This window comes from Paroedura picta, chromosome 7, assembly GCF_049243985.1.
Source record: "Paroedura picta isolate Pp20150507F chromosome 7, Ppicta_v3.0, whole genome shotgun sequence".
NCBI lineage: Eukaryota > Metazoa > Chordata > Lepidosauria > Squamata > Gekkonidae > Paroedura > Paroedura picta.
The window spans coordinates 50580951-50792436 of NC_135375.1; the positions used below are offsets into that span (position 1 = coordinate 50580951).

General features: G+C 43.1%; 1 protein-coding gene, 2 long non-coding RNA genes and 2 other non-coding genes across 9 annotated transcripts; 3 read left to right on the forward strand and 2 right to left on the reverse strand.

Moving 5' to 3' along the window:
• Window positions 1–18582: 18582 nt before the first annotated feature.
• LOC143842496 (uncharacterized) lies at window positions 18583–31211 on the reverse strand. The gene is made up of 3 exons (XR_013233146.1): window positions 30996–31211; window positions 19160–19330; window positions 18583–18699 (listed from the first exon to the last, which is right to left on the reverse strand). It is a non-coding gene; the product is annotated as an uncharacterized LOC143842496 (long non-coding RNA).
• Window positions 31088–86594, forward strand: LOC143842495 (uncharacterized). Of its 2 annotated transcripts, none has more exons than XR_013233145.1 (4): window positions 31088–31224; window positions 34435–34491; window positions 35660–37352; window positions 85352–86594. It is a non-coding gene; the product is annotated as an uncharacterized LOC143842495 (long non-coding RNA). The 2 variants fall into 2 exon arrangements; XR_013233144.1 differs by lacking the exon at window positions 85352–86594 and adding an exon at window positions 50051–50932.
• On the forward strand, window positions 32862–32997 carry LOC143842529 (small nucleolar RNA SNORA13). The gene has a single exon (XR_013233167.1). It is a non-coding gene; the product is annotated as a small nucleolar RNA SNORA13 (small nucleolar RNA).
• Window positions 34545–34673, forward strand: LOC143842528 (small nucleolar RNA SNORA13). Its single transcript, XR_013233166.1, has one exon. It is a non-coding gene; the product is annotated as a small nucleolar RNA SNORA13 (small nucleolar RNA).
• On the reverse strand, window positions 38177–138100 carry EPB41L4A (erythrocyte membrane protein band 4.1 like 4A). 4 transcript variants are annotated; one of them, XM_077347774.1, is made up of 23 exons: window positions 137451–138095; window positions 136302–136677; window positions 98327–98431; window positions 87454–87505; window positions 84043–84121; window positions 82385–82482; window positions 80622–80769; window positions 79215–79302; window positions 76477–76565; window positions 75420–75483; window positions 70015–70106; window positions 68546–68623; window positions 65332–65453; window positions 52884–52974; window positions 52618–52701; window positions 51219–51332; window positions 50931–51008; window positions 49983–50102; window positions 43794–43841; window positions 43632–43700; window positions 41483–41593; window positions 39068–39149; window positions 38177–38486 (listed from the first exon to the last, which is right to left on the reverse strand). In XM_077347774.1, exons 2-23 carry the CDS (start codon window positions 136398–136400, stop codon window positions 38358–38360), a joined length of 2040 nt encoding a protein of 679 aa, XP_077203889.1. In that variant the 5' UTR covers window positions 136401–136677; window positions 137451–138095; the 3' UTR covers window positions 38177–38357. The 4 variants fall into 4 exon arrangements, with proteins under 4 accessions (XP_077203889.1, XP_077203890.1, XP_077203891.1 ...); XM_077347775.1 differs by having other exon boundaries at window positions 80622–80742; window positions 137451–138093; XM_077347776.1 differs by lacking the exon at window positions 98327–98431 and having other exon boundaries at window positions 137451–138097.
• Between the last annotated feature and the right edge of the window lie 73386 nt (window positions 138101–211486).

The window sequence follows — 211486 nt, forward strand, 5'->3', positions numbered from 1 at the left end:
ATAAAGGAAAAAATTCTTGTCGTTCAACAAGAATCTCTCCAAGTTGATTATTCTCAAAAAGATGGTTAAAATGGCCCTCAGCCACAATGAACCCATTTTTAAAGTTTATTCACTTCATTTATAGTCTGCCTCATTTTTGTAAAGGGAAAATTAGAAAAGCAGATTATAGATGATCTTACATTAAAATTATAAATGGTTGTATTAGTTCTTTCCATATAATAATCAGAGCGCTGACCTGGGTGTAAACTGCACAGAGCTTTTATTCCAACCCCAGATTGATTCAGTCCCTGCCCTCTACACAGAATGCGATTTCTGTTTGGATTTTGGGCGATTTAAATTTTCCTTCTGCAGCAAGAAGGATTGATCCGGAGTGACCCTACCTTTATTGTGCAATATCTTGGAGTGCTTTTAATGCTCAATATATTTTAAAATCTGGATTGGAAAACCAAGCTCTGTGGTAGAGAACCTCTGATAGGCCACACCTGGTCATGTGACACGCTTGCCTTAAAGGAGAAGCCCCTAATTTCTCTCAACTTCTGTCGGTCCTGGATTTTTCTTCCCTCCTTTGCCTTTTTCGATCTACTCCCCCACCCCTCCAAGAAAGAAAGAGGCTCCCTGCCTGGCTCCTCTCCCCCCCCTTCAAGAAAAGAAAGAAAGAGGCTTGGCTCCCCCCCCCTTCTGAACTACCCTAACTACATGCAGAAGACTTTCCTGTTTCAATGGGAGGGAGGGGGGGAGAGGAAGACCCGAGTTCAAAGCAATCTGCATTCAACAGGATTGACAATGGAATAAAGAAAGTAAGTGCAGACTCTGCCCTGGATAGCCCAGCCTAGCCTGGTCTTGTCAGATTTTGGAAGCCAAGCAGGGTCAGCCATGGCTAGTTCTTGGATGGGAGACCCTCCGGTAATGGAAAACTACTTCCAAACATCTCTTGCCTTGAAAACCCTACAGGGTCACTTGATAGCCCAAAAATAAAAACAAAACAGAACTCAGGTATTTTTTGCATGTCAAATTCTGTTAAAATCTGCAACACATACTGATAGGCTGGAGAACGCCAGGCTTCTGGTGGTGTTGAATGTCTGTTATTATCAAATTCTTCTCAGTTGCCATAAGTATTAAAGCAATAAGCATTAGGCCTTACTGGGTCTACCATGAGGGCAGAAGACATCATTTAAATTCCCACCGTCACCACCACCACCACATGTCTTGGATGGTACCTAGCAGTTCCAGATATCTGAAAGAGAAGAATATGAGTAAGATTCAAAACTCTTCCCTCTAGTACCACTTCAGAAGTTACTTTCCAACATCAACATTCTGAAGCATCAGGGAATCGTGAAATTCAACCATCTCCCTTCCTTTTGAACATTCTACATTTTGGCAGCAAATAGAAGCTCACTTGGCAGACCCAAGAACCAAATGTTCATTTCAGTCTTGTAACAGATGGAATACATTACACACAGAATTGTCTGCCCTGAGTACAGTATATAACTACAGCAGAATTAACAACAACTATGGAAAGAAGGATCTGGGGAGGACGAGATTGCTATGTATTATGTGCTTTTCATTTGGATTTATATTGTAAAGTGCAGTTGTTTTCTCAAGAAAATCTAATCCAGGGCCAATCAGCATTATCTACATTGTACATATTCTGTGGTAAGAAATAATTGAATCCTAATAACACTTTCCTGAGAGTAGACCCCACTGAATAACATGGAATTTATGTCTGAGTAGATTTGATTAGGACTGGGGTTGAATTAACTTGGAAGCAATTTTTTTCCATTGCTTTCCTTGTAATAAAGTTTGGGATAAAACTACCAGGGCATACAAAATATGGATGAGCCATAATAGTTTGTATTTAATGCTGTAGTTAATAAAGGATATGATAAGCCTGCCTATAATGCAAAAAAGAACTGGCTTCTACAAAAGAAATGTAAAATGCTTCCAAATGAGAAACAAAAAGAACAAGTCGTGCTCTCAGCATTAACCTGATGCTTGCAGAGTTCTGTAAATGAGCAGTGACCTATTCCAGCATATTCTAACGCAGAGGGAATAACCCGGGATCAGTGAAGACAAAAACTGGGAGGCAAGTCAAGAGGAGAAATTTTTTTTGGTACATCAGGGAAATTATGTACTATGCCACCAAGCTTCTAAAAGAACTATTTTTTAAAAGGAAATAACAGAAAAGAAAAAAAAAACACCCTGATTGTTTACCTTGTCATGCAAGTTCCCTTTCTTGGCATTTCTTTCTTGGCATTTTAATGCTAAAGAGACTCTTTTGCAAGTAGTGCTGGCTTTTCAGAGATGAATTAACATACAGATTTTCTCATTCTTACCAGGCTGCACTTGCATGACTCTCAAAACATCTCTATTAGTCAACCTATTAATTATGGCTCATCTTGCCTTTTTGTTGTCAGAATCCTAGGTCCTTGCCTGCTGGTCATCTCGTGATTGGGGGGCTCTAATGACATGCCAAAGCCTGTCTTGAGCAGGTAACTCTTCATTCTCTTCCCAAATTAGGGAGATATCTAACTAAATCAGAAGCTGTGGCAGAACCTTCCACAATGAAAGAGATGCCCAGCATACAAGCAGAAAGACAGAAGACTATAGAAAAGGAAACTGGAGCTCTGAAGTTCATACTTGGACATTCACAGACCTGCCTCCAGGCAAGGGAACAGAAGGATGCAGATGGGTTTCCTATGAAGAATCTCAGAAGACTTGAACATGACTAAACTCAAGGAATATGCAAAAACGGCACTGTGCATGACTGAACAGAATATGAAGAGGGGCATCAGAGGAGAAGTGTATTTAGTGTAGTTAGACTAAGAATGTCCTGATATTTTTCAAATAATCTCATAGAGTGTCCTGATTGGGCCTTTGGAAAATTCTGCTCCTTTGAGCACGTACTTTCTCCCTGACTTGCCTCCAGAATAGAAGAATGGATAGGTGGGAATCTGTCTCCTCTCTATATATACATAATTGATTCTATTAATAATAAAACTATTCACTTCTTTTAAGCAGACTGGTGATGTGCCCCTCTTTGCATATTTAAATTCTGCCAATCCAGAGTGTTGGGCTGGATGGGCCATTGGCCTGGTCTAAGATGACTTCTCTTATGTTCTTAATTTCTCCTGTGCTAAATCCATCAGAATGAATGATCACTGTGTAAACAAAACTCCAAACAGGACTTCAGATTCCTTCCTCCACCTTACTTCAGTCCTCTAATTTCCACTTGAGGCTAATGTTATATTTTAGCTTCATGTCAGGAATCAGCTTAATTGCAATTCAAGCTCCTCTCCAAAGTGTGTGATCTTTAGCTAGAAGTTTGCCATTTCAGTTCAGTTTGCTCATCCATCAGCTGTGGACAAAAGCCATTTCAACCTAATTCACTAGAGCAGTGTGGGACTTAATTAATCTTTGACAGTGTGGAGAGCTAATAGGCCCCAAGATGAGTAAGAAATGAGGTGCTTTGCTGGCCTCTTCTACAGATTTGTAAACGCACAGTACTTTGTTAAGCAGATAAATGTCTCAGACTGTGGCTGCTTCCATATGGGTGTTTTGCTCTGGTTTGGCATCCTGACTGGAAGGCTTTTGTTCTTTAGAGCAGTGGTCCCCGACCTCCGGTCCGGGGACCGGTACCGGGTCGTGAATTGGTCCAGGGACCGGGACCGGGCCATGGCTTCTCCTTGTCTTCCTTCTCGGCTGCTGCCTCGGCTCACCTTTGGTGCTTTCTAGCGGCCACCATGGCTGGGGCTCCCCTCCGGTGTGGGATTGCACAGCTGCTGCTGGCAGCACCCCCCAGCAGGCGGTGGGAAGTCAGGGGCGCTGGTGGGAAGGCAAGTGGAGCAGCGGCTCAGGCGGCGGTGGCATCCCTTTGCAAAAGACTACTCCCCCCTCCCTCAGGCCTCAATAAAACTGTCAAGCATTGACTGGTCCCGGGTGATAAAAAGGTTGGGGACCACTGCTTTAGAGCACCCCCAAAACATGGTTATGCTCCCTGCTTCTTCCACTTGCAAGTGACATTACATCAACAGAATTGCAGCAACATCACAGTGATGTCATGCTGATATTTTCCACCACCACTCCCTCGTGCACTGAGCATACCTTTTGTCCCCCATGTGAGAGACACTGCTAGCAACTATTAAGAAAGACCAGATCAACATGGGTCATTTATCCCAGGTTCAGTGCTGTCAGGAAGCAAATGTTTCTCCTGGATCTCCAGAGCAGCATAGTACATTTGTTTGCCTCCAAGTTTCCTCAGCTTTTCTCTAATCTTCTTCAAACACGTTTTGCTGCAAAATTAGGGAAAGGCTGTAGTAAAGCCTGAATGCCACATATTATAGGGAAGACATCTGCACAGCATTTAAATAATGAAATCTTTCTCGTGGTTACCTGCATGAAATGCCTTGCCCTTACATCTCCAGCTGGAGGAGAGCAACTGTTGGACGTTTGTATCCAGAAGTGGAGTATCTAGAAGGCTTCTGCCATAGCAAATATTAGGAGTGTGTTCTTTCTGTAGCAGTGCACTTGACTATTGTGGATGGCCCTGTCTTGTAGCTTGGCCTCTGAACACTGTGGCTTTGTCTATCCTACATGACAAAGGGATGTTGATGTGTCTTATTGATTTACTATTGATTTACTTTATACCAAATCTTTTTCCCCAAAGGTGACTCAACATCGCTTTACATCATGCTGGGGTTCAAGGTTTCTGACTCTCACTGTTTACACTTTAAGAAATATACCTTGTTTTAGCTTTGCTTTGGAGTTCCTTTGGATACTGTGGGGCTTTCCGCACCGGGATCTTTGTAGCAAATTGGTTGCTGAATGAAAAATCGCCATTTAAAATAGTGGAATTCGTTGTTATGCATACCTGCCTTTGTAGTGGAATCCAGTTGCGTTTTGTAGCGTTTCCCACAGGCTTCCAGTCTCGGCAAAAACCGCTAGAAAGGAAGCGCTATTGCCAAGCTCGTCCCGCCCCTGGCCGTCAAGCAGCCAATGGGCAGCCGTTAGCATGCTCCCAAACAGCCCCTTTCCCTTTAAGAAAGTTTAAAAAAAAAACACACACCCATTGCAACGAATCTGTGTTGATTCGTTGCAACGGAGAGACCCATCCAGCTGCCCGGTGTGTTTGAGCTGTCGTTTGATCGTTGCCACGCTCCCTCCGAGTGAAAAAAAAAATCCCCCCCCCTCACGGGCCCGATTTTCGGCCGAAAACAGTTTAAAAAATAAAGGGAAAATACATCAGCAAACGGGCTTCTCTGTTGTTTGTGTCCAAAGTGTTGTTTGTGCTTAGTGACTCTGGGGAGGGACTGAAGCCGGGGAAGCCTCTAAACAGAAAGAGGCTCGCTGGTGCGTTTATCCCCGCTCGCTCGGAGAAAAAAAAATGGCGATCGCTTCGCCGGAAGATCAGAGGAGAGAGCCAGGGGGAGGGACTTTGTAGAAACCGCAACAATGTTAATGCACAGGTCTTTTTCGCTAGTGTTGCAGATTGGTTGCAGGAGTGTATCGCTTTCCGGAGGGTGAATCCACTTTTGGGGATTTCCCTGAAAGCGCTACAAGGAAGCGCTTTTTGCGGATTGGTTTCAGGTGTGTGGCAGATTGTCAACGACGTTGTGCATAACGGCAAATCAATAGCGTTTTCAATTGGCAACCATTGTGCGATTTTGAAGGCATGCGAAAAGCCCCTGTGAGTCGACTCTTGCCTTTCTGCATTTTGGTTTTCCTTCCCTTATTTCCCAGGCTGGAATTTGCAACATGCTTTCCCCATTGCTGCCTCCCATCATCCTTTGCTCCCTTCCCCTTTAACAAAAATGTGTTTTTTGCAAAAAGATGCCTACTTGCATCTTGTTTTCACTGCACCCCTTAATCCCACCATCCTGCACCACTGATTTCCTCCCACAGTTGATTTTCTCCCATATCCTGAATGCAGTTTTAAAAAAAAACCTTGAGTTATATTATAACATGATAACGCTTCTGTGCAAGACTGCAAGACTGCTTTTTTAAACCTTAGAAATAATGTTGCAATGCGATCACCCCTTTTTGATCGCATTACAATGTTGCTTCTAAGTTTTAAAAAAGCAGTCTTGCAGTCTTACACAGCAGTGTTATCCTTATCCATGGGTCCTCTATATATTTGTGAAACAGCCGGGGTGGGGGTGGTGGTACGTGTCTGGCTGTCCAAGTTGGGAGCTGCTGACCCTGCAGCCCCTGCCCTGTCCCTAGACTCTATCCTCTTTGCTCTCAGACGCACCTCAGTGCCTGGAGCCAGTGGCATGTAAGGGGAGAGGGCCTTGGGCACGAGGTCCCAGTGGAGGGCCTGCTAATGAGGGCCTCTTGGCCTGCTAGGCTGGGCCTGTTAACGAGGGCCTCCTGGCCATTTGACTGCCTGCTAAGGAGCTCTGTCCCGGGCCAGCCCCCACCCGCCCCACTTGATCCGGCTGCGAGCTGTGGCCCAAAGCCACCTTAAGCTGCCTGGCCAGGGGCCAGGGGAGAGGACTCTTTCAAGGCTAGTCATGTTAGTCATGTTATAACGTTAAAAGGCAGTTTTTAAAAAGGCAGATTTTTTTTAATGGAAGAGGGAGGGCGGCAATGAGGAAAGAGGTGTTTCCAAACAATTCAAAAGGATAGGCACAGGAAAAAACCCGACTGCACACATTTCTGCATTTGGCAGCCCCAAATTAGACCCCATCAGTCCCCACTTTAAAAAATGAAAACTGGTTTTCTGAGGATTTCTTTGCTGTAGGGCAAGTGAAGGGAGCAATTTGGGTCTGTGTCCAAAGAGGTGAATTTCAGTGCGGAAATGGACAAAAAACTCAACCCTTTAAAATGCAAATCCAAACCATATCCCTAGTGTAGAAACAGTTTTTCTCTGTTGATCAAACACAAGATAGTAATATCTTTTTACCTGGAAGAGGGCTTCTGTGGCTCCACCTGTGTTCTGCTTGCCAATTCGTAAGTAAAGGAAATATGGCAAAAGTACTGTAAATCACCAGGACTCTCTCATCCGCCCCTGGAACCTCTCACTGCTTTGAAGAGTAGGGTGCATCTATCATAATGCTTCTTACCAATCTTGACTATTTGTGCTCCCTTTGGGTGCAAAATTCCTTTCTTACTCCCAACAAACGCACCCCACATGTGTATTCTTAAAGAGCAAAACATAAAGGCACAGAGGACGGATGGTTTGTCAAAAAGTATTGCTACTAGGGTTCTAAACAAAATGTCTTTAAACATGAAAAGTTCTGCATCTGGGTCAGAAATGTGTAAAGTTCTGCAAAGAAACATGTAAAGTTCTGCATCTGGGTCAGAAAAATGACACGCTTCTAGGTAACACTGTGTGTGAATGAGACCTTGGGGTACTTGTGGATTGTAAACTAAACATGAGCAGGCAGTGTGATGCAGCGGTAAAAAAGACAAATGCCATTTTTGGCTGTAACAACATGGGCATTACATCAAAATCACAAGATGTCATAGTCCCATTGTATACGGCACTGGTCTTCAAGCAAAGGTTGGATACACATTTTTCTTGGATGCTTTAGGATGCTTAGGGCTGATCCTGCATTGAGCAGGGGATTGGACTAGATGGTCTGTATGGCTCCTTCCAACTCTATGATTCTATGTCTCTGTATTAAGTGGATGGCTGCAAACAAGTTCTCTCAGCAATACACTTGTCTTAGTCTTGTTAAGGTGCCTTTAAAAAAATTGAAAACTGTATTAGTGAGAAAAAGACGACAAAAGTTGTGCCAAGGGATTTATTTCTATCATGAGAATGCACCTGTTCATTCTTTGAGGGTAGCAAGGGCTGTGCTACATGAATTTCATAGGGAAACCTTACCCCATCCACCCTGCAGACCTGATCTTGCCCCTTCATACTTCTTTTTGTTTCTCAAATTCAAAGAACATTTTAAAGGAATATGAATTGAGTCTCTTGAGGCTGGCAAAACTGCCATCTTGACATGATGTAGATTGAAGACTACAGAATGCTTTAGGGAAAAATTAGAGATGGAAACACCCCTTTCAGAAGTGTATAGACCTAGATGGAGAAACAATCGCTTCATATTTTGGTATTTTTGTTTAATAAAAGTTTCTTTGATTTAGTAGCAATACTTTTTGACTTACCAATGAATAACCCCATGCAGCACAGCCAATCATCTGAGACCAGGGTACTTTCTGCACTGGGCTTTTTATCCTCTGTCTGTCCGAATTAAAAAAAAAATAACCCTCTGCACGTTATTCAATTTCCATTTTATTATTGAGCACTTTAAATTTTTCCTCTGCAACGTCTATGATAGATCTGCGGTGACACTACCTTTTCTCTGGGATATCCAGAAGTGGTTATAACTCACTACATCTGAGAAACGTGCTCCAAAAGCCCCAGTATTGCAAATGTAGATCTCATCATTTTTCCGGATTAACTTCTTTTCCTGTGCCTCCAACACTGACATAGCATGGTAGCCTGTCACTGATTGGTCACGGTGTCAATTCAAAGACTTCTGATAAACTGATTCCCAGTTGCCATTCCTTGCAAGATTTATTTTTGCCCTCATTTTGGGATCCATTTTAAAGTGACTTTGCTCCAAAAGCCCACAGTTCTATGAGCAGAGATTTGGCTTTTGCATTTACTTTCCCACCCTTGTTCTCTCTGAGGCTACTGCCTCCCCTACCGCCCCCGGCTCATAAAGGAAAAGGAAGATAAATAAGCAACCTCACACTGCACTTGCCCTCTCCTGACTTGCTCTGGCTGTAGAGTCAGGAGACAAAAGGAGTTTCACGTGACCACTGCTTGCCCCCCACACGCACACACACATTCCTAATCAAGCAGGAAAGAAAGAGGAGACTGAAAATTGGGAAAATGCAAGTGCAGAAGGGGAAGCTGTTTCAGGAAAAAAGAAGGTTGCAGGTTCTGGTTCAGATCAATTAGAATTCGGAAGGATCTACAGCAGAAAAATATGTGAGTGCAGATTTAGCACAGGTGTTCTGCCTGAAGTTTGTATATACTGCTTAGGTGCTGTGGGACCAATTCTTAAGTCCACTGTGGCTGATGCAGAGAGGCAGCAATTATTTTTTCTTTCCCCCGATTTCAATGGGACTATTTATACGTGTTCCCACCACCTCTTTTGCCATTGTCATGAGCTAGCATCAGGAGAAGGGCCGTAAGCTGAAGCAGTCTGGCATGGCATTTAGGTCTCACTCTTCCCTTCACAAATGTCTGTGTCACCTATTTCTGACCATTGCAGTATTGATGATAGTATTACACTGCTGCCCTCCCTGACAGAGGGATCTAGCTGTAATCTAAGCTGCTCCAGAAGAGTTTTAGGATTGAGCTGTACATGAATCCCTGGAAACTGCTACCTTATAAGAGAGAAAAAATAACACCATGGTGGTCTGTGAGAATTAACAGCTACATCTCTAGAATTATCAGACTGCTCATTTCATCTGCTCTCACATACCATTGAGGTCTGTTGCCAAAGGGGAATTCAGTTCAGAGGCAAATATTTCAATTTATTTACATTGATTTGTTTCAAATATTTTGGTATCCTACTAATACTTGTCTTTAACACTCACATTATCTAGAGAGAAAAGTGTTCTAAATTTAGGTAACCAATAAATTCACATTAGGTCATGAAAAATTAATGCTAGAAAAATCTATTAGATTATTTTCATTTTATTCCAGCTGCAAGGGAAATCATTAAAAACCTCATGAGCAGACTGAAAGTGGATATTCTTCATAAGACAGTTTTCCTGCTTGCAAATTAAAGGTTCAAGTGCATATGATTGGGGGGAATCTGGTAATAATCTCTTAGAGTAATAAAATAAATAAGCCACAAACAGATAGGAAAAGGTGCCTGTCAGGACATGATCATGGAAGCTTCAAAAGTAATAAGCAACAGAGCTTCGGACCATGTTCAGTGGAGGTACTTCTACGTAATGCAGCATTAGATCAAAAATGGAGGAATATTCATTCCTGCAGAACTACATGTACTTCAAAAAAGACATCTGTTGAAACACACTTTGGGACACTTTTTGTTGTGTATGTGGGTTAATACAGACTGGGAGAGGAAGTTGCGATCACCAGGATCTTTCCACCCAAGGACCCAGTTTATGTCTGAAATCATGCCAATGGCCCCAATGGTGTTTTGGCCATGGTCACCAAGGCTACCAGACCAATATCCTGTCAGGTACAGTCCAAAGTGGCCACTCACTCTGTAGGTGAGTGACCAGATCCAGCAGTGTGTACCAGGCACTGAGTTGACGGTTCTTACAGCCTTGACATGCTCCATCCTAGGCACCCTAGAGCCAGAAACCCAGGCACCCCTATGCCAGAACCACTGGGGCCAAGAGAGGTTCCAGCCACTGAAAACTTCAGTTCTGGTCCAGTGGCTCTGTGCACTCCTTAGTCACTCCCAGAGGACTTGTGTATGGTCCCTTCTCCTCACGTACTTAAGTGGGAAGGGGTGTTGTAAATGTGGGTTAACAGATATTGGGAGGTTGGAGTCAGGGTCTGGTATTGTAAACTTTCAAAAGACTACTCATTAGCAAGCTGGATTCAGGTTGCCATTGGGCACTTTAATGGACCAATCAGAAGGTTCTGCTTAGAGCCAATCACAGGCTTCAACAGGAATTTCTAAATGTATTAAAGTTCATGTTGCTGGTTGTTCTGAGTTCAGTTGCTGGTTTTCAGTAAAAGAGCTATTTTTTGAAGATTGTTTTTGAGTCTTCACTGAACCCACTATTTAATACCTTTATTTTCATTTCAGTTTGAACCAAAGTATGACATAGCTGTTAGCTAAAGACATTTTCCCCCCAAAGGCAAAATTGTAAAAATATTGCAAAGCATATTTGGGCTGTGTCAGGAAGCCTAGAAATAGACAAAGCATACATGAGTATAAATGGAGCTGCTTTATTCTAAATCAGATCATGGGACACCAAGGTCAGTATAGTCTATTCAGACTGTAATAGCTTCTCAAGATGTTAGCTCTCCCCACTGCATTGTATTTTTTTAAATTTTGAAGTTGACTGTATTACAATGCTAATTGGCTCTTTCGTCCCACCTGCTTTGATGCTGCTCTGAATCCTCTCTCCCAGTCATCTCTTTCTTTCCTTTCTGGTTGCACTCAATTCCCAAGCAGAGTAGTTCTGTTTTAACAAAAGTACTCTGCAACAGAGCTCCCATCACCCCTTCCCCTCCAAACTTTCTGTCCAAGCAGAGGTGCTCCTTTAGGCTCCTTCAGTGAAGGAGGTCCTGGGGTTTTGAGATAGGGTCTCCCCTCCCACGGGTTTCCTGGGCCTGGTATTAGATAAGGTCTGGATATTTATCCCCTGGCTGTTCCATCACCAATTTTGTTTGGGACCCATACTGTTGACAGGGTCTCCGAGTCGTTGGAAGAGAAGTTTATATTTTAATATTGTTACCACCATGTAGATTGTTGCATTTTGGGGATTAGTAATATGTTGTTTTTAGGATTGGTCTATTCTTTTATGTTATGTTTTATTGTGAACTCCTGTGAGCTAGCTTGCTAAGAGCGGCAATATATAAATTTATTTAATAATAAATAAAAACAAAGTAAAATAAAATAAATTGAGCCTCTTGTGGTAAGCGGCAGAGTGGTAAGCGGCAGAAATGCTGTCTGAAGCTGTCTGTCCATGAGGTTGGGAGTTCAATCTCCTGCTCAAGGTTGACTCAGCCTTCCATCCTTCCGAGGTCGGTAAAATGAGTACCCAGCTTGCTGGGGGGTAAACGGTAATGACTGGGGAAGGCACTGGCAAACCACCCCGTATTGAATCTGCCATGAAAACGCTGGAGGTCATCACCCCAAGGGTCAGACATGACTCGGTGCTTGCACAGGGGATACTTTACCTTTAAAATAAAAGTAATCTAAGGGGAAAGGAGAAATTATCACAACTGAATTCTTTTATAAAGCCCCAACACCCAGCTTTTGCAGGGGGAAGGACCCCCCACAGCAGAAATACAAGTCCTTCCCAGTCCCATGCAGAGCTGGTAGGCAGCTCCTATTGTGGGGAGAGAAATCCATTAGAAAAGATCCTGTTCAGGTTTGCAAGGGGTTGGGAAATTCTTCCTAGTACCTTGACAGCTAGCTCTGTGAGGGCTCAGGGAGCAGTCTTTCATTACAATATGGAATTGCTGTAATGCTATAACTGAGGCTTTAAAAAATCACAAACACTATATAGTGGAAAGGAGTGAGGCAACTGAGGCCACAGAATGCTTGATTGAAGGAATGTACTTAAAAGCAAGGTGCAAGCACGCACCATTTTTTCCCAGTCCTCTGTTAATTGGTGTTGGCCCTTGGGGGGAAGAGGCAAGCTGCACAGCAAATGGAAGAGGGGCATGTTTGGCACCTTTTCCATGGGAAGGGGGGAAGGAAGGAGGGGAAGATTGTACAATGTCTGGTTGGGTTTTTGTGTCTGCCGCTTGTTATGGGTGAAAAGTGAGGGGGGAATGTTCCTTTTTTATCATGTTAGTCCGTGACTGTGTTATTAGGCATGCTGATCTCTAAAAAAATGGGAGACAAGGCAGAAGGCAGGACCGCTGCCCATCCTTCCAAGAAAACCACGGAAGTCAGGACCAGCCTCCCACACCTCCCAAGTAAATGTGAAAGGCATGACGCAAAATCAATACTTTGGAAACAACTTATGTAGAAAGTGAGGCACAAATTCAATACAGATATTAATATGAAGTAGAAAAAGGACAACTGCAGAAACTATCTATGTGCAATCCACCTTGAGTCCCTGGGAGAAAAGTAGTCTATAAATAATGTAAATAATTAAAAAAATAAGTAGGGGAGGGTTGTTCAATATAGTATCATTTTGTGCTGAACCATATTCTCCAGTGCTGCTGAGTGGAGAATAATAGACAGGTGCATGAACCGATGTGATATAGTTGAAAATTAACCTACATCAAAACAGGTAGCATAAGAGAAGATTTCATTCCGCATTTTTTCACTCTTAAGTGTTGAGAATGTTGGAGCCAGTTTCAGAGTAATTAGAAGCAGGAAAAGAAGAACAAATGCAAGAATGTGTGAAGAACTCCGCTTAATGAGATCAAAGGCCCATCAAGTTTAGCAGGCTTCAGTAACAGCCAGCTGGATTCCTCTGGGAAGCCCACAAGACGGGCAAGGAACTAATATTATTTTCCTACTGTTTGTTTCCTCAGCAACTAGCATTTACAGGTATGCTGCCACTAAACGTTTAATTGTTATGGCCAATAGCTGTTAATAAACTTGCTGTGCCATCATGAGAAATACCCTTGCAAGCCAATTGACTTCAATGGATTTTAAAAGTTGTAACCCTGTTTAGGATTGTAATGTTATTTCCCATGTAACTAAATCCTTCTTAGAAGTCATCTAAACCAGGGGTCATCATTACATTCCATGGCACCCAATTCCATGTTGACCATGTGTTCTGTAAAGACATTTTTATATGTCCTGAACAAACTATATTGCCACTTTCAATTGTGATAATGTTCTAAATAATGAAACATAACACACTTCCTCTTCAATTTATCACAGTTGAATTACAAACATCCAAAAACACGTAATACAGTATATATCTTTAACCACTCCTGCGGTTAAATAAAGCCCTAAGGGCTATTGGGGAGGAGTTAGGGCGGGCTCTGTCTGTGATAAAAACTCAGAGGGGCGAATCAGGAGCCGCAAAGTGGCTCCTGATTCACCCCTCCAAGTGCCACTCAAGGGCCAAGTGGCCAATGGGGAGGCTCGCGAAGTGCCTTCCTATTGGCCCCTCACTAAGACAGACCAAAATTCCATTCACCCAGCCCAGTCTGGCTGCCAGTCTGCTCCTGACCACCACAGGGAGAGGAGGTCAGTAGGGCTGCCAAGGAGGATGAGGACACAGGCTGCCCCAGCCCTTTTTGCCCCAAGGCTGTCCTAACTGTCATGTCCAACTGCCTGACGTGGGAATCGGTCGAGAACGTGGCCATCTGGGCGGTGTACCGTTCACCCACTGCCCCGCCTGATGCCCTGCTGGGCCTGCTGGAGGCGGCGGCCGCCTGGACATTGCAGTTCCCCAAATTATTAATTTTGGGGGACTTTAATGTCCATGCGGAGTCGTCGGCTCCAGGACTTGGCCTGGACCTGGTGTCGGCCATGGCGACACTGGGGTTCTCGCAATTTGTTGCTGGTCCCACTCATCAGGCTGGCCACACCCTGGATCTGATCTTTGGTGCTGGTGTTGAGATCGATCTGGTGGCTAACAACATCGTTCCGTGGTCTGACCACCATACCCTGAAGGCTCGCCTACGGATGCCACCCCTCCCCTGTTTGGGTGACGGACGCATTTTAGTCCGCCCACGGAGACTTATGGAATCCGAAGGATTCCTGAATGCTCTGCGGGACCCGATGCCCTCCGGTGTCTCGTTGGAGGCCTTGGTGGAGGACTGGCAGTCCCGCCTGTTGGCCGCCATTGACGAGATAGCTCCTGAGCGCCCTCTCCGCCCTCGCCTCAAGCAGGCCCCGTGGTTTACCGCGGAGCTTCGGGAGAGGAAGAGGGAGGTGAGACGGCTAGAGCGAGTGTGGCGGAAGACCCGCGACGAAGCTACAAGAACATCTCATCGCACGCTTATGAGGGCGTATGAGATGGCGGTGAAAGCGGCAAAGTGTGACTACTTTGCTGCGGAAATCGCGTCCGCTAGCTCTCGCCCAGCCCAATTATTTAGGGTAGTTCGGACTCTTACCGCCCTCGAAGGAGGGCATCAAAATAGTAGTCAATTGGAACTTGGCTGTGAGGCTTTTGCGAGCTATTTTGCGGATAAGATCTTGTCGCTCCGTCGTGACCTTACTGCCACAGTTGATACAGTTTGTGAACTAGAAGCTCCGTGGCCGTTACGGGGGATCAGGTTTGATGGCTTCGGGCGGCTCTCTTTATCCGAAGTGGACAAATTGCTAGGGTCGGTGAGGGCGACCACTTGCCCCCTTGATCCCTGTCCGTCGTGGTTGCTTAAGACCAGCGACCCACGGATAGGTGTTCCCCTGAGGGAGATTATAAACCTCTCCCTTACATCAGGAGAATTCCCTCAGCGGCTCAAGGAGGCAGTGGTTCGCCCTCTTCTGAAAAAACCATCGCTGAATCCGCGGGACCCCGCCAGCTACCGCCCGGTATCGCATCTTGCATTCCTGGGCAAGGTAGTTGAGAGGGCTGCCGCGGACCAGCTCCTAGCATTTTTGGAGGAAACTTCGGCCCTTGATCCATACCAGTCTGGCTTCCGTCCTGGCCATGGGGTGGAGACCGTGCTGGTCGCCCTGACAGATGATCTCCGGCGCCAGCTGGACCGGGGCGGGTCGGCCATTCTCGTGCTATTAGACCTGTCAGCCGCATTTGATATGGTTGACCACGAGCTCTTGGTTCACCGCCTCGCTGATACTGGGATTGGAAGGGTGGCTCTTAAATGGCTATCCTCCTTTCTAGAGAACAGGTCACAGAGGGTCGCTGTGGGGGAGGAGTTATCCGACTCCTTTGCACTCCCATGTGGGGTGCCACAGGGAGCGGTGCTCTCCCCCACGTTATTTAACATCTATATGCGTCCCCTGGCTCAGCTGGTACGGAGTTATGGGCTTGGGTGTCATCAGTACGCTGATGATACCCAGCTCTATCTCTTGATGGATGGCCGGCCAGATCTCCCCCCAGAAAAATTCGCCAGTTGTTTGGAAGCAGTGGCTGGATGGATCAGGAAGAGCCGCCTGAGACTCAACCCCTCCAAGACGGAGGTCCTTTGGCTAGGCCGAAGGGAGCAGGAACAGGAAGCACGTCTTCCCTGCCTGGACGGGGTACAATTGTCATCTGTGCCCCAAGCCAGGAATTTGGGAGTGATTCTGGATGCCTCACTTTCCATGGAGGCCCAGGTCACTAAGGTAGCCCGGACGGCGTTTCTAAATCTACGCCAAGCTCGGCTACTAGCGCCCTACCTGCCCCCGGAACACCTGGCCACTGTGATCCATGCAACGGTTACTTCTAGATTAGACTTCTGTAACTCGCTCTACGCGGGCCTACCCTTGTCTCTAACCCGGAAGTTACAGCTGGTACAGAATGCAGCTGCACGGGTCCTCACTAAATCATCTTGGAGGTCCCATGTTCAGCCTCTGCTGAAGCAGCTGCACTGGTTGCCAGTTTGTTTCCGGATCAGGTTCAAGGTTTTGGTATTAACCTTTAAGACTATACGCGGCTTGGGTCCTGCATACTTGAGGGACCGCCTATCTCCTTATGCCCCCCGCAGGGCACTTCGCTCTGCGGGTAAGAATCTGCTGATGATCCCAGGACCCCGGGAGGCACGCCTGGCCTCGACAAGGGCCAGGGCCTTTTCGGTCCTGGCCCCTACCTGGTGGAATGAGCTCCCTGAAGAGCTGCGGGCCCTGTCGGAGCTCTCTGAGTTCCGCAGAGCCTGCAAAACGGAGCTCTTCCGCCAGGCGTTTGTCTAAGGCCGGGTGATGGCCCGGGGCTAAGATCGGACCCCTCTCCCCGGAGGGGGGAGGCCAGTACTAGACTGACCTGGTTCCCCAGAGTGTTCCATCCTATGCCCAATTATCCTCCGTTCCTTTCTGCTCATCCAGCGGGCCTGTATGGGAATAGTTTTTTTTTTAATCGCCATCATTGTGACTTAGTCATTGTTTTAATGGGGTTTTAATGGGGTTTTAATGGGGAATTTTTAATGGTTAATATATTGTATTTGTATTAAAATATTGTGAACCGCCGCGAGCCGGTTTCCGAGAGCGGCGGTCATACAAATCAAATAAATAAATAAATAAAATAAATAAATTGCCTCAGAACCCTGACAGAGCTGGCAGGAAGTGTCCCCCCCCCTTTCAGGCATGCTGTGAAGGAGCCTCTGACAGCCCCTGACTGAGGGGAGGGAGGCATTTTCCTTCTGAGAGCAACGCAGGGGAGCCTGAGGGCTTTCCTTTTGAGGGGGGCTTTCCCCTTCTGCCGAACAATTGCCTGACAGTGAGGCCACAGAAAAGCCCCTTCTCACTTAAAATACTGCTCTGGCCGTGGGTTAGACACAGCCAAGCCATGTGTCTTTCTTCTTTGCAACTCTCTGCAGATTTGAGGTCATTGCACAGCATTATTCCACAGAAGAAACTGGCTCTTTTGTCTCCTGTTTCATCTGCACAACAACCCTGTGCAGTAGGCCTCAAGTCTTTCAATTCAACAGCCACCTGTGTGGGAGGCCTTAAATGTTTCTTCTCTACCACAACCCTGTCCAAAGTAGCCCTTTCTGCCTGGGGAGCTGATCTTTATACTCTGCAGGTGAGCTGTAATTCCAGGAGCTCTCCAGGCCCCACCTGGAGGTTGGCTACCCCCGGGTTGGAAATATTCCTGGACGTTTGGAGGTGGGACTTCAAAATCATACAATGCCTCAAAGTACAGCCTTCAAAGGAGCCATTTTTGCCTGCAGTTGGTAGGGAGTGGTGCAGGGGTGTCCCTCCTGGCCTATGGGTTATGGCCAGCCCTTACCAGCAACTGTTTGTATTCTGGGGCACAGACAGGCAGACCAGCATCAGTCCTGTGAGTCTGAAAAGTGCAGGAAGATCTAAATAAATACTTACAGCCTGAAACTGTAAATAGAGAACAAGTAGATGTCTGGAGACACATGGTACCTGAAATGACTTATTGGCCTGGCAAATAACCTTGGCCTTGCAAATTAAAAAACAGTATAAAAAACCTTACTAAGGTCAAGACTGCTGTGCACAGAGAGTCTTCCTCTTAGGGTTGCCAGCTTCCTTGTGAGGCTCGCTACCCCACCTCCCTCATGGGGAGTCTGCTATGGGGAGAGAAAGGGAAGACAATTGGAAAATGCTTTGAGACACCTGAGGCCTGCTGGGTCACTGCGGCCCATTCCCAGTTCTCTCAGATCACTCACAACCCCACATACCTCACAGGTTGACTATTGTGGAGAGACGAATGGAAAAGGTGTTTGTAAACCGCTTTGAGACTCCTTTGGGTAGTAAGCAATAGGGTACAAAAATCCGTTCTTCTAAGGAGCAACCATGAATAAAGCATGTGGGCATATGACATTTTAACAATGAAAAATGTAAAAGAAGGAACAGGGTGGACACCTGTGTACTGTGACTACCCCATGTGTACTAGGGCAGAGGGGCATTTTGGTGAATGTGGCCTAATTCACACAAGAAGTAAAATGACGCAGAACTGGGAGGAATTGGTTGCCATGTAATCTTCCCCTAAGAAGAGTCTCCAGTCTGATTTTCCCTTCACATATCTGAGGACATGGCTCTGGAAAGCTCATCTGTAACCACTATGCCAAAATTCCCAAAGATCAGTCCTCTCCCACACTCAACGAACAGTCCACACCACAGGTTCTTGACACCCATATCTCCACACCCATATCCTCATTTGCCACCATGCCACCACAGCCTCCCACACAACACACACATGACAACCCCATGCCCTTACAGACTGGACAACTCCTCCCCTTCCTCTTCCCACTGCCAAGCTCTAGCTCCCATTGTATTCTTGGATACAACAGGCTTTGTCCCTAGTCATTTTATATTCTAAATATATCTTTTTATTCCTCTGTAGAGATCCGTGGCCATAACTTTCTCAGCAGACCGCACTTTTTCCAAAGTTTTGCTTTCAGATTTCTCAAGGGAGAAACTTGGGGAGTCCGGAGATGATTCTTACAAAGGTTTCATGAGAGTTCAGCTTTTTACAGACAATCTTTAAAATAAAGAAGTAACACAAGGAAATGAACGAGACTTATTCTACTTTGAAACTATTACAATTTACAAGATTTAGATATCCCCAGATTGCAGCAACAGGCGAACAATAGCATATACATTCACATTTCATGACTGTTTGGAATAATGCCAAAGGCTTAATAACATGCACATACAATGTTTATAAAAATACACAGACGATTGGAAAGGAGGAAAATATTTTCATGAACTGTGATTCTCTTGAATGATCTCTGCTATTCATGCATTAATTGCAAGCAGCATTCATTGATGCATGAACACTATTTCATGAAACAACTGAAAAATGTGAAAAGGGTCCATTGAAAAGGATTGTTTTAAAAACATTACATTAGAACCGCCTTTTTGAAAATAGGGAATAAGTACAAATTTAGGCTGCGTCAGAAAAATGTACCTAGGAATACAACGGGTGCTAGCATACAAACCTGCACTGTGACCTTCCAGGGTTCTGGCTCTCCTCCTGTGCTCCCTGCTCAATCTTGAGACCCAGTGCGGTGAAGTGGTTAAAGAGTAGCAGATTAATATCAAGAGCTGGGTTAGATTCCAGACTCCACCTCCATATGCAGCTAGCTGGGTTGCCAAATTTCAGGTGGGGCCTGGAAATGTTCAAAAAGATGAAAGAAAGACAAGATGAAAGAGAAATTAAGAGAAAGAGATAAAGGAAGAGGGGGACGGAAGGAAGGCATCAGTTCTCCTAAAGAAAACAGCTGTTTTGGAGGGGCACTGGTTCTCCTACCCCCATCCCTATACAATAGTTTCTATATAGGTCATCACTGTCCCCACCTTCCAATCCAACCCCACATCTTCCAGCCAGGCAGGCTGGACCTTCCCACCCATCACATCTTCCAAAAGCTGAACTAGAAAAAGCTGCACGGGGTGGGGGGCTGCCCCCTCCCCCCACATTTCTCAAAGGGTGGGCCAGGCTGGGTAGGGAAGGTGGCAAGGGAGCTGCCTCCTTCTCACCCACCCCCACATCTCCCAAAGACCAGCTGGACATGTAAGCCTGGGGGGGGGAGGCTGCCTCCTTCCCATCCCCCCACATCTCCCAAGGGCCAGGCTGGGTGGGGAAGTCTGCTGAATCCCACTATTCTCTCTGAGATGGAGGGTGGGGGAAAGCAAAGAGCACTCTGATGGCCAGCTGCAGGGCCATAGGGAGGTGTTGTGCACCCTGGTCCTGTTAGGGAGGATTCCTCAAAGGAAAAACCTCTCGCCAGGAGCTCCCAGATTCACCCATTTAGATCCTAAGTAGTCCGCCATCTGTCATTTGCATATGTTGCTCAATTGCGTGTATGGGTTTTTTATGGGGGTTTATAATGTAATTTTATTGTTTTATTCTGTGAACTGCCACGAGATGGCTGTTGTCAAGAATGGCGGCATACAAATCGAAAAATAAATGGATTTTAACTAAACGATGTTGGTATATGTCACCATATAAATTAGCAAAAATGTATTAAAATGTTTTGAATGTATGTTGGAAATGTGAACAACATGAAGGGACATTTTACCATTAATAGCGGATGTGCTTAAGGTTTATCTAAACCTGGATTTCTCAATCAGGGTTTTGTGAAACCCTGGGGTTCCTTTACAGCCCAGGAAGTGTTTCCCAAATGGGAGAGAAATAATTTAAAACATTTTTTTAACTTGTTAAACATTTATCAGGTGATATATGGTCATATGGCCATATATGGTCATGTTGACTCCCGCACAAAATGACCAGTGATGGACCTGGATGGGGTGGGGAGGAGCCCTGGGAGGGGATGTTCACAGCTATGCTTCTCAACCATATTCTGCACAAGCACACCACTTCTCTGGTTTCAGGGGTTTCAATCTTTAAAAAGTTAAGAAAGGTTCATCTAAATTATAAATGGAATGACCGTTTAGATGTAACCCCATAGAGCTGATCTAAATCATAGGATTGGAGCTAGCCAGCCCCAAGTATAAATTGCTGGAAGTTGGAGACTTTCTCCATGCTCACAGTTGTGCTATTTGACCTCGAGAAAAATGATGCCTGAAGTCATGGAACCCACATGGAGAAAACCTATGAGTTGGGGAAGCTGTAGTGAAGAGGGGAATTCCTCTTCAGATACTAGGTGGTGGGGAAAATTGCATATTGCACTGGAAGTTGATTGGATACAACCTATTGTTTAGGTCAACCTAGACTTTACAACTGGTGAGAAAGCATACGGATTTTCCAGCTGAGATTTCAAAATAACCGAGGCTGGATCTGAGGTCACCACTTGATGTTGCAGTTACAAAGTAATGACCTTGAGCGTCTGAACTGGCCCAGTATGTATGGTCATCCTTATCCATGGTTCCTCTATATATTTGTGAAAAAGCCTGGGGGGTGAGATGTGTCCGGCTGTCCAAGTTGGAATAGGGCCAACTAATAGGGCTGGACCTGATTGGCCCCCCCTCCCTGGACACACAGAGCCCTGCCAGACAGAACACGAGCCCTCATTCCCTCCTATCACTCCTGCAGCGAGGGAGGCAGAGAGAGACACCGAGAGAGCTGCCCCAAGCTGCTGACAGAGACACAGAGAGCCACCACTGCTGCGAGGGAGAGAGAGACAGAGAGCAGCCCGGAACTGCACACCAGTCTTCCTCCCCTCCTACAAACCAGCCCTAATTAGCTGCTCTGCCTTCTGCTGCGAGGCACACAGCAGCCAAAGAGAGAGAGAGAGAGAGAGACAGATCTGCACCTCCTGGTGTCCCCTAGCAATGGTCCTAGCGCCCATTGCATTCCTGCTTGCAATGGGCTTTCGGGCTAGTTATCAAATGTCAAAACATGTCCTCAGCGGCAGCCTCAGGAGAGTGCATTCAAGGTTTTAGATGTGACATCACAAGCAGATGTAAGATTTATAGACAATGTGAGCTGGAGAATTCATGCTCTAACTAGAGTGACCTTTCCAGTCTCAACATGATTCCACACAACTGTTAGTAGCTAGGCTTTGCAGTCTGGTGAAACAAATAAATCGTTTCTCATAATTTTCAGCAGCTTGACTTAAAATAACATTTAACACTTGTTTCAGATGTTAAACTGCCATTTAGAAGTACAATTACTTTACAGCTACAAAAAAGTGAAATAAAGGAAGATAAAACAAAAATCCTTAAAAGCACTCAGTTGCCTATAATCAGCATGACACATCTTCAGAATGAAAGTGATTCATTTCTTCCTACTGGGAGCGTCTTCCTTTCTATAGAGAACACTTAAAGTTATCCAGATTGAGCAGACTATCAATGGGCAGTTTTATTCAATGGAATGTTAAACAACTTGCAGTTATTCAGCGTGTAATATTCAGCTCCTCTGTGTGCGCGTGTGTATGGTATCATATTGTATGATATTGTATGATTGTACGTTAAGTTAATGACATTTCAGGGAGATATGCCAGTAACTACCGATTATATTTTGTACGTGTCCTATGAGCAAAGGAAGTAACCAAATGAAAATCCTACACAAGCAATTTCTGTCTTAAAAGAAATTTCAACCAGTAGTTCAATATACTAGGTATCTCTGTGATCAATGGAAGCTATGTTTTTTAAAAAAAAAAAACAAGGTTATCGTGTCACAATGCTTTTTTTATAAAAGTTTTTTTTTTGCCTGAGGCCATGAGGAACTCTAGCCAGTCAAAGTTGGCTGGACAAGAATGTCTAAGCACAAAGCAGGTCCTTGTATACATACTGATTGAGCTGCATGGATTCAAATCTTGCTGGGTTCCACTTCCCCATTTTGCAGAAGAGAAACAGAGGCATGTGAGGGCCAGGAACAATGACCTGGGAATGATTTGTTTCAGGAAAGGCTAAGCAGCCCTTTGATTGGCAGAAACATCTAGTCGTAGGGCCAGGGAATGGGAAGGCAGCGTGGTAATGAGGCAGATTCACCTGCTTGCCGGCTACGCTGAGAAAGGTTAGCCAGCATCAAATCACCCATGACTGACAAGGCAATCCACTGGCAATGGGGCAGAGCCGGGGAAAGGCCTTGCCAAGAAGACAGAGGAGAAGCCTCCCCAGTGAACCTCGTAGGATCTCCTGGGGGAGAAGTGGTCCAGAGGGAGAGCAGGTGGGGTCACCTGGAGGGAATTGAGAGAAGGGACTCTATCCCCAACAGTGGGGAGGTCTTCTGTGGCATACCCCCTACCAGGCACGGGCTGCCGTTTCAGGCTGTGAGCCAAAATAGCCTTTCCTAGGCGTAAGCCCTGTTGGCTTAAATGGGCATTACTTCCAAGCACACCTGCTTAGGATTGGTGTCCAGGCAAAATGTGCCATAAACAGGGTTAGGGAGGAGGGGAACCAGCACATTTGTGTTGTTGTGTTTATACACATGTGCATGACAGTGACTGAGTTGCCATTTTGCCTTTCCTTTTCCCTTGGCTTCTCAGGAGTGTGCTGAGCAGCAGCAGCCATCACCCGGACAGACCCCATGGCTTTCACTGTTCCTAATATTAAAAATAAAGAAGTCTTTGCATAGTAATGCAACAACCATGTTGTAACACAACAACCATGTTTTAAAAAACAACAATTGGGAAGAAGGGGATAGATGGGCACAGAATGGTGAATGAAGGGGGGCAATTAAACAAAAGGTCCAAGCATGCACTGGTTTGCAAAAAATAGCCTTTTGGAAAAGGGGAAGGGTGCAAAGCTTTTGGGCTTTTCTCACCTCGTTTTCCAGGCTATAATTTGCCACATGGTTTCTGTATTATTGGAAGGAGGAAGCCTCCCATGATGCTTTGCTCCCTTCCCCTATTTTCCATGTCCTTTTCCTTTGGCTTCTGAAGAGTGTACTGTCATTGCCCGCAGCAACAGCTGTCACCTGGAAAGACCCTGTGGCTTTCACTGTTCCCAGTACTAAAAATGAATCAGTCTTTGCATTACAATCCAGCAATGTTGAAATGCTATAACCATGGTTTAAAAAAAAAAACACCATTCAAGGCATAGGTGGGGGATGTGTGGAATCAGGAGAATAGAGGTGGCTGCAGCAGCTTGATGCACTCCCCCCCCCCCCCAACCATTTAGGCTTGCTTCTCTGCCAGGCAGGGTGATGGCAATAAGTCCCCCAGGCCGGGCTGGGAGACTTGTTGCGCCATTTGCTTCCTGCTGCCCCACCAATTCAGAGTGAGGTTAGGCTACTCCATGGCTGGCAACCTGGTGGGATGAGCTGAGGGCCCTGATGGAGCTATCATAGTTCCACGAGATCTGCAAAACAGAATTCTTCTGTCAGGCATTTGGTTGAGGCTAGGCTATGGAAGACCTGGGTCCCTCCTCCAATGGCCCCTAACAGCCTCTATGGCCCTAAATGCCCATCCATCTTGGGCAACCTCCCAAGGTTGGTGGGTGGTGCATACTGGGAATGACTGGGAAATTGGGGAGAGTATTGATTGGTTATAGGCTGCTGGGTATATGTGATTTATCCTTGTTTATTGTCTTTTTGTAAACCTCCATAAGCCGGCATGGTCCAGGCATGGTGGTCAATAAATCAAAATATAAATAAAATTATTCAGGATGGTAAGAAGCAGGGCTGACTGTGAGGAGCTCCACAAATCGGTAGAGTTGGCAGTGATGTGGCAGATGAAGTTCAGTGTTGATAAGTGTAGTGTCATGCATGCTGGAACAAAAAATCTCAACTTCAGACTAATGGGGTCTGAATTGGCAGAGACTGAGAGGGGAAAAAGATCTTATGGATCACAGTAGATAGTTGAATTAAAGTATCAACCCAGTGTGCTGCAGAAGTGAAGCTTTAAAAGTGGATGAGACAGATTTGTGGAGGATCAGCCGCTACTGGCTATGGTGGCTAAAGGGAACCTCCAAGTCCAGAGGCAGTAAGCCACTGAATACCAGTTCCAGGAAGCAACATCAAGGGAAAGACCCAGCCTCTATGACCTGTAGTTAGACCTCCAGAAGCACTGTGTGGCTACTGTGTGAGTCAGAATGCTGGACTAGATGGACCACTGATCTGATCCAGCAGGATTCTTCTTGTGTTCTTATGTCAGTCTGGCTGTGAACAACAGGGAATATAATAAAATAATATTAAACATTTGTCATGAATCAAGGAGGAATATGCAAATTCAAAAGCAGGGTGCTATACAGTTATTTTGGCATGATATGGACCTACTTGTCCTGGATGAATATATACTGGAGCAAAAATAGTACATAGTGCTATTGACTACAAATGCATATCCAGGCTATATAGAGCCTGCATGCAATCCCCATTAGCACCACACTTTCCCGTCCTTCTTATAATATAGATAGATCAGAATGTACCCTCACCAGCCACTTTAGGACTCTGCATGATGATAACCTGTGCTAGGAAGACACACGGTACCCCTTATTTCATGCAACAGTCTGTGAATCTATATAAATCAATTAGCTAAAATTAAAGTTTCCATGACAACTTCCATTGCTTTTGGAGCCATTACAACTGGAGCAACAATAACTAATTGAAAATGAGCTTAGATGCAGATCTGAATACACTGGAAACAGCAATGAGAGAATTGCTAAAGAAGTGCTAACTATAAATACTACACATTAAAAGAAAAAAAGGAAAGATAAAAAGGAAGGGGACTACCCAAACAAAGAGTTCAAGAAGTTTTTCCAAATTTGCATGGAGACTAGATTAAAGAAGAAATGTAATGACTGTGACATTTGCGTCAGAGTGTTCAAAAATGACCACTAAATATATAAATGAAATACAAAAGAGTTTATAGCTATGCTTACTCCCATACAAGAAAAACATATGTTGAACATTTTATTATGTTTGCTAGTGCCACCAAGTCACAACCAACTTGTGGCAACCTCAGCAAAGGGCTTTCAAGGCAAGTGAAAAGGAGAAGTAGTTTTCCATTGCTTTCCTCTGCAGAGCCTTCCTTGGTGGACTCTGCTTGAGATCTGACAAAATCAGGATATACCACACTGCCTTCCCTCCCAAACATTTTACTTCCAGTTTGTTTATTTCATGTGGGCTGTAACAGAAGAAATCATCACATGTATCTCTTTGATCCAACAATACTGAATACCCTACAAATCAATCTGTAAACCGCTCCGCGGTTATAAATAAAAGCCTAAGGGCAAGTTGGGAGGATTTAGGACGGGCGCTATCCGTGATAAAAACTCGGAAGGGCGAATCAGGAGCCGCAAAGTCTCGATGCGGGGAAAGGAGCAGGGACGCCGTGGCCCTGCTTCTTTCCAGCCGCACGCCCTCCCAACTTGCACGGGAAGCAGGGAAAAGACCTCCTTACAACAGCAACTGTTACATTTCTTCTTGGGAACATAAACCCTCACCTGCACCCTGGATTAATCACCTTGCCTATTTACAGCAGTCCCATCTGTTAAAGCACCAGTATCCTTCCCACTTGCAAGATGATGTCAGTTCCAGTAACAGATACTTAACAGAAAAACATGGAAGTTTCCCCACTTCCTCCAGAGATTCTTTCCTCTGCCCCAGGAATGCCATATGCCTCCTTTACAAAAAACCAAACAGAATCCCTATTGACACTAGGTTACACATCCACATAGATGGCACTTCAGATGCCAAAAGAACAGATGGGCAAGGCAACAGGAATCTAAGAAGAGGATTAAGATGCCATGTGGTGTCCAACATGCTACAAAGGAAGGCAACAGGGAAGCACATTACATCAAGGTGTTGATGGGACTCCCCACAGTGTGGTGGATTACAGCAAAGCTGCGGGTATATGAGGAGTAAATGTTTCAGTAGTTGCATGTTAATCACAAAGAACAAACTTTACAATGGTTTTGAAAGCATAGCTGGAATTTTTAGACCAATGGTATTACAATGCTGCTTCAGTAATAGTTGAATGCCAAGCTTTTGCATGGCAAGGATGGATACAAACATCATTGGAGCACGGAAACCTGACCTTGGTCACAAATGTGCAACTGATAATGCCTGCACAAACATATATTGTGTTACTACATGGCAACAGTTATCAATCAGAGTAAGATCTAGCTACAGTTAACTAAGTTCAAGCCCCACTGCTTTTAGTGGGAGGACTGTAAAATGGAATTACATTTTTGCAACCAGCTTCAATACTGAAACCGCAGTTAGCATACAATATTTTGGGAGGCAGATTTGCTTAGGAGAAACAGCAAGTTGAGAAGCACCTGATCTCTCCTCCCATCCAATTTTTAACCGCAACATGGTTTTCCCCCTCAGCCCAGGTTCCATGGAGGGATGCAGATGAGGCAAGAGGAACAGGAGAGGAAAGTGGGCCAAAGCCAGCTAGGAAGGAATGGGTCCAGTTTTAGCCACTTTGTCATATACCTTCCCACTATTTGGTGGGCATCCTGTAAGTGAGAAACCTTTTTAAAAACACAATTTAATAAAATATTCTTCCCCTAGTGGAGTACAAAATCATGGCTCAGATAGTACTCTTTCTCTGTTCTGGTCCTTGCATAGCAATCTTCCCACAGAAGTACATGCTTAAATTAAATTAAACTATATTTTTCCTGAGAAAAGCAGGGGCAGCTTCAAACTGCTGTGTTCATCGGGAATTCAAGCTTGGCAGCTACCCAGAATTGCTGACATTCCAAGTCAGTGACTAACCCACTGGACACAGTTGCTTTTTTAGTACTGAGCTTTGTGTCTAGTGAGCAATTCCCAGGTCTGTTTCTGTACTCTGCAACAGATGATGAAAAATGACTCTGAAACCTAACATTATCTCCACACAAACAACTCACCATCCAATAATCACACATTTGCTTCTTTCCCTTTTGTTTGCACAGTCTTTTCATCTTCCTTCAAGGCTACTTTTATATTACAGTGATATGACACTGTTAACTTTGGCACATGCAAATCATTACTTTCATCAGATAATGCATTCTTCACTATTATGACTGTTATGGTAGAACTTCATGTTATCAGGGAAACATCATGACTACTAAGAACATAAGCAGAGTCCTGCTGGATCAGACAAGTGGTCCATCTAGACTAGTGGCCTATCTCACAGTGGCCAACCAGTTCCTCTTGAGGTTCATCACCAGGGCATAAAGGCCAAGGTCTTCCCCTGCTGTTGCCTCCTGGCTCTGGGATTCAGAAGTCATTTTAATCACCATGTCTAGGAGCCACTAAGGCCTATTATGCATGGAGTGGAAGGTCTGCATTTGGGGTGGAATGGCGGCGGCTAAAATCACTAATTATGCACGCTGCAAGCGGCAACCGGGCACAGAGTCAACGTATGCCGCCGAAAAAGCCACGTTAGTGAGATGCAGAAAAAAGTGGAGCTTCCCGGGACCAGGGCGCAACCAGAAGTGGCTCCAGACTAGCCACGTGCATAATTGGATACTCTGGGTTTTGCCACCATTGCGTTCCGTCCTGTGCATAAGCGGTTTGCTTCGCTTCTTCCTCCTCTGTGTTCTCCATGCCGCCGTTTCAGCGGCTGTGCATAATAGGACTAATATAGCTATTCCTGTGGCCATTAGTACATCCTCTGGCAGTGAACTCCAGAAGTATCTTTTTCACCATCATTACACTTGTTCAGAAGCTGATTTACATAGTGCTATACATTTTTGAATCTATCATGTACTTTCCACGTTTACATGATACATTTTTCTTGTGCCCACGATAGTAGAACCTTTTTATATGAAGCAGCCTTAAAAACTGATAATCATTTTTCTTGCTTCCTTTTCTTCTTAGAATTATTAGACCGATAGAGACACCTGGTGGTGATCACTGAACAGAAGAAATCACAAAGACCTTTATCGCACGAGGAATTTGACTTGGCTGAGCAACTGTCTGATCTCAGGGCAAATTGCCACTTCCTGATGACGTCGGCGCAGTCCCAGAGCTGGCGTGAAAATGGCCGTCAGTTGCCCTGCTGCAAAGGAACGTGGGGAAATCAGCGTTCCCTTTTTTTGCAGCGGGACTCAACCAGCTGCAATTCGCAACTGGGCTGTTAGGAAGGGGAAACAATTATATATAGAGAGAATGAAAATATATAGTTATATTTCGAAGATCTTCATTTTCTAAGACATTTGTAATAGGTATGGTTATATTTGGGGAATATAACTATATATTTGCATTCTAAATACCCAACTGCAGCAAATCTAGATATTCTATAATTGCTCTTTTATAAATCAATATTGTGTGCTTTATGTGGTATTTTTTATTTTGTAACCGGCTACAAGACAGCTTGCCATGAATGGCAGGAAATAAATCATTATCATCACCATCATCGTCATCATTTCTGTGCTGAAATTTCAGCTATTTAAAAGGGAGAAGAGCAAAATGCTGCTAATGTCCTGCAGATTGCAAGTTAGTCAGTGTTTTTAAAACATGTAAGCTATTTGCGTATTTATAATACATGTTGAGAGCCTCTTGTGGCGCAGAGTGGTGAGGCAGCTGTCTGAAAACTTTGCCCATGAGGCTGGGAGTTCAATCCCAGCAGCCGGCTCAAGGTTGACTCAGCCTTCCATCCTTCCTAGGTCGGTAAAATGAGTACCCAGCTTGCTGGTGGGTAAACGGTAATGACTGGGGAACGCACTGGCAAACCACCCCGTATTGAGTCTGCCATGAAAACGCTAGAGGGCGTCACCCCAAGGGTCAGACATGACCTGGTGCTTGCACAGGGGATACCTTTACCTTGAATACATGTTACAAGACAGGCAATTGTAGTGGCATAAAGAATTGAATCAGTGTACTTTGTCTAGAGGAGAGCCCACTCTGAACAATAGCAGGAAATGCCGGGCAGGGTATCCTCTGCCCACAGTGGGAAGGGGGCTGGTAACCCTATATAGAAGACAATATGAACCTTGATAGAACAATTAATAGTCTAACTCAGCATGCAAAATCTTTATAAAGTACATGATGTTTATTTAAGCTGGACTGGTTTAGTACCATAAAGTAAACCAAATTGTTTGCACCTGCTGGAAGCATCTTGTCCCATCGCATATGCTATAGCAGTGGTCCCCAACCTTTTTATCACCGGAGACTGGTCAACGCTTGACAATTTTACTGAGGCCCGGGGGGGGGGTAGTCTTTTACCAAGAGATGTCATTGCCGCCTGAGCCCCTGCTCCACTTGCTTTCCCGCTGGCGCCCCTGACTTCCCACCGCCCACTGGGGAGTGCTGCCAGCAGCAGCTGCACATTGCCACATCAAGGGGGAGCCCCAGCCATGGCGGCTGCCAGAGAGCGCCAAAGTGCAGAGTGGCAGGGCAGCCCCTGTGGCAGCAGCCAGGGAAGAGGACGAGAAGGAGCCGCGGCCCGGTACTGACTGATCCACAGACCGAGACCGGTCCCCGGACTGGGGGTTGGGGACCACTGTGCTATAGGATCCAATATCTGATTCTCTATATGGAATATTGTTATATATAGATATTAATAATAAAACTTGTTGTGGGTAAGAATATAGGCTCTAGCAGAGGTGTGTGGGAGCAGGGAGTATATACTGTAGTAAAGGGGGGAGTTTTGGCTCCTGTTCTGGGCCTGGCTGAGTTTTCAGCCTGGGGGTGAAGACAACCATTCAACACTGCATTGGAGGGAGTGGGGAGAAGCTGCTTGATGTGGGGTCTTTAAATGCTTTCCGGGTGGAGGGCACTCTCTCTGCAGTCTGGGGAGGAGAAAGACCCCGCCAAGTAGTTGATCCTGGGGACTCATTAGGGACTGCGGGCAGCTCTTTACATGAATGGACTGGTTACTCTTTTAGCTTGCCAATTGTAGGTTGGCAAATTCCTGGATATTTGGAGGCAGAACCTGGGGAGGGCAACAGAGGACAAGCCTTAGGGTGCCACAGAGTACATTCTCCAAAGCCTGCATTCTTTCCTGGAGAGCAATCCCCATTGCCTGGAGATCAGCTGTAATTCTGGGAGATCCTCAGGACCCACCTGGAGGCGGGCAACCATTCCCCCATCTTTCTTGACCCCTCAGGCTTTACAAGCCATGGCAAGGGATTTATGGCTGACTAGAGCAACGAGGCTGCTGCTTGTCGCAACCAACTCTGCCCCTCAGGGTAGCCCAGTGCTACACCCAGGATTGCAGTCGCGTGATGGTCGAAAGCCCCCCCCCCATAAGATTAAGTCACCCTTACTATTAAATGCGCAACTGCAAATGTATCGAATACATTTTCACTGCACCCAAACTATATGCGTGGAATGAAAATGCAGCAGAGCAGGGGAGGCCGCCTCAGAAGGAAGAGCCCCGGGCGCCTGCGCCGCGGGCCTCCTCCTAGCCCCGCCCGTTGGACGTTCCCTCGACAGACGAAAGCGCAGTTGGTACATTCCGCGCTGTCCTCTCGATTGTGAAGCGGACAGAGACTCACGAGGATTCGGCACTCCGCGTGCCTTTGACCTCTCCCGGGAGCCGTTGGTATGTTCCCCTCCTTCGGTCGGGCCGGGTGTGCTAGTCTTTGCCTTGCTCCCCCCCTCCCAGAAAAAGTGGTTTGTCCCGACGCAGAGCATATCGGGAGCGGAGCGGGGCGGGGCGTTCTCTTTCCTCGTGGCGGCCGTTTTAGAGGTTGGCGGCGGCTGAAGGTTGCGGAAATGGAGGCTGTAAGTTGCTGCAGCTAATGGCGGAGGCTCCGCGTGTGGCCTGCGGGCTTCTGACGCCCCTTGTGACACTTCTAGAGTCTTTTCGGGTGCGGGGAGCGCCACCCCCAGTGGTGGTAAAGGGTGGGGCGTTCTGGGATGCTCCCCTATCTAATTACTCTGTGTGGGAAAGCGGGCTACAACAAAAGGAAATTAAATTAGCCTAATTTCTTTACACACTGTGCTGGATTTTCATGTACAGTAAATCATTAATTTCAGGAAACTCGGGGAAGGGAGAGAGAGAAATGCAAGTCATTTTATTTCGTCCACACTCGCCAGCTCCACGTGGCCACCATGCTTTACGCCGGAGGCAAAGGGCTACACAGGGAACTGATGTCTGTATCACTTGTGCGTACATCAAATTACTGGACCTTTGTCTATGGAGAAGCCTCTTTGCAAAGCTAGCATAACACGAGGCAGACTAGAATATTGCATTTCCTCACACTGCAAGATAATTAAAGAATCGCTTCCTGATGCACTGATTTTTTTTAGTTGTAGGAATTTCTACGTAAAGTATTTCAAATGTGTTTCAGTCACACACTGTCACAGCCACCGCCCACACTTCAGTTTAGCCCATTTTTGCACCCCATCCTGCTGGATGTGCAGGTGAGGCTTGAAGCATACTCGGATGAGATGCTGGAGAAGCAAAGGAATTTATTTGTGTGATTTCACTCATATTGCCTGCTTTAAACTAAGCTACCACCCATGCAAAGCATACCCTGACAATTTGTACCTGATTGCTCCATAAGGGTGACAGCCTAGTTTAATGGGTCGTCATGTTGGTGAGATCTGTTATCTTGTTAAAATTGCATTTAAATCAGGCCTTAAGTTTGGTGTAGTATACAATATAGTGGTGGAAAGTGTCATCAAGTTGCAGTCTACCTATGTGACCCTGTTCAGGGCAAAAAACAAAGGTAGTTTGTCTTTGCCTGCCGCTGCGTAACGACAACATCCTCAGTGGTTTTCCATCCAAGTATTAAACAAGGCTGACTGCTTACCTTCTGAGATTTGTTAAAATTGGGCTAGTCTGGGTTAGGACTATTCATTGCAGGGGTACAATGTACCTGGCATAAAAGTTCTAGTACATTGAGCTCCCTGCTATTCAAGAGTTTTATATTATGTTTAATTTTCTTTAATGCGTGGGATTGTGATTTTTCCCTTCCTTGTTGCAACTTAAATCATTAATAAATATTCATAAGCACTTTACTCTCTAATTGCACCCAAACCAGCATACAGTATTGCTTTACTCCATTTTATCATGTCAACAGCCCTGTAAGGTTGGTTGGGATGAGAGTGAGCAGTGCATGGTTGCCCAGCAAGTTTCCAAGGCAGAACAGGGTTTCAAATATGGGTCTCCTGCATCCTATTCTTAGGTGTTCACTTCCACCTCCTGCTTCATGTGTAGACTAGATCTTACATAGGCCTCTTTACAGGAAGCAGTGGCACATACTGCACTATGACTAGAGTTCTGAATTGGTTTGGTAGAAGCTACAGGAGGTGTTGCTAGTGTAGTCACTCAAATAGGGATAGAGTGACAGCGTGGAGAAGGGCATTTATTCTCTGGATGTGTGTTGAGTGTGCGCATTTTGGTTTGTAGCCTTTGCCTTCAGTGTTGCCCATTCATCTTGACTGCTAGTGAATGTGGTGTCTGAGAAGGCACAAAACAAGATCCCCTTTGCAGCTTTTTTTCACTTGCTAGGACTTGTTCCTACCAGGTCTGCTGCAAGTGGGACAATATCAAGAAATGTCCAGTTATCTGCATCTAAATCAAGCGTATAAAATCACGTGTTTTTTTTAAAGCCTGAGGTATTTTTAGGTGAACTATATTGAGGCTTTGCTAGAATTTAAAGCTGTCTGTTGGGCAGTCTTACACTGTTCAACTGAAACTGATTAACCCAGTAGGATGTCTGAAACTCTTTACAATTTACACTATCTATTGTGTATGTTGAATCCATTTCACCCATTATTGGTTGTGTTCCACCTGGGAAGCCTCAGTGCAGTTACAAATTGCTACATGGATGGCTCTCTCTTACTTAGATCAATGGAGCTTGTGACTCTTCAGTAGGGTTGCTGGGGGGGGGGGTGCTAAGGACTGAATTCCCTGACCCAGAGATGCCAGATGACTCAATTAACTCATTTTGCTGTCATGGGAGAGAAAGGAAGCAGTTGGCCTGCTGTGTTTTCTGCCTGTGTTGCTTCAGCAACAGCTAGAAGCTTCTTTGGTATCTATATTAATTCACTTTAGTTGACCAGAAAGCCATTCAAGGGCTTTTCTGCAGGAAGACAGTGCTTCCGAGATTTTCCAAATAGGCTCCAATAATTCCCATTATATCTCATCTCTGACCTGTTACTAGGCACATACTCCCTGTACCTATTAACAGCTCAGACGAGAGATAACTGGAATTCTGATAATTTATTATTTGAAAGCAGTGTTACCGGAAACTGTTGAATTCTTCACAAGCTAGTCACAAAGGAATAGTTCTTGATAAGCAAGTTAAATTAAGGAAGCCTTTATTGAAGGTCTTACTTACCACAAAATAAACTTGGAACTTTTATTATACCTTTGCCACTCAGAGTCTTCATGCTTAGCTATCCATACTGTGTGGCCAGTTTATTTTTGTGAGGTTCTCCAAATAAGCAGAGGGTTAAAATGAGAATATCTGAATTTCTCGAGGGGCTTTTTGTTCTTTGCATTTTGGGAGTTACTTGCTGTCAACCTTCCAATGTTAAGAGGGAGCAAGGAAGATGATGTATGTATACCACTGAGATCTGTGGGGTTTATTTCAAACCTCCACCCCTACTTTGTCCCAGAGTAGATCTCTGCAGCCATGTTCTTTACCACACAGAAGAATAGTGTTGGATATGCAGTCCATTCCTGGGATTCTGTCCTAGCCTTCAGGGTGAGTAATTCATATTGAGACTGTGTAGCATGTGCACCTTGTTTCTAAGCCTTGTACAGCAGTCTACTACTTGGCAGCTACCTCAGACAGGCACTGGTATAGGCAACCAGGAAACAGAATTTTTTTTTTTTGAGATGTGCTAAAATTATTTCAATCGAGGCCCGCATTAAGTACTTGACTACAGATGAAGGATTTAATGGACAGCATTGCTAATGGTACTGCACTGTGTGTAGCAGTACTGAAAACTGATTATGATGTCCTTTTTTTCCCCCAGAGGCAAGCAAAGTCCACCCACAATTTTGGATGACAAATGTTATGTTTCAGAATACAGGTATGTAAAAATATTTTGGCAGTAGTGTCTAATTTTTGATTGATTTTTAACTTTGCCTTTGTGTTGCCCATTCATTACTTTCTCCAGTGAATGTGGTGTCAGAAAAGGCATACAGTAACTCTAGCTGTTATGTGTTTAGGAGATGGTTATGTACCTTCTCTGCATATTCAGCCAGAACATGCCTTTATACAGAAGAGCTATGTCCTCTGCCTGAGCAAGCAGGAAAGCTGCAGCCATTTATATGTATAAGGTTATTGTATAGAATGCGTCTGGAAATTTAAGGGACCCTGTGATTCCAATCCAGCTCCTTGGTCTAAGGTAATGTTTGCAATTGTTTTTGGTTGATCCATGTAAGAATTAATTGTTTTGTTCAAAAATATGACTAGCTTTTCCTTTGTAAGACTCCAATATTATTGATTCCAGAGCCATCTTAGGCAATGTGTTCCATTGCAAACTACTTGGCTTTCAAAGGCATTATTGGCTTTTGGAGTTCCAAGAATCTTATAAGCAGGTCTGTCAAACTTACATTCTTAGATAAAGAAATTTAGATGTATTCATCATTTCATGAAGACTAATAGACATGTAGCTAGTTCAATAAGGAGGAACTGTGCTTGCTGTCTTAACAACATAATATGATAACCGCAGAACCAGTAGAGATTGGAGTTGTTTTCCCAGGATGTTCTGTAAAATTTCACTGTATTCAGCTTCCTGCACTATGGTCATACTATACTGGTCTGAATAAATTTCCAAACCTTTAGACCCTGAACCTATGTATTTTACTTAGGTAGTGCTTGATAAATTCTGACTTGATTTGTAAGAGCTCCTTGGAAGACATGGAGGGAATGCCTTTTGGCAGGTTGCAAATTTGACACATCTGCTTCAGACCATTCATGGATGTCTGAAGCTTGATTTGTCCTATCTCCAGGAATTCTGTTTCTCATCCAGTGTGATGAGTTGAGTTCTGCAATTAATGTATGTAACACAAGTTCAAATCCCTTTTCATCTATAAAGGCCAGTGGTTGATGGCCTTAGCACTCGACCAGGTGATAGTGAAGACAAAATACTATGCTACTTGAAATACTCCATACTACCCGAACTCAAATTTGGCATAGTTGGAGTGGTGGGAAGAATTGGACAGCATATTAATGTGTTCTCTCTCACCTTTCAGACAAACATGAAGCTGATTTCAAACCTTTATGTGCTGGAGTCCTATAATAAAACCACAGTGACATACATGGTTTAGAGGTGCTGGCAAATGCTCATATGAAACTCTCAAAACTGATGCAAAACCTGAAAAACAAGCACATGAACAAAACCAGTTGAACTTTCCCAGTGTAAACAAGACCAAACGAAACCGCATCAGTGATTGCTTGTTAAAATGGCTATGTGTTCTGCTGCACTGAAAGCATCTTCTGAGGTAAATGCTAAAAAACTTTACGCTATAGTTGAAGACTTTATTTTTCCATCTCCTGTGAACATGGTGGAAGCATAGGAGAGCATACGGTAAGTAAGATGGCTGCTATTGCTCTTTCAATTGCCATTACTTGTAGAATTTCTGTGATGTCAGATGATAATAAGCAATTAATAAAGATGTTAAAAATTAGTAAATTTGCAGTACAGTTGGATGACTTGGCTGATACTGCAGCTTGTTCAAACTTATGATTTATGTGTATTTTGATTGATGATGATGATCATCATCCTGTCAGTGTCATTACTGAGGAAGAGTTTTTACTGAGTGAAGAGCTGCCTACTTGAACAATCACAGAAGAAAGTTTCTAAGAGAGTGAGAAGCTTATAACTAAAAATGGTTTGGACTGATTTAACTTCATTGGTGTTACCCACTGACGGAGGAGCAGCACCAATGACTGGGCAGTATTCATGGTTAGTACAGTAAGCAAAAAACGTAGCTCTCAATGGTCTGTCATATCACTGCTTACACTGTGAAGCATTTTAAAGAGCAGCAAGAGAGAAGTAAGACTGAAGATTCCTCCGTTCCATTAGACATTATGAGATTAGAAGAAACTAATTTATAATATGGTGAATGAGAAATATTCAAATCAGCTGCAAAGCATCTTTTGTCAGCCGTACCTGTCTTTAGATATAACAACTCCTTCAAGCAACACTACCTGAATAATATACTCCTGTGTTAATATATATTGTTGTAGGGATGTGGCCAGATGGCAAATACAGCTTTTCTGAGATTGCAGGCAATGAGCTGCAGGCATAGATTTTGACATGCAGGTTTAGAAGTACAGGTTCTCATACTATTGGTAGCATTTACAGTACATAGCAACTCTGCAGTTTTTTTGGATTGCACTGAAGGAATTGCAGGGCAAGATCTCATAGGAGGAACAAGTTTTCTGCCTAATAGAATTATCTGTCTCATCTTGCCAAAGTTGGTAAGCATGAAATCCAGCAGAGATCAGCCAGCTAGAAAAATATATAGTCATGAAAACATAAATACAAAAATATAAAATAGGATGATCTGCTCCTCAGCATGTAGTCTGTTTATTTCTGTGAAAAAATTAAGCAAACATATATAGTTGAATATTTCCCATTGAATAAATATGAAAGTGCTAAATTTTCATTTGACCATGTACTTTTTTATTAGCTAAGCAATTCTAAAATGAAATAACTTATTTTGGGGGCATAGCATTGAAAGTAAGCTGCTTGGTTTACACAGTAGTAACACTACTGATTTTTACGGTTCTGTTATGTCTTGCACTGATGGTTCAGTTCTAAGTAATACCCTTCACAGCATGTTGCTGTTCGGTGTCTGATGCAAGATCAAACAACTACAAATCTTCATAACTCTTTATTCAGAAAAATGAATGGACATCCACAGTGAAACAGCTGACAAGGTAAGGGTTTTGCTCAGATCCTGTTATGGTCTGTTACCCCAGTTACTTTCCATCTTTTTCGCACTGAGGGCAAGGCATAGAGGGGAGCTAAACATGACTTTCTTATCCGTCCTGTTTTGCAGCTGGGGATTCAGTGTTTTGGAGGCACTTTCTTCTGCAATGGTCAGTGTCTCCTTTCAGTTCCCTTTTCACTATCACCCCCTTTGTGGGCCTCATTGTTGACAATTTAAACTCCCAGCAATTAAAATATACAAGAACATTTTAAGGGGCAGCTTGCTTAAAATAATGGAAGCCAAGAACCTGGAAGGGTTCAAAGAATGCAATGCTTGCTTCAGATGCATTCTTTTAAAAACAACAACACTTCTCTAGAAATCTATTATGTTCTGCACTATAGGAGGCCTCACTCAAAACTGCAGAATGAGGTAAGTACCCTAAGAGCTTTGGCAATGGTGTCACTGTTACAAGTTATACAGATTGCTTAAATCCAGGTAGAGTTCATCAAAAATCAGTACATAAAATTGTTGGAAAAAATTCTCTGTAACCAATACTTACATGAAGAATTCATTCTGTCACATGTTAATAACAGAGTAAATACTGACATATGGTGTATTGCTAGGGAAGTACAGACATCAGAATTACTCCTCCCATTCATCGTATGAATTGAACAAGTTAATTTAGAAAACATTTACTATTGCACATTTTGAAAAATTGATACTGTCAGTCTTGAACTGAAATGATACTTAAGTTAATAGGCTCTGGTCTTGGAAACATAGTAGCTGATGGCTATTGTTTCTCAAAACGGACCCCTCCATAAGGACTGCTAAGATGACAGCAGCTTACTTTTGTCCAGTACTTCAGATGGGAATGCCAACCAAGAAAAAAGTGTCTGTTCCAGAGCAGTGACGTAGTGGTTCAAATGTGCTCTCATGATTCATATCTTCTGGCAAAAGTGTATTTGGACTTTGGTGTCATTCACAAATTCAAGGAGTGACATCTATTCAGTACTCAGGTCTCCATCTTGAGCCGCGATGCTTGTACAGTTTTTATTGTCTTTGTGCTATGCTTTCCATTCAGGTTGTTAATGGATGGATGTGGCTTGTCTTCTATCAAGCTATCTTTAGACCCGTTTCTCTTCTGAAAGGAATAAACACAATTCTTAATGCAAAACTGAATAGGAATTAATTCCTGTTCTGACTCCCAATCCTGTGATTCCTGCCAGAATACACATAAATTTGATAACTGTTGCAGACTTTAGCTAATAATGGCTTACTTACACGTGTTTTAAAAACAGAAATATGTATACATATATATATATCAGTTTCAAGACAGAATAGAGTGTTAAACCATCAAAAATAACTTTTTTGCATTTAGCCTTTCCAATTTAGTACTGGAAATTTTTATTGGAATGATAATGAAAACTTATTTAAAAAGAGTATTCATATCTGGTAACAAGCCTAAAGAACAGGGCCCCCAAACGTACAGATCCTGTGGGTACTATATTTATAAAGGGTGATGGGTACCGCCCAAAATGGCTGCCATATAATGACAAAATGTTGGGAGGTTCCAAGAAATTCCTTCCAATAAGGAAGAAAACCACAGATTTTGTTTTGTTTTTTACTTTGTCAATTCCCAGAGAACTTCTTAATGAACAATAGCAGTTTGAGATTGAATTCTGAATAGTTTCTAACAGTTGTTTAATATTACCAATTACCAACCTGGTGAGACACTGTGACGGTGGAGTACTGAGCATCTGAAGAGCGAGTTACAGGTAATGGAGGCACAAGGTCCATCTTAGAGCTGGAAAAAGAGAACAAGCTGCAAGATGTTTGGTGTTTACGGAGTAAAAGGGGTTTCTGGCTGGAAAAGTCACCTGCATAAGAATACAATAATACCTCCTATAAAGCTGCTTTGTTTCAAGTTGTTTCATTACAGCACTCTGTCCTGGGGGTAACTTTTTAAAAAGTGGGCAATGGAGGCCAGGTGGTTGCTCTATGGGATGATTCTCCCAAAAGAGATGTGGCTCCGCCGGAGGTACTACGGCAACTTCCCAACTAGGTCAGAACTACGGAAGAACTGTGCAGCTGAGTTGGAGCTGTAGAATTCAGAAACAAGAAGGCTGCGGCAGCCTGAACACGGAAAGCATCTCAGCAACACCTCCTGGTAGAGTCCAGCATGTGAGCCCAAGAAAGGCAGTCATCTCGTGTGTATACATCACTAGAACCAGTGGTATAAAGACCTCTTACATGGCTGTTTTAGGAACCAGCCATAATGGTAACGGAGGTATTAAAGAAGAACATTCTAAGAAGGCTTTAATTTGCAGTTAGTCTCACAGGGTTGGCCTATACAGTGAAACAAGCCTAAAAATTCTTATTACATTACTGAGTTTGTAGCACACAACTGAATAAACCCTTTCGTAAGACACTGATGTGAATGCAGTAGGGGTGAGAGACCTTTAGCAACACAAATGCACTGTAGGAGCAAAGGCACCAATTAATCCATAATCTCTTGCAAAAGCTAGGTACCATGATCAAGTACTTCCATAGTGGTTCCTTTTCCACAGAAATAATTTTATGCAACTATACCTTAACATGGGCTGCACTATATGCACTCTGATGATTCATAGACCCCACAACTCCCAATTCAGTGACTAGGGATTTCTTCATGTCCCTGATTGGCTGCAACTCTGAGTCAATTAAGTGGCACCAAAATCCAGGGCATTTTTATTTTAAAATGCTAGCAACAAAGTGTGAAACAGGGCTTTGAGCTATGAAACTTGGTGGAGCTTGAAGGACAAAAAGACTTCACTTTATCTACAGAAGATGGTAATCTTCTCATAAGACTAAATGCTACATATTGCCCAATCCCCAGCATCCCAAACCCTGTAGTGGCACACTAGTTTCTAAGTGTGTGGATTCTGGCCCATGCAACTGAGTTGTGTACTATATGTCAACATGATCTTGAACAATGATCCTCCAGGCCTTCCTGTCCTCTACCATTCCTCGAAGTCCATTTAGGTTTGCACAGACTGCTTCAGTGACTCCATCCAATCACCTCATTCTCTGTTGTTCCATTCTTTTGCCCTCAATTGCTCCTAGCATTAGGCTCTTCTCCAGGGAGTTCTTTCTCATGAGGTGGCCAAAGTATTTAAGTTTCATCTTCAGGATCTGGCCTAAGGAGCACTCCAGGCTGTTCTCCTCTAGGACTGACTGGTTTGTTCACCTTGCAGTTCAAGGGACTCGCAAGAGTCTTCTCCAGCACCAGAGTTCAAAAGCCTCAATTCTTTGACGCTCGGCCTTCCTTATGATCCAACTTTCACAGCCATACATTGCAACTGGGAAGACCATGGCCTTGACTAGACGCACTTTCGTTTCTCTTTATGCCATCACTAAACAAAATATGAGAGGTCACCTGGTACAAACTACCCCTTTTCATGAGGACTTTGACAAACCATTCTAAAATCAGTGCTCACATGTTAAACAATTTCTTTTGAAACAAGTACTATCCTTTCTCAGTAACAAGACAGCATTTGAACTAGCTGTTTGTATTTTGCTTATCTCTACAATTTCTGTGCCCTGATATACCCTGAACAGTATAAAGACTTTGATGTAAATTTGAAGAGGTTATTCTCAGTTTTTTAAAAGATCTCTATCTAAAAATGGGTCAGCAACTTCAGGCTGCGTGCGCCCCCCCCCCCCCCCCTATTTTCTGGAAGCTACTTGTAAAGTTACTCAGTTTGAGGAGTGGAGTAAAAGTAACTGACAACTATTTCTCATTAGTTCCCTAGGGCAGGTTCACAATCCTGTTGAAAAGGAAGAGGCAACTGTTTTCATATACTTTCCTCTAACTGGAAATATAGGGAGGTCTAGCTGCTTGTCACTAAAAATATAGTTTCTTCCTCGGAGGGTCCTTGGTAGATTAGGGGGAGGAGGGCTCAGGTCAATGTGCTAGTCATTGGACTTCCTCATTCAGCTTTTTCCTGAGGAGTCAGCCAGAGAATGGAAAATTTGTGAATGAGATGTTACCCACTTATATTGTTACATATGGTATGTGATCTTAAATGTGTGTGGAGTGGGGGAGAACTTCTTTATCATAACGCCATCCCTCATTAATGACCAAATACTTCAACATACTTCACTTCCGAAAGAACAGATCTTTCTCCATCCGAACACTGGGACCGTCGAGACTGACGATAGCTCCGAGGTGAATGCGAGTGTCTAATGCGAACAGGGTCACCTTGAGTCCTAAAGGAAAAGTAACAGATTTCATAGCACAAAGTGTGAGTCAAGAGGCATCTTTGAGACCAACAAAGTTTAATTCCGGGTATAATTTTAGTGTGCATGTACACTTCTTCCATTTTTACAGCAGTAGGATTCACAAATGCTTGTTAAAATATACATGTCCTTCACAGGAGAAAGGAGTGCCAAAAATAAAGGAAGCTGTAGATGCACAGGTGCTGTGACCATATATCAGGGTGGCCAAACTGTGGCTTTCCAGATGTCCGTGGACTACAATTCCCATGAGCATCCTGAAGGGGGGTAAACTACAGTTTAGCCCTCCGGAAAACTACAGTTTGGCCACCCCTGAAACCACATCATTTCTGGGGTTTCTTGAAGCCTGAAAAATGTTTCAGGTGTTTCCCAATGGTAAAAAAAGAAGTTGAGAAAGGCTGGTCTAGAGGGGGAAACTACAGAAGTAATACCTCTATTCAGTCTTAGTTGCCCTTATACTGAGTGAGGCCATTGGTCCATCTACCTCAGTAATGTCTATATTGCCTAGCAGCAGCTTTTCAGAGTCTCAACCAGGAAGAGGTCTTTTCCAAGATCAACTACTTAAGATGGTTAATGCCAGGGATCAAAGCTGGAACCTTCTGCATGCAGAGTAGGAGCAGAATATGTTAATAAAATGAAGCGGCCTTATACAAAGTCAAATGAGGTTCTTGTATGGGGAAGGGGGTATTGCATCTACGCACTTTCTCCAAACCCAACTTGTCTCCTCCAATCAAAAAACTCAGACATTTTAACCTCCCTTCATAGTGAACAGGCACCAACCTTGGGACCATTTTGGTTTCCCCTTTTGGCAACCTGAAGCGCTACATCATAGCTCAGTATTTTTACCCAAGAGTGGTGTGTGTCTTTATATGACATTGTATCTCTACAAATGATTAAAAGGCAGTGAACAGAAAAGACAATCATGCTAATAGAAAAGAAAAAGTATTAATTTGATAAATTCAATGTAGTATATGGAAGGGGGGGGACAAGTTCATGACATGTCATTTCATATCCAGCCAGTACATTTTTGCCGCCACAGCTTCCTCCTCCTCAGTGATGCAATAGAACCCTATTGTAATGCAAGTCAAATTCCACTCCTGCCAAAAGCACTTGCTCGCATCACTACACACCATCCCAGATGGCGAATTACTGGAATGAAATGGGGTAACTGCTTATGGCAATTGCTGGTAAAATGCTGAAGAAGAAAGGTCAAGGAAGTCAACCAGTCATTTCAGATCATCAGAGGAAGAGTAAATTTTAAAGAGAGATTTTATGAGAAAGGTTGTGCTTTCCCTAGATTTCAGTACTATTCTAGATGCTGTTTAAAAAAATGATAGGAACATAGGAGATGCTAGTGAGAATGTGTAGGCCCCAATCACATAAAAAACAAGGACTGGGAGATTTGTTGTGAACTACATTACAGCTTACCTGCCCACATTGTGTCCATATCACACACACCTCTACCCCCAACATTTCTCTCTTCACTTTCTATTAGGAAGCTTGGCTGGGGAACCTTTGAGGATAGACTTGGGGAGGTAAACTCTGTGAGGGATGGGTCCTGCTCCCTTCAGGCAAACATCCCTTTTGTTGTTCCCCCAATATCAGTCTTCTGGTGTGATTAGTACTGACTCAGGTCTGCCCAAGTTATGCATAGTTTGGCCCTGATTCTGTTTGAATTGCTGGAAGAGAAAGCACACATCTTTTAGTGAAGCCAGAAGTTTAGTGAAGCTCTCCCAGAACAAGCTACTGGGAACATCCACATACCAGTCGGATTAAAATGAAAGGGAACTGAACAATCCACAGTCATCTCTGGGAGGTCTGAGAGTTCTGCCCTTTTGATGTTGCACTGCCTTATCCAACCAACAATTGCTTATCAAAGCAGTACCATATCTGTCCAGTACCTAATGCAATACCAACTGCCTGCAGAAATGACCTATGTGAATGGAAGAAGAGTGAGTTTTACTATAATGGAATAGGGAAATCGTTATTTTCTAGTAGTGAATATACTCACTCTATTTTAGTGTAAGGAATCTCTCTTAATTGTTCCTCAGAGAGGCCAGACGGATCCACGAGTTCCTTCCTGGAAAAGGATCAGACACTATGCTATCACATGCACTAGAACAGAGCAATACTACATTCACTAGAAGCAGCCCACCTCTCCCATGATACATACTGAATGTGTTTCCATAATTCTTCCTTTGCTTGCACATCTGGACTTCTCCTATAAATGTCAACAAAAAGACATGTCTTCATAAGCCTGAGTAAACAGCAAACCCAAAATTGTGCCAGCCAAGGACAGCAATTTTTAACAGTGAATTTTCAATAGAACAACTTAATTAAATCTCCATGACAAGGAAATGTCATTTTTCTAATTGCATTTCTAAGGTGGGTCATAACATCTCAGGCCTTTAGAAACAGTATACATAAAACCCAAGCTGTTTTTAGCGGAAGCATAGCCAGGCAAGAGCCACATCAACTAACTAAATAGAATGGTTTTATTTTAAATGCTACAGTCATTTTGAATTAACATCCGGTCACCTAATGAATCAAGCCATCAAAAAACAAAAGCAAACAAAAAACATGTATCCATCTCCATAGAGTACGAATGCTACCTTCCAGAGAGGGAAGAAATAAGCTCACAGGAGTCCTAGAATCTAATTTTTCACTGTATTTTACCCCAAGGCTATCAAATAGTAAGCATTAGCTTCCTGTTGTGTTTGTGGTTTTGTGTTCCTCATCTTTCTCAGCTGCCTTTTCTTGTTGCCCCTTCTGTTTTCCCTTCTAAGTGCATTGATGCTTTTGCTTCCCTAAGGCAGAAGGCCTGGTGCACTAGTTAATATTATGAGAAGGTGGGAGGAGGGGGATTTTAATGATATCTTTCAGCCTAAATGTTGAGCTGCTTTCTTCTTTCATTAAGTCCCATTCACCCAAAGTGGCAGCTGTGAATTCTGCATTTACTCCAAGGAGATGGCATCCCCTTCTGAATAAGTAATAATCAGGCATCAGAGAATGCAAATGTAATCCGTGATGAATATCAAATTCCCTAGGGACAAGGAGTGAATTGCTTTGATAAGGCTTATGGCTCAGCTAGCATGGCAAGGAAAGCCCTGAGGTTAGTGCTTAGTTCAGCGTTCCCAGCATGCTCACGTACTGCGACCTTCACCAGATTAAGATACATTGGTATAAATGGACTCAGGATACATCACAACCCTTTTAATGGCAGCAACCATACATGCCCTGACTTTATAAATGTTAGGTAAAAATCTAAAAATTATTTGGTAGGAGTATTATTCATGTACATGCAATAGTTCAATTGTGAAAGTTAGATGTGTGGCATAGTGGCTTCCTGGTTCAAGCCTCACCTCTGCATTATCTCAGTAGATGGCACTCTTTCCTAGCCTCAGTCTCATCTTTAATATGGGGATGACAAATCCACCTACTTGACAGGATTATTGCAGGGATAACACAAACCATGCACACAAAGCATTTGGAAACAGTATAAAAATGCCAAATATCAATATGACCGACTAAATGCATGAAAAATATAAAGGAAATGTAGTCCACATTTTTTCCGCTCATGGATTTGAGCCCTCAGGTGAGTCCTAGGTGTAAACTGCACGGAGCTTTTATTCCAACCCCAGATCGATTCAGTCCCTGCCCTCTACACAGAATGCGATTTCCGTTTGGATTTGGGGCGATTTAAATTTTCCTTCTGCAGCAAGAAGGATTGATCCGGAGTGACCCTATCTGCTGTTAATCCTGAATAAAGAAAGCTCTGTGGTAGAGAACCTCTGATAGGCTACACCTGGTCATGTGACACGCTAGACTTAAAGGAGAAGCCCCTAACTTCTCTCAACTTCTGTCAGTCCTGGATTTTTCCTCCCTCCTCTGCCTTTTCGATCCTCTCCCCCACCCCTCCAAGAAAAGAAAGAGGCTCCCTGCTTGGCTCCTCTCCCTCCCACTTCAAGAAAAGAAAGAGGCTTGGCTCCCTCCCCCCCTTCTGAGCCTCCCTAACCACGTGCAGAAGACTTTCCTGTTTCAATGGGGGGGGGGGAGAGGAAGACCCGAGTTCAAAGCGATCTGAATTCAACAGGATTGGCAATGGAATAAAGAAAGTAAGTGCAGACACTGCCCTAGATTCCCACATAGGAAGCAGATTTTGCTTTGCAGCCTTTTGGAAGACATGCTACAAATGTGGCTATGTAGCGAGCAAAAGTGCTGTTCCTTGCCTTTCCGATGCCAGGGGACCCCCCCACCACAGGATACCTCTGTTTTGGAGCCCTAATCGCCTGCACATCTTAGCATGACTTAGCAATGCAAAAATGGAGCCTGGATCAAATGGATGTCAAAATCACAGTGAGTCATGCTGAGAGCATGCAAGGAATGTGATGCGACTCCTCCATTAATCGGGTGAAAGATCTCTGGTGGGAGTTGACCTTTGCCCAAAGGACCTTAGGGCTACCCCTCTCTGATAAACTGCTCTTTATAACTATCCAAATAATCATGGCATAAGCAATGGGTCAGCCCCAGCCATTTCTTTCCTATCAAGTGCTGAAGGTTTCTCCAGCACGTAGAGTACTCGGCCCTCTGCTTGCACCCTTATCTTTAAACCGCCCGTGGCGCCACGGGCGCCACGGACTAAATAATTCGCTAAGGCCTGCCGAGGCGGGATGTGTCCGTGATGAGGAAGGGTCCGGATTGGACCCTTCCTCACGACAGACAATCGGAGGGACCAATCCTCCGCGCCTGCCGATTGGTCCCTCTGATTCCCAGCTCCAGGCTCCTCCCGGCCTGACGCGGGCTCAGCTCCAGATTCCCAGCTCCAGGCTCCTCCCGGCCTGACGCGGCGAGAGGCGCGAAGCGCCTCTCGCCGCGTCAGGCCACCGACCCAGGGAGCCCCCGGCAGTCGCGCGAAGCGCGGCTGCCGGGGGTTCCCTTCCTGGCGAGCTGGCGCGGCGAGAGGCGCAAAGCGCCTCTCACCGCGTCAGCCCGCCGCCAACGAGAGAAGCTCGCTGCCGCGGGCCAGCCCGCCACCACTACGGACCAGCCCGCAGCCGACCAGCCCGCCACCGCCGCGGACCAGCCCGTCTGAGGTTAGGACCTAGCGCCCGCTGCATTCCCCTGCAGCGGGCTTGATTACTAGTTATTAATAAAAACTGGTCATGTCCAATCACACTGGATCAGGCCAATGGCCCACCCAGTCCAATGTTCTGTGTCACACAGAGGTCAAAATCTAGGTGCCATCTGGTGGTCCACCATTGGGGCCAGAACTCCAGAAGTTCTCTCACTGTTGTCTCCCAAACACTAAGAATACAGAGCACTGTTGTCCCAGACATATTGCTCCATCTATACCATGTGCCTAATAGCTACTCATGGACCTCTGCTCCATTTGTTTATGCAATCCTCTCTTGAATCTGTCTATGCTTCCTGCAGGATAGATTCAAGTGGATAGACACGTTGGTCTGAAGTAGTACAACAAAAATAGAGTCCAATAGCACCTTTAAGACCAACAAAGATTTATTCAAGGTGTGAGCTTTCAAGTGCTATTTTTGTTATGCTTCCTGCAGTAGTGAATTCCACATGTTAATTTCTCTTTAGGTAAAGAATTTTATCTGTTCTAAGCCTACTGCTCATTAATTTCATTGGGTGTCCAAGAGTACTTGTATTGTGAGAAAGGGATGAAAGTACTTCTTTTTCCACTTTCTGTATCCCATGCATAATTCTGTAAACTCCCCCCAATCATCGGCACAAATTATTTGCAACTAAGCAATATTTTGTACTTCCAAGTTAGGAATTTTAATGGCAGTTAGTAATCCTTTTAAAATAGCCCTTTGGATACAGTTATATTTTGCTTGAATTTCTAGAAATGAGTCTTGCAGCATCTAAATGTGGGAAGGAAAACAGCACACAGGAAGGGGCAGTGAGAGGTTTCAGTATGATATCTCCCAGAACCAACTCCTTACTGACAGAGAGGTACCGAGTTTCTCTGCTCCCTGGAAGGTGACTGGGGCTGAGAGAGAAGCCAGGGCTCTCTTGCCTGGACTGCTGCATTAGAATGCAAAGGCAGGAAAGAGCCCACACCCTTCTGGTGCATTGTTGGTCTCAAAGTCAATGGGTGTTGATCTACCTTGCTGAACATTTAGGAAACATTTTGCTACGAGACTAATTAGGAATAATGATATTTAACATTGGGTGCTATATTATCTTAGACACTGTTTCTATACAAATTTCTCTTTTTATTCATTGCAAAAACTGGCCAAGTTTTTCTTACTCCAACAAAAGTAAGGGAAATAAAGGGAAGCAAAATCAAGAAAACCAGTCAGTTATTTGTCTGTCAAGGATAGATTCAGGTAGGTAGCCATGTTGGTCTGAAGTACACAACAAAATCACTAAAACAAGAAATCTTTGTTGGTCTTAAAGGTGCTACTGGACTCTGATGTATTTGTCAAGTTAAACTCAGATTTTGTAATGTTTAAATTGCCCACAAGAGGGAGCCTCTGTTATCTTGTTTGAGTAACAAGGCTACTTGCTGAACAAAATTAAGTTATGAATACATATTAGAACACTATCAACTTCACCATGCATTCCCCAGATTGTAACCTAGCCTGAAGTTTTAGCCTGAAATTAGTTCTCCTGCCTCCACTGCCTTTTTTTCAATAGAAAAAGTTGAATCCAACAGTAGATTTCTCCCCAAAGGAAAGGGGAGATTTATGCAAATCCCATCCTCCTGTTGCAGACTTCCATTGTTTTCCTCAGGCTGCTGCTGTGGGGGGGGGTACCCTGAACCCAAAGATCAGCATTATGGAGATTATATTTCAAGCATGCATATGCATGTGTGTGTGTGTGTGTGCGCGCGCCGGGGGGAGGGGGGTCTGTTCCACTGAGGGAAATGCCTTCCCCTTAGCAGAGATTACCTAGTTAATCCATATCGTGATCTAATAAGAACGTAGGTGTTTAAAGAATAAAATAATACTCAGGCTTGACATTTCAACACCAACCAAGATGGTGCTCGTGTGAGAACAGCTTATTGCAAGAATGCAGATCTGCCTATCACAGTTTGTGCTACATTCCTTACATTTAACACTATACAAAGTGCAGCAACACTTTACTGGAGTGAATTAGCAAGCTTTTCCTCATTTCCTCTGAGGAAAGTTTATATTTTCCTTAAAATATTTTGAAATGTTCTTAAACAAAGCCTCTGGGTTGCAACTATTGGAACCATGTTAACCACTTGATGCATGTAGCATCACAAAAAAAAAATGAAAACCATAAAGTCTAAGATGGCCCGTTTTAAATGGCCTAAACATGGTTACTCAGAAGTATGTCTAATTGAGCTCAGTGGGGTTTATTCCATAGAAAGAGTTCTTAGGCTGAATCAAATACCTAGGGGAGGGGGGCTGGGCCCTACTGTGTTGCCCTACTGTGTTCAGTGAATGGTATATACATATATTATATTCAGGATGCAGTCTTGTACATCTTTATAATGTGAAATAGTTAATCTGATTTGCATAGAATTATTACCTAGTAGCAAATTTACATAAATCCACAAGCTGCTTAAGCAACTTCATAACTTCATGATCAGATGCTGTAGTAAGTCATGGACTGGATAATAAATCTATTTTGGACATACATTTAGAGGGCATTCAGAGGTCTTTCTGAAACATTCAGTATTGCCTTGGGTCCTTCCACCTGTGACCCTGGAGCTGTTTAGCATTTTTCTATTCCCTTCAAGTCCACCAGTCTTGTTTTATTTTGTCATAAGAGAGGTATCTAAAACTCTCAAGCACAAAGAGAATTTCTCTGATCAGAAATATTAAGCATGAAACCAAAATGAAGAGTCTGTGAGAAATCTCTGTCCTGAACACACACATTTTTAAAACATTATATATTAGTAACAATATAGCAGCAAAGCTGCCTAATTCAAAATACAGTTTGCATGAATTTCCAACATTAATAACAAACACAAGAATACTACTTAGAACTCAAGCATGGAGTGTCCAGGAAATAAAAAAATCTGGTTGCCTGTCAGAGATAATAAATACAAACACAATCTCATTCTATTGGGGTTGGAATTTTACCTAGAGAAAATAGCTATGACTCCAAATCATTTCATTTACTGCATCTATCACTGTTCAGTCCTCACCCTCTTGCCTGGATTTTGAAAATACCATTTGTAGTTTGACAGTAGTTATCAGAATAAACTTGAGAACCCTACACAAAACTGTCTCTGTTATGCGGTGCTTTTGGATTATGGCAGAAAAAAATTCATTATTTCAGAATTGAGTACAGAAGACCTAAAAGAACATGATATTTGTAGCCAGGTTTTTAGATGTTTTGTAAAAGTTCAAGAGGATTGACATACGAGCGAGATCTGTGCCTGGATCGTCGATGGCTGGGGTCAGATTGGTTTTTCTCTTTCTGTCTCCTCAGCACCGCTTCCCACTGAGGAGCTGAATCAACCATCTCATTTTCCTGCCGTAACCTGTGAGAAGATTAACATATATTAACAGTGAATGTCTGAAGAACCAATGGTTTGGTATTTGGTTAATATATCATTTCCAAAAAAGCACATTTACATATGTGAACATTTTAAGACCTATGATTTTGTACTTCACACAAGCGAACAAAGGCCCGGAGAGAAAGAATGACCATTATGGGTACAAATGTTATATTTGTACTCTGCCTTTCTCCCCAATGGTAACCCAAAACAGTTTACATCATCATCATCATCATCATCATCATTTTACTTATATCCCGCCTCCCCCCCCCCCGGTGGCTTGAGGTGGGTTACATAAAAACAATCCCATTAAAACAATATCCTAAAAGCATGAACCCACAACTAATCCTTAACAACATAGTAATAGCAGGCCAAGAGTGGCGGCAAGGTTCAATAACTAACCCGATCCCTACCCCCACTAAAAAGGAAGTGGAGGGGAGCTCCACATCATTATCCTCCCCTCCATTTTATACTCAAAACCATCCTGTGCATGGCTTTTCCCAGGTCACCCAGTGAACTTCCATGGCAGAGTGGGAATTAATTCCTAAGTTCCTAAGAATTCATTCCTAAGAATTCATGTCCCAGATCCTACCCCAACACTCCAATCACTACACCACAATGGTGTACACCACACACTACTAAGCGGGAGGAGATGGAGGGTTATCATCCAACATTTAGAAAAATAATAGAAAAAAACACAAATCCTTGCCAGTTAAATCAACTCTTTATAAACTCCTTATAAGCAGATTTCTTGTTTCTAGGTTAAGCAAATTACAGGGTTTGTTTTGAATGTTTGCGCAATCTCATAGTTACCTGTTTCTCTTCTTCCTATGTTCTCTGTTGGAGTTTTCTGATTCACTGCCACTGCTGGTATTACAACGGGATCGTGATCTGGAAAGAATGAAGAAGCAGTTTTGCAAATATTTCTATGCTACAAATACAAAACGGAAAACTATGAGAACATCTTAGTATAATAAAAACTCTTACCATAAAACAACAGCTAATCCACTTGGCCAGATATTGTCCTCAGCCTGGTTCTTACAGCCTTTGTACAGGCCATAAAACTCTTAAATGCTTCTCTATTAACATATGAAATCTCACCTCCTTCTAAGTGGCTGACCAGGTTCATTTTCACTCCCACCTGAAAGGTGCCGTCGTCGTGAATAGGGAAACTTTGGTGATCTGTTACGGTCACTGGGAGAATTATAGAGCCCACTGTGTTTAAAGAATAAAAATTAAAAAAAGATCTCACTGGCATTCCACAGTGTATACGATAAAGATGTATGCCATTTCTTTTTTAGTATTAATTTGGCAGTGATTTCCTGTGCTGATAGGCATGCTATTTAAAAAGTGAACCAGTAATAAGAATTGGTCAAGCTGAGATTGAAGATGTTAAACTACATGTTTTTCTTCCCATGGAGGTCAAATCATTTCATGTAACTATGCATGTGATTACAACTTTTTATTATTTGCACATATCCTCTTCTCATTCCCTATTTTCCCATTAACATTCATGTAAAAGTGCCCTGTAATTACTGGTGGTATTTATGAGCCAGCAAGCCTCTCACAAAAGAAAAAAGCAAGTGAGGACACAGTGGTGGGAGAGGAAAGAGGAATAGATATGAACTAGTCATCTTCCCTACCGCCATCAGTATGTTTACACACATCTACGTACACAGCCATAATACATATGTGGTGTGTATACTTGCATGGGCATATACACTACAACTTAAAATATAGTCCCCTTTCCTGGCCCCAACCAACCACACAAACATTCAGGAGGGGATGGGTGGTGAGAGAGGACTTCCTATTCACATACGTACACATAAACCCGGGGACTTCCACATGGCAATTCCACCCGTCTGCTTCCATCACTCCCCTTTGTGTCTTCTTTTCATCCTTTCCCAGTTCCCAGTGTTGTATTTCAACTTTTGTTTCAGTGACCCAGAGCGTCAAGTATCACAAGCAGAGCTTCCAGCTGGAGGTGGCCTGACTGTGGCAAAATCTATCAAGCCTCTCAGATGGTAATGCTTGGCAAGCCATATCTAGGTAACCACTGGTGGTTGAGCTGATTATGCCCCACCACATAATCTTCCTGTCCTCCCAAAATACAGACACATGGAATTCAAGAACAGGGTACATACGTCAGAAGTGGCATATATGAAGGCAATAAAATGTATGTTCTTCTCTAGGGGACTCGGGTTCTGGACCCGAAGCAAAACATCATCAGGACCTCCTCTCCACCCGCTAGTAGTGGGAGGGAGGGGGGGGAAGTTGAGCTGCCATTCTTGCCATGCTGACAATATTGGCAATGTTATTATTGTTTTTATGGGGTTTTAATGGGGATTTGTGATATTGTTACCCGCCACGAGCTGCAAAGGAGCGGCGGGATATAAATAATAATAATAATAATAATAATAATAATAATAATAATAATAATAATAATAATAATAAATACGGACAACGGAATCATTTTGCAATTCATCATGCTTTTCCTTACCTCTGAGAGCAGTTTTCTTCCCATGGTGCATTAGGTTTACTTCTTTGGGTTTCTGGGCTGCTTTCATTTCTTGATTTCTTAAAACTAAAAAAAAAAAGGATGGATAAATTACTCTGTTGAAAAACTCATTTTTAATTGGTTGAACAAAGGTATTTTAAAAGCCAACTTGTTAGAACTTCTTTTAAGCATTTGTTTTTATTGATGCTGTAGCTATTTGCAAGAATAGCCAAGACCAAACTGCACAGTCCTGGACTTTTTATCATTACCTTTTTATTGGTGAGGGAGCAATGATTCTGGTAGTTTGTTCATCTTCTCCAGTCTCTTTCTGTGTAACAACCTGGTTTGTACAATGTGATCCTGAAGGAAAAAGAAACATTTTAATGACTCTCTGGTATTTTAGGGAACCTTATCTTAACAATTTTTTAAAAATTTTCATCCAACGCTTCCTCCAAGGACCTCCACAACATAGTAGTCCAGCACTCTAGCTACTACCTCACATTGATTCTCTTTATGCATTGACATTAAAATTGCCATTTTGTTATTCAAATATTATGAATGTATCAGTTTGAGAATTAATCTACACACATCTACACAAACATCCCCTCCATACACACACATGCTACACTAATGTTCTAAAAAGAACAGGCAAGTCTCAGAGCACTAGCTCAACCCTCTGCTTCATTCTGTTACTGCATAATGACACAATAGAAGAGAAAAAACTGCTAGCATTCCCATAGATCCACTGCCTACAAAGGAAGGAAGCAACAGTTTCCCCCACCTATAATTGTGAGCTGGTATTCATAACTCAAGCTTTAATTCAAGGAAATGTAGAAAATCACCTAACAGGAAGCCAAGACCATATTGTTATTGTAGCAATTATTTTTTTAAACTTGTTTGGAAGCCTAACCCAGCATAATGATCACTGTATAAGAAAAATATTGAACTAAATTCAAAATGGTTTTGAAGACTGACCATAGCTTCTACGCAGATAAAAACTGAACACAATCTATATATCTAATAATGAAGTGTGCCCCCCCCCCGGCCATCTGAGGATCCACAGATCAGGGTCTACAATTTGGAGAGCTCCACAGATTTGCAGAAACATCTAAAATCTTTAAAAAATACACTGCAGAGGAATTCTACTCCAAATAAAATATTGTTCTCTGTACAAAAACAAAGAATGCATCTACCTGCAGCATGGTTGTTGGTGGCTGTATACATACATTATATCAGAACTGGTGAAATAATGAGTTGGAAGGTGGTATTTCCCCACCTAAGAGAGGCTTAGCCATACTTGACTTAATACTGATCAACAAGCAAGAGCTGGTGGATGGGATGAAGGAGGTGGGGGGACTCGGGGGGGGGGGAGAGACCATGTCGTCCTAGAATTCTTTTTGAGATGGAGGGCCAAGGAAGTTTGTAGTCAGACATGTATGTTGGACTTTCATAGGGTAGATTTTAATAAACTCAGAGACATGAGAATCATTGCATGGACAAAATTCTGGAAAGGAAAGGAACAAATGACAGATGGGCTCTCCTTAAACAAGAGCATGCTCAATCTATGACTATTCTAGCCAGACGGAAACATGGTAGGGGATCCAAGATGAACAGAGATTTGGATGAATGGAGAATTTCAGGAGGAGCTAAGGAAGAAAAAGGAAGTGTTCAAGAAATGGAGCGAAAGACAGAGCTCTAAAGAAGAATATCTGCAGGTTACAAGGCACTGTTGGCCAGCCAACAGAGAGAAAACAAAAGGGCTTAGTACCTATTATGTTTCTGTTTTTTTCTTGGAAGAATATGGAAATATCTAGTGGTAGTAGGCAAAGCAATAGTATCTGAGTGGCAGGATGACATGGACAGAAAAGTTGATGAGAAGCACCTGGTTGCACTGGATGAATTTAAATCCCCTGGGCCGGATGGTGTGCACCTGAGAGTGCTCAAAGAACTTTCCAGAGAGCTTGCAAAATCTTTGTCCATCATCTTTAGGACTTCTTGGAGGACTGGAGATGTGCCAGAAGACTGGAGGAGATAAAATGTTATCCCAATCTTCAAAACAGGGAGAAGAAATGACCTGGGAAACTACAGGCCAATGAGTCTGACCTCAGTTGCAGAGAAGATAATGGAGCCAATTATAAAGAGGTGACCTGCCAACATTTGAAGGACAATTTGTTCAACCAGGGAAGTCAACATAGATTTGTCTGCAACAGATCCTGCCAGACCAATTTGGTTTCCTTCTTTGACTAAGTGATGGTTATACTAGATTAAGAGTTAATGCTATTTCATCAGATTGGAGAGAGGTGGGCAGTGGGGTACCACTTTGTCCAGTACTTTTGAACATTTTTATCAATGATCTGGATGAGGGGGTGGAGGGACTACTCAATACATTTGCAGATGACACCAAAATGGAAGGCATAGCAAACATCCCAGAAGATGAAGATAGAATTCAACAAGATCTGAACATGCTGGAAAAGTGGGCAAATCATAGAAATCATAGAAATCATAGAATCATAGAGTTGGAAGGGGCCATACAGGCCATCTAGTCCAACCCCCTGCTCAACGCAGGATTAGCCCTAAGCATCCTAAACCATCCAAGAAAAGTGTGTATCCAACCTTTGCTTGAAGACTGCCAGTGAGGGGGAGCTCACCACCTCCTTAGGCAGCTTATTCCACTGCTGAACTACTCTGACTGTGAAAATTTTTTTCCTGATATCTAGCCTATATCGTTGTACTTGAAGTTTAAACCCATTACTGCGTGTCCTCTCCTCTGCAGCCAACAGAAACAACATCCTGCCCTCCTCCAAGTGACAACCTTTCAAATACTTAAAGAGGGCTATCATGTCCCCTCTCAACCTCCTTTTCTCCAGGCTGAACATTCCCAAGTCCCTCAACCTATCTTCATAGGGCTTGGTCCCTTGGCCCCAGATCATTTTCGTCGCTCTCCTCTGTACCCTTTCAATTTTATCGATGTCCTTCTTGAAGTGAGGCCTCCAGAACTGCACACAGTACTCCAGGTGTGGTCTGACCAGTGCCTTATACAATGGGACTATGACATCTTGTGATTTTGATGTGATGCCTCTGTTGATACAGCCCAAAATGGCATTTGCCTTTTTTACCGCTGCATCACACTGCCTGCTCATGTTTAGTTTACAATCCACAAGTACCCCAAGGTCTCGTTCACACACAGTGTTACCTAGAAGCGTATCCCCCATCCAGTAGGCATGCTTTTCATTTTTCTGACCCAGATGCAGAACTTTACACTTATCTTTATTAAATTGCATCTTGTTCTCATTTGCCCATTTTTCCATTGTGTTCTGATCTCGTTGAACTCTGTCTATCTTCCGGAGTATTTGCCAGTCCTCCCAATTTGGTGTCATCTGCAAACTTGATGAGTAGTCCCTCCACCCCCTCATCTAAATCATTAATAAATATGTTAAAAAGTACCGGGCCGAGCACCGAGCCCTGAGGTACCCCGCTACTCACCTCTCTCGAGTCTGATGAAACACCATTGACAACAACTCTTTGAGTGCGGTTCTCTAACCAATTCCGTATCCGCCTAACTATCTGAAAATCCAGATTGCAGTCCTTCAACTTATCCATCAGAACATCTTGGGGAACCTTGTCAAAAGCTTTACTAAAATCCACGTAAATGACATCAACCGAATTTCCCCGATCCAGTAAACCTGTTACTTGGTCAAAAAAGGAAACTAGGTTGGTCTGGCAGGACCTGTTGGAGACAAATCCATGCTGACTTCCTTGGATCACCAAATGGTCCTCCAGATGTTTGCAGATTGCTCCCTTTAATATCTGCTCCATTATCTTCCCCACAACAGAGGTCAGACTCACTGGTCTGTAGTTTCCCGGGTCATCCTTCCTCCCTTTTTTGAAGATCGGAATAAGGTTTGCTCTCTTACAGTCCTCCGGGACATCTCCAGTCCTTAAAGAGGTTCCGAAGATGATGGACAAGGGCTGTGCGAATTCTCTGGAAAGTTATTTGAGTACTCTCGGGTGCATTTCATCCGGACCAGGGGATTTGAACTCATCCAGTGCAGCTAAATGCCTCTTGACAACCTCTCTATCCATATTAACCTGCCACCCAGACACTATCCTTTGGTTACGGCCATCTCTAGATGTGCCTAAACACTTTGACCTGTGGGAAAAAACAGATGTAAAATAGGCACTAAGCCTTTCTGCTTTCTCTGCATCTTCCGTTAGAGTTTGTCCATCCGCACCCAACAGTGGGCCTATTGCCTCCTTTACTTTACGTTTGCTCCTCACATAACTGAAAAATCTTTTCTTGTTACAATGGGCTTCCCTGGCCAATCTTAGCTCACTCTCAGCTTTGGCCTTTCTGATGATTGATCTACAGTGCCTAGTAACCCGTCAGTACTCTTCTTTAGAGATCTGTCCTTCCCTCCATTTCCTGAACATTTTCCTTTTCTTTCTTAGTTCCTCTTGAAGTTCTCTGTTCATCCAAATAGGCTTCTTAGAGCTCCTGCAGTGTTTTCGTCTTTCTGGGATAGTCATTGATTGAGCATGCAATAGCTCTTGTTTGAGTAGCGCCCACCCTTCACATGCTCCCTTCCCTTTCAGCATTCTCGTCCATGGTATGACACTCATCATGTCTCTGAGTTTATTAAAGTTTGCCCTACGAAAATCCAACATCCGCGTCTGGCTACAAGCTTCCTTGCCTCCCCATCTCAAAAGGAATTCTATGAGGACATGGTCACTTCCCCCTAGGGTCCCCACCTCCTTCACCTCATCCACCAATTCTTGCCTGTTGGTCAGTATTAAGTCCAGTATGGCTAAACCTCTTGTGGGTTCATCTACCATTTGATAAATGAAATTGTCAGCCAGGCAGGTCAGAAACTTGCATGACTGAGGACGCTTTGCAGAGTTTGTTTCCCAGCACACATCTGGGAAATTGAAGTCACCCATGATGACAAGGTCCTGCCGCTTGGATATTTTCTCAAGCTGCTCACAAAGTGCAGCATCCACATCCTCTCGTTGGTCAGGCGGTCGGTAGCAGACACCAACCACCACACTGTTTGTTTTCCCCTCGCTTATTTTCACCCATATGCTTTCCACTGTAGATATGCTCTCCTTCACTAGAATTTCCTGACAGGTAAGCCCTTTCCTCACATACAGTGTCACTCCTCCACCTCTTCGATCTATTCTGTTTTTTCTGAACAGTTCATATCCATCCACCATTACATTCCAGTCATGAGAATCATTCCACCAAGTTTCTGTGATGCCTACTAGATCATACCTTTCCATCAGCATGAGAAGTTCCAGCTCTTCCTTTTTATTGCCCATGCTTCAGGCGTTAGTATAAAGACATCTGAATCCTTTTACTTTTGGTTCCCTATGAGCTGGCCTTGCCGGTTGGGCTGCCTCCGATCGTTTTCCTTCCATACACTCCCTATGTTGATCGTCTCCTTCCCCTAGTGGATTTAGTTTAAAGCTCTCCTGATGAATCTCCCCAGGTTCCTGTCAAACACATTCTTCCCCAGTTTCGATAAGTGCAGTCCATCACGTGCTAGCAGGCCTTCCTCAAGAAAGCCTATCCCATGGTCCCAGAAACCAAATCTCTCCTGCCAGCACCAACTACGCAGCCAATGATTCACCTCCATTATCTTCCTCTCCCAACGCATTCCTCTTCCCTTGACAGGCAAGATTGAAGAGAATACCACTTGTGCCCCCATTTGCTTGAGCTTTCTCCCCAGATCTTGATAGTCTTTTTTAATAGGAGCGATGGTATTCAGGGACATGTCATTCGTTCCCACATGGACCATCACAAATGGGTAGCGATCCGTAGATTTGAGGAGTTTGGGCAGCCGTTCTGAAACATCTTTAATTTTCGCCCCTGGCAAGCAACACACCTCTCGGGTTAGGGGGTCGGGCCCAGCCACATGGCGATCCATTCCTCTTAGCAAATGAGAATAAAAAGTGTAGATTTGTACGTCTGGGCCACAAAAATGAGGAGCATGTATACTGGATGGGAGATACACTTCTTATTAGCATTGTATGTGAACAAGATCTTGGGGTACTTGTGGATTACATGCTAAATATGAGCAGATAGTGTGATATAGCAGTAAAGAAGGCAAATGCAGTGGGCTGTATCAACAGAGGAATCACATCAAAATTGTAAGATGTCATAGTCCCGCTGTATACCCCATTGGTCAGACCATCCCTGGAGTACTGTGTGTAGTTCTGGAGGCCTCAATTCAAAAAGGATGTGGACAAAATTGTCAGGGTTCAGAGGAGAGCAATGGGGGCCCTATGAGGAAAGGCTGAAGGACTTGGGAATGTTTAGCCTGGAGAAGAGGAGGTTGAGAGGGGACTTGAAAGCTTGTCACTTAGAGGGGGGCAGGGAATGGTTCCTTGACTGTAAAGCCCATACATTATCTGTTTAGTAAACAAATAACAAACAATAGAGGTGTCTGAAAACAGATAATAATAACTGGGAAAATATATAACATAATAATAATAAGGAAACATGTCATTTTAAAAACTCTTGTGTCTTCTGAAAAGGCGATGTGAATAATATGTAAATAGACGAGATTTTTCACCATCATATAAAACTGTTTGGAAAATGAAATGGCAAAATTTATTTCAGTGCTCCAGCCTCTCAAATGGCAGAAAACTGTGGAATTACTAACTTTTTTGAAAGACCAGAATTTCATCATAATTGTAGCCAAAAACCAAAATGCAGCTGTCGTGTGTGTGTTTTAAGAAAACTACTTTCCTTTGGGGGGATGGGAGATACACAGGTAGTGTTCCAAAGTACTGAACAGCAGTGTCCCGTGCCCTGAGCTGGAGGCGATGTGGAATGGAATCAATCTCAGCCCTTGAGTTATCATTGAGTCTCAAGCAAACAAAAGCACCCCAAGAAGTCATTCCTGGATTACTTATCAACCTCATTTCCACCAGTCTTTACACATGGCTGCAAAGGAACAATGTCTTTGGAATTTATTTAAGGTGATTCCCACAGCTTTAAAGGAATACAACAATAAACATTTTAAATTGTGTTTTTGTTTAACCAACAAGAAACAAATGAGCATTGTTTGAACAAACCAAGTGATATATTTAGGGAAGTTTGACAATAACATACTACGTTCATTTCTACTATTTAATAGTAAAAAAAACACTGTAAATTACAGTTCCATTTAGTTTTATATTTCCATCAAATAATGGAGGCAACGAAGTAGAATTAACTGGGTTAATTGGCTCTCACATTTTGCTTTGCACTGAATGAAGGAAAACACTCTGAATAAAAAGCAAGGTTGACTCAAGTTATTTTGCTCTTCTCTCTATGTAAAATATGCCTCTGACTTCACTGTCAGTCAGACTGCAGAGGGAATGTCTGTTGACTTCTGCATTGTGAACAAGCCACACCTAAATCACTGGCATGCTTCTCCATAGTGCTGCCCCCTAAGTAGTTGTTTGGGAAGGCTTGGGTGGAGAACTGGCACTTATATAAAGAGCAGGGAATCAAAGAACCTGTTAAATGTTATCCTGAGCAGACACATGACCAGCTTCCAGTCTCAAAAACATATTTTAAACACTAAAAAGGAGGGATTTGTATACTCCTGTGTACCAAGAAACCGAGAAAGATTTTAAGAAGCCACTATTTGTGTTCAAAAGATCAACAAAAATTGAGAACTGTTTACAAGGAAGAATATTTTAAAAATAAGGAGGTCATAGAGTCTCTTGTGGCGCAGTGGTAAGGCAGCAGACATGCAGTCTGAAGCTCAGCCCATGAGGCTGGGAGTTCAATCCCAGCAGCCGGCTCAAGGTTGATTCAGCCTTCCATCCTTCCAGGGTTGGTAAAATGAGTACCCAGCTTGCGGGGGGGGGGGGAATGGTAATGACTGGGGAAGGCACTGGCAAACCACCCCATATTGAGTCTGCCATGAAAACGCTGGAGGGGGTCACCCCAAGGGTCAGACATGACCTGTTGCTTGCACAGGGGATACCTTTACCTTTATAATCTGTCAGAGAGGCTCAGTAAAACAATGCCAGGGCCGCAAGGAAGATCTGATTGGGGCTCCCCTGGTGCTAGGCAGCAGTTAGGCCGTGTGTTATCTACGACCCCCCTCTTCCCACTCCCTTTATTAGATGTTTTACTGGGGAGTTGGGAGACTGAGTAATACTGTCATGTTTGTTTGGATCTTTTGCTGTATGATTTCTTATGTCCTTGTATTGTTTTAATGGGGCTTTCATAGAGTTTTAGTATGGACAACATGTAACCCGCCACGGGCCAGCCTTGGGAGTGGTGGGAAATAAATTTAAATAATAATGATAATAACATGAAGGGAAACAAAAACCCAGCCTGGAAAACAGGTGAAAACCACAAATATTAGGGATAAAACTGTATATAGAAAAATATTAAAAACTTATTAATAGAACTCAAAATGTTTAAAAAACAAAAAAGAATACCTTATCTATTGGGTGTACATAAAGCATCTAATGCCAACGAATTCAGAGCTAACACATTTCGATCATACTTGATCTTCCTCAGAGGCCACTATACTGTGGGGCTTTCCGCACTCCTTCAAAATCGCACAATGGTTGCCAATTGAAAACGCTACAGTTTTGCCATTATGCACAACGTCGTTGACAATCTGCCACACACCTGAAACCGATCCGCAAAAAGCGCTTCGTTGTAGCGCTTTCAGGGAAATCCCCAAAAGTGGATTCACCCTCCGGAAAGCGCTACACTCCTGCAACCAATCTGCAACACTACCGGGAAAGTTCTGTGCGTTACCATTGTTGTGGTTTCCACAAAGTCCCTCCCCCTAGCTCTCTCCTCTGATCTTCCTGCGAAGCGATCGCCATTTTTTTTTCTCCGAGCGAGCAGAGATCAACGCACCAGCGAGCCTCCGTTTAGAGGCTTCCCCGGCTTCAGTCCCTCCCCAGAGCTGTTTAGTCACTAAGCACAAACAACAGAGAAGCCCGTTTGCTGATGTATTTTCCCTTTATTTTTCATACTGTTTTCGGCCGAAATTCGCGCCCGTGAGCGGGGGGGTTTCACTCGGGGGGAGCGTGGCAACGATGAAACGGCAGCTCAAACACACCTGCCAGCTGGATGGGTCTCTCCGTTGCAACGAATCAACGCATATTCGTTGCAACGGGTGTGGTTTTTTTTTTTTTTTAAACCTTTCTTAAAGGGAAAGGGGCTGTTTGGGAGCATGCTAATGGCCGCCCATTGGCTGCTTGACGGCCAGGGGCGGGACGAGCTCGGCAATAGCGCTTCCTTTCTAGTGATTTTTGCTGAGACCGGAAGCTTGTGGGAAACGATGGAAACGCAACTGGATTCCACTACAAAGTCAGGTATGCATAACGACGAATTCCACTATTTTAAATGGCGATTTTTCGTTCAGCAAACAATTTGCTACAAGGATCCCGGTGCGGAAAGCCCCTGTGTGTTTCTCTGTGAAACGGTCCAAAGGGAGAAAAGCTCCCCTTTTCACAGACAAACACACAGCAACATTTCCCAACACCAGGGGAGGAATAAGAAATATTTGCTGGCTGAGAATTCTTTCTGGCATATAACAACCTATACAAATATATTGCAGGACCAGAACCAGCTGTAACAGATTTAAGAAATATTCATTCCTATTTTTAAAAATTTTGTGTACAACTATGTGTATCTGTATATTGACATCTAAGGAAGATCAGTCTGATTGAAATCTATCAGGTCTGAATTTCTTGGCATTAGTGGTGTACACATTGCGATGCTTTATGTGTGTCTAAGATTCTTTATGAGTTTTAAACATTTTAAGCTCTAATAATAAATTGCTTTTATTTTTCTATATACAGTTTTATCCCTAACCTTCGTGGTTCAAACAATGCCTTTATCCTACTTATTATTTATGTATGCAATACAACAAAGTAGTAACTAAGGGGCGGGGCCCCATAAATAATCTAGTCCTGCCAAAGAAAATCGAGAATAAGCAGGAGTTCTCAAAAGGAAAATATTGATAATCTTATGCTGCTGTGATTATAATATTTGTATAAACAACTTTTCCACCTGAGAAGCACAATGAAACTATTTGGCCTGCTGCTTGAGAGAGCTGAACCGAATAAATTATTTACACTGCTGTTCTGAGAACTGATAGATTATCTAGACTCCTTTGTTTAAAAGCCAGCCTGGGAGTTGTTTTCCACAGTGTAAAATTGCTGTGGATCACAGAGGTCCAGTGAGTTTTGAAGTCTCTGGAACAGAGACTGTCTTGCTTGGTATCTTTCAACAAGTCTCACAGCTCTAAAGCCATCTGTATAAAGTCTACCCACAGTTCTATGGCCTTGGAGGGGATCTTCACTTGTATAGGCTGAACAATTTAAGTCATATACAGGAGGCCACAAGGAACAAGTAAACATTCTGCTTCTGCTGTTATGGTTTAGCAGATTACAGGTTATTTGGATCTTTCCTGGACCTATGATACCGTTTCCTCCACAGTCAATTTGCTGCCTCTTTTAAATTGTCCTTTTAAAAAACGTTTTTAAAACATTCCCATTTAATGCATGTGCTCTGATCCTACATGGTGTTTTTTAAAGCAATTATGCATTCTAAACCATTTTGACTGTAACCGTGGGAGGGGGAATCTCCTCTGTTATGCTGCAAAGTCACCTGACCGCCACTGTGCCGCATGCTGCTGGCAGAGCCTTATGGGAATTATAGTCCATGGACATGGTGACTTTTCTGTGGGGACACACAGACTTCTGGATGCCAAAACTATCACCTTTCCCCCTCTGAGGTAAACAGTGGGCAGAATGGACCACAGCAAACCACAGGTACAATGCAAGCTTAAAACCCCCACCATACCACTTCTTCCCCCGTAAAAGGGTTTTTTAAATCACTAGTGAGTCCAAAATGGGATCTTCTGCCCATAACCTGAAGCAGCTCTGCTTCCTTATTCCCCTGCAACCAGGAACAGGCATTTCAGACCCCTCCGCTTCACCAGTCTGATAAACTTTCAAACAAGACCCCCCCCACCCCCGGTCACTGATCAGAGGTAGAGATTTGTAGTCTAAGGAGCGTTTGTAGAAGGCTGTGGAGGAAAAGCCATGCACACTATAGAGGAATCCTACTAATGAACATAGCAAATGGCAGGGCAGGGCCAATGGCATGATCATGTGATTGCTGATAAGGAAAGGGAAATAGTGGCAGGCGCTTGGGCTCCCATTGGTGGACGAGGAACTGTGAGCAGTAAAGAAGAGGAGACCAAAAACATGCTAAACATTCATGCATCAAAAAAGACTGTCCTCAGTGCCATCACATGAGAATAGTCATTGCAAAGCTAGTTTCAGATACAGCACTGAAAAAAATGCAGTCGACGCCATGAGGAAGGGCTGTCATGCATAATAAAAAAACATGATGGGTTTCACACAGCGAAAAGAGTCCCTTGTGCGTCTTTCTGAGCAGGCTTTTTGTGAGGTTTCTTGCAATATCTAATATACTTTAGTCTATTGAGCAAGTATGCCAACAAGCAGTTACCACAGTACTGAAGCAAAAGTAGCAGGTTTCTAGTCCCTTTTATGCCATAGCCAAGGCCACTTGTGACCACCCCCATGCCTATCCATATATACAATTTACTGATGGGAATGTATGTTTTATTTTAAAATGTTTCCCTTCTGCTTTGCAGGCTGCATTAAAAGATATTCATAAATGTTAAAAGTGATATTAGCAACATTTGGCAAAAATGTCCACAGACAAGGTAGGAAGTAGTATCCAGCTTACACTGAAAATATAGAAGCAAAGTAAAAACATTCAGCAACCAAGCTGGAAACATACACCCAAACATACTACACAAGATGCTGACAACAGAGAAATGTAGGTCTAGCTAATTAGGACTTAAAAGCATGATGAGCGGAGAGCCCATGGGGTAATTAATATGGTTGTGATTTTGGATGATTTACAAAGTTTTGAATTATTATAAAATGAAGAAATAAAAAGATCCATTAATGATTTGAAATAGCCTGGACAATTCCTAAACATTTTGTTTGAACAGAGAAATGTAACACTCTGTTAGAAAAGGGGTACCTACCTGACACAATTACCCAGTGTAAATTGTTTGCATTTCTGATTAACAGAACTATAACTCAACCAGTGTTCCCAAACCTAGAAGGGCAAGTAAAGTTGCCATTGGAAGCGTTGGTGCTGCTAAATATCAAAGAGATATAGTGGCACAGAATATTCTTTACAGTGCAGCTGCATAATTCTTCTGCTCTAATAGTCTCTGCTCCAGTAAGATGGTTTTTAAGCCATCCTGCAAAGAAGACCTCTCAGTATTTTCTGTCCAAGTTTCCCTTCCCATCGTTTTACAATTCACCACAGTATTGCCCCACTTTTTACATAGCTGTGTACATAAATAGCTAATGAAAATAGTCCCAGTAAGGCATTTGATTTAACAGGTGTGGTTTTCAAAAGAACTTCCAACTCAGTTCTCCTGTAAAAATCAGAATGATCTACCTCAATTACCATCAGAACAATAATATAGTATGAGCAGACAGTCAGTATAGTATGAGCAAATCAATAAAAGTTTGATGCTACTAGAATATTCCAGGATGATTTACATGGTGTGGGAGAAAGAATAAGGATGGAGACTAAACCATTAATCAATAGTTGTTTTGCCACTGATCCTAATTAGCTATTATTTATATCTGCTTCTTTAATCTCAGTGTAAATAGGGGCTGTTCATTCTGACTTACCGATCTGTGGTGCTTTTGCCATTCTTTTTGGATATGTCTTGCTGCGACTTCTCTCAACAGTTTGGTCAGTTCGAGGAAGCTGGATGGACATGTCTCTGTTCATTTGTGAAGCTGTCCTCCCACTAGAACATGCAACAATAAAACTCTCCTAGTTGCAAATTTAACATATAGCATCTCCCTTTCCTATCAGTCCAATCCTGACTCTCACACTCCTTTAATTAATCTACCTCAATTTTTTTTTTTGGGGGGGGGGGTAGCTCAGAACCCTATCTGAATCCATTCGGAGTGGTAGTTGGTTCAATGATGACCTTTTATAGACTCCTCAATAGGTCACTGACACTTTACATGAGTGGCTATTCAAATGCTCTCTCTCTCTTTCTTCTTTTTGCAATGGAAGCAAACTTGATTTAGCTGGCAAACAAGATGATTTTTTGTCACTTGGTATTTTCCCAAAGGTATAATGTAGAAATTGTTCAAGAACATGTACAAACTGTTTTCTCTGTTAACTATAAAGCCACGGGAACAGTGACCTGACATCATAGACCTGTGTTGTGCAAGTCTTATGAATATAGAGTCGGTTTTATTGCATTTCCTGAATTAATTTCCTCAAATATTTATTCTTATCAAACAGCATTCAACATTTGCTCAGACTGAACAAATAAATGGCAATGATATTTATCCAACCATATTTCTCTCACATTCTAATTCACATTAGCCCTGCTAGCCAGAAAAATATTATTATTCTCCAAAGATAACAAAATGATCCTTCAAGTGTGAGAAACATGTGATATCACCCTAGGAAAAGCATTTGTTTTAGGCTGATATCTTGATCTCACACTATAAATCTGTGATCTTACATATTTATTGTTCAATAAATTAAACTCAACTAGTAGTTTTACTTTGCAATGTATTAATTTCTAATATCAAAATGAAATTAATCTAAAATTGGTTACAAAAACTATCCAAGGTTCAGCACTTCTTTGGAAAGAAAATTGGAGTCAACAACAACCATTATATTCTGTTGGTTGTACTACCAAACTGTCAGAGTAAGTGTCAAGTACCTTTATTGGCATAAATACTACCAAACCATTTTAAAGCAAAACCCATTTAAAGCAAAACCCATTTCTGTTCTCATATAGTAAACTTTACTGAGCAGATAACTTTATGTCATGTTCAACAAAAGCCAAATGCATGGACTTGCCAAGCTTTGTTCTTCAGCAAATATTCATGATGCAAAATACAAATCTTTCCTGATGATAACTCCCCATCAAGAAAACATCTGAGTTTGAAAGGCTAAGAAAAATCCAGAGGAATATGTCTAATAAGTGAAGAGCAATTATATTGTATAAACAAAAAACTGTAACTACTAACCTACATATGAATAATCTCTATGGGGGAGATTATTTTGCTAACAGGATGTCAAGAAGCAAAATGAGATTTCCCCTGAATACAAACGTTTTCTCAAAGCAAGCATGTGTGTTTAACTGTGTCTTTATGTGCAGGCAAGAATGTATTACCACAGTTTTGATAGATTTCATACGTTATTTCAGTTTCTAGTTAGCCAGAGCAATGAACTAGATTAATCACTATCAACTGTATTAATTCTTGATAGCCTTCCCTTAATGAAACATCAGCAGGATACTCTTCTCCATCAAAGAAAAAAAAAGCACCTACGGAGGTTACCAGAAGTCTTGCTGGAAGCTAGCGTAGTGTAGAGACTTAGGAAACTATTGTTTGACTAAGTCTTTTAACTGAAGGACCTTGGTCCAATCACAAATAAATCCCAGTGTTTTTACAAGGATATATTTAAAGAGCAAAGATCTACATAAGGCAGCCCTGAACTCTTTAGATGAATGACAGGATAAAAGACTGATGATCAATTAGGCCCTGCAAGTCTCAGGAATTATTTTAGTGCTGCAGATGTCAGATACTTGCTTATTGATGGGAGATCTCAATACATAGATCAGGAAGAAACTTAAAGTATTAAAACTCCCATCAGACCAAACCAGAAGCAGTGGCCCAGAGCTTTCCCTAACAAGCAGACTTACCTACTATTCCCTTTTTGGCATAGATACTTCTCTTCCACAGTTGGACATTTAGACCAGTGGTCCCCAACCTTTTTATCACTGGGGACCGGTAACGCTTGACAATTTTACTGAGGCCCAGGGGGGTAGTCTTTTGCCGAGGAATGTCGCCGCCGCCTGAGCCCCTGCTCCACTTGCTTTCCTAACGGTGCCCCTGACTTCCCGCTGCCCGCTGGGGGGCGCTGCCAGCAGCAGCTGCGCAATGCCACGCCGAGGGGAGCCCCAGCCATTGCAGCCGCTGGAGAGCACCAAAGGTGAGCCGCCGGCAGAGTGGCAGGGCAGCCCCCGAGGCAGCAGCCAGAGAGGAGGAGGAGCCACAGCCCGGTACCAACTGATCCACGGACTGGGGGTTGGGGACTACTGATTTAGACTTTTAAAAATATCCAGGTTCCACAATCTCAGCAGAAAGAAGGGCTTCTGAATTACAGCCCACCTCCAGGCTCTTTCAGCTGACACCAGTGCAACAGGCCATGAGTTCACTATCATTCCTTCTCAGGAAGACCTCTGCACTGGCAGTAGCTACTTGCTTTTGTGTGCACAGGCACATGTGTGCATGCGTGCATGTATCCCAACTTGTTTAAAATGTTTTAGACTTTTAATTATTTATTGTATACATCTGTATACTTTTTCATTTTGTTTTTATTATGATGTACCCCTATCCCAGACAGATAGATAGACAGACAGACTGATATGAGGACAGCAAAGCCACGTGGGCTTCAGAATCCCTTTCTTTTGCAGTATAAACCAGACCCCACATGCTTCATATCTTTTTAAAATGTGTAATGCGGCTGTCTGAGAGCAAAGAGGCTAGAGTCCAGGGACAGAGGACAGGAGCTGCAGGGGCAGGGCCAATCAGGGTGCAGCCTGATTGGCCCTATTCCAACTTGGACAGCCGGACATGTTCCACCCCCCAGGCTGTTTCACAAATATATAGAGTACCATGGATAAGTATAAGAAAGAGGCCTGCTCAAGAACTTGCTTCTGTATTTTTTAAACCATTGCCAATAATGTATTCACTCGTTAAGGGGAAAAAAAGAAAATCACAGAAAAGAAAGGTTGTATGATCACTAAAGCATATACTCAAGCAAAGGATTCATTTAAGCATCTGAAGTGATAATAAACTGCATTACCTATACCGATGCTTAGAACCAAGGGAACCAAGCTTGCCAAATTTTCTTGCTAGAGAACTAGACTCATTTTCAGGCAATCTGTATGTTTTTTAAAAAAGATTTAGTAAATGCACATAATACATATGTCACATAATACATTTGCTATTCATTATTAACTTTTAACAATCCCCTCTTCAACACAATTTTATAAAGCTAAAGGTTCTGTGGACCTAAAGTCTCTGTAGCGAGGAGGAAATGGCTACTCCAGAATTATGTTCCTAACATCTGCTAATGTTGAACAAAGGTGGAACCTCTGGACAGGTGCCATTTATAATTAAAACTGCCACACAATATGCAGATTTGTAGAAAGCTTAGTAGGAGGGCAGAAAAGGAATGATGGAAAATAATGTGCTTGCAAGAAAATGAAAATTAAGAACCTGAAAACACCCAGAAACCTAATAAAAAAATTTTTATGCTGGGGAACTATTCAAATGATTCATAGTGGTGCTGGCAATAATAAAGAGCAATCTAATAGGCTGTAGCCCTAATAGTTAAGCCAGGGGAAGAATGGACTCTCAAATCTAAGTTTTAAACTTTTGCAGAACTAAATTTCAAAAGAATTTGGACCATGCCATTGCTATAAGAAAGTTGTTAACATCCTACATGTTCCTTCTATTCTTTTGATAAGGAAGACTCATTCACTGAACCATATGTTTACTACTTTCCTGCCATCTCTGCTAGCATTTTTTCTGCTCTCTTTCCATTATTCTTGTGTCTTAGTGTTCATAGTCCTTTAGCATAAAGGGGGGAGGACAAAATAAAAGTGTCCTTCCATGTCCAGACCAGAAGGTGTCTTCACTCCAGAGGTGCTGTTTTATAACTTATTTCACACTAGAGAAATGGTGGGAAAGTGCTTCTGCTACCTCCTCTGCTTGGGAGGCTGTAAACTGCTATGGGGCCTATTTTGGCACTATGTGTACTCTTCTATAATTTTATTTATTTATTTTTATACCACCACTCCTCTTGACCAAGTCATCTTGTATTTGTAGAACTGACATTTTTCTTCCTTGGATCTTTGGATACAGTGTAAAGAAATCAAATGACAGTTCTATGTATAAAATTAAGCCAAACTAATTCAGGAGAATTTAAGGACTCCCTAGAGAAGAGCCTAATGCTGGGAGTGATTGAGGGCAAAAGAAGAAGGGGATGACAGAGAATGAAGTGGCTGGATGGAGTCACTGAAGTAGTCGGTGCGAGCTTAAATGGACTCCGGGGAATGGTGGAGGACAGGAAGGCCTGGAGGATCATTGTCCATGGGGTTGCGATGGGTCGGACATGACTTCGCAACTACCAACAACAACAATTCAGGAGTTTTTGCTAAAAGCAAGCATATGGCCTGAAGCTCTACAGAACCCTTCCCTTCCCTCAATATGTATACCTGCCTCCTATAATCATACCAGAACACAGTTTGACATATGTAGCTTACTAACCTGAAGAATGTATGATGTTCTACACAGCACTTCCATAAATTTTTGCATGCGGTTTTGGTTTGTGCTTCAAAAAAGAAGGAGGTTTCATTACACTGAAATTAAAAAAAAAGAATAGAAAAGACTGGGAAGGAATCTTCTGACATAAATGATTCACATTTCATAGTTTGGGCATGTGAGAACTGATCCTTCTTTCATGTCAACCTGTGGAATTACAACAGTGTTGTAACTACTGGCTTGATAAATACTCCTCTCTTACCAGTTTGATCCTAAATACTGCGAGTCATTAAAATAAAGCTGGCTAATCAACATTAGCCCCAAGGTTCCCTTATTATAATTTTCAGAACTAGGGTAAGAAACAAAAAATCACATGGCCTGAACTGTGAATACTAGTGCAAATATCTTTTTTCTCTAGGTTTAATTTTTAGGGAAGTAAACAAAAACGTGGATCACCTTTCCAACTCAAACAAAAGACATGCCTTTTCTGACAGGATCATTCAGGTCATAAAAAAACATATCAACTGATCCCAAACTTTTAGTGGTCAAAACTGTATAGGAAAAACTCACTGAAGTGTTGAACAATATTTATATAATAAGAAACCTTCCTAAACAGACATTAAAAAAAAGAATATTAGCAGTTCATTACAAAATATGTTGTGTGCAACAAACAATAGTGACAGTGAAGAATGAACATGTTTTTCTTTGAAAGCACACATCCATCAACTGGATAAATTCAAAAAAGGGGGGGGAATTGAATGCACATGAAACATACATAACTTCTGTCATGGTCAATTAAATTAACTGAAAACTTGAAAAGAACACACCTCTATGACTGAGGTAAATTAGTCATTACACATTACACACATTTAACTAGTTTTTTGCGTTAAACACTTTGTATGCATCACAACACAAAATACATCATGCCTAATTTTTCTAAAATCCATAATCCAGCCTGGTTGTACCTATGGGAGCTTCAAAAACAGCCAGTAGTGTACAAGTAGGGCCAGGGGTAGGGGCTGATATTCAAGAAAAATGCTTAAAATTCCCCCACAGAACCCTAAGAGTTTATCTTTATTGCAGTTAAAATGGTACACTGTGGGAACAATTACTGATTACTACTAAAATTCTAGTTTAAGGCCTTTAAAAAAAACATAAACCTAAAACAATGGTTTTTCTAAGCATTTGCCAATATACACAAGAATCCAAAGAACCACATAACTAGAGCTGCATACACATACAAGCTGCCCGTGTGCCAGAGAAAGTTTTCTGAAACAGAGAGCCAGTTACTCACCATAGCAGGAAATCAGCAATCTGATTTTTTTTTTTAAGCTTACAGTAGCCAGTGCAGGAGCAAGTGACTGGGATCAGGGTTGTGGCAACTCATGGGGCCATTCCGCACGACTTTAATGTAGCAGAAGGCTTGCAAATTGTAAACGCTACTAATTTGCAGTTCCACAAGACGTCGCACACAATCTGCCACACTCCTGAAACAGTCCTGCAAAAAGCGATTCGTTGTAGCGCTTAAAGGGAAATTGGGAAAAGTGGATTCACCCTCCGAAAAGCGCTACACTCTTGCAAACAATCTGCAACACTAGCGAAAAAGACCCGTGCATTCCCATTGTTGCGGTTCCAACAAAGTCTCTCCCCCTGGCTCTCTCCTCTGAACTTCCGGTGAAGCGATCGCCATTTTTTTTTTCTCGGAGCGAGCAGAAAGAAATGAACCAGCGAGCCTTCATTCACCCAGCAAGGCTTCTCCGGCTACAGTCCCTCCACAGAAGTGCTTTAAAGCTCCCCTAAGTCCCCAAGCACAACACAGCCCTGTTTGCAAGTTCCCTTTATTTTCGGCCGAAAATCACACCCGTTCAGGGGGGAGGGGATTTTTTTTTTCACTTGGGGGGAGTGTGGTAATGATGAATCGCTAGCTCACACGCCAGCTGCCAGCAAAATGGGTCTCTCAGTTGCAAGGAATGCATATTCGTTGCAACATGTTTTTTTTTTAACCTGTTCTTAAAGGGAAAGGGGCTTTCCTGGGGCATGATAACAACCGTCCATTGGTTGTACGTTTGATTGACAGCCAGGGCCAGGACAAAGCACAGAAAAAATCGCTTCCTGTCTAGCGATTTTTGCGGGACCGGAAACCTGTGGGAAACGAATGAAACGCTACTGAATTCCACTAAAAAAGCAGGTATGCGTAACGCCGAGATTGCACTTTTAAAAATAGCATTTCTGCTTTGTGGGACCAATTGGCAACATTGGTCCTTGTGCAGAAAGGCCCATGTTATTGGCCTGTTGTCAGTCTACTAGGAGTCTACTAGGAGTTATCAGTCTACTAGGAGGAAACATGTAGGCTTTTATACATTTTCTTCTGCTGTACAACCAGAAGACATCCAGTCACAAAGCTCCTGCTGTCTTGTTCTAATTTCACCCTGAGCCACTGATCTTTGAGCTGTGAAATGCTAAAATTTGCACAATGACTTGCATAACTCAAATGTCACTTATACCTTTTGGACAACTGTTTTAAACACCAGGAACAAATAAGTATGCATCAAGTAGCAGCTTTTTCCACAGGTGGTTTAGCTTTGTAGTGGTAAAACATATAGTATGTTTAGTTTGGACTGTGCCCCAGTAATGACTCTACTACCTTTACTGTTTAGGTTTAGCAGTGCTCAGCGTTGAAACAGTGAGAAAGTGCCTAACCTATGAGACAGAGGCAGGTATTAAATATTTTGCCAAAGCCCCGTGATTCTCACTGACTTCTCATGTCCTTCTCTTGGAATGAAAAATTTTACGACCCTTGAGCGATTCATTTTCCACAAGATGTATGCCAAGTAGCTATTTTCAAAAATAAACCAACAAACAACAAACTAAACAAATCTCTGTTCTTTCATTCCTAATGATAATTTGTTCTCAACTCTAAAGAAGCATACTTATAACTCCTTAGAAAACCAATCTTAATCTCTCAACCAAACAAGCAATTATTTCATTTGACAAAAGCAATTCATAAAGGGAATACAACACAGAGGAAATATTTCAAGAAGAACAATATCTACCAAGATGCAACTTACGTTTAGATGGGCATTTTGTAGATACCCTCTTTAGGTAAGGATAAAAGTAACTTACAAAAACCAGGATTTCAATACTGCTTGTTTTATACCACTACTTCCAATATAATCTTTTCCCTCATGGATGATGTGCACTCACTATTCCAGACTTTGATTCAAGCCATCTTTAAAATGTCCTCTTGCATGACTGCTCAATATCAGCACAATTTCTCAAAAATATAGCAAGCATATTGTTTGTGCTGTTCTCTGAAATTTCCCCCATCTTATTTAAAAGTCAAGGATCAAGTCGCAAGTACAGAGAAAGCCACAGAAGTTCTGGCAGTGTCTCTCAAGACCTTTCTACCCATGTGTGCCATTGAGGAAAAAATGTCAATGATATCTCAAGCACAGGACAAATGTTTGGAACTAAAAAGTCCCGCTAGGCTGGTGGCCAGCTGGCGGAGTCTGCGTGGAGCAGGAGCCTCCCTGCTGGGAAAAGGGGGGCGATACAGCGGGCAGTTACCTCAGAGCCTCCTGCCACTCCTGGGGCCGGTGGCTCCTCCCACTCCCCTTCTCCTCCCTCCCCCTCTCCCTCGCCTGGCCCCTGCAGATGCTTCCTTTGCCACACGTGAAACAAGCTGGCCCATACCAGGCTGCCCAAGGTGATTGGCCGCCACATGGCCACGTGTCCCCCAGCGTGCGTGTGTATCCTTTTCCTTTTTTTTTACAGACCCGGGAAAGGGGGGTCTTTGTGGAGTTCTTCCAGTTGCATTAATTGTAATGCACTGTTCATTGGAAAGCTGAAAAGACAGCAGCTTTTCACAGTGGCTTGTTCACTGGAATGTAGAAGTGATGTTGTCTGTCCATCAATATGCTGTTTGGTGGTATGGTAGTAATATTCTTTTATATACAGACAATGAAGACAGGTCTACAAGTGATTGTAGAGCCATATAACCTGTGTAAAAGGACAATCCCCATAAAGGAAAAGAGTCTTCCGCTTTGGTCATTGTGAGATATAGAGACTGGCAATGTTTTCTGGATGAGTTTAAAGTCATTATAGCCCAGTGTTGCTGATATTCGTGAGTTTTCTAATTATATAGTTTATGCACTCACAGTATCAAAGAGCAAGTCAGTCACTGGCACTGGTTTACCCAACAATGCAACTAAACAGGAACTGGATTAATGTAATACTGTACTCTAGTCTCAGATGTGTGTGTTGTAGGATTTGCTTCTCATAAGCTAAACAGCTAATTGCATCACTGACCTTAAAGTTTCCTCATAACAATTCCTACATTTTATAATATATCTAAGCAGGACTTTAGTTAATTTCTAAAGCTGCTAAGTGGAATGACTGGTCTTTTCCTATTATTATTATGAATAAACCAGGATTGGACAATCATAGATTTTTAACAGCATTGACATTTTCATAGTCTGTCATTCTTAATTTAATTTTCCTGGAGGAAAAGCTAGAAGTAGTACAGTTCTTCAAGTAATCATAATGTGAAGTTTTATCTAAGCAGGAATTCAAAGTACTAAAAGCAACAAATTGTTTTCCACATGCAGTTGGCTGTTTTGTGAATGTTCTGAGGGGAGGGGGAAGTGTTGCATCATCTGGTTCTTCCTCCTCCCTGTTAGATTCAGTCCCTCTGTGCTTCCTGGGCTGGTCAACACTTTCCTCCCTGGCCTGTGCCTAAGAACCTCCTTCTAGGGAAAAATTCACATGCCCATCACCCTTTACCTTCTTCCTATAGGCTTCTCAAGTTTCTCCCTGGCCATTGAATACATAATTTCTTTATCATAGCAATATCAGCTTTTGGGGGAAGGGAATTTGCATTGGGAAAATGGCAGAGGGGGAAATAGTTAAACTCACTCTTCTGGCAGCATGGGTCCAATCCAATCTCCTCTCCCCCCTCCTTGATAGTTATAGAATTTTTTTTTAAAGGAAGACCAAGCATATATCTTCAATATGTTATCAGGTTTGGTCCAAAGACTCTGATAATCCTTGGATAAATCTTAGCAGACAACAATTTACTGGAGAAAACCATAACATTTCTTCCTTAATACTTTCCTTGTTATTATCTCAAAAGTTACATGGAAAAATAGAGAAAATATAAATGGAAACATTGTTCAAATAAAGATAGCTTTCTCTCATTACCATTTAGATACATTTAAATTCAGGTTCAGATGTCTGTTCTCATAACTAATACCTAGTGCCAATCTCTGTTTATCCTTACCTACCTCACAGAATTCTGTAAAGCATTATTTACTCTGAGCTCCTTGGAAAAAGGGCAGGATAAAATACACCAAATAAATGTAATAAACTTAATTTTCAGACTATAAATAACCCCTCCCCCCAAAAAAACTTACATCTTTTCCTAAGACTCTGAGTTCAAACTGAGTTTCCTTGAAGTGGACCTTTGTAATTCTAGGCCTAAATGTTAGGACAAGAGAACATATGCAAAAAGATTAAACCATTTAAAAAGAACATTTGGAATGGATGAAGGCTTTACAGTAAGTATACACAAATCTAGCTAGGAAGAACCGACAGACATTAGTAGTATCATGTAGTGCAAATCTAAAATATTTATGCCCCATCCCAACTCTTTCAAGGCAATTTCTGTAATAGTAAAATGTTACAAAATTAGGAGTAGACAAAAATAGAAGTTTCAATCATTTAAAAACCTCTTCTTAAGTACAATCCATAAAATCAGGGACAATAGCTTGGACTATGCCCAAAAGATCATCAGTATTGAGAGATAAATTATCCATTTAATCCAAGAAAACATGGAACTGTGGGTCAACTATCTTTCACAAAAACTTAATGATACTTGGAAAACCATTGGGATCAAAGAAATTCTTCAGGGTCATATCTTTGAGACCAAAACTAGACCAACAATCAGAAGTAATATAGATGCTTTCTTGTTAAAGATGGCACCTAATTAAACTTTGAAGGAAGTATGTTTATCACTAACTGATAGCCATTAGAAGAAAAATTCTGATATAGAAACCATTAGGTTAGAGGAAACTATTCCTTCCAGCTCATTTCATAACATTATATTATCTATCATCTATTATATTTACAATAAAAACTAGAAGTAGGGGTATATCCAGTGAACCACAACTCTGCATCCAAAATGGAACTTTCCTGCCTCTACCCTCCCATACTGTAGCTCCTCCCCCAAACATTGCTCCTGGAATACAGCAAAGTTTGCAGTAAGAGCCCTGGGTACAACATGGGGGTTCTGCAATGGAAAGAGGAGGCAAAAATCTCCTTCTCTTCTAACAGCACAAGTGACCATCAGCTGGCAGGAAAAAAGAACTAGATACAATAAATGCTTATAATGCATTATTTGTTTATTTTCTTGAATTTCTATATAGCCCTCCCATAAGGCTCAGGTTGCGATGTGTATTAAACTTGACTTACCAGAAATATTTTCCAACTTGCTTCTTATTCTTATAGACAACCACTCCAACAGGAGTTAATCCTAGAAAATATTCAGATTTGTTCTCACCCTGAAAAATAATTTTTAAAATATACATGTAAATGCATGCATGCACTTAAAGGACATCACTTTCTATCTTCAAAACTTATTCATCATACATTCAAATTCAAGAAATTCAATAAGCTACAACATTGTTTCCATAAATAAGACACGTTGTAAATGCTTTCATACTGACAGTAAAAAAAATGACAGTTTTATTTGATGGATTGTTTCTTCTATTATTAAGCCATAGAAGAATACAAACATATCACTTCTTCTCTTGAGAGTGAAGCATATGCATGGAAAAAGAGGGCTTAACTCCTCCACCCTTCCCATGTCAACCAGCCAGAAATTATCTTCTTTGCGGATCAGGAAGAAGTCAGGTTATCCACACTACATGGGAGAGGAAGAACCCTTTCCCACCTACCAGTGCCACAGCCCCTAATCAGATCTCTCTTTCTCATGCACATATACTTCAGATTTTTAGGCCAAATTATTACTGAGAGCTCCAGCTCAAAGAACTCCAGCATCACAAATAATATGACCCTCATTCATCTCATGAATCTTAACCAGTTCTTGCTTTGTTTTATTTGTAATATGAATGTAAAACTTATATTATTTACAGAGTTAATTTACACTCCAAAGATCTCCCTCTTACTTATTCTTGTACTACATAAAGTAGTCTCTGATTTATTGCAAAGATTACTTGAAATTAGTTTTGTTTCCACTTTTCCAAAAAGGTATTGGGAAAACTGATAAGTTCTGTGGGATCCAACCTACTGTTGAAACATGTATTTTTCCCCACCAGTAAACAAGGGAGGAGGGGTTTCTTCTTACCAACAAACAAAAACAGGATCCGAATGCACAACAGTCCTATGAGATGGAAGAAGTAAGTAAGGGGGGGGGGGGGGATAGGCCTACTCTGGCAAGAAAGCTGACATAATTTAACCCCATATGTGGATCCTATATGTGGTCTTCCACCAAACCATGAAAGTAATGGGGAAGCTCTTGAAAATGGGAGTGCATGGATGTATCATAGCAATTATGCTCATGAACAGTTGTCAGAAGAGAGAAACTGTATACCATTGCCAATCTCCTTCTACAAAAAGAACACTGTGTAAATAACACGTTTCAGAGCAGAAAAGATCTCTGTGGGCAGTTCATAGAAACAGTAAGTCCTGTGACTTCCTAAAAACAAATTTTGGCATTTGTCTTTCTACACAGGGAAAAATAATAACAGGTAACAAATTCCAGAATAGGGAGGAATCATGTTAGATTCATCAAATCGAGGCATTCTTCTTCAACTCTCAGTTTTGTTTTGAAAACGTCTGTGATTTAGAGTTTTTGTTTTTAACAGATTTGTAACATTTTAAAGAGTAAGGCCATTACATGAAAATAAAAATATTTTGATTCTGTTAAATTTAATGCCTGCTTTTGGTTCTGTTTGTCAAAAGCACAATTGCAAATCATACAGTTTTAATTAATAAGCTGGTGATGGAAAGATATCAGTTAAAATTTCAAATACAAAAAAAAAGAAAACATGTTACAAACAGAAATCATTTTTAAATGCATATAACCTCAGCATAAACCCCCACAAATACTGAGCTAATTATTTATTTTTATTACTTTCACATTTTAAAGACCTTACTCACATTCTTGAAGTATTTTGATAGTTCATGTATGAACACATCCTCTGTAAAAACCCTTGTTCCAACAATTAGCATAAATCCCTCAGATCTGTTATCCATATTGTTTTGTTCCAGACGAGTAGGCTTTGTATGAAAGAGTTTGTATTTTCATACTGAAGACAACTATACTGGAACAAAACAAGCATAAGCCTCCTTAATCTACTGTCTTTCAAAGCATGTGCTTCTATGGATTTAAGCCTCACTTAAAGAGGGAAAAGGCAGAGTAAAATGTTATGAAATAGCTTGATTACCTTACATTTTGTGAGCTGAATCTTTATCATCCAGGAACTGCACAACTAGGTATACCAAGTCTCTTATGTTGAAAGGAAAACTGCTTTTAAAACTGAACAGAATTTCAAAACCTGTTTGCAATATAGCATGAGATATCTGCTGCTGAAAGAACTGAAAATGTGTCTATGTGTATGTAAAGTACTGTCAAGTTACGCCTGACTTATGGTGACACCGCAGGGGTTGGCCTGGGGGCCAGAACCAGTCCATCCAGGTTCGTTACCTGGCCCACAAGCAACTGGTGTGAGGGAGGGAAGGCAAGAAGATGCTCGGGGTGGGGGGAGGGTGAGCAGGTGAATGTGGTGTGTATGTACATATCCCTTGGTTTTAGAAATTCATGGGATTCAAATCCCTGTCTGAAACTTGCTATGGTTTCCTATCTCTACTGCACCAGTGTAGTCCAGTAGAGAAGCAGGCTTTCTCACAAAAAGAACAACACCTATGATATTTGATTGGGAGGTGGAGATTATCTGGGCCTTATTCATTTTGAAATATTTTACCCCACCCGGGCCCTACATCAAAGGCCAGACAAAATTCTTATACATATGGATTGCCACTTTAGCTTCAATGATACATTCTGTAGAAACTTCTTATGTGCATCTGAAGCCAGTATCTACAAAAGAAATCTTGCTTGATGGGGCAACAGCCTGCAATAGGGTACATAATTACACTCATGTAGGCTTTTCGTTTAAAATATTACTTACATAGACAGGATGAAGATCAACACCGTACATTTCAAGTGTCTTTGCTACTCCTAAGTAATTCATTTCTGCCTCAGCAGGAACTTGGCCCCTATTTAACATAATAATTATAAAGATAAACAGAAATATTGAGAACAGGCTCACCCAGCAATAATATAAAATCCCCTGGGTATATGGATGTATTTCTTGCCAGGGAAAAGGAAGGGAAGGGCCATTCTTTCAAGATCATGATGCCACCACAAAGGCAAACACTTCACCTTATCACCACTTCAATCTCAAGGTGGAAGGACCTCAAAATATCTTTGTAGATTGGTAGAATCACATAGGAGAAAACTATCATTCAGATACCCCAGGGTTAGTTCATGGAGAGTTAAAAAAAAGTAAAACAGCATTTTGAATTGTGTCCAAAAGCAAACCAGTAATTATAAAAAAACATAATTGCACATTGCCCTTTCAACTATATTGCCACAGTTTTTTTGACCACCTCTAAATTTCTTGAAATGGCTATAGTTTTCCAGCTTGGATACGGCATTCAAGCCTGCAATCTTCTTATCAAAGACTCCTCGTGAGTGGAAAAATAAAAATGAATAAAATAAGTAAATGACTCCTTAATCCACAATCACCTCATTTCTGAAACAGGCTTTACCTTTTCCTTCACCTTTTTGATTGACAGAGAAAATTCTGTTAAACAACTATGTTGACTGATAAGCTGAATCTTACAAATAATGAACACTGCTTACTTCTGTAAAATATGCTCTTATTGCTGTAACTCTTTATCTCTCTTTCAGTAGATGGTGCGTTTCTGTACTTATCCTCTGGATGGAAGCTAAATATTGTTATATTGCAATGTAAATAGTTACTATAAAGTATAGCAGAAGAGTCGGGTATTAAATCATATTCCAGAGAAAGAAACTATCTATCTACACTATAAGCTGATATTGGCTTTATGCCACTTTGTCATGCCCTGAAAAAGGCTGGGAATTGGAATATAAGAACTTGTTGATTTCTATTTGAGATCCCTAGTAATTCCCCATTGAATTATAATTTCAAGGCAATAAGTATAGCCCTTTATATATGTTATATTGCTTGAAATTTTAAAGGTAACCCATGCTCTCCTGGTATGCATGAACATCATTTGGGACAATGAATAAATGTCACTTTGGACAAATATATGTACTTCCTAGCAACACACATGACACAGTCTCCAAGTATGCAAGAAAAGAGGGTCAAAAATGTAACAGCAGAAACAGTCTTATTGAACCAGGTTCAGTAGGTAGTATAGATAAGCTTAAATAGACTATGTATAAGCTGTACAGATTTAAAATAAAAATCTTCTTTATTCACAGCAGTGCACTTTTTCCCTTGAACTTTTTAGTGCAGGGTTAGCTAATACAAGCAACCAATACTTACATCAGAGTTTTGTGCATCCGTTCTATAGCATCTTCTAATTCTTCTTTCTGGTCTGGAACAAAGCGGTATTCTGATACATAGCCAGCAATGTGCTTGTATGGGTCATAATCTCCAAGCTCAGCTATACAGAATATACAAAAAAAAAACACTTTTTGGGTGTAATTAACACAAGCCTCTTTCCCAGCACAAGCATCAGAACTAAATATAACACAACTAAATTAATATAAACCTGGAAGACCAGAAATGGGGAGGCTGAGTACTCTAGGTCAGGGGTCTTCAACCCCCGGTCGGCGGGCCGGTACCGGGCTGTTAAGGCCATGGTACCGGGCCGCCAGCGGCCGCGCCTGCCTTCCCCCCCCCGCAGCGAGAGGGGGGAAGAGGCCAGCGACGCAAACGCGCACGCGCGGAGCCACCGTGCATGTGTGTTGCGCCCCCTGCTGGCGAAAACGCGCACGTGCGGCTGTTCTGCGCATGCGTGTTAGTGCCACCTAGCGGCAAAAACGTGCATGTGCGGCAACTGCGCGTGCGCGTTTACGTGCAGCTGCTGTGGCCGGGCCGCCAGCTCTCTCCCACCCTCGGAGGCGGTCCCCGACTACAAGAAGGTTGGGGACCGCTACTCTAGGTAGTTTAGACCCACTAAAATAAATTACAGGATTCTCATGACTTTCGTAGAATTACTGCACTCACAATGAAGTGGTTGGTAACAAATGATCTAAAATTGTCTTCTCTGCACTACATATAAGCTCAGCTCAAGGCTCCAAAATTTTTTCATAGGTGAGGCATAATTATCCATGAAATTGTATCAGAAGAAGAATCATCAGTTGCATTAGAACATACACCCCATGTTTCTGTGTGAGTTACACAGTTCAGGGTGTTCCTCCCTTTGGAAGTAAAGTGACTGTCATGATTCTGGGTCTAAGGCTGAGAAAAGAAGAAACCTGTAGGCCTCAAGAAAACCTTTCTTCTACGATAGGCCTGCATTTCCAAAGCACCTTCCAAATTTATGATTGGACTATGGAAAATAGAGGGAAATCAGACATCTATGTCTGTTAAATGGGTAGAGCTCCAACAGACAGCATATAAGGTCCTGCCCAGAGAAGGAAGGTGTCCTCACTGAGCAGCAGTGAGGTTGCTCTTAGACAGGGGAGGGTCCAGGGCTTACTGGAAGAGCCTCCCCACTTCAGTCCCTGGCATCATCAATTGAAAGCAGGAGATGTGAAAGACCTCTAGCTGAGAGCTGATTCCTTGTCCCATGGCAGGATAAATTAGGCCTCTGTGAATCACATACTGAAACAGAATAGAGGCTAAGTAAGTTAATCATATCAGGAAGCTTTGTTGATTTCCAGCTGCTTCTTTTTTGTGAGTTTGGTCTGTATTTTCATTACTTTACTACTTTACTACATTTAATAAACCAGTTCAGTCTGCCTGGGTTCTTCTCATGTCAAATTTGGCCATATACCAGGACACACCCTGACTGAAGCAAAACTGCCTGGGGGCAGGTAGAGTGTTTTGGGCCCTCTCTAGTGAACCCCTAGAACCAAGCCCTTGCCTGCTCCAGGCCTGAAGGGAGCAGGCGGAAAGGAGGAGGTGTGCAGGAAGGGAGAAATCCCCGGAAGGGACATTCTATCTGTGGCAATCTGCATCATTCCATCACACATACATCATTGGCTTGAAGCATGTATAATAAACTTCCGCCTTTTAAAAAAGTATTGCAGAAAGAACTGACAATAGAAGTGCAATATCATTTGAACAGAAGCACATACATTGTATTGCATAAGCTCCCAGCTGAGCAGCAATGTTGAAAGGACAAGGCAAGCGGCCTTGCAAGAGATCTTGTTTCACCTGTAAAAATATCTGGTACCTAAAAACAAATGCAGAAAATAAAATTACTAGATAATGATAAACATCCAAATGGACTAACATTTTAGTAGTTCTAATTCTTGTTTTAATGCTTATAATTTAATTTATCATTAACCTCCGTTTTTGTACTACAATTTTATGTTTTTACCTCCACTGTAATCTGCCCTGAGTCTTACAAGATAGGGTGGGAAATAAACATAATTATTATCATCATATTTTATCCAAAAGAAGCACAATTACATTAGCTTCAGAGAGGCAGGTAATCCCACAGCAAAAACCTGAAATCATCAAATTGGATTATATTTTTTAAATTTCTCACATTGGTATAATGGAGAATCAGAAAACACAGGACAGTTTTTTGCTTTGAGGAAAAGACATTGTTGGGTTTCTGTTTTCAAAGGGGAGGGCATCTGCCCAGGAGGAAGTTGTTAAACCCACTGACAGAATTGTGCATTATGGCCAAACTGAGGAACTTTATTATATTTTGGATGGGTCATTTGATTTTGAAAATAAATGCACATCCAGAACATATTCTGGATCCAGTGGCACCTTAAAGTCCTATGAAGTTTTATTCAAGGTACTAGTCTGAAAGCCCGTTGTATCCAGGAATGCAACGGGCACTAGCGCGCGACTGGGCTGACAGCTGGCTGGTGCGCAGTAGTCAATCTGGTCCTCATGCTGTCGGCCAGGACAACAGCACCACAGCCAGTTGGCCTGGTGGATGGCAGCTGAGGAAGTAGCCCTGCCGGCAGCTGGGCCAATGGTGCCACGACCAGTTGGGCCAGCACAGCTGGGTTGATATGCAGCGGAGGCCAAGCACCTCAGGAGCGCCTTTCTCAGCAGCCAGGCAACGTCTGGCCATGAGGCTGGCTGAGCGCCTCGCAGCCAGCTTCTGGAGGCGAGTGCTCTAGGGGTACAGGCAGAAGCGCAGGCCAGACACCTGGATGTGTCTCGGACAGCGCTCCACCTGAAGGGGTTTTTCACAAATATTAGAGCCACCAATGGTTAGGATAAGCTTTGATCAGGGGTCCCACGCAAGCCAAGTATCCTAGAAATATATTAAAGACTAGATCTGAATTAAATCTTGCTGGACTCAGTAGAACTGGTTTTCTACTATCTTGTGGGTTATTATATTACATGTACCGTATTGCTGTTTTAATTGGGGTTTTACGGGATACTGTTATGGTTTTAATTGTTAGCTGCCTCAAGGCGACAACAGTCATGAAAGGTAGGATATAAATCCAAGCATAAATAAATAAAAATATTCCTTATAACTATGTTAGAGTTGTTACCCAACAGTGTTCATTTTTACTCTATTCAGAAATTCCATCGTGACAAAATACTGAATGAACCAAATTATTCACAACCATAACAGTGATTTCCCCACTAATTAAAAAAAAACTCACAGATTTCATAACAGGCCTAAAAAGCTATGAAACCCACAGTTTTAAATTGCTTGCTTATGTTCTCTTTAAAAATAAGAGCATCCACAAATTTTACTTCTTTAAAAAAGTACCTGCAGTTTCCTATCCATAATGAATAGACATTATTTATACTATACCTTGTTATTTCTTCCTTTAGCTTGCAAGGATCCTCTGCATAGAATTTAACTCCAAAATACAGGGTATATGGTGGACCAGCTATTTGAAATAAGAAAATTAATTAATTTGAGGTATATATAATTTTGTGTGCATTATATATACAGACAGCAAACTCATACACATTTACTTGGAAGTTTCACTATTTTCACAAACCCCACTGAAGACAGTTTCAACGGGACTAAGGTTGGGCATGAACTGGGAAAATGTGGTTTGCAACATATGTGGTTCACGAACTACAGACTATAACAACCTTTTTCTGATTAATCAATTCAGTTCATGAAGTCTGTGATGCAATAGAACACCCCCAAAGAAACCAACCCTGCAGGGGATTTCCAGCTGACTCGCCTCTACTAGTCCTCCATGTTTGGTGACAACTGGATTTCCAGGGTCTGAGTCACAACTCCCTCAAAAAGGTCCCCCAAGATGGTACTTTCTGGGAAAGTGGCAAATACAGGTTTAGGAGTATACAGAACAGATCCTGTTCAAGCTGGAGTCATCAATCTTGCAGCAGATCACCAGCTGACTCTTCTATCTGCCCTTCAAGTTTAGTGAGGATTGTACCTACAGGGTCTGAGTTATTGCTCTCCAAAGCTGCTGCCCCCATAGTGGACTTTTTTCCATTTAAAATTATTATTGGTACAAACTGTCTTGCATAATGAAAATGTCTTGCCCAAGGAAGTGCTTATGGATTGAAGGGTTGACACATTTTTATACATGAAAATAAAACACAGGAATTATTTCAAGTATGTTCTTAACTAATAGCTGTTCATCTAGGGTTGCTTTCATATAGGATACTAGGACTGGCTTCTCTACCATCTCTCCAATTTGGGGGTGGATTACATTTCTGGGGTTCCAGTTATGCCCCCACCCCCCAAAGTCTCCCACATTTATGCTCTCCCACCCTCCCTGAATGTGAACACCTCTGTGTGCTCTAAGCATAAAAGTGGGCACAAAGGTTGCTCGCTGTTGGGGGAAGAAGTCCTCCACTTCCTGCATACTATAAGCCTCTGTCCCTGGGCACAAAACTCATCCTGCAAGGCCACTGGAGCTTGGTCTTGGCAGATCACTTAGGATCTTAGGATCTCAGAGCCTCTTGCTCGTATCTATTCTGGGGCTCTTCAGTGAGGCAAAGAGTTAACGCTGCTCAGAGACACCAGCTATTGCTAACATTCTCTAGAAAGAAGGTCTCTGACACCGGTAATTAAGAGGATGGAGGGAAGCATCTTCCCCTTCCATATACCAATTCTTTGTTGCTTCTCTCCCTCCCAGCCCTGCACCAGAAGCAGAAGCCCCTCTGAGGAAAAGTCTCTGCATTCAAGCTGCTGTGGGTAGACTATCAAGCCAGGCCACCCTCCATGAGGTCAAGTGGACTACGTGGATGTTGGTGAGATGACTGAACGTTTCGTGAACGTGAATGACCAACGTTTCGCCATCATGGAAGATGTAGCCTTTCACTGGCGGCAGTGGTAGTGCTCAAGGCTGAACCCTCCAGAGTGCAGGGGAGAATGATGCACTTAACAGTAGACCTTTGGAGCAGCCTTTGGGGAAGATGGATGACCACTGTGTGATGCAGAGAAATCTGAGGGAGTGGGTAGGTAGAGATAACATTGTCCATGGGTACATGGTCACAGATGTCAGCACCAACATGCTGTCGTAGATTAAGTATGTGCACCTCAAGGGCAGGGGAGAGGGATGAAGAACTCCATCTACACCATGATGGTGCATTTGGTGGAGCAGAAGAGTACCACACAGGATGTCATTTCCTCCATGACCACCCTGCATGGGAAAGAGGAGCTCAACATCAGCTCCAATGATTGGCTGACCCTCTGAAAAATGCTGCATGTTCTCAAGTCCTTTCAGGACACCACTGATGAGCACTGCACCCATATGGGCAGCCTGAGACAAGTCACCCTGATTTGAAGACTGGACAGGGCTCTGGCCTCTGCACTGGAACAGGCTTTTCTCCTGCGGGAAGAGAGGTTCCATGTAGGCATCACCACCAGGTTGCATTCTCTCAGCAATAAAGGGGAGGGCAAGATGGATAACATCTGTGATCCCAGATAGAAAAGTAGCATTGTTTTCCTGAATGCAGAGTCTTTTCAGTGGATGTGTTCATTCTTCAAAGAAGGGTGGAGGCAACAAGCCAACAGAAATGGTCAGAGGGAACAGTGGCTGGAAAAGGCTGTAGTGGAAGAGGAGCTGCAACTCAGACCCTCTGCTCAAAGAGCCCAACCAGGAAGAAGCCCCACTTTAGGTTGTCTCTAGTAAACCAGGAAGTCAGCAGCAGCAGGGATGCCAGGCATGCAATCGTGGAAGATTTGACAGAGGTGACGGTGAGAGAGTGCCTTGCCAAGTCCTCTGAGACTGCTGACATCAATCCCCTGGAGCAGTGGTCCCCAACCTTTTTTAGGCTGGGGACCGGCAGGGCAACTGCCTCGTCCATGCATGCGCCATGCACGGCCGCACATCGTGCATGCGACATGTGCGGCACTTTCGCGCATGGCGCATGCGCTGCCTGGCCGTGCATGCGCAATGTGTGGGCGCGGCCCTGATTCCCTTCCCCCCCCGCAATAAGAAGCTTCCCGGGCCGCAAGCTTGCGGCCTGGGAAGTTTTTTACTGCGGGGGGGGGGAGAGGGAACCGCGGCCCGGCGCCCTGGCCTTTGCGGCCCTGCACCGGGCCGTGGCCCGCAGGTTGTGGACCACTGCCCTGGAGTACTGGTCATGCAGGGCTGTCATCTGACCTGACCTCTGTTGCATGGCCGTGAGCACTGAATCCACCTAACATTCAAACCTCATAATGGGAGAGAAGTTCACAATCAGAAGGGCATAAAATGTGGGTCCTCATTTAGCCAAGGCACAAGTAGTTAAGCCCCTCTGCTCAGCATGAAAAGAGACAGAGTTGCTTAGAGCCCAGTCTACCTAACATCCGAACTCCAGCAGGGAAGAGGACTTCAGAATCAAGATGGAATGTGCTCTGCTGGCTTTCAACAAGTTCTCTGCCTCTCTATGTAACTGCAAACAGCCAACAGACAAGAGGTTACAAAGCTGAGCATGTATATGGCTTTCTGATCCTAAAGTGTCTGTTAAGCTTTGGAGGGCCTTTATTGGTGTTCTGAAGCTGGAGAATTCTACCTCCCCTGTTGCCTTTTCATTTATTAAATGAAAAAGAGCAAAATATTGTACAGGCGCTTTTCAAAATGTATTATTTTTTCCAAAAGAAAATAATTCTATAGGAAACTTGTTTTCCCCTCTTAATTCCCCCTTCCCCAGTTTCATTTCTCAACTTTCACACTCAAGGATGACTGCTTTGCATATGTTGTGCTTTATGCACCTGTCCATCTATATTGTCTATAAAGGACAAGATACATACTGTTTATGAGTTCCTTATGTTCTGTAAGAGTCTTTGCAGGATCCAGCCAGTACTGTAAGAATATTAATAGATGTCATTTTGTAGTGGCATATTATTAAAACATACATTTCACCAATATATATATATTATTAAAACATACATTTCATCTATCTATCTATCTATCTATCTATCTATCTATCTATCTATCTATCTATCTATCTATCTATCTATCTATCTATCTATCTATCTATCTATCTATCTATCTATATATCTATCTATCTATCTATCTATCTATCTATCTATCTATCTATATATATATATATATATATATATATATATATATAGCTATGCATTTACAAGAAACGCCATAGCTTTTCTCTTGCAAGTATATCATCAACTTAAAATCAAGCAGTAGTTACTATAGAAAAGCCTGCTAGGAAGTTATGCGGAAAAAAAATCCAGCTCCATCCCATGTTCTGTAAACCTAGACTAACATACACAAAACACAATTCAGAGCTCCAATACACAGATAGTTGGAAGTTCCTTCTATTCAGAGGACATCGGTTGGATAAATGGAGACTTCCCATAATATTAGAGAGATAGGAAGTTTATTGTAGGCTTCTGTCTCAGTCTTACAAGAAGTATACACCAAGACCTTTCAGTGAGGCTCAAGTTTGCTGCTTTGCAGATATCTGCCACCGAAGCATCATTACTGAAGGCAGCACAGGAAGGAGAACTCCTAACAACACAAGCAGTGAGGCCTTCTGATAGCATGAGACACATGGAACCAGCTTGGTGTAGTGGTTAAATCTGGCAAGCCAGATTCCTGGCTCCTCTACATGCCATCAGTTGGGGTGACATTGAGCTTGTAACAGACCTGATTATGCTGTTCTCACCTACTTCACAGGGTGTCACAGGGTATTGTGGGGAGAGGAAGGGAAAGCAATAATAAACTGCTTTGAGACTCCTTCTGGTAAAGAAAAGCGTCTTTCTGAGGCTGTTCCTACTTTCCGGAGGGTAGAACCAGCCTTGGAAGACTGGTGGCGGCACCAGAACAACATATAAGACTCAGTGCTGGGCCTCAGTGCTCTGGCACCACCTACCATCTACTGGTGCACTGCCTGAAGTGGGACAACGGACATCACGTCCATTATCATTTCCGTTACAGGGACCACACCAGTAGATGTGTTCCACATTTCTAAAAAGTCACATCAATTTCTGGGACCTAGAGCAAGGATGAAGGCTGGATCTAATCAAAGGACTACCTTATCCTTTTGACACAACCATAGATTTCCAGAGAGAACTCCCAGATCTAAAACACGTCTTGTTGATGTGTCAGCCACTAAAAATAGAACCTTGAGGAATTTCAGCAAAGTTTGAGGCAAAGGTTCAAAGGGAAGTCTTGTCAGTGCCTGGGGGCCTAAATGGAAATGCCAGGAAGGAAAATGGTAGGCTGTAGGAGGGTATGAAATAGCTGACCTGTGGAAGAACACTTGATATGATGATGCTTGGAGGCAGATAAACTATTGACCTGAGGGAGAACAGAAGCCAAGCCAGCTACTTGTTCACAAATACTTTGGGTCTTAAATAAGGTGACCAGATTTTAAGATTGGTAAAGAGGGACACCGTTGACCGGGGAGGTTGCCAACCTCCAGGTGAGGCCTGGAGTTCTGAAATCACCACTCAAGCCTTCTAACTGCTTTTAATAGAAGTTGTTACTTTGCTTTATTTCATTTGAAGTCCTCATGGGTGAGCCTGATATAACAAGATAAAAAAGGGAGTAACTGAAGGAACTGTTTAGTTTTTATTCAAGCTTATAGAAATCCTGCAGTCAACAATGAAAATCAAAAGTTGTGAAGTTACCCGTAATTGCCAATCTTTGGGTAATGATGATCAGAGGTAAACTATGGTTTCGAAATTTGATCCCATACTCTTCTTACCAGTCTAAAGTTGTTCTTGTTTTTCTTGATATGGCCCACTGGCATTCTGCTAGATGGTGCCACGGGGCGGGGGCAGTGGGGCTCGGCGGGGCGTCATCATCGGGGGTGGCAGGGGGGCTGTCGCTGTCAGAGGAGGTGGGCAGGGAGGTGCTGTTAGTGGCGTCGGAGTCGCAGGCGTACTGGGCAACACAGAGGCAGGCAGAGGCCCTGGCGGCCAGGTGGTGGAGCTCCGAGCCCAGGGCCGGCGAGCTCAGTGGGGGCCGCCCCACGCCACATGCCAGGCCTGCCAGCTGCTACCGGACGTGGCGCTCCACCTGCCCCGCCTTGCCTGCAGAAGTCCGCTAGGGCCTTGCTCGGGAGACTGGCAGCCTGCCTACCTGGCCTCGCTTGTCCATGCATGCCCCCCCCTTTCCTGGGTCTGTAAAAAAAAAGGAAAAGGATACACGCGCACGCTGGGGGACACGTGGCTACGTGGTGGCCCATCACTTTGGGCAGCCTGGTGTGGGCCAGCTTGTTTCGTGTGTGGCAAAGGAAGCATCTGCAGGGGCCAGGCGAGGGAGAGGGGGAGGAAGGAGAAGGGAAGGGGGAGGAAGGAGAAGGGAAGGGGGAGGAGCCACCGGCCCCAGGAGTGGCAGGAGGCTCTGAGGTAACTTTCCGCTGTTTCGCCCCCTTTTCCCAGCAGGAAGGCTCCTGCTCCACATAGACTCCGCCAGCTGGCCACCAGCCTAGCAGGACTTTTTAGTATCGTGCTGGGACGTGGGACAATTCTTCTAAAGGCGTGAGTGTTCCGCTGGATTCAGAACACATGGTCACCTTAGTCTTAAACCCTGAGATATGTTATTTGGAGAAATGGTAGTATCTGTGTTACGATAGCCTGCTAAGCCATGATTCCCTTCTGACAGTAGGGCTTTCAAGTGCACTTATGTATATGAACCATATAATGCTTCTGTGAAGCCATCGTGATTTCTGTGACTTGCCATGTGGATCCATAATTCAAGTGTGTTTGTTACTCAGTTACTAGGTGAAGCCATGTAGGGACTAGATAGATAACCAGAACGAGTAATAGTAGGCTTGTTGAAACTGCAATCCTCCAGAGGCACTTTGTCAACAGATACATCAGGTTGCAGAACCATGAATCCCTTGACCAATGAGGGGTGATACAGATCAATTTTGCCTTCTTCAACTTGAATTTCTTTTTCACTGTTAGAATAGTCAGGAATGGAGATGAGGCCTGTGGACCAAGGAATCTTAAGCACATCAATCTGTCCTGGAGAATTTATAAAGTTGGACATTCTAAGGTGATGCAAATATATACACCTAGGAAGTTCTGAATCTCTGGCAGATTGCCTAGAAGATGCAAAAGTTTGATCTCCGCTCCTCCTTGTCCAACTGGTATTGGCTGAGTCAGTCCCAATCATAGTTTGTAAATTTGAAACCTTCTCTAGAGGCAGGAATCCTTTATGTATTCTATGATGTTTTTCTGGGGAAGGCAAACCACCCCGTATTGAGTCTGCCATGAAAACGCTAGAGGGCGTCACCCCAAGGGTCAGACATGACTTGGTGCTTGCATGGGGGATACCTTTACCTTTATGATGTTTTCCAGATGTGACAGAATCTGAATAGATTGCACTTGTGTACACTGATCAGAAAATTGTTATTCTCAAGACACTGCAGTGTATGCTGGATGTTTTCAAGTGTTCTTGCCATGGATAAAGACCTGATTAATATGTTCTCTAGATTTGGATGAACATGGGTACTTTGAACTCTCAGGTATTTCACCAATGCCAGTATTGATTTTGTGACTATTTTTAAAAAATAGTTTTTAAAAATAATTTTCACAAAAATGGACTTGATCTACATGTCAGGATGCCATCCTATCTGTGTTTACTCACAAATAAGTGAGGATTCCAAGTGGGGATTACTGTCAGGTAGGTCTGATAAGATTGCAGCCCAAACTGAATAGTTTTAAGAAAAAGCAGAAGCCTATGCTTTGTAATATGAAACATTCACAATAATCTATTTCTTCCTTGTTCTTAAGTTAACATAGAATTTAAAAGTTAGCATGCTTTGTATGGAAATGGTAGCTGCAAAGTCTACAATGACAAAATATAGTTTTCATAGACTGTATTTATAATTTTTTCATAATTTTTTTTCAGAGCCCAAAGGTTGTCAACTTGTTCATGACAGTTCTGATTATTTTGACGATGACAAAGAGTTATTATTGCTTATATTAATCGTTATTTGACAAGTGGAACAACACTGTTTATAAATCAAAAAAATATAAGAAAAGAGGTAGATCTCTCCATCTAGCAGCCATTCAAAACAAATTTACAGCAACTTCCTATACCCAGCAATAATGTATCAAGACACAGGTTCCCAAGCAAATATGTATTTTATTTCTGTCACTTATACACTGCTTTTCTCCCTAATGGGGACTCAAAATGGCTTAAATTGTTCTCATCTGCATTTTATCCTCACAATGACCCTGTTTGTTAGGTTAGGCTGATAGTGTGAAATTGTGAACCATCTATCCCCTGAGGCAGGGGATTGTGGGAAGTTGTGGAGGGAGGGAGGATACTTTTGCCACCAGGAAAGGATAATTTATTTTACTGGGATTTTATTCTGTGCTAATATTGAAGATCCTGTATATAAAATTTCATTGTTCAAAGTTAAAGCTTCCTTAATTGACAACCCTCTACAAAACATCCCAAGAACTAGAATTCTGACCTGTGCCAGTCAAAAGTCACCCCCCCCAAAAAAAAAACCCAACATCACACTCTCATGCTTTATATCAGCAGTGGCAAGACTCTAGCTCTCCAGATGTCCATGGACTACAATTACCATGGGCTCCTGCCAGCATAATGCTGCTTTATATATATCTCCTTTTAGTAATCAGACAGAGGCAGCAGTGAGGTACATCACGTGTCCATTATTTTCTGTTCTGTAAACAAGATGGGCATGTCAACACTTGCAACTATCACTGGCGGAGAGGCTGATTCTGTGAAGATTCAAGGGGATGGCAAGTTACAGTGGCTGAGCGATAGGGTTGTGAGTGTCCTGCATAGTGCAGGGGGTTGGATTAGATGACCCAGGAGGCCCCTTCCAACTCTATTATTCCAACTCTATTATTCTACTAGAACTAAAGCCCATTTTAATCGGTGATAAAATGGGCGCTAGGGAGCGCAGCCCAGGGAAGCCTTCGCAGGGCGAAAGCTTCCCGGGGCCTGGCACGGCAGAGGCAGGCAGCGGCGATCTGGGGCCGGGGACCCTGTTCTGGGGGTGGGGAGAAGGCGGCCAGGCATGGAGGCAGAAGCGGGCAACGGTGGGCATTCTCCCGGCCCCAGGAACAGCGTTGGTGTGGCGGTGAGGTGGCAAGGCTGTTCTGGGGCAGGGGAAAGGGCGGTGGGCAGGCCTGGAGGAGGCGGCGAGGTGGGACAGCTTACCATCTGTCCAAGCGAGGCAGGTTTGAGAGGCGGCCGGGGGGATCGAGGGGGTAGTTGGTGGTGGGCGGGTGCCTTTGGGGGGGGAAGCAGCATCAGCGTGTAAGAAGCTAGGGGTGGTTAGTTGGGGGTAGGGGGGGCTGGAAAGGAACAGGGACACTGCGTCTTCGACTCCTTTCTCAACGGGGAGGATCAATCGGCAGGAGGACTCACCAGGTCAAAGGTCTGTTCTGTCTGTGCGGTGAGTCCCCTGGCGGCTGTGGCGAGGCCGGGCCAAGCTGCCAATGGGGAGCCACGCGAAGCTTGGCCCAGGATGGACACTTGGAGGGCCCAATCAGGAGCCACTTTGCGGCTCCTGATTGGGCTTCCGAGTTTTTATCCCAGACAGAGCCCGCTCTAACTCCTCCCCAACAGCCCTTACCCTTTTATTTAATCCGCCCCGCAGGATTAAATAAAGATGATTCTTAGTCTGACACTCTAGCCCAGGAGTCCCCAACCTTTTTGAGCCTGTAGACACCTTTGCAATTCTGACACAAAGTTTTTAACACAATCACAAAATGGCCATCACATGAAGCAGAGACAACTGCAGAGGAAGCCCAAGTGGAGTAAATATTAAAAATATACTGGGAAAGAGAAATCAGAGGCACAATAATACCAACACAATAATGGCAGCTGTCTGCATAGCCAATCAGATCTGCAATGGGGCAACCAGAAGCCCTACCAGGCAGGAACCCCACTGGCTACACTGCCATTCTAAAATATGTGGTGGGCACTAGAAAAGGTGTTAGTAGGTGCTATGGTGTCCCCAGCCACCACCTTGAAGAGCCCACTCTAACCATTACACATAGGATTTCTCCCCAGCATGCACAGGAGCAGTTTGTTTCTGTCCTTTTTAATATTAGTGTCCTAAACAGCAATTCCACAGTGCTCAGTCACAGCATGAAATAATCTTCATGTTCACAATACCTGTACTTATGAAAATACTGGTGTATACTCTGCACTAAATAATACATCAAGTATGAAACCAAAAATACCCCAAGAAACTGGCAGAAGCGGGGACTGAAACATACAAATCTACCTAACCAAATATGTCAAGCAAATCTTCCAGAAGGAAACATGTACAAAAGTAGACAGGCAATTAGTTAAAATCTTACCCCCTTGGAGGTTCAATGTTCTCATAAGGGCAGGCAGTCATCCTGGCAGATTCTTAGAGATATCTAGTAGCCCCAACTTTCTGTCCCCACTCAAGACCCTAACAAAATAGGCCCCATAAGAAATGTCCATATTCTCAGTGTGGAAAGCTCAACCACCACATCAGTGAGCACCAAACTACTTGATACCACATCACAACCAGTCACATCTAATGTGTGAGATATGGACCTCATTAGAAAAGAAAACGGTTGCATATGCAGAAGGTACATAAATGTACAGTGTGGTTTCTTTAAATGTAGCCAAAATCTGGGCATTTTAAACCATGTGGTACAGCCAAACAGAAAATGAACTGTAGTTCCACTTCTACTCCTTCATCAATAATATTCTTTAAGACAAACAAATCCCCCTAACTTTGTTAAAAGAACCATACAGAGATGATGAACTAGGTCAAACTTAGGGCAAAACACTCTGGGCTTGTATGTAAGAAATCATTAACTAGGTTCAAAACTTTCCATTCACTGTTACGCCAATCATCAAAATACCTATCATACCACAACACTAAAAACCTGACATAATCTTCCTTTTTCTTCCCATGTCCACTTTGGGAACGTCACTGCCTGTTTAGCTGGCACCTTCCGCTGACCTACTATAGCAGATACAGAAGAATGGATTGTCATCGCATCGTTTTATGACTTTCAGGTATATAACAGACACAACTTTGTTCTGATTAAACTAGTTCAAACACACAGACCCTCCAAGCTTCAACTTGCTTATTCATGTGTAATATGACAATCCCAGTTCATGTGAGTCATTAAAGGCATTCAATTACATCTACCAAGCACTGCTGCTGGGCATTCCGTACTCCCTTTAATAGTGCTTGTTCAGACACTCTGTTGTAACCCTGATAGAATGAATGGAAGATGGCCCAGCTAACTCCTTTATAAAAGCTTTTGTCTGTTTATTAGACTATGTAATACATTGGCCATTTTCAAACTGCCTTTGTATTCCATTTTGTAACTGGTTGCTAATACATTTTTTCTGTCATTTCAGACAGACCTCTTTTAGTAACTGGCTGTTAGTGGAATTTCTTACAAAACTGCTTGTATCAGTTTGGCAAAGCTTTTGGAAGCAGCTTTTGAAGAAACCTGCTTTCTTTCGTTTTCTACTCTTTTACAGTACTTCTGGATCACTGTGACTTACTGTTTAAAACGGCCATAGCACTTCCTACAATGCCATTTCCCCCTCAACATTTTTCAGCACATGTTGTTCCGCCGACTTTTAAACAAACATTCTAAATTGAGCACTATAGTACTAAACCAATATAGCACTTCAGAGCTATAGCAGCACCATTGAGTCAATGGAGTCAAGGAATCTCAGTGGTGCCGCTATATTAGTTTATAGTGCTATATTGCTCACTTTACCCAAAAAAACCCTCCAAGGAAGATTGTATGGAGATGGAACGGCACTGCTTGAAATGACCATAGTGTTTCAGAGAAAGCTCATTAATGGAAGGATATTCACTATATGAAACTCCTGTCCTTGTATCACTTTACTAAAAATCAGACCTACAATGAATAATACCTGGTTTAAGCCCGTAATGTAAAAATCTTCCTTATAATGTGTAATACTTAATTGGCATATATAATGATACTTCTAGTTTCCAAATGTCGTTGCTGTGATTAGCAGAGGGAGAAGTGATAGGAAGATAACATTTCATTGTGCTTGAATCAAGCTCCATTCATGAAGAGTGCTTTTATTTGCTTTGGATTTTAATTTACCTTTTTATATAAAATATTATTAGAATGCTTAAATTTAAGAACATCATATAAATATAGTCAATAAAGTGTTTTAAGAAATTTTAGTTAAAATGACTTACTACTCCTAAAATATAGGGCCAATTTTACCATTCTCTTTCCGGCGAGGGTGGTATATAAATATAAATAAATAAATAAACATATTGTACTACTTTATTCATTCATTCATTTATTTCTTATATTTATATACCACCCTCCCCTGTGGCTCAGATGTACTAGATGTACATGGGGGAAGGAAGGTGTTATATTGTGATATATACAATTGCCTATAGGTATCACAGTCCTGAAATAATAGCAGTCCACAGGCCCCACAAGAACCTCAGATAGCCTAGGTTGATCTGCTGGTGAAAGTGAGACAAATAGACGGATTCTGTCACTCCCTCACCCCATTCCCATTCCCTGATGGACAATCAACAGTGATCTAACTGGGGCTATATATGCTTGTCCTAACTCCTGGGTGGGACTTTATAACATTAGGAAGTGTACCCAAAACAGTTTTGCTGGATTGGAGCCAATGTATGAATTTTCATGTCTTCCAAATACAGTGTCCAAACCTTCCTCCAACATTGCTAGAAGTGAGAATCAGACCAAAATGCTCTAAAAAGGAAATGCTCTCATCCGTATTGAGAATCTCTTCATTTTCAGAATGACCACTTCTGCAATACTAGGTCAATCAATAGCAAGTCTTCAACTCTGCAAACATACTTTGTGAAGCATGGGATAGACCTGGCATGAGTGACTGAGACCCAGGTGAGGGAGGGTAAAACAGTCCCCCTCACGGATTATGTTTCTCCATCAGTGCCAGACCTTGCACCAGGGAGGTGGCAATACTAGTCTGGGAGGGTTACTCTTTCAGGGTACTCCCAGTGCCAACAATCCCATGAATTGAGCATGTTGGCCCGGGATGAAACTCAGGCGAGAGCATGGGCATCTGGCTGGTGTACCAGCTGCTTAACATACCACCAGATGCCCTGTCGGGCCTGCTAGAAGCAGCAGTTGCCTGGGCATTGTAGTTACCCAGATTGTTGATTCTGGGGAACTACAATGTCCTTGTGGACTACCAAACCTCTATCCATGCCCTAGACCTGGTATCTGACCTGATGGCAGGTCTAGGGCTCTCAAAAGTTGTTACCAGTTCTACCCATCAAGAGGATCACATGCTGGACTTGATCTTTGGAGAAGGGAGCAGGGCTGATCTGAACTGCAAAGATTGGCAGCTACAGTATGTGAGGATTATTTTAATAGTTTTCAATGTAATTACTTGGTTTTAATGTTACCGAACTGTAAAACTCCCTGAAATGGCTATGCTGAGAGGGGTAGTCATAAAAATCGAATTAAATAAATATTCAAGCATTAATTAGCAAGGGTACATTGAGAAAGTTGGAATTTGTAAGGTCTAGGTTGAATTTCTATTTCAGTAACATAACAGATTGACAGACAAGTATACGCAGGAGACCAAGAGACCACAGGCAAGCATCTTAATCTTCATGTCTCACTTTCATCACCAAAGTATATGTTGTCAACACTTAATCTTGAGTCAGTGAATCAGGCCTCAGGGATTCACAAGAGAAACAGCATCTTGTAAACTTCTACCTACTGTTTTGGTAGTATTTCACACATATACCTCCTCCGCTCAGTTCAGTCCATGAACCTTTGACACCAACCCAAGAATAAATTCTACCTGGGAAATGCAGTTATGCATTCAACAGAACCTAATACATTAATCATTCCAGAGGTTTGGCACCAAAGTAACCACCTAGTTAGAGCCACAAAATGCAAGTCTGATGTATTCAGAAATCCTGCCCTTCCTTAAAGAAACTCAGAGTGTATACACAGTTCTCTCTTCCCTCCCTCTTCCACTTTATCCTCACAGCAACTTTATGAGTTAGGCTGAGAAAGTAATCAGTCCAAAGTCACCCAGTGAGTTTCTTGACAAGTGGGTATTGGAACCTGGCTCTCCCAGGCCCCAGTCCAACTCTCTGCCATGTCACACTGGCTTATTGAGAGATTCAAATGGGTAGCCATGTTGGTCTGAAGTAGCACAATAAAATCAAAATCCAGTAGCGCCTTTAAGACCAACAAAGATTTATTCAAGGTGTGAGCTTTTGAGTGCAAGTACTCTTCCTCAGATTGAGTTTTGGTCAGACTGAGGAAGAGTGCTTGCACTCAAAAGCTCACACCTTGAATAAATCTTTGTTGGTCTTAAAGGTGCTACTGGACTCTGATTTTATTGGCTTACTGAGGTTCAGGAGGGGACTTTATAATAGGGCTATAGTCTATTGCATTGTTTATTGTAAGTATTATCATGTTCTTACTGAATCATCTACTTTTATTACAACATTTTCTGCAGTAGTTGATGATATACCCTGGGTGATAGTTTCATATATACTGGCAAATTTGTCCAATATTTTTCCCTTTTTTCTTTATTTACATATAAGCATGAAAGGTTGCTAGCAAACAATGACAATTTATGACATGACTTGGAAAAGGGTCACCAATAGGGTAACATTTACCAAAGAAAAATCTAATCTATTGTGCCTTTACTCACCGTCTGGTGACTTCTGTCACAGTAACGAAGTCCAAAGTAATCTATCTCCACAAGGTTTAAATGCCGGAATACGTAGCCCAGGACAACCGACCCTTTCGTTGACTTCTGTGGGAAAGAATGCACAGAGCCTTTTCATGAAAGTGTCTTAGTCTTTTGTAAGCTCCACAGTGGCAGTCATGCATTCAGCTAGCTTTGTGTACTGCAGGAGGTTGCTTTATTAGTTAGAAACAGACCCACTGGACTTAAACTAAAATCTCGATGACAAGAAATTATTCTCATAAATTCTGAAGTCATTCTGTAGGCCTATCAAACAAATATGTTTACACGTTACTAATTGCTGGTCCCATGAGCTCTCTAGGTTTATGCTGCCCAAATGCCATTCTGTGGTCTGCTCTGTCTGTTCGGATACCTTGCCCTCTATTTGCATAGATCTCTTTAAATATTCTCTTTCAGGCCCGGGGGGGGGGGGGGAGTTGGCACAATTCCAAGTTCTACTCTACTAGAAAATAAATATGTAAGATGGATCAAATCAGCTGCTGTGCTAGTGTAAAGTCACACACCATGACTTGTGAACTGTTGGCCAATATTCCTGAAGCTAAAGTTTGTTAAAAGGGTGTCAATGTGTCCTTACTGTTTTTTCCTTTTTATTATTATATTTTTAAATGAACATAATAATATAGATAACATCAAATTTTGCTGCTTCAACAGTTTACTTCCAGCAATTCCTGTCTACACTTGGTTTAATCAAACCCAAAAGACTTTGATACATTGTCTCATATCATTTCCTGTTAAATTTAAGCAATTTGAATATGACATGGGTCAAAAGTGGCATTAAAGTATTACAAATAGCATCAAAATGCAATAAAACAAAAATCAGGAAACAATCACAACAAAAATGAGCAAAGCTCACAATTTAGTTTATTACACTCACATTGACCTTACTCCCAATGAAGACTCAAAGTAGCTTACATTTTAACCTCACAACACTGTGAAGTTTGTTAGACTGAGAGTAAGCAACTGGCCCAAGGTCATCCAGCCAGCTTCCATGGGGGCAGAACGGGGGTTTGAACCTTGGTCTCCCAAATCCTAATTGGACACACAAATCACTGCCCTTGTTGTTGTTGTTATGTGCGAAGTCGTGTCCGACCCATCGCGACCCCATGGACAATGATCCTCCAGGCCTTCCTGTCCTCTACCATTCCCTGGAGTCCATTTAAGTTTGCACCGACTGCTTCAGTGACTCCATCCAGCCACCTCATTCTCTGTCGTCCCCTTCTTCTTTTGCCCTCGATCGCTCCCAGCATTAGGCTCTTCTCCAGGGAGTCCTTCCTTCTCATGAGGTGGCCAAAATATTTGAGTTTCATCTTCAGGATCTGGCCTTCTAAAGAGCAGTCAGGGCTGATCTCCTCGAGGACTGACCGGTTTGTTCGCCTTGCAGTCCAAGGGACTCGCAAGAGTCTTCTCCAGCACCAGAGTTCAAAAGCCTAAATTCTTTGACGCTCGGCCTTCCTTATGGTCCAACTTTCGCCGCCATACATTGCAACTGGGAAGACCATAGCCTTGACTAAACGCACTTTTGTTGGCAGGGTGATGTCTCTGCTTTTTAGGATGCTGTCTAGATTTGCCATAGCTTTCCTTCCCAGGAGCAAGCGTCTTTTAATTTCTTTGCTGCAGTCCCCATCTGCAGTGATCTTGGAGCCCAGGAAAATAAAATCTGTCACTATCTCCATTTCTTCCCCTTCTATTTGCCAGGAATTGAGAGGGCCGGATGCCATGATCTTTGTTTTCTTGATGTTGAGTTTCAAGCCAACTTTTGCACTCTCCTCCTTCACCCGTATCAACAGGCTCTTTAGTTCCTCTTCACTTTCTGCCATTAGAGTGGTATCATCTGCATATCTGAGGTTGTTGATATTTCTCCCTGCAATCTTGATCCCAATTTGTGACTCCTCTAAACCCGCATTTCTCATGATGTGCTCTGCATACAAGTTAAATAGGCAAGGCGACAGTATACAGCCTTGCCGAACTCCTTTCTCAATTTTGAACCAGTCAGTGATTCCATGTTCAGTTCGCACTGTTGCTTCTTGACCTGCATATAAATTTCTCAAGAGACAAATAAGATGCTCTGGTATTCCCATCTCTTTAAGAACTTGCCACAATTTGTTGTGTTCCACACAATCAAAGGCTTTAGCATAGTCAATGAAGCAGAAGTAGACGTTCTTCTGGTACTCCCTAGCTTTCTCCATGATCCAGCGTATGTTGGCAATTTGATCTCTAGTTCCTCTGCCTCTTCGAAATCCTGCCTGTACTTCTGGAAGTTCTCGGTCCACATATTGCTGGAGCCTAGCTTGTAGGATTTTGAGCATAACTTTGCTAGCATGAGAAATTAGTGCAATGGTGCGGTAGTTTGAACATTCTTTGGCATTGCCCTTCTTTGGGATTGGAATGTAAACTGACCTTTTCCAATCCTGTGGCCATTGTTGAGTTTTCCAAATTTGCTGGCATATTGAGTGTAGCACTTTTACTGCATCGTCCTTTAAGATTTTGAATAGTTCAACTGGAATGCTGTCACCACCACTAGCTTTATTGTTGCTCAGACTTCCTAAGGCCCATTTGATTTCACATTCCAGGATGTCTGGCTCCAGGTCAGTAACTACCCCATTGTGGTCATCAGGGATGTTAAGCTTGCTCTTGTATAGTTCTTCTGTATAATTTTGCCACCTTTGTTTAATCTCTTCTGCTTCTGTGAGGTCCCTACCATTTTGGTCCCTTATCATACCCATCTTTGCATCAAATTCTAAGCATAATGATTACATACCAAAAGCCAGAGCCCTCATTGTGGCCTTTTATTCTTCTCAATGTAATATTTATTTCCATGTGGTCCCCCATACTGTCTACCCATTTCTCTTTCAAATATCTTTCTATACCTGTTTCAATAGTATTTCAATATAACCCCCTGTGAGGCTTTCCTCATCCTCCTCTCACAGACCAGCCAGTTCAATGTTCTTCCTCTCTGTCTCCCAACAAGGTCATCATCCTAACAGAGCAGGTGGTTCCCAAACCTTTTCCGGCCACTAATATCTTGGTTCCATAAACTCATTCCCAATGCTCCAATCCCCAATGCCCCCTACTTTACCATATAAAAATCATTATGGAGATCACCTTTTTGTACAACTCCCAAAGGCAAATAACAGTAAAATAAGAATGGTAATAATTAATTGTACATTTGTTCAAAACCCAATTAAAACTTTTTGGTTTAATTTATTCAACAAAACTGATAAACATAATCAAGTGATACCAGCTTTTCAAAGTTTGATAGTCATTTAGGAAGAATCTTAGATACCAACTACTTCATCTGGGGGAGCCAGCTTGGTGTAGCTGTTAGGACCACGGACTTCTAATCTGGCAAGCCATGTTTGATTCCCTACTCCCCCACATGCAACCAGCTAAGTGACCTTGGGCTCACCACAGCACTTATAAAGCTGTTTTGAACAAACAATAATATCAGGCCTCTCTCGGCCTCACCCACCTCACAGGGTGTCTGTTGTGAGGAGAGGAAAGAGAAGGTGAATGCAAACCACTTTGAGACTCCTTCGGTTAGAGAAAAGCAGCATATAGCAGCATCTTCTTCTTCATTGTATAGTAATTTTTTAATGCAATATGGACTTGATGAAGAGTTACCAATTACCCATTGTCTAGTTTAAGTCACTTAGAAGTCTTAATCACCACATTTAGTAATCTGAAGTCAATTTTTGTGCTTGGAAAGAAGTTGGATGACCACACCAAATATGTAGGGCGTGAGCTTTCGAGTGCAAGCATTCTTCGTAAGACTCGAAAGCTCACACCCTGAATAAATCTTTGTTGGTCTTAAAGGTGCTACTTCAGACCAACACGGCTACCCATTTGAACACACCAAATATGTTGGCAATGCAACAGCTATAGTTCTATTTCTAACTTACCCAACTTCCTCAGTATCTGAAAATGGATTTATCATCCAGGCTAGAATTGCCATCAAAAGAAATCCTCAGGTCACAAACAACTTGCAGATCATCATATTGTATCCTATTTTTCTCTTTTAGCTCAGACAAACTCAAAAATTGGTATAGTTTATGACAACCTGTATTGCCTCTGATTAGTGCTAACACGGAAATAAAAATGTCAAAATGACAGATTTGGCCTTAATAAATAATCTCATTTCCTTGAAAATGTAAATTTGTTTCACTGAACTTTGCAAACAGTTCTAGTAAGTAAGCAATGTGATGCCTCATCTGTTTGAGTTCATCACAGAGCACTGAGTATTAAAATTACATTGACTTTTAAAGAAAATAATGGTAATTTTCAAGGGCAAATTAAAATTTAGCCCAATACAGTTGACTCAATAAGGATTCACAATATAATTTAAATTCTTCAAATTCCTCATAAGCCCCAGACCAGCATATTTTACAACACTGGTATAACTTGTACCAGCTCTATCTATCTTCACTGGCAGTCTTCAAACAAAGGTTGGATACACACTTTTCTTGGATGCTTTAGGATGCTTAGGGCTGATCCTGCATTGAGCAGGAGGTTGGACTAGATGGCCTGTATGGCCCCTTCCAACTCTATGATTCTATGATTCTATGATTCTATGAAATGCATTTGGTGTAGCAGGCTGTTGCCTACTAAAATATAAGCTTCAACAAACTAGGGTTCTTCGCCTTGTGATAAACTGTCATATTCTGCATTATTAATACACATGACTCTATGAGATAGAATGCCTCTGATAGTTATAGTACACCTTCCCATGCATAATATATAACTCTATGCACACCAGCTTTTTATAAAGGAAAACTACCAGCCAGAAGAGTCACTTCATAATTCACTGGGAAATTACTTTCTGCAACAAAAATATTATAAACAGCCCAAGTACAAAATTCCATCAGAGTGAGTCAGAAAGAAAGTAATCAATACTGGGGATATTTCTACACAGCCTGTTTCATACTAAGATAAAACTTGCTAGAGGCTTGCATTCTTAGAAAAGGAACAAGTTTATTTGAAATACCATCAGTAATGCTTTCAAGAGAGAACAAAGGATTGTTCAAAATGAGTCATAAAGTCATGCGTTATAGATCAGCAACAACAACTATAAACCAGAAAGGCAGGTTTCCATCAGTTTCATAAAAATGACAGCTAGTACCTTTAGAAAAGACTGGTTTTCTTTTGATAGAAATAAAAATATGCTATTAGGTGATCTTAACATATTTAAAATATTTTTAAATTTTAAAGTAAACCCCATATCTCCAGGCAAAACAGAAGCATTCCATAGTATATGTTCCTTAAATCATAAATCCCAAGGATCTGTACAGGTGCTACAGCTTCTTCCAACAGAAGCCCAGTGCCTTTAAAGCTTCAAGGCAAAAGTCAATAAATGTAGCATTTGCTACTGAATTTCTAGCAGTTTCAGAAGTCTAACAAATACAAAATGAGTGATGTGCTACACCAAAGGTGAGATACTGTATATCATTTTATAATAAACTTTAATGATTAGACATAATTTGCATCTGATGGGCTCTACTCCAACAGAATACCGTATGTGCCGGCGTATAAGACGACTGGGCGTATAAGACGACCCCCCCAACATTTCCACTCAAAATATAGAGTTTGTTATATACTCGACGTATAAGACTACCCCCTGTGCAATTGTAATAAAGTTACAACCTATTTCTACCTCAGTTCTGCTTACATCTTGAGTTTCCATTTTCACCTGTGCTGTCAACATAAGCACAAGCCTGAATATTTGAAAGAATTCCGCGGTAGAAATTCACCTGAATATCTATGCCCTACCCAGTGCCAAAGGTGGATCCCAAGGGGGGGGGGGATGTCCATATTCCATCCTACAATATTTGATGTCTATGTTATTGTTTTGTGTATATAATATGCAGGCAACTAATATATTTTAAGGTGATATGAAATAATTTATTTGTGTTTTGAAAACATTTTCCTTCACTCTATTTAGTTAAATTTCCAATCTTTCTGAGTTTCTTTGAAGAGCTACCTTGATAATGAAAAACAGACAAAGCAAACACCAGGAGACATCTTATTTATTTCCAATAATCTTTGATATTAAAAATGCTACAAGCTACGCAAAATATTCATCAGTGGGAACAGCCTCATTCCCAGAGGAATTCCCCTAGCTTCATTAACACTGCTGCCTTCCTTTCCACATTGCAGTAAGAGTAATCTATGTATAGAACACTGGGGAATATGGAATCTTCCATAATACTACTTCCTAATAGTGAGAGAAGAGAAAGCCTCAAAAGCATAGCTTTCAAATTATCCATTCCAGAAAAAGCGTTAGCAAATTTAATAAAGTTAGTTATTTTAGTGCAACACTGTGCCATGTTGAGCTTGCACACTAGAAGAACTCATATATGAGTAGCCAGCCAAACGGCCCTGTGAAGCAACAGGGCATTCCTGACAGCTCAGTTGAAAGTGAATACTATTTGGATGAAAGGACACTGGCGGGCATAGCCTGCTCTGACAACCTGTGCCAATAAAAGATGGCCACTGGCCAGTGTAAAGGAAGTGCTGTGACAGAAGAGTAGGGTAGCAGAGTACTGCCAGGTGAGAAGGACGCAAGGCATCGAGGCTGAACACAGTGCCAAAGATGAAGAGCCCCGGGCAGGGGGAGTCTCAAGACACCATGGGCGGTGACCCATACACTCCCAAGTTCAAGCACAGTTGGCTGGTGTCCCATACACTCCCAGGTTCAAGCACAACCTGAGGAGATGCTGGGCAGGAGTCCAGTACACAGGGCTGCTTTTCTTGAACAAGATCAGAGATTCTGAAGAATCCCTTCAGACAGGAAAAACCAGCAGTTGGGCCATAGGTACCCTCAGCAAGAAAGGCAGGTAAGGGTCACCATGGCAGGGAACATAGACACTATGGCCAAGGAGGAACTCAGGGAGATCTGGCTGTGGCCAAGTAGCCAGAAACTCAGTCTGAATGAAAACATCACCAAATCTCTGTGTTCAAGAATCTATAGACAAATTCTCTGATTCTGCTCCTACCACCCCCAAATGAGTAACAACATCTCTTCAGCTACCAAAGCACTAGTTCTTCCTCCTCCACCATCCTTTCCAAAATAATCCCCCAAAACACTAAGCAATTTTACTCCATATACATACAAGACATTAAATAAACCATGAAAGGGTTCATAGATTGCAAGTGAGATCTAAGAAGGTATTTTAGGCACACCTAAAACTTGCATACACCTAGGAAGAGTTTTGCCTTTTTTTCTTAAAACAGAAACCTCATTTCATGAGTCAGGTCACCTCCAGGTCAAAAATACCCACATGGGACAAAATCAGGACCAATTGCCTCGGAACTGAAATTCCAATGCTTCCTTTGGCACCTGGGACTAGTTGCACAGTTTGGACTCTGACTTTCATTTTTACCCTGCACGAAATCAGGAAAGCTTTCTAGATATTTCTGTTTTGAAACAACACTTTCTCATGTATTTTAATCTTTGCTGTCAACAGAAAGCAATATTATTTTAAATTAATCTACCAGGATCTCAGTTCACATCATGGACTCTTGAATGGTTAACCTCTTGTGGACACATTAAGTGTTCTTTTTTCACAGCATTAATGAAAAATGCATTACCCTCCAACACGCTGACCAGCAGACTCCTGGGATTAATTAATAAAATGCTCCAGGCTAACTTGCTCTCTACTAAATGAGATTAGAGTTTGTTGTGTTCTGTAAAACTTTACTAGTAATTTAAATGCAGTGGGCATAATGAAAGTATCCCTCCCACCAAAAAAACAAACAAAAACAGAACATGCCCATAGTGGTAGAAATAGGCAGTTGTTTGAGTAAGTGGCAAAGGCTAATTAAAACCAAGAGCCAAAAGTTCCAGCTGACAACAGAAAGAGAAAGAAAACACACTGGGAAGCTCTCCATGTCTACTTTTAATTCAGAATGCGATTAGAAGCATGTCTGCAGTAGAGTGTCCTTGAAAACGCTGCATGCCTGAAGTCCCACTGACTACATGCCTGAAGTCCCACTGACTGAACATGTGGCTTGGTGCATAAGCAAATAAAGAATCAAGATACTCGAAAATGCAAATTTACAAAACACTACAAGAGTTATATCAAGAAAATGAAGATCATGGCATCCAACTCTCTCAATTCCTGGCAAATAAATGGGGAAGAAATGGAGGTAGTGACAGGTTTTATTTTCCTGGGCTCCAAGATCACTGCAGATGGGGACTGCAGCACACATATACATACATCAGACTTTATTGTTTCCAGCCATAGGCCATTACAATGCGATCAATATAATATCAGTTGATATAAAAACAGTAAAAGAAATAGAACAATACATGCGGTAGTCCATAGATAATAAAAGAAAATAAGAATTCAGGTTTCTAGCTGTCTGGTGGCGTAAATTTGGCTCGAATTTTCCTTGCTGCTGATGCAAATAGTGAAACATTATAACTAATTAGGGGCTTGGTAGCCGATAATAAAAATACTATTTTGTCCAAATTCGCAGGAAAGTTCTGGCCACTCAAACATCTCTCAATATATTTGGTTCTTGGCTGCAAGTATAGTGGGCAATCCAAAACATAATGATAAAGGTCTTCAACAGCAGGTTCTCCACAAATACATAGGCGAAGGGCAAAAAATACACCGGAAAAACGGCCTGAGAGTAGGGCTGATGGCATAACTTGAAAGCGTAAATGAGCCAACGCCATTCGAAGTTTTTGAACAGAAATGGTTACTAAATAGTCTGATCTGAGATTGACTGTTTTGAATAGTTTAAACAAAGGAGAAAAGTTAGATTTTATTATTGTTTGTCTATCCAGTATGGCATCAGTATTAAAGATCCAATCTCTCAGATTTGACCCATCAACTTATGCTCTTAATAAATCATCTGGGATGGAATACCGTGATTGTATTTTATCATAACTGGCAAGTCGGAAAGGATCAGTATTCAAGGTTAGTTCAAAACATTGCTTGAATATTGAATTGGTAGTGTTTTTCCTATGTTTTGCCCAAAATTTTAACAAAGCTAAATGGACTTGAACCCTGATCGATGGAAGCCCTAACTCTGCACGCATATGTTCCTTTAGGTAAGACCAAAATATGTCTAAGGAAGTGATTCTGAATCGCTTCCAAACTAGAAATCAGATGATCCCTCCATCCCCAGACTTCGATACCATAAAGGACATGGGGTAAGGCCTTGGCTACGAATAGTTTTATTGCTGGATCAATAAGAAATCCTCCCTTAGATGCATAGAATCTTAGTATGGCCCCAATTATTTTAAGAGTAGAGGCCTTAATCAAGGCCAAATGGTTGTTCCAACTCAGTGTCTCAGTGAAGGTCACTCCCAGGTATTTGAATGAGCTGTACTGCAGCAAAGAAATTAAACGATGCTTGCTACTGGGGAGGAAAGCTATGGCAAATCTAGACAGCATCCTAAAAAGCAGAGACATCACCCTGCCAACAAAAGTGCGTTTAGTCAAGGCTACGGTCTTCCCAGTTGCAATGTATGGCTGTGAAAGTTGGACCATAAGGAAGGCTGAACATCAAAGAATTGAGGCTTTTGAATCTGGTGCTGGAGAAGACTCTTGCAAGTCCCTTGGCCTGCAAGGTGAACAAACCAGTCAGTGCTAGAGATCAGCCCTGACTGCTACTTAGAAAGCCAGATCCTGAAGAAGAAACTGAAATACTTTGGCCACCTCCACCAGGCATTTGGCCGAGACCAGATGTAATCTACAGCGACCAAGGGCCCCTGCTCCCCCCCACCCACCCCTCAGAATTAAATCAATAAGCCACCCCCCTCAGAATCCCATCAACAAGCCTTGGACCTGTTTGTATTATGATTGTTTATTGTTATACTGTGTTGTGTTTGGTTGCAATTGTTGGTTATTGATGTACATGTTCTACAGACTGTTTTATGTATGGTTCTCTGTTATAATGTAAACCGCCCTGAGCCTCCGGGGAGGGCGGTATAGAAGTATGATAAATAAATAAATAAATAAATAAATAAATAAATAAATAAATAAATAAATAAATAAATAAATAAATAAATAAATAAATGAGAAGGAAGGACTCCCTGGAGAAGAGCCTAATGCTGGGAGCGATTGAGGGCAAAAGAAAAAGGGGACGACAGAGAATGAGGTGGCTGGATGGAGTCACTGAAGCAGTCGGTGCAAACTTTTATGGACTCCGGGGAATGGTAGAGGACAGGAAGGCCTGGAGGATCATTGTCCACGGGGTTGCCATGGGTTGGACACAACAACAACAACAACAAGAGATAGAAGCACCTTCATGAGCCTCAGCTTCATGCCCCAAACCAGAATTTGGTACCTACTATTTCATTTGAGTGCACCAAGCTAGTGCACTCAAATGAAATAGATATGGATTCTCACACTGTCAGATTATACTGAGAGCAAGAATAATGTTAGAACTTACATCAAAGGAAAGAAGAGGTTTGATTTTCCCTGCTTGGCTGCATTGTTCACCTCGGGATTGCTAGAAAGTTTACTGAAGCTATTACCAGTAAACTTTTATTTCAGATGAAAACGCTCAAATGATTCTGTTCCTGAAAAGGCAAGGCTTATTATAACACAATTTTAGAACTCCTCAAGTAATTTGCAAGCTTCATTTCCAAAAGATAAATTCACTGCCAATTTTTGTTGCAGCCAGTAACTGCTATCCAGAACAACGTGGGCTCTGCTAAGAGGCCTATTTTCTTCACACATTAAACCCAGTCTCTGGAGTACCACTTTCTGCTATCTCTATGGATTCTATTCTAGTGTTAGAGCAGAATTAATTTATTTTATTGTTATGATTAATACAGATAGAAGATAAAGTGGTACTTCTTAGTGCTGTTTCTTAGTTCATCTCCTGTTCCCATTTAATTTCAGGAATCACCTTGAACAAGGAAAATGAGGGGCTAAAACTCTTCTTAATTCACTGTAAAAGTGTCTTTCACTTCCTTTTCTTAGCAACTTTGTACCTATACTTGCTAAAGTAAAGTTTTAAAAAGCTAGTAACCTTAGGATTCCAAAAACTGGCTACTAAACAATTGTCATTTCAAGGCTTTTTCTGGCTATAAAAATTAGTGGTAAGTACATGACTCTAGAGGCAAGGGAGTGTATATCGCACAACACAGCAATGGTACTATGATCACAGAATGCAGAAAGGTGGTTGGTGAAGCCCCACAACTACCACCCTGCCACTCCATAATGTATAGGTTAAAGTTGCAATTGTCAGGGTTGACAGATGTCTGGTTTTCAACTAGGCAGTCAAATATTTTATCATTATTAAGCCTGCAAACACTGTGGCCAAGCTCCACGAGATCTTTCATTTTTCTGCTGCCTGATAAGGCAGCAATACTCAGTCTGCTTGTTCTGCACCCCAGCTATAAAGGTTTAAAAAGAACTGAATCAGTGGCCAGGTATGATGAGGCTCAAATCCAAACATACATATGCAGCACAGGAAAAGCCTGTATATAAGGACCTTACTTAACTGATGATCAGCACAGCCAAATTCGACAGTACCAACCACCTTCAGGAGAAAGGAAATCTGTAGCATTCATAGTCTACACCTAAAAAATGCTGATCAGTACGGTCAGCAGGGTTGCAAACCCAATTCATAAAAAAGGCAATGCACTTGCAGCCTTGAACGCAGGGATCCAGCTAAAGGAACCGTTTTGAACATTTTCCTTGGCTCATGGGTGCCCCAATCCAGATAGGCTTTATTGCAGGGGATAGACATTTCTATCCATAGATCATAATTGCTGGATCAAGGTGCCATGTTTTAAAAGTTTAATGGAGTAAATGAAAGATTTTTAGTTTCTGATTACAGGTCTACGCCAAATTCAGTGAAGTGAAACTGAAGGGTCTTGTGTGTCAGAAAACACTAAGACAATATGTTTGGCATGCTGAGATTGAAATGCCCATCATACATAAATGTAAATGTGTGGGGGGAAACCCAATATTTTTGTTAACTTCAGTCATTCTTAGTGCATATATCTTCACCCTTTTGCCCATTCCCAGTTTTCAAAGGCAGCTTTTTTCCAGTTAGGTAGTATTGCTTTAAACGTATTTCCTAAGCATGAATGCAGGTAAGATTATAAACCTTTTATATGTATACAATGAGAAATGTATGCATTTCATGTTCACAGTCAACAGTCTAACATGGTATGTAAGAAATTGAATCAGAAAGTCTGTTTACTTTTCATTAAGTCATCTTTTCAGATTGTTCATAGTGGCATGTTATTACAGCAGACAAGGAAGGTTTTTTCACACCACATTCTTTTGTATCCTTAATCTAGTGGAACAATTGGAGAGTCCTTCAACTTTGTTAAAACAGTGAACTATTTACTTATCAAAACTGCCATATTTAGGAAGTCTGATATGCAGCAGTCTTATTGAAAGAGACAGTAGCTTCCTCATGCATGGTATAATCCCACATCATGCTGCACTGATCGCATTAGATGTAAACCTAATCATACAGCGTCAAGAAAATGCTATCCATTGTCACTTAGCATCAACCGAAAGACACAAGCACTATGTAGCAGACCATGTTAGCTAAAATACCGAATGATCAAATGAAGCAAATAAGATCAATTCAGTTATATCATATCACATCTAAGAAAATATGTTCTGTATGTAGGGATGACAGTCCCTGGGGATCAACCCAAGTTACAGGTCACCTCCAGATTACCAAGATCCGTTCTCCTGCAAAAAATGGCTGGTTTGGAAGGTGGACTCCATAGCATTATACAACACTGAGGTCCCTCCCTTCCCTAAACCTTGACTATTCCCAGCTCCACACCCAAAGTCTCCAGGTATTTCCCAACCAAGAGCTGGCAAACGTATTTGTATGTATAGTCAGCTTCCGCATAAAGGATTTTGCTTTGACATTCAAACCAGAGCAAGTTTGTTTGTTGGATTTTAATTAAGAACATCCAGACAATGTTGCCTCCACATCCACCACTTTCTGTGACTTCCCCTCATACGGTAGAGGCAATCTTTTCCAAACTGGTTTGCTACAGTCTTCTCGGAAAAACTGCAGTCAAAGTTTGTTTACATTCTATGTGGTTAGGAAAGTGTGCATTTCTATAGGTCCCATCCCCCTAGGCATCATTCCTCCCTCATTGACTTTTTAAAAATTGTCTCTCGGCATACTGCTACAGCAATACAACAAATGACAATACCAATGTATATCCTTTGAATGCCAGTTTAAACTTTATAAAGTAGGAAATCTCCACCCTCTTCTATTGTGAAGACACAGCCTTACACTTCTGCCTGTAAAGGACAATCCTTTAAAATGAATGAAATCTATTAATTCAGAGAATCTGATATAGTATTATAATTGCCTGTATTTTCAAAAGCCTGAAAAAGGTCTCCAGGGACATGGGAGAACAGGGCCCACAGGGGCCTGAAGTAAGAGAAGCAAGAGCAGAACTGCTGAATGCCATATTGCAATTGTAAATGCCTATATGGACAGTCATCTCCATGTGGAAGAAATACAAAACCACCCATTAAGCCACCATTATTATTTTGAGAGATTATGTGAATTCATTGCCTTACTGCAAAGCCTACTGATGCGTCAATTACTAACGTAGGAAAGAATAATTTAAAGTGAACTGAGCATGTGTCTTTGGAGAATCTATTACACAGTACTTATACACAGTAGTCTTCAATTTGCAAGTTTATGAGAGTTTACACATTTCAATCATCACGGGGAAGAAACAAAAATCTTATGAAATATGTAATTACAGCTTAGGATTTCTGTTCAAACCACTGAGCATTCACAAATGTCAAACCAATTATAAGACTGTGCAAGTAAGCTTAAGGAGAACATCCAGTAATAGCTCAAAACTGAGAAGATTACTTCTAGCAGACTCTACTCTTGTACAGAGAATCCTTTCAATCTAAACAGAAGACTGAACATGGAAGTCCAAAATAAACTGCATAAAATAAAATAAAAACATTTTTATCATATAACTACAGAAGTTTGTAATTCCACAATTTGAACAAACTAATGCAATAACAAATTATAAAATATTTTCTTTTTGATAAATTTCCATTGCATGAAAGTGAAAAAGCCTGAAATAAGGAAACCAGTTCTGAATAAAAACTGGACTCAAAGGCAATATGAAATCATGGTGTCTTTTGGCATTGAAAGCAGACTGAATATTTGTTTTTAAGACTTTTGAGATTGAAGTCTTTATTTCCTTAGACTTGCTGTGGCGAGTGATCATCACCCCAAGTGTAAGATTTTAGAAGTTCTTATCACAGAAATCATTTTTATGTTGACAGTACCCTGCAGCGTCTTCAGATTTCTCTGGCAAGGCGACAGAGATTCTCCATGTGATGCCAATGATTCTTATGCCAACAGCACTTCTAAATGTAATGGCAGAACTGCTGATAATAGGAGTTCTGGGCAGCAGCAGACCCATGGCAAGTCAGAAATCACTAATCAATCGTAAGAAAAAGAACTACGTGGTTGGGCACTACTTGTGGTAGCTGAACTACATATTAGATTAGAACACTGCAATGATGGGCCAAGGTGACAGTCCTGAAAGCGAAACCTTAAAGAGAATTTTCTGAGAATACTAGATAGAATTTATTACATCTTGAAAATGGCATCACCTTAATGAACCTAAATTTGAAGGCCGTTCATTTTTTCTCCCCACACTCTGGCTTTGCATTGCTTTGTCTTTCATTTTCAGTGGCCTTCTTCTTACACAATCTCTCTTGTCTGCACAGGAGACACTTCTCAACCACAACACACACAAAAAAACCCATGTAAGTGCAGTTTATTAAAAAGTAAAAAGATCTGACATGCAGGAAAGGTGTGGATACAGAACATTCCCTGCAAAGTGTTTAAATGATTTCATGTGTAAAAGTTGGTCTTTCTTTTCCCTGAAAGTGAAACAGTCTTGCCTAAACTGTCCGCTGTTTTAGAAAGATCTATAAGGCTTAAGTTTCTTGCAGATAAATTTCTGCAAGTTCCTCCCATCTCCTCATGCTTTCCAAGCAGGGGGGCAGGGGTGGAATAGGCCTTATTATGTGAACAGATTACTTATAAAACAAACAGTAGTGCTCTGGCTTGCCTTTTATCCTGCAGCTGTTATTGGCAGCATTAACTATAGGAATTAATATTTTCACAACAAGGATAGATAAGATGATACAGGAATCTGCTTGCAATTCTTTCAGAAAGATTAGCCACTGTCAATCCCTTCTCTTAATACAAAGAACAGGCAGTATACAAAATATTCCAAATTATTTTATGGTATTACTTTCAATTCTCTTTCTCTTAAACAAGGAAAGTGCAAATCACAAGAAGCTACAACTATATGGAGGAAAGAAGACCAATGCAAGCCATACTGGGTGCCCACTTGGAAGGAACATGGGTGTACAAATGAAGGGAATAAACCCTTTCTGAACACTCAGTGCACAAACACTCAATACATATTTGCTGTACACGGTGATTACATTTCATATTTAATTTAATAACATGTAATAATAATTAAATATTAATAAACATTAGTGTTATGTGGGCAATCTATCTAAAGTACATAAAGTGTAAACTGTGGAACAACATCAGATCCATCCAGTGACCACATTCTCTGATGTATGTACATTTGGTCAAATCTCTGAAAATGCACATGCATATAAAAGGCATTGCAAAAATGCTGTTTGCCTAATCACCTGTTCCTACCAAGCTTCAGTCCTTGAAAAACTATTGGCAAGTTATGGTGATGAACCACAATAAGATTTTGTGATGTCTTAGATACCTTTAAAAGTTGGTAGTACTAGTGAATGAGATCATCATGGTAATTAACTGGATCATGGACATCCAGTATTTTCTTGAGCTGTGCTGTTATCTTTGCCAAAAACCTAGAAGCATTAGCCCAGTGTTGGCTCAGGAGACAAATACTGACTACAATATAATAATTTATATTGCGTCCGACCCATCGTGTCCGACCCATCGTGATCCCATGGACAAAGATCCTCCAGGCCTTCCTGTCCTCTACCATTCCTCAGAGTCCATTTAAGTTTGCACCAACTGCTTCAGTATGGACAGGTTCAAAATATAATAATAGGTCACTGTCTATCCTTAATCCTATATTATACTCTCATGATAGCAAATAATAAAAGTCTTTCTTTGTTTCTCATATTACCTCACATTTATACTATTAGGGAATATGCAGCATTTTGCATATCAGTAACCTTAGTGATACAGTTTGTGGCTCTGTAAGAAAGAATACAGCAAAGAAAAATGCACAGCGTGTCTAATATAAAATTAAGGATGTTTTTTTCCCACTGCACATACCTACAAAATAGGATGTTTAACCGAAGAATAATGTGGAAGATTATTCTTGAACTGATTTTTCTTTTAAACTCCAAATAATTCTTAATCCAGTATCAAATTCCACTTATATGGGTTCTTCCGGACAGAAGTATGAAGAAGAACCTTTGTTACCAGGCACTAATTCTACATGCTTAACATCTGCAAGCCACAGAGTGATTACTCAGTCTCTGTGCTGATCCGTGTTGGTCCAAATGGCAGATCTATCATGGATGGTACATTCCTCTCACAAGATTCTTTCTTTAAGTTCTTCCCAGCATATACACAACACATCTGCTCTAACACTATAGTCACCGTAGGGGAACCTGAATCAGACCTTCAGGATCTGTGTGGAGGAGAGCTCTGTGCGAGTGTGCATGCGACTGCGATGGAGCACCGGAAAAATTCCTATTGCTGCGGCTAATCTTTGTTCTCCTGCTCTTTCGAGGTGAGCCCAGCTCCGTCCTGTCTGCCTCCCTAGGTCACTAGGGGGAAGCAGCTTGGGCAGTGAGACCGATGGGTGGGCCCGTTCCGATGTCACACTGACCGGTAGAGCCGCTGATAATGTGCCTAGAGGTTTCGGGAGATGTCTGGTTTGCTGCAAAATGTGGTGTGTCGAAATTCAAAGGCTGCCGCTCAGGGCTGCAATCCTATCGGGTTTAGCTGGCTGAAAGTCCCGTTGAATGCAATATGCAGATTAAAGCAAAGCGGGCATTTCGTCTTCTGTCCACACTGACCCCTTGAGTTCTGGCATCCTCCATGCACCCTCCCTCCAGTTTTTCCAGATGAAAAAATTGGGATATTGGAGGACCACTCCACAGGTGGAGGGGGGGGGGCATTCTTAAGTTTTTTTCTGTTCTTAAAATAACATGAACATGAAAAAGTTGCTAAATATTGGGAGATGTATGGGTGAAAACGTATCCTATGAAATCCCCCCTCTTTTGAATGAGGAACCCATTGTGTTAAAGAAGCCCTTCATTTGTTTAAAATATACAGATTTAAAAAGTCTGAAGGCTTTCTCAGTTCTTCCAACAGAAAAATTGGAAAATCTGGGGTAGTACAGATCTTCCCCCCTCCCTAGATTTCTGCTTTTCTACATACTCAAAATGTCGTGCTCCATTCCTTTGTCTAAGACCCCAATAAAGCTGTGCAGGCCTTAGGTGATTCCTGACCTCCAGGCTATGCCTGGAGGTTGGCAACCCCTCAGCCAGTGATGTCCCTCTTTAACAATCTTAAAATCTGGTCACCTCAGGCTTGCATCTAATTAAATAGAGTTTGGATTAAACTGTGCATGCAGTCTCAAGCACTATATCAAGTTTATGGGTATGTGAGATCAAGATTAAACAGTGGGTTTTGCACTATGAGCAAAACATTCAATGGCTTAAAAACTCCCTCATTCAAGGGGCACATGGTAAGCATAGGTATGGTGATATTGTCCTCCCCTCCCTCATGCACTGGATTCCTCCCCTTTTTAAAATCTTTCTTGCTGAGCAGTCTCTATATCTATTTTCTTCTTATCTGTTTGTTTATGGCTTCTGACCCAGTCCATCGTTCCGCAGGGCTTGCAAGATGGAGCTCTTCCGCCAGGTTTACGGTTGAGACCAGGCTTAACATCTATGCCCCCCGGGACCTGAGGATTGGGATTAAAGAGACGGGTACCATCAGTATCCCCTCTCCACCCGCTAGTGGGGGAATGGGTAGTCGATTAGCCGCTCTTGCCAGGCAGCTTTTAATTGTAGATGTGTCAATGGGATTTTAATGTATTTTATGGGGTTTTATACTGTTGTAACCCGCCACAAGTCGCAAGGGAGTGGCAGGTAATAAATCCAATAATAATAATAATAATAATAATAATAATAATAATAATAATAATAATAATAATAATAATAATAATAATAATATATTGATGCTGGCCCAGCCCAACAAACTGAGGGAAGAGAGACAAAATCGCCTTCTTATCACTTCTGAAATGGCACACAAGATGCTTGTGAAATTTTTTTTTAAGTTTTATTTAACTTATAAGATAAAAGATCAGGTAGAATCAGTGGATGTATGAGGTTAACCAATAATAAAGCTGAGGTAACTTTGTAATCACACTATCTCCATTTAATTTGTTGCTAACAAGCAAGTGTTTCTGCTATTCAAAAAGATTTGGTAAAATTTTGAGGAGAAAGGATTTCTTGTCAGTTTCTGCTAAAATACTCAAGAACAGATTTCTGCATTTTACTGATTCTTAAAGTTTAAAATACAAGAATATACAGCCAAGTATCAGGGATCACTGCTCTTTTAAGAGTTACCTCCCTTTTCACTGGGCATGGATTGCTTCTTTTAACAAGAAGCAATTTCCCTTTCCAGATTTTGGATCTTCTCAGTCATTTTTGCCTCCTTCTCAGTCCATGGTCCATACATAACTGTCACTTCTTCAACTGTCCATTCACAACTGTCCTTTCTAAACTGACTCTTTCTAAATTGACTGTATCCGCAGAATAACATTTGAACAGCCTCTCACTCAAAGGTTATCAGACCCTTTGACAGTCCATAACAGCAGTTGAAGTGCAATATCTTTAACCGCTCCTGCGGAGCGGATTAAATAAAGCCCTAAGGGCTATCGGGGAGGAGTTAGGGCGGGCTCTGTCCATGATAAAAATTTGCCAGGGCGAATCAGGAGCCGTGAAGCTCCTGATTCGCCCCTATGAGTGCCAATCTACGGCCAAGCTTGGCCCAGCCTCGCCCGCCAGGGGACTCCTTCCCATTGCCCTCGGGAAAGGAGCAGGGACGCCGCGTTGAAGACGTGGCGTCCCTGCTCCTTTCCCGCCACCCCCAACACCTTGCTACTACCTTACTAACACCCCTCCATCCCCAGGACCCTTCCCGGCCCACGTCGCCTGCCCAGGACACAAACAACCCCCCGGCACACAGCCACTGCCCACTAACACCCACGCCCTCTTCACATCCCTTCCCGCCCTGCTGCCGCTTCCCCAAACATGGACACACACTCCAACACACACTCCACCACCCACCCGCCTCCCGCTAACCCCCCCACCCTCCCAAGACCCCTTTCCAACCCGCTGCGGCTTCCCGCAACACCGACACACACTCAAACACACACTCCACCACCCACCCGCTGCCAGCTAACCCCCCCCACCCTCCCCAGACCCCTTTCCAACCCACCGCCGCTTCCCTAGACACGGACACACAGTCAAACACACACTCCACCACCCACCCGCTGCCCGCTAACCCCCCCACCCTCCACACAACCCTTCCTGAACTGCTACGACGCCCCGACAACCACCTGCCGCCTCTCCCCCACCCCCCTTCCCACACTTCCCAACCCCAGCCCAACTCACGCTTCCCACGGCCAATCCCCGCTCCCCCGGTTGATCCCCGCTCCCCGCCACCGCACTGACCTTCCGCCGGTCCTCCTGCTCCATGCCCCTCTCTTCGCTTCTGCCTCCCGCCGCCGCCAGCCAGCGCGCCCTGCACGCCGGCCGGCAAGCCGGAACACTGAACCAGGCATGCGCCGACTCACGCGCATGTCTGGTTGCTCACGCCGACGTCCCAACACGGCCCCGGCGCCCCCCCCACAGCGCGCATGCCCAGACTATACACCATGTGTGCTTCCCGTCGCCCGCGTCGCCATCCACACCAAGCTGCGCCGCCACCCCTTCCAAGCCGCGCCTCCCTCCAGCCGCTGAGAGTACGGTAGGAGGACCGCGCCTTATGCCCGCACTCTGCCCATTTTTACAAATGGGCTTTTTTACTAGTTTCATATAAACCTCATTGCAATATTCTTCACTATACATTTTTTATCTTTTGCAGTTGTCTGATTTGTCTGTTTAAAGTGAAAACCTGCATAACAGAACTGTGTTTTCCAATGAGACTTTTGGTAGAAATAGCAGTAAGGAAAGGAAAAATGTAATGTGAAGAGAAGAAAGGATAAAAACCAGTGTATGTCACTAGAAGGCAATCCCTTCCTGCACCTTGAAAATATATTACTACATGTAATTAAAAACCTCAAATGCAATATTTTCTTTTTACTTTTTAAAGGAACTACGGTATATAAGGAATATGAGCTTAAGAAAACTTTTAGATATTGAGAAAAATTTTAGATATTTTGTTCAAACTTCAAAGACTTGGAAAGTTGTGAGGGTTTTCCTTTCCCAGCAGAAACATGAATAACTTGTCCCTCACTGGGATTGATCTGAGTCTAATGTGTCCCTTATTTCACATCTGCTCTTTGAAGGCATTCCATATGTCAATATCTCTGTTCCCATGACATTGTCACATCTAACTTCAGTTGTGCAAATTATTCTATGCATATCTTCAAAGCTATTATCATCAGAATTTAAGAAATTTCTTCAGAGACTTGCTCGGAAAAATTATGTTTTGTTTTTTAGATAAAAGAAATCATCTTTGTTCAGAGGGTCTCAAAGTAAACATATTCTGTGTCCCACAGGCAAGCTAGCACAAGTCTACATACAGTCTTGACCCAAAAAAGTCAACATCAGAATTTCAACATATTTCAGTCCATGCCCAACTAGAACCTTTATTGTACCCTAAGCTTCTGCTCCTAAATCTACTGCCGAACAAAACTCTAGGAAAATAAATATTTGCATAATTTACCAAATGTTAAAGAAAAAAGCACAGTTCCTAGATCTGTTTGGGGTTTTTTTTAATGTTGATATTCCGTTATAGGTACTTTATATTTTGCACATGAGAAAAAGATATTGCCAGAATAAATACATATTTTTCCACGATTTAGAATATTTGTTATATAGGCCAGTTGGGACAACCAATCAAGAAGAGGGAACTGAGATGGCACCACAGTGGCACCCATAATAAGTAGCATCTATAACACAGAGCTCAGTGTCCAGGGCACACTTCATACGTATCATCTCACTAATCCTAACAACAGCTCTGTGGAATAGATCATGATTGTCCCCACATTGCAGATGGGAGGCTGAAGCCATATAATAGTCTGATAGCACAGATGATATTTGAAATAGGGAACTCCTAGGTCACTGCTCATTTTCTTGGCAGTTATGCTATGACAATCAAGAGAAATAATGCCATCCTAAAAGGTAAAGGTAAAAGTATCCCCTGTGCAAGCACCGGATCATGTCTGACCCTTTGGGGTGACGCCCTCTAGCGTTTTCATAGCAGACTCAATACAGGGTGGTTTGCCAGTACCTTCCCCAGTCATTACCATTTATCCCCCAGCAAGCTGGGTACTCATTTTACCAACCTCAAAAGGCTGGAAGGCTGAGTCAACCTTGAGCCGGCTGGTGGGATTGAACTCCCAGCCTCATGGGCAGAGCTTTCAGACTGCAAGTCTGCTGCCTTACCACTCTACGCCACAAGAGGCTCATAATGCCATCCTATGTAGCATATGGTATAAAATAAGGTGTTCTTTACAAGTGAGCAATGATTTTACAGTGTTTGTCTCCAAAACAGCAATATTCTTTCTGGCATATGAACAATATTTTCCTCCTCTTCTCCCCTCAGACTCTTCTAACCTTATGATTAATTTTCATATTTTTCATTAGGATATCCTTTGGACTTGGATATCTTCACTTTCTCTCCTACACATTAGCACTGGATGTTTTAGTGATCACGTGGTCAACCGTACCAGCAGCTGTCTTTGTCCAAGACAAGTTAATATTGAGTGCAGTAAAAAATATGTAGTCTATGTTAATAGTGCCTTGTTATTAGGAAGAATGGCAGGATGGATTTCACAAGTATCTGGGATATGCATAAAATAACATCTGGCTACTTGAGCACACATTAAACTAGTGCTAAATAAAAAGAAAACCAGTTTATATTTAATATAAAGCAAAGTCCTAGTCAAATAAACACCTCAATGACAAAAGCCTTTGTATCAGGGGTTACGGCCTCACAGAACCTTTGAGTAACAGGCTGTTAAGCCCTGACTGTGGACCGAGAAAGTGGCAGGAGTGGGTGAATCATTATTATTATTATTATTGTTATTATTATTATATTTATATCCCGCCACTCCCTTGCGGCTCGTGGCGGGTACCAATATCACAAATCCCCATTAAAACCCCATAAAAACAATAATAACATTGCCAATATTACCGGCATGGCAAGAACGGCAGCTCAACTCCCCCCCCCCTCCCTCCCACTACTAGCGGGTGGAGAGGAGGTCCTAATGATGTTTTGCTTCGGGTCCAGAACCCGAGTCCCCGGGGGGGGCATAGATCTATTATCAGCCCCGGCCTCAACCATAAACCTGGCGGAAGAGCTCCGTCTTGCAGGCCCTGCGGAACGTTGAAAGATCCCGCAGGGCTCACAGCTCTCCCGGGAGCTCATTCCACCAGGTCGGGGCCAGGACCGAAAAGGCCCTGGCCCTGGTCGAGGCCAGGCGTGCTTCCCTAGGGCCGGGAACGACCAACAGATTTTTCACCCGCAGAGCGCAAGGGCCTGCGAGGGGCATAGGGCGATAGGCGGTCCCTCAGGTATGTGGATCCCAACTCGCATAAAGCCTTGAAGGTTAGAACCAGAACCTTGAACCAGATCCGGGCAGCAATTGGCAACCAGTGCAGCTGCCTCAGCACTGGCTGGATGTGGGCCCTCCAAGATGTGCCAGTGAGGACCCTAGCAGCTGTGTTTTGCACTAGCTGAAGTTTCCGGATCAAGGACAAGGGAAGGCCCGCGTAGAGCGAGTTACAGAAATCTATTCTGGAGGTGACCGTTGCATGGATCACTGTGGCTAATTGTTGGGGGGACAGGTAGGGCGCTAGTAGTCGGGCCTGGCGAAGGTGGAAAAACGCCTGGCAGGCTACTTTTTTGACCTGCGTCTCCAAAGTCAGGGAGGCATCAATGGTCACACCCAAGTTCCTGGCCTGGGACGTGATGGTGAGTTGCGTCCCTGCCAGGGTGGGTAAGTGCGCTTCCTGGTCCTGCCCCATACGTCCCAGCCACAGGACCTCTGTCTTGGAGGGGTTGAGTTTCAGGCGACTCTGCTTGAACCATTCTGTCACTGCTTCCAAACATCTGGAGAATGGTTCCGGGGGGGGGGGGAGTCTGGGCGGCCGTCCATGAGGAGATAGAGCTGGGTGTCATCAGCGTACTGGTGGCAACCCAGCCCAAAACTCCATACCAGCTGGGCCAGAGGGCGCATAAAGATGTTGAATAATGTCGGGGGGGGAGGACCGCGCCCTGAGGGACCCCACAAGGGAGTCTATAGGAATGCGAGAACTCATCCCCCACTGCAACCCTCTGGGTCCGGTCCTGGAGAAAGGAGCGTATCCAGCGTAACGCTGTGCCCCGTATCCCCGTGCCGGCAAGGCGGTGGACCAACAGCTCGTGGTCCACGATGTCGAAAGCGGCCAACAGGTCCAGAAGAACCAGCACTGCCAACCCGCCCATATCCAGCTGGCGATGGAGGTCATCCAACAGGGCGACCAGCACCGTCTCCACCCCGTGGCCAGGTCGAAAGCGAGACTGATATGGATCGAGTGCCGAAGTTTCTTCCAAGAATGCCAGGAGCTGGTCTGCCGCGGCCCTTTCAACCATCTTGCCCAGGAATGCCAAGTGCGACACTGGGCAATAGCTGGTGGGGTCCTGCGGATCATGGATCATTCAAACTGGAAAAAGAAATCGCTTTTAGATAAGAGAAGTAATCCCTGCCCAGTGGAAAATGAATTAGCTCTTAAACCGTGATCCCTGGTCTGTGTATGAAGGATTCTGAGAACTGGATTGTACATTCGTACCTTCTCTAAACCTTAATAATAAGCATAACTCCGGAACCTCTGCCTTATTGCTAAAGCGGAAACTGGGGGGGGGGGGGAAGCCTCTCTCCTCAAAGTTTCAAAGACCTTGTGGAAAAGCAAAACCACTTGTTGGCAACATTATCTGGATTTAGCATGATTACAAAGTTTCCTCAGTTTTTATTTATCAGTTCACTTTGTACATCCTACCTGAGTCCACCAGACCATTTTCCTTCCAAGTTAAATAAAATATGGTGTTTATTTTTGAACTTTCAGAAGCCTCTCATGAGCTACTACAGAAGCTCCTTCCTTCAAGTCACTGGGCTGAACCAGCATTAAAACATATAATAATGTGACATGGTAGGACAGCCATAGACCAATAAATAAGAAGAAATAGATATAAGGGCTGCTCAGCAAGAAAGAAAGAACAAAGGAAAAATCCTTTGTGTGAGGGAGGGAAGAGGGCGAGATTGCCATACCACATACAGACCTGCCTTGTGTTCATAGAAATTCTGACTCAGCCAATATAATGAACTGTTCAAACTGTGAATCAATCAGGATGCACCAAGAACAGATTAATTTTATTTTTCCATTCCCTCCAAAGAGTTCAGGCTGGCATTCTTGGTTTTCCCTTGCCCCATTTTACCCTCACAGCAACCTTGTGAGGTACGTTAGGCTGACCAAGCGTATCTGCTCAAAGAATGTCCAGCAAACATTATGGCAGAATGTGGGTTTGAACCCAGATCTCTCTCATTCTAGACCAACAGTCTAACCATTACACCACACTCGCTCTTCCATACATTTAGCATGGGCTGAAATAATTATAAAGGCAAGGGCACTTGTCTTGTAACAGAGAAACTACAGGTTTTAAAATCTGGTTCTCAACCTTGGTGATGAGAAGGAGATAAACCTGTGACTCAACTATCATTTCAACTGCAACTCACATAGAATCATAGAGTTGGAAAGGGCCATACTAGCCATCTAGTCCAACCCCCTGCTCAACACAGGATCAGCCCAAAGCATCCTAAAGCATCCAAGAAAAGTGTGTATCCAACCTTTGCTTGAAGACTGCCAGTGAGGGGGAGCTCACCACCTCCTTAGGCAGCCTATTCCACTGCTGAACTACTCTAACTGTGAAAAATGTTTTCCTGATATCTAGCCTATATCGTTGTACTTGTAGTTTAAACCCATTACTATGCGTCCTTTCCTCTGCAGCCAACATGATTTAATGTTGCTCGACAACATGTAAAAAAAAATTCTGCACACAGAGAAAAGGGGTCTATTTTGTCTTTGACATAACTGTTTTTGAGGCACAGGAATCATTTTAATGGAGTTGTATTTTGTCATACGAACCTGTATTGGCATTGTTAAGACACTAGTTCACTACTTCATCAGGTGTTTATGAATGTCAAGTCTTAGACCTACCATTCTGTGTTGTTTTTTTATGAAAGCCATTATGATACATATTTAGCAGGGTCCAGTGAATGCCTTTTTCTATAGGCACTCATCACATGCATTGAAGAATAACCCATAAGACTGGCTATGACCATTTATGCACTGGAGGTTTCATGCTGGGCTGCAGACATGCAGTTTTAGTCATGGCAGGTTGCCCCACCTCTTCCTGCACCCACATGGGGGAGCATTTGGCCTAGTGCACCTCATACGCCCCCTATTTGTGCTCCTGCACGGGAGCTGGGGCAGTGAAGTTCCCAGTGCATAAACAGTCTATGTGATTTATACTACAAAAGCCAACCTTTCATTATGCTCCATATACTGAAGAAATCAGAGCAACAAACCAAAGATAAATGCAAGGGAATAAATGTGGAAGAAGAGCAACCATGTAATAAAATAAGTGAATATACTGTTTAGCGATCTTTAAACAGACAGACAGACAACTGGGAGAAGACAAAGGATTTATGGTGTAGTGGTTAAAAGTGGCGTACTCAAATATGGAAAACCTGGTTTGATATAAATCCTGCTGGGTGACCTTGGGCCAATCATAGTTCTCTCTCAGCCCTACCTACCTCAAAAAGATGTTTGCCATGGAAAGAGGAAGAGAAGCAGACTGTAAACTATTTGGACTCTCCTTAAAGCAGGAAAAAAACGGGGTATAAAAAATAACTCTTAATTTTTTCAGGTAAACATCAGAGAAAAGAAAATGAAGTTCTAACACCTTATTTTTTGTCTTCCACGCTATTTTCTCTTGCATCTAAATAGTACCTTCAACTGTTTTACATTCACTTCTACGGTTTTAAGTGTATCAAGCCCCACTCACTCCATATCAATCACCTTCTGACATTTCTATTTTGTAACACCTGAGTCCTTCTGATTCTTCTGAAATTGTTACACCATTTTTGCTTCCCTTTCTACTCTGCTACTGCTGCCTACTTCCCCCCCCCCCCATATCTAATTCGTTTATTTTACAGCAACAAAAGAATAACCTTAGAAGTGGGCAAATACACAGCAAGACTCTCAGTGTGGCAACTCAGTTCTACTCCCAACATATCAATCATCCAAACTTTGGGGATATTGGCTGCGGCTTCCTGGAGCTCTATAACCTCCTGCTGAGTGCCCCCCTGGCACTCTCTACAGCTGCTTCACTCGCAACACAATGGCAACTATACTATATCTATATTAAAGCTATAAATCTGTGATAAAAACTGCAGCATGAGACAATTAAAGTTACCAGATCTTTCTCAAATATGTCACCAACCTAATAGCCAAATATAAGACATAGTTCTATCATTTCCAAGTGATCACATTCTTAACCAAAGGGGACATGTCAAGAATAAGAATTCAATACCTTTCAAATGAATGGAAACCTATTTCCCAACATTGTAATTCAGCAGTTGGTAGTTTTACTTTGTCAAAGAGATAGAACTGAATGTGATTTATTTTACAGGGGACATCTTTCCAAACCCACTGCTTCTATAATGGAAGTCCGAATTAGGGATGCAAATAGAAGATGATTACATTTAAAGAATACAATTTTTGCATGTTTTCTGCTTGCATTACAAAATTTCTGTTCATTAAACCCACTAACAACAGTCCCATCCCACAACATTATTGTTCAAGCCTCAGACTGACCAGGAGGTAACTTCATTTAAAAATTAATGGGTTTCTGTCGAGCTGTCATGGCAGTTTCATTAATTTAGTTAGATGCACCCTAGGAAAATAGTGTCTCAACAGTCATTCATTACACTGTTATCCCTTAGAGAATTCAAAATTGCTGGTCTCATCTGCAAAGATGCAGGGGAAAGAATTAGTAATCTATTGCAAATAACAGTCTTTTCAAAGAGAGGTTAATTTATAGGAAAAATTCAAGCTCTTTTATTTGCTTTTGGTCTTCCAAATGGATGTCAGAAATAAGAACAAAGCTGATAGGCTCATTCAGTCACTGATATATGTATACAATTTCTTCATAATACTTCAGTCTCTTTCTATCCAATATTAGAGTGTAGTGTCATGGAATTTAACAGCTCTACTGGGACCTTACCATTCTGAGTTTTAAAAAACCCTCAAATGTACATAACATCTTGCCTTAGGAGTTTTGCCCAATTGAGAAGCTGTTATGGAACACTATCCCTAGAGTGATGGGGAATCTGAGACTATGCTGGAAGTAAGTAGAAAGACATAAATCTGCTGCCTGTACATAAAGACATAAATCTGCTGCCTGTACATTTTCTCCCTGACTAGATGGGCTGGGTGGCAAAGAATGGGGATATAGAATCATAGAGTTGGAAGGGACCTCCACGGTCATCTAGTCCAACCTGGACCGGAGATGGCAGCGGTAAGGTGGTAACGGTGTGAGGCGCCTCCACTTTCAAGTGGTATTTTTTATTTTAGCTGGAATTAGTACTCCTATAGCGCCTCAAAAACCTGCCCATAATGGCTGGGTATTCTTGGGGCCATTATGGAAGTTAGGAAACAAGTGTTTTTAACCTAGTTAACAACTTTTGATTGGACTTTGGCAGCAGACTTGATTCTGCTGGGAGGGGTGATGCAGGGAAGCTGCTTGGGACCAACATGGCCGCTTTGCTCAACTTGTGGGTCTCGGAGGCTGGAAAGTGGGAGAGAATGTGCAGTGCTAGTGACCTGCTGACTGTGCCCTGTGACTGCATAAGCAAAATGACTCTGTGGTTCCCCACCATGGGATGTGGAAATCACCAAACATACTACAGCCATTTTATTGGCCGGTGCGTGTGGTAGAACAGTGGTCCCCAACCTGCGGGCCGCGGCCCGGCGCCGGGCCGTGAAGGCCATGGCGCCGGGCCGCAGCTCCCTCTCCCCGCCCCCCCCCCCCGCCCCGCAGTAAAAAACTTCCCAGGTCGCAAGCTTGCGGCCCGGGAAGATACTTACTGCGGGAGGGCGGGAAGAGGGAATCAGGGCCGGGCTGTGCCCGTGCAGGCCGTGCCTGCACGGCCCGATCCGCGGGTGCGGCCCGATCCGCGGGCGTGGCTCGCGGGCACGCCCCGATCTGCGGGCGTGGCTTCTGGGTGCGGCCCGATCCGCGGGCACGGCCGGGCGCGGCTCGATGCGCGGGCACTGTCAGAAGCGTGGGCATGGCCCGCGCGGGCGTGGTCCCCGCGGGCGCGGCCCGATGCCCTGCCGGTCCCCAGCCTAATAAAGGTTGGGGACCACTGTGGTAGAAGAGCTTACCAGAATTGTTCACCCATTTGGAGGTTTGCCACCCACCCTCCTTCGTACCTGAGACACCCCTGGGATTCTTGGGGAGCCGAGGGAGTGAGGAAGTTGTGGCAGCCCAATGCTGAACAGCAAGTACCCAGAGAAGAAACCCCTGGTCCATCTAGGGCAGGGGTAGTCAAACTGCAGCCCTCCAGATGTCCATGGACTACAATTCCCATGAGCCCCTGTCAGCGAATGCTGGCAGGGGCTCATGGGAATTGTAGTCCATGGACATCTGGAGGGCCACAGTTTGACTACCCCTGATCTAGGGGCTGTCCTGGGTGATGCCTGTTGAGTAGTGGAGGTGGAGGCAGAGTGCAAGCTCTGGTATGGATCAGTATTACTAGGCCCACTGAGTCAAAGTGGAGGACAACCTACCAGTCAGATGTAAATGAAAAAGGCACTCTTCAGAGGTCAGTCACCTGTCCAAAAATACAGTTGGGTCTGAGAACAACCCTAGACACATTATCAGACTTCCATCCAGACAAGCCAGTCCTTCCAGAACATCCCTACTGGTGGCGCTCCTGGTGGTCAGATAAAAAAGATACCACAGCAGAACAATCAATGACCAACAGCTCCCTTGGATTGCCATCAAAAGCTCTGAAAGCTGTATATCATATTTTAAAAGGCAGAGTTTAAAAAGCCTCCAAATGAGAAGGCTCCCTCTATGCCTTCTGCTGTTCCGCAGGCAAATACAAAATGCATGACACAATGTTTGATAACATACTGCTCACAATTGTGGAGATGAACTCTGAAAATGTGTAGGAAATGGTTTGCATCAAACCAAAACTATAAGCACCACAGACCTTGCAGGACAGACCTTTCCATCCTTTCCCCTCTGAAAAACTGTCTCTGGCTCCCCAAGAAACAGAGATTGGCAATTATGTAGGGGTCTTCAATAGAAGACAAAAACTGGTTAAAATCTCTCTGTCCTCCACTAGCAGAACTGTCCAGATGCCATAAAACACTTGTTGCAACAAACCAGTGACTGTAAATGGTTTCATTATTTTGTCATGAACTAGCCCCCAACAGGCTTCTGTATCTGCTAAGCCATTCCAGAAAAAAACTCCTTATCCTATTATTGACTTCTTCAACTTGCCCCAAACCTACCATTTGTTCCTCTGACTTTCTTAGCCATGCTTCAATTTTCTTGTGATGAACTGGTATTAGCACTGATGCAATATTGGGGATTTCCCCCCTGGTATGTCGTCATCATCATCATAAAAAAAAAAAAAAACAGGAGGAAGTGGAGGAGTTCATACTGTATACGGACACTGTAATACTTTTCATGTATGTATAATATGTGTGCATGGAGGGGTCATGTAACATTCATGATCACCTTTCTTTTCAGTAAGTATGGTATGCAATTTGTTCTTAAATGGTCTAAAATCAGGAGTAAACAATTATAGATAACAACGAATTGTATGGGATGGTGAAAACTAAGCAGATTATGTGACACTCCAAAAAGCATCTCCCCTAACTGGATGAATAGGCCACAATGTGGCAAATAAGATTCAGTGCAGGTAGATGTGAATTGGTGCATACCTTCATCTATACATTGATTGGTTCCAAAGTGGCAGTAACTAACTAGGAGAAAGATTCTGGTGGCAGTGTGCAGCACTGCCAAAAAAAGCGCATCCTGTGCTAAGGATTATTAGGAAACGAACTGAAATAAAACACCAATGCTATAATAAACTTTATCTATCTGTATATGGTACATCTAAAATACTGTTCACAGTTCTAGGAGTTGGCAAAGTGCAACAAAGGACAGCCCAAATGTCCAAGTTCTGAAAAGCTTTCCTTATGAGCAAGTACTAAAGATTTTGGAGGCTTTCAGTTTAGAATAAGACACCTGGGGAGAAGGAACAATATAATGGGAAATTATAAAAATTAATGCATGGGATAGAGAAACTAGATAGTGAGAACTACTTGCTCTCTCGAAACAAAAATTATGTAAAACACATCAGAACTTTTAGAATTAATTGCCACAGGATGTAGTAAATGTCAGCCTGGAAAGCTTTTAAAAAGTGAATAAATTTCATCAGATAACCAACAACTGTTATACATGACATCTGAGTATGGCCTCTATGTTTGGACGCAGCATATATCTAAATGTTTGTTGCTGGAAAAGGTTTTGGTCACTGACCTCCCTGTGGGAAACAGGTTGAACTAGATTAGCTGCTGATCTTATGATATCATGGACAAAGTCCTACCAGGTCCCCAGATATCTATGCAGTAGCACCTGAAGTTCCAAGGATTAATTTCCTGTTAAGTCTTAGTCAACCAGTTCCCAGAATTGTACTCAATACTGATGACATCCGATGCATGCTTTAGCATGTGCTGACTCACTTTTTCCATGACCTGACTAAGCTGACAGAAATCCTACTTGACAGAAATTGCATGAACCAATCAGAAGTCAACAGTTATACATGGAAGGACCACATGATATGCTATAACCCCAAGAGCAAAGCAATATCCTCCTGTAAGCTTCTGAGCCACCCAGGCCATAAGCCATGAATTGTAGTCTCTATGTGATTCTAGCAGCTGGGAAAACTAAATTAAGACTGTGATCTTATATATCATATACGATTCAAATGGAGAACAAAGGCATATCCACCCCCACCCTCTGTTTATGTAAGAGTCATACATGAGCTACAGGTGCTCCTAAATTCCTGCATATACAGTGACTGATCTGGATCACTACAAAGAGGTGACTTTAGCAGTCCATCCTGCACTATCTTCCTTACTTATAACCCTGGTATGCAATTTGGCCTGCTGAAATAATCCACACCACTCAGGACAGCTTCAGGTCAGAAAAATGGCACAGGAGGGAAGACTGAAGCCATCGATGCACCATGCTCATTATATGAATTGGGCACACAGGAACTGAGGAGAACCCACAACTCACATGTGACTGTTATGCAGGACAGTGGACCCAATCTGTGTTCTCTTTTTTGAGTTTCACGATGGAGCCAACAACAGCTCTTGGGTCAGTTTGCAGATACAGAAACAGTGTTGGGAAAAAGCTACAGCCACCTCTTCCTGTGTGCTGTGGTCACAAACAGGAAAGAGCCAGAAAACACAAAACTTCCATAACCCTTGTGATAAAAAGTTGTCGTGTTGTTTTCCAAAAAATAACAAGTACTTTGTAATGTGTGCTCCTTACCATACAAAGTTGCTAATATCAACAGACACAGTCACTTCAGCGATTCTTTATCACTGCTTCTTCCTAGCTTGTTCATTATCCAAAATACACACATATGCTAGTTGATTAGCGAACACCTTCTGTGCCCTTACTGTGATTTGGTGAGACAAACAATTTTCTTAGCAGGATCTGCAGCAGATGCCAACTGTGCACAGCCCTAATTGACTGGCCTGTGACAGCACAAATCTACCTCCCACCACATACCAACAGAGCACTCTTGCAACATAAAAATGATTATGCATTAAATAAGAATATGACAAATGAATATTTAATTGAGCATGTGCTTATATGGCATATTAAAAAGCATATAACCCACGTGATGCATAGGGGGAGAGAGAAGATTGATAACTTGATAATTGCTAGGAACGTTCATAGGTCTTTCTTTGCATTGCAAAGCTGAGAAAAGGCTCAGCCCAAAGGAGAAAAAATGCACAGGCTTCTTTTAACACTCTGCAGTCTAAGAAATAGAACAAATCCTGACAGACCTTCTTTACACTTGCTCATTTCTCTGCTTAACAGCTCCTCCCTTAGAACCTGCCCTGCATGGCTAGGTATTGTCGAACTGGCTGACCTAATTCTGAAAATCACTGCACCCTTTCTTGGGTCATCAGAGCACTCAAATCTAACAACCAAAAACTGTGTTCTTATATGCCTGCACATTCTCCTCTTCTAATACATCTCTCAGGACCCAAGTGTTTTCTGAATGAACAGTACTCAGATCAGTCTAGGAGAGTGCTCCTCAACCTTCCTAATGCCGCAACCCTTTAATAGAAGAAGAAGAGTTGGTTCTTATATCCCGCTTTTCCCTACCCGAAGGAGGCTCAAAGTGGCTTACAGTTGCCTTCCCATTCCCCTCCCCACAACAGACACCCTGTGGGGTGGGTGAGGCTGAGAGAGCCCTGATATCACTGCTCGGTCAGAACAGTTTTATCAGTGCCGTGGCGAGCCCAAGGTCACCCAGCTGGCTGCATGTGGGGGAGCACAGAATCGAATCTGGCATGCCAGATTAGAAGTCCACACTCCTAACCACTACACCAAACTGGCTGTACAGATTAATACAGTTCATCATGTTGTGGTGACCCACAACCATAAAGTTATGTAAGTTCTTCTTTTGCAGAAATTAAACTGCAAATTAAACTGAAACTGACCAATGATGTGAAGATCCATTGTTCATGATTGTATATAAATTGCTTCTAAATTGCTTCTAAATTGGCAGGCACTTTCAGGAAGAGCGGCGACAGTGGCAGCACACATACACACCCCCAGCCAAACTGCTCAACCTGCCATGATCCTGCTATCTGAAATATTTACATATATGAAAGATAAAACTAACAGTGTTTGCAAAGTGACAATATCCCAACAATTAATAACCAACTTGTAAACTATCTGTAGTGTATATAATGTTGAAAACCTATTATTTGTCTGGATGTTCCTTCTTGTTTAAATTTTTATTATGCTGCAGGGATTATGTCTTTTTTCTGACATTTCCATGTGACACACTCATTACAATTTATCCCCCAGGTATTAATTTAAAATAAATTACTGCATTCTTTTATACACTTCTCATGTAAATTCTCTGAATTAAATCTCACTTTACAGTACACAGCTATAGCACTACATTCAAAATACAAATAGGACAAAAACAATATAAAGCAAGTTTCATTCACACCTCTACATTGATTAGCCCTAAAATGTTTTTCTATACTAATGAGTCCACCACTGCATTGAATTTTCTGAAGCATATAAGTTAAAATTTAGTCACCTCAAAAGTTAAATCACCTCAAAACAATTGTGGCCTGATTGTGCATTAGCTCAGCTAGGAATCACAGCCAGTTCTGGACCCCCACCATATGATCCACATGCCTGTAAAAAGTTTTATTCACATATTACACCAGCTTTTCTCAACTTTTTATCATTAAGCAGACCCTGAAACATTCTTCAGCCTCCGAGAAACCACATAAGTGGTGTGATTGTGCAGAATATGGTTGGGAAGAATAGCTGTGTACATGCCCCCCTGGGTCCTTCCTCTTCCCATCCCCTCCAGGCTCATCATTGGCCACTGAACAAGTCAACATGACTATATATGGTCATATCACACAATCAACGTTTAACAAATGTTTAAAATATATTTTAAAAAATAATTAACTCCCACCCATTTGGGAAACTTTTCCAGGGCTGGTTTAGAAAGCCAATATTACACTGTGGGTAATAAATACACGATATCATCTGAAACATCTGTTGCCTTCAGACACAACTAACTGCACACAAGAGACTGGAGATCACACATTACTCACTTGGATTCCAGTCCTAAGGAAATGTCATTGGAAATGAAGTCTCACTGAAATCAATAAAGCTATCTTCACAGTAAATATACTTAAAGTCAGGTTGTAAATCCATCTTCTATTTAAACTAAAATCAAAGTTCTCTAATTGTTACAGACAGTTTTTTGTTTCAGGCAGGATTACACTAATGAGCAAGTTCATGAAGTGAATTCATGAAGAGGCAATCATGACAGAAAGATCTCCAGCAGAACAACTTCACTATTAAACATAAATATGTTATTTTTACGAGGTAGAGGGCAGTCTACTCTAAACTACACATCTTCTAGAAAGCCAGAGGAAGACAACGCACACATCCATAGAGAGGGTTCCTACAGCCGTGATAATGCTCATCTCCTCAGAAGTAAGCTACACTACATTCAGGGAGGCTTACTCTCAAGACTACTGCTTTATATATCCATTCTATTCCAGAAACATTCATGTTTAAAACTTTACATAAATGGACAAGATGATAAAACTACTTTGGCCCTGTCAGGCTGCTGTTCCATAAAACAGTATGTGTTTGAAGCTCATATAGGCTTACACGGGACAGGGAGTCTATGGTTTGAAGCCTTTCTTATAGAATGCTTCAGGGTTCCATTGTTACCCTGCTCTTCACTAGTATGGTAGAGATTGCCTGGAACTTTGGGTTTCAACGTCATCAATGTGCAGATGACACCCAGCTCTACGGCTCTTGTCTAGATTCCAGATGTGTTGGGCTCAGTTCTGAACCAGTGCTTTGAGGCAATGGTCAAAGCAGAATAAATTGAAACTGCAAACAAGACAGAGGTAATGCTTATTGCAAAATCTGATGATTTGGAGGGACAAGATCCACTTGCTTTGGATGGAACAGAGCTATTCAACAGAGTTGGACTAGATGGCCTGTATGGCCCCTTCCAACTCTATGATTGTATGATTCTATGATTCTATCATTTGAAGAGCATTTTAAGATCCTGTAAGCCAGTGCTTCTCAACCTGGGGGTCAGGAACCCTTTGGGGATTGAACAAGGGTCACAACAGGGCAAGCAGCTTGTCTGGGGGGGGCACTGATACTGTTGCCACTCCTCCTGCTGAAGTCCGCGCTTGGCCACCAGCCGCTCCAGCAGTGCCTCCAGCACAGCGCAATCTCCTGCCAGGCGCTCCAGGTGGTGGCACAGCTCAGCAGGACAAGAGGCAGAACTGAACTGAGAAACCCTGGAAAAAACCAATGTATATGCAATCATGAACAATGGATCTTCACGCCATTGGTCAGTTTCAGTTTAATTTCTGTGAAAGAACACTTGCATAATTTTATGGCTGGGGTCACTGCAACATGAGGAACTGTATTAAAGGGTCACGGCATTAGGAAGGTTGAGAACCACTGCTGTAAGCATTCATGGATCCCCCTTTTCTGTTTGAAAATCAGGCTGGCACAGTGATTAAAAGTGCCTCTTATAAGCTGCACCAGGTTTGCCAATGGTACTACTACTTAGCTGATCAGGCCATGTTAATCCATGATTCTGCAACTTCACACTTGAGCTACTGTGATGTGCCCTACGTCGGGCTCCGAGGACAGCCCCAAAATGTAGCAGCCCAATTATTGCCAGGGATAACCCACTAGGAACACATCTTGTCTATTTTTAAATAGCTATATTGGCTGTCAGTTTGTTTCTGGGTTCAATTCAAGTCCTAGGATTCAGCTATCTTAGGGACTGAGGATGCAATTACCCTATATCCTATCACAGGCTTTCTCAGCCAGGGTTTTATAAAACTCTGGGGTTTTTTGAAGGCCTGGAAGAGTTTCCTAAATGGTTGGGAGTTAATTAATGTTTATATAGTTTTAAAATTTCTTAAACATTTATCAGGTGATATGACCATATATGGTCATGTAACACACACACCCCAAAATGGCCTGTGAGGGGGCCTGGAAGGGGTGGGAAGTGGAGGGGGCCTGAGTGGGCATATACACAGCTGTGCTTCCCAACCACATTCTGGGGCTTCTTGAAGTCTGAAGAATGTTTCAGACGTTTCTCAATGGTAGAAAAGTTGACACATAATTGGACTCAGAGTGCATCATTGGATATACATCAAGTGCTCATTCTCTCATTGCTGCAAGGGAGCAGAGAGCTTTGCCAATGGTAATGGCTGGACGGGGCCTTTCTCCCCTTTTCTCTGACTCCACATGTCAGAGCCTCCATCTCCTCTATTGCAGCCCCAAGCAAATAAGAGCTTAAGGTGCATTTGCCTGATATATGTCTGCCTGTGAGTACAGTCATGCGCTCGTGACCCAGCATGTGTGAGGTTTTATTGTTTTACTTGGGTTTATTTCAGAATTGTAATCCATCTTGAGTAACAAGGAAAAGGATTAATCAGTAAAATACCACTGAAACAAAATCTAGCACAAAGATTTCTGATCATTGTCGTCTTCCCCAAATTGGAAAAATCACCCAGGTCATAATGCTCATTTACAGCACCCCTGCCTGCAGATGTTTCCTTCAAAAGCCTTTGCATATTTGCATCCATAAGCAATATTTTAATTATTTTGATAAAGATTTGAAAAACTGAGGACACAGTCTCACCCAGTGGTGAACACCCTTATAGCCTACTGATCCCAACAGAAATATAAAGGACATGTTGACTATATACCTTTCTTATTGACATTAGAAGGAATGCGCTTAAAAGAGGCTGGTCCCTTTGTGGACTGAACTGCTGAGTATCTCTATAAAGCTTGCTTCTTTAGCAAGTATAAATACACAACTGCTCTTGGACGTATTTTAAAAGAGCTGTTTTTGTTGTATAATATCAGGCTCACAACACTTATCAAAGCCTTACATGGCCTGGGCCCTGCGTACCTTCAGGATTGCCTCTCCAGACAAGCATTAAGCTCTGCCAATACCAACTTCCTGGAGATATCTGACCCCAGAGAAATCTGACTGGTCTTTTCAGCCCTGGCTCATCCTGCTGGAATGAGTTGCCAGTAGACATCTGGGCCCTGACAGAACTAACAAAGTTCTGCACAGCCAATAAAACAGCTCTGCTCCACCAGGCTCATGGTTGAGGCCAGGATGAATGAAGAACAACTATGGGCCTCCCTTCCTGCTCCTATTTTTTCCATGCCACCTCAGTTTCCCCATGCCTGTGGAATTCCATCATGCCTGGAGATAAGATGAATAGAAGACAGGGGAGCTCTGGAAGCATTAATTAGTATGTAAAGAATTTTAAACAGTTTTATATTTTAAGATGGTTTTAATGTTACTATATATTTTGTGCTGCTCTGAGTTTGCTGGTGTGAGAGGTGGCATAAAAATAAAATTATAATTAAATAAATAAATACCTGAAGATTATAGCTCAAAATATATTACAAATGCAAAGAAACCACCGAGAACACAAAGTTTACAAAAGATACTGCACCACTTACACAGACTTATGTAACGTGAAGTGACTGAGAGTTTGTTTCTAGGATCCATTTCAACTACTTTTCAGGTAATGAAATGTGATGCGAAGTCAAATGCCTCTTGACACTGCCGTTTCCTGGTAATTAGATGCAAGTCTGTTTTGATACGAGTGCTCTCTCATGCACTCCTTCTGAACAGTGCTTCCAAGCAGATTTGCCCCCTATTGCTCAATGCCAGACAAAGCAGTTCAAGCACTATTGACAAGCGCCTGGGTAACCCCAGTGAAAACAGAACAGGCTGCACACTTACCTTTATCCCCTGCTGCTGGGTGGTTAAGGTCAATTTGGATTCATCCAGAAGCAGAACTTCACAATAGAATTCCTCCGGGACTGCACAGAAACAGCCCATGGCTGTTTCCGTGCTTTGATGTCGGAAGGCAAATGGGAATAAGAGATGAAGGCAACTCCAAGCCCAGGAATAAGGGAAACCCAGAGAGTGCTTAACACAGCACCGACAAACAATAATTTATTTGGCTCAGCAACCCTGATCAAGGAAGCTGAACAGAGCAAATTATTCTTTGACCTTGTGAAGTGGCTCCAGCTGTTAATAATGGATTGAGCTAAACAATACAGGAATAATCTTCAGACATCTGGCAACATCGCTTGAAGGTCTCTCTTTCACTGCCCTGCAGGTGCAAAGAAAAAAAGGTGAAAAAATAAATTAGCTACTGACAGTAGAAATATTCATTTATTTATTTTTATATTTATACCCTGCCCTTTGCTGAAGACTCAGGGCAGCTTACAAAAATTTTAAAATATACAGCTGTTGTTAAATGGGTTTTGCAACTCTTAGAGTCATAATTAAAATTAAAGTCAACCCTATTTTATTTATTCAAACTTCAGGCTGCCTCTTCTTTATAAGGAGCTTAGATGGTTGCAGAACTGAGGGGGGCCATATAAATTCTCAAAGGGATTATTTGAGGGTGGGCTAGCAAGCAGGCATTCACACTATACTTGGTTCATTCAGACAGGAGCCGAGGCGATGACCATGCAATCTTCCAGGTTTCTCTGTTCAGCCATAAGAAGCCACAGACATTTGGAGCCCAAAAATCTTTCAGACACAAGGCAAAACTCCCTTCCGAGCAGTGCAATCCACTCTCAGGCAGAAACATAGTCTCACTCAAGGCCTACAGTGAATCAGGCTTCAGCCTCGAAAAACTCGAGGAAAAGCACCTATGGGCTGTATTTCCATTGCCGTCTCCTCAGCATACAAACTACCCCCACCCCGACCCCCGCCCCGGACGGGCTGACCCGAGCCATTTTTCTCGGGTTAATGATTTACTCCCCTCCCCTCCGGGGAGTGCTCTTTGGTGTCCAAAGAAGATCAGGAAGGCAGAGGGCTAAAGAGAAGCCTTCCGCACCATTGTTTGAAGGAAAGGGCTCAGTCCCGAGTCAGTACCTGCACCAAGCGGAGCCCTCTCAGGGGGCGGGTAGTCCTCGCTCTCTCCTGCCACCTTTCCCGCGTGCAGCCAGGAGGGCAACCCAGCGCAGCTCCCGGAGAGGCTTTCCCTCGAGTCACTCCGGGACGCCTCCCTCCGGTCGAGGAAGTGCAGGGCTCCTTTCACGCCCCAAACTTCCCAGCAAACGGGCTCGAGAGCGAGGTTGGCGCCCCACGCGCGCACCAGACGCGCCACCTGCCCCGACGGAGGCGCGGGGACCGCTCAGCGCCCGACCCCGCAGAAGCAGCGCAGCAGCCCAGAGAGCAGCATCGTCCCCTCGCCTGGCGCTCCCTCGCGGCTCAGCTGAGGCGCCGCTGCCTAGTCCTCCCCAACCGGCACGGCCGAGGACGGAGGGCAAGGCGCCAAGCCCCGCGGCCGGCAGAGTCGCTCTGATGGTCGCCACCGCCGCCGCTGTGCAAAGGCTCGGAGGAGCTACCACGTCGCCCTCGCGGCACGGCGGCTCCTTGCCCAGCCGCGGGCCACGTCCGCCGGGTGCGTGTGTAGCTCTGCCGCCCCGCCAGCCGGCGTCGCCGCCCTTCCTTTCCCTCCTCCTTTCTGCTCCTACCAACCTTTCACCTCCTGCTGCCCTAAGCAGCACCGGCTCCGGAGGTAGCGCGGCTGCGCTGGCACAGTAGCGACCCCTGCTGGTCGTTTCCCGAGAACTGGGCCTGGCTGCAACTGGCTAAGAAGAAGGGTCCTGCCGAGTCTGCATATCGCTCGGGGAAAGAACGGTTTAAGGCAGACTAACCGGGGGGGGGGGGGGTTAGCTTTTTGGTTTTTGTTGGTTGGTTTTTGTTGTTGTTGTGCTTAATAGAGACATGCCATGCAGTGGGCGTTTCCTCATTAAAAACACTTTTAGAAATCGCGTGAGGCTCTTAAAATCCTGAGTTTATAGCATTTGTTGTTTGCCCCCCACTTTTGTATTGTTTGATTACTTACATGCTTTTCTAGGAACGTGCCCTACCTTTGCTTCGTGGAAATGAATGCGATCTGTGCAAGGCTGCGTTTCATTCTGGCCTAGGAAATGGGTCCGTCAGCTTTTCAGAGACACTGAGTTCCACTGGAGAGCTAAATGCATTTTGAACCTTTTCCCATTTGAACTAATGGGTCTTTATTGACCTTAATGCTTTAATGGGCAGTGCAGTTTTTAGGTTTACAACCTTACTGAGTAACAAAACCAAGGCCCATTCCGCACAAGAATCAGTGTGGCCAATTGTTTACACTAAGCAATTCTGGAATTTAAAATAGTCGAATTCGGTGTTATGCATACCTGCCTTTGTAGTTGAATTCTGTGTTGATTCATTGCAACGGAGAGACCCATCTAGCTGGCAGGTGGTGTATGAGCTGGCAATTCATCATTGCCACACTCCCCCGAGTAAAAAAAAAATCCCCCCCCCCCGTGCACGGGCGCGATTTTTGGCCGAAAATAAAGGGAACTTGCAAACGGGGCTGTGTTGTGCTTGGTGACTTAAAGCAGCTCTGTGGAGGGACTGCAGCCGGAGAAGTCTCGCTGGGTGAATGAAGGCTCGCCGGTTCGTTGCTCTCCGCTCGCTCCAAGAAAAAAAATGGCGATCGCTTCGCCGGAAGTTCAGAGGAGAGAGCCAGGGGGAGGGACTTTGCTGAAACTGCAACAATGGGAACGCACAGGTCTTTTTTGGAACTGTTGCAGATTGCTTGCAAGAGTGTAGCGCTTTTCGGAGGGTGAATCCACTTTTTGGGATTTCCCTTTAAGCGCTACAACAAAGCGCTTTTTGCTGATCGTTTTCAGGAGTGTGGCAGATTGTGTGCGACGTTGTGCATAACTGCAAATTAGTAGCGTTTACAATTTGCCACACTCCTGCTACATTTAACCTGTGAGGAATGGGCCCAAATCAGAGTCCAGTGGCACCATAAAGATCAACACAGCCTTACTGGAGATTAAAGGCCTCTGCTAGAAAGGAATCCTCACAATCTGTTGGTATCATAACAAAGTTCAAATCCAGCGGTATCTTTAAGACTGCCATTTAAGCTTCACCTTCTACCTACACGCACTTCCATTTCAATGTCCCTAAAGAGTGAGCATGCACTTGAAAGCACCTGCATAAATAAAACTTTGTGGGACTTAAGGGTGACCCTGGACTTTAACATTGTTCTGCTGCCATAGACCAACACAGCTACCCACCTGCATCAGTCATATCATGTAACTGAACCAAACTTTCTTGTATTAGGAAAAACAGTCATCTTTTCTTATTATTTTTGTAGGAACAATACTGTTTCTTTGAAAGTGCTTTCTCATTCTCACTCTTGAATAGTATGAGTGAAGGCACTAGACCAGGGCAGAGTCAGCACTTACTTTGTTTATTCCATTGTCAATCCTGTTGAATTCAGATTGATTTGAACTCGGGTCTCCCTCTTCCCCCTTCCCCATTGAAACAGGTTAGGGTGGTTCAGAAGGGGGGGGATCCAAGCCTCTTTCTTTTCTTGAAGCGGGGGAGAGGAGCCAAGTAGGGAGCCTCTTCCTTTTCTTGGAGAGGGGGGGGAGAGGATCGAAGAAGGCAGAGGAGGAGAAAAAAATATAAGACCGACAGAAGTTGAGACAAATTAGGGGCTTCTCCTTTAAGGCAAGCTTGTCACATGACCAGCTTTGGCCAGTCAGGGGTTATCTACCACGGAGCAAGGTCCAGATTCAAAACAGCCTGCTTTCTCAATCCAGATTTTTAAAATATTGAGCATTAAAAGTATTCTAAGATATCACACAATAAAGGTAGGGTCACTCTGGATGAATCCTTCATTCTGCAGAAAGAAAATTTAAATCACCCAAAATCAAAACTGAAATTGCATTCTGTGTAGACGGCAGGGACTGAATCGACCTGAGATTGAAATAAAAGCTCCATGCAGTTTACATCCAGGCTTTCTCAATCAGGGTTTCGTGAAACTCTGGGATTTTTTTTTACTGGGTTTCCTGAATAGGCAGGAGTTGTTTTTAATGTATTTTTTAATTTGTTAAACATTTATTGGGTGATATAACCATATATGAGCATAGAGAAAGGCTGCACTAGACAGTTCTGTTTTTTTAGTGCAGGTTTCATTCATGTACATGTTGTGAAAAAGCACAACCTGAGTGAGTTTTGCTGTCTGAAGGCAGAAATCTATACACTTACAGCTGCAGTCTACAGGGTCCTTTCATGGGAGTAAGCACCATTGAAAACCACATGACTTTTGGTTTTTATATTTTATTTAAGAAGACAGCGGGGTACAGCAAAAAAAAGAGAAAGGAAAAAAGGGGTTATACAAAATAATTGGGTTTGTCATTCATGTAACACAAAAGGTATTAGACCGAAAATATTTTCCCTTCATTGTAATTTTAAGGTATTACCAGTAATATACAATAGTTATGATTGTAGTTTAAGTTTTAGACTTCATAGTTTCATAATTACTACATATTCAGTATTACATATTTTCACCAGTTCTGCATAGTTATTAGAATCCTTAACAGATTAAAATATATCAAGTTGCAAAGGAACTATTATATTTCAGATCAAGATGTTACATTTAAAACAGATTTAATTCTACTTCTATATCATTACCATACATTTGTATATAATATATTAGCCCGCATCTCATTCTGAATTGGTCTCTTACTAGCATAATATGCATAATACATGCTCCATCTCTCCTCAAATTTTCATAACAGACCTGTTTCTCAAGTAGGTTGTTTTCTGCCATTACTCCGTATTCAGCAAGTTTATTTCCAAATTCTTCTGAACATATAATTTCTATTTTGTTATGTAAATAGTGCTAGGCACTGTCACCATGTATTTTAATCTCTTCTAAAACTTTGGTTAATTTGTTAGGCAGAACCCTTGTTAGCTTGCTGTTAACTATTCCTGGAAATTTAAATTTGAATATGTTCTCCATTTTTGGTATATTTCTTTGAATAATCTTCTTACTTTATTATACCATATATGAAAGAAGGTTCTATCTATATCCTAACATTTCCATCATTTTCCTTTGTCGTTTATAACTGTTTTCTCCATGTCCTTTGGAGTTACTTTCAAATTCAAGGTTCTGGTCTTAACTTTCAAGACCTTTCACGATCTGAGACTCACTTGAGGGACCCGTCTATCGCCTTACGCTCTCTGCAGATCCTTGCACTCTGCAGGTACTAACCTGTTGGTGGTTCCTGGTCCCCAGGAGATTTGCCTGGCCTCAACCAAGGCCAGGGCCTTTTCTGTCCTGGCCCCAATCTGATGGAACGAGCTCCTGGAAGAGTTGAAGGCCTTGCAGGAGCTTTCGTGGTTCTACAGGACCTGCAGGATGGAGCTCTTCCATCAGGTCTTTGATTGAGGCCAGGGCGGGGTGATCGGGGCTCCCTCCGTACATATCTATCTATCATCTAGATATAGATATTTATAATATCTAGGTTCCATCTGATAAGACAGGCACCCCTAGAATTCCTCCCTGAGGCACTGTGGGGGGGTTAGTGGGAAGGGAGGCGTGAGGGTTATTCTGCAACTGGGTAAATTTTAGTAACTGTGGGGCTTTTATTGTTTAATTTTATCTTTGTGGGGTTTTTACTAATTGATTGTAACCCACCACAAGACAGTCTCAAGACCAGTGGGATATAAATTGAATTAATAATAATAATATGAATAATATTAATAATAATTTGAATAACAAAGGCGATAAAGGACATCCCTGATGTGTTTCAGTTAAAATTGTTTCTGTTAATTTGCCATTAATTAAAATATTAACTTGTTGATTCAGATACATTCTATGCATCCAATTCCAGAATACAGGACCAAGCTCATATTTTATAGAATATTCAATAAGAAAGATCAGGCTAAATTGTCAAACACTTTCTCTGCATCTAGAAATAGAAATGCTTCTTTCTACCTCTTCTCATTCATTGTAAATTATCTTTCATGTATTTATTTGGTACAAAACCTGCTTGATCAGAGTATATTAGATTTGATATGTATTTTCTTAATCTTTCAGCTATTATTATGGCAAAAAAATTTAGTTTACATTCAGCAGAGAAATAGGTCTATGAGACTGTGGTAATGAAGCATAACTTATCTCTTTATGCATTAGCATTATGATTATATATGTGCCTCTTTCTATATTGCGGGCATTACATTTTTCTCCTTTATATCATTCATAACTTTTAAAAACAGTAATGTTAATATTTCTTCAAGATGTTTGTAATGTGTTGCTGTTCAGCCCGTCAGGTCCTGCTACTTTATTCATCTTCATGTTATTTATTGTTTGCATTGTGATTGTTTGATTTAATATTTTTCAGTGTTCTGACCTTGCAATCAGGATATCTTTTAAGTATTCTCTTATTCTTTCTTCTGAAACAGACTTCTTTTTATATAAATCCTGAGAAAACACTGATGATTTGTTCCTGTATTTGTTTTTCAGCTTTGCGCTCTGCAGGTTCCAACTTGCTGGTCATTCCCGCCAGGCCTCAACCAGGGCCAGAGCCTTTTTGGTCCCGGAGGGGCTGTGGGCCCTGGGAGAGCTTTTAGTCTTCCGCAGGACCTGCAAAATGGAGCTCTTCTGCCAGGTCTATGGTTGAGGCTGGTGCTGGAAGTTGATTAAATGGGGATCCCCCCAGAAGATATGCTCCCACGCCGGTCCATTTGTCGACATGCTGGTTGTCACACTCCTCCCCTAGCCACCCTGGCTGTTAGTGGGGGCTGTTAAGAGGGTTTGTTATTGTTTCCACCATATGGTTTTGTATTTCTTAAAATTTTATGAGTTTTTTAACAGAGGTTTTAAATTGGGGATCTTATTATTGTATTGAATTTTGTATGTAACTCGCCATGAGCTGGCATGTCCAAGAGTGGCAGGCAATAAATCAAACAGTAATAATAATAATAATATGTAATTTGATATCCTTTCTTTACAGCTGTTATTATCCTTTTTTCTCTTTCCTTCATGAGACCATATGCCAGGTATCTGCCAGGTTTGTGTGTGTGTTCAAAACATCTTTTAGAAAAAAAATTTTTCTATAACTCTTCCAATTCTTGGTTTTATTGTTTGATCTATAGTAGTGTCTTTATTTAGATTGTTTTTATGTTCTTGTTCTGATCTCTGAATTTTTCCCTGCTGTTAATTAGTTTGTACTGATCTTTTTCACTTATTTTTAGCAGCTACTGGATAGAGTTCCTGGATAAAAGCTTTACTAGCTTCCCAAATTGTGGTTAAAGACATTCCCTCTGTGTTTTTATTTTTAAAAACTCTTCCAAATCATTATTCCCTTATCGCATCTTCTTGTACTAAGAGCCTCATTTAATTTTCATCTTCTTTTGTTTCTCTGACTAATTGCAAGTATACTTTTTATGGATTTGTGGTTTGCAACTATCTTTAATTGAATCTCTGCTTTTCCTAAATTCATTGTCAAACTTTTTGATGTCTAACATATTTTGATGTTTGATGTCTGTCCGAAAAGAAGGTAAAGTCTCAGTTCTATGAGTCTTTGATCCTCCAGGGCAGTGGTCCCCAACCTTTTTATCACCGGGGACCACTTAACGCTTGACAATTTTACTGAGGCCCGGTGGGGGGGCGTAGTTTACTCCTCTACTCTCAACCACTGCCCTAACGCTCTCTGATCACTATGGTAATGTTTAAACATCCCTTCAAAATAAGAGACAGACACACCACAACAATGAACATAAGGAACATTTTATTTTCATGGAAATTTTAACTCATAACAATGACAAATCAATGGGAACCCTGAGCTTGTTTCTCTATAACGAGATAGTCCCATCTGGGAGTGATGGGAGACAATGACACCCGAAGTGTGTTGTAAAGGGCTGGGGGGGATGAAGTAAAGCAGTGGTCCCCAACCTTTTTGAGGCTGGGGACCGGCAGGGCAACTGCCCGCCCGCTCATGCTGCGCATGTGCAGCCACACCCGCGCATGCACACATGCGCTGCCTGGCCGCGCATGCGCAATGCACGGTCGCGGCCCTGATTCCCTCCCCCCCCCCCGCAGTAAGAAGCTTCCCAGGCTGCAAGCTTGTGGTCTGGGAAGTTTTTTACAGCGGCGCCAAGGCCTTCATGGCCCAGCACCAGGCCGCGGCCCGCGGGTTGGGGACCACTGAAGTAAAGGACTGGGGGGGGGGAGAAGGAGTCCTTCATGGCCCACCTCCAGTTAGTCGACAGACCACATGTGGTCCGCTGCCCACAGGTTGGGGATCGCTACTCCAGGGAGCTTCTAATTCCAGCTTTTTCATGAAATACATTTTAGGTAGTTTTCCACATTTAATATTCCTTTTTTGGGTTCTAGTACTTCATTCATATCTCCAAAAATCATTATTTCCTCATCTTGAAAGTATAGCATAGTTTGGAAAAAAATTGCAAAAAATTAATTTTAGTATTGTTTGATGTATATTTTGCTGCTATAGTGCATATTTTGCCTTGTGGGAGTCTCATGGTAGTGTAGCGTAGCTTAGTGTAGTGGTTAACAGTGGCAGCCTCTATATTTTATGGAATATCTTGAGATATTTGATATTGTGATACAACAAGAGTTTATATACGGGCAAAAAAGGTTAATAATTCTTTTCTTTGTAAGTAGAGTCTTTTTAAATTACATGATACTAATTTTTCTTTTCTGTTGTTCTTTCTTACTATTATTCTCCCCATATGTATTTGTTGTTCTGTAATTTGTATGTAACTTTTTCAGTATTAATAAAAATTATTTTTTAAAAAAGTGGCAGCCTCTAATCTGGCAGCCTCTAATGCAGTCTGTAAGGAGATACTGTACCTATGAAGTTTGTGTGTGTGTTAAGTGCTGTCAAGACACCTACCCTATGAATTAGTTACCTTCAAAACATCCTCTCCCTGCACAATAAAAATGAAGAAAATGAAGCACAGAATCACTTGCAAGATACAAAATCAAAACAATCAACCTGGCAAAGTCACGTAAGTATTCTCCTCTGAAATACTTTCCAATGTGGTGTAGTGGTTAAGAGTGGCGGACTCAGTCTCCCCACTCCTCCACATGCAGCTAGATGGGTGAACTTGGGCAAGTCATATCTCAGCCTCACCTACCTCACAGGTGTCTGTTGTAGGGAGAAGGGTAGATGACTGTAAGCTGCTTTGAGACTCCTTAGAAGAAGGAAGGGAGGAGGAGGAGAAGAGGAAGAGGAGGAGGTCCTTATATGCTGCTTTTCTCTACTCAAAGGAGTCTCAAAGCGGCTTGCAGTCGCCTTCCCTTTCCTCTCCCCACAACAGACACCCTGTGAGGTGGGTGAGGCTGAGAAAGCCTTGATATTACTGCTTGGTCAGAACAGTTTTATCAGTGCCGTGGCAAGCCCGTGGACAACCAGCTGGCTGCATGTGGGGGAGTGCAGAATTGAACCTGGCATGCTAGATTAGAAGTCTGCACTCAAAACTGGTAGTAAATCGCATACCAAAAAAAGCTCTTCTTAATTTTTAAGATTAGGTCTGCTCCATTTGGATCTCTTAATTCTTTTAATACTCCACATCACAACACCGCCCGCAGCGCCACGGGCGCCGCGGACTAAATAATTCGGTAAGGGGTTCTGGGGCGGGATGTGTCTGGGATGAGGAAGGGTCCAGATTGGACCCTTCCTCCGGACAGACAATCGGAGAGACCAATTGGCCGGCGCGAGGCACCTGCCGATTGGTCCCTCTGATTCCCAGCCACAGCAACTGCGAGCCACACACAGCGCGGCTCGCAGTTGCTCCTTTGCCAGCGGCCTGACGCGTCGGAGGTGCGAAGCGCCTCCGATGTGTCAGGCCGCCCACAAGGGCGCGGCTGCTGGGGGCTCCCTGCCCGGCAGCCTGACGTGGCGAGAGGCGTGAAGTACCTCTCGCCGCGTCAGGCCGCCGCCCGAGGGAGCCACCGCCGAAAGACCGCTGCCTGGGGGAGGCCCCGCCGCCGCCACGCAGTACCTGCAAGAGAGTAAGTACCTAGCACCTGCTGTATTAGTCATACAGCGGGCTTGATTACTAGTTTGACATAATTCTGAGTAGACCTGCCCAGGATTGTTACTGAACCATACTACAAAACAGTTCAATACTATAGCTGAGTTAAATACTCAACCCCGAAAGAAGCAACATTATAGGTAATTTTATTTGGAGAAGTAACTGCTCCTGATTTCTTCATTCAGATATTTACTACAGGAGTGGAATACCTTGGCATCCTTGCCTTTATCCACCAGAAGATGGCTATGGGAAACAGATATTATCCTCCTATGATACCCAATTATGATAATTTAGTAGTACAATATTATGTTTGATATAAAATCTGTGCAGCAAACGGTATGTAATGGAACAATTACATGATTGAGCTATAGGTATCTTAAATTAGCAAGCAGCAGTAAGAGTCTGCCTTTACCTTCCATTATAGATTCATAGAATCATATCGTTGGAAGTGGCCATACAGGCCTTCTAGTCCAACCCCCTGTTCAACGCAGGATCAGCCCTAAGCATCCTAAAGCACCCAAGAAAAGTGTGTCCAACCTTTGCTTGAAGACTGCCAGTGAGGGGGAGCTCACCACCTCCTTAGGCAGCCTATTCCACTGCTGAACTAAAGGTGAATTGATTACACACATTAAAAATTTATCTGGAAAAAATAACATAAGATTCACCCATAGTAATTCCTATTTGTACTTGTAAAAAAATCATGGTGAGAATTTGCTGAGAGTAATAAAAGGGACAGCACGAGGTCTGACTTGGCGGCACACCTGGTGAAGGATGAGACATTTTCTACAAATGGACAGTATATTCTTCTGGATGTTGTGGTTTTAATATGCTGAATATAAGTTAGGAAGCTGTAGAACAAAACTATACATCTTGGGAAGTTCTATGAGTGCAATTCATTTGTTAATTGACCTCAAAGGGTTTGGCCCGCACATTACTAATGAAGGCATGTATGCCAGAATGAGCTGCTCAGCATCAGCATGTTCTTACCTGTCTGCATACAGTGCTGCCTCATGCAGCTGCTCTAAGACATTTGCAGTTTCTTTCTGGGAGTGCCTGCCTGGATGGTACCTAACAGGCCACTGCAAGGTATGCAGATTGCCCCACCTAACCCCCAAGGGAGAAAAGGCAATGGGCAGGAGAACGTGGAGTGTTTCAGCACACTCTTTTATAATGAGTATGGCACTTCAAATGTGTGACATGGAATATAAGTGCCTGTTTTTCGGAAATAAATATTTCTAACAAATGCAATCTGTCTATAACATTTTTTATGAAACATCTATTCAAACTATGCAAGCTAAAATTTTATTCGAATATTGGATTATAAGAGCAAGACATAAATTCAGAGGTAAAGATAACTTAAAGCAGTGATTCTCAACCCAGCGGTCGTGACCCCACTTAAGTTGCCAGGTTGCTGGCTACCACAGTGGTGGCAGCGCCCCAAAGTAGCAGGCGGCAGAGGCAGGCAGAGGTGGCAGCTGGCCATGGGTTAAGGGGCAGCGGTGGTGGTGGTGGCAGGTGGAGGTGGGCAGAGGTGGCAGCCGGCTGTGGACAGAGGCGGGTGGTGGTGGCCAGCTGCGGGCGGAGCCTTGATTGTTGTGCGCCTGCGCTCATGCCTGCCCATGCCCATGTGCACGCTACACATGTGCGCCTGCCGCATGTAGACACACACCGCTGCTGCCACCACCAAAGTTGAGATCGTGGTGGTTAAAAGGTTGAGAACTGCTGCCTTAATGTATCTTTAAAGCTTCTCACAGTATTTTCTGGAGAGCCACCTTGGTATAGTGGTTAAGAGCGCTGACTTCTAATCTGGCAAACCAGGTTTGATTCCCCATTCCTTCTCCACATGCAGCCAGCTGGGTGACCTTGGGCTCGCTACAGCCCTGATAAAGCTGTTCTGGCCAAACAATAATATCAGGGCTGTCTCAGCCTCACCCACCTCACAAGGTATCTGTTGTGAGGCGAGGAAAGGGAAGGCAATTGTAAGCCACTGTGATACTCCTGGTAGAGAAAAGCGGCGTATAAGAACCAACTCTTCTGAAGGTAATTTTTCATTCTGGTGACAGGCTCACTATTTCTGGCCAGTCCCACCTCACATCCCCATCTCTCAAAAGTACAGGATCCTCCTGTCCAGAGTCCCATACATCATTGTGGGTGCAGGTTGGGCGGCACTTTGCGCCGCCCAACTGTTGCGGCCTCCAGGCAGTCTGGTGAGGGGTCAATTGCCAGGTGCTTTGTGGCCCCGATCCCGGACAGGTACGGCCTCCAGTGGCCTTGCTATTTTATTTAAGAGGAATGGATGGGGATTCAAACCTGGGTCTCTCAGATCATATTCTGAAATTCTAACAATCGTACCATGCTATCTTTTGTGGAATGGCTGCTATTGAACAGCCATTCCTAGATGAATCATGCAAGCTGCATTGTAGTAAGTTGTCCAGTGGTTACTGCTGGGCCTGCCTCAATAAGTCTTCCCTCAGAACCCAAAATAGCCCTGGGAAGGCCTTACTCCTTCCCCCTGCCTTTTACAGATAGAATCCAAGACTTCAGGGCTGGAATTTTCTTAGGTTTTTAGAAAGCTCTTTCTGTTCACCACTCCAGTCTCTGGCTCTAAGCATTCGCAGCTGTGGCCATGCTGATAATTAGCTATATTGAAATTTTACAATCCAGATATTATTCTTGACAGATTTTCATGACTTCCTTGTCATTTCCCCATATTGACATTAGTGCCAATTTGACCTGTCAATAGTATGCATGTTTAAATATATATAGCTTCAAGAGAAACATGGCAACAAATTCTTTAGGCTGTGTTTTATGTACAATTTACAATGAACTATGTTATAATTCAGTAGATGATTTCCCAGCCAAAGCACATAACTAAAATGCCATTTAATTTTTATAACTTTTCTGTTTATATATATACAATTATTATATTGTTTGAAAGCTTTTTAGTTTTGGATTACAGTTCATGTAACCTGCATTCTGCCAAGTCTGCAATTACTGAAATGCTAAATATAACTACCTACAATTATGAATGGAGCTATGCTTTTATTTGATTTTTCTTCCATTGGATAACTAAAGGTAAGTACAATGGGGGGAATATGGATCCTGTCACTCTGAGATCTTGTCTCAAAACTTAGTTGTTTTCAGAAAGTCAAGAGTGTGTGCACATATTCCCATAAAGTGATTTCGTGGCCATTCTAAAATTCTATTAATAAGGAATAAATGAAAACTCATAATTCAAGGTAGAGTCAGAAATGTTGTATGTGGTGAGCTGTGCTTCTGGACAAAGAGATAATTCTCAAAAGTCCTGTCACTTATATCTATGGTTGCCAGTCTCCAGGTGGTGGGTGGGGATCTCGTGGGGTTTAAACAATCTCGATACAATTGAGATCAGTTCAACTGGAGAAACCGAATGCTTTGAGACAGCTTTATGCATTATACTCCATTGAAATCCCTCCCCTTCCCAAACCTTGCTCTCCTCTCCTCATTCAAAATATCCAAGTATTTCCCAATCCAGAGGTGGTAATCTTATCTTTAACCACTCCTGCAGAGTGGAATAAATAAAAGAGTAGGCCCTAAGGGGGAGGAGAAAGGGCAGGCTCTGTCTGGGATAAAAACTCTGAGGGTCCAATCAGGAGCCGAGTGTCACTTCAGGGACAAGCGGCCACTGCCACTTCCCCTCACCCAGACACACACGCACACACACAACCCCCCTGGCCGCCCCCCTATCGTGCCGCCGCCGCTTCCCCGCACCCAGAGACACACACAAACACACAGCCTCACCAGCCAAACCCCCCTGCCCGCTTCCCCGTGCCCACAGACACACACAGCCTCCCCAGCCGACCCCCCTGGCTGCCCCCATGATTGCCCCACTGCCGCTTCCCCATGTCTACAGACACGCACACACACACACACCCTGGCCTCCCCCCCATCGCGCCACCTCTGCTTCCCCGCCCCCACAGACGTGCACAAACACACACACACAGCCACCCACCCACCGTGCTCTCCCAACCCTTCCCCCACCTCACACACCCACGCACACACTCTTCTCTACCCCCTCTTCCCTTGCCACCTCCCCCTCCTGATTCGCCCCCCCTCGTGATTCCCCCCATCCTTCACACACCCTGTCCCCTCCCCTTTCACCTACCTCTCTGCCTGCCTTCCTTTCTTCCTTCTTACTTCCCGACTTCCTCTATTTCTCCATCTCCTTCCTTTCTCTCTGTCTCTCCCTTTCACTTACTTCCTGTCTTTCTCCTTTACCTCCTTTCTTTCTCCCTTCTACCCATCCCTTCAACCACCCCTTGCCCTTTTTTCTTGCTCCCATGCCTCCTTTCCTCTTCTTCCTTCTTTTTCTACAGTCTGCCGCCCCATTCTCTAGTGCCCACTGTATTTCTTCTACAGTGGGCTTAATTTCTAGTTTACATATAAAAGCTGAGGGCCATTTCGCACAGAGCTCAAAGTTGCTATTTGGTTGCTGTTTGCGAAATCGCTACTTCAACTAGCGAAATGTAACTAGCTGTGCCCGTAACGCACAGCTGCGGTTTTTGCGGAATTTAGCACTTTCACTTCTCGTCACTTTCGTAACCCACAGGCTTCCGGTTCTCCGTCTTTTCGCTACAAAGGAGGTCCCTTTTTAGCGCTTCTGGCCTCCCGTGCCCGTCAATCAAACTGCGGGCACACCTTTGACCTCGACCCTAAAGCCGGACTTGTCGGGGTTCCCTTTTTTTTAAAAAAACCCAGGAAAACCCGTAGCAACGCGTTATCGTCAAATCATTGGCGCCCTTGGAACGTGTTTTCTATTGTTTTCTATGAACCAGAGGTTGATGCATTGATATGTTTGATAGGTTAATCCCCGCCCACAGTACACGCCCACAGGTTACCTGCTTATATGCACCTGGGCAGACACGCGGTCGGCCTCTCTTTGTTTGCGTAGCCTACTGCCCGCAGCACAGGTTAACGTTGAAATGGAGAGGATTATTGTTCAATTGTTGGCTCAGATGCTTGCGGTGGTCCAGCGTATCCGCACCACTGTGCAGCATAGGAGGGCTGCTTCAGAGGAATACCGAGAACATATTGCCAGAGCGATGACCAGCAGCACAAGACGTTCTCTACGGGCAACCATGGCGGCAAAGAGGCACTGGCAAGCTCTGGCAGAGGTCCGGTTCCCCCCCCGGTTCTGGGCGGACGAAAGATCCTCTGACTGGTGGGAAAATTTTGTGTGGGCTCGCTGGGATGATGACCACTGGATTGCCAACTTTAGAATGTCTAGGGGGACATTTTTTGAACTCGTGGAGGCTCTACGTGGACGCATGGAGAGGCAAGTCACTGGCATGCGGCGCCCCGTGCCAGTGGAAAAAAGGGTGGCGGTCGCATTGTGGTACTTGGCCACCCCTCAGTACTTCCGGACAGTAGCCCAGCAATTCGGACTCGGAGTCACTACGGTTGGCGATATCCTTAAGGAGTTCTGCCTCGCCATGGAGGCGGAATTGTTCAGCAAAGTCGTGTGCCTCGGAGACCGGCTTGGAGCGGTGAGTGTCATTCTATCCCCTTTGCCCTTTAAATTTTTTTTCTTGTTTGACAGGTCAGCAACGAAGACGCGATACACCCAACGCTGACATGCCATGGCTTATATTCTTTTCTTTCCCTTATTCCAGAGTATGGACGGGTTCGCCAGGCTTGGATTCCCGCATTGTTTTGCGGCCGTCGATGGAAGCCACATCCCTATCCGTGCCCCCGGGGGAAGCATAAAGGAGTACGGGAACAGGAAGGACTTTTGTTCTGTTCTCCTGCAAGGAACTGTGGACTTCTCCGGCCGGTTTATCGATGCCGAGGTGGGGTGGAGTGGCAGGAGGCATGATGCCCTTGTTTTCAGGGAATCTAACCTCAGGAAAGCCATGGACGAAGGGGTCTTTGTTCCAGGAAACCCCACCGCCACCATTGAGGGCGTGCGTGTGCCGGCGTTGGTGCTCGGTGACGGAGCCTACCCATTACGACGCTGGCTCATGACTCCCTACAAGCGGCCAAGGACAGACGTGCAGAGCCACTACAACCTCAGTCACTCCCAGGCAAGGAATGTAGTGGAGCGTGCCTTTGGACGTCTGAAGTCCCGGTTCCGTTGCCTGATGTCCCGACTCCATGTGCATATAGACAATGTGACTCCGCTGATCATCGCGTGTGTCATTTTGCACAACATATGCGAGGACAAGGGACATAACATCCCCTTCCCTGTGGATGAACCTGATCCTGTAGTCCTTGAGGACACTCAAGACATCCCTGAAGCAAGGAGAAAAAGGATCTATGCTGATGGGTGCAAGGTTCGGGACGCCATAGCCACCCACATCTACAGAAACAGGAGGCGTGTTTAATTGTTTTTCCCACTCTGTTGTTGAATAAAGTTTTGTGTTCTTTGTTTAACCTTGTCTTGTGCGGTTTGTGTACTTTACCAGCAAAAAAACGGGGATTCTCTGGTCCAAAAGCACTTTGACAGCCCTAAATGCTAACTCCCCACTGAAATTGACACACACAATACGGAAGCGCTGAACGGGGAAAGTTCGGGGAGGCGGGTAGCCAGGAAGTATTGGCGACCCCTGTCAAACCGGAGGATCAATCCACTTATGTTCCAAGGAATAATTTTATTGGTGGGCAGCTTTGATACATTTAAAATAGGGGTGGTCGATCGGAGCAACGCACGTTCGTTCCCTAACCGTCATTCCGAAGATGCCGAAGCCACGGAAGGGCTCCTTCTGGCAGCGCGCCGAGACTGAGGCACTTCTGGAGCTGGTGCTCCAATCGAAAAGTGTTGGCCGCCTTATGGCCAGCACCCACTGCCACACCAAGGGTGCTTACCTGGTGTTGGCATCAAAGCTGAGGGAGAGGGGCTATGTCCGGACCTGGGAGCAGGTCCGGACAAAATTTAAGCGAGTGAAGCTGGACTTCCTCAACAGTCTGGAACAGTGGGGGGGGGGGGTCCCGCAGCCAAGTGGGAGGACGGTCTTCCACGACCAGATGGTGAAAATATGGGAGAAGGCTGGGAAGCCCCCCCTGGAAATGAGGAGGCATATGGGTGAGTGCTGCCCTCGTTGTGTTTTGCCCTTAAACATGCATGGCATGACTAGCTGCCTCTTTCCCCTACTGTCCCCAATGAAATTCGAGAAAGTATTTAGATGCTGTCAACCCCCTCTGACTTAGCCCGCCAGTACTGTGTAGAACCACTTTGGTTATGCGCTTTGACTCTAACTGTGGTGTGTCTACCAGCTGTGTTTCATCTCTGGTTTCTGTGCTTTTAATTATGATTTCTCTTTTTCTTTGCCCAGCCACACAATCACCATCCAAGATGGCAAAAGCACCTGAGCGTGAGGAGGGGGAGGAAGAGGGACCTTCCACCTCAGGACAGGCTGCAGGTGAGAGTTTTATGTCTGTGCGGGAGACCCATGTGTGTGTACCCCCATGGAGCCATATGGGAGCCTGCTGTGATGCTTCCATTTGAAGTGTGATTAAATTCTTTGTTTGATTTCTATAGCAGAAACTATGGAGGCAAGGATGCGTGCCATGGAGGCCAGGGTGACTGCCTTAGAGGCTGAAGTGGCAGACCTGAAAGGGGAGTTAGAGCAGCAAAGGCAGCAGAGGGAGGCGGAAGAACGTAGGTTATGTTCCCCACTGCCCAACTCTTCTCACACTGTGGCTAAGGCCACCAAAAAGTGTATGCATGTAAACTAAAAAAATTGGAAAATATGTGTGGCACTAATGTGTACTTTTTCTCCCTCCCCACACAGTTAAGAAGAAGGAGGACGAAGACCTCTTCCGCCGCAAAGTTAGGGGGACCGTGGGAGGGTTGTGCAGGAGAGTGAGGGAGATGGAAGGGGCTGGGGAGGGGAGCAGTGGGACCTAAGTTTTGTTTTCTTTTTGTGTTTTGGGGTGGGGGGTGTTGGGGGGGTTCCCAGTTACTTTGCCCATTTTTCTATCCCTGTTAAATATTTGAATTTGTTAAAAAACAGTTGGCTTTCTTGGAGGGTGGGGGTGGTGGTGGGGGGGTCCAAGTTACATTCCCTTGTTTTTTTCCCCTGTTGAACTGTTTCTGAAAATAAAATGTTATTGTAAATTTCCTGAAAAAGACTCCAGTGTGACTCCTTGCACACCTTTCACCCCAAACTCCTAAAACACCTTTAACCTTTAAAACACCCTCCAACCTCCAACCCACACAACGGTGCCAGAATAGGCACAATCACTAGAGAGGGTACACAGAGACAGAGTCAAAAACATAAACTTTATTGAACAGACAACAGCAAACACAGATAACCAGACAAACTGGCCCAAACTAGGAGGGGGAGAACTTGTCCGCGGGTTTAACGACTCTCTTCCCGAGAACAGTCCTCCTTCTCGTTTGGGTCGCGGCATTCTGAGAGGGGGTGGGTGGGGTGGGTGCTGGAGGTGGTGGGGGGGGGTGTGGGTGGTGGTGGGGGGACGTGCACTGTAATCTGAGGAGGGGTGGCCGCCTCCATAACCGCGACCGCCCTCTCCATCAGCCTCCTTATCATTCGAACCTCCTCCACGCTTTCGCGTAGTGAGTTGTTCGAGTCTCTAAGGATGGCACGGAATTTTTTGCCCTCCTGGGCCACGAGGGAGAGCATCGCCTGGTCTGCGGCAGCGGCACGCCTGGACTCCTCCTGGCAGTGCTCCAGGATCCTTTCTCCCACACTAGTCAGGACGGAGACGCGCCGCAGCCTGCCGCGTTCCCTGGCCAGCCTCTCCTCAGCCTGGAGAGCACCCCTGGGTGGTGAGCCGGCTGGCTCGTCGTCTTCTGAAAGGACCTCTGTTGGCAAAAAAAGAGAAACAGAACTGTTAGTAACATCGAGACAGTCAAAACCCACCCTGGTGCACATGGTGGCTTTTCTTGGTTACATATTGTTATACCAAGACTGAGAACAATGCCAGGGGAGCACAAAAATGAAAAGGAAGCACACAGTTATTGCACACAGACATTGCCCTGCAGCCATGGCTCGAAAGGAACAGTTCATGCACGCTCACCATCTTGTATCTGTATACGCCTGCGCACGGCAGGAGGTCCAGCCACCCCACGCTCCTCCTCCTCCTGTGTCCTGGGTATGAAATCTGAAAAAAGGGAAAAAAGAACATGATTTAGGACCAAAGTGTGGCAAAGCAAGCTTCAAACCCTAAAGCAGCAACGTTGAGGGACTCTCTTCTGTCTCTTGGCAGTGCTGCTGCCCTGCACAAACAGAAAAGCACAAAGCAGTTAACCCCCCCCCCTTATTGCAACTGATACTTACCAACATTTGTGGATGCCCCAGAATCACTGTCCTCTGCCACCGCTGCAGGGGACTCGAGGACCACCGTCCCAGGCATCTGTGTCTCTGTGGACAAGAGCAGAAAATAGTGAAAAAGGAGCAAGCATACAACCTGAACCACACAGCAAGCTCCCAAAGTAGTGGCTAGAGCGCTGCAGAAGGCCTATGGCTGAGGCATGCAGCAAAACTGTTTGGGTTGTTGTTTAAACACAACCGTTTTAAAAAGCCACCCAAAGCAATCCACAAACATCCAAGCATAGCATGCGTTGCAACGAACACAAGGCATACAATAGTGAAAAAGGAGCAAGCATACAACCTGAACCACACATCAAGGTCCCAAAGTAGTGGCTAGAGCGCTGCAGAAGGCCTATGGCTGAGGCATGCTGCAAAACTGTTTGGGTTGTTGGTTAAACACAACCGTTTTAAAAAGCCACCCAAAGCAATCCACAAACATCCTAGCATATTATGCGTTGCAACGAACACACGAGAAAACGATTCCCAAACGTCAGAACACACATTTGCTAAAAATGAAATATAAAATAAAAAGAAAATTACTTACCGGAGGCAAGGGGCGTTTGCTCAGGAACCTCCTCTGGCTCCCCAGGAGCGATGGCCATCAGGTCCACCATGACCAATTCCGCTGGTCGTTGCTGGACGGGGGGTGGAGGCCGAAAGCTGGACGAGGTGCCCTCGCCGGGATCCTCCTCAGCGGGTGGTTCCTCGACCGGGGCAGCCGGCTTCCGAACCACCTTAAGGCTCCTCCCGACGCGCTTCGGCCTGCCGGCTCCTTCCCCGTCTCCGTACAGCTGGCGCTGCTCCTCGAAGTAGGGGCAGGTCACCTTTTCGTTGCCGGAACCCTTGTTATGGTTCACGGCTCTCATGTACTCCGCCCGCATCGTTTTGGTTTTCGACCGGCATTCAAGGCCGGTCCTGTTGTGGCCCAGGGCACGCATCTTTATGGCCACTTGCTCGAAGACCTCCCTATTCCTGTGAGAGGACTGGAAGGCGTCCTGGATTTTCTCTTCCGAGAAAATCGCGATCAGGTCCCTGATCTCCGCGTCCCTCCAAGTTGGGCCACGGCCGGTTGCAGGGACGGACGAGGCTTGCGAAGAGGATTCCATGGTGCTTTCGCTAGTAGCTGAGCAAAATGGAGGTGCGAGGTGCAGGGTGCAACGGATCATATACCTTCCCGCACACAAAGACAAAGGGACTAGCCGGCTCCTGATTGGTAGAGGGCAGTAGGGGACACGCGCATTGGCCACATTAGGTCACATGTCACGTTCAAAACTCCTCGCGCGGGAACAGGATCTGCTCCTAATGGCCAGATTGGCGCCTTTTGTTTGACTTCTCGCATGCGCTGATTCGTCCACACGCGGGAAGAGCAGTTTGAACATGCAGCGGGAGCCATTTTAGTGAAATGTCCGCCATTACAAAAACGCATGCCGGTGTAAAACCGAGAGCAATTGCAGCGGTACGCGACAGTTCCCCAATAATATTCACCAACCAAAGCATAAATCAATGACATGTAACTGGCGAACGTTCGTTGTCACGCTCAGCGGACAGTTTTTTAAAATGAACGGCGGACGGCGACTCCGCTTGCCGGAGGTCTAGCCGCCGATGGAAGGGGTTGTCCGCACCCAAGCACAACCACGCACCCGGAACCACACAAAGACCCACTACACATAAACCGCCCCTCATGAAATCACCTCGAATCATATCTATTGAACCCCAGTAATCTAAACAGGAGACTGCGAGCGGCGAACGTTCGTTGGCACGCTCAGAGGAAAGTTTTTAAAAATGATCCCCGTACGTTGACTCCGCTAGTACTGGCCTAAGGTAGACGGGGTTTTAAGCTTTGGGCAAATGTTTGGAACGTGACGGTGTGTGCCACTGTGCTTTTGAAAAACTATTGTGGTGTCCGGGCAGAATTTCCGAAAGTGATCGTGCTTGAAAGCCAGTCGCTGTCTCGTTGCCTCGTAGATCCCCGCTCGCTCGGAGAAAAAAAATGGCGGACAGTTCGCCGGAAGTTAGGAGGAAAGGCTCGGGAGGAGGGACTTTGAAGAAACCGCAACAATGGTAACGCACAAGTCTGTGGCGCTATTGTCGCAGATTGGTTGCAGGAGTGTATCGCTATCCGGAGGGTGAATCCACTTTTCTGGATTCCCCTAGAAGCGCTACAACGAAGCGCTTTTTGCGGGTCGGTTGCAGGACTGTTGCAGATTGTGTACGACGTCGTGGGTTATGGCAAATTTGTAGCGTTTCCAATTGGCAACCATCCTGCTACTTTGAAGCCGTGCGAAATGGCCCTGAGAATCAAACCATGGCATGTTGGCTTTCTCTCCTAATTCAGATAATAATGTGAGCTGATGTTCAATGTTGACATTAGGGCTGGATGTTGGGGTAGAAGTTCAGAAAGTTCAGTGCTCCATGGGCTTATGACAGCTTCCTTCCCTTTGACCTATTCCGCATGGGAGGGAAGCTGGGCCAGCACTTGTCTGGCAGTGGGGCTAATTCTTATACACGGCATAGCCATTCCTAACCACATCACAAAATCTTCCCCACCCCTAACACTCCCACACTTCAGTGCCAAGGCTTCTCAATGGCGTCACTATAGCACTGAAGATCACATGATGGAAAAGCGGCACTGCTTGAAATGATCATAGCACTTCAGAGATGGCTCACTAATGGAAGAAAATTTGCTGTATGAAACCCCCTAGCCTGCATCGCTTTATTCAAAATCAGATTTATAACAGTAATGTGAAAATCTTATTTTAATAACATAAAGGCATCATCATTGCAACCATGCCCAGAACAGTATTCTGCAGCAGGTAACTCATGATGTGCTCAAGAACTTGCTGGCTGCTACACAACAGTTTATGCAGCCCCTAGAAGAATGAGGAAGAAAGTCACAAGAAGATCTCTCCTCTAGGCTGCTGCTGCTTCTTTTAAACAAATAAGCTTTTGTGTGATATAATTTTTGACTATGCTGCTTAGCTTCATTTCTGGCACTCTTCCTAGTCCATGTTCTGTTTCTAGGAGCAAATCTTAGTAACATTCTTTGGGGAGGAGTAGCTTGAGGTGTTTTCATGATAAAGAAGTAGCTCCCATTAAATAAAAAATTGGTGGTCTGTATTCTAGAATGTGAATTTCAAGATACTGTTTTCCCACTCTTATTTTAAAATTCAATAGAGATTTTAAATACCTGTTCTGCATGCAGGTTTTGGCTGTGATCTAATTTACAAGATAACAGAGCTCACAAGTTGCCAGGGTGAGACAAAGCTATGGCAGGAGACCTCATGCTCTGGACCCCACTCCTTGGCATTAATGGTTGGTGCACTGCTTTTTGATTCACCCATACTATGTAGAGCTTTTGGTGAATCCTATAGGGTTATGGCCAAGCTATGATGTCACTTCTGGTTTGTGCTGGAAATGATCTTGCAGCATCAGCATGAGTCTCTGCCCTGTACACTCTCCCAGTGGTTGGCAATACTGGGCTGCTAACCCTAATGAAGCATTTAGCCAAAGGTCATATGAGTCTTCTTACAAAAGTTCAAATTTGTTTATTTAAAATATGTGGGTTTGTAGAAGAATGCCAGGCTACTGGGCAAATGAACAGCTCTTTATTAGTGATCATAGCAGTGAGTTCATATTGTAGCAGGCGTCAAGACTAAAAAAAACCATGAAAACCCCAAACTTATATACATGCTACAGACAAAAGAATCTCCTGTGACTCCATTGGCTCCATTGCACTTGACTGATTTAAAGGGATTGGCTCCCACAGCGGGGACCTCGCAGCGCATTAGCAGGTTTTGCTTCTGTTTGGATCCTGCCTCAGACCTCAACTGAGTCCTCGGCTGAGCCACATACACAACAGTTTACTCTTAAAACTATTCCGCACAGCGTTAATGTTGCTGAAGTCTTACCATTGTGTAATGCTATTTTTTTAACATTACGCACGACATTGTACACAATCTGCAACACTCCCGCAAAAATAGCTTAATTGTAGTGCTTTTTGGGGAATCCACAAAAGAGGATTCCCCCTAAAAAACCCGCTAGACTCTTGAGAACAACCTGCAACACATCCAAAAAAGACATGTGCGTACTCAATATAGCGGTAGCAAGCATGCCCCTCCCTAAGCTCTTGCACCCGAGCTTCCGGCGTTGCAATTGCCATTTTTTCCCCCTTAAACCAGCAAAAGCAATGAATAAGCTCTGCTTGTTCAGCTGAAATCCTTCCACAAGCAATTGTCAGTAAAGTTTCCAAGCACAATACAGCCCCCTGTTTGACACTGCCCGTAATTTCGGCCAGCAATTGCACCCGGGGGGGAAGGATTTCTTTTTTTAACTTTAAGAGTGTGTAAACGATTAAGCGCCAACTCCTATACCAGCGAAAAAGGTCTTTCTGAGACATCAAATGAACAAATATGCGTTGCTACAGGTTTTTTTGGCTTTTTAAAAAATAGTTTTTAAAGGGAAGCACGAACACAACAGTTAATTGGCTGTCCTGTTTGATTGACGGCCAGGGGCAGGAGGAAGCGTGGAAAATATCGCCTCCTTTGTTGCGATTTTGGTGAAACCGGAAAATTGTGCGTTACAAGAACAGCATTAGTGGGCTGTGTGCATTACCAAGACCTGCCGCTATTAATTGCAGTGCTTTTCAATAGCGCTCAGATTTAGCAACATTGCCCATTGTGTGGAATGACCCTTAGATTTAGCTTTTGTGTTTGCTTCTGATGGCATGTCAAGAGAAATGCAGAATGAGGAGGGGGAGCTTTGTTCACTTACTGATTGTTTACCAGCTAACAGAAAGTAAGAATATGTACTTTTATATAACACAAAATCAGACTCAGGCTGATGACATATAAAATAATCATGGAGTAATACATTGATATGTTTGCCTTAGGAGAAGTCACTTCTCATCCACCACAGCAGTGCTGCGTCACATTGGTGTTGAAATTCCAGGATGATGTTGGGTGATACATGAAAGTTTTGTCCAGGATTGAGGTGGAGAGGTGGCATGGATGTTTTTGTTTTTTTTAATTTCAGTGTTACAGATGAATTTGGTTGTAAGAAGAGTATAGGTATTCCAGAAATATTCCAGTCTGACAATTTCTGTGCTATTAAGAACCCACGAAGACTCCTTCAATGCATTAAAAACAATCCCTTTGCTTTAGAAATGTCTTTCCATGCTCATGTAAATCAAAACTATATGAAATATTATTGGTCTTCATAACCAAAGAACAGCATCCCTTACTATGAATGCTTTTATGCAGACTACTGGAAAAAAATGCTAGCTGTTCTGCAAGATTTGCCGACTGATTATCACATAGCCAGGATGCATTGCACATCTGCAGATAAATGTTTAATTCCTCGCAGTATGGTGATTAGGCTGTATATTGAAGAGGAAATGTGATCTATGTTACTATGGTTGAGGATTAATTATATTCTTCACATTGCTTTGAGGCACATCAAAATTTAGCTTTGCAGAGGACAAAATCCCCCCATTTCATCTTTTTCAATGGAAATATATTTAATAGTACAAACATTGGTAGTATTTTACCTACAGCTTCAATTGAAATACCATCTTGTCTGCAGAACTCATGCATACAAATAGTTAGAACAGATAATGAAAGTTCCTGGAGTTTTAGAGATGAGAAAAGGTGGAATGTTAAGCATTTGCAAGTGGATAGATTCTATTTGCCTGTTCTATAGGGCAATTCTATGCATGTTCACTTGGAAAGCAAATCTTCTGTATTCTATGGAATTTATTCACAATTTATTCATATCAATGTGTTGTTGGGAAAGGTAGCATTCTTATGCAGCATTACTCCCATCAAATATCTGTGAGTCTCATGAACATAATAATTAGGGGAGAAATCACTGCTAATTTAAGCAATGGATGAAGAAATAGAAGAATTGTTTTTTATATTCCACTTTACACTACCCAAAGGAGTCTCAAAGCAACTTACAAGCAGCTTTCCTTTCCCTTCTTATCCCACAATAGACACTCAGTGAGGTAGGTGGAGCTGAGAGAACTGTGAGTGGCCCAAGGTCACCCAGCAGGCTTCATGTGGAGGAGGAGTGGGGGATCAAACCCAGTTCTCCAGATTAGAGTTGGCTGCTCTTAATTATGACACCATGATATAAGTTTAAGATAGTATGTCATATTGACTGAACACTACAGTCTGACCCAAGATAAGGAGCCAATTGCCTGTAAATAGGCTGACTATATGTATCCTTTTAAAGGGGATAATTACACTTTTTCACATTTCCCAGCCATCCCTTCATTTTAATAAAAATGTCAATTTTGTCCCATTTTAATAAAAGGTATATACTTGCTAAAGCACTAGTTTTTGTTTTGCCACCTAGATTCAGTATTGAGACGATGTGAACTATGTTAGTTGTAAGACAAAATTGTCTCATGGAGTAAGAGAAGTTTTATGATAAGGTATTGAAAGACTGGAATTTGCTGCGTAAGATTACTATCAGAGAAATATTTATGTTACAATTGTGGCCATTCTAAATGTCCCCCTCTACTACGTCTGCCTAAATCTTTGTATGGGTTCTGTCACTGAAGAATAATGGTAAGTCCAACATGTTATGAAACTTTTTTTATTGTCTTACTTTTATTGTCTTACTGAATACAGAATATTTAACCCCCATCCCATTTTTGCCATCCCAATGTCCCCTTTTTGTATCGAGGAAATATGGTCAGCCAACTGTAGTGGGAGGAGCCCCACACCCAAAGGGAGGGTAATCAAGCTGCTTAGAGAGATCCCCACCCCCCATTACATCACCTGGAATGTTCTGGGCAAGAATATCAGGAGACTCTTCTGAAACTGAAATAAAAATCCAGAAAAGTAATCAGAACAATGATGGCAGGTACTCATCTGAAATTCATTTGATGATAGCAAAGTCACTTGTACTGAATAATAAACAATAGAGATGTGCTTAGAATGTTTTCTTTCATAGTGTTCATTATTACCCTCTTTCATTTTTTTCTTCATTCATTGCTGATTCCTTTGGTTGCATTTGGTTGATTCCTTTGGTTGAGACTTCTTGTCTCGAGAGGTCTGCTGCCTACTTGGTGCACATATCAAGGATGTCACAGAACAGTTGAACAGGCTTGTCAAGCCCACAGATCATTACCCCTTCCTTCTCATCCATGTAGGAACAAATGATACTGCTCAGCACAACATGGAACATATTATGAAAGACTTTGGATCTGGGGGGGAAAGGTAAAGGACCTGGGAGTGCAGGTTGTGTTTTCATCAGTTCTTCCTGTAAGTGGTCATGGTCCCGTGGTCAGAAAGACTTAAAGAGATGGGAGTCCAAGAGGGCTGGGAGTTTCTTAAAAGTGAAATACTAAAGGCTCAATTACAAACAATTCCCTTGAAAGAAAAAAGATGGAAGGAGCCTAAGGAAGCCAAGTTGGCTCCATAAGCAGCTGTCAAATAATTTAATGAATAAAAAAGAGTCATTTAGGAAATGGAAGGAAGGCCTTATTACCAAGGATGAGTATAAACAAATAACCAATGATTGTAGAGAGAGTGTTGGAAAAGCTAAACCTCAATATGAGCTTAGGCTAGCAAGAAATGCTAAACATAACACAAAAGGGTTCTTTAGTTATATTTCAAGTAAGAAAAAGAATAGGGACACTGTAGGACTGCGAGGGCAAGAAAGTGAAATTATAACAGGTGATGAAGAGAGGGCTAAACTGTTATTTCTCAGTCTTCTCTAGTGAGGGAAATAGTGCTCAATGTGGCAAAAATGTATCACAACAGGGGGGTGGATCACTGTGGGGGCACCTAGTTTCTTTAAATGTAACAAAGTCTTCTGGGCCAGATGAATTGCATCCACAGGTACTAAAAGAACTTGCAGATGTAATCTCTGAACCTCTGTCCATTATTTTAAGAACTTCTTGGAGAACAGGTGAGGTGCCAGATAATTGGAGGCGGGTGAATGTAGACACTATCTTCAAGAAAGGGAAAAAGGAGGATCCGGGTAACTATCACCCTGTCAGCTTGACATCTGTAGCTGTCAAAATTTTGGTCCTTGAGCAGCTGGAACAGAGAGCTGTGATTTCTAAGACTCAGCATGGGTTTCACAAGAGCAAGTCATGTCAGACCAACCTTATCTCTTTTTTTTGTTTTGTTTTTTGAGAAAGTGACTACCTTGCTGGATCAGGGGAATGCTGTGGACATAATTTATCTGGATTTCAGTAAAGCTTTTGATAAGGTTCCACATGATATTCTTGTTGACAAGTTGGTAAAATGCAGTATGGATCCTAATTCTGTCAGATGGATTGATAACTGGCTGACAGATCATACCCAAAGGGTACTTGTTAATGTTTCAGCATCCTCTTGGAAAAAAGTGACAAGTGGAGTGCCCCAAGGATCTGTCTTGGAGCCTGTGTTGTTCAACATATTTATAAATGATTTGGGTGAGGGATTAGAAGGGGGACTTATTAAATTTGCAGACAATACTAAACTGGGCGGGGTAGCAAACACAACAGAAGACTGAATCAGAATACAGGATGATCTTAATAGGCTCGAGAACTGGGCTAAACTAAATAAAATGAAGTTCAATAGGAACAAATGTAAAGTTCTGCATTTAGGTAGGAAAAAACATTTACACCAATATAGGATGGGGAAAATGGTTATGAAATAGAAGGGAATGGGGGAAAGCCTCAAACACTATTTTAAAAAGGACATTCAGCCCATCAGATCACACTTGCACACAATATAGCACATTTTAGCAGCAAGCTAAGGCTAATAGCAAAGCAGTGCAGAACAAAAATTCAAACACTATCCTCAAGAGACACATGGTTATACAGGCAGGACAGTGCTGCCATACCACTAGCTTATATTAAATCCAGATCCTCTCATTAAGCTGTGGGAGGGTTTAATGATTGTTGGAACTCTGGGCACATACAAATTTATCCCTGCAATCTGCTTTGGCAAGAACATCTGGAAAATAGGCCTGATGTGTTATCTATGGATTCTCATTCCCCCTTCTGCTGCTGCCTCATGCACCTATGAAAAGCAGTTAGTAAATGTGCCAGAAGTTACAACAGATATTTCTGTATAATTCCAGAGATTACAAATTATCACTGTTACCATTTGGGTGCCCTACAATACCAGTGATAATGAAAATGGCTTTTTTGTGTAATTTGTGTCTGAGTGTGCAGCCCTAGCCTACACTTAATAGTTGCTTTTAAAATATTTTATTCTTCTATTTAGATTTCAGGTTTATCTTGTAGTGGGGAAGACAAATTATTTGCTGAATAAAGCTCATCTGACTCTTCAGTAGCTGGGTTTCTGTGGGTCAAGGGATATGACCAATTTTCCTCCCAGGAATTATCCATGGTCATGCCACTGCCTAACCTCACTCATTTCTGTCATAACTGTAAGAAAATAAGAGTATACACTCTTGACAACAATTACACTATTTTAATTCCCTTTGATTTCTGGGGTAAGGAATAAAACCCTATGTTTTTTGTTTTTTGTTTTTTTACTGAGAGGTCTGTTTATGGATCATTTTGACCTGGTTACCATGATTACAGGATCCTGGGATCTGTGAAGCTCTGGATCCTTGTCCATCCTGGTTTACTGAAATCATGTAAGGACCCCATAAATGAGTCACTGAAGTCATAAATGAATTACTGACTCGGAGCACCTTCCCTCAGTTACTAGAAGAGGTGATGTTCCATCCCGTACAACCCCTACAGAAAAGTTACCTCATGATCTATCACCCTGTCTCTAATTTGCCCTCCCTAGCCAAGGTGACTGAGAGAGAAGTAGCAGACCAACTCAAGGTGTTCTTGGATAACAGATGCCGCCTGGATCCTTTTCAGTCTGGCTTCCAGCCAGGCTTTGGGACAGAGATTGTGTTAGTGGCTTTAGCTGTTGATCTCCATCTAAACATTGCTCCTCCTTGATTTATTTCCTGCCTCTAATAGAATATACTGTGCTAACTAAAATGTTTGGAGGCAGAAATGGGTACTGGAGATGTGCTTTGATTGGTAAACCAATTCAGAAACTCTAGTTAGTTCAGAAAACTGAATTATCGCAATTAAGCAGTGTGATGACAACTTTTCTCATCTGAACAAGGACATTTATAGCTGCCACTCTGCAAATGGGAAAATCAACAAATTATCCCTCCAAGTGTCAGTCCTGGGGAAGGGGCCTATGGGCACCCTTCCTCATCACGGACAGGGCCCATCTTCATAGGCCTTAACCGATTATTTAATCCGCTCCGCTAGGAGCGGGTTAAAGATGATTCAGGAAGACATCTGAATAGAAAGAATGGGACTGTGCACTATATTATTAACATGCATTATCTGTTGCTGTAAAGGACCAAAGGCTGGATCCCTCTGTGTCACTACCCCTTGGGCAAGCAAGCAGTGCTCAGACATGTGGGTCTTCAAGGTTATTTGAACACAAGAAACTAGACCTTGGTAAGATATATAAAGGTATATTAAATACTTTAAAGAAATAAGATGTCACAAGGAAACACTCTACAATTCTGCAGCAAGAAAATAAAAACTAACTTTTATCTCTAGTACTTCAATACATGGTATTAAATGGCACACCTTTTAGAATATCAGAGTCTGAGCTAGAAGCCTAAGCCCTGTCTATGTATTAGTCCATTGTCATGGGGTTTGGCATACAGCTGCTGTTCAGTCAAATCATGAAGTTAGCATAGCATCCCTCTTGTCTTAGCCATCTTGGATATCAGGTGGTCTCCTAAACCAAGTAAGGGAGCTTGCTTGAACCCCCCCCCAAGCAATGACAACATGCATACCTGTTCCCCCCCACCCTCCATGTAGTTACAGAACTGAACACAGGTTCTCACAATTAGCCAATTACCACATTCTTGAATCTGGCCTTGAAGGAGATAACAATGGTGTAGGCAGGGAAGCCCAATTACTGACACATGCAAGACAGAGCAGGCCTACTAATATTCATGTTTACCCTTGGGGGAATCAGGATGCCTTGCCTCTAAGTTGCTGTATGCTTTTTATATTGCTCTCACTGCATTATATTTATGCGTGCATAATACCATTTCTTGCACTGTTTAACATGCAATCCTAATCCTATTAGATTGTTTATTAGATGACTCCTCATCCTGTTGATTATCCTGACTTGCATTATGTAATCCACCTCCGGACTTATTGAGAAAGTAGATTATAAATAATGTACAATAAATTATTCCTGATTTGTTTTTGTATTTACTGTCTTAAAATGTGTTTTAGATTGTAAAATATGGTTCAGGTACTCAGAGATTCTTAGAGATATATGAAACATACAAATAAGATCTTAGGTGGTCTGTATTGTAGCAAAATCTATATGATTGCTACAAATATAATTTTGGGTATTCTGTGTTATATGAATAGCATCGGGTACTAAGGGCTGCCATTGCCAAGATGGAAAATGCTCCATTTTATTTGATGTCATTAGCTAAGATTAGATAATACCTTGGAAAGCTGTTATTTCTCGTTTTTGTGAAGATTGACATGCATCATGCAACAAAAATGTAAATTGCACTCCTGTGAGTATACAGCTGGCATTTAACGTCTGATTTTCAGACAGCTGTTTCTTGTCCATTAAATTATGAGATGACTGGGTTCATTAAGACTTTTTTGTACTCAGAGCTTATTGAATTTTGTGGCATACATACCAGAGATCCTAGTAGGCAACTTTAGTCAAATGATGATATTTCTAGCTACTATCCTGTTTGATATCCAGCAGACAAAGAGGCATTATTTTCAGATTGATTCAAATGGTCATTCCATCCAAGTACCTGAGTGAAGTCATGGTGATCTGTCACTACTGAATGTAGTGCCAAAAATAACTGAAAAGAAGCCAACATTCCCACTTTTCTAGTAAAGAATGACCAAGATGTATCATATTCTAACTGTCCCTTTGTCTGCTTCATTTAGCCTGTTGATGTATTCACAGTTTTTCTCAAACCATATCCTATGCTGCTTTTTAACTTTATACTGGTTGATGCTTCAAAAATCATTTTAATTCTTTTTAAAGATTATTTTCTGGAAAGGATTGTTGAATTCAAGTAATGTGATTTTAAAAATCAAATGTTTAAAAAAATTCTTATGCTTCAGTTCCTTATAAGCAAATCACTTACCTGAAGAAAGATGTGCATCCCTCACTTCAATAAATTCTTAATATCTATAAATGTATCTGAAGAAACTGTTTTGCAGCCTTTTATGTTTATTATACTGACTCAGTAAACACTTTTTCTCCTCTTGAGTGAGTTGTATAACTATGGATTAAATTTCCCAGGCAGTTTGTATCTTAGGAACATACCTTGGGCATGATCCAGCCAAAGTGAAGCCTTTATTTCCAAACAAAAACTGACAATAGAAGTGTAAAAGGCATAGCTTCATGGCTAGAGAGCTGGTAACTGGGTATGGGATCCTAATCTGAACCTTTTCTTTAGTTTAAATGAGGCACTGGTTACTGCTGACTCTGCTGAAGTCTCAGAAGAACTCTTCTCTTGATGGAACATTTTTATTGTAATATCAGGCCAGCTGTGGGCTGCAATATAAGCAGCACTCTTAATTGGTGTTAATAATTTATATCCTGTGACTGACTAGGTTGCAAGTAGTCGGAGGGCTTGTTTCATTAGTGCAGTTACTTTGATTTATGGAGCTTAGTAACTGACTTGTCATTAAATGACTTATTACAGAACGACATTCCAGGATAATTCAGAATACTAATAATTTCATAACAGCCTGAGGCTTTTTTTGTTCTAAACCTTCACCTTCATATATTCTTACCTTATCCTTGTGATAGAGACCTATGGACACACTTTGAAAGCACTACCAAATGCTAAGGTGAAATGTTCAGTTGTATATAAAGCACCTTTTTCAAGCTACTAATAAGATTCTATACAAGAGAAAAATATATGGCCAGAATCCAAAACCTCCTCTCTCCATGTAGCTATAATGCCTCCAAACATGTATAGGAACTCTTTCAGTATTCTCTCCCCTTGCTTTGAATTGTATGCTGTTTGGAGGGGTTTTGCTAATACCAAGAGTGACTTTTGGAGATGTATATGGCTATCTTGGGATGGGTGCACCACCTTAATTTTCTGAGATTTGCACGACACTTGAAATTAAAGCTGGAAGAGCCAATGACCACTAGAGGGCAACCAATTCACTTGCAAGACTGAGAAAGGCCAACCTAGGCTCATTCCACACAAGTGGGATAATACATTTTCATTGCAGCTTAGAAGCAGATTTTCCTGTTTCACACAGGAAAATACAGCTGCGATCCAGGGTTGAGTCTACACTTTGCTTTTTATCTTCTCCCAGCTCAAATAAATCCCTCCCCTCAACACCGTATTCGATTTCCATTTTGATTTTGGGCACTTTAAATTTTCTCTCTGCAACATGCATGATTGATCCGCAGTGACCTTACCTTTCTCCTGTGATATCCAGGAGTGGATATAAGTTGGTATATTTGAAAAAACGCCTTTGAAAGTCCCCAGTATAGTGTAGATCTTCTGTGTTTTGCGGATTAACTTCCTGCAATGCTGATGTAGAAAAGCAGTCTGATTGGCTGGATGTCAGTTCAAAGATTTCCTGGTTCCCTGTTGCAAGGCTTCCCTCCCAAGACTTATTTTTGTCCTGTTTTAAAACAACCGCACTCCAGAAGCCCACACACCTCTCAGCAGAGATTTGCCTCATTCTCTGAGAGGCTCCTGTTGGCTCCCCGCCTTCAGGAAAAGAAAGAAGCACTTGGAACCTCCCCTGGCTACTCCGGCAAATAAAGCACGCTCCTTTAATGCTGGCTGGACTTCACCCAACCCCCCCCCCTTGCTCATTCCGGAAAAGAAAAATAAAGTAGTTTTGCAACCACCGCTCCCCTCCCCGCTCTGAGCTTCCCCAGTCAAGTGCAGAATACTTTCTGTTTCAATTAAGGGGGAAGGAAAAAGGAAGACCTGAGTTCAAATCAATCTGAATTCAGCAGGATTGACAACGGAAAAAACAAAGTAAATGCAGAACCAGCCCGGCTGTAAAAGTGCATTGAAAATGCATTATTGAGCATGTACAGAATAAGACACAATATAGTTTATTGTAAGTTTCCAGTGAGTTAAAATAGCTGGGCCTTTTATTGGCTTTAGGGACCCATTTAGCAGGAGGAAAAGCAAGCTGTATGAAGCAAATATACAGAGCAGAGTCATAGAACAAGGGAGGCATGTAGTGTCTGGATCTTTTTGTCTTAGAAAGGGAAACAACCGTGCTGAGGAAATCTTTGCTGAGCTGCAAGTCTAAATATTGCAAGCCTGTTCTGAGAACACAAACTGACTGCTGCATACAAAACAACGGATGAGGGTGTCAGGCTCAGAAAGCCTAAACGATTATTTCCTGAGAGACAAATATATTTTGGTGATTCATGGTAGTTCCTTAAACCAGCTGAACTTACTTTACAATAAAATTGCTTTGGGTCGTCTTATTTCTGTCAGGAGAATCGTTCTTCCCAGGATTGTCACCCTTTCATGGTAAAAACAAGCTGGCTGGTGCAGGTAGCTGGGTGGCTGATTAATTTGTGACCACCCTAATTCTAGAGAATTCTGGTGAGACTTCTCCAACATTTAGAGAAAAACAATGCAGACTGGGGAATCTTGTTCTTTCAAATGCATATTCACAAACATTCTTGCTGAGGAGCTTTAAATCTCACTGGATACATGACTTTATAGCTTTGGCCATTTTGGGGGCATTTTTGCACATCTGTAAAAATAGTGTTACATCAGCTGAATGGCGTAACGCTAAAAATAATTGGGGTCCCGGCCCCTCCTCACCGTTTTGATGTCTTGCTTTCATCTGCCACCTTTTTGCAATTCTCCCCCTCCACATTGCCTGCTTGAAATGGCGGAAGAGAAAAACTTGTTTTATATGCACCTCTCTTACGCCTATCAATCAAGCCAGGCAACAAATACCCTTTCTTTGTGTGTGTGTGTGTGTGTTTTTAATTAATTCTCCAGGGACTCCCGATGGGAGCAATGAGCAGCCCTCTGAAGAAGGAGGTGCCGCTTTCACACTAGCAGCGGCTTATGGCTGCCAGGAGCCTTTGGGAGCAGCAGTGGCAGAGTTACGCTCTACCCGGCTTGCGCCCACCAGGATTCCCCGCAGCCCAGGTGGCAGGGGCAGCAGGAGGCTTCCCCTGGCTGTCGGTTCATCCTGCCATCCAGGGGAAGGACCTTTCTCTGCCTGAGACCTCAGTAGCCAGCCAAGATCCCGTTTAAGCAGCTCTGGTTTAGTCTATTCGGGTCACTGCATCCTTCTCTGGAAACGGGGGGAGTGGGAGAGAGAGAGGTCCAGTTTGCTTTTCTTCATGCTAAGTCAGGAGGTTCCTGTGGCTGCCAGCTTTGAGGAAGAGGAGAAGGGGCTTCCATGCCACGACTTTCACTGCCTTGCCTGCAGGCAGCAGTGGCCTTCCCACATGTCCCTGGCACTACCTGGAGTCGGGGGAGGTTGAAAAGTGTACTGGAGAAACAGAGATCTCTGGTGTCCTGGGAAACTGCAGCTTCTGGAGAGCGCCAATGAGAGAATGTGCCCAGTGTGAAGAGTGGGTCAGAGCCTCCGGGGGGCTGGGGAGAGGCCTTTTAGATAGTCCCCCAGATCAAATGCCAGGGTGTTGTGGAAGGCGGGGGGGGGGCTTGTGTCTGACTCTGCCCTTGCTCTGGTTGCACTTGCACTTGCGCAACCGCATGTGCTGGTCTCAATTAGAAAGTCTTATTGCTTGTAAAACACATTCTTTGTGGGAGCTCTTCCTCCCAGCAGGGACTGATGGCGCTTCCCACTGGCTTGCAGAATGAACCCATGGCCTGCTCACGAATCTGCCCACCCATACCTGCCCTAACTGAACACACAGCCTGCAGCCAGGCCGCCTTTCTCTGCCTGAGGGAGAGAGTGCTCCACCAGCAGCACTGGCAGGATGAGCTACCAACCTGGGGAGCCTCCTGCTGCCACCTATGCTGTGGGGACTCCAGCAGGTGCAAAGAGCTCTCCCCGGCTTGGCACCTGGTAGGGCACCTGGTCCCCTCCACCCATCAACGCCCACCCCAAGCCTCTGCCAGCAGCGCCCTGCTTCCCCTTCCTGGAATACCAGGAGCCAGAGCCTGGAGCTGGCGCTCCAGGATGTCAACCATTTTTTAAAAGACATTCCTGTGGGAAAGGGAGGTGGGTGCGAGGGCTGGAGAGGCAGTCACCTTTAACACCTTTGAGCCTCCATAACTTCCCTCTGTTGGTTACCCACTGGTTGCTCTCCCTTAGCTAACACTAAATAGGTTGGTGAATCCACTTTTTGGGATTCACCAACTAACACTTTAAAATGGAGGGTGTAGCCAAGCGGTTACTGATCAGATGCTGCATGTTGACGACGTCATGTGGAGGGGCCAGAGTATAGCGACTACATAAGGTAAGTATTTCACTATATTTAAGGGGTGAGGAAATGCCCCAATTTTCTAAAATCTATGGAATGCTGTCCCTCACACACAAATACAAATCCTAAATGTTAAAAATAAGCATTCTGAAATCAGACATTACCAGTGCTGAGTACCAATGCCTTATAACAGCGGTCCCCAACCTTCTTGTAGTCGGGGACCGCCTCCGAGGGTGGGAGAGAGCCAGCGGCCAGGCCACAGCAGCTGCACATAAACGCGCACGCGCAGTTGCAGCACATGCATGTTTTCGCCACTAGGTGGCACTAACGCGCATGTGCAGAACAGCCGCACATGCGCGTTTTTGCCAGCAGGGGGCGCAAACACGCATGCACCGGCGGCTCCGCGCGTGCGCGTTTGCGTCGCGGGCGTGTCAGCGGCCACGCCTGCCTCTTCCCCCCCTCTCGCTGCGGGGGGAGGGGAAGGCAGGCGCGGCCGCTGGCGGCCCGATACTATGGCCTTAACGGCCCGGTACCGGGCAGCGGACCGGGGGTTGGAGACCTCTGCCTTATAATATCCCCAAACAGTGGTTCACCTGACCAGAGTTCAAAGTAGTGGTGTGGGTAGATCTCAGCACATTTCCACTTTCCCCCCTGGATGTGTACCAAACTCTTCTACTGTTGATTTACTGGCAAAATTACCAGTTGATGAGAAAACATGACCTAAGCAGCTCTTAATGATACAGAAGCAAGGGTCGGTTGAAAGAATAGGAGAATAGGCAACTGACTCCCCATTTTCTCCTCCCCCCATCCCTCCCTGCAATCTCCACCTGTCCAGCTACTTCCCTTGTCAGCTCCTCCACCAGGCTCTACCCTCACCCAATATGCAGGGCAGCAGCACCTCCTTGCCTCTCTGGGGCTTTGGAAGCTCACCCTATTGCATGACCTGCCTGCCCAGCCTTTTCACCCGTCCATCCAGCCTTCTCCCTCCCTGACCCACAAGGGAGAGAGGAAGAGCCATTCTCTTCCCCCCCCAAGAAAATTTGGCCTCTTCAACTGTGGACTCCTCTTCTACCACAGCTAAGCTCTGCAACCACCCATAAGGCATTTGCAGCTCCTTGCCTACCTGGCTCTGTGGCAATTCACCCCATTGCTTGGCCTGCCATCACCCAGCCTACTCCATAAAGGAGTAAGGAACAAAGCAGGCAGTTTCCCATCCTCCTAGCTTGCAGGATGGCAATGGATGGTCTCAGTTCTCCCACCTGGCTCAAGCATGGTAGCTTTGGGTGCACCCAGGTCTACCTACAGCCCCCTACCTACAGCTGTGGTGGACCAGGTACCACCTTGGCAGCTTTATGCATGCCAGTTCCAACCTACCCCTGCCTCTTTTCCTGGATGTGGCAGAAGGATCAGGATTTGGGAGAACCCTGAAAAATGGTGATGTACCAGTGAGTACTGTCACAAAAAAGCCCTGGGTTTACATATCTTCCCACTATCTGGGCAACAACTTTATATTGGTAATGGAGCCCATGCTGTACATCAAGACAGTTAAAGGTTAAATCCCTACTAGCATGCCCACTTTTTAAAAAGTGGTCTTCCTAGGAGGACTGACCTTTGCCTGAGAACCTAGAATATTTTGTTGGCCAGGGTCAATACTACTAAGCCAGAAGGACCCTATGGCAGCTTAATATGCTCAACTACAATCCGTTGTTTTAGTAACTGCAGTGTTGAAAATAATATTGATTTTGGTGGGTTTGTCACATGCATGACTGAAACAGTGCAAGTGCTTTCTGTGGGTGCCAGAAGTGCAGCAGCAGGAAAGGAAAACGGACTTTTCTTTCAAACACCAGCAGGTGTCACTCTTGTTTCAGATTTCATTGTAAATCACTGTCATCATTGTAAATAATTGGTCAGATTTTAATGCAAACAAGTATTAACCAACGTCTTTAAAAGAAAAATAGGCCAGATTAGTACAAACATTAAAATTTATCATGATTCTATGAAATAAATATTATCAGAGTCAAAGCACTGATTTCAAAAGTAGGAATTCATATTTATTTGTTTGTTTGTTTATATTTTAGATTTTTATACTGCCCTTCCATATCGCTCTGGGCAGTTTACATATAATATCATGGAGTAAACTATATAGAACATTGCAAAAAATATCACAAGTATAACAATCATAACATAACATGTCAACCAGAACAATATTTAAACAGGAACAGGAACACTGAAACAGCTTTGGGTAGGTTGGCTTCTTTGATCATGGGAGGGGGTGTCTGGGGGGGGGGCAGTGGGTGACACTAACATTTTTCTTAAAATGTTCCTTAAAATAACAATTGTTTTGTCAATTAAAATTTCATTTCATTGTATCTGAAGAAGTGTACATGCACATGAAAACATATACATTTAATAAAACTCTGTGGGTCTTGACGGTGCGATGGCTCTCAAATTTTGTTCTGCTGCTTCAGACCAACTTGTCTACCCACCTGAATCTTAAAACCTACCTGTCTTTTATTTAGTTTCTAGAAAAATGGTGTCATGCTCCCAATGCCACCTCCCATCTCCGAGGAGTTGCCACAGCAACCAGGGCCTGCTGCTGAGCCAGCTGTTATCGATCACCCAGCTCTGTCAGAAGAGAGAGGGGCTCTGAATGTGCAGCAGGGGAAAACAGCACAAGTCAGCCAGGCTCTTCCCAAGAGGCATCTTTGGAGCAGCCACAAATGCACTCCAGCCTGGACAGTTCGCCTGAAAGACGCAGAGGGCGCAGAAGAGTGGTGTTTGCTGAACGCCGAAGGAGCCAAAGACTGCAGGCATGCTGTCAAAGCAGATGGGGCTCAGCTGGGATAGCTCCTGGGGAGGATGAGGGAGTCTGGACTTTGACCTGACTCTGGCCCAGGCATCTTCTGCCCAGTTGCCACTGTGTGTGGCCAGATAGGGCAGCATAAAGAGCATGGTCAGGAATACTCAAATAGCCTCATTCAAGCTTTATCCTTTCTCATAATAGTGGCCATATTAGTAGGACAAGATTGGTTCTGCATTTCCAAAATAAAAGAGCAGGAAGTACACAATCCTGTTAAACCATCCTATTGAAAATAGATTGGGGTCGGGGGGGGGGGGGGACAAGCCAGGCCTTAAACTGTTAGAGCTAATCATATCTCAGATCAGTCTTCCATGCTAAGACAGAATTCTGAAATACATGAGTAATACTACAGCCCAAACTAGTTATTTATTTAATTAATTTATTTAGATTTCTATACTGCCCTTCCCTACAGCTCTGGGCAGTATAGAAATTTAGCAGATGAAGCAATATTCTGCTTCTTCCCATTCATGCTGGGAGGTTATCTAACTACAGATTATCTAGCTCTATCACTGGACATTCCAGTCCTCACTCACTTACCCATATTCTTTTCCAAGCGGGATCCTCTGCTGCCAGCATCTACCCTTTGGCTCCTGCAGATGATTCATTTCCAGTTGGGTGGTCTTGGCAGCAGTTCTTAAGAATCTTTCAGAGGAAAATAATTAGGAAGTGAAATAGCTTGAAGTTCTGCCATCAGCAACAACATTGACTGGCAAAGGAGAAGGAAATGGGATAACAACCAAAGGCTTCCACTCTAAAGTGCAACAACCTTCACAGGTTGGCCTTCATAGATTGGCATTCTCACTTTGTTAGGCCCCAGCTCTGCACATGAAACCAACCCAGATATCCCAGTACGGAAGAGGTTTCAGTTTAGTGGAAAGCCACAGTCAGGGTGTAGTAGAGGCCCTACCAAAGGGTACTTGAGAGAACAGGAAACATCTGCCTTGTTTGTCATCCCATAACATGAGATTATTATTCCATACTTTTATATATACAGTGTGTCATGGCCATAGCTCCATTGTGGCGGCTGCTGGAAGACTCATCTATGTTCATGCCAGCCCCGCCTGGAACATTTGTGCCTGCACCAGCCAACCTGCCAACAGTGGTGGCGGAGCATGCAGCTGAGGAGGTGGGACTGAGTGGCAAGTAATCAGGGTGCAATTGGCCCCGGAAGGGATGAATAACCAGGTACCTGCCAGGTGGATACCCTGCTCTTTGTCCAGTAACACCCCCCATCAGCATCTCAGTCCAGCCCAAAAGCTTGCTGGAGCACAGGAGACAGAACCAGCAAGCGGATTTGACAGTGCACTGATGAAGTGCCCAGCTGATGGCACATAGTCAAGGCAGATGGGCCCCAGCTGCAGGTACTTCAGGGGATGAGGTCTGAGGCCACAGCGGTGGCTGGTTAGCAGGTTGCACTTAAGCGGGGTGCAATCTAAGCATCAACCCTACCTGTTGTCTTCCTCTTGGTTCCCACCTCAACCACGCTTCAGCGAAGCTTTGCCCGAAGCTATCTACCGGTTCCTGACTCCTACTTTCGTATCTTAGTACTCGGACTTCTGACTCAGCTCTCGACCTCGGCTGCTTCCCAGACTACTCTCTGAACTACTTACTCGGCTCCTGACTCTGTCTCACCCCTGGAATTAGACCTGGTTGGCCAGTAATTAGAACTTGGACTGGACTTTGACTCTGCATTTGTTACACATTTTGGGTCTTGCTTTGCTGACCAAGGGTGTTGAAACCCAGAATCTGCCGGGGCGCCCAGGTAGGGCAGCACACTGTGGGTAAAAGCACATCTTTCCTGCTTTATTTATAAGCATGCAGATAACAAACATACTTCCACAGTGGTGAACTATGCTAAAATAGCACATTTATACAAGCAAATTCAGTCATATGACTAGATGTTACATGCAGTTTAAAAATGAGAGATACTATGACAATGGTATGATTGATGTTGAAATAAACAATAGTTTAAACAATAAAGAGACACATTGGGAAACAACAGATCATTAACAACTTAATTTGATCATGTGACAAAAAAGTACTTAAGCAGTATGCATGTAGAGGAAAGGAGGAAATGGAGAAAGAATAAAATATAGAAAAATATACAAGCCAGAGTACGGGGAGAAGTATGCATTTCAAGTTTCACTTTGACTGTCCTTGGTTTTTTAGCTTGGAGAGCCAAAAATACACTAAAGAAGTCACCACTGCATAATTCTTTGTGATGGTGACAGGCTACTAGAAAGAAGGCTGTCTTAGATGGGCTGGGCTTAAAGTGTCAAGGACTTAAAGGTGAAAAGCATAACTGTGGATGCTACAGGTACCAGGGTGTCAAAACGTTTGTAAAAATTAAAGATTAGTTGTATCCCAGTTCTCTACTTAAATCACCCTGAACTTACTAAAAGTCTTTGCAGACCCCAGATCTCCAGCAATGGTATCTTTTTTTAGAATGTAGACTACCTGAATTTTTATAATAATCTGCATATGCTTAGCATAGCACCAACAAAAATAACAGCTGTTGGTAAATTTGTCTGAGCTTCTACTGCTTTGATTCTTCCCAACCCTAAATATTACATTAGCAGATTATAAATCAATTTTTCCAAAGCCTAGTACCACTGCCACTGCTAGAATGGTCACCTAAATAAGAAGACAGGGAATTCAAAACAATAGCTGGATTCATTTGTGTATGTTGCACCTTTTGTATAACCAGCACAGCCCAATCCTGTTTTGTGTATATCCAGAATCACCAACACATTGAGTGCAAACACAAATGCTCTCAATTTTAAGAGGTACATAGTTGAAAAGAAAAGAAAAACCTGTTTCAATTGAGACTCACTATGCAGGTTTTTCTGAGTAGTTCTCAAGATAACACACATTTTGTCTGAAGGAAAACATAATTCTGATTATTAGCCTCCATTGGAATGGCTTGCTGTCATCACCATTTTTTTCCATAACATCATTTGAAACTACAATAAAATCAGAATCCAGTAGCACCTTTAAGACCAAACAAAGATTTGTTCAGGGCGTGAGCTTTCGAGTGCAAATCTGAGGAAGAGAGCTTGCACTCGAAAGCTCACGCCTTGAATAAATCTTTGTTGGTCTTAAAGGTGCTACTGGACTCTGATTTTATTGTGCTACTTCAGAGCAACACAGCTACACATTTGAATCTATCATTTGAAACTCACACTATTACATCAGTACACTATGATATTCCGTGTAGAATCATGGAGTTGGAAGGGACCATACAGGCCATCTAGTCCAACCTCCTACTCAATGCAGGATCAGCCTAAAGCATTCAGGGTAAGTATCTGTCCAGGAACTGCTTCAAGACTGCCAGTGAGAGACACTACCACCTCCTTAGGCAGTCAACTCCATGGCTGAATTACTCTATGAACAATTTTTTTTCCTGTTATCTAGCCAGTATTGTTCTACACATACCTTAAGCCCATTACTTTGGGTCATATCTTTTGCTGTCTACAGGAAACTTTTCTTGCCTTCCTCTGACAACCTTTAAAACACTTAAATCATATCCCCTCTCAACCTCCTCTTCTCCAGGCTGAACATTCCCAAGTCCCTCAGCCTTTCCTCATAGAGCTTTGGCCCCAGGCCCTGAATCATTCTAATTGCTCTTCTCTGAACCCTCTCACTTTTGTCCACATCCTTTTTGGGCTCCAGAACTGCACACAGCACTCCAGGCAGGGTCTGACCAATGCGTTATACAGTGGGACTATGACATCTTGTGATTTTGATATGATGCCTCTGTTGATACAGCTCAAGGCTTGCCGTCTTTACCGTCACATCACACAGTCTGGTCATATTAATCTTAAAGTCCACAATTTCCCCAAGATCATGTTCACACACACACTGCTACCCAGAAGTGTATCTCCCATCCAGTATGCATGCTTACTAATTACTAATTGAGCTAAATACTAATTGTCTTAATTTGAAATCTGATTTCCCCTGTGATTATTGATATCAGAAGTGAACCTCTATTTTTTGTTCTCTTTGAGCTGGTGTCTAAGGTGAACCATCTTGTGCATATTGTGGATAGGATCACACTGTATATCTGTCTATTAGTAGCATAAAAACTAACAACATTTGTGGCAGGGTATGAGCTTTCATATGCCACTGCTAACTTTGTCAAATACCGTATATCTGTGTAGTTGGTTGCCAGCACACAGATCAACAATGAGTACTCTGAATGTTTTTCCTGGCTCTATTAGAAAACTGTACTTGGCTAAATGTTGTTTTGTATCTAGAAACATAGAAATGTCATTCCAACAACTATTACAGATTCCGTTGCCATCTATTTCAACCCCTGGCCTGTTTCTAGCCCACCTGTTTTCCTAAACTCAAAGAGGTTTGACACACCTTAAGATGCTATTGTGGTAGAACTATAAAGTGATTTTAAAAATTTGGATAAAAGTACATGACAAATTGCAGACCATGTATAAATGGAAATTTCCATTAGATCCTAAAAAATATGTTGTTGAGTATCTTGGAGCTCAGACAACTGAGAGCACGTGGAGAGAGCTACTGGGGAGAGTTGCTGCTCACCAGGTGATGCTATTGTTCTGCCTGGGTGAGGTGATTGCTGGGTAATTGTTGGGAGGATTAAAAAGGGCTGCTCCTCACCAGAGGCAGAGCTCAGACAACTGAGAGCACGTGGAGAGAGCTACTGAGGAGAGTTGCTGCTGACCAGGTGAGGCTATTGTTCTGCCTGGGTGAGGTGATTGCTGGGTAATTGTTGGGAGGATTAAAAAGGTCTGCTCCTCACCAGAGCCGAAGGGTGAGAGACAAAGGGCTTTTGGCCTGTAGCTCTTAGCCTGGGGTTCTTGGCCGAGCAATTAGAATCAGTAGATTATATTTCCCTAGTACTTCCACTGCCTAGACATTACAATGGACCTCCAGGACACTCATCCCATCATCTGCAGTGAGTGTGACATGATTGCCTTCCTCCCAGAAGACAAGATGGACTACAGCTGCCCCAAGTGTAAGCTGGTAAGACTTTTGGAGGAAAAGATTAGGGGATTAGAAAACAGAATTATTACTCTGACCCAAAGTAAGAAAGGGGAGGAGTTCATAGTCCAGAGCTCTGCAACATGGAATAAAGAGAATACAACCAGTCCTGAAGAGGATAAGGAGGTTGACCACAATAGGGAGCCTCTGCAGGCAGTTCGGAAAAAGACTGAACGGCGAAGGGAGAGACAGTTCTCGGGGCCTTTGGAGCTCCAGAATAGATTTCAGGCCCTTGCAGAGGAGGTGCAAGGGTCAACAAGGGAAGAGGTCCCAAAACAAACTCTAGGTCAAAGGGAAGAGGCCACGGGGACAGAAGGAAATGGAGTTGAGAAGAAAAAAAAAAGGAGAGTACTGGTAATTGGAGACTCCCTGCTAAGAGGAATGGATCGCCATGTGGCTGGGCCCGACCCCCTAACCCGAGAGGTGTGTTGCTTGCCAGGGGCGAAAATTAAAGATGTTTCAGAAAGGCTGCCCAAACTCCTCAAATATACGGATCGCTACCCATTTGTGATGGTCCATGTGGGAACTAATGACATGTCCCTGAATACCATCGCTCCTATTAAAAAAGACTATCAAGATCTGGGGAGGAAGCTCAAGCAAATGGGGGCACAAGTGGTATTCTCTTCAATCTTGCCTGTCAAGGGAAGAGGAATGCGTCGGGAGAGGAAGATAATGGAGGTGAATCACTGGCTGCGTAGTTGGTGCCGGCAGGAGAGATTTGGTTTCTGGGACCATGGGATAGGCTTTCTTGAGGAAGGCCTACTAGCACCTGATGGACTGCACTTATCGAAAATGGGGAAGAATGTATTTGGCAGGAACCTGGGGAGATTCATCAGGAGAGCTTTAAACTAAAGCCACTAGGGGAAGGAGACGATCAACATAGGGAGTGTATGGAAGGAAAACGATCGGAGGCAGCCCAACCGGCAAGGCCAGCTCATAGGGAACCAAAAGTAAAAGGATTCAGATATCTTTATACTAACGCTCGAAGCATGGGCAATAAAAAGGAAGAGCTGGAACTTCTCATGCTGATGGAAAGGTATGATCTAGTAGGCATCACAGAAACTTGGTGGAATGATTCTCATGACTGGAATGTAATGGTGGATGGATATGAACTGTTCAGAAAAAACAGAATAGATCGAAGAGGTGGAGGAGTGGCACTGTATGTGAGGAAAGGGCTTACCTGTCAGGAAATTCTAGTGAAGGAGAGCATATCTACAGTGGAAAGCATCTGGGTGAAAATAAGCGAGGGGAAAACAAACAGTGTGGTGGTTGGTGTCTGCTACCGACCGCCTGACCAACGAGAGGATGTGGATGCTGCACTTTGTGAGCAGCTTGAGAAAATATCCAAGCGGCAGGACCTTGTCATCATGGGTGACTTCAATTTCCCAGATGTGTGCTGGGAAACAAACTCTGCGAAGCGTCTTCAGTCATGCAACTTTCTGACCTGCCTGGCTGACAATTTCATTTATCAAATGGTAGATGAACCCACAAGAGGTTCAGCCATACTGGATTTAATACTAACCAACAGGCAAGAGTTGGTGGATGAGGTGAAGGAGGTGGGGACCCTAGGGGGAAGTGACCATGTCCTCATAGAATTCCTTTTGAGATGGGGAGCCAAGGAAGCTTGTAGCCAGACGTGGATGTTGGATTTTCGTAGGGCAAACTTTAATAAACTCAGAGACATGATGTCATACCATGGATGAGAATGCTGGAAGGGAAGGGAGCATGTGAAGGGTGGGCGCTACTCAATCAAGAGCTATTGCATGCTCAATCAATGACTATCCCAGAAAGACGAAAACACTGCAGGAGCTCTAAGAAGCCTATTTGGATGAACAGAGAACTTCAAGAGAACTAAGAAAGAAAAGGAAAATGTTCAGGAAATGGAGGGAAGGACAGAGCTCTAAAGAAGAGTACCTACAGGTTACTAGGCACTGTAGATCAATCATCAGAAAGGCCAAAGCTGAGAGTGAGCTAAGATTGGCCAGGGAAGCCCATTGTAACAAGAAAAGATTTTTCAGTTATGTGAGGAGCAAACATAAAGTAAAGGAGGCAATAGGCCCACTGTTGGGTGCAGATGGACAAACTCTAACGAAAGATGCAGAGAAAGCAGAAAAGCTTAGTGCCTATTTTACATCTGTTTTTTCCCACAGGTCAAAGTGTTTAGGCACATCTAGAGATGGCCGTAGCCAAAGGATAGTGTCTGGGTGGCAGGTTAACATGGATAGAGAGGTTGTCGAGAGGCATTTAGCTGCACTGGATGAGTTCAAATCCCCTGGTCCGGATGAAATGCACCCGAGAGTACTCAAAGAACTTTCCAGAGAACTTGCACAGCCCTTGTCCATCATCTTCGGAACCTCTTTAAGGACTGGAGATGTCCCGGAGGACTGGAAAAGAGCAAACATTATTCCGATCTTCAAAAAAGGGAGGAAGGATGACCCGGGAAACTACAGACCAGTGAGTCTGACCTCTGTTGTGGGGAAGATAATGGAGCAGATATTAAAGGGAGCGATCTGCAAACATCTGGAGGACAATTTGGTGATCCAAGGAAGTCAGCATGGATTTGTCTCCAACAGGTCCTGCCAGACCAACCTAGTTTCCTTTTTTGACCAAGTAACAGGTTTGCTGGATCGGGGAAATTCCGTTGATGTCATTTACTTGGATTTTAGTAAAGCTTTTGACAATGTTCCCCATGAAGTTCTGATGGATAAATTGAAGGACTGCAATCTGGATTTTCAGATAGTTAGGTGGATAGGCAATTGGTTAGAGAACCGCACTCAAAGAGTTGTTGTCAATGGTGTTTCATCAGACTGGAGAGAGGTGAGTAGCAGGGTACCTCAGGGCTCGGTGCTCGGCCCGGTACTTTTTAACATATTTATTAATGATCTAGATAAGGGGGTGGAGGGACTATTCATCAAGTTTACAGATGACACCAAATTGGGAGGACTGGCAAATACTCCGGAAGATAGAGACAGAGTTCAACAAGATCTGAACACAATGGAAAAATGGGCAAATGAGAACAAGATGCAATTTAATAAAGATAAGTGTAAAGTTCTGCATCTGGGTCAGAAAAATGAAAAGCATGCCTACTGGATGGGGGATACGCTTCTAGGTAGCACTGTGTGCGAACGAGACCTTGGGGTACTTGTGGATTGTAAACTAAACATGAGTAGGCAGTGTGATGCAGCGGTAAAAAAGGCAAATGCCATTTTGGGCTGTATCAACAGGGGCATCACATCAAAATCACAAGATGTCATAGTCCCATTGTATACGGCACTGGTCAGACCACACCTGGAGTACTGTGTGCAGTTCTGGAGGCCTCACTTCAAGAAGGACGTAGATAAAATTGAAAGGGTACAGAGGAGAGCGACGAAGATGTTCTGGGGCCAAGGGACCAAGCCCTATGAAGATAGGTTGAGGAACTTGGGAGTGTTCAGCCTGGAGAAAAGGAGGTTGAGAGGGGACATGATAGCCCTCTTTAAGTATTTGAAAGGTTGTCACTTGGAGGAGGGCAGCATGCTGTTTCTGCTGGCTGCAGAGGAGAGGTCACGCAGTAATGGGTTTAAACTTCAAATACAACGATATAGGCTAGATATCAGGAAAAAGTTTTTCACAGTCAGAGTAGTTCATCAGTGGAATAGGCTGCCTAGGGAGGTGGTGAGCTCCCCCTCACTGGAAGTCTTCAAGCAAAGGTTGGATACACACTTTTCTTGGATGTTTTAGGATGCTTAGGGCTAACCCTGCGTTGAGCAGGGGGTTGGACTAGATGGCCTGTATGGCCCCTTCCAACTCTATGATTCTATGATTCTATGATCTTACCTACAGGTTTACCAAAACATGGTACAGAATTCTTCTTCCATGCAACAACTGACTCATCATCACTTTCGGCTGGAAGCAACAGCAAGATCCACATATAGAATCATGGAGCACAGAACTTAGAGAACTCGCTGTTATGGATAACCTAATGAACCTGGTTAATCACAGACCACCAGATGATTTTCAAAAATACTGGGATGAATATCTGTAGCCTTCTTTCTTTTTTCTGTAACTTTATTATGTAGAGAAAAAAATAAAAATTTAAAAGAGGTCTCACAACCCTTTGCCTAAGGATTGTTTGCTGAAATAATTCCTTTATTAAATAATTCCATCAATATTGCCTAAGGGTTATTTGCTGAAATAATTCCATGAGCCTCTGTTGAAGGGTATTTGCAGGACAAATAAGATTAGACTGGACGAAGAATTGACTAGAGCAGGCTAATTCCATGGCTAAAATTAGATTGTGCAAAGACAATGGCCATCAAATAAATCCAGGAAAGGTGAAGCCTGGCACAAAGGGGGGGGGGGAGAGAGAGAGAGAGAGAGAGAGAGAGAGAGAGAGAGGCTGGTCAAATCAGGCATGGTCAACCATAACTATTATGTCAAGTAGAACAAAAGTATAGGCTTTGGGGTGCCTGTACACATTGTCAGATACCTACATGGTATATCTGAAGAAGTGTGCATGCACATGAAAGCTAATAAGTGAACCTTCTAAAATCCAAATTGACTGCTCACCCACTACCTGATTGGCCCAGGAATGGCCCACCCAGGTAGTTTAGACCCATTCAGGAAGCAGATCTAGTCACGAAGGGCTTAATCAGGAATAAGCTCTCCACCTCCAACTTCCTGTCTGTTTCAGAAGTTTGTTGGGTGGAAGAGGAGGCAGCATCAGAATATGACCTGATGGCAGTAAGTTGCCCTGGACTCCTGGCCTCTTTCAACTCAGTTGACATGGGGGGGGAGCAGGGGCAGCCTCTGCATGACTTCTGGAGGTGGGGGGCTGCTGAAGGCCCCAAAACAGGTCCCTACCAACCCTCTGGAATCCAGGATACCAAGGAAATGTCTCTGCCCTAGGAATGCAGACTATAAAGATTAGCTCCCCAGGCAGAAAGGACTGCTATGGAGATTGGACAGGGTTGTTGTGGAGAAGAAACATGTAAGGCCTTCCACACAGGTTGTTTTTGAGTTTAAACACTTGAGGACTACTGCACAGGGTTGTTGTGCAGATGAAACAGGCGGCAAAAGAACCTCTGCAACAGCATCCAGTTTCACCTCCACAACAACCATGTGTGGTAGGCCTCAAATCTACAGAGAATTGCTTGGCTGTTTCTTCCCTTCAGCAGCAAGGCCAGCCACACGAGCATTTTAAGGGGCTTTTCTGTGGCCTCCCTGTCAGCCAACTGTTTGACAGAAGGAAAGCTTTCCCCCCTCAAAAGGAAATCACAAGTACCCTCACAGATGCCTCTGCATTGCTCTCGTAAATGCCTCCCTCCCCTCAGTCAGGAGCTGTTAGAGGCTTCTTTACAGCAGATCTGAAGGGAGGGTGGAGGGAGGGAGTGGACTCAACAGCCACCAGCCAGCTCTGTCAGTGGTCTGAGGCAAAGTAAGGGAAGTTGTTGGATGTGACAGTTAGGACAGCCCTGGGGCAAAAGGGGCTGGCACAGCCTGTCCAAGCCTCCGTTCTCACCCCCTTTGGCAGCCCTACTGACCTCCTCTCCCTGCGGTGGTCAGGGGCAGATTGGCAGCGGTGTTACCAGATTGCCTCTGGCTGGGCAGGGGGGTGGGCTATGTCACCTCCCTATTGGTCCCAAGTCTGGGGGGTGGGACCAGTCTGATCTTTGGACAATCGGAAGGCACGGTCCAAAGATCGGACTTGCCCCACCCACTCTCTACCCACCTCGGCCTTAGTTTTTTTTATTATACAGCTATGTTCCAGATGTTCCAGATAATAGTCAACTTATTTCATGTAAAGTCATGCTTCACTAATAAAACAGTAATTCAGGAAACAGATTGTCACTAACATGATCTGAAAACAGTTGCTCCAATCAAATTTTGTGGTCCTAGGATTTAATTATTCAGTAAATATCCAAGAATACAGGAAACCTTATGTCTACAAGAGAGCTCCTGTGTAATTTATTTTGCTGAATGATGCAAATGTATGATGGCATTATTAATTGAATATTTCCTTCTTATTCAGTTATATTTTAGGCTTATAGACACTCAAATACAAAATGGCATTTTACCTAATATATTTTAACATTACCTTTCTGTTCAGTTTCACCTTCATTCCCTTATTTTCCAGGATTGTCAAATGGGGAGGGGGGAGGTGAATGCTTCAAGCACCAGGATGAAGCTAAGGAGAGGGCAGTACAGAGCTTGCCTATGCATTCTCCTTGTATTTAAAAGACACACACACAATTTATTTACTCATTGTCAGGATTTGCTAACTACCTGAGTCTCTGAATCTGATGGAATCTACTTAGAAGATAAATCATTGAAGGCTCTTGTACAACCTGGGCCCAGATGTACACAATGTTCTTTCTGGAAAATCCAAATCTATAGCTATGGAGGACATTCTGCCCACAGACACCCCTAAGCCTGGACCCAAGCCTCAGTTCTTCATGTGCTAGTAGGCTGCCTACGATCACTCACCTGGACTGCAGAAAAAATGACAATGGCAAACTGGATGGAATGAATAACACATTTTATTGCACTTAGAGGCAGAAAGCGAAGAACTCATTTGTCAGCACAAAGCCTCCCTTCCTCTAAGCTCCGTAAGGTGAGAAATTTATATAATTCCTTCCGGTATCAGGACCTCCAATGACACAGCAGGAAGCAAGGAGCTGCCAGAACTTGCCTTTCTACTGCCCTGGTGCAGAGCACAGAACATGTGTATAGGGCACTCTGCTGACATCAGATGGGGGGACATTTATATCCAAGTAATGGCACATTACTGGGTTTAAATTTAAAGTATTCTCAGAAGAATGCTCATCACTGATCCAGCATGTATAGAAAGTTTGGATTCTTCCTGTTACATCTTATTTGGTTTGTTACTGCTTTACAGTGTGGAAATGAACATCTGTCTCTTCTTCCTCTTCCCAAGTCTACCCTGTATCAGCATACCTGTCCACCTGCCTTCTGGAATGTGTACAAAAATATTCAACTCTATCCTCTGCAAGAGCACCACCTGTTACTGGGAGAAGGATTAATGGAGGCTTTGCCCCCCCCCCCCCCCGTGTCCCCTCACCTTCCAGAGTGAAACCATTTTTGTCCTGCTCCCTTGGAGAAATATTGCCTTTCCCTGGGAGATATGGATCCATTTCCATGACGCCCCCAATCCGCTGCACCTGTCTTTGGAACATTCTAAGCTAAGTATTTGTCAGTGCAGCCGCAGGGCAGAGAAGCAGGCAGGACTACTGTGTAGCTAAATCAAGGAAGCCTTCCCCACAACATTGGGATAGTGAACTGATTATCAGACAGTGGAAAGGATACTCATAGGAACACTAAGCAGATGGTTCATTTAGTAGGAATACCTGTTAACTCTTCTAGTTAGAAGGCAAGCATATCAGCTAGATTATCTGTTGAGTCCTCCTCTCTCATTTCTGCTTCTCCCAATTCATTTCCTCCTCATCATGCAAGTGTAAAAAGCAGACAGTAAAGGCTTCAGATCACTAGTAATTTCTGGAGATTACTGGATGCTTTCTTGTTTTTAATAATCAGATTTGAAAATAGACAATTCCATTTAGATTGTCATTTCATTTTGTATCCACTTTACTACAAAATATTGTTTACTTTTGTATTCCATTCCCAAGAAAATCCATGTGTAAGAACTTTGAAAATTCATATAAAGATGCCACAAGGCTAGTACAAGGCAATGGGCTGCATACTTAAGCAAGAGCCAGCATGGTGTCATGGTTAAGAATGGCAGTCTCTAGTCTGGAGAACAGGTGTTGATTCCCCACTCTTCCACATGCAGCCAGCTGGGTGACCTTGGGCCAGTCACAGCTCTCTTAGAGCTGTCTCAGTCCTACCTACCTCACAGAGTGTCTGTTGTAGGGAGAGGCAGGAAAAGTTGTTTGTAAGCCGCTTTGGGACTTCTTTGGGTAGTGAAAAACAGGGTATAAAAAAGCAGCTCTTCTCTTCTAAAATGGCTGGGGTTCAAATCCTTGTTCAGATTGTGGCATTCACTGGTCATTCATTTATGATGTTTACCAGATTTACTCCAAAGGTTTGAGTGAAATTCCATATAGCTACTTGGAGTTCCTCAGAGAATGGGAACACATGTTCAGAGATACATGCAACAGTCACTTCCAGGTTAGACTTCTGTAACTCGCTCTATGCAGGCCTACCCTTGTCTTTGACCTGGTACAAAAAGCAGTTATGAGAGTCCTCACTAGGACCTCTCGAAGGGCCCATATACAGCCTGTGCTGAGACAACTGCACTGGTTACCAATCTGTTTCCGGATCAAGTTCAAAGTTTTGATTTTGACCTTCAAGGCTATATGCAGCTTGGGTCCTGCCTATCTGAGGAACCACTTATCTGCTTATGCCCCCGTAGGATGCTTCCCTCTGCAGGTATGAATCTACTGGTTGTTCCAGGTCCCCCCCCCCCAACCTGGCAGAATGAGCTCCCAGAAGAACTACGGGTCCTGATAGAATTATCAAGGTTCCGCGGGGCCTGTAAGATAGAGTTCTTCCAACAGGCATTTGGTTGAGGCCGGGGGTGTATGTGCCAGGGGTTACAATCTGGGGGTCCCACCCTATGTTAAGTGCTCAGGGTTAGATGCGAAGCAAGGAAGATCAACAACCTGTATATATATATATACCATCTAGAGCCACGGTTGTGGCTTGAGGTTAGAGCACTGAAGTTGCAGGGGGGGGGGTCCTTCAATTTTTACCGCCATCTTGATGTTTTAAATTGTTAACTGAAGGGTTGTCGAGATATGTTAATTTTAATGTTGTATGGAATGTTATTGGGTGTTGTTTTAGTGTTTTATTCTGGAAGATGCCTCGAGTTGACATTGTTAGGAGAGGCGGGATATAGGTAAATCTGAAAATAAATAAAATACAAAATAAATAATGTAGCAAATTATGGTATTTGTAGGATTTTAAATCTATGTGACTATACTATATAATATCAAAAACATCTGTCATGTATAGACAGTAGATTGAAACATCTATCTCAAATAGAACAAGAAGTCAAATGGCAGTAATTCAATTTCAAACTGTACTGATAAACAATTTGTTCTCTTTTGAGGGATTTCTAAATTGATATGCTTCTCTTGACCCTACCTTCAAGTTTAACCCCTACTTCAGGAGGATTATATCCTCAGAATACATGGATTGGTTGCTGCAGCTTGAAGGCAGATTGCTGTTACCTAGCAACTAGAAAGAGTGGTGGCATTGTATAATTAACTGTTTTAGATGTCACAATGAGTATTGCCTTGAGGTTTTTAGAATCACTTACAAGCTCAGACAGACCTGTGCATCAGGAATAGCTGACCTGGTTTTGTCACAGTTTAAAAGAGAGATGGGCCCATATCCAGATTGGGCTTACATAAACCTAACAAAATCTAGACAGGATCGATTAACAAGAATTTTTGCACAGCCAATATCATCTGTCTCTCTTGAAGTGACACCTGTCATATTGCATTATATCAGCTTGTAAAGAAAGAAAAGATACATAGAAAACTACAGAAATTAATCTGTTTCCTAGTGAAATGCAGTAAAAGTACATTTCCAAACACAAAACAATTATGTAAGAAACATAGAAATTATTCCAAACTAGGGGCAAAGCCCGTTGCACCCAGGAATACAAGGGCCCTAGCACATACATCTGCACTGTGACCTTCCTGGATTCTGGCCCTCCACTCCAATCAATCTTGAGATCCAGTGTGGTGAAGTATCAGATTAATTAAAGAGTATCAGATTATTAAAGAGTATCAGATTAATCTCAAGAGCTGGGTTTGATTCCTGATTCCACCTCCATATGCAGCCAGCTGGGTTACCAAATTCCATGTGGGGGCCTGGAACCCTTCAGGAAGATGAAAGAGAGAATGACAGGATGAAAGAGGGAAAAAGAGACAGATAAAAGAATAGACAAAGAGACAAAGAAAGAGGGAGGAGGGAAGGAAATAGCTGCTTTGGAGGGGCACTGTTCCTCTAACTCCCATACAATAGTGTCTATATAGGTCACCACTATCCCCACCTTCCCATCCAACCCCACATCTTCCAAAGGCCAGCCCGGCAGACTGTGGAGGGGTGGAAGACCATAGGGGATGGGCTGCCTCCTTCCTGCCTCCCCACATTTCTCAAAGGCTGGGTAGGAAAGGCTGTGGGGGACGACTGTCACCATCCCACCCCCCACATCTCCAAAAGGACAGGCTGGACAGATAAGGCTGGGGGAGGTCGCCTCCTTCCCATCAAGGGCCAGGCTACAGTCTAAAAGGCACCACACCATGTTAGCAAGACAGTTGCTGACTGCCAAAGACTGGGAATCATCACAGAGTGAGGATTGAGAGACTGCTGACAGCTTATATTAACTTGAAGCTGGGAGACCTGGGTTGTGGACATAACCTGTGACCTGCTTCTTCTGCTGATGCCCTTGGGCTGCCTGAAGGAACCCTTGACTCACTGGACTGAGTTAAGACATTCATTGCATTCTGTCTGTTCTTTGGCATTCTGGTTTTGAAATACTGATCATCTATGTCTTCCTTGCAGCTCATCTGTGCTTTCTTCCAGCAGAGAGCTGGAATCTAAGACCAACACAAGAGGCAAAGGAAGCAGCAGGCTTCCCTCCCTTGTCTGGGGGGAGATGTAGGGTGGGAAGAGACTGAAAATAGAGCAACTTACTAGCAGTAGAGCCTTTGAGATAATCCAACACCTCTTCCACCCAGCAAGCAGCAGGAAGAGGACAGATAAGCCCCATGATTGGATCCCATTGGACTAGTGGCAGCACACCTGTTATCATTACACATTGCACAATCAATTGGCAGCACACCTCCAGGAAGGGCCTATCAGGTAGGGAGTGCATTGTCTGTATGCAATTTCAACTGATTAGCCCTCATTGACAGAGTACAATTTGAATTGATTGGCCCTGATTGGCAGTAATCTCTCCCTGTTGCCTGCACACTCCCAGGGAGGGCCAATCAGGTAGGGACTGAGTTGTGTGCATGCAATTTGACCTGATTGGCCCTCATTAACAATTTGCACTCCTTGGCCCTAATTGGCAGAGCTCAATTTGAACTGATTGGAACTCACTGGCAGAGCAGTATCTCCCTATTGGCAGTAAAACTCAGGACCAATAGGTAGGGGGTATGTTGGCTGTACACAACTTCAACTTTTTAATGTTTAGTGATAGTAATCACTTTTCCTTGATTGGTACTGTAGTTTCTGTTTATTTTGTTCTTTCATTGCTCTACATAGGGTCAACATGTACTTCTGACCAGTGTTGCCAGTATCCACTGTTACCTGACAATTTCCCTTCGAAACCTCTTCCTGAGCAATTATTCCTTAAAACTCATTTTTGAATCTCTCAAATCTTGCCATTTCTATATTATTCAAACTTTTTCAGTGGTGCTGTCTGAAGCTGTCTGTCCATGAGGTTGCGAGTTCGATCCCATCAGCTGGCTCAAGGTTGACTCAGCCTTCCATCCTTCCGAGGTCGGTAAAATGAGTACCCAGCTTGCTGGGGGGTAAACGGTAATGACTGGGGAAGGCACTGGCAAGGCCACCCTGTATTGAGTCTGCCATGAAAACGCTAGAGGGCATCACCCCAAGGGTCAGGCATGACTCGGTGCTTGCACAGGGTGCTTTACCTTTACCTTTAGACCTACAAGCATCATCCTTTCCTCCACAGAGCACTCCACAGATATGTGCGGAATAACTGTCAGGATTTATATAGTGGCTTCTTCTAGATCATTCTTGGTTCAAATTTGCTAATGTTTGATTAATGTACACTTTTTGCTGACATTTCAGCTGAAAATACTAAGTCTTAAATGAACAGATGTTTCATTAAATTGAATGATAAGAGAAGAGAATTAAAGCGCTTTGAACAGGAAAAAGCAAGTGAGAATGAAAGCTGTGCATTTTTATCTATTAAAGAGGATATGAAACTCTCCCCCCCCCCCAAAGTTCTCAGAAGAGAAGCAGCTCTTTAATTACGGCATTTGCAGCTGTGTTTGGTGAAACCTATTTTTAATGAGACTATTTGGCGCAAAGCATTTAATTAAGTCCTCAAGTCATCTTCTTCAAAAGTGCTGGAATCTGACCTGAGTAAAGACTATGTGCTCTGTCATCAGGCCACCATCACCCACTCAAGTGACGCTGTAACGATGCTTCACAGAGGATGAGTGGAAATATGTCATGAAAATTGAGGTCAACTTGCTTCCCTAATACCAGATCTATCATTATCATAACCCATTGGGCGGTGGAAGATATCCCAACTTCCCCATCCTTATGGTCACAGGTGCAGCATAGCACCTCAGTTTTCAAGGTAATACAGCTGCCTCCCTCTGGCAGTAATAGCTCCATGTGGACCTTTTCACTTATACGGATTCTTGTCAAATTCATCATCAATTCAGCAGTTGGGGAGGATTTGCAGAGTAATTCCAAGTTTTATGAGGAAGGGGAGATTGTTAGCCTCTATTTGCATTCATAACATATGGTGGTGGTGGTTGTGATTGTCTCTACTGTCATCTTGCCATGCACTGGCCTTATGAATTAGGGTACATCTCACCCATTGTTCAAAAAACACTCGGTACATCTTTATATCTAGAACATATAGTTTATTCTTTTATGATCTTGCTCATTTTGCCTAGAGTGACAAAATTTCATGGTAAAAAGTTGAACAGGTTGAATATATTGTGTTCAATAGTCACAATCACTCATGAACCAAATGTCCAATTTGTTTGCCAGTCCTCTATGTTGAATGGCTCTCCAATAACTTTGCAACAGCACAGCAACTGCAGTAATAGAGTTTCCGTGCCTTGCCTTGCCATGGTTTTTGCATGGCTCAGGAGATGAGATGATTCTGCCCAGTGTCATGAATGATTCAGTCAGGTAATGAAATTATGTGGTCCCACCATAAGGCTGTGTGTAAAGGTACATATGTGCAATAATATGGAAAGCATGATTTAAACAAACCCAACTTGTAAGACTTTGTTAAAATACAATATTTACTTACCATAGCTGGTTTGCTCAGTGCTTGTCTGATTGATTGCCATGCAATGTGTATTGATAACAGGTTTGTAGGGAAGGGGGAAAGTAGAATTCCTCTTGGATTGTGCATGCATGAGGTATGGCTGATTGCATTGTACTGTACTTGTATGTTTGAATACATGAAAAACAACAGGTTTAAACAGTTCAAGAACAGCCAAACTGAATTATGAAAAACTGGCTCCTTTTCAAGGTTGCCAGAGAGTAAGCCAAACTAGCAAATACTCATTTGTTTGTGGCTTTTGAGTAGTCCCACATGGGACTGCATATACGCAGGGCTGCTATGGAGTAGAATTTACAACTTTTTAGAGCTTTCCTATGTTTTAGACCTTTCCTAGAACATGCTCCCCACCCCCAAATGGAGCCAGCATTTCTCACCCAGAACTGGCAGATGACTGGGAGAAGAGGAGCAGTTTTCCCTCAGTCTTCTCTTTACCACTGTAAAGAAAAGATCTTCATTCCAGAGTTTATTTTAGTACGTTTATCTGTCAGTGGAGATTTTTTTTTTTCAAATCTGTGGTATCCTATGGTGGCCCTATTTTTAAAATATATTGGCTGCAGCATGAAAATGGCCCAGCCTAATAAGCACTCCTCTTTCTTAATCTCACAACTCCACCACCTGTGAGCATCGCTGCCAGTTTTCCTTCAAGGCAAGGCATGACAGGGCTTCATGGCTCAAGGCAGCCCTGCAGGAGGAAGGCCGAGGAGCTCAGAATCCACAACCCAACGAGAAACCAGAGGAGTTTTGTCACTAGGGAAGGAGGTTGGTCCCCTCATATGAATATTTCAGGGATGGCAAGACAATGGCTATTTGTACTGCATATTTGGTTGAGACCAAGCACATGAGCAGTTCAGCTAAGAGACAACACCCAGACTAAGAGTCAGCCCTAATGCACTTTTACTCCAGGCAACAATATTACAAATGTCAGTTCACAATCAAATTCCCCTGGCAGTAATGATATCAGAGTGTTTGAGAACATCATTGTTTTAAATGGGATTCTTTCTCTGCTGCAATCTGCAGAAAGCATGTAAAGGCACAATAAACATTCCTGGGGTTGTGGGTGGGGAATGTGTCTTTAAAATTCTCTGCAAAGGCAGGGCTGCCCTTGTCCTTGGTGCTGGCAAATTTGTTCTCCTTTCTGGTGGAATCTCCTTCCTTTTTCAGAGAAGGTCTTGAAAGATAACCAAGGTGTGATAAATTACTCCTGTCAGTGGTTCCCAGCAGCACAGCCGATAGCCTTACGGCTCTGTGCTTTACTGCTTTTCTGATGTCATTGTCTTCTCAAAGGGAGACACTAACAGAATGAATTGTCTGTGCAATGAATCAGTGGTGCATTCTCAGAGGTACACTTTGCAATCTCAGAGGGATTTTATTTGTCTTTTTAAAAAATCCAGAGCCTTTTATTCTGAAAATAGTCTCTCTCATTTGTCGGCTCAGAACCCAACACTCACAGGCTATTTATAAGGTCTTTTGGAAAGATGCCGCTTTCATCTGTTCTACAATTCAATTAGGTCACTGTGTTAGTTAATAAAACGCTTCCTGCTCTTGAATGTCTTTACAACTAAATTAAGAAAGAAAATCCCTTTTGAATAGACATTGCCCAGATGTGTGTATGCAATAATTATATTGTTCCCTTATACCATTCTTCATTTTCTCTTGCCCCTCTCCATACAATATGCATGATACATTTCATCCACATTACAGTGTGTAAATGGCAGATTCTACATTTGTGTTGTTTATTAAAACTTTGCCTTGGTTTTCTATTTGCTGTCTGGTATTATGTAGTAGTAGCTTTTACATTAGAGGCTCCAGCCTTTTACTGCTCAAATGTCTTGGACAATGTGCATTAAAGATCTGCATCCAAAATATAAGGAATCAAAATGTGACCTGAATGTATCCTGTTAGCTAACCTAGATAGGCTAACAAATCTAAATGAAACTGCTACAGCCTTCTAAATTAGATCTGGCCATTTGTCATGTCTATGGCTGTACTTTGCTGTCAGTATTCATTCTCCCATGCTGCCTTTAAATTTTCATTGCCATGGGGTAACATGGGGGAACTGGAATGTGCCAAGGGAAGGGAATGACTCAACAAGCAGGCCAGCCAATCAGAACACTCATCCCAACCTCACTCCACAAAACATCATCCCTGTTGTGTATTTCGGAGCACAGCATTTCTCCCAGTAGCATGATAACCTCTCGCAGAAAAGCAAGCTCAGTATAAAAAGAGTGCTCCTTACCTGAGCCATTTCACTGCTTTGGTCAAAATGGCGAATGCCATTTTGGGCTGTATTAACAGGGGCATCACATCAAAATCAAAAGATTTCATAGTCCCATTGTATACAGCACAGGTCAGACCACACCTCGAGTACTGTGTGCAGTTCTGGAGGCCTCACTTCAAGAAGGATGTAGATAAAATTGAAAGGGTACAGAGGAGAGCGACGAAGATGATCTGGGGCCAAGGGACCAAGCCCTGTGAAGATAGGTTGAGGGACTTGGGAATGTTCAGCCTGGAGAAAAGGAGGTTGAGAGGGGACATGATAGCCCTCTTTAAGTATTTGAAAGGTTGTCACTTGGAGGAGGGCAGGATGCTGTTTCTGTTGGCTGCAGAGGAAAGGACGCACAGTAATGGATTTAAACTACAAGTACAACGATATAGGCTAGATATCAGGAAAGAATTTTTCACAGTCAGAGTAGTTCAGCAGTGGAATAGGCTGCCTAAGGAGGTGGTGAGCTCCCCCTCACTGGCAGTCTTCAAGCAAAGGTTGGATACACACTTTTCTTGGATGCTTTAGGATGCTTAGGGCTGATCCTGCGTTGAGCAGGGAGTTGGACTAGGTGGCCTGTATGGCCTCTTCCAACTCTGTAATTTTGTGTGATTCTGTGTGGATTTTATCTCATGATATAGTACATCACTCATTGTCTGAACTATTTAATTTTGTTTAAGTAGGCCTGTTGGTTTCTTGACAAATACAATACTGAGTAAATTAGATTAGCAGTACTGTCCTAAATTAGGGTTACCAGCTCTAGGCTAGGAAATTAGTGATTTTGGGATATGGATAGCACCTCCAGTCTATGGACCTTTTCTTCAAGAGAAGCTCTTCCATAATCCCAATCTGAATCTCACAAAAATTGGACCACAGGGTCTATGTCCAGGGGTTCCAAAAGAGGGTGCCCCCATCTCTCCATTCTATCCAATGGAGAGTCTGTCCCATTAGACAGAATGGGATGGATGGGGGCACCTTCTTTTAGAACCCCTGAACACGGACCCCATGGTCCACTCATTGTGAAATTTGGAGAGGGTTAGGGAAGTGCCTCCCGGAGCTACCCTGAAAGTTTGGAGGCTGTAACTGGAACACCCCCCCCCCCAGGACCTGGGTAGGTGGGAACATTGGACTTCCCATTAAAGTCAATGGTGTCATTGACTTTAATGGGCGCCGAAGCCAAATCAGTCCAGATTGGGCCCCTGGTACACAAGCCTACATGCAAGTCCGGGTCTCTTCTAAAGACATCTTTAACAGCCATGTAGCAGGAAGATATTTAGTTAGTATAGCTTTCTATCAGAGCAATCTAAGTCCAGTCACTATGAAGGGTTTAGAAGGGTGTAACAGTTTATGATTGCCCTGTACTGGTATATTGCTTACACCCACACTTTACTGGACACTGCAAGAGAATGCAGTTTTGTCCTTGCTGCAATGCTGATGGAGAAACAGATGGAGATGATATCTAGCAACCTAAAGTTGTTCTTAAGGGTGGTCTCTGTACCATTTACAACCCTATAGAACAGACAGCACATCACTTCTTTAATAATACACTTCCACAGTGTTTAAGCTGTGTTTCCAAGATACTCTCCACAGGACTCCATAGACTAAATTAATAGAGTGTCAGTGCATAGCAGTGTGAATCTATTTCAGGAGATTTCTTGAATACTGATGAATTTAACTGGGTTTAAGCTGTTTCGTTTAGAAGGTCAAAACAACTGTGGATTTGTCCTACATTTGCTTGAAGAAAGAAAATGGTGCATTTCTGGTGCATCTTTTCTGGGATTTATTTATTTGCTGTCTTTTATTCTACCCTTTCTCAAAAAGACTCAGGGCACATTACAATGTCAATGAAACACATAAAATTCTAGTAGAGCTCTTCTATTTATTTGCTATTTGCTAATTGTCATTTTTATATGTTGTAAATTGTTTTTATTGTTTTAACTGTTATGGGGATACTAAATTGTATGGATTTTGTTATTTGTTAACTGCCGCAAGCAGTGAATCAGTCGGTACCGGGCTACAGCTCCTCCTCGTCCTCCTCCCCGGCTGCTGCCTCAGGGGCTGCCCTGCCACTCTGCTGTTGGCTCCCCCTCAGCGTGACACTGCACAGCTGCTGCTGGCAGTGCCTCTCAGCGGGCAGCGGAAAGTCATGGGCACCGGTGGGAAAGCAGTTTGGAACCCCCTGTCCTTAAAAATATCTCCCGATGAACATCACTAAGTCCTTGAGGTATTCAACAAGGTGATTTCTTCATCCCATACTCCTTTCCTTAACCAACATCAGATACTTCCAACATCTCTTTTGGAATATAATCAGTCTTCATCAACCCACTTTTTTGGTGGGGAGGCGTTAATTTACAATGTTCGTTTTTTCTGCATACTTGGAGAGTCCACCAGGAATGTAAAGACTTTTACCTTGCCTATGGGTGGCCATGTCCTATGTCTTTTATAACTGCAGTGACAGCCAAGGCATGCCTCCTGAAAATCCCCCTTTCCCCTGTAATTAAGATGAAATGTTTGTCTCTATAGCTCAAACCCAGGGTGCTGCCAGGAGGCAGCAAGATTCAATCTGCACGTGGATATCACATCCAGGAAAGAGGAAGAGACATGCCCCAAAGTCTAGAGTTGCAACTCTGAGTTGGAAAATACAGAGAGATTTGGAAGTGGACCCAGGGGAGGATGGGGTTTGTGGACGGAAGACGAATTCAGCAAAGTACAGTGCCATAGAGTTCACCCTCCAAAAAAGCCATTTTATCGGGGAGCTGATTGCTGTCATCTGGAGATCAGTTTTATAAAAGAGATCTCAAGGCCCCACCTGGAGGATGGTAACTATACACAAAGTGTGGCAGATCAGCTTGCGCTCAGTAATTGGGCCAGCTTGTGGAACACCTCATCAATACCCCACTTAACCAGATAAGGATGATGAGCCCTAAAGTTTCCTACTGAAAATTAAACCTTTGGGATGGCTGGTTTTGTTTTGTTTTTCTTTCTGCTTTGTGGATTTTGTTCAAATACTGACTTCCAGGTCAGACCTATTGTTAGTACAACCTCTCCTTCCCTTTATACTTTCTGAACTCAAATAAACATGTTTGTTTTTACTTGAAATAAGTTGCTGCAACATTTTTAAAGTGGTCCCTACATATGCCCTGGAAAGCCCTCAGCTCCGATAGAAACATGAATGTTAATTTTCCTTTCCAAATTGCTTTGCAGGCGTTAGCAACAGACAAGTAATCAGATAAAACAATTCCATGTTGATCTGAACAATTTCATGTTGGTGGCAGCAAAAACCTCTACCAGCTCTCCCCACCCCACCCCCATTTCTGAGGATTCCAGTTCATTCTGAAAGATAAGAGGTAATAATTCCTATTATCAATACGTTACCTTGTACCTCAGAATGGATAGCTTCAGCCTATAAATTATACATTCAGTTCTATAATATGGTTAGATGGTTGTCATCTGGGAAATGGGAAATACCTGAAGATCATTTTTTTTAGCGAGGGAGGGGTAAAGCTTGAAGAAAGAGGGGTCTGGGGAAGGGACTTCGATTGGGTATAATGCCATGGAATCTACCTTCCAAAGCAGCCATTTTCTTAGGTGAACTGATCTTTCTCACACCTGAAGATCAGTTGTGATAGCAGGAGATAGCCAGCTGCCACCTGAAGGCTGGCAACCCTATATGGATAGCATAGGTACTTAATTTAGTACAGGGCAACTTTATTTTGGATTCACTTTGCACACCAACTTCTACTAGACCGATTCTACATGAGGAATTTGCCCCTGGACAGCCTATCATTGCTGGTGGGTTTTACTGCTGCTTCCAGATGATGTTGGCAGCAACCTGAGGCTGTGCAGGATCTGGTGTGAGTTTTGACCAGATTTGCCACACAATGAGGAAAATTGCCAGAACTGTCACACTTCACATCGGGGAGCAACCAGGGTCAAGCCTGCATAGAGGAAGAATACTTTCCGAACTCAAATAAACATGTTTGGTTTTACTTGGAATAAGTTGCTGCAACATTTTAAAGTGGTCCCTGCATATGCCCTGGAAAGCCCTCAGCTCCAATAGAAAGACTTGTCATACTTCACATCGGGGAGCAACCAGGGGCAAGCCTGCAGGGAGGGAGAAATGTACAACAGTCTCTGCAGCATTTTGCCTGCCCTCAAGGTCAAGGGCAGGCCTGCATAGAGTGAGTTACAGTAATCCAACCTGGAAGTGACAGTTGTGTGGATCATTGTGGGTAGGTACTCCAGGAATAGGTAGAGCCTTAGTATTCTGATGACACCCATTTCTTGTTTTTGTAACGGGGCACACTATAATCCAACTGCCATTAGAGTTTTTTAACTCAAAGGTGATTTCACAACTTTTGTATGGTGTCCCGATATGGATTCCTGCTGTAGACAATGCTAAAAATAGAGTACAGTCCTCATTCCTTCACATGTATTTCATCACTGGTTCTTTGCTATGAATTTGGTCAACTTCTATAGAAGCCTACACCTGGGTTAGTGCCTTTAAGTAATCTATTTTTTGAGGCCCCAGCTGGTAGCTTGGTAAGCCTAACCCTCAGAAACTCTCATAAGTTCTCAGGCTCCAGCTTTTTGAACAGTTGTTATTTTTTGTAAATCTTAAGATGGAGGATCTTTTTTCTTCCTTGGTAAACCAATGCAAAAAATATGTGGCCAAACTGATTTATGCCAAAGATAAGAGCTATACTCATTTGGATGTTTGTTCTCTGCTTGCCTTGGGCATCTAAGGGTAACTCCCTTCTTATTTAGATCCCTTGGTTAATCCAAAGTTATGTAGGACCTGTATGCATTCATTATGGATTGTCTGCTAAGGAACCCTTTCTCAAATCTGTCATGCCCCTGCCTCCACCATTCAGTGGACTCTCTTCTATATTTTCCTGCAATGTCTTTATGTTTTTCAGTTTAGGCTAGAATGGGTTATGCCATGTCTTGATAAACAGGATATGCTTCCTCTAGGAATATCAGAGCAAAAGGTTTGATTCCTCTTAGAAGATTCTGATTCCTAAAGTACTTATTTGGTTGCCTGATTTCTAGAGCCTGAAAAGAAGTGTTGAAAGAAGCTATAATTGTTTTTATTTCCCCCCCCCCATTTTATTGTACAAGGCCTTGATCCAAGAACAAGGACAACAGAAAGGATGAATGTTTCAATAGAGCAAATAACTTGCAAGACAGGGCTGCTAGCCATGTCATCCCTAAAGAGTGAAAGTATGACCTGGCTTGCAGATGATCTTCAAGAAAGAATTAAGTTTATGTGAAAAAACTAAAAATATAAATATAATACAATTATTTTTTTAAAGGCAAGCATTTAGCCAATGTCCTGGGGATTATATAAGACTTGGGAAGAATAAACAGACTATCCATAAACATTTGGGACATACCTGCACTCAAAGAGCATTCAGCAAGTTCCCCCATCTCCAGGTTTACATGGAATGCAAACATGCTAGACCAGAACTGAGCAGGGCACAAGCCAGCACATGAAATCACTTAGGAAATGAAGTCACATCATAATATTTACAAGGCTTGCAATATATCATCCTCATTTCAAGTTACTAGAACTTAGCATGACTGGTTGTGTATGTTGCATTTTACTACAGAATGAAAAGGTTCTGAAGATATATTTAGCTGGCAGGCCTCCAAAGAATAACTCATCTGGGAGTTGTGGAAGACTGTCAAGGAGAAAACCACTTACAAGATGTCTGAAACATCATCTAGACTAGTTCCTTATTAAATGTAAACCAGTAGACTGGAAAAAGGTCTTATTAGTTTCATGAGGCAATGGAAAACATACAATGTTTTGAATGCCTCTTATTGATTTATCAGAATAATTTGCTGGTTCCAAGCACCTTCAACAAAACTGGAGCCAAAGACATACATAACATTTGAAGGTGTTCATTTCGTGGAAATTTGTCCAGTCTCACTGAGCAATCCGTCCAACATATATTTTGTTTTCATCTTGAATAGTACAAGCATATGGTTGTTGGGAATAGTTTTCAGTCTGAGGATGTCAACAGGATCACTGTTACATAATGCTTCAAATTTGCGTTATAAGTTTTAACAGGAATTTTAAATCAACTGTCCCCCCCCCCCCGGGTGAGATGCCATTGTTAGGGTTGTTGACTCTGGCTTGAGAAATTTCTGGAGATGTGAGGGCAGAACATGGGGAGCACAGAGTTTGGGGAGGAGAGATAGTTCAACAAGAATGTAATGCCATTAGAGTACACCCTCAGAAGCTACCATTTCCTCCAGGAAAACTGCTAGGATTGCTAAATCCATTTCAGGAAATTATTGGAGAGTAAAAGGTGGTGCCTATGGAAGGAACTCAGCAGAGCTATGTTGCCACAAAGTTTGCCCTCAAAATCTGTTATTTCATTACTACCTCCATAACTTCTCAGTGATTAGGAAACTGGGGTACATATAACAGGGTTGAAAAGGTTAGGTTTTCAAGGACTACATATGCCACAGATGATTAAAGAGATGACATTCAATTTGTGCTGGATGGGTTATTCTTAAAGATTATCATCATAGTTTGGGATTACTCCCCAATTCAGTAGTCTTTATGTTCATGTGACATCTGCAGCGTAAAGTACCTTCTTCCACATTTTGCTGGTATGCAGCTGCATCCCTATCTAGAAACATTTATCCATTTATGAATGCTTATCTTGACTTTCTGTGATCCAGAGCATTCAAGACCACTTACAATAACAAAAATTAACAGTCAGTTGAATCATTTAAATACACCCTTGCTAAAACTAGTGAAAAACCACTGAAACTTCTGAGAATGGCTTTTTGTTCTGGCTCTCTTTTCCTAAGTATTGCAAACAAAACAGACTTGTCTACAAAGCTCTCCCGCTAACACTGTAGTAGCTCTTTTCTCAACAGCCTGATTCTAGCAACAGTTTTTATGATATCTTTAATTCTATTACTAGAGAGCTACACTTTGCAGCATGAAAAAGGCCTCTTCCTGAAATTCTACCCAACAAGCTTTCAAGAGCAGCTATTTCTTTTTTAATGGCATTATCACGTTTTGTCCTCAAGGAATAGTCATTCGAAATCCTACCTTCTGCAATCTTGGAATTTACCCGTTCCCACAAATGGAAAGTCTAGTTACATTAAGAAAGAGGAAAGGACTAGTTAACCATTCACCTTGGTCTTATCTGCACCAGGCTTTTAAAGATCTTTGGGTTTGGTTTAAAAAAATAATCTGCACTTGACCCCAATCTCCACTCTGATGCTCGATTTCCCCCTCAAATCTGCACTACTCTGGAGCTCTGGAGTCACACTACTTATTCCCCAGCATATCCAAGAGTTGATTTTCTCCGCATCATCAGAGAAATGCAGGCCCATTGCATTCTTTTCCAGGTGCAAATGCCCTGCCTCTTTTGAATTGTCTCCCAGACCCCACCTTAGCCACACCTCCAACATGGACATTGTGCAGAGGTTTCTGCTGATTGGTTGGCTCCCGGCTCCCTTTCACTTCCGGTGCTGTATCCATTCTGTCTGAACTTTCGTGCTGTGAAGATGTTTCCCTTGCTTTACAAGGCCCTTTAAGTAATGCAAGAAGCACTCGTATCAGTTGGAGTTAAAGACTAGCCAGTCTCTGCCTTCAACTGTTTCCAGCTCCCTCCTACCAATCTCCACTTGTGTTTCATGGGGGGAGGGAAGGAAGAGGAAGAGAAACACTCACTAGAGCTGCCCTCCCTCTGCTATTTCATTTCCAGCTTGGCAATTTCTTAAGTTTATGTGGACACTGGATTCTTTTCTTTTTTAATTATTAAAACCAGTCTAAGGACCCATTGTTTGTCTTCCTTTGAGAAAAAAAAAGTGAGAGAAAACACCAGAAAACCTGGCATAGAGGCTTTAAATGCAGTCTGTCTGTGGTGGCTTAGTCAGTAAAACACTTGCCTAAGGAGCACAGCTTTGTGGGCTCAAACTTTACTAAGGGTCTTCTTAATTCACTTCCCATTTTTACTTTTGAAAAGCTCATGTTTTAAAAATGGTCCATTTACTTTTCAAAAGCAAAAAAAATAAAAAACTCCTATGTGTGGGGGAAAGTTTTAATTTTGTTTTTGTTTTTGAAAACATTTTTACGACATGAGTTTTTCAAAAGTAAAGGGGGGAATTATAAGATCCTTAGGAAGGCTTGAGCCCACAATATTGTAATCCCCAGACAAGTACTTCACTGGCTGAGCCATCACAGACACACTCTATGTTTCCTAAGCAGAGAGATGGCAGCCCTGATGAGGATTTCTCCTCCTGCTCTATGTGAAACACATATGGAGATTGGTAGAAGGGAGGAGGAGGAAGAAGAAGCAGCTGGAGACAAAGACCAGCTAGTTTTAAAGTCCTTCTGATATGAATGCTTATTGCATCACTTAAGGAGGCTTGTAAAGCAAGGGAAATATATGAAGTTCAGACAAAAATGAAGGCTGGAGTAAAACTGAACCACCAGAAGTAGAAGGGGCTGCTCCTGATGGAAACCAACTGATCAGCAGCACAGAAAAGGGGGAAGAAAAAATATCATCAATCCAGTTTTTCTTCTTAGCGTGCAGAGTTCTACCCTACGATTTGAAGGATAAAATCCAAGAAAGAAGACAGGTTCAGAGTGCAGAATGTTGATTAAAGGGATAACTGCTTCAATTCAGTAAGAATTGCATTTAAGCTGTGAATGTAGACAGCACCCTTGAAAGCAAGAATACCTTGAACATAAAAATATTCAAATAAACAAAGAAGAAGAAGAAGAAGAAGAAGAGTTGGTTCTTATATGCCGCTTTTCCCTACCCGAAGGAGGCTCAAAGCGGCTTACAGTCGCCTTCCCATTCCTCTCCCCACAACAGACACCCTGTGGGGTGGGTGAGGCTGAGAGAGCTCTGATATCACTGCTCGGTCAGAACAATTTTATCAGTGCCGTGGCGAGCCCAAGGTCACCCAGCTGGTTGCATGTTGAGGAGTGCAGAATCGAACCTGGCATGCCAGATTAGAAGTCCGCACTCCTAACCACTACACCAAACTGGCTCTCTATATCAGTGGAGACATATTATAGGCAGATGTTGCAGTTATAATGATGAAGGGAGGGCATGGGGTTGAAATGGGGCTTAACTGACTTGCCCCAAGCCTTTAAGGTCCTATCACAAGTCCTATCACAAATGGGATTAATAGACTAATAAATCTGTGGGTTCAGTGATCACAGACTCCAATTCTTCGGAACAGCTCTTTTTATTTAGCAACTCCAGCAACAGACTACAACTACTGAACAGAGAAAAACAGGCAAACTCATGCACTTTTATACCTTTCAGGCAGCAAGCTGCTGCCTCTGATTGGCTCTAAGCAGAGCAATCCGAATGGCCCTGGCGGAGCAATCCGACTGGCACTTAAGCAGAGCAATCTGATTGGCCCCCTAAGCGGAGCGATCCGATTGGCCCTAAGCAGAGTAATAGGATTGACTCTAGCAGAGCGATCAGGTTCCTTTGATTCATTAGTTCCTTGGCTGGCAGAAACCCTCATTTGCGTCAGTGTCCAAATGCCCACAGACATAACATAGACCAAATGTCATTTGTTGGAAATTGCTGGTCAAAGGACAGTAAATAAATGAATGACTGAATGTTAACTTTGTAAACATGATGTTTTGGTTCATTATTTTTATTGTAATAATACAAAATATTTTAAAAGCACATTTAGTGAGAAATCTTCTTGTGCTAATAGAATTTGAGGTAAATACTTCTGCCAAAATTGTCACACTCCTCCAATGGATTCTGATTCGGCTAAATCATTATTTTCTCTTGATTTAATTAGCTTTTGATCTGAACATTCTTAACTCACTACTATCCTACAATGTCATGAACACCTGCGATTCATAAACAACTGTTTTTATTTACTGAGGAAACTTATTTAGTTTGGTAATTCATTGCTTGCATTCTCATTGGGTTGGATCAACCCAGACTGTAAGCAGAGGGATAGTAACCACCAAAGTTGTTCTGCAAATGCTTGTTCAAGAGTTGACACAGCACTATAACAGGTGGGTTCTATAAATTATTTTTGCCTGTTTTGCAGCTGCTTCGGTTTAATCTGTTGTGTTGTTAATAGCTTTACATCCTTATAATGTAATTTATATTGTTTCATATGCAAATATAAGCTGTGTTGAGCATATTGTATGGAAAAATATTTTAAATATAGAAGTATTCTTAGCATGCTTTTATGTCTGCACAGATAAAATAACATTTTAAAACTTATCACTGATCTTTCCTGAGCAGAACAGCACTTTGAAATCATATCATTAAATTTTCTGCCCATTTTCCTTACCCATGCAACACAAGAGATGGGAATAAAAAATAACCATTGATTCATAGTAGTGATATACTTAATTAGGGATAGCATCATTCTGAAATAGAATGTAACATAGGGATGTAAACAACATATAATCACAGGATACAAGAAGGTAAAGAATGAGACAGAAACATATATAGGAGAAACAGCCTGGATCCTTATGGACCCATTTTCAGAATGATATAACCATAGGTGATATGAAAAAAAATAGTAGGCTGAATGCAGAAGAATCAAAGCACACCAGTGAATTCTTGTGAGATCCATTTTCTGGGATCTCTACCTAAGCTTTATTATTACGGTACTAGACCAGTAGTCAAATTACAAGGTACATAAAAACATCTGTCATTAACAAGATAAAAGAATCATTGATAACTTAAATATTATTTAAAAAAAAGATAAAAACATTCCAGCTATAAGAATCATTCTGGTTTTAAAACTCACAAGCATTATCTCAAGCTGCCTTGGGTTTCATGGGAAAAAGTGGAATATAAACATAACTAATGAATAACATATATAAAAGGTAAAGGTAAAGGTATCCCCTGTACAAGCACTGTGGTGACGCCCTCTAGCATTTTCATGGCAGACTCAATACGGTGGTTTGCCAGGGCCTTCCCCAGTCATTACCGTTTACCTCCCAGCAAGCTGGGTACTCATTTTACCGACCTCAGAAGGATAGAAGGCTGAGTCAACCTTGAGCCGGCTGCTGGGATCGAACTCCCAGCATCATGGCCAGAGCTTCAGACTGCATGTCTGCTGCCTTACCACTCTGCACCACAAGAGGCTCTTAACATATATATATATATATATATATATATATATATATATATATATATATATATATATATATATATATATATACACACAACTATATATAAACTCCCTGCTTTAGCCAATCAAAACCACCCATTGCTTGATCCTATAATGTGAAAAAAGTCAGATAACCATTCTCCGAATACCCTTTTCCTATTCCAGGACTCATAATGGGGGGGGGGGAGGGACTTTGAAAAAGCAGCAGAGGGAAAGGATTACCCTGCCCTTCCCTGTGTACCATGTTCCAGATCTAAATTGGGGCCGCATGCAGCTCCTGTCTCCCTTTTTTAAATGATTGGAAGTTCCATTAACTTATCTTGCAGCTTCACAAAGAGACTCTGGAAACAACAGGCCTGTATGTAATGAAGAACTAGAGGGTACACAGAAGTTAATTTAATATGCTTATCTTGACACGTTCCCCACACCAGGTTAATGTTGCTTGCAATGTTTAAATCAAGGCTCTCCATTCTTGTTGAACCTGCGGACACTTCTGGAATTCTGAGAACAGGTAGCGACTTTCACAGCATGTCTTCCATGGAGGTGGGAACCAAGCACAAAATGGCTGCTATATAAGGGCACTCAGCAAGAGGCTCTCACCTACTTAAGGAGTTCTAGCAACCCACAGGGGTTGGAGTGTCTGGACATTGGGGCATGTGATGTTAATGACATTACTGACATCACTGCATCACTTCTGGGTACAACATGGAAGGTATGTCTAGGAATTGTGGGACATTCTATGGCTTTACTGTGTTGATTTTACTGGGGTTTTACTATAAAAATATCTGGTGATTCCTAGAGCAACTGGTTGTGACTTTAGGGCTTTCCCAGCACAGAGGCCAGCATTGGTTTTATTTTTCTTCTGTGAGAGGGGGTGACAGTGGCAATCAGCAGGAGGCCTAGCAATACTTTATGGGGGCTGAATTCAATCACAAAAAGTAAGTTTCCTGTCCTCCTGGTGCTGGCTGGCCTCCCAGGCATCTAGGCCAGGAGACCGGTCTTTCCCAACCTTCCCGCATCAACACCCAGAGCCTCCTGGATCAGCCCCACCACCCTGCAGCAAGATTACCAAGGGAAAACTGGCCACACCAGCCCCAGTGTCACTGGGGATGGGGCACAGCTCCAGCCAGTTCCTGCTGACATCAGCAGTCACATTCTCCCTTCCTCCACCAACCAACAGACCTGTTGGCATAGCATGGCAGAGCAGGGTTTAGACCAATACAAGAACTTCCAGCTGGCTCCTCAAACCCTGAGAGAAGTAGATAGGGAGCAGGTCAAGAGACTGGGCCTGGCTTGGAAGCAAGATTACAGCTCCTGGTTGTATGCCTGGGAATGATGGAAGTCACCATCCTGCAGCCATGTTGCCAGGGCGCATGGCAGGGTTAATGAAACCTTGAGGGAAGAAGGAGGAGGGAAAGAGAGACGCTGGAGGATAAAAGGAGGGACAGGAAAAACACATGTTGGTGGATGTAAAGAAAGGAGGAGACAAGGGAAGGTTCACCCCGCCCCCCGCCCTCAGAGAGTTCTGTATCTACAGAAGAGTCCTCAAGACTAGCAATCCCCAGAGAGTGCCATTGCAATGTCCTGTTCCTGCCTCAACTGTTCCTGCGCTGTGACTACAGCCCCCTGCCAACGGAGGGCACTATTCAAGTTTCACATTTTCAAAAAATGTTAGGAAGTTCCAAATCAAACATCCTACTATTATGGAGCCTGCTGTTTTCAAATGGGTACTCCAAAGTCCTTGCAGACACAATGATGATGGCACCTGGGCTCTTCCAGTTCCAGTTAAGGAGTAAATCCAGATCTGGCTACTTGCTCTGATGCACTGGGGAAGAAATAACTAGAAACAAGAAACACATCAGCGGGCACCATGGTTCCAGTAGACACCATAGCTGGGATCACTAATTCAAACTAATAATGACAGAAGATTAGACAATTCTGAATAGATTTTTCCACCACTATATTTTAATTTTTAATGCATATATAGGAGCAAAAGACAGATTTTACATCATAGTTAGGAATGTCCATTGAAAAATATATTTTAGCCGAAAATATTTTAAAATGTACTGTTAGATATAAGGTTATTACAAACTATTTTAAAAGAAATTTGTATATGAATTGAATGACATACATCAATTATTTAATTCTGCATACTTTTGAAACAAGCGTAGTTCAACTCCCACAGAAACAAATCACCCTATAATTTAATTGGATCAGGATTGCAACCTATTATTTTTGCAAATATAACTCTTTCAGTAGAGAAAATCAAAAGAAAAGAACAGCTGTGAGGAAAGAGGCAATATCTTCAACAGTAACTTCTTTGATTTGTAAAAGTTACTCTAATCTTGTGGAAGGAGGACAGTATCTATATTTAGAAACTTTGAAACGATGGCTTTGTTATAATCCCACGGCTTTGAATGCCATTACACAGACAGTACACTCATAATAAATTAGGCAGGGCAATCAGACTTCCAGTTATTATTAAACCACAAATTTCTTTGACTCACTTAAGAATTATTCACAGTGCTTCTAGTCACAAGGCCCAAAGTTGTCAAATGGCAGTTCAAATAACAGAACAGGAAAAGAATTCAATCATACAAATTGTAATAGCATATATCTGGGAACAAATCAGATATTTCTATTGTTTACTGGGTGCTTGTTGGGTATAAACAATAGGGAAAGAAAAAAATCAGGATATTGGATTATCACAACATGCCTTTGTGCTGCCAGAATCATGCCGCTGCATTTATACAATACTAGCAGAATAAATATTAATGGTAACCTTGTACTAAACACTGGAGGAGGCTACATCTTATCCATTTGGTGCCTCTTAATAATTTTTGGGGGACGAACGGTCCAGCCTCTCCAGGGCCAATCAGGCTGTAGCCAGCTGTTAGAGCCAGGCACGTCTGTGACTCCGCCACTCCACTTGCAGGGACCCAGGTAAGAGGCCCGGCTGTGGCGGGGGGGGAGGGAGCACTTCCCAAAGGCCTGGAAAGCATGTCTGGCCGGGGGGGGAGCGCTTCCTGGGGGGCTGCCAAGCACACCCAGGGCCTCGCAGATGCCCCGGGTGAGCTTTCCAGGCCCCGGGATGCCATCCGGCCATGGGGGGAGCGCTTCCCGGTGGCCTGGCAAGCACACCCAGGGCCTCGTAGAGGCACCGGGTGTGCTTGGCAGGCCCCCGGGAAGCGCTCCCTCTCCCCCACCCCCCCTCACCCTCAGCGCTTTCCAGCAGCCTATAAAGCAGCCGGGACATCAACAGGGAGGACCCTTTCAAAGCCGTTCTTATGAACGGGCTTTGAAGCTAGTCTGGAATATAATGTTCAGTTTTAGATTCTTCTGGATTCCCTAATTCAAGGAAGAGTACTTTAAAATGCAATAAAAGCATGTAGTTCCATTCATGAGATATAAAACATTTTATCACACTTTAGAAATCTGATCAGGCTGAAGGTAGCTATAAAAAGGATTTTATAAAGTCAGAAAAGAATAAACTTGTGAGAGATCAACATAGTTAATAGTCACAGACTTGACATTTGAGGGAATAAAGAATCTCATTGGGGTTTAGACAAAGTTAGATAATGGCAGAATACATTTAAGAAGGCATGTAGAGCAACCTTCTTCCAAAGAGCATTTGGTAGTAGATGAACTTTTCATGGACAATTATCGGGGGGGGGGGGTTATTGATTCAGAGTGCTTTAATATTTGGCTGTGAGTGAATGCTTTAAATGGGTAAATTGTGTATCTTAGTATATTTTAATTTTATTAAGGTATGTCTTAGCAACTTGGTTGCTACACTGAGCACCACATTGAATCCATGGAGATAAGGAGGGATAGACATGCTTTAAATAATGATAGATGAATCATTTGCCCTAACCTGGGCTGCACGGAGCTTTTATTCCAATCCCAGATCGATTCAATCCCTGCTGTCTACACTGAATGCAATTTCCATTTTGATTTTGGGCGATTTAAATTTTTCATCTGCAACAAGCATGATTGATCCAGAATGACCCTACCTTTCCCCTCTGATATCCTGGAGTGGATATAACCCTTGGCAGTCTGTCCCTGACTGGCTGGGCGCCAGTTGAAAGAATTCCAGAATATATTCTGTGTTCCAGAATCCACACTTCTTGCAGGAGAGATTTGTCTCATTCTGTGAGAGGCTGCTGCTGTCTCACCTCCGTTTGGCTCTGCTCACTCACTTCTCACCTGCCTGCCCGCTTGCAGTGTCATGCAGATGGGTTTATATTTCAAGTCGGGGGGGGGGGGAGCTCAAAAACTTGGGCTCAAATCGTTCTGAATTCAGTAAGATCAAAAGCAGAAAAAAAAGCTCCATGCAGATTCAGCCCTGGATGCTTGAGTATGAGGTTTCCACTGATTGCCACAATAACAGACCCTGACTAGGTGCAAAGAGATTTATTGGATAGATGTGCGTGAACCTGATCAATACACTGCTAAAACTAAAGAACAATAGCAAAGATGAACTTATATCAGTTCCTCCTCACCCACCCCCTTAGCTCCAGTTTTTATCAGGAAACAGGTTCTGCTAGATCAGGGATTCCCCACCAGGGGTTCATGAACCTCTAGGGGTTCACGGGAGATCTTAAGGGAGTCCATGGGAGTTCTGAAGTGGTGTGGTATTGGGGGGCCCAGACTAGGGATGCACGCTCTAGCAAACTTCGGCAAGCACCAATGCCCGAGGCAGCCAGCATCACGGCATGGAGGAGAGGCGCATTGCCGCTGTTCCTCCCCTCCATGCCACTGGCCATCTTGGGCATCGATGCATGCCAAAACAGTCAAAGTGCACCGGAGTGCGCAACCCCAGTCCAGACTATCTTCTGAGCTTACTCTTTCTGGCCTACTTGAGGCAGAACTGCCATAGTAGTATTAAAGGCAGGGTGAGTGAGCAAAAGGAAGGTTAAGAGTACGGGTAGTGATGTCACTTCTGGGGATGTGGCAGGGGACGTGGTCAGGGAAGAGTGATTACCCTAGGCATATGTCATAGGCGGTGGTCTCCAAAACATCTAAAATT

Coding starts and splice junctions, on each gene's coding strand:
- EPB41L4A (XM_077347774.1), bottom strand. CDS start 136,400: ATGGGCTGTTTCTGTGCAGTCCCGGAGGAATTCTATTGTGAAGTTCTG. Junction 79,303..80,621: donor CGGATGCACAAAACTCTGAT/GTAAGTATTGGT, acceptor TATGTTAAATAG/GGGCCAAGTTCCTGCTGAGG. Junction 70,107..75,419: donor TCAGAGTCTTAGGAAAAGAT/GTAAGTTTTTTT, acceptor TTTTAATTTCAG/TGTAATGAAACCTCCTTCTT.